The following is a 270,830-nucleotide window of genomic DNA, read 5'->3' on the forward strand; positions in this document are numbered from 1 at the left end:
GCAGGGAAACCTCACCCTAGACCACATCACCCAAGGCTCCGTCCAACCTTGCCTTGAACACTGCGAGGGATGGAGCATTCACAACTTCCTTGGGCAACCCGTTCCAGTGCCTCACCACCCTCACTGTAAAGAACTTCTTCCTTATATCTAACCTAAACTTTCCCTGTTTAAGTTTGAACCTCTTGGATAGTCAGGAATACACAAACACCAGTTTTAACTGCAAGCATTTGCCCCACTATGATTCTCCACCCCTGTCCTCCTTTTTCACCCTTAAGCCATAGAACATGCAGGTGATCCAAAGGAAGAATTAAACACCTGTGCAGGTGTAAGATAACTATCAGAAGTGCAGTTTACAGACCAAAAGCATGCCAGAAAAACCTCATGACTAATACAATCTTAGTGAGCCAAATCCTTTGGTTACTTCTGCAGGTGATCTTTTACATTTACAAACAAGAAACGCTATTAACTGGTAGAAAGAAGAAAAAGACTATTTGCTGTGTTTTGGAAGAGTCAAACACAAGGGCAGTTACAAGATCATCCAATTACATAGGTGCTTTAGAAATACTACTAGACAATATGTCATTTGTTCATTGTAATTACAGTATAAAATGTCATTTCTCATTACTGCTCCTCAGTTAAGAAAATAGCAGTACTTCCCCCAACTTATATATTACCTGACCTATGCTGAAGAGTAATCTTCTTAACAATGCTGAGTGCGCGGAAGTGCCATTTATGGTAGGGATACCCTTCTCTACCCAAGGGGACTATATAGCAACGTGTGCCACATCTTTACTGCACTAGATAACTTAAGTTCCTAAATAAAGGGGGCCTACAAGAATTCTGGAGAGGAACTTTTTACAAGGGCACGTAATGATGGGACAAGGGGGAATGGCTTTAAGCTGACAGAGGGGAGATTTAGATTAGATATTAGGAAGAAATTCTCTACTGTGAGGGTGATGAGGCACTGTACCAGGTTGCCCAGAGAAGCTGTGGCTGCCCCATCCCTGGCAGTGTTCAAGGCCAGGTTGGACGGGGCTTGGAGCAACCTGGTCTAGTGGAAGGTGTCCCTGCCCATGGCAGGGGGTTGGAACTGGATGATCTTTAAGGAGCCTTTGAACCCAAACCATTCTATGAAATTATTCACAAGGAGAATGTTAAAGCAGCTAATAATATAATGATTTCATAAAAAATAATAATAAAAAATTATCCCTTAATAATTTTTTTTATAATTTAAAAAATAATCTGGTGGTCAAAATGAACTACACTTACCCGGCCTTTGGAGATTGTGTGCTTTCTTGTGGTTTTCATCACTTTGAAGTGGTGCAGAACACCTGATCATTATCACTCAAGAACTGCCATTCTGTTCTCAGTAATGCAGCTCTACAGCATCTAGCAGGAAATTGAAGGTATTTTCATGCACCTTTTCATTTCTTCTCAGAAGCAGGTGAGAGTGTGTTCAGTAATCATAAAATATAAACAGAAAACAATGTGAGTGTGAAAAGTGTATGTTGTTAACTATGGTAATTCTTTGTCATTTTCCCATTTTGGTTAAGATAGTAAGTAAGTTCGGTGAAAACTGTCCATTTTAAAGATCTTGGAGCACATATCATACTAAACCGAAATCACTTTAAAGGATTTGTAGTGTTATACCTCTACTTCCTTTTCCCAAATAGCATGCCATGGGCAGTTTAAAAGCAGCTCCAGTTTATCCTGTTTCCATGTATTCATCTCTGGTAGGTGAACTTAAATGTTATTAAATTTATTCATTAAAGGACTTCAGTCTTGTGGAGCTGGTGATGTAAGACATCACAATGAAGAACAAAATATGCTTAAAGGCTATTTTAACATCTCCCTAAAATGTTTTAAATCATTTTATTGCACTTACCATTTGTATTTAAAACAGCACTTTTAAGACACAATATTCACTACAAAAGATTTTACACCAAAGAGCTAGCAAGGATGATCTGCAGCAGATAAATGTACAGCAGGCCTCCAGGTACAAGACTTCATAGCTAAAATTCCAAAGCTGTCTTCCCTACTGACTGTTTTGTTGGAGCAGCTGTAGATAACTGAGAGGAGTCAGGAAGGAAACGGTATGTAAACTGATCCAGAACAAGAGAACAGTGATGTTCTCTGCACCACTGCTGCAGCCTGCAGGATGGAGGCTTCCTTAGTCGCACGAAGTCAGCCATGACAATTCTGGTGGATCATTCATGGTCTCCTCTCACTTCCATAGCTTGGAAGAAACACAAAAGTAAAGTCCATTAGTATTTTGAAAGCTTTAAGAAACCCTTTGTTGTGGTTGAACCCCATGAGTAGGCAAGCTCAGCCCCACGGAGCCACTCACTCCCCCCACAGTGGGATGGGGTAGAGAATCAGAAAAGTAAGGGTGAGAGAACTCGTATGTTGAGATAAAGACAGCTTAATAGGTAAAATGAAAGCTATGCACTACAGCAAAGCAAGGAATTCATTCACCACTTCCCATCAGCAGGCAGGTATTCAGCCATCCCCAGCAAACAAGGGCTCCCTCACACTTGACAGCTACTTGGGATGTCAGATGCCATAGCTTGAATGTCTCCTTTTCCTTCTTCCCCCAGCTTGTATTGCGGAGTACAATGTTATATGGTCCCTACGGTTAGCTGTCCCGTCCTGACTCCTTGTGCACCCCTAGCCTGCTTGCTGGCAAGGCCATGTGGGAGGCAGAAAAGGCCTTGACTCTCTGTAATCACTGCTCAGCAGTAACTAAAACATCCCTGTGTTATCAACACTGTTCTGCTCACAAAACCAAAACACAGCCCCATACTAGCTACTCTGATGACAATTAACTCTATCCCAGCCAAAACCAGCACATCCTCCCATTTCGGCGTAGTTCCAGCATTTCACTGAAATCAGAGAAGGAAATGTGGAAACTCGCTCACTCCAAATCAAAACGTACTGTTTAGTTCCTTACCTTTACAGTTCATCTTCAGCAGGCTGCACTAGGTAATTAAACTGGAGAAAACTTAGGTGGTATCTTATGTGCATAGCTAAGACAGCAACAGGATGTTAGAAGAGCTATGATGCCCCTTTGTATGTTTTAATTAGACCTGATTATCGCCCTTATATAGTTACAGCACGTTACCTAGTGCAACAATTCAAGCAACTTCATTTAATGACCACTAAGGAAAAAAGTATTGTCAGACAGTACTTATACTCAGTCTAAACCAGTGTTACATCAAGTATTTTCAAGTTGTGAAACTCACCTGTTAAATGCTTTTCCCAGGAGCAGAATATGGATCTAGATCTTTAATCCAGACATACTGAGGTAGGCTGAAACCGTGTCAGTAAATAATGCACTGGGATACTCTGAAGTACTTTGAAAGAAGCTTTCAAAATCAAGTATTAATCTGAAGCACAACAAATGAGGTATGAGGTATCAATAGCCTAGTATTTATCATTATCGGAAATCATAGGAAATAATGTTTTTAGGTATTTTGAAGATCAGAATAGCAATTTTCAACTAGTGGATTTTGGCCAGCTGTTGGTGTGGAAAAAAAGGTGCTTTGCTTGGTCTTTTGCAGTATTTTTTAAACACAGCCTCAGCATTTAAGGCTCAGTACTAGTCGTTTGAGTCCCATCTAGTCTGAAAACTTTTTTGTGGTGGTACCTGTTCAATTGTACTTACATTTGGCTTTGTGGCAGAGGTTAGCTAGAGCTGTGTTCACGGCTCTGACTAGAAACACAGTGAAAACCAATAGTTTTAGCTGAGAAGGTAACGTGAGAAAGGTATAGGATAACATTGAACATATTTTCAGTTACTCTATATGAAGAAAATTATCCAAGTTGTATGTATTTTTAATAACAAATATCAGGAGAAGACATTTTATTTTAAAGTAGCTGTACTACAGAGATAATTCCAATTCAGGCTAATAAAGCCTATAAAATATGAAGTTTTTTAAAGCCACCCATTACGTGATTTATGATCAAGTTTACTAACAAGGAATGGTATAATGATAAGATTTCACATTTCGTATCTGCACAGTTCTGCCCGTGGCAGCATGTATTCCTTTAATTAGGCATTAAAAAAATCCATCTTGTACAGATGAAATCAAGACGTTTAGCTCAGATATCTTAAATATCTGCAAGCTAAGATAAAAGCTTTGCTAGACCTGTCAGTAAGGAATAAGATTAGTCCCAAACAAATGGTAATATGGGTCCACCAAGCAGTTGCCATGGTTTAAGGCCAGCCAGTAACTCAGAACCACTCAGCGCTTGCCGTTCCCCTTCCCTCTGGGGTGGGATGGGGAGAATTAAAAGAATGTAAAACCCCTGGGTTAAGATAGGAACAGCCCAATAAATTAAGTATAATATAAAACTACTAATAGTAATAATAAGGGAAATAAGAAGAGAGGATATAAAACTAAAAAGGGAAGGGGGAAAAAAACAAACAGTAAAAACAAGTGATGCACAATACAATTGCTCACCACTCACTGACCGATACCCAGCCTGACCCCAGCAGTGATCTGGGCCTTCCAGGTAATTCCCCATGGTATAGAATACCCCTTTGGCTAGTTTGGATCAGGTGTCCTGTGTCCGCTTCCTCCCAGCTTCCCGTGCCCTTCCTCACTGGCAGAGCATGAGACTGAAAAGTCCTTGGTCAGGGTGAGCACTGCTCAGCAACAACTAGAACGTCAGTGTGTTATGAGCACTGCTCTTAGACTAAAGTCAAAACACAGCATTGCACCAGATACAAGGAAGGAGAAAGATAACTGCTATGGCTGACCCCAGGACAGCAGTTTTGCAGACCTAATTGAACCAGAGCATTAGAAAGCAACATGCATGTTATATATTCACGGTAATCACATCTGAGGTTGCCAAAGGCTGAGCTTATCAGTAGTGCTTGGAAGTACTGGTAACTTGTTCTTAAAAATATATGAAATCCATCAATTACATATAAAACAAGTAAGGATAAGCTGCATGCTAAATGAATAAGCCTGCACGAAGGCCATCTAAAGTGCTATATGCACAGTAGTGTTCATTTATTTACTAGTCTTTATATAGACAGCCTGAGTGGTGACTGGGGCAGTGCTCTACAAATAAAACAATTGAAGAGTTGTAGGTCTGTTAGAAAAGCAATAAAGTCTTTGTCCACAGCTGCAAAGCTACTGCAAGCTTAAAGTTACCCTAGCACTTAGGCCTATCTACCATATTAATATACAAGGAGAGTTAACAGTGGAAGACTGCTAGTTAAACTCCTGCCACTTATCCTCTATTGGGATTGTTCTAGAAATAAGCCTCTTCATTGGCTGAAGAATTACCATGTTTAAAAGCTCAAAATGCAGGCTTGGTATTCAATAGTTAAGGTTTGACATTTTTGTAGTGGGGAAAAACAAAGTTCCCTGAAGTTTTATCCTAAACTTCTCATCTCAGAACTTGCCAAAGTAATTAAGCCAAGAGAAAGTATGATCACCCTCTAAAAAAATAAAAACCTATAGGAAAAAGAAATCTAAGCTTGGAATAAACCCAAGATCTTATGCCAGTAACTTTATGAAGTCATGCCAGACAACATGTTTTGGCACCTGTAAGGGAGAACCATTTAAATTTGGAAGTTGTAAAACCAGTTACCAAGAAACAGAAGCTTTATCCCGTACAGGTTTTTACTTTTATTTCAATAAGCAGATAGCTGAAGTGCTTTTACTTCACATAGTTCTAATTCATCTTCAAATATGCCAGTCAGGCTTTTGCCCTCATTAGTGCACTCAGATGAAGTGCTTCCTACTGCTAAAACAAGCTATGAAGCTTTTAGAAGTAGAAAGAGCCAGTCACCTATTGTCTTCTTACTAGTTCGTACTTCCCTTTTCAACACTGAAATGCTTTATAGCAGTTGACATGACACGGACATATCATGGTTTTTCAGTTATTAGGCCAAAAAGATCACTGAAGTCTGGTCACAGAGCCTGTTAGCTGTAAGAAAGGAATTTCATAAATGCTTCCTAGCGTTTGTATTCAGCTTTGATTTGAAATGCAAGCAGCACACTTCAGTTATGAACACCTAGTTCCTCAGCAGTTCTCTGGAAGGAAGAGGTTGCATTACAACCCAATTCAAGTGTCATGGGGGAGGGAAGCCATACACATTTGTACTTCACAAGGGTCAATTTTAACTTTAAAATATATTGCAGCTAAAGTGTGAGCCAGCCCATCAGTGACAGTTTTGAGGTTTAAGAATTTCAACTAATCGTTCCTGAAAGACAGGTGATGTGACAAAGCTAGATTCTGACAGGATATGCATTTAAAATAAGTAGTCCTAATGAAAGATGTAGAATTTCACTAACTTCTTGACCTTTTGGTTAAAAGGGAGCAGCTATGGAACAATCTTGAATTAATTTTGATCATGGGAACACTCAAGAATGGAATCAAGCAAGAACTAAACAAACAAGTAATCCCATTTAAACTACACAGTTTATCCTGAATTATTTAAACCTGAAGACCAGCTCTATGTAATATGCATGTCCACACCACATCAGGAATAAGCTCAGTTTGATATATTTAATAAAGACCACTGGCAAGGTTAATACTAAAATGCATATTAACTTGTTTTATTGAGGCACAACAAGGCATTGTGAATAGCCCATACTTGAGGCAATCAATAGTGTAGTAAGCTGGACATTAATACAGTTTAGGGTAAGTGCAAACAATATACATTCACAGCTTTACTAGCAAGGCTACATCACAACTGATAAAGTGCCAAATTAGTGCTGATTCAATACCCCAACTCCATGATTTCACCTTGCACAACAGGACCATCATTTCCCCCCAATAATGGAACCACGTATCTTCTATAAAGTCAGAAGTGCAAAGCTAGTCCCACCCCCCTCCACCAAGGTGTTTGGAGCAGCTCTTCTGTAAACATCGCACTGGATTTTAGTCCTGATAAAGGAGGTATCCCGAAAAGGTGGAATATTTCCAGCTACTTCCATAGATGGCTCCCCGATGCAGACGCAACCAGATTTGGTCTCCTTGGAACAGCTGCAGGACTGCATGATTACTAGCTGTTTCATGATCAGGAGCCCCATCATTTGCATATGCTGACACTAGGACCTCTTCATTCTTCATGAGATTCACATACAGGGGAACATTTACAGCCAGTTTCAGCATGTGGAAGATGAAGACATATGTACCATTCACTGGACAGTTGAACCTACCAAGCTGGATATCAAAAGTTTCTCCAAGGTTGTTCAGCAACAGATCAAACACAATTGGCTGGTCTAGAGTTCCAGGAGCCAGGTTAGATGTTCTAGCGGCAGAGAAGGCAACTCTCATCTGCTGTGGGAGGGGGTAGACGTGCACTGGTAGTATGGTGGCAGCTTGGCTTGTCACTGGCATGTCAACAGGGGTGATGCTGCGGGAGTCTCCCTGCCCAGAGTCCCCACTGTTAAAGGTTTCATTGTCTCGTTCTGGACTGCTCACCTGGGAGGAATCACTCCACCCTGCTGTTAAAAGATCATCAGCAATGACAAGTAAGTACTGTAACAGAAGGATACCCTTAAACCTGCAGTCATAGTCCTAAGCAGCAAATGTATGAGCTTTGCACCAGATCTGTCTTTCAGCTACAGCAAGTTGCCAAAGGACTCCAGTGAGAATAGAACTTTGAAGCTGGTTTACATTCATCACAATTACATTCAGCAAGATGGGCCATAATTTAACTATGAACAGTTACTTTTCATACTTTTAAGTGGAGAGGGCAGTAGCTTGCAATAGTTTTATCTCTAGTATTTCTACATATATATATATCAGCATTAAAAAAAAGCATATGCTAGCTTCTGAGTGAATATAAAATGGAATTACTGAAAAACCAGTCATTTAGTCACCTTCAAGGTCTGAATTTGCACTTCAAGTTACCTCAATACTGCTGTTCTGGAATTGCATCCTAGGTCCTATTGACTTATGATGCTAGAATATTTTAAGTCTGAAGAACTAGAATTGCTTGTAAGTTTTCTGCACCCCACTCCCCAAAATAAAGCTCTTTATCTTTTCAAATATCCAAGTTTAAAAGGGTCTAAAATGAAAAGATTAATAAATCTGAGAATTAGAAAGCAATTGCACTCAAGCTGCAAACCACTGTTATTTCCACCAGAAAGGAACACCGTAAGATACCAAATAAAGCTAAAGTTGCTATATCCTAACAAGTATGGCTGTCAACTGTTAATTCACCACAATCTCATATTTCTGTTAATTTTCTTCTGAAGTATATTCTGCAAGTCCTCCCTCAGATTGAGTCTGCTTTGTCCTAAAATTTCCAATGATATACCATAATTTCCATTTATTCTTCAAAGTAGCAATCTACAACTACTATTCATGTCATTTTTCACCTATAGCATTCTAAGTCCAGCTTTTTCCAGCACACGCAGTAGGATTAAATCATCTTGTTCACAGCTTTTTCAAAATACATGCTATTCATGCTTGAATCCTTGAGTGCTATGTATGTCTTTAGGTTTTGTACTCCAGCATGGAATTACAGAGTAAAGCTGTGTTCCCAAACGATTTTTCACAGAAAAAGTTATCTTACAAGGTTTCTGTGACCTGATAGCTTACCCAGAAGCAGGGGAGACCATGCAATTAATGGGAGAAGCCATATGCAACATTGGAACCACCCTCTGTTTTCCTCATCAGTTTATTTGTGAAGAAAGTTCAGTAAGGTACCATTGTGTTAGAACTTTGACATGTGAAGACACCAAGTTGAGAATACTAACATTAAATCTGCTGCTATGCAATGTTGTCCAAGAACAGTATTTAAGCTCCCATCTAGCTTGATTAATTTACACCCAGCTTCATCAGTGACAGCACACCATTTTCCTCACTATTCACAGTAACACTCCATCTGCTACGCCCAAGCATATACATGTGCCGATGGGAACCTAATGTTACAGCCTTACCTCTTGAATTTGCACGAGGACCACTAGTTATCCCACCTCGTTTATAGCACTGCTGGTAATTAACATCCTAAAAGAGAACAGAAATGTTAGGAAGATGGCTATAAGCAAATCTGAAAACAAGTGGTGCTAACAAATATAGTATTTTTATATTTGCACAATTAATTCAAGCTCTAGAACAGACAATGATGGAGTTCAGAAGATGTAGATAAACAGCCTTACTTACAGAAAATTTACAACAGCTTGTATGAAATTAAAGAGCTATTTCAATGCCCTTCCTAGCAAGTTAGCTTCTGAACTATATGCAGTTCAGTTCAAGCAATACCTTAAATCTCAGGTCTGTTAGAAGTCCATGAGTCTGTACAGAAGAATGTATTTCATTTCAAAGCTGAAGACCCTCCTCCCACCAGAACCATTTGCTTTCTTAGATAGTTTTTTTTGAATTTTTGCCCAACTATATTCTCATTCCGTTATATTACGGAGGCACTAAGCACCAACTTTAAGATCCATAGTAAAATACTCATACCACATCTTATTTGCCATCTGTTTTCATTTCAGAGATTCCCTTCAGACTAAAATCAACATGTGATAGAGATGTTATCTGTCTAATATAATTCCTATTTCAGCTGCTGTCTACTGTTTCAGAGTTTTGTCCAGGAAACAAAGCTAACCTCTACCTTGTAAGGAACAGTTCACTTGTGAAGATAATGAAAAAATACAGTAGAAGACTCAGCTCCTGTACAGTGCTCAAAAGGCTACTGGAAGCAAAGTCAATACTTACCCTCTGAGAATAGGGCATTCCAGCATAATCTCTACCAGGAAACTGCAGCTGGCCATAGCTGCCATTAGTTATTGAAGGTGAGCCTCTGTAAGCATCAAAACCTGTTCAAATAAAGTTGATTTGATATTCATCATTTGGTTTACAGTACAAGTCCAAAATACAACTAGAGCTCCCTTTTGGGAATTACCATGTGCATTAAATTATGCAATTACACATCTATTCCTATTCAGAATTTGCAGCAGAGTCTCACTTCTCCTCCAGAGAAAGCATTTCATTAGCTGCTCAGAACTACTATATCAAAATTACATGCTTAAAAGTATTAACATCAGACCGTAACAATTGCCCGTTTGATACTAATGGGACTTCAAAGAATAGCTGAAAAATGTGCTAGATCCAGAGACAGGATTTAACACAGAATTAAGAAATACTGTCTTTTGCTATTGCAGATGCTTAGCTATTACTGTTATACATTTATGTGCTACTATTTAGCCTCTTTAGCTATCAAACTAACTACCAAAGTGGAGCTGCAAGCCATTTAGTACCAGACACTATAAAATCCTCAACTGCTGTTAAGTTAGAACTGTACAACTTACTGCCTGGTACATGTTGCTACAAGCTATTGAGCAGTCTCAGCCAAATAAATGAAACAGCTATCGCAGATTAAGCACCCTTCCGAAGTGGAACAGACCACAGCTACCAACAACCTTAAGTTAGTATCTGCTTAAAGTCACCTGAAGCTTTCTAGAGTACTTCAGCTAGCAGCAAGATAGCAACTGATTTGCAGAGACCAAAGAAGTCTTCTTAAACCTCTTCAATTTGTTATTAATGCAGAAGGGCTCTCTCCACTAGTGGGAACCTCTCGCCCATCCCAGTTTCTGCTGGTAATATTAAAGCCAGCAGTGCTAAGCAAAGAGTATCTTGTTTTGGGCAAATACCACTAGTGCCATCTGAAGAGAAGACATGCCCAGAATGTTAGCAGGACAGATGCCAAGAGAAAGAATACAAGAGAAAGAATAAAAGGGGGGGGGGGAAGTTCAGAATAGGAAATAAAATAGCAAGCAAAATCTATATAGTTAATTTAATAACCTATTAGTGAAAAGTTTCTACTTTCATAACTCAAAAGGCTCTGTCATGTCACGTTAAATCATGTTCTAGTGTTACTACATTAGATTTTTAAGGTGGTAGCAAATACAGACATACCTTTGTACCCACCAGGGGAACGATATGAACTAGCCAGAGACCTTCCACCTCTAGCAGATCCTCTGACAGACCCACGACTGTTAAGGTAAGGCTGAGGCGGTCTGGGAATAACATTAGCCTGTGCTGGATAAAAGGCAAGGCTACCATTGCTAACAGGAACTGCTCCATCAGGTTGATAATTCACTGCTTAAAACAGAAGGCACAAATGAATTCAAAGCTTTTCTAACTGTAAGAAGTTACCACACCTGGAAGCAAGGGCAGCATTAGGAAGTTCAGAGACTGATTAAGCAGCTCAAAATGTCCTGTTTTCCCATCCCTTCATTACTTCAAATAAGTGGGCATCCTCTCACTTGTTCTGTAGAGTGCTATGCTTGCTGAAGTATACTGCAGACAGCCCAGGCTGTCACTGTAAGTCTCTAATACATTCTACAAGATTCAGCTGCATAGATCAGAACAAGCTTGCTAGCAGCATCAATAACCAAGCTAGAATAAAATCAACACCCAAGTAAGAACTTACTAGTAGAACAGTGTTGGTTCTATGTGAAAGACTACAGTGGTCTATGATAAACTACATAACCTCAGCATTGATATCCTTCAAGGAGATGAAGCAAACTTGATCTAGATAACAGTAAGAACTGTGGAAATCTAGATATTTGGGTTCAGTCTCTTCAAAATACATTCCTACCATGTGTTATCAAGCAGTTCGACTCCAAACAGGTATTCAAGAATGCTTTTCACTCAGGGTGATTGAGTAGTTAGCTTTAAATACAGACTTTGCAACCATGAATGTGTTTCCACAGGTCCATGCTTTATAGCAATCCAGAAAGCTTAAACTGATCCAGTGACAGTCTAAAACCTTTTCTGAAGTCTGCATAGAGCCACTGCACAAGATGAATAAAAATCATGATGTTCCATCAAAAAACAGCATAGAAGGCTTATCAACTGTAGTCTCGGTGATGGGAAGGAGCATTCAAGCTAAGCATACTTTCCTGTTATATTTTTTTCTTTGGACTTCTTAATCTTCATGTCTCACTGATTTCACACAGTATCAGTCTATTTCTAGTACAATTCCTATGAAGATTCCTCTGACAAAACCCCAAGAGTTTTACGTGACCTTGAGTCACTTGATTAGTCTTAGAAATCCAGACCCCTAGTTGTCAGCTTGCTTTCATCCTGGAAAATATTTCAGGTGTATTTAGGAACTAGTTTAATTTCAGATTTAATGTCAGCTATATAAATTCACAAGTACAATATCTCAACATCAAGCAGGTCCACTTTGTGTTGAATAAGGCAGCTGAAGACCCCACCTATCAGAAGGTTAGTATTCCTTAGGTCAGACTGAAAACCTACCCCAACTTCATTTAGCATTCAGCAACAACCAGCACTGCTGTCTCTGTTACCAGAGATTAGGTTGATGTAACCCTATTGTCAACATGTGCTACACAACAGCATTAGAGAATTTCACTGAGTTATAACTCACAGCACATGTTAATGAATTAAAATACTAGAACCTAAATATCTTTTAAAACTGCTAGCAGATACACATACAGTTCTCACCTGAAGACAGAGATTCTTGTGAAAGAGGCGTTTGTTCTGCAACATGAGAAGACTGCAACTGGCATTGAGGAGGAGTCTGTGTACTCGCTGTAGAGAAACTCTGGTTATATCCTGCTGAATATGAAGAATCCTCCTTAATTTCCTGGTCTTTACGCGGAGGCAGTGGTGCATTCACTTTAAATACCTACAACATTTCAAGACAAGTGCTTAACACTACCAGCTAAAGTCTCTGCCTAATGCCACCACCCTGTTATGCTGTGGTTTAAATTCATATCCCTAGATCAGTTACTAGAACACCCATTTCTTAGAAATAAATCAAGGAGATTGTACTTCAACCCATCCTTTTCCCCTCTCAGTGAGCTTATGGAAGTTACTCCTGTTCACGTAGCTACTACCCAAGAAACATAGCTTGATTGATCATAGGTACTGTATTTGAACAACAGAACAGCTACCATACAGTAAGCTACTTTCTATGGGAAATCCACTTATAAAATCACTGACTACCCATCCTACAGCTTTTGACATGAAGCTGGGACACCCTATACCAAGATAGATATTCGCATCTGGGAAGAAATTGTCTTTATACACATCTTGGAACCTGATACCACACTACTAGCCACTATATTAGCCTTCACTGCTTCGGTAAACTGAGCCTCAACTTTCCTCTCATTTTAAGTTCTCGCAGAGTAAACATGTAACCTAAGTAACAGTCTTGTAATTCAAATTTTAATGTTACAGCCTGGGCAGAAGCATGGTGTGCAGATACTGTTAGTTAAACCTAATCAACCAGAGTTCAGTCACTCCAGTGACTGTATTGCTTTATAGCCAATAACCCAAAGTTACCAGAGTTGACATTGTCAAAAGCAACTAGAACCAAGATCAAGTAGCAAAGAAGTCTGTTTTGAGTAAAAGTATCCAAATTTTACATAAAGAACTGTCAGCAGCAGCAATACCAGAGTCTAGAGGTGCATCTGACCATTTTCCAAGACTATAAACTGTCTGTAGACAGACCAGGGCAAAAGCATAGCTAGATGCAAGGAACAGCTTCACAATTCTTGTCATTTGCAGAAGCCTCTAAAATTAAAATGGGAAATGAACACCTCTTACAAGGTCCAGAAATCAAGTACTGTCTCTAAGAGGGAGACAGCACAGAAACCCTTCATGATACTGGAGTGTTGAGTATAAGTTTTGAACCATTATAACACAAATAGATTTTTTTTTTTTTTAATTTACCAGATGAAGTGATCAAAGTGAACAGAAGCAATCCTGTTTCAAGAAGAAATTTGAAGATACTGTGCAGTCAGGCTGTCAGCTCCCAAATCCTGAAGTATTTGTAGCAAGTGGTCTACTTTTCCCTACAGTGAGGGTTACAGGTGGAATTCTAATAACAGAGTAGGGCTACAAGTAGTATCTGCCTTTAGGCTTCCATAAGCACAATGGCACCAGTAAGATGTTCAGACACCTGAGGACATGTAATCAGATGCTTCCATTACTGTCACTGTACTACCATTATTGGCAAGGAACCATCTACCTCCTGGCTATCTACTGAAATCCAATGGCTATGTTTTCCTGTCAGTTGTGAGAATCTAAGCAACATAGGGAAGAAGAAAGCACTGCACAGTTACAGACTACTATGACTAGAAGAGGAATTAACATCCTGGCAATTAGTGACAGATGTTTGCCAGTTTGACCCAAAAGTCCCAGGAGAAATATTCAACATCTAACATCTCTGAAAACACCACAGCATTAATTCAAGTGAACTTTCAGTGGTACCATTAAGATCAAAAGCACTCCAAACACAGACACTAGGTACAGATATAATCTGAATGACTGAGACTGACTCCATGCTTACATCCTAACAGATGCTTATCTTATAAACTGGGTCCCCAGAAAGACTCTGGATCTGTGATCGTTCCATGATCACAGAATGCTGCCACTTCTCACTTCCATGAAAAATCACCACCTAGCAACTTAGCATTATTTAAATAGATCTGGCTTGGAAAGAACCACCTCTCTGCCATCACTTCCCTTATTCATATGTAACTGATTCTGTACCTCTGAGGAAGGTGGTTCTTGAACCTCTTCTACAAATACCAAAAACCAAGGAGAAAAAGTCATGGTATGATTTTCTACAGACCACAGCAGAGTGTCATAGATGTTTTAGTGAAATCCTGTGCTTTAAAACACTATTAGCTATCTTCTTCCACCAAATCCTACTATGTACATCAGTACTGCAAGATGCAGATCATCCAGCAAGTTGTGGAATTGCACTGTGACATTTGTTGAAACAGAGAATGCCTATGTGGCACATGGAGACTGTGACTTCTTTTTAAGCTTGCTTTTGAGAAAGAACATTAAATGAAGGTCTCTAGCATCTTGTGAAGGTATCAGAGAAGTAAATAAGACCAAGTACAGGGAAGGAAACATTAACAACTAAATGGAGACCCTTTCTCTGAGTCCCTCTAAGCCTGCACTGCAGATTACCAGGCAGTAGCAATGTTAGTGACATTAAAGAACATTAGTAATGATGTATGGCCTGAAAAAAAAAAATAGTATCTATTTGCAAAAACCACCACATATAGTCTGTATGGACTATTCCCCAGACATCTATATTGATTCCTGGTTAACGAGATAGGATAAAGAGCTACACTGGTGTATAAAGGACACATTTTCCATGATTCAAGTGGTCTGAGTTTTATCCCACTAAAGCAAACAGTTTAAAAGGCAGCAAGACAGGTTCAGGCTTCAGAAAGCTCTTCGTCCTAACAGCTATACTTGAAGATTCCCTCTTTCCTCTGCAGTCTATTATTTAAAATCTATGCTTAAGAACAGTTTAAGTACAGTCAACTTTACCTTGGGGCACAGCTATAAATCTGTTGATTTCAGGTCTGACTTCTCCCTCTTAGTTCCTTGAGGCTACTAATATATCCCACTATTTGATCTGGGGACTATGCAGAGCAAAACCAGGATCTGTTCTGTATCAAAATGATCTATGAAGTTCCACACTATATCAAGAGGATCCAGTTCCCCAATATTAGGACTAAGTTAACAGCATTATTGTAAATCACTCTTCTGTGGCCTCATGTTGCACACTTACGGTCTGCATAGCCTGAAAGGGAGCTGCTGTTATTGTGACAGAACTGCTGCTTGCTGGAGGAGACTGAAAGCTTTGCGCTGGTGGTACTGGTGTCGCGGAAGTGCTTGAAGTAGGCAATGGTGACTGTGGCTCACTTGGGAGGGGAACAGTGGCCTGGGGGAAGAATAAATGTAATGAAAGGTCACTTGATAGTTATCAGGCAGTATCAGAGCATTTAATTTGTTCTAAAGCCTAGACTGACAGAAGTCAGCAGTTTCTACAGGATGACATTTGGACATAGTAAAGCTACAAAATAGTTTTTGCTTACAATTCCAAATCTTGCTGTGCATCCTCAGCAAACAGTACTTCTATTGCGGTCTCTGCTGATTAAGTGAAATGTGCCTATGAGCTACTATACATACCATTCAGTGTAATAATTTCACAAAAGAAATACTAGGTATTTTTTCCCCACCACTAAGGAAACAGAATGCCTTCTCTTCCATTTATTGGAAGATGATTCTCTGGCTGATACTAAAAGTAGTTTATCTTTTCCAAAGGAACTCAGGAAGTTTAGAGGGTTTGATTATTTTCCCCTCTCAAAGTTCCAGATTAGACACAATGCTGAGTTGTCCAGACCAAGTATTAACCAGCATTAAGCCTCATCTGTGCAGACAGCAAAGTGAAGTGTTAATTTAGAATACTAACATTTATAGGAATCAGATGCCAAAGGAATATAAGGCTTTAGACATTTCAGCAACTGATATATTTACCAAACCACCTATATTTGTGACAGCTTACCTGGGCAATTTCAATCTTTTTAGGCATCAGGGGCTCAGAAATACATGAACTTGTCTGATACAGTGGCTGGGAAGTATATTTCTCAGTCTCTTGAGAAAGCGATGCTGATGCCTAGAAGAAGCCATACATGCACCTGCTATTACAAGAAGTACTGCAGAAAGTACAAACTTCTATTAGAGCTATGACATACCAGTGCCTAAGTTGAAACAAGTGGATTTTGAAAGACCATGACAAACATTAGGTCCAAAGTAGATGTACTAAATAGTCATCTTAACCAAAAACTTCAAGTAATTAGCATTAGAGTTTCAGACTGATTACCCTTCTTACACAACAGGTTGTACAACTAGCCCTACAAAATCAGGTAGTTTTAAGAACTGTAGATTGCTTCAACCAGTTACTACAATGAAGTCTGGCACACATGTGTCTTCTTGAATTAAACAAGGACATATCTGATGTTAAGCTTCAGGTAAGCTCTGTTGAACGAGGCTTCGGAGCCAAACTTTGTTTGCTTTTGCAAAACCTTCATGTCCTAGTTAGCTCACACTATAATGCTAAGTTTAAGAGTTGCTTACACTTAAGATGCACAGCCTAGGGCTAACGGCTACCAGTTCCATTCTCACTATGTATACCATCACAGGTGCATCAGAAGTGGTATGCACTCGCATACCAGGAGAGTGCACTGTCACCATGAAGGATATTCCCTGGTTAAGCTTTGTTTGGTCTCAGCACATCTACTGCTTTCTATGAGAAGCAGAACTGGAAAAGACACCACACTCCAAGCCCAAGGGACTAGAGGTGCTGGGCACAAGCAACCTTAATTCCGAACAGTAAGTTTAGAAATAAACTCAGAGCATGTTCTACATTATAGCACAGCACAATGTCTTTCAAATGCATATTGAACAGTAAAATTATTTGTCATATAAAATCCTTGTCAGCACAAGAAGTCTCCTGACACTAAGTGAGAGAAAGTGTCAAGAACCAGGCCAAAACTGCTGATTCAAGGGACAGCAAGACTAATATTCACATCAAGACTGTTATATTCACCTATACAGTATATTAAGGAATAGAGTAAATGCTACATGCACAGTATACTGGTGGCATGTACATCAGCAAAAACATTTTAAAAGCATGAACATTTCCCCATTATAATCTACATACACTGTATTAGAGAGTCTAATGGGAAAGCAAGCCAGCTGTGTTTCTGAAGACAGCACCACCCTTAGCAAGAGGTCTTTAAGACAGTGAGTTGCATAAAGTGAAACACTATTTGTGGCTCTAAACAATAGCTGAATGCTCGTTGAAGACTTAACTGCACACAGGTACAGCTAACACAAAATCTAAGGTCTTGGCTGAAAACATTAGCAAGTCAGTATTTCTTCAGTTACTGCTCAAGAGAGCACATCTCAGCCGTACACAGCTTACACAGAAGTCTGCTGTTTCATGACATTATCCCAATTTACACATCCTCTATGTTATTAGAGGGAGTATTCTACACTGTAACCAAAACAAATACTCATGCTGCTCGCATGTTCCCACAAGAATATGCATCACTCTAGCCTGCATTTCTTCACCCCACACCCTTCCCATTTCAAGGGGCAGACTGCTTGCTTTGCATTCATGTGGCATAGGAAAACTTTCCCAACCATCTTCACGTATTCCAGCATGCAAGCCATACTGTTGCTGTTACTCCCATTCTGTCCCTCCATGTTGTTCCGGGAGAGGTGCCACCACAGCTTTTGCTAGGGCTGGCTATCACAGAGATTTCTGAATGCCAGTGAAGCCCAGGGTATATTACCTGCGGTGTCTGTGGTGTCACCAAGTCTTCAGTTTCAGAGCCAGAAAGAGTCTGATCAGCAGATGCTAGGGAAGTATTTGAACCATGCAGTGCAATGGATGAAGCAGCAGCCTTGCAAGAAAAGAAAAGAAAGTTTTAAAATATTATCTTAAATGTCTGGTTTCACTGAAACTCACACTCTGGGCATTTTCAAGTAAACCTCAGAATGAGCTGAAGTGCTTTGAACAGTGATCTAAGTTTCTTAGGAATTCTTGTTCATGGCAAGGAAACCTATTTAAAAGCCAAAGCAGCAATGTATTCAAGCACAGTAAGTGAATTTAAGGTTCATGTAAGCATGGCTGCCAAAGCCTGACACACTATTTTTGGCATAAGTGGAGATCTCAAAGATGAATACATGCACTATCTAAGAAAGAAACAGCGTGTTCTTTGGCACACAACTATTAGCTATGACTTGAGTCTACGGGTTAAGTATTCAAACTATTTCAGCATGTCTTCAACATACTTTTTACTGCAAGAAATTTCAAACATTTGTTGCTGCTTTTCAAGCAGAAGAGCAGCCAACTTTGTCAGCATTTGAGTGATCTTAGGTTTGTAAGCTACATGAAATTTGTTACAAAACTACTGACAACAAGAAAAGCAACTGAAGTACTAAGTCTGTTCTAGTGAATAACCTCTATGTCATTTCACAGCTACAGTTCTGCCTCTTCAGGACAGTCCTTACTTCAACTTACTTGAAGGGGCTGTTGAAGAAAGTCATTCTGACTTGGCAGTTTCTGTTCTTTTGAAGCTGTAAAAAATAATATGTTAAGTAACATTTACTTTTAAATTCAAATACTACATGCAGTTTCAGTGTGCAGATCTACATTTTGAAAGCATTTGGTGTATGAAAATGCATGCTATTTCAAGTGTGCACTGCAAATATTTAGAAGAAGCATCAGTAAACTATACCCCATTGAAAGCTTTTCTTTTTTCTAAAAGAGGAAAAAGTATTCAATGATAAAAATGCTTCTACCACAAAAGATACCCACTTTCCATATTAAAAAAGTGTAATAAACTAGCTAATTTTGTTTCACAGCCCAAGAGCCACCCAAAGAGTTTCTTAACAAGTTCCAATTTTCCAGGTGTAGCCAGAAAACTGCTTTGTCCTGAGCTCATTCACAGCTTGTGTTTATATACACCACATCTAGACAAGTTTGTTACAGATACAGCATGTCAATTCTGCTGCTAGGTTCAGATGCATAGGCCACTCAGTGTTTACACAAGCATCCCACTTCCAGGCAGATACACCAACTTTAACCCACCTCCAGCAACAAATAAGCAGGTAAGTGGTTTGAGCTGCCTTTTTTATTTTATTGATCAGACATTAGTATTTTTTTATAATTAGACAAGTTGTCTTCACCAGGCCTACTGATCTACAGCCCAACCAAATCCTGTTAGCATTTGCAAAAGTCTTACATACAATTTACATTCACAGTATTACCTACCTGCAGGACTACTTGCTGGAGTAACTGAAGGTTGTTGGGATGAACCAATGGCACTTGGTGAAGCTTTATCAAAATCTAGAATGGACTCCTTTTGCAAAAAGGATCATCAGTTGAGAGAAAAAAAAGAATTAAACTCCAGATATAAAGCATTCTCATCTGACAAGTTGCTGTTAGCTAATTAGAGTTAGATTCATTCAGTGCAAACACACATTGTCAGCACTGTTTTCCCTAACCCAGTAGGAATTGGAGCTGTGTGCTACAACAGCAGAGGAAAAAAAACCACATACTTGCATGAAGTTGTAAGTCCCCTGTATCTGAGTCATCAGATCCTGAAGTTTTTCCCTTCTCAACACTGGATCTTTTGGAAGAGTTGAAGTAGAGCAAAATTCTGCAGCTGGCTGATGTACAGGTTTAGGCACCTAATAAAAAGAAAATACATTGAATCTAATACTGGAAGCGAGACAAGGTGTCTTATCCAATATACTTCCAAGCAACCTATAGGTGTCAGACACCATGGGCCATGGAATTCTCTGCTGTTATTGATATTTCCTGAATCAAGCTTTCACTTCATTAAATAAACAGCAGCTTACTGCTGCCACAATATTAATTCACCTCATTCAGCTTCATACAGTCAAGTGTACAAGAAGACAGTAAGTTGCCTGCATTTAGTGCATCGTTAGGAAACCCACACACCCAGGTTGAAGACCAGAACAAGCTTAAAATTCAAAGCTGCATCACTCAAGGTTTAAAACATACTCCCCCCTCCCAGTAGAACCCACACCAGTAAGTACAGATCTTTAACTAGGATGGCATTTCCAGACATTCTGAAGAAACTGCACCTAAGAGATATATTGCAAGCAGGTTACTCAGGATTAGACCAAGGTGCTTCCACTAATGAGCTGGATACTCTTAATGCACCAGCTGCTGCAGGAAGTATTACATTAAACTTTTCAAACTTGTACTCCCACATGAGAGCCTGACTTTGTGGCTAAATATTTACTTCTGTAGGAACTTAGTATTCTTTGATTGTTTCAGATGGTCCCTTAACAGTTCATCACAACTTGTTCTCACTTCACTTTAAAAGAGGAAAATGTTTTGTCAGAGATTCAAGTTTAAGGTACCAGAAAAATCATGACAGTAAACTCTTTAAATAGCAGAAGCCCTGTTATTTACAGAGTGACAGTAATATCAGACTGACTAGATAGCCTAACATGTCTTTTGAAAGAATCTTGGGGAAGTGGTAGGCTTGTTACAAGTATTTTAAACCCATTATTTTTAGTGATTCTCTAAAGCTTTGCTTCTCTTATTTTTGTCTCTGCAGCTAGAGAGAGGCAACTCTGAAGACATTAAATAGCTGCATTATTTCAACTGGCTCAAATGTTGAGACACAGGAACATATGAAAGCCTTTACTTTCCTACAGATAAACATCTGTCTTTCTCATAGGAGATTACTATGATATACTATATAGCAGTTCAGAATTTGTACGAGTTCATTAGAAGACTATATGGCAGAAGGGTATGTGTCATGACATTCATCATAAATTCAAAACAAATTGACAGAATGCTCTTTGTCCAATTTTAGAACAACAAACCCCAAACTACTCTTGCATGTCTTCAGCAGTTACCTGAAACTAATCCCTACCATTTGCAGAATTTCCAGTAACACGGACATGGAAGAAGCTTGCAGGGTTTAGCGAGCTTCACAAAGCATAATCCATGTACATGCAGCGCATTATCTCTGGAGGACTTCATTCCTAGTATTTGTGGTCCACACAACAGCCACTTGTTGAGCTATGGGAAGTTTTACTTCTTCCTAGAGCTAAGAGCGCCATCTTTGTACTACTCAGACTTTCTGATGCACATGCACTACCTTTAGCTGCTGACTATACAAGTTTATATTGCTGTATAGTTTTCATTAATGAAGAGACACTAAAGCTATTAAGGATCTAACTGCAGGAAAAAAGACACAGTTGAATAAAGTTAAATCTCAGCAAATTATATATTAAGTTACTAGGAACCTGAATCTTCCTGTTCATCACTTTATTAGCCCACTTATAAGCAGACTTAAGACACTTGCTGTCACGGTAAATCCATTACGGGTAAACTGTTCTACTACTCTCTTCTTTACTGCAGTTTACTAAGACCCAAGTACACAACTAAACTGGTTCTGTAGTTTTGCAAACTGATAACAAGTTTCTTGCTGTTAAGCCACCTAACCAGGTCAAGTCTGGCAGTGTCTGTAGCTATTAAGATTGTCCACTAGTAATGTAAGTTAGACTTGTATGTTAAACACAAGTAAAAACAGCCTTAACAGGATGGAAGCAGCAGAAACTGCAGTTTCACTTGTGATTGCAAAGATATTACAATCTTCTGTATGCTTTTACAATTTGTTAAGTCTCTTCATCTCCTTCCCCAGCTCATATGCTTGTGCATTATCCTGGCAGCATTCTTCAACTAGAAGAGCAAGCATACAGGGTTACACGTACGATTAGGGCTTTAAGCCAGGATTAAAACACTGCGACTCTCTATCTGGTAGAAGTTACCTTCCAGTTCCTACATATATTAAAATACACCAGCCCAAAGTAGCTATACTGAAGTTACCTCATTGATTTGCTATTTTGCTGGTACTTAAGTGTTCAAAACTAGAGTAATCAAGTGCAATACAAGAACACGCACGAAAAAGTTCCAGGAAGTTAAAAGTATTTCAGATTTTATGCCTTTATAGGAAGAGATACTTTGAGAAAGAGCAAGTAGTTGACATCCTTAAGACAGTTTTAAACCAATTCTTTCTAGCCTACAGTTAGATGTTTCTGGAAGTCATTACAAGCTGGTGGCAGATTCTGAGTATAGTAACCTGTTAGTCCAGCTCACATCAAAACTTACACATCCTGAGACCACTTAACATCAGTGTTTCAAGCAACAATCAAGTCAGTTTTACACAGCACTGATAAGTTTAAGATCTAATTTGTCATAATATGTTTCTGAAACCTAGCTTGAACACTTCTAATAGATTCAGCAACAACTGGTTCAGCATATGTCTAGAGAACTGACTAAAAATGGAGTTGAAATACTCAGAATTTGTTTTAGGAGCTGGTAAGTCATTGCAAACCAATGTAAAGGTACAGTGCTCACTCTGGAATTTTACTAGTCAGAGTGCCAATATACTAGGCACTCCTGTTAAAGCTTGAATTTTAGAGACTGAAGGTCTACTTATGCATAACACCAACATATATTTCAGCCACCCCACATACTAGCAAAACTTCACTCTGATACCTCAATTCTTCCTTAGGTTTGTTAGCTGTGGAGTACCAAGATTGCTGGAATGGCGATACCTAAACTGTAATTTCAACAGTGAGCGCCAGCTTTGCCATGTAGATACACAACCAACATTTGCTTCCTACTCAGAGCAGCATTCACAGTAGATACCAATTCAATGATACTGGATGACAGCACAAGCCAAACTGTTTTGCTTTCACATAGCAGGCCACAAATTCAGCTCTAATCAAGTTTAATGATCCACAGGTTGCACAAACATTTAAAAAGTAACAATTTAACAGGCCTGCACATCAGCTCAACTTCTAAAGTATTGCACCTTGTGGTACATTAAATTAGCTAAGCATATTTCAAGATCTCAAAACCTAGTAGTTTATTAAAAGATCTCATGGCTCTAAGTTATTTCGGGGAGCAAGGAAAGGTTAATTTCAGCTCCAGAGGGCAGCAGCAGTGACATAGGCCTTTAATCTACCACACCTAGATCCCTGCATAAGGTCATTTATAGATTCTCCTTGGGAGCAAAATGGATCCAGCTATAGCACTGCATTGCCTCTTCTTTCTTCATATAAGCAAAGGCAAGTGAAATTTCCTTATTTAAAAAGTTTATCATTATTTTTAATTGTGTTTTGTATGTACCTGATAAGTGGAAGATATCTTAATTTTCTTAAACACTGGTTATGGAAGCTAGCTAGGCTGACAGTACACTATTTTCTATTTAGTCAATACACTTTTGATATTGGATTTGTCAATAACTACTAAGCAAAAATAAAGCCAGCTGGTGTTTCACTATGGTCTATGTAAACCAAAGTCTGAATACTTGAAATATGCTTTGTTTACTTAATTCAGCAACCCATCTTAAGCAACCTCACACTCCAGCGTTTCATTTAGTTCAGTTTTGCTGACATGCACACCTGCACATTACAAGGATTCTTAGGCAGTTTGCAAGTTTCTCCAGGCAAGTTCTCTCGTAAGTTTTCCTTACCGCATCAAAGTTTTGTTTACCACTTAAGCCATCCATCTGCCCATCCTATATAGAAATATGAGTTCATGCAAGCAACTTGCATTTAAGCTTTCAGGTAATCTGACACCAGAAAATCCAAGGCATCTTAAAGTGCTTGAAATTATTCCAATACTTCAGATTGTTTCAGTAATACTACACAGTTGGGTGCACAACACCTGCTTGTGCTCAGAATTACTCAGTGAGGCCACCAGGTTTTACACCTGTACCACCAGTGAACAGATTCTACTCAGCTCAAGTGTAAAGATGAATCAAAGACCTTAATCCCATTTTGTTACCCAGTGCTGCATGTTACATACTCTCTTAATCTCGTGTTCAACCTTCAGTTTGCGGTCCCGCTTCTAGGCACAAGAACATCCATTTCTCAGTTATGCCAAGTTTATTGACAAGATTTAGGCTTAATCATTTGCTATGAGTAATATGAAATGAACTGATTTCTGCTTTCTCGCAGAAAGAAGACAGTAGTGTAGACAACACTGTACACAAAATTGCTTAACTTTCCTTCCTGAAGTCTCACTCTAGCTTGAACACTGCTCTTACTGATATAACATGGTAGACAAAGAGTTCAGTTACCTGTTTTTAGAGTTAGAATTGTTACGACCTGAGCACAGGTGAGAAAGGTAATGTAAGCAGAGGCTAGCAGCCTGCTCAGCTGTAAGCACTGCTTACAGTAGCTTTCATTTTACATTTCTAAAACTATTCTACTGTTAAGACTCCCCAGGACAGCAGGATGGTTTATGCATTCATCTGGAAATACATACATAAGCCCCTGCACAGTTGCTATTCCTTGATCTAGATGCTAGATCACTCTTGAATCAGCAGCTATTTTAATCAAAAGCCTAAAAAAATTACTGAAGTGCTATCTGCATGCAGCCACAGACAGTGTGATTCCTGGCTGAGTCATACCTGCTTTGTACGCATAAGGGTGAACAGAGCCAGTAACTAGGGATGAACTAAGTCAATTCTTCTGTCTTCTGCATAAAGCAGTTATTCAAGGCTCAAACACAGCAATACTGTGTTGATGTAAAAAGCAAAGCAGACCATCTTGCTATTCCAATATAAAGTTTAGCTGCCAGAATTGTTTTCCCCAAGAATTCAATAGCACTAAATAAAGGCCTACAAAATGCACCTTGTAAAGCCTCTGCTAACAGATAGCTTTAGTCCAATACACTAGTGTCAAAAGCTTATGACAGGTAATACTACATATGCCAACTCACTTCTTTGGGTTCCATATCAAACTTCTTTGGCCCCATCTGCTCCTTTGGCCCAATATTGGCAGCTCCCCAGGGCTTCGGAGGGTTCTGTAACTGCTGTGACGACACTTGCTGCTGCCTGTCAGCTTTTTCCCAAGCCTCCGGAGTCTCCTGCTTCTTTTGTTCTGGCTCCTCCCTAACACGTGCAGCCCAAGCCTTCACAGGCTCCTGCTTCTTTTGCTCTGGCTCTTCCCTAACAGGCATTTCCCATGGTTTCACGGTTTCTGGCTTCTTTTGTTCTGGCTGCTCCCTAGTTTGGGTTACCCAAGGTTTTAGAGATTCCTGCTTTTGTTCTGGTTCTTCCTTAACTTTGGTTACCCAAGGTTTTGGGGACTCCTGCTTTTTCTGTTCCTGCTCTTCCCTAGCTTTTGCTACCCATGGTTTAGGTGTTTCCTGTTTCTTCTGGTCCTGCTCTTCCCTAGCCTTTGCTACCCAAGGTCTGGGGGACTCCTGCTCCTCTCGGACACGTGCTACCCATGCCTTTGGAGCTTCCTGCTTCTTCTGTTCTTCCTCCTCAACACGGGTCTCCCAGGGCTTTGTAGACTCACGCTTCTGTCCCTCTTCTTTGACACGAATTTCCCAAGGCTTTGGAGAATCTGGTCTTTTTGGTTCTTGCTGCCTAACACGAGCTTCCCAAGGCTTTAAGGTCTCTTGTTTCTGCTTCTGTTCCTGCTCTTCAGTATCAACAAGCATTTCCCAGGACTTTGGAGGGTCTTGCTTTCTAGCACACTCAGCTTCCCAAGATTTTGGCTCTTCCGGCTTCTTCTTGACAGAGTATTCTGCTTCAGGCAAATAACGCCTGTTGAGAAACTATATAGACCAGAGAAACTTAATGGCTCCCAAGAAAACATTTTGCTACTACAGTTCAGGTCAGTTAAGTTAGGTCACCCAGCTACCGAAAATTTCTGACTAAAAGCAGAGCCTAGACAGTTTTAAGTACCAGCTGTAGAAACTATATGGACGGCCATGCCTTTATCCTACAACACTGCAGACTAGCTTTGTTTGGCATGCCAGCGAAGCTTGAAACAGTCCTGAGCAGCACAAGTGATACATACTTGAGCTGAGTGAATCTATTATCCTCAATGCTAACTGATATTCCTAGCCAGTGACAATATCAGGTTCAACTGTAATTTCTATAAACATAGCTCTCAAGCATCTAAAATGCTGTGCTACTATATTAGCAGACATTCTGCTAAGCATAGCAGCACCATCTCCCACAAAAATCTTTGAGTGGGAGATTCAAAGATTTGAATCTTTGAATTTCATCATCCTTAAGAGAGATGAAATCATCTTCCTTAAGATGATTTAAGGAAGATGATCCTCATCAGGATCATCCTTAAGAGAGCTTAAATACTAAAAAGTCACTAAATTCTCAGATTTGGTACCTCTAGACTTCAACTGGACAGGCTATGTTTGCTATCAGTAAGTCTTGAGTTCAGTGAATACATCCTGAAGTTTCCCTGAGTTACCACTTTGTCATGAACAGGAAGTAAATATATGAACTTAAGAAAGTACAAGGCTCACTGGCTGAGATTTCTTCTGACAAGTCACCAGAATAAGCCTTTCAAGTCAGGTAACAGTGTTACCAGGTTACAAAAACTTGTTCAGTGGTACACCCTCTGATGGGATACCTGAGAAATAAGGATTCAGCATTTCAAGAACCAGTATTCCCTGCTACAAAAGTACACCCCTCCCCACATTTTGAAGTTTAATGGGCTTTGTGCTATTCCCAGTTGGAGTACTTAACTTCAACTTAGTTGTTGAAACATGTCTATACATGTTCCACATGTATAGACATACATGTTTCAATGACTTAATGGTTGTTGAAACATGTCTACACATCCCTGTGCACACAAGTCTGTGTTAGGACCCTACTTTTCTAACAAATCAGAACAAGATCTACCATCATTTGCAACCCCACCAGCATCAAGCTTAGTGCAATAGGCTTAGCTTTTAGAGACAGCTTTAGTAGGTGTGTGTATTTTCTATTTTGTAGTACACAAAAGATCAGTTTGTTTCCACTCTAAAGGCTGATGCTTTGGTTTATTCAGGAAAACACCAGAGTATTAGAGTACTATACCACTTCATGTAATCCTGGCCAATTTATCCCAGAATACCCCAGAGGAACTACAAATTTGGGTTTAGAAATAGAAATCCAACCAAAGCGATGCTTCCTACGTCAGCAAAAAATTCCAAAGCAATACCTAAGTTGCTGTTCAGACTCCCTTCTTAAGTTTAAGACAAGCTGCAGAAATGCTGTTATGTTTCTGACAAATCACATACTACAGGAAAGCAATTAGCAGTGGAGTATCTTACCTCCTGTGGCTGTATTTCAGACTTCATAAGCTCCATAATGGATTCTAGAGAAAGGATGTTAATTTGTTTCAACTGATCAAATGCAGAAAGGCAGAACAAACAGTAGCAAGTCTTTAATTCTACTCAAATAGTAGTGCCAATTGCTAAAGCTCAGCTTGTCATTCAACATGGTATTTTTAGACAAGCTTTTAATTTTGTTTTACATTTGTGGAGTTAAGAAACATTTTGTAGCATTTTTAATTTGGTTATTGTAATATGTAACATTCCCTAAACCAGACAATTCTCACATCTTCAACATGAAGACTTGCTTAGATGACAAAAATATATTATGAATTAGACTTTTTTTTCCTACAATATTTGTCAGAATAGGGCTGAAAGCCTTCCAGGTTCTATTTTAGCTGCTATATTGCAAATAAGCCACAGCACAGGATTAGATTTAGTCTGAAGCTATGCAAAGTCAGTGCTCAGTTCAAGTTTATCCCAATACAATGACACAGAAACTGAACCCTGTAATATTCCACCTGGTTCTTTGACAGGCTCTCCTTTTGACATGTGTCTTGTTCTCTCAGACTTTCTATTGACTTCTTCCACTTCTTTTGCTGGCACAGTGGTGCGAGGTGTCGGAATACTTTCAAAGTAGCGAGAGTCCAGAAGTTTGGATAACAGGTCCTTCATGTGTTTATCTGAAGAGTAAAAATGCATGCAGTTAGGATATTAAAATTTGAAGTTAAGGGACATTCAGATTACAGATCAAGACTCTCTACTCCCTCCCTTTATATAAATTGCAAACTTTTCCTAGTTCACACATCTTACTGAGTTATAGCAATAAAGTGTTTTAGTAAAGTATTTGTTAAACTACTTTATGTATTATAGCTGAAAGCATATTTGCAAGCCAGAGGCTAAGGCTGCAGCTTGTGTTTAAATGCACACAAGGTCAACACTGAGCTACCTAGTCTCCCACATGCTTAGAAAGGGATTTATTTACCCTTTGTTTACCCTATAAGCTAGCCAGCACTGATACTAAAAGCATGTTGTACAGACTGCAGCAAAGGTAAAGCTAAACAAAATCACTATGCAACTGCCCTACAACACCCTCTTCCCAGTGATAAGATATTAAGCCTCAGACCAAAAAGTGAAGAACTGCAGAAACAAGCAGGGGATGGGGAGCAAGAGACTGTTCCAGACTGAACTGAACCCTCTGAAGTTCTGGAAAAGAAAAACTTAACTGTATACTCTAAGGTCTAGTTTTCCCCTTTACGCAAAAAAGACAGCAGCACAGAGCGTAAGGCCTCAGAAGTAATACTAGAAATTGTTTCAGAGGAGCTAGAGACACAGCAGCCTTAAGAACAAGAAAAATAGTGAGAGATCACTTCTACCAGTGACAACCATGTGAACAAGAATTGTAGCTTGAATTTAACGTGGACATAGAAAATTGTCTTCCAAGGCAATGAATGCTACTAAGAAATCATAACAACTTTATCTGAAGTTTAGCTTGTGCAAGACTGACACTAAAGGGATAGAGATACTGACAAAAAGCCACAAAAGTTTAGATTATAGCCAAAAAGCTACAAAAGTTTGGAGTTCAAGATCACTAGGGTATCAGTTTATGTCACCAGACACAAAGCTGAAGTTACCAGCCTGTAACAATACAAGGCCAGCTTGCAGTTTGTCCAGAACTACATGAAAAGAATTAACACTTAGTCTTCATCTCAGCTATCTGCATGTGGAAATTAGATCGGATACACTAGTGCTCTGGTCCAACAGTTTCAACAATATTGTCAATTACACACTAAAGATACTGCCATACAGCCATTACAAGATTGCAGTAAATGGGACAAGCGGGGTCTGTTTGCAATAGGAAAGGCTTTCTTCACATTTCTTTAGCATGTTCTAAATAGGAACATAAAATGTGTATGTTGGCTTACAACCATGGTTGTTGAAACTAAGCCAGAGATAGAAGAAAACATGTAGAGTCCCACAGACTGTTGTACTTGAAAAGTGAGGACACTTGCAGCAGGTCCAAGTATGCACTGTGCATGATTAGAGAACACAGCAAGTTCCATTAATGACTATCCTGCCTTAGTATCCTTCCTGCACTGTAGTCAGACAACAGGTATGAGCCTCAAATTCCTACAAGAGAGAATATTCAGTGCTGTGGGACCTTCAGCCTGGGGCAATGAAGCTTTGTAAAACACATCAGTCTACTCAACTAAGCATTTCATGGCTGGGAACAGTGTTCCCATCTTAACCCATTTGCACATAACTATCCAAAAAGGTCCCCCCTGCTAGTTCTCTAAGGTATTTGTGCATCAGCTTTTGAATTACTACCATCGTTATTCCTCAAAAAGGCGCGAGTACATTGGAGGGAGAGTAAGTCTTTACCTGGAAAAAGACAGCATGCTGTATTGTTGTTGATCTGTACTTAAACAGAACTTGAAGCAACCAGCAGTTCACCCTTGGATAACCAAGTTAACACATAGCAGTGGTTTAGTGCGAGCTGTCCTGCCCATGGCAGGAGGGTTGGATCTAAATGATCTTAAGGTCCTTTCCAACCCTAACGATTCTATGATTCTATAGCAGTTGAAAGGGCTTAAAATTCAGTCACCTTCCATGTATATTCCACTGGTTTCAAGATGTTTTAATTCGCACATAAATTTCAGATTTCTAAGTTATTTCTCTAGATGAGACACTCACATGTTGTTCCAACCACAGGTTTCTCACTTCCTTCTAGAAGGTCCCAGAAGTAGAGAGATGATTGCTCCATCTGGTCTTCAACACTAAAACAAATGACAGTTTTACTAGGTAGAATCATAGCCGAGATCCAAGTATTACAATAGTCCAACAGCCTTCCTTTGAAGAGAGACTAATGTTTAGCCTTCCCACTGAAGGGAACCCTAAATCCATTATCCAGTACTGATTTATCTGTATTTATACACAATTTAACCTAGCAAATGTAAGATGTGATTAAGACACATTAAAGAGCCATATGACCTTCACTCCAAGCCAGGACTCCTAGACAGGGAAACAATTGCTCTTTAAGCAGTCAATTGCCTTGTTTATTGGATGCACATGTGCAGGGGCAATCAACAGCTCCTGCCCCTCTGCCCCCACCAGACAATAGATTTGGAAATCTACCATGTGAAGTTTACAATCCCAAAGGAAAGGATTGTGCTTCTTGCGGAAATGTAATACAATGAGAGAAAGCTAGAAATAAAGTTATTTCACTGGGATAAGAGACTATTGTGTAGCTTTTTACAAGCAGCTGTTCTTTAGAAGTTAATTTAAGAGCAAAGATTAGGCCAGTTTAGCATAACAAGTGATTAGAAGTTTTAGGAAGTCATGTTTGAATATGGAAGTACTCTTATCCATGAAGTATTTTAACCTGCCACCTAATAACTACTTTTCCATATTTAAGTACAATCCTTACTATACTATCTTAAAAACAGACAGGCTGTCATGCTAAGCATTAGCCATTGTAGTACAGAAATGGTGCCAAGTTAGTACTGACATATTACATCTGTTGACATGCCGCTACCTCAAGATGTATGACATACACTGCAGAGGTACCAAAAACTTCAGTCAAATTTTTTAAAATTACTTTGAAGATAATAGCAAGAGAGCCTCTGGAGTACCACCTTACCTTCCCTGGAATAAAGCAGCACACCTGGATCACCATGCAAATGGAATGTAGAACAGTTCTGCATTTACTGCACTTTCAATCCATGAACAGTGAGACCTCAAGAAAGCAACCTCCCTGCTTATGATGGTATTGGACTATCCCTCCTCAGCCCCACAGCAAGATATAAGTTGCTTGTACGCAGCTTGCACAACTGTAATTCCTGCAGCTTTCCTGTAATTCTCAGTGAGGTCAATCTGCTACATTCTTAGTCTCAGACTAAAGCAAGCGTACTGAACAGAATTTTAATTAGTGTCCCAAACCATAATATTTCAAGACATGGCAGTGTCAAACAGGACACTCACTGTAATGAACAAAGCATACCAATTAGACAAAAATCTTGACCTTACCTCAAGTTTTCGTTTCTTTCCGGACATGTCAGTTTTGCAAATCTTATGAGGTAGTCTAGTTCTTTAGAAGGCAAGTATATTGCACCATTCACACCACCTTTGAAATCTTTCTGAACATGCTCTTGAGTGAAGTTCTGCAGCACATACTGGACTTGAAGTATTGTACGCAGCTTCTTCTTCTCAGCTTCAAGCTTCAACAGACTTTCTCTTCGCTGAGCCTTCCTCTGCGCTTTCAACAGCTATTTCAATACATGAATTCAACAGTTAAGCACATTTAAGTAACAGGATTCTAGGCTAAAACACAGTAAATTTTAGTATTGATCATCTTACATTGATCAAATTATTAAGTTTGATTAGATAACGGAAGCTCCTAACTGTCTTCAGATACCCAAGATTTTTCAAGCTCCTCCTCTGGATGAGCTGCCCATTTACTAATTCTCTACAAATCTAGCTTTTAGTCAAACTGGATACCGGTAGCTTCACTTCTAACATGCCTTTCTGATATTTAGATCTTGATTATACCTGCTAGTTGCTTTATTGTAAAAGCTTTCACAAGTGAACATAAGGAATTGATACTAATACATAAATCCAAGCCTAGCTGACCTTTAACATTTAATACATGAAGTCAGTAATGCAGAAGTTCCCAAATTTCTTCTATGAGACAACTGCCTCTTCACTTTTGAATACGCCAATTTAAATGATGCGGCAGAATCCTACAGTTACTCTTATTTCTGATGGCAGAGGACTGAAGCACTCATGAAATAAGCAACAACACAAGTCACAGAACATACACAGCCCTCATGCATTTGAGAAGTTTATCATGTCCTAATAGAATTATACAGCAGAAGCTGAGTAACTGCAAGACTTAAAATGCCTCAATATAGGGTATCTTATGTTTCTTTTCGAGACGTGTGAAAATTTAGTTTTTTCTAGAATGCAGTGTCAAATCTGTAAGGATGTTGTTGCCAGAATGTTCCCTAGTGTTCCAGTAATCGGTATTGCCTGTAGAATCCATACAGGCAGAAGTAAAGCCAAAGCAAAAAAAAAAAAAAATGGGTTAGTCTTTAAATATACTGTAAGTGCAAGGATAAACATGAACTGGATTTCTAAAAACACCTACAGAAAGATACACTTGGTCAAAATCCTTCATTTCTAATATTTTATGGGCAGCTACACAGAGAAAAGCAATAAGCAGCATTCCAAGTTTTTGCATTCAGCACAGTAGTTTGTGTTCAAAATACAATAACTGAGTGAACCCAAAGCAGCAACACTGCTAGAAAGGCTCTTAAATTTCTGCTCACGCAGTGCTTTGAGAAAGTTACAGCACTACCTGGAATTACTACATATACAAGAAAAGCCTCTAGCAAAAATTTTTGGGTCTCTCTCAACACCAAGACATTTACCATTTTACCAGACCTTCAGCATTCTGTAAAAGGCAAAGAAATAACACCAGAGCAGTGACTAATCATGTTTAGTGTCCATAACAGTACCGTGGATCAAATCTTTTTATAAGAATAGTACTTGCTTGAGCCAAGAAACTAGTCTCTTCAAAGATAAAAGTATATTGCATAAAAATAATGTATTTAGTGCTTTAAACCCTGAGTAAAGACATAAATAAAGCACTAAATCTGCTACTTGCCATAATTAGAGACAACTACATCACAATAAGTGGCAAACTCCACAAGCTTCAGTAAAATTTTACTGAGAGCTGTACTTCCCAGTGATTTAATCCCAGCACTTTCCCCTCATTGGAAACATCAAAATATTGTTTGGAAGGGATCTTGGGATGTCATCCAGCCCAGCCTCCAAAACAAACGTTACACTGAATCAAGACCAGTTTGCTTAGAGCTTGTGCAGTCAGGTCTTGAAGAGATCCAAGGTCAGATTTTAATACTTCTCTCAGCAGCCTGCTCCGGTGCTCAGTTATCCTCAGTGACCATTTTCCTCTTATCTAGCTGGGGCCTACTATTTCAATTTATGATTATTCCTTCTACTATATCTCAGCAAAAAGCCTGGCTCCACCCTTTCAGTAATCAATTTGGTAGTTGAAAGCCAATATTGCATCTCCTGCCAAGCCTTCACTTCACCAGGCCCAACAAGCCCAGTTCCTTCAGGCTCTCCTCATAGGTTTCACTTTCCAAGCCCCAGCCATTTAGAGGCCCACCACCACACTCACTGAAGTTTATCTATAGCCTTTGTGTACCAAGTGACCAGAAACAGACACAACTGGTTAACAATACCAAATAATCAGTTCTGCTTAATCTCCTGGTCCTCAGTCTAGTCTAGCCTTCACTGTTCCAGGGTGAAGTATTCACTTAATTTACTTTGCCTGCTGCCCACAAGGACCTGCATGTCTTTTCCAACAGAGCTGCTCCCCCACCAGGCTGTACCTACCCAGGGGATAAGGCCACCTCCAGCACAAGGTACCAGCAGTACCAGTTAATGGTTTCAAACTTAACTGGAGTCACCTCAAAAACACAGCTGAGTTCCAATGACTCAATTTACCTAAGCACAAGTTCTTACAGAAGTACATAGTGAATAACTATTGTGGAGGTAAGTGGTACACAAAACTGTCAACATTTACTCTGCTTTATTCACTACTCCAGAGAGTTTAAGCACATTGTTCCCCCAAGTCCCAAGATAGAAACTTCCAACTATTCAAGTATTCTGCATATCCACATGTAAGTGTAGCCATTAGAAGAGTAGCACGAGCTTTACAGTTACCTTCTTACAATACAGGGAAGAGCATTTTATACTTACATCTTGGCTAAGTCCTGAAAAAGTCTTCTGAAGCTCCTTAGCAAATTCCAAGTTGTGTACTACTTCATCATATTTCTCTACGGCCTCCTACAAAGGAATAAGTAAAACTTTTTCAGGCTTAAGACTAAGTACAAGGGGATTGAGATGCAACCAGTGAACTATCATTGAGAACTAGTCACTTAGCATATTTCTCAAAAATTGTAACTTCTTAAAGATACTATATCTGTAAATGGTATTTTAAATTTAGTCCTGAATATCATTCAACCATGACTGACTGAGATGCAGTACAAAGCCAGCTCATACCACTACACAGATATCCTACAAGTTTGTCTGGATTAGACCTTCCAGGCAACATCTTGTTCAATACTTGGCATACTTATGTTGAAACACGAAAGCCTGGATACCAGTTACTTCAATTTTCCTTTTGTTCCCACAGGTCTCAGCAGTCAGAGGTAAGCAACTACCTAAAATCAGACACTGATACAAAAGCCTGGAAGGAACATGGGACACTAACAAGTTCAGCACAGATCTTTTACCCTCATGCTTACCTGAATGCCTGTACAGACACTTTGTACAAACTTTAGAAAGAATATGGAACGCAAGTCATACTTTCAGAAAAGTCTTTCAAATCTAGTTTCCACAACTAAAGCAGTGTTCCTGCCTTCACTAATGGCTTTAACCAATATTTTACTAGCCAGTCTTCAAAAAAGCCTAAAGTGGATTATTAATTGCATTTTGATATACCCTATTTTTTTTATGAGTTCTTCCCCACTAAGGAGTCAGTTCATTTTTGTAAGTCTCCTTGAAGGCTGCGAAGACAGCAAAATGCTGTAGTTCTGACATGCTGCCCATATCCTCATACCATAAGCATGCCTGGGAAATACGCTTAATTTCAGTTGTTCACATGTGCTTGTGTTTTATGCTTATGACATGATACCAGAAGTTTTCTGGAATAGGCCCATGGGTCTAATAGAAAGCTTTTTCAAAGCAGTGTTAATGTTGAGAAGTGTTTCATCAGTGCAATGACAAAAGCTTGATCTACTGTCCCAGTTAGATTCAGGACATCTGCAAATTCCATGTATGTTCCTAAGCAACTGGAAAACAAGTTACATACTCATTTGTTCAATCAGTTTCATTGTTCATTTACCTGTATTCACTTCTTTGTAGTATACTAAATATTACTAGGCCTAAATGCTACTCAGCACAGTAAGGTGCATGAGTTAAAGCACTCACCTGGCAGTTTAAGCTGCCTTCAGCAAGTTAATCAATATAAGAAATAATTAGCAAGTTCACTTTGCACTCAAGAGAGTAACTTCTAAGACCCTAATGCCCACACATTGAGGAATACTCATAATTTAACTCCAACAACTTGTAAAACAGATGGCAGTAACACTGCCACTAACAATGCAAATCCCAGAGTAAAACTCCCTACCTGAAAACATCAAGAACAGGTACCACTGCTCTGATGACAAGCTGTAACTCAGCCCCAAGGAAAGCAATAGCTTTCTTTTGTCACACTTGTTATTAACATTCATTAACAGCATGCTGGAAGAACAGAACCAAGGAAAGCCTGCTCAGCTTGCAAAACAGAATATTGCCAGTGAGAGCATTTAACTTGCTGGAAGCTCTTCACTTTTGAAACAGATGTTTCCTGAAGTAAGGCTAGCACACACAGTAGCTCTGCAGGCATGCATGCACCATAAGCAATTACAGCTTAATCCAAACTGCTTACAAAAGTTCATCACCAGATGTGCACTTCCTCTGTGCAAGGAACAATATGAATATAGGTGACATCAAGTTACATTAGAGCTCCACTGTATTACAAGCAGTTAGGTTTCTTCACGCAAGTGTCCAAACTATTAAGCTCTTTCTGCTCTAGCTCAAATCACCAGATCCCAGTATTTATACCTACATTGCGAATTTGCATCTGAAAGGTAAAAGTGCAGTATTTCTATATCTTAACCACTAAAACAGGGGTCTTGACTAGATTATGAAGTACTGGGTTGATACATACTTCTACAATAGTAATTCCAACAGTTTGACTACCACTGGTCTGTACACTAGCAAGACTGCATCTGATTTCCCATTTTAGAAGGCTTGGATATCCAGCTTGGCTAGAAATACTGAAAGCCATTAACCAAGTTAATTGTCATTTTCCAAAACTAGCACTGCTGGATGCATTTGCAAGAATGATTTCTACAGAATCCTTCACCTCTAGTTCCCTACATCCTAATCTCACTTTCACCCAACAGCTTTTCACAGTCCAGGGTGCATACCAAGCAACTAGTCAAATTCAGAAGTAGCTTTAAAACATGTTCAAGATTAATCAAACACAGAACACTATTCAATAGTCTCACTGTTAGTGATAGAAACAGATCATAGTTAACACCTGTGATCTAAACACAAAAGGCTCTTGCCCACCTGATTCCAGACTGAGTTTACAGAAAATAAGAGATCATCCTATTATATATTATTATCACTTCCCCTCTTATCACACTTATATCTAGCTCTCATTTGGAAATTATCCAGGGTAAGGAAACAGTATCTGTGCTCTCACCCTGCTGCACTGTGATACAGCTAGCAGTCAATGAAGCATTTTTCCAACCGGTTCACGAGGAGGATCAGCACTACCACTGAAGTTGTCACTTCAGTGTACACAACTGTCTTTAGCATATGTGAAGTTTTAAAAACATGACTCCTAGACAACATCACCAGTGCAGGAGCAGGCACCTGGCTTGTGCACTTGCTTCTGATGTCTCTGATGACTAAGTAGTGATTGGGAATGAAAGGATAGCTGTTCAGTGCAGTGTTTCTGATCCATGTACTCCTGTACACATGGCATCACCTGGAACAAGGTAATCCTGGTCACACATACAAACTGGGGGACAACAGGCTGAGGAGCAGCCACATGGAAAGACATTTGGGAGTTTGAGTTGATGGCAAGTCAAATTATGTCAACAGTGTGTGTGCCCTAGCAGCCCAAAGGGCCAACAGTGTCCTGGGGCATATCAAGCTGGTTAAGGGAGGTGATTGTCCACTCTGCACTGGTGCAGCCCCACCTCAAGTACTAGGTGTAGTTTTGGGCACCTCAATACAAGAAGGACAAACTATTAGAGGGTGTCCAGAGGAGGGCAACCACAATGGTGAAAGGCCTCAAGGGCAAGACTTACAAGGAGCAGCTGAGGTCACATTGTTCAGCTTGGAGAAAAGAAGGTTGAGGGGTGACCCAACTGCAGCCTACAACTGCCTTAAAGGTGGCAGTGGAAGGGGAGCTGCTGATCTCCTCTCCTTGGTGACCAGCAGTAGGACACAAGGAAATAGAATGAAGCTGCCTCAGAGGAAGTTCATGGTGAGCATTAGGAAAAGGTTCTTCACTGAAAACACAGCTGGTCACCAGAACAGGCTACCCACAGCACCAAGCCTGTCAGAGTTAAAGAAGCATCTGGACAGCCCTTAACCAGATTACTTGGTGTTAGGTAGTCCTGCAAGGAGTTGGACTCATGATCCTTATGGGTCCCCTTCCAAGTTGAGATATTCTATGATTCTACAACTAGAGCAATAAACCCTTTAGATTATGTGACACTGCTACTCAGACATGCTTAAGTAATAGCTTTCATGTTACAGAAACCTGGTTTCAGTTCTAGAATCCATTCTAGTCCAAGACAGAAAAAAGCCAGACCCACTGTTTAACATTAGGCAAGTTTGCACCAGCTCCACAAAGTGGATCACATTTGTTGAGTAGTGATCTGGCATCCTGGCATTCCAAACTCTAGCAACCTTAGGTACAAAACATTGTTCTAAAAGCATTTGAGAGTGCTGGCAACTCACAGCTGTCTAATGGCAACACTGGAAGGACAAGAGAGTATTCCAAACTGAGTCAATAACTCATAGCTAGATTCTTATATGAGCGAAGCCTTTAGAAATCATGCAAGTTAGACCACCATCTTCCTTTCTACCAACAGGGGCTGTTTGTCAGTTGTATTTTAACAGCTACTTGCAATCAACAGCACTGTGCAGCCAACAGGCAACTTCAAGTAACACCTATTAATGAAGATGTCATAAGGATTAACTAGCTACTCCAGCAGTCATGATGTTTAGGTTTGAACACAGCACTGCCACATAGATAAGCTGCATATGGACACCCCCTCAAGAAAGGTGCAGGAACACTGAAGCTGAAAGTCTACAGAGCAAAGATAAGTACCTTCTGTAACCTCCATCTTGTGTACTGAGGTAAAAATAGGAGACAAAGCTTGTGGGCTCAGCATTCACCTTAATTACCAGTAACTCATCCATTTGGTTTTCTGAAAAACACCATTGCTAGCATGCAGGCACTACTTCTGTGAAAATACACCACCACCTCCTCCAGCAACCCATCCTTCTGACATGGCTGAAGGTTTTGAGGGCATCCATTCCTACACTTACCAACTGGTCTTGATTGAGAGCTTCTCCCTTTTTCAGGCGATCTTTGTAGTCTTCCAATTTAAGCTGCAGGAAAATACAAAATAATTTTTTGATACCAATTTGTCTAATGCACAGTATGGCATGCAAGTTACATTTTCTGTATTGCATACTGCAAAAGAATAAGAATTTTACTATTTGCTCATTTTCAGGGGAAAGGAACACAGAAGTTCTGCTGTGCCTTTGATTCAGCAATCTCAGTCTCCAGGACTGTCTACTCTCCCTCATCTTTCCCCTGATCTTTCATTTCTTACTTGCTATCTTTGTTTCATTTAATAGTAATGCATTGACCCTAGATCTTTAAGGGGCTCCAAACGCATAATGTCCTTAAATTATGCCTTTTTAGCTTTTCCAATTCCATGCCAGAATTTAGCTGTCTTATCCTTGAATAATCCTACTTGACTTTCGAGAGCATGCCTTTCAAAATCTGGCTTGAGTTATGTCATCACGATTTTATAGCACTGTTTCCTAAGAAAGTGGATTAATGTTCTCAGAACACATTTATTTCTAATATACTGAAACAGTCTTAAAAAGCTGAACTATACAAAACTATTAGGTATTACAAGCTTCTTTATGTACACAGGGAAAAGAAAGGGGAAATCATGGCCATGAAGTTAAATACTATTTCCCTTGTGTAACTACCCGCAGAGTTTTATTGACACAGTGCCTATAGCAGCCTAGGACTACTTTCTGCTCATTTTAGTAAGTCACACTTTCATTTGCTGGTGAGGCCCTTTGTAATTCATATGAAAATCAAAGATACTTGAGAAATTCACAACAATAAGCTTTCTTGGACAGAATCAGAATACCATGCAAAGTTGGTTAATCCCACAAAGAAAACATGCCTATCTGACATTATTCAAAATTACAGGATGATGCATGACATGAGACAGCAGTAATACTGCATCTCCTGCAGGAGGATCAAGTCCCCAGCCACATGGCCAGAAGTCTGATCTATGGTGAGCCTCTCCTCATCCTAAGACATAGCACACAAAGCTTTTCAGACATTTAGAGAAGCACAACATATTCACAGAATGGTTTTACTTATAAACCTGATCCAGTAACAAAAGAAACAGCACCATTATTTCTTTTCATCTTGCAGAAAATGGCATTTTCCCAATTAATAATCATGCATATAGCCTTCCATCACCTGCCAATCAAGTGAAAAGTCTCAGAATGCAAAAGCCTGACTAGTTATAGCCACAATATTTTAGGGGTGTCATTATCTCAGTTCTTATTAACACTGTTCTACATCCCCCACCCCATATACTTATGCAAAGTGAAGGCCAATATATATTCAATATAATTTGACATTTGCATAAGTCAGAGGAAAGACTGTTCTGATCTCCAATTTTACATACATTTCTACATCCTAATATTAAATGCATGCAATTTAATAGAAGAAACATGAATATTTCTGCAGGACTGTAAACTGCCTCCAAAACAGTTCCAAGTTAGTTCTGAACTGATTCAGCCTATTAGAGAAGCACCCCCAGTTTTGAGCAGCATTCAATTACTTTTGCTAACTATTGGGCATGCACTGTGAAGCCAGCAGCTGAGAGCAGGTCTCTAGTTAGCTGCATTCCCCATTATCAGAAACAAATGTTATGCTCACACAATGTCAAAGAGCCCATTTCAGAACAATAAGGGTAAAGAAGGCTATTCTTATACAGGTGCTATAAATGCCAACAAAAACCCCACTAGCAAATCCATGCTTAGGACCTGCCACGGGTTATTTTAAAAAAAATCCCTGATTGCTTTCTATATACACACACGACTTTATTCCAGCTACTATAAAACAGGCACCGAGTTTTAAAAATCACAGATTAAACACATGCCATGCCGAAGAAAAACAAGTTACCTTCTTTTTCTCAATGTTCCTGATCTTGTGTTTGAGGCAGATAAGCCCATTATCAATGTAAGTCTCATATGCCTGGGAAGGAGAGGCTGCCGAGTTCAGCGCAGACTGCAGGGGGCTGGAAGGAGACTGGCTCTCCCCAGACGGGTTCACCTGCTGCTTGGCCGCCTTCATGCTCCTATCCTCCCCCTCCTCTGACCGGCCTGAAGGTGATGGGTGACGGAAAGGGGCTTGGGAAAGCTGCACCATTGAAATGGATGGAGCTGCAAAGAAACTCCTTTTATTTAGCTCTCTCTCACCCACCCACTCCCCACCCCCTTTTTAAAGTTACATCTTTTCTTATCATGTAGTCTAAACATGTAGCCACAAAACAGCCTTGGTAAGAATTTATCACCACCTCTCAGTCTTCTCCCTCCCATTCCGAAATATCTGTAGCAGGAATTTCAAAGCAAGGCAAACTTTGTATTGTTCAAGTCTCCCCACCCACCCAGACACCAGAAATCCTTTACATCGGCAGAATTTGCCAGCACGGGGGATGATTCCAGAAACCCAATATAGTGTCCATACAAAACCAGGCAGGTTTCCTGCACACATCACCCACCAGGGAAAAAAACTGCAAGCAAGCAATTGCAAATCATGCTGCCAGCCTCGCATCCAGGCTGCAGCCTGAATGAAGATTTAGAAGTGGCATGTCTGAAGACAGAGCCCCTCTTCCTCTCACCCCCCCTTAGATCAGTTTTACCCCTTCATGACCTTTGCAGCAATCCAACCGCAGAATTAAACTAAAAAGACTTCAACTGGAAAAGACAAAACCAAATCACTTTATAAAGGGAGTAGCACACTCGGATACAACAGCTTTGTTCTTCATGAGGAACCGGGCTCTGCCTACACCCATCCAAAAGACGGGCCCGTGCCATGGCAAGGCACCAGCTCTGATGGGAGGGGCTGGGCTTTAACCTTGAACACAGAGTTTCTGTAAGAGATGCTCCGCCACCCTCATCTTCAACTACTTACTTACACCTGCTCCTGCAAAGCAATGACACCACATTTCTGCCGCCCGGCAGGCCTGCGGCACACCTCCCCGGCGGGCACCGGGGCGGGGGGAACCGGCATCGCCCCGGGACGCCCGCTCAGACCTCGCCGGCGGGCAGGAACCTGCCGCCGCACCCCGCCGGCCCCAAGGCCCGCCGAGGGGAGAGCCCGGGAGCAGCCCTTCAGCACGCCCTTGCCAGGGACAGCGAGGAAGCGCATCCCGGGAAGAGATGCCGAACCCCCGCCCCGCACGCCCCGCCGCCGCTCCCCGAGCACGACAAAGAAAGGGAAGAGAACAGAGAGCGGCGGCAGGCTCCCTGCCGCCGGCTTCGCCGCCGCGGGCCCCGCGCCGCCTCGCACCCGCCTCCCCGCTCACCTCGCTGCCCGCACACGCTCAGGCCCGCCCCGCCGCCCGCCCCCCGCCTAATATAGCGGCGGCGGAAGGGCGGAGCGGGGCCCGCCGCCGGGTCACCGCCCGCCTCCCAATCGGCGGCGCCGCCTCACCTGCCCGTCTGCCTTCCCGCGCCGTGACCGGCAGCCGGGGCGGGGCGTCTCCGTGTGGAGAACGGGGCGACCCGCCCCGGGGCTGCCGCTCGGCTCGGGGGTCTCTGGGGTTGGGGGCTGCGGGGCCAGGCTGCCGGGCAAGGCCTAGTGCTGGGTCATCAGCTTAGTAGGGAAGAGATGTATGGAGTGACAGCACGCCGTGCCTCGCTCCCTCCATAACGGGAGGCTCACCCAGGTCCCCAGGGAAGCCATGTATCACACCAGCCTCTCAAAACAGTCAGCCCGGGACAGGCTGGCTTGTCTCGCCAGGCAGCCCTGAGAAAAGAGTCTCGTCACTTCAGTGCAAGGGGATCCTGGCCTCCACCTCTTAACCACACAGGGCCCAGTCACACCCTTCACTGGCATTCCATGACCACTGGGTTTGGGTGGCCATGGGATGGTAAGAAACATTGGTTTGTGCCTGTTTAAACCAGCAGAAGGCTTCCTCTGGGCCACTATGGAGCCTCCTGAGGAGACTGACCAGACACTCTGTCCTCTTCGTGACCAAAGATGTGTGTTTCCTCTATGCATACAACGCAGTCATGTAAACAGTTGATTGCTAGTGAAAGCACTTAAGTCCACTGAATATACACAATAAAATGATCACAGACTTTTGTTAACCTCTAACAAGATCAGCACTGAACAAGGTATTGATGGTTGGAAGACCAGAGAAAGCAGATCTTCCAAGACCAGCGGACTAAGCAGGAGCTATGTTTTCTGTGTTTCTCTTTTTATGTCTAAAATAATGGCCTAACAGACTAAATATGCCTCATATATGATACAGCAACTTCAGAGAGATGCTGAAAGTTGTGAAAGTTATGAAACTAGAGACATGAAAATAGATGCTGCCTGGAGACTTCATAGCAGCCTTCCAGTATCTGAAGGGAGCCTACAAGTTTGCTGGGGAGGGACTCTTCATCAGGGACTGTGGCGATACGACAAGGGGGAAGGGGTTTAAACTCAAACAGGGGAAGTTCAGGTTAGGTACAAGGAAGAAATTCTTTACTGTGAGAGTGGTGAGGCACTGGAACAGGTTGCCCAAGGAAGTAGTGAACACTCCATCCCTGGCAGTGTTCAAGGCCAGATTGGACGGGGCTTTGACCAACCTGTCTAGCGGAAGGTGTCCTTGCCCATGGCAGGGGGGTTGGAACTAGATCATCTTAAGGTCCTTTCCAACCCAAACCATTCTGTGATTCTGTGATTTCAAAAGAGGGAAAAATTAATCATAAAGGAATGATTGCAAAGAGGTTTTACGGAACACGAAAGGTGCTTATGTAGTTCACAGCATGGATGAGAGACTGGGAGAGGAAAGGCTTATGCAAAAGAAAGATTGTGTTTAACAGTAAACCCAAGCAAATGATAAGTGAGTCAAACAACGAGGAGGATTCAGAGTAGCGCAGAATCAGATTCAGCCATATGGAACCACCTGTAGCATCCACAATCTTGCCACTTCTCCCGGCTTAATCGCAAGTCTCAAAATACACTATTTTTCTTAAAGCCCTAACTCCTAGAATGAGGTCACGTTGTGAGGCTGGTTTTCATGACAGAGAATAAATGATAATGAATACAACACAGCTTGTGTCTAGGACAAGCAACATACACTACAAGTTCTTCCAGGAGATTTCTGTTCTTTGTGTGGTTTTGTTCAAAGCTAGCACTAATGGGCCAGATCCTTGCGAAGTAATTATAAAATGATCAATTAATGCATATATTAATAATAAGTCATAATTAATGTGCAGACACCTGGGACTATTCTATAAATCATAATTACAGCTTGAAAGCTACTTTATAGTGTGCTTTTACAATTAGGAAATCGTATAAAAGAGGAAAAAATTGAAAGAAAGATTCATACAAGTCAAATCCGTATTTAAAGTCAAAATATATTTGAACTTCCTTTTAAAACAAATACAGAATAACTGTTTGTGACTGATGCTATATACATTTATAGCATATGTATGGTCTCTAGAGCGGTTTAAAGAACATTATTATTGTGGCAAGGTCAAGCACACCGAAGTTAGAAAATGCCAGGATTAAGTGCAGCCTAAATTAATTAGTTTAATGCCATTTTGCAGATCCATCGTGAGATAATCTTTAAGTAGATGATCATAGGTTATCATAGCCTAGCCAGACATCGATCATATAGACACTCAGCATTCCCAACCCAGAGACCTGTGCCTTTTACTCCAGGATCAGAAGGGGATTGCACTCTAATGGCTGAAGAAAAACACACTGTTAATTTTCCCATGTTTTACTGATTCTGTTTATCCCCTTCAGCTGGGACCGCCCAGATTTTTCCCAATCTCAGCAGTTTATCCCACTCATTTTCATTGCATTTTTATTTCCACTCTAGACCCCCAGGCTCGGTCTTTCTGCCCCAGTCTGCATGTTGTCCGAATCGCAGGCTCCTGTGAGAAGCAGTAGCTCCTTTGCCCAACTACTTCCAGTTTTCCAGACCTGACTCTTCATGTAGCCTACCAAAACCCTTCCTAATCCTAGGGGCAATCCTAGGTGCCTCCCTGCAGCCAGCTGTGGCAAAGAATGAGACCAGGTTCCCACTTTCATTCCCTGCCATCCTTTTTATTATTGTATTGAAACTCCAGAAACTAAATGGATGTGTAGAATAAGATCAGCTGCTTGTTAACTGTAGGAGAGAAAGACATACAAGTAAACACATAGCAAGGATTACACAGTGATGGACTAGGGAAGCCTGCTTCATTCATGGAACATCTCTCAGGAAAGAAGGCTGAGGAATTCTGGAACCAACAAGGGGATAAATACATTAGATCTCACAAAGAGGAATATTAGAATTACACACATTTGATTGGAAGAACCTGGAGGATCTTGGGAAATACATTGCTGCAGGGCATGCTGTGCTGCAAGGACTGTTTTCACGTATATACCCTTTGGCTACCTGTCCGCTCTTCAGAACCAAAACCAAGGTTTCTGGTGAAAGGGTGCTTCACTCAGTGCCCAGCATTGCTTTACACAAGCTGCTGCACACCACATAACTGACTTTTGCCAAATGCTTCTTAACGTTACAGTTCTCCCTTTACACTCCAGATCCTTGTCTTCTTTGTTTTCTCCACAGGATCCCAGTTTCCATGTCCTTATATAGAAACTTTTTTCTCCTTCTTTTTTACCTCCACGCGCCATCCTGCTTAGCAAAGTGGTTTATATTCCTGCTCTTCTCATTGCCAACAGTGCCAGGCACCCCTTCCAGTTCCCAGCCAGTTTCAGTCTCCTCACTCAGTCCTCACCTTGCCAGAATTCTTGATTCTGCTAACTGCTTTCCTTTCCTCTCTTTTTGTGTGTCGTCCCCCCCCCCCGCCCCAGCTTTCTGCATTTTCATCAGATATTTTATTCTTACATAATTTTCAAGGGAGAGAGGGAAGGGAGCCACAAAAGTCAGCAGAAATAGTTACTGTGCCTGGGAACAGCAATTACAAACTTAGCCAAATTTCACCTATGTAGCTCCAGGCCAAACAGAGTGTGTATAATTAAAGCCCACGTTAACACCTGTAAAGATCTGCGAAGGAACGGAGTTAAACTCGTTGGCAGAAGCACCTTTGGAGAATATACAAGTTCAGCTCAAATAGCTCTCTGTGGAGTAAGTGCCAACTGCCTGCATATAAGCATATTGCACAAAAGCCACTCCTTGACAGCAAAGTTGAAATTCCTGTTCCCAGGCTGCGGGTATCTGGAATTTCAGCAAAACCACAGAAGGGACCCCATCAACTGCTTGTGTTTTTTAGTCCCATTTTTGAAAATGGCTAACCTAGTAGGTCTCAATTCAGTTTGAGGCAGACACCTGGAATGGAAGAGTTCATCTGGAACTGAAAAAGCTGTTAAAGCAAAAGCAAATTTAAACAAAATAAATTGGGAAGTGCTGGGCAACCTTAGTAATAAGAGGGATCAGCTGAGAAGAAGATGTGCTCCAAGTAGTGCAAGCAGCAGTACCTGCTTCTCTTAGTTTCTCTGTCCTCACTTAGGAGCTCATCAAACCACAATTGCAACAGGGGAAACGTTGCAGAGCAGGCATTCAAAAGGGATTCCTTTTGTGTGTGTGTGCATGAGTGAAAATTTCAACAGAAATCAACCAATTTTCAAGGGTGAGATTAAAGGGAATGTTTGCCCAGAAATGCTTTGCAATAGGGACTGGCACATGACAGTGCATTTGTGATTTCTGTCAGAAGCATTTCTTTTATTGGCTCTGTGAAAAGAGTTTGCTTACTTGTAAGTCTTGGAAGTTGAAACTCACACCTGTGCTTGTTAGGCTTTTTTGGCAGCTAAAGTCTGTCCAGAGTTGATGTGCAGAGAACATGCAGACTCTAAGACTTTGAATGGCCACGGCACTCTGGCGTGAGGACTGCCCTCATTTTAAGGACAGGAATCATGCTTGCATGTTTTCTGTGTTTCTGCTACTGAGCATGCAGGCAAGAAGATGCTTAACTCAGATGCAGAGGAGATAAAAGAGACATATATATGGGACATAAGAGTAGTCTGAGCAATAGGCTATTGGGGAAACCTTGGAAATTTGGTGTTAAAATATTAGTAAGCTTGTAAATTTTGGCACTGAAAAGTTAGAAAATAGTAGAAGTAAATTCTCCTTTAAAACCAGTATTAATTCAGTTCATTTTACGTCTGTCAGCATTTTGATAAATTGATAAATTAACACATTTAGAGTGTTATTTTCTCCATGAAACCAGTCCCTTCCCCCTCTTGTTCAGTGCCTGGCATGGATGTGGCTTTAGAACAAAATTGGACTGTGTGTTACGACATGATGAGCTCAGGATTCACACCTTGCAGGATTTAGAAGACTTATAGTGAATGAGCAAATAGCTGCAGAAAAATATGTTTTTATGGATAATGCAAGCGAGCACTGGCTTTAGGCTAAATTTATCCCTATTTCTGCTACGAACTTCTGAAGAGCTTTACATGGATGTGGTCTTCATTGTCTAGATGGCTTAGGATCTGGTTGTAGAGCATTCACAACTGCAACAAGCAAAAACAGGGTGAATGCTTTCAGCGCAATATAGTCCTTTGTATACAAAATATTCTGGAGAATGAGACATTATATGTCTGAGATTACACACTCAAAGTTAGTCGCATCTGTGACTTTTGCCGTAGGGGAGATGATCCTGCCTTCACCATTCACAGGAATGCTGATAAAAAGCTGCCCCGTGTATTTTCTCCATTCAAAACCAATGCTGTTTTCGAAACAGACCTGTATTATTTAGTTGGTAGTCTGTAGGAAAACGTTTTCTTTCCTAAACACAAAGGGCAGTTCTGTGATGGGAAGAGTTTATTTTGAATAGGAACTGTAGAACTGCACACGCTCACCATTTTGCACAGGGATTAACTACGGGTTGCTGTGAGCTAGGTGTGCTGTCTTCATCTGCTCCTCTGGCAGAGCCTAGAGAGCCCAGTGCTTCTGCGCTTCCCAAGAAGCAGCTGTAAATTGCTCAGTGACCCTCTCCTCCCACAGCAGCCCTGAAGAGCCCTTCGATACTGCACGCCTCCATTGAAATATTATTCTGTTATGTTGTATTTCTCTGTTAGAGCACTTCTTTTGTCATGATTTTCATTTCCGTTAAAGTAGCTTTGCGATTGTTGTTTAAAACCTTTCTCAAACATCTGGGGTCCTTCTTTCTCAGATTTCTGAGTTCTTATGTGAACACATTTTCTTCTCGCAGAAGAATTGCTCGCTTGTCCACTGACTCAGCTGCAGGATCATTAATCGCTAATGGCTCTAGCCTCAGGCTAGCAGAGTACCTCTTGGCATCTCACAAGCTTGGATCTCTGGCTGGCTGTGCCCTTATAACCATGGTGCATGGCTCAAAAATGTTTAAGTCATATAGGTCTTAAAAATATAACAACCTGACTTGGTTGTTTCTTTATCCAGTTGGTCATCTTAGGCACGGTTATGCAGTAATCATAGTAATGACTTGGACAGCTTTCATGCCTTTCATCTTACGACCAATAACCCTAACTCCTCCAGAGAAGCTAATGGATTTTTATGATTCCCAGGGAAATAATAATGACAGATTTATTTCCTTCTTATTGCCACCTAAACACACCTTTGATCTCAAGCTTTTCAGGTGGACCTGTAGAAAATACTTTCACTTGTATTTCCCTTTGGATCTTACTATGTCACAGCTGCATTCTGGGACTCAATTAAACTTAATTTTAAAGTCTGATTTCAGACGATCACAGACTGTCCCTGCAATCTGATACTTTCTCTGCGTCATTACCCAGTATGCTATGAGGAAAGAAAAAAAATAGGCCCCACTTTCTGTCTTTTTCTCATTAGAAAGAAAGGCTGAGCGGCAGACAAATTGACATTCCTGAAACATGCCTGTGACCTGAACTCAGGACTCAATTTCTGTGGCTTCTTTTTCTTCTTTTTTATTTTCTTTTTTCTTTTGTCTTGTGCAGGTTCTGAGCAATTTCATATGCAAACTGTTATGCACCTGAATAAACTGAATGAAAAGAGGGGGAGAATTTGGCAACTTCAAAAAGTACTATTATGAGATTCAGTCAGGAATAAAAAAAAACAAACCAACACCCCAAATTATTAGGGAACAAAGCTTGAAGACTGTCAAGATTTTTATTATCAGTTAGCTTATTTCATTAATCTGCGTTCTCGTAAAAACTTCAAATTTACATGAAATAATATAGTATTTAATTGGGGAAGATGTTAAGAGAAGTTTAAAATGTGTGGTAAATAGAAATTATAGGGGGAAAAAATCACAAAGCAGAGACCCAGACCAGCCCTCTGATAGCTTTATTAAAGTGGAGCAGTGTTTTCTAAAAATGTACATGCATCTGCTTAATTTTATGTTGTCCATTTTACAGAATCATAGAAAGGTTTGGGTTGGAAAGGACCTTAAGATGATCTAGTTCCAACCCCCCTGCTATGGGCAGGGAGGCCTCACGCTAGACTTCACACAATAAAACATAACTGATGACATGTATGCAAGTAAACATGCATTTAAATATTTATAGGATAGGGTCTCAGCTTCTTGAAGACCTCCAATGACTCCTTGTAGAGTTCAAAATACGAAAAACAATTTTGATCATAGTCCTTCATTTTCCTACCTTTTAATAAAATCCAGGCTCTTTATTAATTTGTATTCTAAAAAGATCATATGTTTCTATTACAACCATGGTTTTCTTAGACTCACCAGCAAATAAATTGCTCATCAATATATTTTTAAAAATAGCAGTTGATTTTTATCAGAAATGGGAATATTGTTGACGATTTACAACAGGGTTGAAACCACCCCAACAACTTCATAAAACACTTAGCTAGCAGGATGCATTTATCCAGGGATCCTGGCAACTTAGGTCTTCATATTTTTTATGCTATTAGAATGAATTAAATATTTGACTCTGATTTAATCTCCTGCCTCACCTAACTCCCATTACTCCCAAATACTCTCAGTATTTGTTACAAACGGTAGTTCAAATACTCCCTCTTAGAATACCTGCATAGAAACTAATCTGTTTTCTCTTACCTTAAGTTTTGCCACAAGAATCAAGCTTTCACTTGGAACAATTTGATTAGGTACTTTGTATTTTTGCATCGGCTGTGTAGATTTGAGTGCAACCATTCACACAAGTGTCAGAACATGGCAGCCCGGAGCCACAGGGAGTATAAACTGCAGTTGAAGCCTGCAAATTATTTCTTTTGTTCAGGACCCATATTAAACATGTACATATGCCCATGCTTAACTTTGAGCATTTGCCTGTTCCCACTGACTTCATTAAGACAACATACTCTCCAAATTTCATTTTTATTAAAAATTCATATTGAAAAGTATGGGGGGTTTTTTTGCATTCGCTGTTTTTCCTGCTCACAAGAACTGTGATCTTAATGGGTTGGTTCATCTTCTTAAAGAAGAGCCGTAAGTGCTTCATTGAGGTAAAAATCTTGACAGCTTTCCAGAGCAGTATTTGTATGCTAATGGAAAAGTGACAGGAAAGAACTTTGCTGAAACTGGTTGATGAATAATTGTTTATTCTCTGTATTATTCATATAATTAGATACATATGCATTATTTTGTGTTAAAAGTTATGAATACTGCTCAATTCAGAGATCCTGTTTTAAAAAAAAAGAGAGGAAAACAAAACCCTACTGTTTCTGCAGCACTTTGAACGTGCAGAAACGTAGTTATGAAAAAGCAGTGAATAACATTGTCAAAAGCACACTGCTGCTATACCTCCTAGAGCCAATGGAATATGAGGAACATTTTCTGGTAAAAAAATAACAAAACAAGCTCTGAAGCTTGCCAGAATATAGCAGAATAATTTCAATTTTCCTGTTTTTCAATCAAGTCTACACTAGCACGATTGAAGACAAAAACCTGTGAAATAATCAGAGCCTTCAGCCTCCAGTCAAGGGCAATAGAGTGTTTTCAGATCCTCAGAAAAGCAGATCAGTATTATACTCCTGCACCACTTCCACTGCTGAAAAGAAAACAAAAGAGCCAGGGGCGAGCCCGGGAGAGAGACAGAGATATAGTGACCATCTTACAGCTTGGAAGGAAAACTGTAACAAACACAAGAAAGCACAACCTTGAAATCTTTTCTTACAGTAAGGCTGAAAGGCAGCACAAACAGATGTGGTTATCTTCATGTTTCAGTGATAAATAAATATACATTAATTTCACAGACTAGAATGACCTAGACTGAACATCTACATGAACAGCATGATGCACAGGATTGTTAACACAAATGAAAAAAACATTGGGTTTGAATGCTGCCCTGTCTTACATGTCTAGGTTATGGCCACACTGTCCTTGCCATTAGCACATCAGCAAGAACACAAATCCTGGGCCACGCTGAGTGCCTGGATCATGGCCACGACTTCTCAGGCCTCAGAGACGGTTGGAACCACTGGAATTATTCACTGTTACATGTAGGGATGTGAGCTGGTGAACGCGAGCCTGTTTTGCACTTGAGTTTCCATCCCGAGATAGCTGGTTGCACACACCAGGATAGAGGCTGGGTGCACCCCAGCACAGGCTGTGTGACTGGTGAGTGGATCAGATCTCAGACGCAGAACCAGGAGCCAGCCTGGCTTAATACCCCTCAGGTGCCCCGGGGTAGGTAGGACTCTGGGTAGCCCTAGACCAAGCAGACAACTCTGAAGCTAAAAGCCTCCACTTCCAGAAATGCTGAGCCCCCTACAGCCAACTCCAACATCTGTGATAACCAGAAATGCTCAGCCACTCTGAAAATAAAAACAAAAGCCCTGGGCCTGTAAATACTTTTTCACAGGTTTATCTGAAAGTATGTAAGTAATCCTGCAAGACAGCATCCAGCCTTCATTGAAGCCATGGGCTTCTCAGAGGTCAGTATTTTGCTCCTCACTCCCACTGGGCTTCTCATGTATTCAGTGGAGGCCTAAATGTGACTTATGCGTTCACATACAGGAAAAAAAAATCCCAAACAACTGAATATTTGGATACATTGTATGGCAGATATTTTAAATCAAAACCCTCTACATTCCTCATTCCATGTGCTTACTATTGTTGCCAGGCCAGCAAAGCATGGACTTTAATTCACAAGAAATTATTTGACTCCAGTTTAAACATCTTTTTTTCTTTTTGGTAAATTTTTAGTTTCTTTTGACTATTTGAAAGTATACTTGTTAGCGAATGGATGCTTTGATAGACTCATGTTAATCGTTCCAGCAAATCCCCTAAGTGCAGCGTTCAGACGGAACTCAGTTTTATCCAGCACCTTTTATGGGAATTTCATGGTTGTCTGGAAGTTTCCCACCCTGAGAGAGAACGCTTGTGGTGATGAGTAGCATCCTGACGAGGGAGGGAAGCTAAACTATTTTTTAATCACCTGTTGATTAGTTTCATCATGTTTCCTTTTTTATTCACCCTCCAAATATTCCATTGTCCTTAGGGGGTATCACCTGTGTCCAACATTTTTTCATTGAGCTGCTTCTTTCTGATAGCCCCAGGCTACCCGCTTCCCTTCTTCATCAGACAATTAGGTGATATGAAGTGTGTAGCGTGTAGCATGCAGCTGAAATGTTGCGAAGGAAAGAATGTCTCAAACTCATTATTTGGAGAGGTGCGTAATAATGAACTATTTGTGATGCTGTTGGAATAACATATGAAATAAATTAAGTGGAACTGACTTTGCCATTTTGCATATGGTAATGGAGAGTTTAAAAGCAATGTCTTAAAAAATTAGGAAGTTGATTGAAATTATTATACATTTATTTTCTACCTCATACATTAATAAGAGAGCTGTGACAGTGATTTCTAAATAGATAATAGAGAACAGTGAACTAGCGCACATGCTTTAAAACCGTGATCTGAAAATTTCCCACTTCGTTGCATAGTCATGAGGACTGTCACTTGCACATTTAATTTCCTTAGAATTATTTTAGCCCAGTGAATGATTATAATTATTAAATTAATGTACTGAAGACTGAATCTTTTTTTATTTTTACTGCTATCTAGATGCTAAGGCAGGTAGAAGTGATGATGAATGTATGAGGGGTTGTTTAAAGCCAAACGTTTTATTTATTTTGTTGGGCAGAAGTTTTCAACTAATTTGAAAATTTAAATGAATTTACATCTTACAACAGATGTCAGAAAGACAATCCTAACCCAGAAATCTCATTTTCCCTTGTGTTGTGTTGCTCACAACAACCCATGTATTTAAAAGGGCTGTGGCTTAAAGTACGCAATAGTGGTCAGCTAATATCCGCAATTAAGTTGTATGTTTGGTTGTGAGGATTTCTGTGTTTCTTTCTTCTTCTTCTTCTTCTTCTTTTTTTCTTTTTTTTTTTTAATTAACCCCCCAAACCTTTTAGAAAACCTAAAATAAAAAAATGAATTTTGAAATTAGATAGAAGTTCCAAAGATTCCAGATGATCTCAAGTACTGAATAATCCTTTACTATTTAATCTCACACTACTGCGCTTACTGACAAGCCATTTTACTCATGTTGATTTTAAGATATTTCCATAAATATTTTAAAGTTCTGTGCTAGACAGCTGTAATTCTGCAGGTATTGAGAACTGGATATGTGGCCTGATTCATCCCCCAAATGGCTACACACTGAGGCTATGATGTGTTTCCAGATTAAAGTCCTAAATTTAGTAGCTTTAAAGTTACTTCTTGTAACAAGCGAAACACTGGAAAAGACAGAGCAGAAGTAACAGTACAGCACCAATCAGTCCTATGATTTACCAATCCAGAACTGGGATAGGACTCTCTGTGTGTGCTGCCATCGCTGGCTTTCCCCTCCCAGTCTTCTCCCTCAGTAGCCTCACCTCCATCAGATAAACCATGACAAGTAGCTTGTAACAAGCTTGTAATGACTTCCTAGACAGCAACATCTCAAACAATTCATCTGTTTGCCAATGTACATGAACCTAAACCCTAAAAAAGTTGTAAAAATGCGCAGTTATAGTTTACAAATCACTGAGTATGTGCTTTCTATGTTATGGTGGGCTTTGTCTGCATGGATATTGTTTATGGAAGTGATTAAGACAAACTGAAATAACTCATTCTTGTAACACAGCAAGAATGCCCTTTCAGTAGGAAATGTGATATTGTTGTAACTCTGTTGTACTTTTAGATATAGTATCCTAATCCTTGAATAACTCATGCTCTCTGACATAGATGCAGCCAAGGACAAGAGAACTAATGAGGAAAGAGGAAGGCAGTTTGAAGTCAGGGGGCAGCTTTAAAGTTAGCAAGGGCCCTGAGTAAACTCCCCATCGTGTACACATATGCGTATAACACACACTGTTGCTGCATTGCAACAGTAGGCCCTGTGCATATAAATACTGATGTACCATCTGTCAATTTTAACATGGACATTTACAGCCACTTTAAAGGCCATTTATGTTGTCAGCACAGGGTATTGTGACCTGAGTTTAAACAGCAATCAGATTTGTGGTTTTTCTTAACTTTTGAAATAGCTACTCATCTTCAAAGACTATAAAATAAGAGAAAAATGTGAAGCAGAAAAAAGCAATTTTCACTTCATTCCGGTTTAGACAAGAGCAGAGGTGGCAGCATAATTTTTGAACTCTCTTCTCACTAGGTTTGACCAATAATTTGTCAGTAACTGACCAAACCACTCTAAACAAGGAGGCAGGCAATAATTTATACAGTTTCAAATACTGTCTCTGTTTTCATTATAGAATATAGAGCTGGGAGGGGACCCATCCTGGGTCATGGAGTTGGTTGCCTTGCAGCCACAGGCAGCCAGAAAGCCTAATTCCTCATATAAACACTGTCCTTTTATTTTGGCCAATTCATGGATATATAATCTCCAGGTTAGAAATTTTGGAGGAATCTACCTCAGGGTTCACAGCTTGCAGACATTGCTGCCTTTAACCTAATTCAAGCAATGTAGGAAATAATAAAGAACTAATGTGAAAGTGAGAAACTTGACTTTGCTGAGATTTCTGTATTAGAAAATCAAGTCTAATCTAACCACAGCTTAGACTGCCAGAAGTATCTTCTAAACTCCATGGCAGAAATTTCACATCTGTAACTTCTTCCTTGCCCCTCAAAACCTACAAAAGTCTGAATTACACTTTCCCGCATGGATATTAAATCATTCCTATCTAGTTTTAGTTTCTCTTCTGCTTTCCCTGCAGGTAAAAACGTGTCTGAGGCCACTGCAGATGGGTATTTTGCTCAAGGGAGGACATGTGGGAAGCCAGCTATCCCCATGCTGTTGCACCAGCAGATCTCTGCTTGGCTGCATGCCTTCTCCTCAGCCCCATGCTGTCACCAGGCAGCCATCTGCAGCTCACCAGCTTCCCATGTAAGCCTCGGAGTCATGCATCGTGTTGCACAGAGCACTATTCACACAGGCACAAACAATAGCCGAGGGTTAGCTTGTATAAACGATGAGAGGTGATGCAGAGGGGATGGGCTCTTCGCTCACACGCCTTCAAAAGAGGAGAAAGTGCCTGCCCAGCAAACAGCCTGTCTCACATGGAAAGCTGGTAAAACAGATGAGGCGAAGCTCCGGCTTCCTGTCTGCTGACAGAGGCCTTCCAGAAGCAAAAGAGACAACAGATGGTTACTGTATGCTAACACCACTGAAAATCTGTTCAGGTCACGATATTTCTCAGCTCTCCTTTTATTTCACACTGCCACGTATGTCCATATTCTCCCAGACCTTTCCTAAAAGGCACATTCCTCACCTGCAATAGGAACCCGCTTTATACTAGTGCCACTGCTTACATTTAGACAAATCATCTTTTCCTTCACTTAGAAAACTTTGCTGTGCTGGGGCCCAGGGTGACAGATGCCCTTCCCTGCCCCGCTTGAAGCTGCCACTCTTGGGGTATGCACAGCCCAAAGGAAACCAGCTCAGAGCTCAGTGCCTCAGGATCAGAGGGTCAGACCACAGGAGAAGAGATGACAAAGAAGGGACTGAAACATGCAATCAGTGTTGCTGGTAATTTCTTAAAGGGATCCTTTTTTATCTAGACAACATCCCATAACCATCTCTCCAACCTCCCCCCAAATTAGTATCACCTCTTTTAAACCTGTTCCCTGTGCTGTTCCTCAAACCCTTGTGATGCCTGAGGAATAGACGCTGGAGTACAGAAAACTGCAATTATGGCTTTTTGTGACCTCTTTCAATTTATAGGTTTTCAAATTACTGTACATCCAAGAGATTTACTTCATTTGGCATAAAAAAAAAAGGTAGATGCTATCCATCTTAATAATAAGAGTGGCATTTCTGTTAAAAAATTATTCCTTTCTGTTTGAAGAGGCCATTTCAGAAATGAACACTGGGAGGTGCTCAGTTTCTCACAAGTGACTGTGAGTCAGGAAGGAAGATTGTGAGGTTTGTATCTTGTCACTCAAGCCAGTTTTGTGGTTGGATCTAAGGGGCAGTTAGAAAGTAAAAAGTTATCTCTTGACTGGTTTCAATATAGCTTTATTTTTGGACACAGAATTAAAAGCGATGTATATAAACATCTGTCGATCAGACCACTGAAGTGATTTTGAAAGAGACCTCCCGCTGGAGAGGAACATCGGGGTGGCCTCTGTTTGGGGACCTTGTGCACTTCCAAAGGAATCCCAGTCTGGTGCTGCTTAGTCATTTTAAAATGATATCTGGGATTTTCCACAGGGACTTGCTAGAGCTTCCCAAGGCAATGAGCCTTTTGTAGTTCTCAAACTGGACTTCCTATAGCTTGAACATTCCCTTGCTGGTCCTCAAACTGGGCATTTCCTATTCCTCCATGAGGTGAGATCCTGAGAGCATATGGAAATGAGCACAGAGGAAACTCTAGCCAACTCCACCAATTTAGGCACTTTCAAAGAATTTTTTGCTGAGGCAGTGGGCATGGTGGATGCGCCATCCCTGCAGACATTCAGGCCCAGGCTGGATGTGGTTCTGGGCAACCTGATCTAGTTGGAATTGTCCCTGCTTATTGCAGTGGGGTTGGACTAGATGACCTTTGAAGGTCCCTTCCAACCCAAACTGTTCTATGATTCAGGTTGGCCCTTTTTGATGCCAAACAGAGGTTTTTTGAAATGTACCTGAGGGGTGGATTTCTGGACACCCTTAAAATGTTCCCAAGCTGGGATTTTTGGTGTATTTCCTAGAATTGCCTCCTTCAGATAATGGTGCCTAAGCTGAAACAGCTATAAATGAAGTCTAGTGTTACAAGGAAACATGCATGTTGTAGTGCTCTGCCTTTAAACAAATTAATTTTATCCTTAGTTTATTTACACCGCAACTAAACACACTCATCATAATCCTTGTTCTCTTGGGATACTGCAAATACTTCACTATAGGAGCTTTTGAGGGAGGCAAATAGAAAAATTTGCCAGGAAAGGTTTATCTCTGGCTATGAGCAAGTGTGCAAACCCTGGCTTGGCAATGGATTTTCACCTAGCTGCAAACATTTGTAGTTGTTCTTTTCATTTAATTTCATTTGGAAACCTATAGAGTGTGCATATTATAATTTCACACGACAACTCTGTACTGTAAAGTGCAGAGACTGTAGGAAAAGCAAATTAGAATTGGAATATGTAAGGAAGATTTTTAGGACTTTGCTTTAACTGGAAATCTGATTGACTGAAGTGCTGATAGTCCTAAACCTTAAGTGTCTAGTGTCAGCAAGGAGGTGAACTTCATGGCTGAGTTTTACAATCTGAAAATAAGGGTTTATGTGAAAACATGCAAGAGGTCCCTCACAAAAGTGTTGTTACCAGTCAACAAATATAATAATATATAATCTTATATATATTATATACGCTGCTATAATAATACTAAGGTTTCTGTGTTCTTACTTTTGATCTCACTTCTAGTTAGACATAAAGGTGCAGGGTGGGGAGGGCACAGGGAACAGTGCTTGAAGAGTTTGAGCTGGTTTGCTTTTCTTGGTTGTTAAGTGGCCATTTAGAGGACAATAAGCAATACCCAAGCAAAGGGCCTGTGGAGGCGTGAAGTCTGGAATTTTACTTCCCTGCTCCACAGTGGAGAAACAACCTATTGTTTAACACCCCTTCCCTCAGGAAGGTACTTAATGTCAGGCATCCCCATTTCCATATAAAACACTAACACCATCCCCCCCAAGCGTTTTTAAGCCTGTCTCATTCTGCCTCAAACTGCCCTCTAGAAGTGGGAAGGTCGCAGGGAGAGAAAGCGAGGGAGTGAGGATGAGCTGCTCCATATCCACCACACAGGTCAGCTGAAGTTACCCAGACAAAATACCCAGCCACTTCCTTCTCTGCCACATAAGCTTTTCATGGTCTTTCAACAGACTGGAAGCATTGCTCCTTCCCTTCCCTCCTCGCCACAGCCTGGTTCTTAAGCTGTAGGCGAAGGATGAAGGCCAGAGGCAAGACCAAGCCAGCAGGAGCATGCTTGAGAAGGCATGGTGGCTCTCTGGCCTGCTTACCAGTACTCCAAACACCTGCACGTCAGTTAGTCAGAGCATGAAACACTGAGCCTGACTGAACAGTCAACATCTCATGGTGTCCAAAATCATGCTGGCTAACTGGGGTCAGCCCTTGATCTGTGCCGAGCACTACTGAGGCTCACCAGGCTTTCTGCTCCCTCTTCTCAAGAGCCTTGGAGCCATGATGATGCTCACCTGAATAGCCACATAAGGACCATTATTAAAACAGAATACAAATAACAATTAAACTAGAACCTGGACAGTTACTTTATGCTCCTGATGTCAGGTAAAATCTCTGAGGCAACAAAAAAGCACCTCCCAGAGCCTTGAAGCTGCTGTCACAGTGCCCTAATAGCCACCACGGGTCTACGTGTAACTCTGCAAGTATTACCTGCAGCCACAGTGGAGCCTTTCTGAGCCAGGCTGGTACTCTTGGTCATACAAGTGCTCTGAAACTCCATGTGGACAAAGAGGCTCAGATGCTCTCTTTCTTGGCCTCTTGCCGTTGCTCCTTGTGTGCCTAGAGCTCTGTCTGGCTGCTGCTGCTCAGAAATGGACACCACATCTAGTACCCTGCTTTCTTCCCCCAAGTCCCCTCCTTTTAAGCACACCAAGCAGCTGTTCTTCAGAGGCAAAACATTACTGAGACAGATCAAATGCTTTGCAGAGACATGCTGAGCCAAGCAAAGTAAGAGCTACCTACATGATCTTCTGCCTCTGTTTCCCTGTTTCTCCTCTTCAGGGCCTGGCACATGGCCTTTCTGGGATGCACTCTCACATGCTCTTCTGAACCCGGTTAGCAAGGAAGAGCTACGAACAATCAAGCTCAGCTTTCTGCAACTACAACCCATACAGCCAGGCTGGATGGGTATAGTGGAAGGTGTCCCTGCCCACGGCAGGGGGGTTGGAACTAGGTGATCTTTAAGCCCCCTTCCAACCCAAACCATTCTATGAGTCTACGATCTACCAAGTGATTCGCCTGGTTGGCTTCAGACTGCCACCAGGGCAGGCAGAGCCCCACACGGGTTTGATTCCTTAGCTGTTACAAGGCCAACCATTAGGTTTTCCCAGGTGAAAACAGCTTTTTTTATTTCTTTCCCCAGCACCTCTTCTCTGTCACGGAAAGCAGTGAAAGAACCCGCCTCATGCGCACAGGTCCTGCCTCCACACACGAGAGAGGAGGAGGATTTTGTTCGTTTTCTGCGGCAGGCCGGCTTGGCGCTGAACACAGGCGGCGCGCCTTCTGCCCGCGCCCGAGCGGGGCCACGGGCAGCTCCAGCAGCCCCCGGGCTGAGCAGGGCGCTGCCGGGGCTCAGGCCCGCCATGGGCTCTGGCACCGGCTGGGCCCGCCGCTGCCCACCCTGCGCCCAGCGACACGGGGCCGGGCCGGGCAGCGCCACCTCGCGGCCGCCGGGAGCAGCGGGCAGGGCGGGCGCAGCCGGAGGCAGCCCCCGGCGCGGCCGCCTCACCGCGGGGGGGCCCTACGCCCTGACCGAGCAAACGCCGCTGCTCTGCCTCCTGCCGTGCCCTTGGGTGCCTTTAAACCTCCTCCTCCGCCCAAGCTCCCGTATCTCCCCCGGTATTATCCCGCCATGCTGTCGAGGTCAGCGATAAGAGTCACCTGCACCACACGTCTCTTTGCAGCCGCCAAAGTGCCTGATTCCCACACCTCAGGTTTCTAAGAAGGCTCACCCTGTTTCCCAGTCCATTTCCAGCGCTGCCAGTCCCGTCTTGGGCTTCAGCAGAGACCTGGGGCCAGGTTCCTGCTGAGCTGCTTGAAGTGGTGTCTGTGGTGAAGAGAAGTCTACAGCCGACGGGGAGGGTAACGGCTGAACGGGATCATCAACAGTCCTTTGCCATGCCCAGGGCTGAAGGCTTAGGACACCCGGCAGTCTGTCCCTTCCCAATCTCATACTGGGCAAGAGGCTGTGGCAAAACAGGCATCAGCATCTCCTGTAGTGATAACCTCGCCCTCAGCACGTTAGAAAATATCCTCCAAATAACGCTCACTACTAAGTGTAAAAGAAAAACAGAACCTAAATTCTTTGTGATAGATGGCATGACTGCTCTTACCCCTCATCTGGACAACCTAAAAATCACATTATGTGCCACAAGAACCATTTAGAAGGAGCTTCCCTTTTTCTTACATCACAGAATGGTTTGGGTTGAAAGGGACCTTAAAGATGATCTAGTTCCAACCCCCTGCCACGGGCAGGGACACCTTCCGCTAGACCAGGTTGCTCCAAGCCCCGTCCAACCTGGCCCTGAACACTGCCAGGGATGGGGCAGCCACAGCTTCTCTGGGCAACCTGTGCCAGTGCCTCACCACTCTCCTAGTGAAAAGTTTATTCCTAATATATAGATCTCCCCTCTTTCAGTTTAAACCCATTCCCCCTCGTCCTTCACTATCTGCCCTTGTAAAAAGTCCTTCTCCAGGTTTCTTGTAGGTCACCCTTTAAGTATTGGAAGACTGTTTTATGGTCTCCCTGTGAAACTTTCTCTTCTCCAGGTATTGGTGGCCTCAGAGCTGGCCACAGTAGTGCAGGTGGGGTCTCACAAGCAGAGAGGGAGAATCCTCTCCCTTGACCTGCTGGCCATGCTCCTTTGGATGCAGCCCAGCACACTACATTTTCATGAGAGTTTGGAAGAGTTGGAACTGTTGTCACTGAGGCTGGTTGGCACCCAGCAATCTGCTCAGAAAGCAGGTGAGAGGCTCAGTGCTGTAGAAGTCACAGAGAAAGAAAAATCACTCTTCGTGCAGCACCACACAAAAGCAAAGAGAACCTGCCATTGTGTCTTCAGCAGCAGCACTGGTGTGCAGCACAGCTGCTGGAAATCATGAAGCTGCTCCCTGTCCATTGGTGACCTCCAGCAACACAGCAAAATACCTTCTTGTCATAAGCCTTGTTTTTCTCATCTGTGGAGTATCATACAATTCCCTGTAAAGCACCTTTACAATGCTCGCACTGCCATGTATTTTCACAGATGTCACATTTGCCATTGTGGCAGCTGATTCAGGTGAAGCACAGGAGGGCTTCGCCCAGGAGTTTGTCTCCAGATTTCATTTCACGTTGCTCTGAAGATGGCAAGCCCTGCCACCCCAATGTTCCCATAGGAGCATCCTCCTCCACAGCTGTACCCCTCCATTAGGTTATCTGCCCCATGAAAAAAAGCCCTCTGCCCATCAACTGATGTTCTCAGCAGCCAGAGGTTTCCCAGACAGTACCTGTAGTTACGGACATGCAGCAGCAGTGACGGGGGAAAAGGAAATTGTTATTTGAAAAAGGGTGGAAGTTACAAAGAGTGGGATACGCACGGGTTTACCTGCTTTAAACCACCTTTCGGTGCAACTGCTTCTCTTCAGTGACTCTAGAGGTTTTCATTTTAGGTGAATGCAACCAGGCCCAAGGTATGTTAGGCATCTACAGCAGATAAGGTAAATATAACCAAAATAGATGCTATTGTACCAAAACCCCACGGCCTTGCAGTCTATGCAGAGCTTTCCCCGAATTGAATCTTTGGGTATCATTGTGCTCGATTTCCAAGAAAACCACCATCGGCAGGAATAAATCAGTGTCTCCACTAACATCCAAAATAATCCCTTGAACAAGCCATCAGGCTTTAAGGCTGCAATGTTTTCTCCATTATCAGGGAACGGCCTGATCTTACAAACGCAGTTACTCACTGCCACCTCCTGCCAGAGACCTTGCTCCCACCAGTCTGCTGGAGCCTATCCAGCTGACTACGCCTGTCGTGGGAAGGAGCACTCGAGGCTCCGGCGGAGCAGCACTAGTCTGTTCCACCGACTCCGCTGGATCTGGAAAGAGACCTTTCCAAATGCTGTCAGCACCAACCTTCGAGCACGGTTGCTTCAGCTGGCCTTTGCTGAAGGCCGGTGAGCTAGACAGAGAGCATGCCCCTCGGGAACATGGTATGTCAGCACCACCCATTCCCAGTAAAGGAATGCCTAACGCACATGCAGTGCCAAGGGAAGGCTCTATGATGCTGCCCCAAGACAGCTATCTTAATAAACACCACCTCCTTCCCTTCCTCAGCTCCTCTTTCCAAATTAAATAGGAAGAGAAATTCCCCTCCTGCCCCTTAAAAAGAGTCTTGTTCAAATAGAAACACAGGTTGCCTAGGCTGGTTCAAACACTACATCTCATAATGGAACAGAACTGAAATAAACAGAGAAATTGTTTATTTTCTAAATAAGTCTAAATTTATTCATTACCCTAGTAAAAAAAAGTTTGGATTACAAGTGTCTGAACAGTATAAAAGTACAAAACAGGTTCCATAGATTTCTAATACATTAATACAAAGTGCATGACTACATACAGTTCATTTTTGCATTACTACTGGGAATGGAAGAGGTGGGAGGGAGTAGGGGAAGCAGTTGGCGGTTGAAACCTAGCAATAAATAAATAAATACAGAAGAGATGATCCGTATCAGAGCACATCCTACCACCAATACTGCAGCCTTAGGTGTACAGAATGACTGATGCTGAAAACACAAATTCAAATGAAAGCAGGTGTCTGCAAAAACAGCTAGAACTCTTGCTCAAGCTCTTAATAAACACAACCAACCCAGTTAAGCCATTGTTCAAGCAAGTATCCGTTATATCTGGTTGGACTTGATGGTATTAAAGGTCTTTTCCAACCTGAATGGTTCTATTTGGTTGCAGATGAAAGCAAGGTAGGCAGCTTTGTCCTCCCTTCAGAATCTCAGGGAGCTTAGCAAAAAGCAAAGTAAGACCAATGAAAGCTGTAGGGCTGTGATATGTCAAAACCCTGTTTCCCCTGATGTTTTTTCTCTCCTGAGGTTGGCTTACCAAATGGAAGGAGAAATAAAAATAAGGATGACAAAAGCTTTGAGGGTAGAGGCTTCTCTTAAAACCTGCACATCTTTCCCTACCTATGTTTTAATTTGCTAAGCATTCCCATTTCAGGAAGCGAGACTACATGGAAATCCAGACCTAAGCCCTACCCACCACAGTATTATGCTGATGACTCTCACAGAAAAGGAAGCTTGCAGCAATCCATCGTAGAATATCTCAAGAGATTAACAGTAAGGAAAGTCTTCCCTCCCCCCTAAAACAGAAACAAACCAACCAAAAAGCAGAATTCCCAGCTTATACAAGTTAAACCTTCATAAAAGGAACATGAAGCAATTGGGAGCTAAACCTGCAGCACACTCTTCCGGGAAGCTGCTTCCACCCTACAGGCAAAGTGGAGTTTGAACGAGTGTCGCAAAGGTTTGCACACGACTTTGTCTGGGAATCATGTAAGAAATACCACCTTTTGATCACGTATGCAAACAGAGCTGCCTCAATTCAGCACAGCACCATTCTTAACACAACTTTTCATACTCAGTATTCACAAAAGAATTGATCTGTTTAAACAAACAAAAAAACCCCGTAAAACCCAAACACGGAGAAGCACTGCAGGGGAAGGGTTCCAAAACAGCAATCATGAATCCAGACCCCAAGCTGCATTCGGATTATGGACCAGAGCCTGATTTGCTTATCAAGGGGTTTGGTTCTTGGGTCAGGTCCCAAACCAGCAGAAAGTCTCGTCTGTGGTCACATTTCAGCTGCACTGGACCAGCAGATAGCAGTTACCAAGTTTTGGCTATCACTTATACCTAAAACTTGGGCATCAAGATGTTTCCTTGGTCCATCTCTAATCACCAGTCAGTTACAACATGAAGCCCAGGGTGTCTGCCGCTGGGTTAAACCAAAGTAGCCTCCCATGTTCAGGTCTTAGGTAAATCTCCCTCCCGCCCCTTCTGAAAAGCACTTTATGTTGGGGGCCTTCTCAGGTAACTACCACTTGTAGTAGAGATGTCTGCAGTTTACCAGTCTGCCACATAGGAGGGATGAAATAATTGTCTTTGTTATGTCAGTAGTATAGGGTGAGATCTCCACACCCTTAAAAATATACATTTATATAGCTAGAGAGGTGACATATCATTTCTATGTATTAGTTCATCTTATTGACTCATACATGTCTAAGAACGAAATATTTTCTTGGGGATTTAAGGAAGGTTACCAACCAACTTAAAAGAAAAAAAAAAAAAAGCCTTACAACCACTGCTTCTGTCAATACAGGAACATGAACTACATATACTTTTAATATACAAACCCCCATCCTCAAATTCACTGGTGAAGCAAGTAGGGGGGGGAAGAAGGGGAGAAAAGATTAGACAACCTTGCAGCAGCATTCAGCTTTGCTAAGTGTTCCATAGAATCTTAAATATTATGTACAGTCTTTCTGAAAGGATACAAACTGGCTTCAGAGTTTGTGGAATTGTAGCAGTAAAACCCAAAAACAGTTCTAGGGAATAGTCTTTTGGCAGCATAGCAGGTGTCCAAAGTCAACAGTCACTTTTCTAGTATTTTTTCCAGAGAAAAAGAGGATCTGTATAACCTTCTGCAGCTATCCAAGGAAGTCACCACTCCTCTTGGGTGGAGATTGCTGGAGATTGTGGTCCTTCTTGTTCTGGCTTTTCAGTGGCAGACTTTTTATTGCTACAGCAAGGTTTGAAGAGATGAGTGTCTATGAGAACTTCCCCAAAACGCCCTTTGTAAATAATTCCACAGCAGACTTTTTGCCTGGAAGAAATGGCAGGGAGAGACACAGATAGTTTGTGTGTGTGTATTTAGAATATACAGAATTTACAGAAATGCAAAAAAAAAAAAAAAATCAGTCTGACCCAAAACATAACTTTTCTGAGCCTCCAGCTCAGGGGGCAGGAGGGAAAAAGCTACTCTGAAGAGAGAAAACAAGTCTGTGTCTAAATCCACAACACCGCTTTAAGGAAAAACAACAAACCAGAACAAATCCAAACCCATGTCTATAGAAAACTACATCTCCCATTTTGCTTCCCAGGGAAGTTTCAGATTCCCAGCTATCTGGGCTGAACTAACCTTGACAACAATGCACTTGCAAACACGATTTGAGAGGAAGCGGCAAAGCCACAACAATTTCAATAAAGCAAGGGCTTACTGTGTCACAACAGGCAATAAAGATAACAAGCTCATCAGCTCCCAGAAAATCTTATGGTTTTCCTACCTTCTAAGTGACTACCATCACAGGTCAACCAAATCAAATGCTGTGTTTTTGCTGGCAAGCTGAGAGCACTTGGTAACACATCGTGTCCACAAAGCACGGTTTTAAGACAAGATAATGATAGGAATGTTAAAAATATTTTCGGGCAACTGTATTAGTATTTAGGGAATTGGAGGGAGATGGGGAAGATGTCTTAAACACACGGCATTTCTTTCCAACACAGACAGATAGTGTATAATACTCTGCGACTTAAAGTATATCCTTAAATGAAGTTCAGCACAATCAAGCACTGTGTATGTGAAGTGAATTGCTACCTGCACAGAGTGCACGTTCTGTTGCTTTTTACCTTTTCCAATATGTGAGATCTAAAAAGGAAAAAACTGGTGTTCTGCTGGACCCAGCACTCATCTCTGTGTCAGAACCATCATCAGACTGGTTACTGTAACAGGGTGACTGAGCTGGGGAGGCACTCGAAGTGGTGCTGTGGGCATCAGAATCTGCAGGAGAAAGAATAAATGTAAGAATCAGGACATGCACCCAGTGACTTACCCTCTTCCTGACTTCTAACAGGTCACATGTGGACTGGGAACAGAGACAGACTTTTCTTCATTAACAAGAAAAACCCAACAACAACCACCAATTTTTCACTTGCCCCTGCCAGTTTCAATAGAGACTATGGGCATTTGGGAGACAGAGCTCACAACTTGTACAGAAGGGAAAAGAGCTTCAGGATTAGGCTTCAGTTCCTGGCTCTCAAACATAGCCTGTGCAGGCCATGCTTTGTAAAAGATCCTAGTCTCGCTCTGGAATCACTTGAAGATCGAAGACGTTGAGGATCTGTGCTTCAGACCTAGTACTTTCTCCCTGTAAATCTCCTTTCTTACCCACTCAGTTGCAAAGCTCTTCTCATTAATGCAATAGGCTGAGCTTTTCCTGGATCGAGACTATGGACTCCGTGCAGACACACACCTTAACCGAGAGTCTACTTACCTACCTTTCCAGTTATTACCTCTAGCACCTACAGTAACAGAATTAGATCAACTATAGCACATTGAATGAGGAGATACATGCTCTTTGGGTCAGGACCTTTACTGATTCTTTAGAGCACTCTTCCTTCAGGCCAGGTAGGAAAATTGAAAGAGAGAGAAGTCAGCAACAGGTAAGGAGCTGGAAGGTTTGCTTTAGAGGAAAAACCTAAAGTACTGACATGTATTTAGAGCATAACTGGCAGATGGCTTTGCTGGAAAGCTACGAATCCAAATCTATTTGAAGAATCTAGGAGATGGTTGAAAGAAATCATTGAGAATGGCAGAGGAAGGTGTAAAGAAACTACAGAGAGGAAACATGGCAGGAATTTAAAGCTGAAGGGAAAAGTCTGGGTTAAATAGAAAGCCTGGGCTGAATCCATGTCTAGAAGAAAGTGGCTGACAGACAGGCACAGAACAGTGCTTCTTGGGAGAAGAGCTGAAATGGCCATAGTGCGTTACTGAAAGAGAGGGAAACCTCTTCCAAGTTTAGTTTCAGCGAGTTGTGCCCAAGAAATTCTTTCTAGAGACATGTCATTTAAACGTGGGGCATAAGCTACAATTGCCTACACTTTCAAGCCAGGCTTCCCATTCTCCCCACTGCTTCCCCACCTCTGTCTCACAGCCCACCCTGCACACCAGCTCTTCCTCCTCATTCCACCCCCTTCCCAAGCCCCTGGAGCATGAGAGAGTGTGAGAACAGGGAGCGCCCAAATGTGTAAGCATAAAATTGAATCTAGGTGGTGATTCAGCTCAGCCAGTTAACAGTAAGCTATGTTATGGGAGGCTAAAGCTTATTGCCAAAATCCGTTTGGATCCACTTACTGTGCCGCTTGAATTCCTTCTGCAGTTTGCTAATTTGATTGCTCTTTATTCTGCTTCCAGAGAGTGTTTTCATTTTCTTTGGTTTCAATGTTGTTTTAAGACTGGGTCCAGCCCTGGCATCTACCACCTAGAACACAGAAAATGCTTGCATAATACTTCTGCATCATGCCCAGATATTGCCCTAATCGAAGTACCTGCACTGACCTAGCTGAAGGTGTTCAAAACCAATTTAGTTGAACCAAGGCAGTTCTGTGCACTGACACTCTTATGTTTCGTTTATATCTGGTTTGTAAGAGGCTGAGTCTGTAGGAAAATGCAGTAAACTAGCTTAAAAAGCACATTCAGTTCAACTTCAGCCTTTTTCCTATTTCTGGAAATTTCAGTTTAGTTAGACAACATTTGTTTAAGCCAATACAGGTTAAGAGTGTCTGCCAAGCATTTGCCCTGAAAATCATCGATTTAACTTGTGAATAAAGCTAGTTGTAGTAATAACCATAGATCTGGTTCCCATTCCCACCAAGGTTTCTCGAATAAAGATTAGAACATACACAAAGAATTCTAATCATCTTCCCAGCCCTAGGCCCAAACTGAATTAGCTGTATCAAAACAGAATATATGAGTGGCGATAGCTGCAAGATATTAGTCACTGTAATTATCTGACTAAACGACACTGATTTATGTGTTGCTTGAGCAAGTCACCTTGCTTGTTCAAACTATTTAAAAAAAGCAACCAATTTTGGATAGAGGCCAAATTTGAAATGTTCTGAGTGTCGTAAGAGACTTTTGGACCAAGTTGTGAGCTTGTGAAAACAAGGAATTACACGGTAAGTTAGCCTGTGACTCCATCCCAGGCTTGCATAATCACCATTCGCATGTAAACCAAAGACAGGTAAGAGCCACGTAACAGGAAATACTCCAGGAAGGAGTATGAGATGCTGAGGGTGGGAAGGGAGAGTGTCAGCGGGGAAACAGGAAACGCCAAATCCTCACTAACACCTCCCCTCTCTAACAGGAAGGACTAAGGCAGAGACTGGTTAGTTTTGGGGTGGAGAAGAAATAAATGACTAACGTGATTCCAGTTTTTTTTGGATCCTGCTGGCAATTTTTTCCATCTTTTCACCAAAAGGACACAGGCATTGCAAATGTCTCCTGAGCGGGCCTCGTGGAGCCTGGTAAAGCATAAAAGCAAAAATCACTTGATAACAGTTACCAAAAGCACACCTCCACTTGTTAACAGCAAGAAGCATAAAAATCGCTGAGCAAGAAGGGTTCTCATGTTCTGCTTTTCAGGCGTGACAATTCATTTGCGGTGCTCAAACACTGCCATTTAAAGACCAGGTCTCACTTTCAGAAGGCACTCTTCCATACAGAAATAAAAGGTATAGTAATCTGCTTCCAGAGGGGCACTGAAAACAACAGTCGCACCTCCTTTCAAAAACATTCCACACCAAACCCAAAAAACAACCCCAAAAATACCACCCCCCAAAAAACACCCACTCAACAGTTCCAGTGGGTTGGTTGGTTGGCTTGGAGAAGGAGGGAGGAGGAATAATCATATTCCTTGAATGTGCATTTGGAAACAGACTTCAGAGATCCAACAAAAGCTTATTCAGCTCTTAACTTTCTCACAGAGCTTCAAGGATGAGTAACAAATGCCACCTAACGCACTCCCGCATAAGCGTAGGATAAGGTTTCAGAAGCAGCAGTCACTGGAATGACAGCAATACTTGCTCCCTTTAACAAGCTTTTTCCAGAAACCATCTCTACTGCTAATGCATGCTAAAAGAAACACGAAGGGGATCCACTGTAGAGTTTTTCAGCTGTTTAAATGGGAAGACTTTGAAGCATTTATAGATGAATGGGGCAGGCTCAGATAAGCCATTATTTGCTCAGTGTTAAGACTGCATTTTTACCTTGGCAAACATATTTCAGATAGCACAAGACCAAAGGCCCTGCTATATTGCAAGCTTCTTTGTGGTAGTTAGCAACAACAAAAAAAGCAATGAGTCTTCACAGAGTCTTTCCACTGCCAAGGACAGCAGCAAAGAAACATGATAAGGAAAATTGTCAGCACCAGCTTTATGTACAAAAATCCATGGCAAATACAAAGCACTATAAAGCTGCACATGAAAGGAGTGTTTCTAGAAAAAGGGGAGAGAGGGAAATATTTCTAAAGACTGGAACGATTTACACATATAAAGTTAAGCACTTGAGACAGAGTAGCAATGCTGGTATGTATATATAGTTTTTAATACAATGCATTAAAGTTCCTCTTGGGCCTAAGATTTTGATGAGAGGTAATCCAACAAGACTGGAAAAAAAGAGCAGAAAATAGCTATCAACAACATGGACTTCTTCCAGGGGAAATGGTTTCATGGAAAACTACAGCATGAATAGGAGAAATTCTTATACATTAGGAAAAAAAAAAAAATCAAAAATAAACACAGTAAAAAATAATTACAAGCTATCACAGAAGAGTTTGCTTTGCTGACAATGCAGAGACACAAATTTATACAGAATTTCAAAGTTCTTAGAAGGTATTTCAAAAAAGTTTTAATATTTTCTATTATTTTTACCAGCTGCTGCGACCTGTAGTCCCAGCAGGTAGTAAAAGAAATCACTGGTATTTATAGTTCTGCTTACTGATGCTTTCAAGTAACATTATATGCAATATTAGCTAATTGGAAAGCTAATTACCAGATGCTTATTTTCCATCAGAATATGTTTCCAATGGGAAGTTTAATAACATGTTGATACGCCCCATGTGAACAAAGGCAGCAACACCTGAAACAGGGCACTCTGCATAAACCCTGCTGGAACTGCTACGTATTTACTCATCAAGTTTTGTCTAACACCCTTCAATCTTCAGAGCCACAGAAAATCTCCGTGTACCTGTGCTGTTTACCACCTTGTGTGGGAATTTACGCCTCCTCTAAGGAACAAGTGCAAAATACACAGTCTGAGAGAGGTCTAAATAAATCCCTGCACGTCCTGTGAGGTGGGAGAGGCATGAGACTGACCTTTCACTGTTAGGAACTACAGCAGCACACCACTGGCAGCAACAGCAAAATCAGCAACCAAATGGTACCATACACAGCAGCAGATCCAGCTCCTCCTGACCTGGCCAGGAAAGTTGTGAAGAGGCTGAAGCCAGACTTTCCCAATTAAGCACCTCTGCTAGCCTAACCCTTCAGTCTTCCAGAGCAAGAGGGACAGCATATGAGGTTCATGGCTTGGAGATCAACACCATGACTGACCACAATGTTCACTAGAAAGAATCTTACCCAAAACAATTCTGGAAATCCTTTTCATAACGTTTGCTGTCAGTGAAACGAGAACTCGAAGACTTAGCCCTGCAGATACAGCAGCCCTCTATACTCCGATACATCTTCGGTTTGTGAAAGCCAAACATCTTTTCCTCCCAGCTGTAGCCTGTGAAAACAAAATGGAACTAGTGTTACTTATCACTGTAAGATACTGAAAGAAAAACCTTGGCACTTCACTGGGCAAAACAAAACTAAAGCATTATTCAGCATGGGAAACTGCTAGATTAGGCTATAGCTTTATCCCGCATTGCCTTTGAAGAGCAGATGTACCTGGAATGCACTTTCTTATTAAAGAAAAACAATTAACAACAGCTGGAGTGTTAAGCAATAACCAGCAAGACTCATGACAAGCTCATCACTGCACAATTCTACTCTAAGGGCACATCTACAACAGCACAACCCAGAGGTGTGAGTGCAGCTGACTTGGCTAATGAAAGCCGTATGTATGTGGTAAAACAGGCTGCAGGACAGGCCGTGTGAACCTGCCCAAGCCCTGGGTCACTGGAACTTCCTCGTCATCGCCACCGGTGTTTGCTGGAAACAGCCCTGCCAAACTTTGTCGAAAGTGAGTAGGAGTAACTTTAAATGAGCTGCAGTCATACCTCCAGGCTGCAGACATACCTGAAAAGCCGCACTAAAAACAGGAGGGTGGGGTCCCACCCAGCCCTCAGTGGCCGTGTCTGCGCTGCGGGACCCAGGAGCACATCTCTCCACTCTCAGGCCTGGCAGAGCATCCGAGCTCCATGTCAGCACAGGCTCAGTTCTCGCCCTCCCACCTTCCCCACCCTGCTTTCCATGGGAAGGAAACCTAGCTAGAAAAGGGCTGGGGAGCAGGACCCTGGGGCGCATTTTAGCATGCACCTACCACACATCCCAGCCACCACCAGTGATGCCGGAGCAAAGGGTACTCCCGTTTACAGGGAAGTTGTTTCTTAACCACCAGCTCTGCAAAGTCAGTGCTGGCTCACAAAGCCGAAAGCCATGCTGCTCTTAGAAGTCTGCCTATCCTTTTTGGTACCTGGGCTGGGATTTGCCATCAGAGCAGGTAACGTACAGTGGAGGTTTTCCAGTCAGAAGCTTCTAACATCAGTTACAAGTTAATTTACTGCAGCCATCATGACACAGACCCCTTCAACGCATGATGTCCCCAGCACCAAATCGGTTCTCCCCAGGCATCAGTTACTCCCCAGTGCAGACACAGTCTGACATGGCATGAGAAGCTGTCAGAGCAAATAGAGCTCCCACAGTGCTTCAAAAACCGAGCAAAGCTGGTGCTTTGCTGGTGCTGAGCATGGATACACAGCAAGTCCTCACAGGCTGCACAGCATCTGTCTCATAACACAGGCGGGGACCATTCTAAGATGTCTCTTAGACCACGGTGCAAGCTCTGCCTCAACCACCCGCTGCAGGGAGCAAGCGGCCACCTCTGCTGCTTGTCACACACTAATGCTCCGAGAAGGGACAGGCCACCAGCTAAAGGAAGCTCCACGAGAACAGGCTCCCACAGCTGAGAACTTCTGCTTTTTAAAAAAGGCAATATTAGATGGAGCCACACAAATAACACAAGGTTTCTCCCTCTTCCCGTAACAAAAGGCCAACTTGTTATGCTCTTGTAAAAGCTAATAGAAAGCCACCTCCCCTCCCCACAAATACTACTGAAAACCACAGTAGCTCAGGCAGGACTTTCTGGAGGGCAGCATCTCCATCACTTGTAGGCAAGTGCGGTGAGAGGAAGCTCCCAGTCATTCTCAGTCCCAGGGGCTTTGAAGTGCCAGCAACCCAACCTGGGTTACTGGTGAATGTATGTGGTACAGGGATTTGTCCCCAAATCTTCCAGCTGCAGAAAGGCAAGGGATGTAATTCTAATATCCTTCAGGACAGAGAAAATTAACCTGAAATCTTCAGTATACAGCCCCAAGACTTGCCACATCATTACAGAGGGGAAAAAAATACCGAAAAGGAGGTTCAGCTGAGGCTGCTTCCACAAAACAACTATACCTACCATTGTGCTTACCCTACTGACAGAGACAGGGTGTGAGGGGAAGAAGATCCTGCATATTTTTGCAGCACCACAGCAAAGCTAGTGAACAACCCAGGCCTAGTCACTGTCCTCCAAAGGTGAAACTACACCCCAAAGGGGAAGATCAAAGCATGACAGCACTGCAAAATAAACATACAAGGTTCCCAGGCTCTTAAGAACAGAAAACCGTAGATTTTATTTAAATTTAATATTGTTGGTTAATATTCTTACACAAAACCCATGAAGGAACCCATACCCAGCTGAAAGTGTACATGTCTATATTTCCATCTAGCATATAGTTATACAAGAACACTTGGTGCCCACTAAGGTTGTGTCTCCTTGCGATTACTACTGCACAAACATGTAGGAAAGACACAAGTCAACCCCAAACAGCTTGTCTTGACCAAACCGCTCACAGAGCCTGTTGACAGCAAGGGACATATGCAAGCTGAACACTAAGGAGATCCTCCAAGCTTAGGACAGACAGAGGGAATCCTGTCCCAGCTCATGCTATTTACCAGAGGCTTGAAGTGTTGTATTCCTTTCTCCTCTGTGCACATTTGCAGCGCAAGTAGCTCACCTAGGGCTAGGTTCTCTCAGGAATGACTTGTGCAAATACCCAGCAAAGTCAGCCCAAATGCTGTGAGGCTGTTTAGGAGATGCTGAATGGGCTTGTTGAGGGATGGATAAGACTCTGAACTACTCTCTGCTTCTGTTTGGATATATTTTCAGGGACTTGCAGCAAATGAATAAATACCTAAGCAAATCAGGTTAGTATCCCCGGACTGTCAAGATAAATAAACAACAGAGTTGTTTAGGCAAATAATTCAGTTAGTCTAGGCAAATAATTAAGAGTAGGTATTTTGTTTCTTAGCATCCTATGTGCTTCGTCAAGAGACAGTCTCTTGAGGACACTGTGTTTAACAAGCCTCTGGAGATCCAACAGGATGTTCACATGGGAATTTTCAACTACAAAACAGCAACTTTAGATTTTGACCACCCCAATGTTAGGTCCACGGTCCAGTGCTTTTTTTCAGAAAGTTAGAGACGAGCTGCAGACACAAGGTTCATCAGTGCTGCAAAACTTAAGCAGCAAGAACATCTTGGCTGTTACAGGGCAAGAGACAGAACTGATAATCAACAATGTGATTTACTTTCTAACCCTGTTTCTTCCAGAAATCCAGACGCTGATGAGACGATCTCTGTCACCAGCTGGTATTTACACCACAGCAGAGCAAGATGCATGTTTTACAATTAATGTTCTGGCAAAGACTGGCATCAGACATATATTCTGAAAATATTTTGTTTTGCATCGTTGCTGCTATTCTCACAGGAGCAGCCTTTCAACACCATCTTTCAATAGAAGGGAAACTAGTGCCATCTGTTTCCCACTTGATGAATGGTCAGCAATGGTATTACCATATATCATGCCTGAATGGGAAAAAGCTAGTAGCAAAACCACAAGTAAAACAGATTTCTCTGACAACTGCATCTAAGTGCAGTTATAAATGGAAGGCGTCAGTCCAGTAACACATTTAATCCTAAACAGTTGCCAGTTGACCATTATACACTAAATATTCTGTCAGCTGGAGAGCTCAATAGCTAGCGTGTACTTAGAGGTACATATGACTGTGCCCTTTAAAAGGTTTTACTTGAAAGCTTTGCAATTTAGATCTCAAATTAGAATGAGGGAGTTAGACTGCTGGCCACCACCACCTGAATCTCAGCTGCAGAAGTTTTACCATGTGAAATTTGGGACAGGTAAAAAGATGGCAAGTAGGAGTGAAGTAACTTCCACAGAAGTCAAAAAGCATTACAGGATGTAATTTTGCCAAATTTATGCATGTTGTTAAAATACATGATTTCTTTTAAATCAGCAGCTGCATAGAAGTGAAAAGGACAGTTCACCAGCAAAGAATCAGAAATCCTAATGGAGCCTATTTGTCATTCTGCAGAAGCAGAGATTTACCTGCACTAGGAGGGGAGCAGCATTCCCCTAAATCAGAGGAAAAGTGGTCCTCTTCCTCCCTGGTCTCCCTGCCAAAGGAGAAGTTGCTATTCCCCCAAGTTCTGCTTTAAACAACTGCTTTAGCAACTTGAATGGACTCAGAAGAGACTGCAGGAAAAACCTCTCCATCTCTCTGCCCTCTCAGTTCTGGAAAAGCAACATCAAAAAGACTTGTCTTGCCAAAAAAGTCAAAGAGAGAACGGTAAAGCAGGTGGGGAATAAATAAAAAAAAAAAAAGACCAAACAAAAAACCCAACCCAACACACCCTGCTTATTACATTTGTGAAAGGCTGGTATAAAGCAGCATGCATCATATGCATGTGAAAATGGTTTCATGCTTTTGTTACCTGTCAGGACTAGAATGTGGTGCTTAGTTTTCTTTCCAAATTTAATTTGGTGATCTAAATTAAAAGGAGGTATTGCTTCAGATGCTAATTAAGTTTTCAAGTTAGGGGAGAACTTCTGAACTCTTTTAGATTTTAAAATAAGAAAAGGTGAGCCCCTTTCATTTGTTTTTCCAGATTCCTTCTGCATTCTTTCTGATCACCCAAGAAGAATGAAAACCCTTTATAATGGAAAGGAAGGAATTCCTAGAAGACAGGCATGCCTGCATTTGTAACACAATCATCAGGCCAGTTGAAAGGAACATGCTCACCTGCTTCTTGCAAAGCTGAAAGAGAAACGGAGTTACGGGAGAGCAGAAGGATGCCAGCCCGACTACTCGATACCTTTGTCTCTTTCCATCTCTTCACTTTGACCCTGGATCATTCACCCTTTGTGCAACTCAAAACTGTCAGTATATCGTCAGAGAGAAGGAGAACCCTGCAAAAATCATTTGATTTCCCCTTCTGTGTACAAAACAGCCTTGGCACAGCCTCCCTGAAGTTGGGCCACAGAAAAATATGATCTAGCCTGTGTATGTTGATGCAGCCGGTTCCTGTCAGTAAAAATCTCAGTGTTCATCTCTCCAGCATTGCATCGGAGCTAAGAAACATAGCCAAAACAGTACTTTATTTTCTTTTAAAGGAAAAGAAAGACATGCCTTAATACAGAAACAATATACGTGCTCTGGCTTTTACATCTGCAAGTGCATACACCCAGGCACATGCACACACAAGAAAAATGCTTCCAGAGCTGTCTATGGCGCCAGAAGCAGTTGCTTGTCTTACTAATAAATTCTTAGGCCTGTCCCTCTACTGAAAATCACTTGTAGGACAGAGAATTATACATCGACAGAGGAGCTGATCTATATCAGAGACCGAATGTAAACATACCTCCCCCCTGAGTTTACATGCTGCAGAAAGAAACTTTGGAAAAGAAGTCAAAATTGGACCTCAGAAAAGCATATTTTAACATGCCCAAAGCCAGAATGCTCCAAGGAAGTAACAGACCAAGCTTACTGGAGTAATCTGAAAATGCAACTTCAGTATTTGCAAAAAACCCACATTTTTTACACTGTCAACTGTCCTTATAGCTCAAAACAGTGACTAATTTCCAACAACCAGAACCATAGAATTGTGTGCACTGTACACTCTTCTGGTCCCCTATATCCTCAGATTTTCCTTCCACTTCCCTTCATTTCTCCACCCAGAACAACTTCACTTGGGGGAAAGCTGTATTTGGCCACTACCGCCCAAACACATCCGAATGAAGCAGCATCCTGTGAGTTTTCACTTGATGAGCTGAGCAAAACCAGTTAAAGGTCAAAACTCCATCTTCAGGAATCTTTCTCTCTGCCAAAATAAGTAACTCACTCTTTTGCTGGTAGTTGTCCGCAGCCACTGTTTTGTGCTCAGTTCTAGAGTGCAATCTTAGCAGCTGGCAGCAACTACCAAGCATATAAAAAAGTCAAACTGGATGTTTCTGTCACATGTCTGAACCTCTGCAGCATCCTGGCTGGGTCACAAGCTGTTCTGAGTGAAGTCTTCAGAAGCAGTCAAGTCACAAAGGAACCCACCTACCTGCTGATCTTCAGAGGGAAATAAGTACCTAAACCACTCAGACAAGAGAAGTGAAAGGCTCAGCCACTTGGGTGTTCCTCTAAACTGCCATGTGATGGTGGTGGTGGTGGGGAAGTCCCAAACCTGTCCCACCTGCAGGCGTTCCATCTTGAAAGAGGGCATCCCCCCTGAAACTCCTATTGCATAACTAACACCCCACTCTGCCTGAGCAGGAGACCTGGGAAGAAAACCTGGGATGTTCTCAAGCAAGTGATGGAGTTCAATCTGTGATGCTTATCTGAGTGCGGTCACTGCAACTGTTAAGATGCTGTTTGCAACCACCTGCTACTGAAAATGCATCACAGACACTTGAGATCATGAGACACTGAATGGTTTTGAGGCTTTTATTTTTTTTTTTAGAGAGGGTAACATACTTCATGGGGACGCAAACAGAAGTAGTAGTAACTATTTGGCAGAATAACTATAGTGACTTCATTAAAAAGGATACATTTCCATGTCCTTAAGTAATATTATTGGTCATTTCACTTGGACTTTGGACTGAGCACATTGTACAGAAATGCAGAGGTCCGAGTTGTGAAATGGAGTCCTGCCCATGCATTCTGCTTAACCACTCAATCTTCAAGCCCCAGCTCACTACCTGCTGCTTTCTGCTAAAAAGCAAGTGCTACAAGGGGTGCAAATCTGAAGAACTTGGTTTTCAAGTAGGACCGTCTGTGTGTCACGTTGTTATGAAAGAGGTACAAAGCATCAGGTGCTAAGAATCAATGCAAAGCAGAGTTCGGTGACACAGAGCTGTTCAGCATATGCTGTTTATTTTTAACCTGTGTGAACTTATCAGCTCGTCTAACGTCTTCTACTAAGAAGTCAGTGATGTTTTCTTTTTAAAGGAAAGACTGAAAACATAGGCAATTAGCTTCTCTTTGAGAATCTCTGGGCTGAGAGAAGCAAGGAGGAATTTTTCCCAGAGGCTCTGGCACTCAATCCCACCTACTTTCAGTGGGAGCTGGATGCTGCACGCCTGTGGGGGTGTTTGAAAGACCCACGACTTGTTACTTGCTGATTCTCTACCAGGGACCACAGATCCCAAGAAACCTGGAATTTACCTGGGTACCACAGGAGTTCAGCTTCCACCGGTGTGAGCAGAGAGGTTCACTGTCCGCCCCTACTCTGCAGGGTTTGTGCAATCTTTTCCCTTCATTAAAAAAAAAGCTGTCAACTGCACAGTGAATCTAACCACATGCAGACTGGGGAGAAAAGGAGTTTCCACAGCACGTGCCCTGCACACGGCTGACAGACACAGTCTCACCTTTGGATGAGCACACAGTAGTGAAATGGTCTGCTGAGCAAGTCACCCTCCTGTCTTGCCTTGTAAAAGGGTTAAGCAGATGTCTCTATGGCTGTTAACCTACCACCTTCCACCAGTGCCGATTTAAAATTCACAATAAAAAAAAAAAAAAGGAGAGCATTACAGTTGGGTTGTGCTTAAGTATGTTGCTCAGCCTCCACAACAAATGCAATGCTGTTGAAGTTCTGGGCAGGATTCAGAAACCTGGGCCTTCTCCTCTCCCTGCCCAGGAGGGAAGGGTGGCAGGACAAGGGACACACGTGCTTCAGGCACACAGCAGCAGGTTGAAAGGCTGCATCCTGCACCAGCTGCTAAAAGAACTACAGCAGCAGGGCACAGCTCCAAACTTACTTTTCTCTCCTGCAATTTTAATGATTATTGGATAATTCGGGTCCGAGGAACTGCCTGCGAGCAGACTGCTGGGGACAAAGCTCTCAATAGGACGAACCGGGGACGTTCCCGCCCAGAAGGAGCTGGGGGAGCCCCGGGGCAGGCAGGATTCAGACCAGCTCTCTGCACTAAGGCACAGACGAGTAAACAACAGGTTTGGCAGGTCCCTTTAAATCTCTTTAGCTACACGCATGTACGAGAAGAGACAGCAACTTTTATCTCATGAAAGGGAGAGCGCGACTGGAAGCCTCTCCCTGGCGCAAAACTGCAAGTTAAAAAAGGATAAAATAACTAAGAGGACGGTGATAGAAGATGGATCCAGGTGGAGCCCGGCCGCGCCGCTCCCGTCTGGACGGGCACAGCGCGGTTGGCCGGGAGGCGGCGGCCGCTTTCCGGGAGCCGAGCACCATGTGGCGGGGCCCCGCTCCCGCCCGTTACCGCCGGCGGGCTCGCTCGGCGGCTAGGGGCCGCGGCGGCGCCAGGAACAAAGACCCCCCCCTCTTCTTTCCCGGGGCTGACGACCTACTTTCGCGGGCGGCCCCGCCGGTCAGGTGGAGAGCCGGGAGCGCACAGGCGGGCGGCCCCGGCCCTCCCCCCCGCTCCCCTCGCCGGGGCTGCCAAGCGTTGAACTTGGCGAAAAGCGAATATAATTAAAAGCGAATTAAAAGGGCGCAGGAAGGGGAGGAAAGCCCCGAGCGCGGAGCGGAGGTGGGCGCTGCGAGGCGGCCCCGCGCTGCAGACGCCGCCCCACCACGCGGTCTCGGTGCAGCCGCCCCATCCGGCGGGAAGCTGGGGTCGAGCCGCAACAGCCCCACCGGGCACCCCGACCCCTGTCCCAGCAGCTGACGGGCGCCTTCCGCCACTACCCCCCTTCCAGGGTCTGGTCCCGTCCCGTTGCCACCCGCCACCCCCCCCTCCTCGCTCCGCGCTGGTTCCTCATGGCTCGGCCCTGACGTAATTCAAACATGGCAACAGTTGTACTTCAAAGGGCCGTCGCAGACCTCCCAGCAACACGGGCACGCCGCGGCGGGGGCGACACGGAACCCTCCGGACCCTGCGGCAGCCCCGGGGTGGCCAGCGGAGCTCGCCCGCCCGCTTGCACTGCGGTACGCCGGGGAGCGCGTGTGCACCCAAAGTTTCACCGCACCTCCAAAAGTCCTCCAAAACCGGCAGCCAGCCGCTAAAAACCACCACCCCCCCCGCGGAATGAGTTTTATCCCACCAACATCCCCCGGGGCTGAAGTCCGTCCCCCCCCGTACAGAGCGGAGCGCTGTCCCCGGCGCGCCGGGCGCCGCAGCACATGCGATCCCTTTGTTTTCCCTGCAGCCGGGCGCTGCCTACGTGCCGCGCCGGGGGCACGCCGGCCGCCCCAGCCCCAGCCCCGCCGTCGCAGCCCCGTGGAAGCCGGGAGTTAAAACTTGCTGGCGGCAGGCGCGGGCACCGGCTGCCGGGGCGGCGAGCGACTTCCACTCGCGCCGCTCGGCGGGAGCGGGAGGACGCCATCGCCGCCCGCCGCGCCGTCCCCACACCGGTAACGCCGCGCACCGGGCCGGTGGCGGGGCGCCCGCCGATGTGGGAAAGGCCCCACGCCGCGACCCGTGCGACCGGCAGCACGTGTCACGCCGGCCCGCAGCCGCACGTTTTCCCCGTCTCCGGGTGCGCACGGAGCCCGACCGCAAACACTAGCGATAACCAGAACCAACGGCTCCCTCTCCTTCTACGACGGAGCGCAGGGATAGCGAGCACCACCGTGCTCCCGTTCCTTCCGCCACCCCGCCGACAGCAATTCGTGCGAGCCGGTGCTACAGGTGTGCGGGGCGCGCCGGGGCCGCACCTGCGACACCAGCCCCGCAACGGCGGAACCCGGCCAGTGGCCCGCGTGGCGAGGCTCCAGGCAGCGCTCCGTGCAGCCCCCCCCACCGCCGGGGAGCGCGGTTTACCTAACGCACCCCGCACCTAGGTCCGCTTTTGGAGTTAAATGGCCAGGAACAGGTCTGCGCTTCCTCTCGAAACTTAAGGCTTTAACCGTACTTGGGGACGGGACACGCCAACGGTTAGAGTTCCCAGGCAGGGTCCGCAACAACGCGGGAGGCGTCTCCCCCCCCGCCAGCACCTCCTTTAAACTCTACTAACTGAAGCAAAGCGGGGAAACGCCGCTCACGGGAGCCATGCGTGTCAGACTGTTTCAAGTGGCAAAGTCTTTCTGCCGCTGCAGAACTGGACGCAGGCTCCGGGATTAATTTATAGTTAACAGAAACCACCGGCTACTGGGGAAAAAAAAGAGACCAACCAACACGCCAACAACCCAAACCCAACCAAGCAAACACGCACAAAAACCGGGTTTAAACCTCACGTTCGCTCTCGGCTCTACTTTTCCCTCTCCTTCCAAGCAGAAAGAAGCCACTCACCGCGCTCCTGCGCCCACCAACAGCCGTGCCGTGCGGTGCGGTGCCGTGCCGTGCAGTCCGCGACCGACCCTCGCCGCTGTGCGCGCTCCCCAGCTCTCCGCGCTCTACCGGACAGCCCGAGCGCGCGGGCGGGCGGGCGCGCGCGAGCGAGACACCGCCCCGCCCCTCCGCCACCTCCTTGTCCCCGCCCCTCCCGCCGGCACCCGCCGCTCTGCGCATGCGCCGTTCCCACGGCTCCGTTCTCCTCAATCGAGCCCTCTCGCTTTGCGCGCCCCATTGTCCTTTTAAGGGAGAAAGGCCGCGCGGGAAGCCTGGGGGGGGGGGGGAGGAGGAGGAGGAGGGGGAGGGGGCGGGGGTGTTGCTCATTGTGACGGCGGAGATGACTTCACGCACGCGGCCTGGTGGGCGGGACCCGGGCACCTGCCTGCCCGGGGGAGCAGCGCCGGGCGGGGCGGGGCTACCGCTGCCACCTCCCGCGGCGTCGGGCGCACTGCAGCCCGCGGGACGGGACGGGACACAACACGCCACACCACACTAGCGTGTATCAGCAGTACTGTGGCAGCAGGGACAGGGCAGTGATCACCCCTTGTACTCGGCACTGGTGAGGCCACACCTGGAATCCTGTGTTCAGTTCTGGGCCCCTCACTGCAAGAGACACATTGAGGTGCTGGAGCGGGTCCGGAGAAGGGCAACGGAGGTGGTGAAGGGTCTGGAGCACAAGTGTGATGAGGAACAGCTGAGGGAACTGGGGGAGAAAAGGAGGCTGAGGGGTGACCTTATCGCTCTCTACAACTACCTTAAAGGAGGTTGGAGAGAGGAGGTGGCTGACCTCTTCTCCCAAGTAACAAGCAATAAGAGGTAACGGCCTCAATCTGCATCAGGGGAGGTTTAGACTGGATATTAAGGGTGATCAGGCATTGGCACAGGCTGCCCAGGGCAGTGGTGGAATCACCATCCCTGGAAGTGTTCAAAAACTGTGTAGATGAGGCCCTCAGTGACATGGTTTAGTGGTGGACTTGGCAGTGCTGGGATAACAGTTGAACTTGATGATCTTAGGGGTCTTTTCCAACCTAGTTGATTCTATGAAACATCAGCACCATGAAGGCAGCACTCCTCTAAGTGTGGCACAACGCATCCCTGCTGGTTTTAACATCACCCAATAGCAGCAACTGGTGCATTCTCCATACAAAGCACACCTGGGCTCACTCTGGAGGCACCAGCGCTCCGACCTTGGCGGTGGGTCATGGCCTCTGGCCACAAGAGGGAAAGTTTTGTGCTGGTGTTGGAGGTTTTTTTTCCCCACATAGAGTTCATTTTAACGTGCTTTAAAAGATCACCAGCAGTTCTTGGAGTTTTTCTTGCTGCGGCAGAATGAGTGATGTGAAAATTCATATCACCGCAACCTTTGCTTCCCACTCATGCGGTTCAGGAAGAGCTGCTTCACGAAACAGCTGATGGGGTATGTTGAAATAGGCTTTCTTTAAAAACTAGCAATGTCAGAAGGATTTGCATGTGATGTACAAGGGAACACTTGGTTATGACAGCACCATTACAGCCTGTAACTACCATACAAGTGCAAGCTGCTCCCTCCCGAGCTTGCAGTCAAACCCAACAGGAGTGTGAATCATAGAATCACAGAATGTTTTGGGTTGGAAAGGGCCTTAAAGCTCATCCCGTTCCAACCTCCCTGCCATGGGCAGCGACACCTTCCATGAAACCAGGTTGCTCAAAGCCCTGTCCGACCTGGCCTTGATGCTGCATTTCCAACTATTCAAAAGATAAAAAGTTTCTCACAGAGTTGACAGCAGCGCAGGCACAGCGTGCAGTTGTTGGATAAGACTCTGAAATACTAAAAATAACCTCGGGGCGGGGGGGGGTCCAGGAGAGCAGGACTGTCTGCTGTTCCTTAGATTAGTCGGAGCACCTCACCTCATCTCTACCTGATTGTAAATCCTTGGTAACTCTACACCACCTCCTCCCTCTGTGCTGCAAAACCGGTCCATTTGGGCATGAGGCAGAGGAGGGTTTCTCTCTCACGAGGAAGTCTGCAGGTTTACCTGTGAGGTGGGTGGGTGGTTGTTGTTTAGGGGCTTTTTTGACTGATCCTAGCTTGCTGCCTTCCTTACTGGTACTTCCAAATCGTTCAACTTGTGAGACACAAGTGTAACCAATGCTGAATAAACTCTCAAAATGCAGTTATGATTTTACTGGTTTTAACTAGTCTGGGGAACTCTACCAGCTCTTTTGGCAACTTTTGTTTGCAAATAACATGTGTCTAGTTTTATGTGCCTCTAGTTTGAGGGAGTGATTCTCCCAGATTTTCTCCCATTATTTCCCCTTTTACTCTTCTCTGCACTTCTCAAAGACCCTCAGCGACTTTCCTTTTAGTACAGTGACATCTAGTATGGTATTTAAATCCCCCACTGAGAATGAAATGGTATTTTTCAAGGAGCATCCTTGTAGGTATCAAGAAACATGCTGCCTCTCAGTGCCCAGCTGAACAAACCCGGTCCTGTGGTGCCTGTCACTGGTTGCCCTCCCGCACCACCACTCTGAACGTTCACAGAATGGCTTGGCCTAGGCTTTGGCTGCATACAGACTGGGGTCAGGGCAACTACGCGGGTATTTATTTCATGGCTTTATGCCCTTATGCTCCAAATCTCACGCAAGCCCCAAAGCTCTGTGGAGAATGCGGGCTTCTAACTGACAATAACGAACAGAGCTGATGCTGTAACCCGGGGAGGATTTAAGTTTGCAAACGCTGTACTGCTCTGGCCTGTGAACAGCTCTGCCATTCCTGCCCTCAGAGGAAAACAGCTTCTAGCCACGTGAGTCCCAATGGCAATGCATAAATGAAAAATGCGGTCAAAACCTTCATTTCTGAAACATCTCCGGTTTCCCTGAAGCATTTGCTGATGACATTTCAGGGCCACCCTATAACTCGACAGTGGTTTGAGTTTTCATTTTTTGGGTGATAGCCAGCTTGCAAATAAGTAAAAGGCACTTCAATAGCTAACAAGCTTCCATCGAGGTTCCCCTAGCCCCTTCCCCTTGAGCAAGCCACCTGTGCTCCCCACACCCTCAGAGGGATGCTTTGTCTGACCTCACTGTAGGGAAAGAGGGGCATGAAAAATAGCCCCAATCTTGGAACAAGCCTAAGGAGTTTAAGTTGGAAAATGCAGACATCTGAAACAGTGCACGCACCTTCACACTATAGGTAAAGCCTCATTTGACGAGGCTCTGCTTTGAAAAATAAAGCATTTTCCTTTCCTTTCAGAGCTTAGTCTCAGTGGAAGGGGGAATATGGGATTTCAGGAGGCTTCACAGGTGAGCTGGAATATGAGCTTTAGACCAGAGGATATGTTCTCATCCAGGTCAGCTCTAAGAAACATTTACTTTGAGAACGCGTGTGCTCTCTGGAAAACTAATGGGACCGTTACTGTGTTCCAGTTAAACTAGTACCTTTCCTGGGTAGGGTCTTAATTGTTTTATCTAGGAAGCTAAATTATGTAGATGGTGTAATAATAAAGCTAATCACAAGGGTTTATAATATAAAACATATATGTATTATGAGCGCTGAGGCAGAGGCACCAACACAGAGGAAAAGTAGGGCATTTGCCAGCTAAGACATCTGATCCTATTGTGTTATATTTCAATTTTAATGAATAAGCAAACACAAATAGGCTACTTGTTGTTAGGTGAAGAGCAGCTGTCAAAACTGAACCCAGGCAGCTGTTTCTGCTTTGAGATTTCACTGTAAAACGTATTTTTACAACTGGAGTAATTTGAAAGTTTGCTTTATTGGCTAAATGCCTGGCTATTGGATTCTGAAAAAAAATTACCAGGACTTCTTTCAGGCAAAAAAAAAAAGAAAAGTATTGGTTGACTTAGAGTTGTAAATAAGATTTTGCCAAGGAGTATGATTTCAGAGAGAGATCAACAGTTCAGTTGATCAGGATCATCAACAGGTCAGTTCTTTAGCTCCAGCTTGCACCAACTGTCCATATGAGTAAAAGCATATTGATTTTTTAAAGGTGCAAATGCTCACGGAAGTGGTAATTTAAAGCAAACAGGTTAACAAAGAAATGTGGTATTTCCCTCTGGTTTATGTTTTAGGCCAAATGACAGATGGCTACAAATAAACAGTGACAGCAAAGTTTGATGATAATAAGAATAGATATTATGATATTCATGCTGCCAGAATGAAGCACTCAAGTTATGTGCCTCAGAGACAGGACCCTGAACTGTTTTACTCCTAGGAACAAGATCATTTATAGCCCAGCCTAAGCAAGAAATCCATCGGGGCTTAGCAGAGAATAACCACCTTTCTGAAGAGTTTTAAATTGATATTTCAAATTCCTAAAGAGGAAGATAATTCTCTTAAATTCTTAAGGATTGCTCAAATTCTATAGTAAAAAGATAATTTTCTATTACCACTTAAACACCTTTAATGGAGCTTCTCACGTACTACTTGTTTCTTTGCAGTGCTATTGCTTTCATCTCCATTAAAGCCAATAAGACTATTCTATGAGGATTTGTATTAAGGCGATTCGAAGATTAAGAAGACCATCCCTCTCTGCCTGCCAGGCTGTTTCCTGTCAAGAAAGTTATGCCCCCTTTATTCTGTCGTTTGGGGCAGTTCTAAAAACAAAGACCAAGTATTTGGAAGCCCAGAAGAGATCTCTCCTCCAAACAGAGACTCCCATCTTTCCTAACAGCATAGGGAGAAGTTCCAGATTTTATACTGACAGAGTAATCTTTGGGGAACACAAAGTTGTGAACTCCTCCAGAGAGTGTTGTGTAGGCCTGGTCTCAAGTAAGATCATTTTTATGGACAGAATTTGCTCTTTGAAGCTTCTTACTGAACCTAAGACTCCCGACCAAGCATGTCCATCCTCTTAGATGGCCCTGACCACACGCATAGCTGGCTGGAAAGAATGAAAAGCAATGGCAGGTGATTGGGAGGGTATCCATGGTGTCTAAAAGCAACACTTTGGCATGACAGGCTTTTTTTCTGCACCTCTCTCTCAGCAGGAATCAAGCAGGTAAATAGGGATGCCTGGGAATAGAAAAACCTAGGGAAGCTAATTGATTTTTGTCATGTTTCAAGACTGAGGTCATACCCTGATGCCTGAAAATCCTCGCTAGGAAGCAGTCAGCATGGGGGGCAACAGGAAGAGTTTTCTTACAGGTGTAGGTGCTCTAGGCTCATACTCAGAACTCTGCTAAATAAAACCAAGCAACCTGAAGCAGTATCTTTCCAGGTTAAAGCTTCACCCATCACCATTCTTTCTTTGGAGATTTTTCTAGCCTACAAGTCTGTTCTCAGTAGCACTGCTTTTTAATCTACAGCACCAGCAGACACAACAAAGGTCCAGAAGTTCCCTTTTCAGGGAAAAAAAAAAAAATCCCAAACTGTTCCCAGATCAAGGAGGAGCTAGCTGTAGAATGACATCAACCTAACACTGAGATACTCTAGGAAAGGAAAAAGGCACTTTGAGGAGGTGACAGTTTCAGATTTAAGATTTTGACTGCCCTGAGACTATGGAGAAAACATGTCTTTCTGTGAGCAGAGATTTTACTCAGCCAAAGGAAGGCAGAGGACAGTCATACCTCACCAGTAAGCTCAAGTACAAGTGACTAGTCTCATGAGGGCATAGCATCTTGCTGACCTTATTGCCAAGCTGCTAAAGACAGACAGAGTACCTACAAGTCTTCTGGCAAGGAAGAAGAGCTGTGGGCAGACTTGGCTAACCAGGGGAAGGAGGGGTGGGCAGAGATGGTCGCTGAATGAAGCAGAACCTGGAGTCCCAGTCACAAGCTTTCAACAAACAGCCAAGAACCGAGTGGAAATCTGTTACTGGAGATCTGGAGAGAGGAGCTGGAGGCAACATTTTTTGCAAGGGTAAGAGGGAATGGAGTTGGCTAACAAAGCCACCACATTACACAGATAACTTCAGATAGCATAACTGGATTAAATCAGCTAATGGGACTGCAACAAATCCACCAAATTTGACACTTAACATCTTCTAAAAAGCAAGCCAAAGGCAGACAGAGGAAAAGGTCACGCAGACAGCAGCATGAAGGGAGGAGGCAGTAGGATACATCCCCATTCCTCAGAGCGGAGGCATCCCATTCTGAAAGTGAAAAGAAGATAAGGAAAGGAGAAGGACTTTCCAGGAGGAAGTCTTCACTCAGAAAGCCATGTAGATAAGGGGAGGTCAGAAGCAGGATGGGGAACCTTCAGGCAAAATTTGAGCAGATGTCCATCACAGGGATCCCCAAAAGCACCTTGGGTCCCATAATAGATGCTCATGCTCAGGAATTAACTCTAGAGGGTGATGAAAGAGACTTAAATAAACCCAAACCAAAGGACACTCATCTGACCTTAGTGACTTCCCTCAGGTCTGCCTGCCTGGTCATATTGCAAATTACGGCATGCAGAGCAGTCAAGGGACCCAGATGCAGCCTCCAGGGCAGGAGTGGCAAAGCCTAAGCCATGGAGCTAGTGTGCAGCATGTGCCCTGTGCTACATAGCCACGGAGTGATCTGATAGACATCTCAGGGCCAGCGGGAAAGTTCCTGTGTCTTCACTGACCTCGTGATGTAGAGACCACCAAAGAAGTGCCGTGTGGGTATGGGAGAGAAGGGATGCAAGGGGGTACTGGCCCTGCAGCGCCAGAGGAGGTATTTTTCAACTTATCTACATCTCCAGGAAAGATCTAAAAAGCCTCTCAGCAAGGAGAGAACAGTTGGTGAAGCAGGAGGGTTTAGGACTTCCATGCCATATACCTTTTAGCTTCCAAAGAAATGTCTTTGGTTAGAGCCACCGTTGTGCTTTTTTCTCTCCCACTGGGATGACTGGGCTTATCTGGGAGGGGTTAAGGCTGATTAGGTGCTATGGGAGGGGAGATACTCCAGCTGGGACTAAGCTCACATGGCAGGTTGGGGGGTCAGCTGAACAGCAGTGCCCTGAAGCATATGGGATGTATGGGGAGCTCAGCCTCTCCGCAGAAACATAGGTGAACATTTGTAGCATGGCTCCTTGAGTGATAGCATCCCCAAGTGAGTTCCTGCTCCTCTTAGAAGCCCCAGGGGCCCCCGGGGAAGCTGAACTAGAGCAGCCTGCAGCGGTGGCTAGGCTGCGAGAAGGTGCCCCAGGGCAGAGCATTGTTCTTCGGGCACGGGCACTTTCTGAAAAACAGCTAAACAAAGTGATTGCTGTTTACAGAGTAAGAAGCTGGCCACTCAGAGACTCTTCAAAAACTGGCCTTTCTAAAACCAGCTAGCAGTGTGGTTTCTGAGGCACTATTTTCAGCATGCTGTCAAAACAAATCTCTATCCATAACTGAACTGACTGACTCTTCTTGTCAGGATAACTACCCTTAGCAGTGGTTGAACCAGTCCTAATGCAAGGTTTCAAAAACAAGAGCAGTATTTACTTGATTTGCATTATCTGTAAGAGGAAAGTGGGAAGACTGGGTAGGTATGAAAGTGACCTCTTAAAATGATCCCTCCTTGCTGTGCTGATGCCAGGGCTGAGTACCTGCACTCAGAGTTGACTGGGGAATTGTAAACATCTGATTCACACCATCTAATAGGAAAAAGAAAAGTTTGAGCAAGGGCTAAATTTACTTCCCATTTTGGCCAATTGCTAACTACTTGATGGCAAGCAAAACGGTTCAAGGTTTCAAGCACTTTTCTCTGTGACATTTAGTACCAGCCATGGTCCCAGACAGACCCCAGACTGCAGGTCTGACCAGCCTGGTGTTTCCTCTACTTCTAGACCCTCGAGCTATTTTGGAGAGGCCCAACACATTTAGACACACAAAGAAGGCAGGAGGAGTGGCTCAGCTGCAACCCTCACATACACGGATGGTGGTGCCCATCAAGCAGAGATGTGTGTGCGTGTTGTGAAGGTCTTTCCCAGTTGCATGTGTGTGCGTGCATGTGTGCAAGCATTCAAATGCTTTTCACTTAAATAGTCAGGCCAAGTTTACCCTCTTATAAAACACATCCTGCTGTAAATTAGAATAAGTAGCCATTCATAGGAGGCCTGCAAAACAGGAGGGGTTTTGTATGTGCCATTCTTTAAGGCGGCAGCAGCCCTTTAAAGCCTCTTTTATAATCTGTGGCAAATGGGCTCCCAGCATGCTCCTTACACTGAGTCAGCATGTAAATGCTGACTGGGGCACAGGATGTAAATGCTGACTGGGGCACAGGAAACAACATTTCAAGGGTGTGCTGGGGGGCTTGGAGGACAGACACCAATTGCTAAAGAGTCCACTTAAAATTGGTGGCACCTTTCTGTCTGTCCCTAGAGAGATGAGAATGTCAGGTGTGAACTCGTGCAGGTGCAGCATGCCAGACACTCAGCTTCTTGGGGACTGACCAAAATTGGTCAGTGCCAGAGTTTCCTTCAAGCCTGCCGCATAGGACCCCTTGCCCTTAACAGCAGACTATTTAGCTCCGGTAAATGCCATGTTGCTGTGTAATCTCTGTGCCATGACAGTCCACTCCCATGCTCATGGTCCCAGGCTCTCACTGCCCTTTGCCTTGAGGCTGTGGTGCTCCTCTGTTGGCTTTTACCCCCATCCCTCATTCTGGGAGAAAGCAGGGCTCAGGGATGCCTCCACAACTTTTTGCCTTCTAAATATTTTGGTGTGTCTTCATGTTGGCCAGCTTCTGCTCTGCAACAGAACACCTCCCTGCTGGATTTATATAATCCATCATTATCACTGCTTCTTGCTCCATGCGTTTTAAATGCATGGATAAAGACACAGACTCCCCTCCAGCACGTACATGCAGTCATGTTTCAGGCGAGCCAGACACTAAATGATTCAGGTGCCTTTATAGGGCAACTGTTATGATAGCAGTTACTCATTTTCCATTCTCCAAGTCTATCATGGTAAGTAGACTGGAACAGAAAATGTCATCTGCCTGTGTGAAATTCAGTCCTAGTGCAAACACTGAGAATAGCCATCTACTTTATGGACTCATGTTAGTTGTAGTACAAATTCTGAACACTAGGCAAGGCTGGATTCAGCAACATCTTGGACCAAAGTTTTTCACTAGACACAGAGACAGAATCTTCTTCCAACACTAAAACAAGACAGAAACCGTGATTCTTGATTTGGCAAAGGAGTACTGTGATACCTTTGGCCCTGGTCTATTTGCAAGATGTTGACTCAGTAGGACATTTTGGTCTCTGGATCTGATACTTTGGGACAAGTAACTTAAACTGAGATCATATGATGAGATGAACTCCTAGATGATTCAAAGAAAGTAAGTATTAAAACATCTGTTCTTATGTTTCACTTTTCCAAACCCTTTATGAATTACTTGTTTCCAAGAGCTTGCCATCCATAGGAATATATAGGCTCAAATTTATTTGCCTGCACAAATCCTGCAACACTGCTCAGAACAGAGAGCAGAAAGTGCCTCTTAAATGAGCACATAGACTTAATGTTTTTAATGGCACAGGGGCTGATACTAGCTGTCTGCTGCTGGTTTGGAGACCAGTGCTACGCACTGGCGTCAGTGCTTCCTATTCAAAATAAATGGTATGAAGTTGAATCAACCTCTGAGGATGGTAAAATCAGTCTAACCCAAAAGGCCCACAGCTGGAGAGCTGCCAGTCTTCTCTCACCTCCCAGCTGGTAGTGGGTATGAGAGCAGCTTCTCCTCCACTGATAATGACTACCATTTAAAAAGAAAGAACCTACATGAGCTGTCTACACTGAAGGGTTTTGACACTGGCCTTTCAGCAGAGACTGTTCTCTAGACTATATTACTGAGCCAAAGTGCATGAGATTCCTGCTTAGTTACCTATGGTCTTGGCAGACTTTTAAGTCTGGTTTTATCTTTGCATTTCAAAGCTTTCACTTACATGCTGTTCCACTGCTCAGCTGTTAGGAAAGAAATACAAAGGCACGTCCTCGCTCCAGCTCTCTCCTCCTCCTCCAGGCCACAGCCACCTGTGTTGACATGCTGTCGTGGTCTCTGCCGCACTGTTGCCGCAGCTCTCAGCGGTCCTGCAGCATGAGTGGTACAGAGGTGCCCTGACAGACCCTTCTTCCCTGCAGCCAGATCTCTGCCTTCACCAAGGTCTCCAACTCATGCTCTAAGCGGGGAGTAAGCACTAGCACTTCTCCCACTCTCCGGGCACCACTTTGTTCCCCCTTGCCTTTTTCACTTTAAAAACATTGTGGGAGAGCACTGGCTGTCCCCCTGCCAGGCTCGGTCCTCCACAAGCCCCAGCCTCATCCATGCCGCCACACGGGCTGCCCTAGGGCTGGTGGCCATCTTGATCTCTAGGCTGCACCATGGAGTTTGCAGCATGGTTCACCTATCCCACTATAACGTGAGATGGCAGGTCCTTGTATTGAAAAGGAAAAGTCTCGTTTCAGGGTTAGTCAGTGGTTTCTTCAGACTGGTGCAGAGCCTGGCCACCACTGGCTCCTCTCCCCAAGGGCTTGTGGTTCATCAGGGCGATGGCCCCTTTGCTACCTTGAAGAGGTTATGGCTCTGCTTTCCCCCAGGCATTCCCATAGTCCCTGTTATCTCCCTTTAGAATCTGTGCAGGTGTCTGCTGGCTTCCTGCGAATGCTGGCGAGGTGTGTTGGTGGAGCACACAAGCAGGGCCTCACAAGGTGGCAGCCGAGAAGAAAGAGGTGAATTCTTCGTGCTCCATATGTAGTCTTGCTCAAAAGGCCCCAGAGCTGCTGCCCCCTGAGCCTGCATGGTCCTCTCTAATGCTGGCTTCCTAAAAAAAAAAAAAAAAAAAAAGCTGTCCTGCTCTTTTATTTTGAGCCTGTGCTGTCCTCCTGCTTTTTTATTATTTATTTTTTAATTGTATTTTGCACCTTTGATAATACTCTGGCCATTCCGCTTCTTTTGCCCCCTTCCTCAGCATAGCAACTCTGGTCAGATTCCTCCTCAGGGCAGCTGCCCAGGTCAGCCAGGATGCGGGATACTTTAGCTCCAGCAGGCTCTCTGAGCAGTACAGGATGGCCAGTCCTCACTTCCTACACCGAGTTAAAAAGCAGAAAGATTAATCTTTTCTAGTACAGCTGGATTGACTGCAAATACCTAAATATACATTTGAGCATGTTGTAGGGCTGAAGGTTTGGCATTGCCCATGCTGAGTCAAAGTTAAAAACTGCAAACCTAAGAAACCAACAAGAATAAGGCAACATATTAATATGTAACTTTGTTGGTGAGGTATACTTATCTGTACAGATTTGATAAAAGCAGAATCACCTCTCTACATGTCTCCATGATTTCTGTTTAAGGAATGGGGGTTTAGGACTGCCACACTCCAGCCTGTGCTGTTCAGCCCTAGCTCAGCAAGGCTGGAACGTGCACTTGGCTTTACATGGTCATGTAATTTTGAAGTTCTTCATTTAGTTATCTTTAAAGTCACTTCCAACGTCTAGCATTGCCACACCTGGAGAAGAATTAAATCAAGCCTGTTCTGTAACGTCTTTATCAAGTGCAGCGAACAAGCAGGAAGTTTCACTTGCTTGTTTTTGCACCGAGGGTTCGTTTTGTGCTTGTACAACTTTGTTCTTGGCTTTACATCCACATTGTGTCCCTTTACTTTGCATTGTGGCGTATCTTCTGCTGAACACACATTGTGCATTTAGCCAGAGATACAGGAACAAACACTGTCCCGTCTCATCAAAACTTTTTTCTCCTGCTTTGATGTGCTTTGCCTTTCTGTATTCTTGCTACTTGTGGTAAGAACACAATGCCCTTGGAAAAAATCTTGTTTCACTGCATGTACCACACCCTTTGCATCTGTGCTAACTCAAGAGACAGGCAAAGCAGGAGAAGGTGTTCAGATAGCTTTGGCCTCTGCCAGCTGTTTGCCTTTGTGCATTTCATACATTTTTAATTGTATATACTTCTGTTTGTCCCCAGCTTAATTCCTTCATGAAGAAAGCCTGTCATTCACTTGATTTGCAGCCATGCACTTCTTCGCAAGCAAAATCCTGTTTCGTAACAGCCTTTCTGTAACTTTGGTGCTGGTTATACCACAGAACAATGTTTTAATAAATGCTATTTACATTTTTCAGGGTAGCTAGAGGGGGTTTTAGTTTTAATTAGCTGAGCTAAGAGAGCCATGAGTGATTGTACAGACACAAAAAGAGCTGCTACCATCATTTCCCAGCTTCTTACCCATGGCTCTTGTGCCAACATCGCTAAAACAAGGCAAAAATACTACATTAGGCCCTTGCAGGCAAATACTCTTTGAAAGAGGAGGAGGAAGAATCAATTAAATTGTTGCAGTGCGTATTGTGTCTGGAGATCTCAACAGTTTTTTCCTTACCTGATGAATTGCCTCAGCCAAGGGCAGAAAGTCACTTTCAGATTTGGGAGGAGTGAAGGGAGGGCAAGCCCTCCTGCCATCCTCCCCCAGGCAATACTTTGGCAGGGGAGAAGTCAGGGAGGTTCTTCTGTGAAAACACTGCCTGCTGAGAACAATTTCAATGAACTACAAAAACTCCTTCCTCCCCCATCTTGCTGCTGCATCCTTCTCCATCCCTTCCTAACCCTTATTCTCAGCATGAAAGTAAATCAGAACACCCCCTGCTTATGAAACCTGAAAGGAGCAAAGTCCAAGGGACAGAGGGACATCCCAGAAAGCTCTTTGAGGAGGGACCTGACTCAGTAGCTCAGCCTAGGACATCACCAGGAACGTGGCTAGCTCGGATGTCAATATAACCAGACAAGGCATTAGGCTTGCAGTGCTTAGGAGAACTTGCTAGTAGCTCTGCATCATTTTTGGAATGAAAACTTACCAACGCTTCGGATGCCTGCAGGAGCTGGTTCTATTGCAAACAGATTTAACTTCCAATGTCAAAGGAAGGCTTTATTTGGCTACAGGCCAAGAGTAAGTAAAAGACTGATACATTCAGGCTCTAGCTGGCAAAGTGCTTCTGATAACTGCAACCTGGAACAGTGGTGGTGGAGGACAGAAAAGGGGCATGCCTATACTGTTGCCTTGTGCTGCTAATTCCTGCTTTACCATGGAGAATGGGATCTCAGATTTGCCCACAAACATGATCCGTGATACTGGGCGGGGTGGGATCTATCTAGCACATCTGGCACATTGTGGTAAGACAATCCATGCTGTTCACAAGTCTACCCAGAGCCAACACTGGCAATCTTCACATTCAATCTCCTGCTTGTCAGACACTGTATTGCCACTACTCTCTTCCAGGATCTTAACTGAAGAGATGAACACAAAGCTTTTGAATATCTTCATAGCACAAGCCTGGCCCTTCACAGAGATAAGCTTTTGTACTTAAAATGCTGAGATCACGTAGAAGCAACCTCTTATGTGTAAGAGTGGGACTGGCTTAATAAACATTACGTGTTGAAAGCAGCAACAATAGTCACTTTATTGTTTTCCCAAAAGAGAGTAGCTTCTCTTCTGTGCACAGACTAATAGCTTAGCAGACTATAGTGCTCATGAACACCTGTCCAAACTCACTAGTTTTAGGAACTTCCACTGACTTCAGCAAGCCATGGTGGATCAACTTGTATTTGCACATTCTAGGGCACACGTTTCCATTGAAGATCAGCTAGTTCATTCCTCCCTTCTCAGCATTGTGCCAGTTAAACACAAATGACTAAGCTCAGAACAGTTATCCTATTTCTCACTGATCACAGCTACCCACACTACCCCTGTCTAGCACAAATTCCTGCTGACATCTGAAATTCTCTTTTAACAAAGTGAATTAAATAGCTTCTCTGGTCTGCAAGTTTTTCCTAGTTCTCCTGTGTGCCTGTTACCATGAGCGCAAACTTTTTCCACACCTTTAAGAACATGAAAGCTGGATAGAGGCATGGGGTCATGCTTCCACTTCCCTGAAGGCAGTTTTTCTGAAAGTCATCTTGGTGGTGGTGGTGGTGAGATGTCCTGTGCACCCCACCCACTTTGAGCCAGCTTCAAACTATTTACACAGTCAGGAACCACAGACCATCTGCAAGATGTTTAGATCTCAGGCAAGCCAATAGCCACACTAATTCCAAGCTGGTGGATTCATACTGCACAGTATGATTTAGAGCACATCCTAGTTATCTCATGGGATAACGACAGTTCAAAAGCTGCATATGTGCAAGCAGGTAAACTGAATTCAGGTGAGAACATAGAGCAGAAGAAACAGGCTAAGGACATTCAGTGGAAGAGTTCACAGCCATCTCAAGAACAAAAGCACAGTCTTAGGGCTGACTTCCCAGTTAATTTGAAATTAATTCCATGCCTTTTTTAAAAAACCAGAACAAAGCAAACCCCGAACAAACAACAACAAAGATGATTCTCAGTTGTGCTGACTGACTACTATGGGAACTCTCTTGCTAGAACTTTTTATGTCTTCCACCATGCATTTTCGTGTGAGTGATGATTTATTTGAGCTTGCAATGAGCAGGGACAGATCATGGGGCAGAGAGGGGACAAGATTAACTGGATGTTAATGGAAGAGCTTTGTACTGAAGATGAAAAGCCAGGGAGAACTGCTCTTGCAAAGCATCTGTTTCTAATTCCTCCTTTTTGGTAGGGAATCAGTCACCATTCTCACACAACAGCAAAGCAAGTATTTATATGTATTTCTGTAGTGCTTAATCACATTGCAGATAGTAACCATAATCACTGTATTGTAGTTAAGTATGAAGAAAGCCTGTTCTTCTGTCCTAATGATTACAAAACACAGCTAGAAAGACATGCATATACCCAAAACAACACAAATCAACAGGTTTTACCAATGCTTTTAAACTGGAATTAAACACAGATGATACCTCAGAATACTTCTGTCACAGTAGCATTGAAAAGCTGCTCTCAGTCATACACCAATGAACTCTGGATGAGCAGTTTCTAACCCAAAGGCTGAACAGCCTAGATTGGAAAGGCAGAGACTGGCTGAAGCAAAGTCCCACCACTCTGGACCTCAGCTCCCTGGCTGCAAAATGGGATATGCCATAAGCAAATTGCTGAAAGGTCTTGGAGGAAGTCAAGGAGACCTAGAAACTCAAGCCACCTTTTCTGATCGCTGTCCTGTGCCTCAAAGACAGATAAGGAACTTGTCTTTGTATCTAAATAATTAATATATTCTAAAAATTACAACTACCTCCATCCATCACCCTTAGATTTCACTCTTGTAAACTCTTTATTTTTTGAAGTGCAGAGAACATGCTAATATATCACTTGGATGCCTTTGAAGAAATGAACACGGCATGGGAGGACAGTGCTGGGGAGGATATTCATAAACATTAATGCTAGCTTAGCCTCCACAAGCTGCCTCTGCTGGACTTCTCTAGCCACAATTAAGAGCAGCCAAGTGAGGTTTCTCCTCACAAGGCCTGCTGAAGGGGCCCATCTCTTCCCTCTGGCTGCAGAGACAGGGCAAGGAAAATGGCTTCCCCAGGCTAAAACCAGGCTTTGTGAAATCCTCTTGTTGAGAGCAGGAGAACACAAGGATTGCACAGCATCAAAAACAACATCTGGCTGCTATTGAGGGAGGAGTTTATTTTAGTTTAGGCTTGTATCACCTGGCTGTGGGAGTGGGAGAGAATCTGGCACTGAATGTGCTGTGTGAAGATCGGGATGTCTCTTGCATTCTCCATGCCTGCCTCTTGCTAGGAGAATAGATGCGCTGTGATAAGTGTTTGAGCTCCTTGGGAATTACATCTGCTGCACAGTGCTGCCAAATGCACTTCACAAATAAAACTCAGTTGTTCACTTGCCACATTCACTTGTGGGTGAACGGACCACTCTGTGTTTCACCCATTTTAACTTGCTACCCCTGGCCAGATCTAAAAGTAAATGGATCATTCAGGGAATATAAAACTAACAGGTCTGTATTGGGCAAAGGACAGTTATTTTCCACAAAGAGAAAGAATTGTAAGTGTTGTCTATTTTCTACATTTACCCCTTGTGCAATACATAACAAGACTTCCATAAGTCTTGGATAACCACTACAAGTAGGAGGAACAGTATCTTAGAGATTATTACTCAGAGTACCTGGTATGAACACTTGAGCCTCTCTGATATAAACCACAATTATTTGACATTTATGGATCCTTCTGAATTAATTATTGAATGATAACAAGAGTGTCACTAGATCACACAGCAATGAGGTCCTTTACAGCAACTTCTTTTGATAAATATGCTCTGGGTAAGGATCAGGAAGGTTTTGGCTGTGCTTCTCCTGCTTCCCCCTTTGAGACAAAGGTGTGTTTGGTTAAAGGAGAAAATAATTTGTCTGGTCACATACTCTTCTGACAGAAGTAGTTCTTTCAGAGGAGCTGTGATCTTTCAGAGATGCCATGTGAGGTCTACAGGGAATACAGATGGGTCTATTAGAGTGTCAAGCTTTCCTGCAGATCTACAGGTTTCCACTGACGAATCAGCTCTGCAGTGGCTTCAGCAGAGAGTTTACTTTAACCAGCCACCAGATAGCGGACCCGTACAGAAATTTTCCTATTCCCTTCACATCATGTGCTGAGCTCAAACCAGCTTATAATGTCTGATGGAATAGCATGATAGAAAATAGGAATGTCAGCAGTTAAATGCTCCCTGACTGCAATCACAGGAGCCTCAACCTCTGAGCTGATGGGGTGACAGACAGGGAAGCAGCTCCACTCTTAACCTAAGCGTAATTTGTTCCAACAAGCTTACCTGAAATGCTGGAAAGGAACAAACCAGATGGGTGAGTTATTTCAACTTCCACCCATGCAAGTTTTCTCAGTTTTCTCCTACTTACCCTTTGCAGAAAACAGTGTAGTGTTCCCAGACCGCATTAATGACAGCGCAGTGGAGAGGAAGTTATTTGCGCTTCCTCATCTGGACAAGTTCAGTCCTGCTTTACTTCAAGTACTTGCTGCCTTTAAGATGCCAGATCCCACTATCTCTAATTTACATACTTAAGCCTAACACATTTAGTAAGGAGGTGTATTATGTATGGCCACTCCTCCTACTGAAATTTGACCACAAGCAGCTCTATGGATTTTATTCACATTTATGGGATCCTATAATTTTGCTGCTACACTGTTGATAAACATCAGTATCATGAAATTATGTATTTCAGGATTCCCACATACACGGTCCCAGACTCTGAGACTTTCAGTCCTTTCCTAAGATTTTCTGCCTTTTCAAAACCAAGAGTTAAAATGAATGAACAGACATGGCCCACCTCACACACACTACATACACACACATACAAGGAACTGTATTTCAACAATGCTGGTTTCAAAAATCCTCATGTTTTTGCCAATTCCAGCAGAACTAGAGCACGGAAGGGACAGGGAGGGGGGAATTCCTGAAAATCCAGTCCAGCTTAGAAAAACCTTTAATTATCAAGCAGGGCATTTCACTACCATTCTTTTGCATCCTTTTTTGTTGCAGGCACCCATCTCTGCTCTATCAACCTCTCTTCTTACAGGACATGCTAACTGACAGGCTGGAGGGCATGAGTTTCATTCCAGCTTTTTAACCTTGAGTCTAAATATCAGAGCAACCCATGTCAAGAGAGGAAAGAGACCCTTAGCTGCAGTTAATCCCACACTTCCCATTTTGCTGCCAATAGGATCCCACTCCCTTCTTCCCACTCTTCCCCATGCAGATACCAAGGGAGAGCAATGCAGGCTGCCTAGCAAATGCCACTCTGAAAAGACCTAAACTTCACTGTAATCCCAATTCTTCCCTTTGATCAGCCACACTTTCCACCTAAGCCTTGAAAATGGAGGGCTGGTCAGGCTTGGCACAGTCAGACTTTTGTGTGAGGGGAGGCAGAAGGGCAGGTTTTGAGAGCAGAGCCTCACACTCCCTTTCCCCATCTTTGCTCCAGCAAGTTCCCACTGTCAGAAGCCTCAGATCAGCTCTTCAGCTTGAGAATTGAATCTCTCAGTACATCTGCAAGGAGAAAGTGACACCAACCATTATTCTCACAGTTTTATTTGTAAAGGACATAGCATGAAAAGCTGTATTTCAATGTACTTCAAAACCTGAAAAACTCATGTCAGTTTGTGGTATGTATGTTAAAGTGCTTGATATAACAATACTTCTTTTACTCATGTCGTCTTGAAAATAATCCAGTTCTTATTCAGTTACTAATAATGTAAAGACAAAATATACTTAATGGAGACATTTAAGGATCATTTTAAGCTATACAGGGCACATTTGTACATTTCAAGTGTAACATACGATATTTCCCCTTCAGATGCGCACCTTCACTTGACTGAAAGAAGGAATTTTCTCAAATATGCTGTTGCGCAACTATTCTAAAGACATTTTGAACAATGATATCTAATTACACAAACCAACTTGGAATAAACATGAGTAGATTTCTCACTAAACAGTAGAATTTCATTCATTTCAGAGAATTATAAATACACATTTTTGTACATAGTGAGGCATTTGATTCTCTGACTCCCTCAAGTTACCATGCTGGATGTTAGTATAACAGGACTATGCAAACTCAGATACCTGCAGATGGGTATTGGATAGGATTTTTTCTTCTTTAAAAAAAAAAGCAGATACCAGAGAGCTTTGGTCTTTTCCAAGATTCCCTTTGTCAACCAAAGAAGGTGCTTTAACACTGAAGTAAAAATTGTGTTAGCTTAGAAGAATCCTGATGGGTTTCTCACCATCCTAGTGGGTAGAATGATTTCTGTAAACCTTAGAGAAAAAACCTCATGGTTTCCAAGAAACAGAAGTGGTCTACTGAGGAAAAAAAAAAATCATACGTGGTAGAATAAAAATTCACTACAAAGAACCATACTTCCGAGATTGTAAAATAAGTACTCTTCTAGGAATCTGAGGCACTCAGCTGTGCCCCTTTCAACATATCTTAGGGTGTTTTATTGCCTACAGGGAAATATTAGACATACATAATGTTTATTGTAAATGATGTGAAACCTGACAAAACCAAACGAGTCAACACTTGCTGAAAAAGCCGATGTGAAGTTGTGTTAAAGTTAAGTGCTAAAGGTTCCTTAATGTAGCTTGAAAGGGGGGAAGGCCCTGTTTTGAATTTGAAAATTTCTCAGGTGTTGACTTATTTTAACTTAAGAAAGACTTTATTTAGTTAATTTCCCTTTTCTCTGTGTGTGGTTTATTCATCTATGCTTGACCTTTAGAGGTGCCCATGTTTCTACTTTATCCTGCTTGCACTTAAACCGAGTCATGGTGGGTGAATGTTATATCTGCTGAAGTCATAGTCTTTGGAGAAGTATGCAGCAGTATACTTTTTAGAAGTATCTAGCTAGCAAATGCAGATGATGCTGCAAAGAAATCCAAGGACTAAAGAGGTTGTTATTTCAGTAAAATGAAAGTCACTTAGACCGGTTTGGGCATGAAAAAAAAATCATGTATAGCAGTAATTAGAAATAAAAGGCCCGAGTTGTAATTGAAATCAAAACATCCTAAGCAGTCATTACCAAATAATGCTGCCACATGTTTTCTGGTGCTAAATGTGTAATTTTTTGATAGAGTTAAGTACTAGGGACGCATTTTCACTGCTGCTGAAGAGCTGTCACGCATCTTCTGCTGACTTTAAGGAGAATTGCCTGGCCACACAGAAAAGCCTCACACCTCAAATTTCACATTTCTGGAAATGCAAGAGAGATGTCACACAGCCGTGGGCTCTGGCTTCTAACTCATGACACCATTCACAGCCTTTACATTAGTTACTCACACCCACGGTAGTGACATGGCAGTGCTGCCTACAGTATTTGGGATGAGTTTAGTCAATTTAAGGAAGTACAAGCCCAGGTGGAAAGAACAGTTATTAAAAACTGGAACCCTCATAAAAGTCAATTACTCTCTGACAGTGTTGTTTTACTTCTTTCTTAAAAATAAAAAACCTTCTATAGCAGAAATTCTCCCTGTTAATGAAACAAAGTCACATGAAGAGTTTTCTTCTGGCTGGGAATATGACGTGAAACTTTGACACTAAAGCAAGTGTTGTAAGAACTGGACAGCAGAAGGACCACAGGAAAACAGAGAAGCTTGACAAAAGGCAAGTGAGAAAGCAAACCCTAATTTTCTTCCTCTTTCCTTTTCCCTAGCTCTTATCCCTCTCTCCACCATGTGCAAACTATATCGAGATCTGCTACTGCCCACTATTCTCCAGCCCCTCCTAATGCCACTTGAGAGCACAGCACCAAGGCAATAACCTTACAGTGCCAGTTAGGGCCTTTCCCAATCCACAGCTGACAGTGAGACATCCACAGAAACCCACTGACAAAATGGCCAAGATCATAGGGAATAAACAAGTGAAAACAAACACTTATATTTAAACTAACCTCCAAAAACTAAAACCAGAAGAAGACAACTATGCCCTCAGATCCTTCCAACTCCTATCCACAAGACAGAAAACATACTCTGCATTTGCTGCATGGTATCCTCAAGATGATTTTAATGTAATCTCTTGTTAAATTTTTAGCATACAGGATTTCAGTTGATCCCAGTTCCTCTTCAAGAGCTGTATCTATATATACACACTATATTAGTAACACATTAACTGGAAAGAGTGTAGGAGAAGAGCCACAAAATACAAAAGTAAGATTCTTTTTTTCCCTCCTTTTGCTTTCTTCCCCCTCCCCACGTTTTTTTTTTTAGCTGGATAATCTAGTCAAAAAAGAAGGGAAAAAGAAAAAAAAGTAGCAAAGATTCTGTACCTCCTAGGAATACTCGTTCTGCGGGATAAAGGAAGACTCATAATCTGTCAGCATTTCAAAACCAGCTGATAGACTTCAGTAGCACAGCAACATCGGTGTTTGTGGCTCTACAGCAATGATTCTTCTCAAGTACAGCAAGAATTTGGTATGAACCAAATTCCTCAACATAGGGGATAATAAAAGTCATCCACGACACAAACTGGCTGAGGGTGAGGGGGAATCATCAGAACATCTAGACAGGCAAGGGACACACCAAATGAGTCAAGCAAGCCATCGTTCCCCATTTCAGGCTGCAGCAGCACCCCTTACAGAGGTCTCTCACACTCTCAGGCTCTGAGGCTGACAGCAGTCCTCTCCAGTGTTTAAGCATTTCAACACTCGTCTCCATTTTTGGAGATCAACAGAAGTGACACATAAAACCTTACAGAAAAAAACATGACGACTCACAACTTCCATGCACGGAAAGGCTTGAGTCTTTGAACAAACAAAAAACTAAGGGAGCCCGTGTACAGTAGGGTAAGACAGCATATATGCTTACAACATTTCCAAGAGTGAGACAATCACAATGGCTACATAAGGATATTTGCTGTATTAATTTGCAATACCTGAAAAAAGCCCTGCTGAGTTTGCGCTGTATTTACACATTGATTGGCTTCTTCCTTGCAAGCAAATAGCGGCATCCCTTCCCACCTCGGTCCTTCCCTCCCCCCAGTCCTTCCCTGGGTTTAAGCTACTCATAGTCAGAACAAGAACATTCAGTCTAAGAAAAATTTCTTAGAGTAGTATAATTTCTTAAAGAAGATAGCATATTTACACACATCTAACACATGAAAATACTCTATTTTATACTAAATTTCTGTTTCAAATAAACTACAATACTGCATCTTAGCTTTCTGCAGCTTTAGAGGACAGTCCCCATCAGGCACAAACTGGGCTTCCCACTCCCGCTTCAACCAGCAGCTTTGCCTTACAGTGGTGCACTGCCATCGTGTTCAGGTCCTGACAGGTCTCCAATTGTGGTTTGCTTGCTTGGGAAAGGAATAATGAAGTTCTCAGCAAAGCCATGCTAAACATCCACTCCTTTAATGAGCGATCCTTCTAGGATGATATTGAAATCTTGCAATGTCTGTAGGACTCGGATAAGGGAGTTGACAGTCATGCGGTCCCGTAGGAGAGCATTCTCCTCATACATCCTTGTAATGGGCGGGCACTCTGCCAGCAACGGGATCCACTGAGAGAGCAAGTGGTCCCTGCAAAGGGAATGAACAGAATTATTTTAGCACCAATTAAACAGATGTCAAAACAGAAATTCTTCTCCAAGAACGCAACTCAGAATAGGCAGTCTCTTTTTGAGGGTGATGCATGTCGTTTGCCCATAGAAGTTTCCTTTGTAATCATAACTCTTGATTTTGTGAGTAAAATACAGGTAGCTGAACATACGTGTATGAATACAAGTATATTGAATGAATATACATGTATATTAAATGAATACTGAATGAATATACATGTAGGAATACATGTATACATGTAGAGCTGAACATACTGTAGGAATGAAGATAGGAAGGTATCAGCAGAATTGGGCAACTGATTTTGGAAGAATTCAGCAACATTTTCAGATCAGGAAGAGGGAAAGTAAAACTCAGGCAAAACCAACAGACTGTTTTCCAACTGATTTTCCACATACCCAGACAGACAGGACAAAAATGGTACTTATTTCTACACATACCAACTTCCACCCTCCAAAATATAACCAAGCCCCACCTCCCTCCCCAAGTGCAAGACAGAAAGCAAGGAAAGACTGAACTAGAATAGTTTTGTCAAAATTGTAACAGACATCCCATTTTCATAGACAAAGTGTTTCAATGAGGCTTTAGAAATGCACCAGCTCCTGCAAAAGAACTCTGCATTCACAAAGCCGTCACTTCATCAAAAATACAGTTTCAAGACAGACTTCATAACTATGACTGTCAAGCTAACAGTTATAAAAGAGCTCAAAACATTTTTGGCAGTTTAGACACTACTTCTTTGCTCCAATTTTTCATGTAGTATTAAAGCTGCCTAAAATAGGTACTGGATAATAGATGGGTATGAGATGTCTTAAAATGGAAAACTAAAGGTAATAACAATGGTGTAAAAATATTCTTCTAGTCTAACGCAAGAGGACACATATATCAAAGAACAGTTAGGTACCTTGTCCCCAGGCAAACCAGAATTTGGAATTTGCCATCCTTTCCAATGTTCCTTGGAGCAGTATTGATGGCATTCACATAATGACAGAAGGTTTTGCATGAAGATCTCTGAAGCAAAAGGGCCTCCTCATTGTCTCCAATCTGGTCACTGGTTTCAAAATAAGCAACAGCTTTCTCTGTGGTAGGGAGAAAATCAGAACTCAGTGAGATGTACTTCATTGAGACACAGAATTACACGAGGGAATCCTTAGAAAAACAACTTGCTGAGAGCTAGTGCACAGTTTATATACAGATTCCTCACTCTGAAGAACATAGGTATGTGGTGATCTCTACCTTTGCTACATAGCGGCAGTCAGCGGTCTGGTTGATGTCTAATACAGTTAGGTAACATCAAGGAGCTGCACCAGAGTATCCGTCAGTGGTTTCATTCTGAGTGATACCATCAGCTGTGATTTTTCACCTTTTCTGAGTAAGCACTTACCCTCAGGCTAAGTACCTCAACTTGTGAGCATGTTTTAAGGGAGTAAGTACATCTTAAATTACCACAACGTAGGCATACAGATAAGCATCACAGAAGACCAGTGCAGTGATTAGGAGAGTTCTCACAAACAACTACAAATATAAACCTTTCACTCCCTGCCCTTTCCCAATTCTCCCCCTAACACCAATTGCTACTCTACCCCAACCTCCAGCTTACCTTCTTTCTGGGTAGAAAATTGGCTGTTTGAACATTCATCTATGAATAAATGACTAGAATTTGAAGTGCTCTTAAATTTCTGCACAGATTCACACTCATCCCTTAACAGAGTTTAGTATTTATCATCTTCCATCTTGTTCGTCATTGACTTTAAGCAACCTGGAATAGGTGCTAGGCAGGAACAAACGGCACCCTAGCTGAGGAGAATCTGAGGTCTGTGTCTGAGTAGTCATTTTGCACTAATCTTTCTTCTTCTGCCTCCAAATCACATACCACCTTACCTATGAAATCCCAGATGAAGACATTCTTATGAAAAATGCGAGCAGATTTGAATCCATGGTGGAAGACCTGCTCCAGTGCTGCAACCAGACCGTTCTCTCCACACAGCAGAATGGTAAGGCTCCCTCTCTGTGAGAAGGGGACAGTCTGTAAGTACAACTTGGCTTGTCTGCATGCCACAACCTTCAAATTTAAAGGTTAACAGTCTCTACTAGTACTTCAGTTCCATTTCTTATTATATTTATATGGATTGTAGGTTCCAGGCAAGTAATGAAAAATAGGAAGTACCTCTTTCTCTGGCTTGTGAAAGTGTTTCACAATATTGTTCACAGCTTCCCCAATTCCCTCTTGGATCTGTCCCGCATTAGGTTCTGTGAAATGATGGAGAGCATACTAGCTGAAGATACCAACTTTAAAACATTCATCAAATTCTCATGATGACATAGGTCGAACTGCAGGAATTATTCTTTGTCTTTAACAGAGTTCAGGCCGTCATTTGTTTTGGGTATCCCTGAGCCTTAATTACAAACAACTGATGAGCAACCCTGGAATGGTCAAATAAATCACCCTACTTAAAAATGCACAACCCAAGGATCTGGCTTGATAAGTATTTTATTTGAGTTAATCACATCTTGCTCATCACATAGAATACAGCAACCCTCACATGACGAGACATGGGCTGAAAGGTTGTAGCCCAGTCATTTGGCTCACTTCTACCTGACAGGGGTCAGAAAACTCAGCAGTCGTTAATTCCTGACTTGAACCCACAATGTTTTACTGAGCCAAAACCAGTATCTAGGCACATGTCTAGTCATTGTACCAGTGTGAGGGGCCACAGGCAGAGAATACTCCTTATTAATAGTTCCAAGAGCAAGTTATCTTCTATGTTAAAACATATGCCATATTTCTACTCTGAATCTGTTTAGCTGTATGCCTCTGCTATCGAATCATGCTATGCCTCCACCTGCTACCATCTCATCTTCCTGTGCAGGTACCTGCAGAAAATTATCTAGTCCCTCCTTCACTTTCTTACTAAAACAGACTGAACTTTTAAACTTCATTTTAAGCAGATGTTTCCCAGATTTTCATGGTTCTTCTATGAGTCCTTTCTAATTTTTCAGACATGTAGGTTGTTATTAGCTTGTCCTACAATTGTTATTCTGGAAGCATGGAGTAATTCAGCATCATTTTAGTACATAAGGATCTCCACAGTCCTTGGCAGGTCTAACACAGAGCCTCATCTAGCTCACAAGACAAATGAATTACTGGGCCTTAGTGTTCTCAGACCTAAGGAAATGCTCTGGTGCTCACTCTTCCAGCTAATACGGACTCACTCATGTGAAGAGCTGCAGTGCTCCTGTGGTGGCTTTTAGATGCTGCATTGCTCTTGAAGGCTACTCTTTCCTTGCTTGACATTTCAGCAGTCATGTCCTCTAATTTTACAGGAGCTGGACAGATTTATGAACAGAATCTACACTGTGCTCATCTGTCTGCTTTAGCGGAGAATGCCTCATGTGGCCCTTACAGGCCCATGCCCTGCAGTAGCCAGATGCAGTTACTCACAAAAGCTAATTTTAGGAATGCGAAGTTGATGTCCCCTAGGGTCCCCCTAAAGATGCGCTCCTCTAGAAGGCAGTTCACAGTATCCACATCAAACTCTGAACTGCCCTTGAGAGAGGACTGTCTTCCCACTGACTGCAAAGTGAGCTGGGAAGCTGAGCAGCATCAGCTACTGCAAATTCTGCTGCCTCCTCCTCCCTCATCTCAAATCTCTGTGCTCCAAGGAAAGAGATTATTATCTCTCAACTGTCAAATGGGGGACATTGAAAGAGGCAGCGTGTGCAGTCACAGAGCAAGCTGCAGACACACAAACTGGGGCAGGAAAAACTCATCAGCTTGCAGCTGTTCCTCTGCACCAAGCCTCTCTTTAGTAGGAGCTCTCCTGTTCACAAGAGTTTTATTCCTCAGCCATTGCTGCCCTCTTCTCTAGGGCTCTGGGGAGAAAGGTAAGGACTTACTGGTGTTCTTCCCTGTGAGGGAAGTGATGCTGAGTCGTCGAGCCGTGGTAGGAGACTTCTGCTGTGGTGGGGTACGGCACTGCTTCCCCAGCTCTTCATCAGATGTGGAGGACACCAGCTCTCCAATGAGTATTCGCTCCAAACTGCCATCATCAACACCCTTTCCCAGCCATCGCCCACAGGGAAACCTGCCGCACACCCAGGACAAGCACAGGTCAGCCACTCAGGCAGTCTAGCTTCATCTCAAAGCTAGAGGGACAGCTAGCACCCAATGAACACTGCTAAGAGGCAGGGAATATTCTGCAGTCGGAAACTTTTCACAAACCCAGCTGAAGCTGTGACATCTCCTATTCAAACCTCACCTCACATTTTACTGCTGTATGTTTTGACCCCATCCACAGCCCTAATGAAATCCATGTACATGTCCATACTCCTAGTCCTTATACCAAATTTCCTCCTACTTTCCCCCCTACACTGTGGCCAACCCTGAGCTCACCTTCCTGAATTATAGTTTTCCAAGTCCACATTTATATAAAAACACTAAGGCTGTTTAGCCAGATGTTTTGTAACACCAATGGTGAGTTAGGAGATCATTTCAACACAAGAGGTATGAACTCAAAAGAAGATTAAGAAATCAAACCCTTTTATTTCTTGTAATCTGAGTTTCTGTACATTTGTTACAGTACTTAGACATTTGAATATTTTTAAAACTAAAAAGAAACAAAATATTTGCCCTAAACTATAATTCCAGCTCTTGGGGGTTTAGAGGGTTCATCTGTACATGATTTTACCACACTACTTTAAATCAAGAGATTTAATTATTATACACAAACATATGAATCACTTCAACAGTATCCACAGTGTCTGTCCTGTCTCAGAGAGATGCAAAGAAAATCCCACCTTCATGTCTTAATCAGATTATTTGACTTCAACTAGGGCTTCTGAAATGAGAGACACCAGCCCAACCCTACCAGGTACCCAAATCAGCCCACAGTGCTCCATCAACTGTGGAAAAACCTTTTTGCTTTCTCTAGATTTAACAAGTATTACAGACAAAGAAAATTAAAACTTGCTGCTTACTTGTACGTGTGTCCTGTTATTTCATTTCTGACCATGACACAATCAACCAGCCACTTGGCTAGTAGCCCTGAGTTGTCATGACCAATCTGAACGGTCGTCAGCTTCCCTAAGTTCTGGCACTGAAATGAATAACAGTTTTCACTTAATTTAAAAAACAACAGACCACATCCCCACCACCACCACATGCACACATATGGTCTCAAATGTATGTTTTTCTTCAGTTTCGTTTGATTTATACAGCAAGTATTTTCAACCAAACATGCAGAGCATGTTGAAAAGCAGAATAATTAAGACAGAAGAAAAGAAATAACCTGAAATAAAACTATTAAAAGCTTGTGAAGAGATTACATTGTTTGTTGTGAACACTCACTGAATATTTCTGAGAAGTATTAATTACACATTTCTGAGCTAAGGTGATAAAAAGGTGTGCTTTTGTAGAAGAAATAGATGTTCAGTACAAACAGCTTTTCAAAAGTGCATTTTGAGCAGACTGACCTTCATTTGACTCACTCTACGCTATGAAGCAGTCCCCATTTCCTTTCTTATTTTCAAAGATTGATTTGCTTATTGTTGGGCAAGATAAAAATCACTAACATGAGACTCTTAACATCATAAAGAGATAGAACAAGGAAAACAAGGGGCTGTGAATTCCAGTGCAAGACGTAATTGTAGGTGGGGCTGGCAGCAACATCTATTCACGTCACCTAAACATTTCCCTTGCAAGACCTCGGTTTTCGTTGCTTCTAATGCTGCCAAACAAGCAGCTTGGGCTGACATTTTCCATAGTGGGTGGCTACTCAAGTGGATATTTTAGGAAAGCTTCAGCCAAAGGAATAATCCAGAACAGTCTTGGTATGGTCCTTAGAAATGTCTAAATGTTATTTTGCTTGTCAGAAGCCTAGAGATCTTTTCTATGAGATACTAATACCTGAATGAGAGGCAGGCATTGTATCATATATCTCTCTCTGTCAAAATCTACTTATATTTGGCAAGAGGTTTTTTTACTATTGCTGAAGAACAGTCTGCATATGCTCAATGGACACAACTTAAATTTTAGTAGCAGATTTTCCTACGAAATCACTCCTCACTGGATATGGTACAGCCTGGAGCTGCAGGAGCCGGATGGGGCTTTCCCTGCAATTCCCACTACCAGCTGCTTTGGGGTGGCAACAAGCCAACCTGTAATTGATGGGTGGGAAAGCAGAGGGGAGCGCTGGGTAGTGAAATGCAAAGAGAAAACCACAGCAAGCATAGAGAAGAGAGCCCATGGGGATGGTGGGTAGGTCTATGGCTTGAGGGGGTAGCACCTGAGGCTGGGAAGGTGAAGAACTCAGGGGTTAAACTGGCTGGTTGAAGGAAAAGCTGCAATACTGGACAAGGAGGAAAAGAAATTTGGGACTGGTCAGAGGTAAAAATGGACCTGGGTGATGGTTAAGTGGGAAGACACATTCAAAGAAGGTAAAAGAAACTTGCAAGGGAAATGAGGAGTCAGAAACAAATGGTGAAAGGGAAAATTAGGCAAGGGTACGTGGAAGGGAATGAGATATGGAAATATATTGGCTAGGTGAGAAGAGGAGCCCTGGGCTAGGACAAGGAGAGCAGTAAAGCCTGTGGTTAAAAGTGTTGTTTGCTCAACTTTCATCTAGCACAGGAGGGGCCAGCAGTGCTGTTAGCCTGTACATACCTGTATGTTCAGCGACTCTGAAAACCTGGACAGAATCTGAAATGCTGTGATCTTAAGAAAACAAACCCTCACCAAATTAACCATTATTTGGAAGCATGTTTCAAATTGAAAAGTAAAATGTAAAGAGCAGGTACTCACCTCAAATGTCATTTCTAGGTGGTTTTTAGGAATCTGCATTACGCCGGTATCTCCTAGTTCCCCTGATACACATATCCATGGGTTTGATGTGGTTATTGCGTTGCTCAGTTTTTTGATGGGAATTATCACTGACCTGTAAGGGATCACTAGGAACAGAATGGGGGAAATAAGTTATTCTTGACCTTTTTCCCTCCTGCAGTAAACACAGTTTCTGGAGTAACCACACCTCTCAATCACAGAATGGTTCAAGTTGGAAGGGACCTTAAAGATCATGCAGTTCCAACCCCCTGCCATGGGCAGGGACACCTTCCACTAGACGAGGTTGCTCCAAGCCCCGTCCAACCTGGCCTTGAACACTGCCAGAGATGGGGCAGCCACTGCTTCTCTGGGCAACCTGTGCCAGCGCCTCAGCACCCTCACAGTAAAGAATTCATTTTTTTTATTCAATCTAAACCTCCGCTGTTCAAGTTTGAACCCATTCTCCCTTGTCCTACCACTACAGTCCCTAACGAAGAGTCCCTCTCCCGCATCCTTGTAGGCCCCCTTCAGATACTGGAAGGCTGCTATGAGGTCTCCATGCAGCCTTCTCTTCTCCAGGCTCTCCAGTGAAGGTAAGCTCTTGCTCCATGCCTCAGCAACCTAACGAGGAGCACTCCTCCTACAGAGGCCGAGCTAAGCCCGCAGGGTGCCTCTCACCGAGGGTCACAGCAGCAGCCACCGTACACCCGGAGCAGCGGCTCTGCAGCCCGGCTCTTGGGGAGCTCCCACCGGCACCGTTACCGAGAGCAGCCCCAGCGAGGGGCGCGGTGCCGCCGCACGGTGGAGCTGCAGCCCCGCGGCAGAACCGGCCTCCCTCTGCCGCAGAGCCGGGCCGGCGCAAGGACCGCAGGCTGCCGAGCGAACGGGTAAACCCGGCTGCGGCGGGGCCCCGCGGCTCAGCGAGTAAAGGGAAGCTTATGGGGGACAAAAGGAATGGCAGAAATGCCGTTACGGCTGGCAACGGCAGAGCAGAAGCCTCAAGCCTCATCTGTCTCCGTGGACATCCCCCTATTCGAAAACATCCTCATCACTGTCGTAATATATACATGTATATGGCTGCCCCATCCCTGGCAGTGTTCAAGGCCAGGCTGGACGGGGCTTTGAGCAACCTGGTCTAGTGGAAGGTGTCCCTGCCCATGGCAGGGGGTTGGAATTAGATGATCTTTAAGGTCCCTTGCAACCCAAACCATTCTATGACTCTGTGATTCTGTAACTCTATGATTCTATGCTGCTGCTTCTTGTTATTATTATTATTATGCTAAAAAAAATTAGTATTATTTTACTTTTAAATCTGCACCACCCATACATGCTCAAGACAGGGACTGCCACCCCCTGGATTCGGGTTTGACTCAAGTACTGCACATTACCACTGCAAGGCTCGCCCTCCGTATGTTTCACAAGCTGCCTTTCTGACTGGGGAAGATAAGGCAGGCTTTTTACTTTTTTGTGTGTGCCATATAATGATATTGCACTCAGAAAAATACCCTCAAATTCCAAGCGCTGCTCCTACAGGGGAAAGCTGTCAAGCTGGATGCCCCGCAGGAGTAAGGTAATCAAGGATGAGTGAATCTCTTTGCGCTGTGCTGCTTCTGAGGGGATTTATTGCTTTAAGGGGAGAAAAAGTAGAACGAGTGCCTGTTTTGACAGCCACCTAAAACTTGCTTCACTTCACTCTGAGCAGGCAGGGAAATGAAGAGTAAGGGCTGCCAAGTCAACCCAAATAATTAGGTCACTTGACAGGGTCCTGCCTTCTCTGCAGTGCCCAGTGCTGGAGAGACAAAGATTCATTCCCAGACTTTGATCCAGTTCCTGCTCTCCTTACAAGACAGGAAGGAAGAGGGAATCTTTTTGGCATTTAAGGAGAGACAAAAAGAGATTTAAAATATACATCAGAGCACAAAGTGCCTTGTATTTCCTCCAAGGCTTCTACCTCCTTCTCAGCCTGCGGAGGCCAGAAAGAAGCATTAGGATGTACAGGACTTGTCTGGGAGGGAAGATCAAAGAGACTGTACAACTGGGTGAAGAAAATCAAGTGCTACAGCAGCACTCTCTGCTGATTGCTCTCCTTTGTGCAATGCTTTTATCCACAGCACTCCCACACGACCTTGGCTCTCCAGCTGGTTTCCCAGAGCAACACCCAGCACCCACGAGCCTGGCAGCAACAACCAAGGTTTCCAGATAAGAGCTCATCTGGTCAGGCACCAGAACAAGCAACATCATCCCTTACAAATCATGACAGCAACTGCTTTTTATTCAGGGGAAAAAAAATTGATTCTCCAACTCACTGATTGTGGTGAAGACACTTGTGAAGCAGAAATAATCCACAGCGTTCAGTGAGAGCAGGTGATACAGGAACTGTTCCCGTTCTTCTTCACAGCGCAAGAAAGCGTAACGCTTATAAAGTTTCCTGGTAGAAACAAATGAAGAGTTGATCTTGATGGAAGGTATGAAAAGTGAGATTCCCCAACTAACACAAACTGCTAGAAACCCATAGAGAGCGTTTAACCCCTATGCTACACACGTGTTTTACAGATCACTCTTGGCTCCACGCTACCATAGCAAGGCTACAGGGTTCATCTCATTAAAGGATCAGTTTTGGTTTTGTTGCAAAGCACAGATATAAACTAAGACTACTCACAACAGCAGACCTGAACCAACATACAGCAGCCTTCTTTCTTTCCCATATTTTCCCACTGTGGAATAGCCTTGTCTAATAACCTAATCTTCCTCCTGCTCCATCCTGCAACAGAGAAAACTAAGCAAAAGGCACCAAACCAGGGAAGGCACCAAGCAGCAGCGGTGCTCTCACCACTCTTTCAGTTCAGTGAACCTAGTGTCCATCACCAACTGCCCAAAGCAGTGCATCCTGCCACCATGCCTTTAGTGGATCATCCAAGAGGTGACTTGTCTCCGCATACTCCCTTTTCTTCCCATTTCCAGATGTGAGTATTTGGTAGCTTCTGGCATAAATCAGGCCATGTAACTCATCACAGAACCAGAACTGCATGTAATGATTAGGATGTTTTCTTTTCATAAGGTTTTGTTTGGTTGGTTGAGAAAACAAAGTCAGGGAACATCTACATGTGCAGTGCCTGTGCTTGCAAGAGGAGGCAAAGCTGTGGCAGCTGCTGAGCGGCTGGGAGAGCTCTAACCCAGCCAGGATGGCAGCCAGGATGTGGGTGAGCCAACCTAACACAGGGCTGCTGTGAGAAAAGGGGCATTCCTGCAGCTGCTGTTTCATTTGCACAAGATACAGTGATTATAGGGTGGCAAAATGGCTTGAATCAAAACCCTGATCTGACCAGCACCTAACGCTTCCTTCCTGAAAACCATATTTTGTTTTCCATGCAGATGAGCAGACTTCTGCCCTTCTGGGTGGGCAGAACCTTCTCCCACAGCTAACCTCTGTCCTTAAATCACTACTAGCTGGAAACCACAGTACCCAAACAGGACATCTGGCTGCACCTCAAAGCTGGACAGCACCTTGACACACCACTGAGGAAGACCTGAAAGTGAAGCTTGAGGAAAAGAGCCAACTTACTTGGCAAGTGCCTGGTTGGAAAGCAGCTGCTTCAGGTGCTGAGACAAAAGCTTCTTCTCCAGAGAAAGCCTTATCCAGGCTCGGGCTCGCCCCACATCAGTCTTTATCTCACTCATGTTCTGAACATGCCTGAAATAGGTGGGAAAAAAATAATAATAGATGAATCATAAAAATTCTACATGCTTTAAATGGCAACATCCAGTGTGATGCAGCAGCTGAATTGGAAAACATCTCCTGACATCATTTCTAGAGAAGGAGACCCTCAGCAGGGCGCCACAGAGCCCTGCGCTGCAGCACTGGCCTGGGGACATGGGCAGCCCTTCCCAGGCACAGCAGGGTGCAACCTGGACACACTACAGCCTGTATCAGCTGCTCTGTGTCCTCTGTTTGCTTGGCCAAGGTGAGCAGGGGTAGATCTGGTCATCCTTGCATTGCCTGAGGTAGATGTGCTCATGGACACTGTTAACACTTGAAACACGCAGTCACTTTGTGAGACCCAGTTATATTGTCACAGTCACTCCCCCAAGCTGCTGAAATGAATGGGTATGTCTGTGAAGGCAAAAGACAAACACATATCTTAAGAGTTTCTTCAAACCATAATCTACTCCGAAGGCTCTAACAAACCCCTAGAAGGCAGCTGCAATGGGAAACCTGAGAAAAGAGGATTGTTGGGGTAAACCCAGTGACAGGCACTCATAAGCAGAATCACATTTTCAGGGACATGAGGCCCTTGTGTAAGTGGTAATCTGAATAGCCCTCCCCATGCTTGGTCTGTAGGAAAGCAGAACTGTTCCACAGGGGCTTTCTTCTATGGTTTTGCTTTTCTTTTTTTAACCTTCCCTTATTTCAGTTTGGAGAATGCCAGAAACCCAAGTTTTAGAGCACAGGGAGCTTTAGAAGAGGAAGAGACCTGGCATGGCAGGGTGAACTGACTTTCAAAAACCCCCAACTTGGTTAAATAAACAGCAAAAAAAAAAAAAAAAGAGTAACAGTTTCCAGCAGAGGAAAGAAAAGGCTGCAATTTCTTAATTTTCATGCAGTTTACATGTTGAGTGCACAAGCAGTTCAGCCTTCCAAACCTCTGTGGCAGGCTGCAAGTACCACTAGCTGAGCCTGAACTCTCTCTGTTGCGATTTACTTTCCAACTCCTGCACCTTCCTTGAGGGCCCTTCACGCATTGCTGAGTGTTAGGGAATGTGGCAATATTTACTCCAAAGAAAATCCATCAAAGTCATGCTGTGACTGATGCTTTTTACATCACTAGTATAGTCTCACTGTCTCGTGCTTTCCCCCATCTGTTACACCAAGCGCGTGCTTTGTGTTATATTTAGACCCTGCTTTATTTGAGAAAAACACTCTCTTGTTTATAGAACTTCTTACCATAACAGGACCAGGACCTTGAGGGCAAACTTGCAAAGTGCAACTTAGTGCTGTCCAGACATATGAGCTCACTGTGCACAAGTGAAGTGGATATAGCAGGTATAGCTCAGCAGCACAGGTCTCCACCAGGCTGACCTACCTGAATCCTCAAAACACAGGTCTACCCTTGCAATCCAAGCTGAGGTGTCTCTGTCACGCAGCTCAGTGCTGTATGTACATATTGGAAGAACCATCAGGAAGGAACAATCAATAAGAGTAATGGTGGATTGCCAGTGGCAAAACCTAGGTTACTTGAAACCCCTTTTAAAAAAAGAAAGAAAGGAAAAAACCCAGATGTCTTTTTAAAGAAACTTTCCTCCTATTTCCTAACATGACATATGGATAGTTCTCTGATGGACTAGGTGAGAAGTACTGACTTTTACTGACCCGTAAAACAAATGCAGGAGGGCACATTACACTCACGTACAAGTCCTTGCCCTTTATAAGCAAGCTTGGCAGCCTCCCTCTGTCAGCAGCGATGCCTATGAGCTGAATCACTGCCGAGAGCCTTGCTCCTGGCTCTGGAAAGCTCTTCCTGGCTCAGAGCTTGGTAGCCAGTGCTGGACATTCGAGCCCAGACAGCTGGGCACGTGAGTCCTTGAGAAACAGGATGCACACTACACTCAACTGCATCCATTGAGACACTCTCAGACATTTCAAGTCTTTTGAGATGGGAAGATCAAAGCACAGACTATCATCTCCCTCCTACCCCTTACCCGCCCGTACTCCACTTGAATTACACCTAATATGAAACGCTGAGTAGAATGTTATTTTGCTGTGAGAAGATTCAAGTACAGATGGACTCGACCTTATTCCATACATGCTCTGTACCTCTTCATTACCCGTATCTGGTTCAGACCAGATTGGCAATAATTGTGCATTTGGGAAAAATAAGGCTCTGCTACCATGCAGATTGCCAGAGACATAAAAAAGATTCAGTTATCAGTCTTGGTGTCAGCAAAGCAGAGTGTAACAGAACAGAGCATTCAGGAACTCAAATTTATTTCACTCTCCATTCTGAGTGTCAGAACAGCTCTATTTTTATTGGTGACCTAAGCATTAGCACTGTTTGCTCACCACTGCACAGCAAACTCTTCTTGTCAGGGTACTGAACAGCAATTTCCATGCAACTCCCTAGGTTGGGACTTGCTTTTAATCCCATTAGTAATAAAGAAAAATCTATTTACCCTGTCAAATGTAAGCCTGGGGAATGGTGAGACATACCCTCTGCAAATAGCTGTGCTGACAGAAGAGGCTACAGCTGCTCAGTATCACCATGACGCTGAGGATGGTGTGCATGCTCCCCATCCCAGCATAGTCAGAAATGAGCTGTACTAGCTCGTCCTTTGTAGGTAGTAGGTCTTTTCTAAACCAGCTTCTCTTGACTGCAGCAGGTTAAGCATGACTGCTGTGGGCCCAGTGCCTGGAGCTCGCATCCTCTGCTGCAAGCTCGATACAGGAGGGAAGGCACAACATGGGCATGAAGGCAAACGCTAGTAGAAAGGAAGAGCTTGTCCCCTGGGGAAGGCCCAGCTGGACCAGAGGTTTCAGGGAGTTGCTTTGGTGCTGGCTGGTCCAGCTGGACACTCAGCGATGTTCCTGAGGGGTGAGGCCATGCTGGAGGCAGGCTGCAGCAGGAGCCTGGAGGGGAGCTAAAGAGAGGTGCGAGAGATGCTGCAGATCCTCATCCAGGGGAGAGGCTGAAGGACATACCCCAGACACATTTGTGCAGAGACTTTCCATGCACAGAACCAAAATAAACATCTTGAGCATCTTCCTTACCACATCTAAGATGCCTCGCTTTGTGAGGGGGGCAAGAGGACACAACAGGTTATCTGTAGCACAGGCCCATTGCACATTCAGAGAATGACTCCTTTCAAGTTGTTTACATAACCTTGCATGAGCCATCAAAACCAAGCTCTGCTTAAGGCAATGCTTAATTCTCTAGCCATTAGTTCAGTTAGCACAGCAACCCTGGCAATTTAATAGTTACCCATCCTTCTATCTTCAGCATGAATTTGTGTGTGCAAACAAATATTAAGCAGCACTCCATCCAAGGAGGAGAAAGTATGCCACGAGATTACAGATGACAAATTCAACTCACCAGCTGCCCCGCATTTTCTATGACCTGACATGTTTGTGGACAATCATGAATACACAAGGTATTATAAAAGGTAATGTTCTGCTTCTGTGAAAAGCAGAACAGAAACTCTTCACAGAAGCAGAACAGTTTCTCTGAAAAAGCATCAGAAATACTCTTTCGATTTAAGCAAGAGAGCTCAGATCCATGCTGGGTTTTCACTCTTAAGTGGAAGTACGTGGAAGACAAAACCCATGCACGCAGCAGCAAGCACACACAGGCTCCTGTCAGCAATTCCCGCCCAGCACACAAGTTTCCTCTCCAAATCCTCCTTCATCCTTTCCTCAGACTGACCCTTTACATGCCCATCAGCCTCACAGGACTGAATTAAGTAAATAGCTGCCATGTCCCATGAGAGGGATGCTAAAATGACAGACACATGTTCAAAATGACCTCTTGGCATTATACTCCTAATTACACAATATATTCCCCCTCCTTCTTTCGCATGCAATTTTAGCCTTATGTGGCATGTCATATTCTTCAAAATCAGAGCACAAGACTCAGACTACATAGCGTCAAACAAAAACGCTGCGCACTGCAGGTGGGAAGTACAGTCATTTTCCTTCAGAAAAGTCTGACTAATCTGTGTGATGTCACATTAGAAAAATATGTATCTGTAATAACCACATAGCAAAAAGCACATCACTGTAACCATGGCTTTGTGAATTAGCTACAACTGATCTTTTTTTTTCCATAAGATGTTTTGCCATATTTTACGTGGCAGAAGGACATTGTATTACAAGAAACAATACTCACATTGTCTCACACATTAAATTGCTAGCATTTGCTAGCAGCTTTTTACAGATAAGCATTATTGCATCACTCCTCCCCTCTTTCCATGGCACTTTTACGTCACTGCCATCCTTAGCCATGACAAAACAGTGGCCTGACCTGGCAGCAGCTTTATCAAGGAGATGCCCTGAAGAACTTCTGCCTGGTGCTCTCACACCAGCCTCCACCATTTCTTACTCTCTACTCCTTTTTCCTCCCAACCAAAATTGCTTAGAAAGCTATCCAGAGCTAGGCTGTGGTGTCCTACAGAACACCTCCTTTTACTTCACATTCCAGCCTTAAACTCACCCAAATACTAGGTTTCATTACATTTCTAAATTAGTACATTTATTACTATTTGCCATAAAACGCTAATTGAAAAGCAGGAGTATTGCTCAGGCATTGCATGTAGGTTTTCACGTCCCTTTACTTTGTCTACTAACTGTACTTGCTTGGTAAATAATTTAAAACAAAAAGAAACAAACTCAAAGTACCAAGGAATTCAACATATCTGCTATTATTTGTAGAAGCTGTCTTTATTGCTAGAAGAACTCCCATGGGAAAACAAAAAAACCCTGTAAAACTTGTGGTTTTCATTGTTTTTTAGATAAAATAAATTAAGTGAACATGCAACAAAGTTTTGCAAAATAAGAATGCTTCACTTTGTAGATATAAATGCAGGCTGAGGAGAAGGTTTAATTCTGTGTAGTCTTTGTAGATCCAAAGTCAGGGAGAATCTTTACCTTATGCTACACAATTAAAACCACGATTAACGCTTTAGGAAACAAACTGTGTACCTCATATCTTGTATCAGGGAAACCCTCAAAGTAGGCAGAGTAAGTCCTGTATCAGACTTCCGTCTTTCTGTTCCAATAGCAACTACAGTGGAGAAAATACATGACATTAATACAAAATTACAGTAATGGTCTGTAATGCCTTTGTTTTACAAAACAACCTTAAGTGGCTGGTAACTGCAATGTTTCTGTGTATTATCATTAACTCTATCCTGGAAATGTAGAAGTGGACAAAATGAGAAATGCTTAATATATTATCTGTTCCTTCCTTAATCCAGCACTGAACTTGGAGATTTAGCTTCCTCTTGCGTATGTGAAATACATTAATATAAATCTGTATGGCAATGAGTTTTATTTGTAATATGTTTCTATGGAAAGCTCACAACTGAGAAGGACATGATAAAATCAAGCTACAGAGGCATACTTGATGCTAAGAATGCCATGCATTTCTGTGCTCCACTACTGTGATCAAATTGCTTTGTGGTGACACATTTTGCTCTCAGGAATTTGTGCCTGCCAGCCAGATTGCTTAGTGCATTAGACACTGAAGCTTATTGAAAAGTCTTTTCATGAGCGAGACTAGGACTGGGAGGACTGAGGAGTCCTTGAAGGATGACCCATTAAAGTTCAGAGACTTTTATTATAATATCCAGCAGCAGCCACTGAGCACGGAGGTCTCAAGGACATCAGAAAACCAACCTCTCTCACAACACAAAAGTGATTTAGTGACTGTAAAGGGCCAAGCCAAAGCATAAACTGAGCACTTAGACTGATGGATAGAGATTAATTACACAACTTCTGAACTGTACCATCCACCAGTATAAGGATTTGTTGAACATGGAGTTATTCACATTGGGATTATGAGAGGCAGATTATGCTCACTGAAAGACAAATGTCAGCTGTTTTAGCTATAGCTCCACATCCTCAGCTTCTTCAAAAATCATCTCTTATGAAAGCATTGCTTCTCACACCTCACTCGATGCTGATTAAAAGGGAATAAAGGTAGTGAACAGACATCAAGTGATTTTCCAGACAGGGATAATAAGTAGTTCCTTTGCCTCCAACAGTGCCAATCTATTTGTCCAGACATCAAGGCATCTTCACGATGATTACGAAAGGTCTTAAAATGTAAATGTGGTATTAGCAAGCAGATACACTGAAAACCCTGCATGGGTTTCATGTGGTTGCACTGTTCCTCCCAGGCCCAAATTCATTTGCTGTGATGGACCCTTCATGGAGTCAATGGCCAAGTACTCACCTGGAGACTCTGCACTATGTTCTTGCTTCTCTTCTCTCTCCTGGTACTGAAGTAAATGGGACCACAAAGCGGATTTTCCCTGCAAATTGAATATGTAGTACATAGCTTTAAATAAATCAGGCAAAAGAAAACAGGCCAATGAACATGGCAAAATAATAGGATGGCGTTTCAGTGGGTAAAATGTTCCGTAGTGGCAATCAATCCTTCTCTCTTGGGCCATGAACCTCAGGAAAAGTACAGGACCATACCACTGGCCTAGCAGTCATACCACCCACCTTATTTCTTTGTCCTCTACCTGGGTTTCTCATGTGAAGGTTGAAAGAGAAGAAACCAAACACCTATTTGACATCATCCTTGCCATTTCCAGAGGTACTTGTCAAATCGAAAAAACGAAAACATAAAGCAATCCACCCCAAACAAACCCCCAAATTCTTCAGACCCTTACACAGGATCCTAACTATTCTATGATTCTATGAAGATATGAACCAGGAACTCTGAGCCCAAAGATACCTCCCACTTTATGTTGGAATGATACCACTGAGTAGCAGCTTAAAAGGTAGAGATGGCATTCAGTATTTGCTAGAGTACTGTACACACAAAGCCCCGACTTTCCAGTTACCAACCTGCTTGACCTGCAGGCCATGGCTCCAGATTCTTTCTAGCAGATCACAGAGACTAGCAATCAATGTATTTTCCTCCAGACCTGTTATGTTGGCTTCTCCATGTCCCAGCTCAACTGCTTCATGGCCCATCTTCTCTACCAACATGCGTTTAGTCTATAAAAAAAAGGAATGAAAAAAATCTCCAAAGGTTTCTAAAAACATTATCCAGCAAGGGAAAGAATTTATAGATTAGTTTACTTAAACATGCTTAATCTAGAGACCATTGCTAATGGCCTGACCAGAGAAACTTTAAATCTCTTTACAGAAATTGTAAGTTAAAAAGAATTATAAACAAAATAATTGCATGATTACTCCATGCTGTCCTATTTCTATACCCTTTATCTGTTGTCCTATTCCTACCCTGATGATCTACTATAGATCACTATCAAAAATGGATTATAGACTAGATACATTTTCAGCCCTACTCAGTACCTGGTTTTATTCTTGTTACAGCTATTAAACTCAGGTAATACAGTATACCACCAACTGCAACTGACACAAAGAAGTCGTATTTCCATGGCTATAAAAGCTTCTTTAATATTAGAAACTACTGTACTTAAATTTGCTCTGCATAAAAACATGCACAACAGTTGCACATGCTGAATGCTTCCCTTTTGACTTAGAGTCTCAAGCCCTCGAGTTATGTTTAGGCTACATGTAAATATGAACAATTAAAGGAAATCCTCCCTAAGATGTCTGATCATGCTGATTCTCCTTCCTGCCCTTTTTACTGTTTCCACCAACTCTGACTGCACAAAAAGAAGAGTGATAATATGCTCCTTTCTTTTCTAGCAGTTGAAAGATATAACACTAAAGGGATACCTAGCCTGCAATAGGCTGGTATACCAACAGACCAACGCCATTCCAGCTGTGAAGGACTTTGAGGACACCACTTGCAATGCTATGTAGGCTCAGTGTAAGCGAGGGGAGAGCACATGAGGGGGACCTACCTTCATGCGACATTCCTTCAGTAACCCTTCCACAAATTTCCAGTTGGTCTGTGCAATCACAGCTGGAGAGAGGTCTGAGAGTTTGGGCTGCCTTAAATTTTTTCCTAAACTCCTCGCCTCCTGCATGTATTTCTAAAAATAAACAGAATAGTTTTAGATATTACAAGTTGGAGGGACTCTCATCCTAATCCTAGGCAAGCAAATGCTGGTGAAAAGGAATGAGCTAGTGTTAATCTAGGAACAAAATCATGATTGGCCTGATGTTTAGATGTCAGGCTGGAGAAGTGGAATGCTTCCTTCTGACAACAGGAAAAGCAAGATATTTTCTGGTGTGGTACTGAAACAGTCAAGGTTAGCTAGTGAACTGTGCTGTTACCCACTAGCACAAAGTTAGCCACAGCAAGTGCATAAAAGCGCAATACCTTCATTCAGCAATAAAGTCAAAACACCAAGTTTCTCTCCATTGTTATTTGATTCTCACTTAAAAAAAAAAAAAAAAAAAAAATTAAAAGCCATTTGTCTAATTTTTGACCAGACTATAGAGGAATTGAAAAAAAATCTTTCGAAAATAAATTATAATAAGCAGAAACATGCCTAGTGAATGAGAAAGATTCATCCATTATTTTTCATCTGGGTAGTTTATGTGGGAAAAATGAGACTTGATTTTCTTCTCAATTAACTTCTTAATTACAAGTGAAGCTCATCTTAAACAAAACTGACATTTAGAATTATTCATGTTTTTACTGTGGGGTCGCAACTGAGAAGTATGGACAAAATTTAGCATATTCTTTAAAAAAAATAAATCCAAGCTATAATAAAAGACTTTTAAACCTTCCTGCTCCACTGCCTTGTTGTTCAGGGGTGGGGTGCTTTTGTTAAGCCAAAACCCCCAAATCAATCAACAAGTGTCCTCTGCCCCCACCATCAGTCAGAGGGCTACACGATGAGCAGAGCTAAGAAGTTGGCCTCATTTAGGTGTGCAAATATGAAGCCTATCAAAAAGTTGTCCATGCATTAATTCATAAAGTTTTTGTTAAAATGAGTAAGAGAATAGAATGTTGCCAAATAAAAGTATTGAAACCCAGTGCTCATAGCCTGGTGTAGGAATGCTCCATTTCCATCGTGTTTTTATCCGGTTAATGCTGCCCCTTTTGGGGACGGTATGTGACAATGACTGCTCTTCCCATTGAGATGAGTGGGTCACATCCCCCCAGTGACCCAGTGCTGCTGCTGGGTGGGTTTCTGGAGAACTGAGAGGTCACTGCGGCTGCTGCATCCTTAGAGCTTTCTGTCTGTGTAGAAAACAATTTATTGCATAGAATCATAGAATGATTTGGGTTGGAAGGGACCTTAAAGATCATCTAGTTCCAACCTGCTGCATGTGCAGGGGCACCTTCCGCTAGACCAGGAAAATCAAAAGCAAAATCCAAACGCATTGAAATAGCCCTTTTTTTTTTTTTTTTTTTTTTTTTTTAAATTGGGGAGAACAGTTTTTCTGACACAGTTGGTTTTTTTCAATACAAAATTTGGACAAGAACCACTTAACATCAGTCCAACAGGTCAGACAAGCATGTAGGGTTCTGCCACAGAAAACTGTTCAACAGAAGTGCTCAGCTAGGTAATTACAGTTTCACCTATACTGTAAGGACTTAAAAATAGTTGAAAAACTACCCATGGAAATAAATTTAAAAGAAAAATCACAGCATGTTGTTCAGCAAGCAACATCACAAGTGATTTCCATCTAACTCAGTGCAAAAATTAGCAACAAGACCAGTGAAAGAGTAATACAGGGAATATATAATTAGGAAATCTAGTATTTCTTTCTAAATGTAAAGGAAAAAATAAAATGCAAAGTGTGGTTATATTCTGAAGAGTACCAAATGTGGATAACCTTACTTTATTCATTGTATGCCTTGTTATTCTACCAAAATAAAAAAGAAAAAATATTAACTCTTGTAGGTTCAAGAGAAGAATAAGGCTAGGATGAGAAAACCAACTGATCGGCCTTTGCCTGTTTATCAGCATCCACACACCACCGCCCTCTTCCACACTGGGATGCGATGATCCAGCAGTCAGAAAGCAATGCTTCTAGGATTGGACCCCCTAAGTTGAATTGCCAGGTGAGAAACATGAGAAAAAATGAAGCAAAACAAGATTCTTGTCTTTCAGCCTTGGAGCTTTCATGTTTGCCAGGGAGCTGGTGTGGAAGCCTAGAGCTGATTTCCAGCTACTTTTCTGATTATAACCACACTTCTGAGTGCTACAGGTATGTGCTCTGTGAGACAGGGAGAGGTTGGAGACGCAGTGAAGACAGCAGTTCCTCACACTAACAATATCTCAAAGCAGTTTCAACAAGAAAAACTAAAACATACCAGGCAGCATTCAGAGAAGGATTTTTTAGGAGGCCGTGCAGGAGGGGGTGGTCCCTGATCCCACTCCCAGAAGGCCATTGAGTTCTGACGAAGCAAAAGCTCCTCCGATGGCTAAGAGGAGGCAGATGCCCCAATGGCAGAATAGCCAGAAAGAAAGAAGAGACAAAGCAAAAGAGGCATGCATATGATCCACAGCCAAAAAAAGAAGAAAGTAAATACATGACAAAATATTGAAAAGGCTCTGCTGAGATATGACACACGAGGCAACGTTTAAAATACACTTGCAAAGCCATGTTAGCAAAAATAGCAACAAACATACAAGTGCTGTTTTGCTGAGTTTCCATGAAACATCATTCGAAACTGTGGCTCAAGAGTCCACTCACCCATTTGGGTTCTTTCCGAGGGCAAATGCCAACACTGGCCAACGTAATTCAACAAGATTTACCACAAAACAGCATGAATGTTTTATTTTTGCTAGTGCCATACAGAAGAAGCACATGGACATCAATGGAATAATATGGCAGAAAGTATTTAATGAAGTAGAAGAAACTGAAAAGATGGGAAGGAAATGTGTGCATGTGACTGACATTTACAAGATGCATAGGAGTTTCCAAGCTTTAGGCATAAAAAGCCCCGAAGTCTTAACCTTTCAAATAGGCTTACTCATGTCAGGAATCTTTGTGAGAGAGAGAAAAAAAAAATTCCTTTAAAAAAAGAAGCAGCCCTGCCTCATTCACCTTCACAGCACTGACATTTATTCAAGGACTTGACTTTTCCAGAGACCTTCACTCTGACCAGAACCCGGCAGCTGTACCCAGTAACATGCAGTAACACAACCAGGGTTTAAATCAGCAACTAAGCCATTTTCCTGACGACAAAGGGGCTGCCTTATTCCAAAATCATAAAAGCATTTTATTTATGTTGTGTGCTTTGAAGTTGCATAACATACACAAGCATCTGTGACAAGCGGCATCTAAACGGCTACAGAGACCTATACAAACCTTAGCATAGCCACAAAACTGCGCAAAGCAATAACACATCATTTGCCTAAACCTCACCCCCTGGATCCCACGCTTGTGCCACTTGCAGAAGATGCCACCTACCTCCCTCAAATCATTGTCCAGCCCAATGTGCTCTGAGTGCTGCCGCAGGCGGTCCTTCCTCCGCTGCGTGGTGGTGCTGCGACTGGCCCAGCGGCTGTCAAGTCAGAGAGAAACAAGACACGTGAGTGGAAGACACATCGGGAGGGAAAGCCTGGGTCAGGAGCCAGAGGACATCCGATTGCAGCAGGAGAAGTGAAAGCACAAACTTGGACCTGCAGCAGACACAGGTGCAAGCTGGTATCTGACCTCCCCGTGGGAAACCGCCTGGCTGGTGATAGGCCAGTGCGCACCCAAGGGACAACAGCCCTGATGGAAACATGCCCGCTGCTTGCCAGGTCTCCAGTGAGAGCTCCTGTGTTACCCAAAATGCAGGTCATGCCACAACATTGATGCCACCACTAGGTAAATGGCTGTACTTAGTTACCCAACACCACCATTGTTTGCTGCATTTGCTGAAGTTTGATAAAAATGGTGCCTGTAGGAACAAACAAAATGAAACAACTTTCACAACTTCTAAGATTTTCCACTTTTGTGAGAGGTGGTGCTTCTCCTTTCTCCACTTTCCATGATACCCCCCGAAATAATTTTAGAGCAAATTCTTATTGCAATAGGAACTACTGCGATATTGGGTTCATCTACGCCTAAAGGCTACAAACGGTGTTGATGTTCCTGGGATTAATCGTGTTGCTGTCTTCACCATATCTTTTTTTGCTTAGAGTTTCAAAATACCACAGAAAGCCTTTATGTTTTCTACATATTCATATCTGCCCAGTTGAATTTTTCCCTCATCTGAAGCTGTTGCCTGAAAGCAGCCACTTGGTAACCAGGTTTGAAACCCAGCAACCTTAAGGCTGAAAGTGCCCAAGCTTCCAAATGTCCAAACTTCTTTATGCCAAAACAAGATATTTCTGTCCCAAGGACTTTCTAGTCTGACTGTAGATTTTCTAAGGATACCATAGCCTTCTGTCAAATCCTTGAAAACAAAAATGCTCAACTGATGCAGAGAATAAAGACATTAATACATTATTTATAAAAGAAAGCTGAAATAACGCTGTTAAAAGCAACCTATCAAGCATTAAAAATAAGTATCTTAATGGACAGGAAGGCTGTATCTTCAGAATGAGATTACTTAATTACTGTGGTTGCATTTATTAAAATTAAAAATATCTTTCAAATAGAGATTAAAAAAAGCCTCCAAGCGTATATCCTTTCAGTTGCTTCATGCAGTCAGCTGTCTCTCTCCTGCACCCAGAATTTAAAGAACAAAACCAAGGCAAAGCAGAACACAAATCCTGCCCAGGGCAGCATCCAGCTCCAGTGCCTGCCAGGATGTATGAATAAGCAACTGGTCTCAGATGGCTTCTTCTACAGGACCTGTGATCAACAGGCAGAGCCTCTGGGATTTGGGTTGTCTTCCTTTGATATATCTATACAGAGGGAAACCTAGACATACCCACATCAAAGACAGAAGTGTCTGCTTGGTGATCCTCTCCACACAGGTGGTATTGGTGAGGACAGCAGCAGCCTTCAGTTCCCAACCCATCTATTTCTGTATGTACCCCAAACAGGAGCACATACAAATAGGATGTGAGATCTAAATTATGTGGGCAAGGACTTTCAGCTGGTGACATGTAAACAGATGCACACCTGGAGGAGGAAACAAAGCTGGACTAGGGTCCTGACATGTTCAGCAACTGTTTGGGGATGCATAGGGAGGGGAAACTGGTTCAAGAGAAGTGCAGGGATGTGATCCCTGGTGAACAAACCTCCTCTTTGCATATATGTACCTAACTATCTCCACCAATTCCACCAGTGGGTCAACTGAAGACCAAATTTTGGCTAACTGCACACATAAAAAGGGAAAAAGTCACACGAACTACAGTTTTTATAATCAAATCTAAGTCACTTCCTACCTCCCAAATAACATCAAGAAAATGAGTACAAAGTAAGAAATAAACATCTGGGTCTGCATGTAATTATGGTTCAGCACCTCACCATCCCATAAAAGAAGAAATTTATTTTTAAAGCAATGTAGCCTCAAGTCTCTGGTAACTAAACAAATCAGCTCAATAGGTGTCTGCACAGCAAACGCTGCTAGCTTCTCAGAGGAATACATTACTGACATAAGTGTCTTTGCACCTCCTCAGAAGTCTTAAAAATATACAGCCTGTGAGTTTAATAAGTCACCACTTATTTTTTTCAGAAGCAATACCCAATGCCTCATTGGATGACTGAGAGAGGGGAAATAAAGCCCTACAATTTAATAATCTCAACAAGCAGAAATGTAGCATAAAGAATAGCCCCTCAAACACAGTGACTTTAGCTACCTGGCTCTGGAGACCTCCCATTTGTTGTGAGTTAGTACAACGCTTACATTTCACACAACAGAATGCCAGTAATACATTGCAATGTTAAGTTAGAGATCAAATATTACCCACATCATATTTTTCTGCTCCAATTTATATGTTATTTTCTGAATTCTAGAAAAAGTTTGGATCCCTCTCAACCTGCACTTCTGCACTTACTGGAAGATGTAAGAATTGCTAGAAGCATCCTTTGAGGGAACATGTCTCACCGAAGGTGAAAGCAGAATGAAATCCACAGAAATAAATCCACAAAAGTAATACACCATCGTTAAAGCATTTTCAGTTAATTCTAGCCCTGTTCTCCATCTGGGAGAAGGCACAGACCATTCTCCAGATTATTAATCAGAACTATACATGCAAATGTAAAGATCATTGGACATTTATGGAAAAAACCTGTTGCTCATGAGCTGGAGCAATTACACATGCAGCGAGCTATGCGTTCCCTCTTCCCCAACCTCTAAGCTAGGAAGAGGAGCTGCTGGGGTGCTGGGTGAGGTCTGTGCATTCAGATGCTGCTCTGAATCTCTCCAGGAGATTTGGTGAAGATCTAACAGCAGATAAGCAGGATTAAGCAGCTAAATCTACTAAAGCCTTTTCTTTACTGGGCCACGGAGAATTTTCCCAAAATAACGCTTCAATATAGTAATAACCATTCCCTCCCATCATCAGCAGAGATTGCGTTTTACACTACTCTGCCTCTCCCTTCTGTCAGTAAAAGGAATTAAGGGGGGTGAAAGCCCTCACCAGAGGTCATTTCACCTCCTTTGGATTGCTGCAATCCCATGTGGGTGCCTCTCCTTGCCCTGCTGGGATGAGCTGCTGCCTTATTCACACCTCAGCCCTGGTGCTGCTGAAGCAGCGAGGAAGGCTGTACTCACATGAGCAAATGCCTGATTGCTGTCATCCCTTGATCTTGGGCTTTTGGGCTAAACCTCTGCCACCTCTGCCCATGAGCAGCAGATGCCAGAGGAGATGAAGTCCTCTGGACTTGTCCCTGCCCTTCCATCAGCACTGCTGCCAAACTACATGTTGTTGCAGTCCTCCTGACCCCCCAAAAATGTTTTCTCCCCTTTATTTTTTGCCTTTAGAGCCATGAGCATGGACTACTATCATGTTTCATTTACTCCTCACAGCAGAGGCACTGCTGCGAGCACCAAGTCTCTGGGGATGAAGCAGCCACAGCTCAGGCACTGTGTTGTGGAGCCCCCCGCACAAGCTGCCTACGTGAAGAAGGGTGAAAAGGCTCATTTCAGTAGTCTCTTTGTATCTAACTCCCATGCCCAAAGGTAAAGGCTCTTCACTTCCAGGGACTGTAAAAAAGCAGTGATATTTCAGAGGAGAGACCAGGGAAAACTGCTCTGTTCAATGTAGAGAAACGAAACGAAGGCACCTCCAACTAAGACCCTTTTAACATGAAGACAGCGAAGTCAGTATTGTTTAAGATCGAATTAGACCCAACAAGCATAAGAATAGGTTTGCAGAGGTTGGAGAAAATGTAAAGGTGACACTTGGAAAAGGTGATACTTAACCTGTGATGCCTAATTTCTGTTATAAAAATGGTAAGGTAGTCAGCATCAAAGCTGAGCTGTCAGAAACCAGTCTAGCAGAACAGCAGCCTCACACCAAGGACTGGCCGTGCTGGACTGCAACCACATGTACATCACTCTCTCCCCACCTACCTTTCCCCCCTGCACCTCTTTAAAAAGGTCCGTGAAGAAATGAAGAAATTATGTCTACCCAAACCAGACATGGGTGTAAGAGACAGGATATATACTGCAATATATGCAATATGCTGCTAGAGAACTTCATTCACAGACAGATTTAACTAATATTGCCATCACTATGAAAATCACTATTGTAATTCACAATCTATTTACAGTGACAACAGAGAGAAGGAAGAATACACTTGTCTGTAGGACAGAACCTAAATCTCTTCACATACAGACCACCTCCTGAGGCAGACTGCTATTTATGTCTGCAAATCATGACAATACCCCTTTTACCTATATGCTTCCATCAAAGGAGTTAACTGACTGTGTTTCTGTATTCACAAATTAGCACGCAGCTGTACTACACCCTCCACCAAATCCCCCAAAAGCATGCGTGCAGCCTGAACATTTTAAATACACACAGACTGCACCTGTAATCTGCTTAGGTTCGTATGTACTTTGCATGGGACTAGATGGAGATTCCAAGCCAAACACACATCGGACCAGAGAAATTAAAAGGGTGGCTGAAACCAAGCTTCACCCGATGACGGATGGGCTGACAGGGGAGGGGTTCTGAACTGTGAATCTGCTCTGTACACACTGCTCCGCAGTAAGGAGGATGAAGGCTCAAATAGAGATTAATGCACCTTTTCCATCTCTTCTGTAGGGCTGAACAAGAAAGCTTTTAAACTGCTCATTGGGTGGACAAAAATGAGCAAAATATCTTGCAGAGAGTGGTCTTGCACTGACAGGCTGTCTTGTCAGATTGTATGAAAAGTGATTTAAAGGGGTGATACCCACAACCGCCATCTTCTGCAAGGAACAGCAGTAGTAATTTGCCAGCATCACCCCTTACAGCTCTGACAAATCAGTGCCCTGAGTTGTATTTAATTTGCAAACTCCCTTGAGACAGTAATGCTGTTCAAGGAAGAGTAAACAGAATAGAGGATGCAAGGGTTTGACACACATTTTTCCCTGTGAGCTTTAATTCTGCACAGCTATTTTAAAATGATATATTAACTGAAACAAGTTAATTGCCCTTTTACCACCTTGCACTAGTTGAGCAGAAGAGCACTCGAGAGACTCACCCATCAGGCACATAGTTCCCATAGAACATAGTTCCTATTTCAGAAACCACTTTTAAGCACAGATTGTCAGTCACACTTTATTCTTGAAAATGAAAGTATTTGAACATGAGTGGTTAATATTTTCATTGCACCTGCAAGTAGGTTGCTATATTGGGTTACCTAATCACAGAATAGTTTGGGTTGGAAGGGACCTTAAAGACCGTCTAGTTCCAACCCCCCCTGCGATGGGCAGGGACACCTTCCACTAGAGCAGGTTGCCCCAACCCCATGCAACCTGGCCTTAAACACTGCCAGGGATGGGGCAGCCACAGCTTCTTTGGGCAACCTGTGCCAGTGTCTCACCACCCTCATACTGAAGAACTTCTTCCTAATATCCAATCTAAATCTCCCCTCTTTCAGTTTAAAGCCATTCCCCCTTGTCTTGTCTCTACATGTACTTGTAAAAAGTCCCTCTCCAGATTTCTTGTAGCCTCCTTTAGGTACTGGAAGCTGCTCTAAGGTCTTCCTGGAGCCTTCTCTTCTCCAGGCTGAATAAGCCCAACTCTCTCAGTCTGTCTTCATAGGAGAGGTGCTAATGGATAGGAGCTGCTTATTTCAGATTTTCATACATAAAAAGTGAACTTTTACTACTTGCAAAGTTTAAATAACATCAGCATTGCGTGTGGATGGCTCATTGCTGATTCATTTCTTGCTAATTTAGATACACTTGCAGAAGTGCAAGTCTATATTACTTGAAAATGCAATTGTTTGGCTTGATTAAAAAGAAAGCTTCAGTGAAGCCATCCAGCCTTAAAACAGCACCCAACAGATAAGGAGGTAGAAAAAGCCTGTACAGTATGAAGCACTCAATACAAGAGAGGGATCGTTCCCCATAAAAAAAATACTATAGTTAAAACCAGAATGAATTCTATCAATCATCATATAGAGATTCAGCACCCACTTTGCATTATATTTATGATACATTTTTAAAAAGCATTAACCAATATTAAATGCAAGTGAATAAACAAACAGTATCCTGTTTAAAAATGAGAAGACCCAAAGCCCCGGGCAGATAAACCCTGGGCAGTTCACAATTTGAAGGGAGGGCTGGTGATGGAGGCCACAGGACAGTGCCCACACAGGTCCTGTGGCCTCCATATACTGGAGCACGACAATAAACCAATGTCATACAATCCTAACGCATGATTTTTACAAATAGACACTGACACAGTGGTGAGTTCAGCAAAACACAGCACAGGAACAAATGCCTGGAGAAAGCAAAGAAATGCTTTTGAAATCTGCTTCTTGGGTAAGAGCTACACATCGCTGAAGGCTGAGGTTAGGAGGCCAAGTATACCAAGTTCTGTGCTTGAAGACATGGACTGCACCCTCCTTTGGGGATCACTGCAGGTCAGGTAGGATACAGAAGACAGACAAAAGCACGAAGCTCAGAGGAAGCAGGGGTACAAGTGAGAGAGCTCAGGAGAAAGAAGTGGCCAGGAATGGAAAGAGGAAACAGGCTGATCAGGGAAGGAAGTGAGGAGGAAAGCGGAGCTCAGATGAGGAAGGTGGGAAAAACAGGGCTAAACAAAGAGAAAGGCAAAAAAGTATAATTTAAGCCATTTTGTAAATGTGTAACAAAGCAAAACCTTCCTTTGAAAACCAAAAGAAATTAGGATTTAAAAAAAAAAAAAAAAAAATCAGTTCAGTTCTCTGCAGGCATTCACTATAAATTCCCAGAATGCGGATATATTTCCATGCTTGGTGTGCAATCAATGGTTTCCTCTGCAATATTTAATCTCATTTATCAAGCTTCTTAGTACAAATTAAGTTAGAAGGTAATCAATTAGACTGAAAACACAGCTTGTTTCATTGTTTTAATTTTGCACTGTAAGCATATTCACCCTAATTTAACAATTAGCTAATGAAAAACCATGAAGTGTTTATGTTGCTTGGCTTTTTATCATTCAAATTCCTCTCCTGAATCATTGCAAAAGCATCACCCAGAGCAGTCCCACCTACAATTTTAAAAGCCTGGCAGAAAATGCAGATGGGGAAGGAAGAGGGGAAAATGTAGGAACCACAATGTGGTGCTGGGTTTTGACAAAGGAAAGGAGGACTCAGGAAACTGCAGCTCTTTTCCAGAATCATGGCAAACTGCCTGAGGGACTGTGGCCTGTTTTCTCCTGGGACGCTTTCTAGGAGGACTTCTGCAGAAGCCACTGCTTTCCAAGGTTAGAGCAGCGTGGATGGGCTGCTGTTGTACCCAGAGGAAGCTGCAGCTGCTCTCTGTAGATTCAGAAGGCTTTCCCACGATGAGGGGGATGTATCGAAGGCAATGAGTGCAGAGGGAATCCCTCAAGTGGGACGTTGTTTCCTGATGGGAAAGAGGACAGAACTGGGAGGGGATTGTGGGTTTGTTTTTTTTTTTTAACTGCTGTTAGCTGGGATTAATTGCTTTTTTTCTTTACAGAAAAATAGTATTTCTTTTAATTTACAGAAATAATTTGGATACAACAGTTATCGTGTTTTGCTTAAGTTTAGGTCTGCATATTCTACAGTTACTGTCTTTCCATGTTCTGGCAGTTTTGATCAAAGAGATGATTAGGCAAACTATACCTGGGAGCCTAGTCTCCAGTTTTATAGAGGTGAGGGTTTGTGGTGGGGTTTTTTGTTTGTCTGGGGTTTGGTTTTGTGGGGTTTTACTTGCTTGTTTTTAAACTTTTCATTTCTTTGCAGTAATTTGAAGTTTGGAGTTATGTTCGATGAAGTTCTTGCTTAGCTGAGCAAGTCTACATTTCCTGACCACCACAGGGGAAGAGGTGGAGACAAGCCCTAATGACACGCATGAGCCCTAAAGCAGGCATCTGAAGTCTGCATGCTGGTAAGAGCAGGAGCAAATATAAGAGGAGTTGTTCAACTGACCCAAAAATGACCAAGCAGGTGAGAGAAAGCAGCAAGCAGTGTGACGCTGGCTGGGGCCAGAGGAGCACAGGTTCACCCCCTTGACCAGCCTTTTAAAGGACACCCTGAGGGGAAGCAGGAGAGTGACAGAAGCGGGGCAAAGCATGCTGCTGAGCATGGCCACGGGATGACAGGTGAAACATTATCAGACTTCACTTGTATGACAGACTTCGGTGTTTTAACACTTACACATGATAATGTGATCAACATTTGCTTCCAGCTGCGTTTAGGTGGAAGCAATCCAACATGACTGTCAGCCCTCCCTCCGTCCCCAAGCCCTTCTCTCCATGCTCAGCAAACAAGAGCCAGACACCTCGTCTCCCAAACACCAATTTCTGCCTGTCTAGGCAATGTGGTTTTCTGGGATCACATACAGGATCTAGAATTAAAAGTGTTTATTCTTTGCATTATATTTCTGATTTAGATATACATACAACAGCCCAGTAACTGTCGGCGTTCTGCCTGGTTACAGGAAGGAAATAGCTCGATAACATTATGAGCTCTAGTTATGTATTTGTTAGCTTATCTACCCAGAAAGAAAAGCAATAAAAATCTGATTGCTGGCCAGTGAGGACAGGTTTTCATTAAAACAGCTTTGAATTGGTTTATTCGACTGTCAAGCAGGAGAGTAAATGGTAATGATTTTTCTTTACCTTTTCTAATTTCTTCCCCCTGCAAATACACTTACTTACAACATCCAGGACAAAATTTGCTATGTAGAATGAAGTATACAAAAATAATTCTCATCTACGTAACAATATCCTTTGCATTGACTTCATGAACACACACAATTAGCTCCATCTGAAGTACCTGGGAATGTAGCTGAAATGTTCTCTTCCCCCATCCCCATATACAAAGACCCAGTCCCATATGCAAGTATAAGATATCTCCAAGAAACATACACTTGGAAAACCAAATTAAAGGCTACACTTCAACTGATTTTGTGGTCATAAGAGTTATGCTGTATTTGCAGAGAGCATGAAAAGGCTATCTATTTTTTACGTGGGTGTAAATTCATCAGAATTATATATCCTAAATGAAAGAGAAAGAGTCCTCTCAGCTGCTCACATAAAAAGCCAGGAAGCAGAAAGATAGAAACAGATGGTCTAGAGATTTTCCAATTACAAACCTTTTTGGCAATATATAACTGGAGGAATTCCAAACATTTGTCACTTTGACATCGCTTTGCGGTAAGTAATAGGATTTTGGTACTTACAAATTCTGAAACATGCTGCAATTTGAAGACCAAAACCAGCTATCTAAATCAAAATCATCACTGAAGGAGTTAAAGTCACATTTTAGAATAGGCACCAATATAAGAGAAGCATCTCAGAAGGCATAAGGAAAACTATTTTTAATTTGATGCTTATTCATAGATTCACTAAGATTCTGCAGTAGAGCCAGAAGATACAAGCCACTCTGAGCAGGCTGGGCACACTCACACTGTTGCTGACACTGTAAAACTGAAACCCACCATAAGGATAAGAGGCAGACTGCTAAACACAGCATCCCACAAGATGAAGAAATCCTCCATTCCTCAAGGTAGCATTACCCCTAAACTTCTGTCTCTGTGGCAAACAAAGGAACTTGGAAATCTGCATCCCTCCTTTTGGTTGTTTGGTGGGGTTTTTTTTATTTCTTTTGAAGAACTAAAATTCTTTAAACACTCAATGCTTAAGGATCTCTTATTTTATCATTTGCAAGTTTTATTCCTAGTAGGTTATAAAAAAGGAATTAGCTAGCACTGGGGTGCACAAAAGGTGTATAAATAGAATTGAGTGGGCACCTCATACAGGAGCTCAGAGCAGTGTGCGTGCATGCACATGCCTAAAACAAGAGCTAGCTTTAACATTTGGACAGTCATAGCTATTGGAGCTCTCAGATCTATCTGTGACCTACCACAGAAACTGGGAGTGAGGGCTTGAGCTAATAATTTCATGAAGTAGTAATCACTGATGCACAAATCTACCATTTTTGAAGGGGGAGAAAACCCCCTCATTCCTGGGTTTTGAGAGAAGACAGAAAATGAAAAAAGTAACTTACAGCACTTCCTTTACATTATAACTGTATAAATGTAAAGAGTAGCAGTACTCCAGGTTCTCATTTTACATTATGTAAATTAACTATGTAATGACATGCTCAATTCCACAGCTACAGGTACTCCTACCTTCATATTAAAGAGCACTACAGAACCTTATCAGAATCAGAAAAGAACTCCAAGGTATGGAACCACATACTTTCCACCCTCACAAAGTTATTTTTCCAGGTTATTTCAAAGTGGAAACTGAAAGAAAGCTATAAAAATCTTCGGGTCATATAATAACAGCTAAAGAAAAAAGAGAAACAGAGTGGGCATTAATTCCGTATGATGGTGTGGAGGTTTCAATAGCAAAATTTCTTTCAGAATCTAAAAACAGCAAAGAAGTGAATTTTAAATTTATTATGGCAATAATAAAACTAAAAGTATGTATGAGAAGACACGGTACTTACCACTCAGTAGAAAACAGTACTGAGGAATCTTCCCAAAACCAGAGCTAAAGTTTTCTAACATAACCCAAACCATGGCTATAACTTCAATAATTGCAGCCCATACAAACCAGAAATGGAAAGAGTTGCTAGGGTTCATTAGTCTGGTCAGAGCCATCCAAAATTAGGACTTCTGTTCAATGATGTGAATCTTTTGTATGAGAAACCTGCTTTCACATCCAGAAAATAAAACCTGTGCTTACTTGTTATTTGTGGGTCCCGTTGCCAAGACATCCGATTGCAACTTTGGGAAAAATCCTTGTTCATATTTCCCTTGGCCAATCTTCATATCAAGTAAGTGCGGGTGGATAGCTGTGTGATCGATCTTCATCAGCCGCTGCTCGATGGACTGAGCTGCAAGTTACAGTCACAGGTGAACAACCACTTTAGTGAACCACCTGAAGACACATGCTATGACAACAGAAGTGGTCATGCTCCGATCCCTGAAAATGCTCTATAAAAGTTAAACAGTGACTTTAAACCCAAAATTCTGTCACTCACAGAAGTGAGGGAACATCTGCGCTGTTATGTTGCTTTTAGTTTCTTCACCCAACACAAGCAGCACTAGCACAAGCAAGTCAGCTGTTAAGCGAGCAAGGATTTACAGGAGCCTATGAGATGCGTTATGAATTGACAAGAGCAGTCCAATCTTTCCCTGCAATTCACTGTTTGGTTTTAACACTCCTTCAGCAGAATGGAGACCTCTAAGGACAGTTGCAACTCTCTGTGGGGTCAGGCACCTTGCTCTGCCCCAGACATGTCTGCCTGGGCAGCTGTACAGGAGGCAATACTCGAGTTTTACAAACATTTGGCACCTATCATGACCCTTCTCCTGAAATTAGATATGTCATTACTGGATGACAGGCCTTCAAAAACCATAGCTAACTGTAACAAGGTCTGAGCAGCATCAAGAAGATGAACAGATGCTTGGAAAGAGGGGAGGAAACTATGGCAAGATCAGAGAGGAATTTCAGCTCCGCCAAGACTAATGCAGTTCAGTCATTTGCTTTAAGAACATGAGGATTTCATCTCAAATCTCAAGCAGGGTGAAATCTGTCACCCTCTCAACATTGAGTCAGATGCACTGTGAAGGAAAGGGGAAAGGAGGTGTATGGGGGAAATCAGCATTTAATTAGCAACTTTAATATTCAACTCTTTATAGCCCATCCACTAACGGGCAGGCCTGTTCTTTTCAGCATATCACAACTAGTGAATAAATATGCAGAATGTGGAAGCTAAATCCATTTTCCATTTGTCAGGAACAACACAGAACTCATCTCCTATTTTATAAAAACCGTGATGGGAAAGAAACTGTCAGGAGATTTACATACTTTATCCTTAGAAATTCAGCAACTTTTTTTCTCCACTAAAAGAATAAATAAATAATCGCTTCATAAGGTTTTCTTTTGGAGAAAAGGGCTGGGTAGTGTGGGGTCAGAGGGTTTGAAGGGTTCCGAAAATAATAAGTTAAACAAACAGGTGCTGGATCGGTGCTAGGGTCACATATATTGTGAATGGCAAATATGAAAGAAAGTCGGTATTACTATCCGTTTGCTGCTTTTCACAAGACAGAAAATGAGGTTCCGGTGCCACAATATCTACCAAAACTAGACGCTGAATAGACAGTCGACCTGCAAATTAGAATTGGTTTTAGATAGTTAAGTAGACACAGGATTTCTATTTCTGCCACATTTATATCAAGCAAAATGCTCTGAAGGAATTATACAAAAAAATCCCCACATGAGAAATGTGTGTTTACCCCAGTTCATTAATATGTGTCCCAACAAATTTAAGAGCGTAATTTCCCCGTATTACTTGGAAATGAAATAAATACTTGCGCAGTAAGAAACTCAAGTGTAATTTGAAAATGCATCCTGTGACTGTAATGGAAAAAAATCCAAGTCTTCAGTATACAGCATATTACTCATTAGCACTGAGTACCTATTGCTGAAGCTACTAAATATGCCACCCAGGATTACGTCCCCGGCATCCCCTGCTGCTCTACCCAAATGGCATAAGGCAAAAGAAGGTCTTTTTACAGGAAAGGGGAGACAAGGCCAGTGGAGCAGACACCGGGGCTTGGTTCCTCAGTGCGACTGGCGCTGGTCCCACTACCATGGTGAAGAAAAGCTCTCCTGGCAATGGCACAGGAGCTGCCTGAAATGAGAAACGGCGAGCCCAGCTCCATGGTTGGGTTTGTGTTTATTAAAGGCACCAGCCTAGCAGAGCTTGAAGGGAATGCAAAGGCTCCCGCTGTTCTGGGTGTTAAAAAGCATGATGAAGTTTTCGCCTAGGGAAAATAAGGACACCGCTGAGTCCTCCTCAGGTAACTGTAGGGCTTCCTCACTGGCTGCAATGCTCAGGTGACTAAGGACCTATATTTCTTTGTGGCTGACACTGTACTTTTGAATATTTTACTAGGCAGGCTGAACGTACCTGCTTCTTTCAAAGTGCTGCATTTCTGGTAGTTGGATGTCCGCAGTGCAGGGGCCCTTACATTATATAGCTTTATTTTCTCAATTCGGGAGTCAAAAACTCGCAGAAAAGGGTCCTTCTCTTCCCACTGGGAGATTATCTTATTGTCTATGAAGGTTGCAAACATCTGTGTTTCGATGAAATGTGAAAGGAATGGGAGGTAAGGCTCAGGTTGGTCCGAAAGGAAGGAAGCCTGAAATACAGAACAGCTCATTAGTGCCATATTCCCACCTGCCATTGACATGGCGAGCTGTCCTGCAGCAGAGAACTGATCCAGCAGCCAACCAGAAGGCTTGGACAAGGCTTCCCCACCACAGAAACACCTCTCAGAATTGCAAATCCATCTGCAAAGGGGTTTGGTTCATGGGTCACCTCTTCAGTCACAACTGCGAGAAATAAGTAGCTGTGGAGGCTTTGTGACAGGTAGACTGTCACAAAGGGAATATGGAGTTATTGAAGCATAACTCCAGCTTTCTCAAAGCAGCCTAGCAGCTACCACCTGCAGGAACAAGCCCTGTGCAACCCATGGCAGACGACCACCAAATATGCCCACTTGGGACCTCTGGTATGGCACCCCTGCTTGGGATCAGATAATTTATTAAGGTGTCATACATATCAAGGGGTGCACAGTGCACTACAGCTAATGCTCTTTTGTGAAGTTATTCAGGACAATTAATCATGAATTTCCAATTAAAACTGATTGTCTGCCCAAGTCTCTAACTGAGCTTTGAAAACCCTGACCTTCACAGTCCATTTTATTGTAGAAGTATCAGCAGAGATTGCTTAGACAACCCTTGCCTTATGAAAGCTGCACTGTTCAATGCCTGAATACAAACAAGATCAATAAAAGGCATGGCAGTGGTTTTTTGATCAAAAACTGACTCAGATCAATATTTAGTCTGCTCCTGACTGTTTATCCTTCTACCATTCTCCTTAGAGAAGGACTTGTATCTGAAAAAGCTGATGGCTAGGAGAGCTAACTACTTTGCGAGGTCACTCAGAAATAACTGTGCAAGCTTCCCAACATTTCTCATTTCTTTTGCTAGCCTACAGTCTCTTTACTTCCCCATTTGTAATCTCAGCTTCCTTTTCAGTCTAGTGTACACATTACAGTGGGGTCATAACAGTACTCTTCTGCCATAGGGATGTGAAAACCTTCTACAGAACAACACTACCGATTAAAAAAAGCTTTACTGTGACATTAGGAAACAAGGAATGGATTCGTTTTTTGTCTTGTGTGTGCACCTCTCGTCTCAGCAAACAAAAAAGAAAGAAAGAAAAAAAGTCACTTTCCATTGCTACCCTTTCCACCAAACCCACAGAAGAAGTCCCATCAGCTGGGCAGAAACCTGCCAGCTTGGTTCATACAAGCCAGGGCAGCTCTGACCAGTTCAGTGGATCTGCACCAATTCGCTTTGGCAGGCGATCTGGCCCTGTGTATAATCAAATCAGACAAATCTCTCAATGAGGCAGATAAAGAACAGGGGATTAAAGAGTACCTGGGCTATATATACACACATTACAAAGCTATTCTCCCTCCCTTCCTCCCAAAAGCACTTTCAGATGGAAAAATGAATACATGGCTATCTTTACTTTGTCAAAGTTTTGCATTTGTTCCCTGTTTGTCAGCCATGACTCCATATCGGGGGCAGCCTGAATGACGAAAGCCTCATAGTCTGCGAACATCTGTGTGAAGCGGTTGGCGAAAACCTCGCGAAGCTGCACGTTCAGTTTGTAGTCCCTCAGCTCCATCTCCTCACACGGCAATTTCCCATCCTTCTCCTTCTCTGCGAGGGGAGCCGTGATGGTCATTTTTTCCATTGTCACGCCAGTTCTTTTGGCCAGGGCCTGCAGGCGGGCGATCGTCTCGTTGCCTTTCAGCAGCTCGTACATGTTGAGGGCATTGCTGGGGATGTTCCCATTCTTTTTGTCGTTCACCAAGTCACTAAGGACCAGGTTCTTGAGTTTGGTGGTGCTGTCGCTGCAGTGCAGGTTACCCTCTGGCGGGATGCCAAACTGCAGGAGAACCTCGGAGATTTCCTGGATAAACTCCAGCTTGTTGGGGAACTGGGGGAATTCCTCTGGCAGTTCGATGAAATGGTTATCGATGTCTACAAAGCACAGGTTTGCCTGAAATACAAATAAAAGCTTCAAAATGGATACTCAGCACTGAGTTGGCTTCCTCCTGGCAGTGTTCAAGGCCAGGCTGGACAGGGCTTTGAGCAACCTGGTCTAGTGGAAGGTGTAGCTGCCCACAGCAGTGGGTTGGAACTAGATGAGCTTTAAGGTCCCTTCCAACCCAAATCATTCTATGATTCTAGGATTCTCTGCTAAGTAGCCCTATTTTCCCAGAGTAAGAGCTTTCAGCAGAAGGTTAAGATCACACGTGCAGGAGACTTTAGCTGTGTCGTCTAGCCTGTGATGTTCCAGTAAAACTGAAGACCAACTGGATGGCAACAATTTCATGAATAAATAAAGTCTCCTGCCCGCTCCTGCTCCCTCAGTACTTGCAGATCCCAAACTTCCTGCTGCAAAGATTTGATATCGCTTCCCAGACTAGCCAAGGACACACTAGCAAGCAGGATGCGCAGTGCCGCTTCTCAGCACACATAAAAACTATGTGTGTTGAATTATCACATCTCAAGGGCATGTTTATTTTACCAGGATCCAAGTGCAAGAAGCCTCTGTAGCTGTGCTACCAAGGAATGAAATGTTCAGTGAGAAAGATGACATTGCTACAAGCAAAGCTACAAAAGAGGGTCCCATGCAAATCCTTTGGGATCGTGTCTGAGTATAGCTTGTCCACAGGAGGTCAAGCCCCATTTTCCCACTCCCCCTACCCCCGGCTTCCATGAAGGCTTTTAATCTTGGCAATTCCTCTGCCCGAGATTTAAACAGAGTGCTCTTAGACAGCTTTGCTATGAATGGAGATGGATCTCAGCCCATAAGATTAAAGCTAAGTGAAGACATTAATCTAGCGGAGCAGATACTTCTTGCTAGGAAAGTGTCAATGGGGGGATGGAAGAACCCTACATAAAAATTAATTACATTGCAAATGCACCCTCAGGAATAATAGCAGAATGAAAAACAGTAATCGATCTTCTGGACTGCGGCTTATATCTAAAATTCACTGTCTGAGTGCGCTGTGCCGAATAAAATCTTAAACCAGGTCAGATTCCCAAGGTGCTCAGCTCTGAAGGGTTTTACACTGGCACAAAGCTGCAGAACAAAAGATGCAGAAACCCACAGGGCAGGGGCAGCAGCAGCAGATCTTTGTTACGCCTTACTTGGCCATTAGCTCAGCTCTTCTGCCTGCTCCAAGGCACTTGTGCTGTTCTTTACTTCTCACCAAGCACTGCAGACTAATCTTCTGATTATATGAACAGAAAGGACTGATTTTCCTCCTTTTCTGAAAAGGTTAGTTTTCATTCAGCAGGACAATACATTCTACAGCAAACATGGTTATAATATATCGGATATTTTTAGGGACATGTTTGACATGGATCACCTTTCGCATCGATATTCTAAAGTGTATTAGGATTAATTTGGTAAAGAAAAGTGTCCCTTCAGCTCACTTTTTCATAATAAATCTGGACTGTGCAAAGAAAAGCATTTCTTCATACAAAACAATTTGCTTTACTTAGCTATACAGCTTTAAAGAGTTGTGGTATGCATTGGTGTGGTTCTTTAGCTCAGGGACTGTCTTCTTATCTATCAATATTTCATTTCAAAAGCTTTCTAATTTCAGCTCTGCATATAATTTACAAAATTTGAAAAATGAGATTTGGATTCAGAAAACCCTTGGGGAATTGGTCTCACTTCTCTCTTCAAAAACATCTGATGATTAAAGTTAATGCAGAGAGATTAGTAATCTTAAAACAGCATGATGGCCAGTTGTTAGAATTCTTATTTCTAGCAAACAAATGGTTTATATTTAGAGCAAGAGCTTGAAAAGCTAGCCCCTGGCCTGAACAATAAAGGAATGCTAAAGTGAACAGCATTTCATCACTTGCTTGCATGTTGAAGGATTTTCTAATTTTTTATTGTCTAGAGGAATTTGAGATTGAAGATCTTCCCTGTTCAATACCCCTTCTTTCTTTCCCTCTCCCACAGTTACTGGACCTGTGGTGTTCATAAATGCTGATATTTTTCACTCATTTGTTATACATTGTACATCAGTGGGGAGTGTGTGTGGTTTCCACTCCGCTATTACCCTTCCCTCACTGGCAATATTTAATTTGTTATTCCAGCAGTACTTCAAGCCCATCACATTAAAACTTTAATTTAAGCAAAATGACAGCTTAATCTGCTAAAACACATGACTAATAATTTTTAAAATTACAGTAATTATGTAATATTAGCATGGTTTTACTGAAAAGCGTAGCTAGATACCAGCTCCTTTTCCACACCAATGCAAATTTCATGCAACTGGGTCATTGTATCCACAAGGCAAGACTTGATTTGCGCTGTTACATACCACCGATGCTAAGAATCAGGCACCTCCACCTAATACTTAAAATAGACCTTTATTAAAAACTGTATTATCCTTGCCCTGTGTTTATCCCTCCATTTCCACATACAAACTCCCCCTCCTGCATATCCTCCCCTGCTGCTGCTGCTCCCACCTGCCTCCTCAGTCAGAGCACCTATCTGCAAGCCTTAGAGACTCTGCCCCCAGGAAAGGTCTGTGCATGAAGCTGAGCACAGCACTACCACTGCCACGAGAAGTTACAGCCATACAAACCGAAGTTAAAATGCATGGCATGCTCAAGAGATGGGTCCAGTTACCATCTCAAATGCAGAAGGGCTCGCCGTATGGCAAAGACTTTGTAGTATGGAGAGCGATCAGTGGCCAGGTGAAAACGTGAAGCAGTTTTAATCATCTTGATGAAATTTTGAGGAGAAGAATCTCCATTTCACTCTCTACCACCAGTGATTTTAACACTTAGATTAGCAGGACGACCTTTCTGTCCTTTTTTCCTCTGTGGAAAAAGTGATAAACCACGCAAAGTTTTCACTTCCCCATGCATGGAAGGACAGAAGATCTTCAAAAGACTACCACTGGATTGAGTCAATATTTTGGAAGTAAGTATGCATGTATGCCCCTAAGTGGTTCACAGGCATGGAATTAATGCAAATCTGGCTTGTTTGTAATGGACCTCAACCCAGCTGGAAACTTGTGGGCTCATGCAAGGATAGGACGAGGCTGGCAGGACAGGGTGATACTTCTCATCAGCAACAAAGGGACAGGTTTATACCATCTAGCAACCGCACCCGAGATCCAGATTCATGAAGGCTACCCTCGAATGAAAGGCTCTTTAGCCGTCTGTCAATAGGACTATGACAGTGACAAAGAGCAACAAAACCTGATGAAGCATGTGATGTAGAGAAAGCACAGAAACTTTCAGCACCATAGTAAGAAGCAGTAGGAGAAGCATTTCGGAGTCAGTATATTTAGTGGTACTCATTAAATTCAGGAACGGACTGAGAAGGGCTGGTGAGACTCCCCCTACTATCTCACTCCTGCTGGCAAACAGTCTTCACAGTGCCAGAGAAGGCTCCCAAGACCAGACATGGCATTTTCCAGCATGGATTCACACAAATATTAACAATGCTTTCCAAGATTGCACCCCCAGAGGTGGAGACTGACCTCCTGAGGCAGCTCCAGCTTGGAGCGGTCGGTTCCCTCCTTGGACTGCAGCCCCATCAGGTAGGGAACAGGAGCATCCAGAAAATGCAGGAGAGAGGCAGGAAGGATGGGGACGTACACATGCTGCCACTGAAATGGGAACAACAGCGTCGTGATCCCCTCTGCCACCGTCATCAGCCGCTGATAATCTAGACAGGGAGGGAGGGAGACAGACATTGAATTATCTTTGTGTTTTGCTTTTGAAATCTGGTTGGCAAGGACATCAGTAAGAAAACAAGAGAGAAACCATGTTTATATGGTAAAATATGTGAAAATAAGACAGTACTTAAAAACCTTAAACATTATTTAATTCGTCAAAACTCATTACCCCCAGGAAGAAACTGCTGAGCATAAATATTCATATCTTATCTAGATCTGTTATGTCCTTAAATTCATTTACTACAAGGATACCAGAAGTTCTTGCTATAGTACAGGATAATAATACTCTTAATTCTATAAAAAGCATGTATTTTTACAAGGAAAAGGGAGGAGAAAGAAGTGAACTTGAAAGAAACATTGTGGTTTCTCACTTGCTCCTGTCTGCCTGCTTCTGCTCCACTTGCTACTACTACGTTCCAGAAGACTTGCCTTGGCCACATACCAGCAGAAGTTTACAGTCTCTACATATTTAAAAGCACTGCTTGTTAATAAAACCCAAACAGAAGCCTAGCAGAAATTTAGTTGTCAAAAATATTCTGTATAGCTAGCATATTTACACTGTATTGTTTTCCCAAATTTGTATTTAATCCACTAGTTCACTGCTTTGCAATGCTTGGTTCAAATAAACACATCATGCTTTACTTTTTAAATTAAAACTTAATTTGATCCAGCTGAGCTGCAAGAATATTTCAGAATCTGGATATGAGTAAATTCTTTCTCAACTACCCAGCTGGCATTGTGCAACACCACAACCTGTTTATTAATATGAGGGAATCTAAGTTTGAGAACAATTTTTTTTGCTTTTGTTTTCCTTTAAATAAATACTAAATAAATAAATCACATGTTGGTATTAAAGAGGCAGTCATCCTTACAGTAAAACTCAAACTGCAGACAATCCATCAGGAGACGGGTAAAAGGGCCCTGGGTCTTGTAAGCTGTGAAACCAGATGATTGCTCCTACTCTACGTTACAGCAGCTTCTGCATTAATAACAACTTCCCCCAGATGTCTCAGAACATGAAGGTACTTAAACCCCACTTCCTTAGGAATGAATCTTAACTTGCCATGAAGCAGCAGCACATCTCATTGAACAGTGTTGAAGACAGGAACACTGAAGTATAAGTTTTTAAGTGTCTTTGAACTTGCACAAGGTGCACGGCACAGACAAGACAAGGGAGTTGGTTCCAGCCACTTGTGAAAGCTTCTTTTCACTATTTGCAGCTTCAGTGCACGGTACATCATCGGTAACCACCAAGAGCAGCAGAAAGGATGTCTCCTCTATGGCTGTATCCTAAACCAGTTCTCGAGTTCTCGTCAGTGCCAGGCAAGTCTCATGAGCTGTTGCTTGAGCAAACATTTTCACTCTCACCAAGGTCAGACCCAGACCCCTGGTAACACTTGGGTTGCTGCCCATCTCTCCTAGCCCCTCTGCCTTACTCCATAAAATTGAAGGGATACGTATGAATGTGGTTTTGAGTCTGGTAAGGCTGCTTTGTTCCTATAGCCCCACTGTCTGCTTTTGCCTGGATAGGAACCCAGCCTGGCCCTTCCTGTTTCCTAAACAAGCCAGCCTGATGCCTTGGCAGACATCAGCTACAGCACTGCCATCTGACACAGCTCAGCTATTAGGAGGTCACTGGCAAGATGCACTTGAATAAATATGCAAATTAAAACAACAAGTTGCATAACCCATTCTCCTTCTTGCTAGCACCTCTTTGCAGAAAACCAGCCTCGATCTGCAGAAGGTCAGCCGGGCAGGCAAAAACATTTTTCATCTTGTCTTACTAATAGCTAGTCACTCAATCTTCAAAATGATTTTTGTGCACACAAGTCAGTCTCAAGGTTACACCTCAAAACCAGTCCCAGCTACAGATCACGCATTTATGAATCCCTCCCTGTGCAATGGTCTGCAATTACACAGGTCCATGGGCTGTCTTGTTGAGGAGCACCTATACAAACTCAACTTACAATACCTACTGGTGAACCTTAGGCATCTTATAACCTTTCATAACTCTGAAAGCTTTAAAGGTTTTTTTTTTTAAAAAATCAAATATAGAAAGTACCATGTCTTAGTATGCATGAGATAATTTCAAAGTCTGTTCTGATCTACACAGCCTGAAATAATACTGCTACAAACAGTAGCTACAGCTGCTACAGCACTTGCTATGGGCTTGGGGAAGAGTGGCTGGAAAGCTGCCTGATGGAACAAGACCTGGGGGTGTTGGTCAACAGCCGGCTGAACATGAGTGTGCTCAGGTGGCCAAGCAGGCCAACAGCATCCTGGCCTGCATCAGAAACAATGTAGCCAGCAGGGCCATGGAAGCGATTGTTCCCCTGTACTTGGCACTGGTGAGTTTGGGGCCCCTCACTACAACAAAAGCATTGAGGTGTGGAGTGCGCCCAGAGAAGCACAACGAAGCTGGTGAAGGGTCTAGAGAACAAGTCTTACGAGGAGCAGCTGAGGGAACTGGGGTTGTTCAGCCTGGAGAAAAGGAGGCTCTGGCGAGACCTTATCGCTCTCTACAACTGCTTGAAGGATGAGAGGAAATGGCCTTATGTTGTGCCAGGGGAGGTTTAGACTGAATATTAGGAAAAATTTCTTCACCTGAAGGGTTGTCAAGCATTTGAACAGGTTGCCCAGGGAACTGGTGGAGTGATTACCCATGGAGGTATTTGAAAGATGTGTAAATGTGGCACTTAGCGACACGGTTTAGTGGTGGACTTGGCAGTGCTGGGCTAATGGTTGGATTTGATGATCTTAAGGATCTTTCCCAACCTGAATGATTCTACAGTTCTATGATTCTTCGTGTTCAGGCTCCAATCTCTGATTTGTACACAGGACATTTTCCAAGAGAAAATGCTCAAGGAGGATAATCCCAGGACAAAGTGGCCCCCATAGCTTCTATTGGAACTGCTGCCTCCTAACAGCTGCTTAGCAGGATTTGGCACAGGTGTGTCTCTCACACTTAACCTTCTCCCTAATTGAAGAAGAGGGCAACAGAGTTGAGTTCAAGGAGTCTGGATCCAACCCCTTTTTCTGGCAGCATCTGCCAGGGGCCCTTGGCCAAGTCCCTGCATCTCACTTCTTGTGCAGCACAAATAACTGCAGTGGAGATCCTCTCCACCACAGGTTGGCAGTTCTGCTGCATGAGCATGGAGATGGAAATGGTTTCAGCATTTGAACATCAATTCTGAACATCAATTCACTGTAAATGTAATTCTGAAAGAGGACAAAATTTGGCAATTATTTGTCTTGATGCTGATTCTCCGTAACACAACAACAGGACAATAACCAATCAGCGCAGTATTACAACAGATACTGTGCTTGCAGAAATATCTACCCCAAAGAGCTTAAAGTCCAAACACAGGCAGTAACTGAGAAAACAAGACAAAATAATCCTTCTCCTTTCATTTTACAGATTGGGTATAGAAGCTCTGAGATGTTAAGAAATTCACAAAGCTCAACATAAAAATTACCTTTCCTACTACAAAGGAATCTGATATCTCAAAATCCTTACGATGCTGCAGCAAAGTGTAACCAAGTTCTTTTGAGAGAGCAAAAGGATGCCCCTGCACAGAACAGCCAAGACCTCCCTCATTCAGGTGCTACTCCAAAACAGGTTCAAGTCTTTGGTCACAATCAAAGAGAAGAGAATTTCACCCGGGACGTTCTCAGCAAATGCCCAACCACAGGATTTTTGAGTATAAGGCATGTATAAGAGCACACACATGCTCATTCAAACCAGAAACGGCATTCTTGCTGTGATCAGTACACTGTTATTCCGGTTTCAACACACCCAGCCTTCCTGATGAAAGAACAATTTGGCAGTTTCCCAGCTCTCTGTTCCAGTAACCTACCAAAGGTAAGGTAGAAAGCTACTGCAAAGCTGGAATCTCAGCTTGGACCTTCTAAATCCTAAAGTACATCTAAAGTACAGTGCTTTAAAAATAGACCATGCTTCCTCTTTCTTTTCCTTTTTAAGTCCTGCTTTACACACAATTTGAAAGCACTTCGAAGCATTTGAAAAGATGGGTTACCTGGACACCACTTCCTTTCCTCTACTGCTTTTTGAACATGCATAAAGTATAACTGCAGCTTTGCAAAGCCATGTATTTAAATATGTATTCTGGAAGATGATAATCAGATGATGTTCTCAAAGAGTAATCTTTCTTCCTTACCAAAAGGAAGAAAACAATTCTAAGCAATAGTTTTAAACAAAACAAAGCCAACAACAGAGAGAAAATATAAATCAACAAACTTTAATGAGAAAGAGCTAATTGTTTAGAGGGAAACACCTGAATTGGTTTTAAAACATTCTTTTGATTTATAAGTTTTTCCACATGCTACCTTTACAGTCAAAGTATTATAAGCAATTGCTGTTCAACTGCTACTTTTTGTAACAAGTATGGATTAGCTAAGCCAGGTATATTGGAAAAAAATGGAAAATAAAAGGGAATATTCTGCTTTGAGCTCTGAGCACAAGTCAAGAACAGCACACAACGAAGCCTGTCTAGGAGCTTGGTACCTTCAGAACTGTAATGTTTATATATAGCATACTGAAGATGAAAAAGGGAATCTGAAATTCACATCTGAGACAAAAATTGTTTATGAAAGCAAAGGTTTTCAAATCAGGTCTCAATAGCTCCATAGAATCAACACATAAAAATTGTCACAGACTTCAAAGCGCCCTGGAAGCTTCCATCTTTCATCCAGTTTGTACACGAGCAGCTGTGATGACTGACAAGCCAGACCAGGTGATTTTCAAGAGATGTTCAGATAAAATGCACAAAGACTTCACGAAAGGTTGGTCATAGAATCATAGACTGGTTTGGCTTGGAAAGGACCTTAAGATCATCTAGTTCCAACCTCACCCTAGACCATGTTGCCCAAGACTGTCCAACCTGGACTTGAACACTGCCAGGGATTCTCCACAGAAAGCACCTTGTACCAGTGCTGCCTTCAGGACACTTGTACAGGTCAGTGTCAGAGGGTTCTAACCAGTAGACTGTCCTGGGGAGACAGCCCATGGCATTTCAATGCCCTTTATCCCTGATGGATGAGTGGATTTACCAGTGGGTGACATAGCACTTGAGTTACAAGATAAAAGCAGAGCAGCAATTTATGCAAATCTGAAAATACATATTTTCTTATACATGATGATCAAGACGAGCCTTACATCTAATTGCCTGAACTAAGAATTACCCTGTGAGACTGTGGGTCAGCTCTGCCTCAAGGGAAACATCCTAAGGCCAATATTCACTGAGACCAATTCTTCTCATTTTCCCATGCTGTCAAACACTTAATGGAAAAAAATCATTTCCATTTCAATAAATTTCCATTTATCCACGTCACAGCTTGCCATCAGTGATTCAGCATAAATTAGTTTGTGATTAAGAGCCACCTTAAGAATTAATTTCCAGGAAAACTTGAATTAGCTCCCATTACCAGCATGGTTAAGCCTCCAAGAGCAGGGCAGAAGTCTGTGACAAAGCCGGCAAGGGGGCAGCAGGACATGTGAAGATGCCCCTGATGACACAGGGAGCCCCTTGCTCTGCACTGGGGCAGCAAGGTGGTGGCGATGGCACAGACTCCAGCAGGCAACCACTTTGCTCAAGACTGCTTTTGACCACCATGTTATTTACCTGGCACAACTGGAATGTGAAGGCCTAATTTAACTTTCTTACCCCAATTCTTAAAAGGTAAAGATGTTTTATAATGGAAGATCATATGTTCCAATCAAAAAAGTGGAAAGGTGGTGGAGTGTGCGTGTGCTTGGTGTTAAAAGCAGTTGCTCAATCTTTCTCTCAAGTTCATTGTGAGTATGAACAGGAGTAGGGTTGTGGTACAGATCTGTACTAGCTCCTTCTCCTTGTTTCCAGATGCTTTAAAAACTTGGCTTTTCAGGCCATATTGACCTCAGCTAATAAAATTGATCAACTTTTAATTAAAAAATGGTTTTGTCTTTTCACCTAAATTAAAAATGAAGTCTATTTGATTATTCTATCCAATTACTTGTCTTCTTTCCAGGGGAACACACACTGTAGTCTCCTCTGACTGCGGTGCTCCTGAGGCCCTAAACCCAGGTCTTTTTCACAGCATTTTATCCCCATGTAAATTGCTCTGCCCAATAGTTTCCCATTGGTTTTTAATGAATACTAGTGTGGAGTGCAACTATTTAAATAGTGAGCAGAAGAGCAAAGGTTTTCTACATAACTATTTCATGTACAAATGCTTTAACAGGCAAACACATCATGGATGTATTTGTTTTAAAAAATCTCCCCCAAAACAGATTTCCTAAGAAAGACTTTTCAGACACCAGCTATTTCTAGGCAATGACTATATATATGCAGTCATTTGTATTATAATTTCTAAGAGTGAAAAAAAAAAAAGGCAAATAATTTTGAAGTGCAATTACTCAAGCCCTTTGAAAAACAACTTGGGAAATGCTCAAAATTATAATGAGTAGAAACAGCCTAAGCTCTAAGAAGTTTATCTTTGTCTCATCCACACATTCCCTCTCATGTTTAAATCCCTAGAAATGCAGACGTGCAAAATGGATTGCCAAGGTTGCTGCGGAGCTCATAGTTTAATTCATCTCTCTCCAGCAGACATATCATGCCAGTGGTGTTTTGTTATTGATTCTTGGGAAATTGTAGCAGCTATCACAGGGTGGATACTGCTGGAAGTCTGGACATTCACATCTCCATGCTCACACGGGAGAGCTGTGCTCTGATTTAAATAAAGGGCACTTGCAAGAGTACTGCAAAGACTGCACCTTGAAGAATTATGAGGGGAAAATATCTAATCCCTCCCCTTGGTTTTCAAAGTGGCAGTGTTAAAATTTGGTCTTATGTAAACTTAAAAGCATTCTCTATAGGCAGAAAGATATATCCTGAATCCAAAGGAGTTTTCCTTCTAGTTCTTTCAGGCACAGCTTTCTGCATCACCTTTGCTGGCCAAAGCAACACTTAGAGTGGTATATTACATCTACCCACCAAAAGTGATTTTGATTCACTTCCCTGGAAGTCCACGCTGTCTCCATGAACAGCAAGGGCTTGTCTTTTCAGTCTTGCTGTTTAGGCACAAGCACAGGTCTCTCTGCCTGTTATCCATCTGTCCTTGCCTTGTTCTGTGTTTTGCCCTAACACTGCCACAGTACTGTTTCCTGCTCTTTAGCTGCACAGACATGTCACAGCTTCAGGCTGAAAGGCTTTTGCCCCAGAAGGACACAATTATCCACACCAACAGTTCCCAAACTGTGGTTTGTAAAGCCACTGTGAGAGCTCTGTAGCACCAAGCTCCTTTGAAGCTTAAACTATAGACCTGAGAGAAATTGAGGATTAAGGTAGTTGCCCGCAGCCCAAAACGTTTGGGAATGAAGCAACTTGAAAATAAGCTCATCATTCTTTTATGTCAGTCTCTCACCCCTCTGCTTAACCACCACAGCTGCAAAGTTAAGTTACAGTCCACTACCATGCCTGCATTTTCCCAAATGATGGGATACCACTCACCATAAACATCATGAACGAGCAACTAGAAAACCAAGGTTGACTACAGCAGCCATGGTACAAACATCTACAGGTCCTGTCCCTGCTGCAGAGCTGTGCCAGACTCTCATATCATGCTGAGAATGCATCCAGTGCAAGCTGGGTAAAGTCATGTAACACCTTCACCTCTTCATTTAGTTAGATTCCTTTGCTCAGGCTGCTGGAAACATTATGCCTCAGCTACAGGGTTAAAAATAAATGTTTTCATCATCAACTCTTAATTCACTAGAGGAAAACCACTCCAGAAAAGCCAGTACAGTCTCCATGCAACCTTCCTGCCAGCCCTTCGCTGCTGTTATCACCGATTAGGTACAACCCCACTTGACCACCATCCTTCCCGCAGGCGTCCCACAGCCCATGCTTGCCTATAAAGTTTGGAACCAAAGCTGTTTGACCAGTTGTTCCCAGAGTTTGCAGTTTTCATGTCCCCATAGCTCTTTCTTGGCTGCAAATATAATCTGCCTTTAGTGGACAGCTGTTTAGTGAGAAGTTTAAGGTTCTCAGTAGACAGCCAGTAGGCTCATTGTATGATCAGGGCTGTGCAACAACTTGCATTTTCACTCAACTTTCTAAAAGAAGTCTTCATTCTTTAGAAAGAAAACAAATTTTTTTTTTTTTTTTTTTTTTGCAAGCTTGAATGAAAACCTTCTTTGCAACAGGGCCAGGAGAACCACAAAAAATTCAGCTTACATTTCCCATGCATGTTATTAACAGCTCATTAATATTGAAATAGCTTGGTGAACCGAAGTAGGTTTTGGTTCAGTGCTCTGATTCTTTGAGTACTGCAGCATTTCAGTGAATTCTGACTTTGGGCGAATACTACTGTCCTGCTTGAAATTGCACTCTGTGGACACAAGAACATCTACTAATATCTCGTTGAGTTTGGAACAGTTGCAGCAAGGCCGGGCCATTGGAAACACAGTCCAGCGAGTTCATCCTCTTTCAAGCAGAAAGGGGAGGAAGGACGCATTTGCAAAATCACTCTCACATTTGTTACTATGGAACAAGAGATAAGCCAAAAACTTTTCATTTTTTCCCTTGCAGGAGCTTGGGAGTTAAGAAAGCATTTGCCCCTGAGCTTAGAGAGATTTCTGTAGTAACTAGGCTGGTTGTATCTCAAACAGGAAAAGAGACACTTTGTTTTCTTTCTCTGGAATTGCAAGATTGACATTTAAAAGAAGCTGCAGTGCACAATTAGCCAAGCACTCAGCTATCAGGATGTGCCAAAACTGAGGCTTTGCACTTGACTTCCACTCCACATTCCCCACCTCTGGGAACCAGCATTACGATGCTATTTGCATAATCACAGAATTTCCCTAGTACATCTGTATGCTTTTCCCCATGTGCCATCAAGTTGTGTCTATATAAGGTAGGGAAGTAAAGGCCATGTCAAGGACATCCCTAGATTCACCAATAATAGAGGGAGAGGAGAAAAACAAATAAATCTGAATTTTGGAGGGTGGAGAGGATTAATTCTCACTATCTCATTTTTCTTTGCAAAGAAACCCACAGTGAAAACAAACAGACCAATAAACCCTTAAATTATAGCCAGTAATTGGAAGAAAAACACTTATCTAATGTCTGGTGGCACTGAAATTGAATCAAAATTATTTAGTGGATATTTTGTGTCTGTCTCAAGGACTATTCCAAAGTAATGCATATGCAGGCTGCTCTCCATCTGCAGAAAATACTACTAAAATGTAATCTGACAAGCAGATTTTTCCTAATGTCCTAGCTTACAGTAAAAAAAAAAAAAAACAAAAAAAACAAAACCCAAACAAACCCAATAAAAAAGAAGAATCTCAGTTTTCAGGGAGTCCATAAGCAGGGACCAGAGTGGGAATGATGAGCAGGGATGGGGAGGCATTTCAGTTGCTGCTTAATGTTGAACCCTGGTGTCAAGTGGCAAAGACAGCACAATTCAGAGCGAGGAAGAAAGGGATAAGCACACACACATAGAAGCAGAAAGGAGGGGAAAAGCAGCCTAATCAAAACTAGCAGCAGGATTTCTGCTCACACTTCAAACTGAGAGCAGATAAAACCCTTCATTTTCGGTTCTTGAAAGCAAACCCCTGGAGTTCATGTGGAGAGGTGCTCTGCAAAGAACTACCAATCCTTTGAATTCAGTCATTTGTTGAAGAACTAACCTCCTTCCACCTCCCTGAACATCTTTCCCCATTCTCAGCCATTTACTCATTAGTATTACTATTACACACTTACTGACCTCTTTTGTGACAAACCCAAGCATTTAGTTTTGTAGCCTGAAGGCTCATTACCCACACTAATTTTAGGTGACCTCCAATCTCCTCTCTCCTCTCTGTTTCAAGCTGTCTGTCGCTTGAACCCATCTTTTGAGAAGTCTAGGTATTCATCTCTTCTTCTTTTTGTTAGAAGTTACGTGTAGCTCCTAGCTTCATGTTGCTCATTCTAGTCTGATGAAACCACCCCTCACTTAAATTTTTCCCTGAGGCATATTTTACTAATTTAGGGTCAGCATCACAGAAGCCATTTGGGAACCCAAATAATACAGACAGGCATCCGAGTGAGACTTAGAGGAACCTCCAAAAAGCCTGGACAACCCCTCGAAAGTCAGCAACTCTTGAACTTGACTCGTTCAGGCACTCTGGTGCATTACAACAGTTGTGGCACATTCATTTTGGTACCCAAATATCACCAGGGCCAGACTCACAGCAACCAACAACATACAGGAAACAGTAACAGGTTGTAAAACCCCAGTGCATGCTCAGCACCAAGTCAGGATTCCCAAAACTTATCATTCTTTGCAGAAAGACACAATCAGAAGAGAAAAGGGACGGGCCAGATTTTCAAAAGCTTGCTGGCATATTTCAACGTGGACATGCAACTCTCGGTGCTTTAACCAGAACATACCCACCATGCAGGAGGGAGGAAATCTCAAACTTCAATATGCTATTGAAATTTGAATTGAAAAAGCAAGACACTTGCTGCTTGTATTTCTGCAGAAGATAGGATTAGTTTCATGCTGTCTTGCAGCACGATTAAGGGCAATGTAAGGATAATAATAAAGTGAATTCTACTGCTAGCTGTCACAAGTGATAAATACAATGCATAATTAAACAAGCAGCACTTAGACTGCCTGGAGGAAACAATTATTTAGTGCTTTCATTAGGACAGTCTCATTTCTCTCATGTTTTTTCACAAATCCACTGAAAAATCAACAGCTTTATATTAGTTCTGCCCAGGGAACAGACCCAACATGCACCGCCAGACGAGTGCCCACCTTGTGAGTACAAAAGGATCTGCATCTCCAGAAGAACACAGGTGAAAACCTGGACCAGGTTCTCCAGGCCCAGCAGCTCGAAGACCTCCCGCAGCGGGTAGTCAGAGAGCGGCAGCTCGTTGGGCCCAGGTCTCTGGCAAATGATGGGCTCATAAACACCATAAAACTTCAGTGACCTCCCTGGGGGTGGCAGGGGCACCTCGTAGAGGATGTTGTGGATGTAGCTCTCCAGGGGCAGAGGAGGTGGCTGCTGGGACGTCACCGCCTTATAGAGCTGGATCAGGAACTTCTTGCAGGCTTGCATGAAGGGCAGAGGGGTGATGAGGCAAATGCATTTGGAGACGTACAGCGTGTCTCTGCTGATGTCGTAGGAGTTGTACCGCTGGAGCTTGGCAAGGGATGTGGCATCACCCTCGTCGATGCTGCTGGCCAGGGAGTCCATGCTGCATGAGGAAGAGGCACAGACACTGCTGTATTGCTCTGCGTTGTGCATCTGGTAGAGGGTTTGCATGGCTGTGCAGATCTGCTTGCTCGTGACTTCCTCATAGAACGTGAGCACAAACCCATATGTACGAGAGCCATCTTCTCTGGTGATGATGAACGAATGGAGCTGTGGATCTCTGTTATCTGCCTGCGTCCTGAAAGACAGCCCTTTGGGCATACACAGCTAAGAAAAGAGAAAAGGAATAGATATAATTATCGAAGCTACAATTTTATTTTGTTATTTCTGCTTTACAGCCATGTTCTTTTTATCCACTGTATCATAAGAAGCCATGTATCACTAAACATAATTCCCCTGAAAAGGAGCCCAACAACAGCCTAAAACTGATACTACTTAAAAGAAGAGGTAGACATGGCTGAAGAAAGGAAACACTTTCCAAAATGACCCATCTATTATGTCATTACAACTCATTTTCATTACTTTGTGAAATTATTTTCACTACTGTATAGTCTTTGTCTTATTTACTTAAGTATCATAGAGAAGCATCCAGTTTTGCTCTTATTTGCATGTATCGTGCTCATAGTACTCTAAAATCAGAGAGCCAAGGAAGCATCTTATACCACTGAATTCAAATTACATAGACTTCTTGAAATTCTTTCATCTTCCATAATTTTCTTACAACAAAAAACCCCCAAACAACCAAGAGTTGCCTGACAGCTATTACATTTACTTTCTTCCTTAAATGCGACCAAATAGCTTAGATGAGAAGAAGTGTGCATGTTGGGGAACACCCAAAAATCTATGAAAGCCTTGTTTTTTATTTACCACTCAGCAAAATCTTTTGCAGTGATTCTGCTGCACTGGGTGTTTCTCTGAAACATAGCCCTAGTGATAACTTGAGGCATTTTTCCAGGCATTCCTCAGGAATTCTATCAGCCATATAACACAAAATAACAAACACGCAGCAAAACTTGTTTGAATGTGAGTCAGCATGAAAGTCTTTATGTTCTAGCTAAATCAGTATGTTTATAAACGAAGAACTGAAGCTTCCTTTGTACCTTCTATCTGAAGAAACAAAAGGAAAGAAGAGAAGGATAGCTTTGAAAGTGTTCCTCCTGTTCCAAAAGGCAACATTAGAAGCCAAATTTCCCAAGGGATGTGAACTTACACATGACTGAGTGCATACCCTAATGTCTCACCTCGACCAGAAGCAAATCCTTCTGATGGTGGAAGGGGTCAAGAGAAATAATGATATATTTTCAGGCACATCCTAGCCTGAACTTCACCAGTGCACCTTGCACAGACCATTGGAGAGCCTGATAAAGCTGCTACCAGCCCAGCTGCGATACAGGTAAGTGGTCCAGAGCCCCTTCACAACACGCTAGCAAGCCCCCAACTTATCTGGGGTAGCTCGCATGTATTGCTCTAAAAGGTAATGTAGCCTGGAGTTGGTAGAAGCATTTAATTCAACTGATGGGCTTTGCTGACATAAACCATGAAATTGCAGCTTGAACCATTTCTGAATAGCAGCTACATTTTCATTGAAAAGGTTTATAGTTTTTATTGAGGCATTAAGAGCAGTGCCATGGTTAAGACTTCTCAAATACAGAAATAGCAAAAAAAATAAATCCTTCTTTCACACTTTATTTAAATTTATTCTGCACAGTAAATATCTCAACCTCTTTTTTTGGCAGGCTTGCTTAATAAAAATTTATTTCTAAAATGTTGGCATTCAACTACAGCTATAGCTTTATCAAATCCAATCATACTGAAGTAATAGGTTTTAATCTCAACATTATCAAAGACGGTATTTCCTTCTTTTATAGAAAAATACCTGGATAAGGGAATTGCATATAATGGTACAATCAAGAACAGCTAGGCATCAGGGAAATTCAGACCAGCTGAGACAGTTTCAGAACGCTGTTTTAAATAAATTTCATCCAAGTCTTAATTATTATTCCCTTGTGCTTTATATACTGAGCATACACACACAAAGGGACACCCATCTATTAAGTTTCAGCCACAGCCCAGCATATGCAGAGTATCAACATTTTAAGACCCTGCTGCAAACCCTGGCACAGGCTGTTGTTAGACCTACAAGAGGACAAAGGGAAAGGCAAAGAAAGAAAGAAGATGGGAAGGGAAGAACGACCAAGAGTCACTTAAGAAGCTAAGATCAAAAGGAAGGCCCTGTGCTCATTCTCCAGCAATACAGAAAGCTTCAAATTTGCAGTTAATGCATTAAAACTTTCATCTTAGTGCCTTGGACATCAATCACTTCGCATCTCGTCTCTGTCACACGTACCACAGGAGAGTGTTGGGGAAGAGCAGCTTGGGGCATGCTAAGAGGGTTGAAAAGCTTTGCCTGCTGGTGAAGTTGGCTGACTAACACTGAGAAGGCAGTCAGTCATCCACCTTTATTGCACCTTTATATAACAACAGAAAACTATTCAAGATTACTGATCAAAGGACAGGATTTTGGTTTTCAGAGCACTTTACTACTTATATTTAAACATATTCATCAGCAGAAAAATGTGGAATAAATCATACTTGCAATAAGGCTTATAATCAAGATGGGTTTGCAAAAACAAAAGGAAGCTGCACAAAGTCAGACAAAAAGATACCAACTAATCCATAGCCCCTCTCTAGAAGTGATGAGTAGGAGACACCCTTTTCCTAAATGCAGAGGTAGGACACACACACTGTAATCCCTCCCTACTTTCTCCTCCCAGCCATCATCCATTGCAGATATTTCTGAACTGAAGACTCCCTCTGGACCCACTGCCCATTAGTACTGGTTCACCTCTTCTCCAGTAGATCCTCTATTTCATTTTTTAACCCCCTGTATATTTTTTGTGTTCACAACATGCTGCAGCAGCCAAGCTCCATACCTGAACTGCACCACAGATGAGAGAGTGGAAAGAAATATACTTATTTGTATCAAAGCCCACTCCTTCAAATTACACTGGGGAACCTTTAATTCTTTTATTTCAGTTAAACAGACATTGCTGCCTTGGACTTCAGAAAAAACAGTCAGAGATTTATATACCTTGATGAACCAGAAGGCTAGAATAAGAGGTTTATTTCCTAAAAATTTCACTTTCCTCTCTACTGAGAACTTAAGCTTGGTACAGCACATTACTTGCAGAATGGCTACAGAAGATAGCATGTGACATTAGGCAGGGATAATCACAAAAAGCAGTGTGAGGGGGGAAAGAAATACTTCCCTATTAAAGAGAACTCTGTACTTTGATATATACTTTGAAAGGGAGAGAAAACATGACTTGTAGGCAGCATGATTGCTTGGGACTTCAGGGGTTATTTTTAAAGTGACAGTATGGTTTCAGAAGGCAATTGAAATTCCTTAGGCATTCAGCAAAGCCAGAATTCTCACAAGTTAACCTTCAAGGATTTATGCATTTTCTTGTTTGAGGAAAATTGCTTCTGGAAGCTCACATAAAGCAAACACATAGGCAGAACTAATACAGCAAGGCAAGATCAGAAAGGCCAATAATTGCCTCAAGGGATTTTGTGGAGGTGGATATTACTTTAAATGATGTTTCAGATCAAAACAATAAAGCAGTTTTCCAAAAGATGATTTAAAAGACCATTAAATACTGCTGCTGTTAGTAAATGCTTTTTTTTTTTCCTCCAAGACACATTGCAAATGAAAGATGTGTTCTTCAGCTATTTGATTTCAGCTGAATGCAGCTCAGTTCAATTATTTTATTTTAATAGGTTTCCTGCTGATTTTAGTATTCCATTTTTGTCCAATAATATGATCACACTTCATGAATACTAGACATTTTCAGCTGTAACATGAGAGACAAATAATGCAGCAATTCCAGCTATTACCTCTTGCTGCCATATTCCTGCTGCACACTCCCCATCACTTCTCCTCTGAACACTCCCAATTCAAAAGCAGAATTAAAAGGCATAAGTAGCTTTAGTAGTTATTACCATCTTAACTGTGCTGATGAAGCATCGTTCTGAGTCTTCTTGCTGTTTAAGCCAAGATGTGGAGACCTGCCCAAATACCTCACCATCTCCATTAGTGCACATTTGGAAGCAGAGGACTAAAAGCCCCAGCTGTCAGTGGGCAGAGGGAATGATCAGTCACATCTCTGCTGTTCTATGTCTGTGCAGTGCCACAGCATCAGCTGTGTAACTGTTACTTCCAGCTCCTGTGTTTTCATGTTAAGTATCTGGCACAATGTTAATTAGTGGAAATCGAGATGAACTTCAGATTTCTACATCTTAATGACTGCAGAGAAGTTCCAAATGCATTTTTGCATTTGCAAAAGCCATTTTATTGTGGGTTTTATGTTCCCTGTCTCTCCACCTCCCGGGTGAGGGCCAAGGGATTCTCTGGCCTTCACACCTGCGCCGTAATATCAGGTTGGTTCTGTTTCAAAGTAGCTAGGATGTAGTCCAGTGGATCATCATTCTTTCAGCTGCCACTGCCCCCACTCCAGAAACTGTTTTCTCCTCTCTCCCCCATTCACGGGACTTAGCCACACAGATACTCACATCAAATTTAGTCAAGAGGAAAGACATGTACAGAAGATGTATTGTTGCAGAGGTGCCATTAAAACAGACTACCTAACAAAAGCTAAGGTTTCGGTAAGTTCCAGGTTCTGCATAAAGATTCCTCTTTCCCTTGCTGTATACAGCATCAAGGTTTTTGTACTCAAAAATTTCACATGGGTATTAGTATCTTAAAAATTCCTTGGTTAGCCTCCTTCCCACCCATGGATATATATCCAGGGTGATTACATCTCTTCTCACCCAGTCACTGGGATGGTGGTTAGACTTGTTTCGTCATGTAGTATGAAATTAGAACTGAAGAGGGAAATGGAGCATTTTACGTTTATTGCGCCCAAAAGTATTCTGTATTTTCACATTACCTCTATCACCACAGCTTTCCAACCAGCTCATAGTGGGTGCTCATAGTCCCAGCAGAAGCACCTTGCTCATCACATCATAAGGACTGGTTGTAAACAACCCAGGAACCACCTGAGAGTTGGAGTTGTCGGGAAACACCTTGAGAAGAAAGTTTCTCTACCTACCATGTTGACAGCATCCTGGTCAAAGGGGTTCCACTCAATGTTCTGTGGATAATGGGCCAAAACTTTGGACTTGAAGGTTCTTCTTAAGGGACTCTGGTCGAAATTCTCTCCTGCAACAAATGAAGAAAGAATGACTTGTCATAGCAGTCAGGCTTCAGAGAGAGCTGGCCTGGCGCAGCTTGCTTTCACTTCGTGGTTGGGTTTTTTTGTGAAATCTGATGGGCATTTTCACTCCCAACAGATGTACTACTTTTTTTAAAAGACAAAAGAGAAAAGATGCACTTTCAGTCTGACCTTACCCTCCTTCCCACAAAATCTTACTACAGTTACAAAACAGCTTCCAGCTTAGTATTTACAGTATGGAAACTTTTTGTTAAGAGAAAAATGACTGCTGGAGTTTTCTTGAAAAAGACTCCACAACCAACTGAATTCTCCGCCTTCCCCCTATAGCTTGAATATCTAGAGATGGCTTTACTTAGATGCTGGAAGAGCCACTTCTCTCAAGTTTGTTAGAAACTGTTACAGGGTCAATAAAAAGTACGAGCACCTCTCAGCTCTATAAATTATTCAAGGATTCATTATAGATCTTTTTTATATCACAAGTCCTATGTGAAAATTAAACATTTATTTTTTCTACATCAAATTTCAAGGACAGACTCTTTCCACACAAAGAATCCAGCAAGTGCAAAGAAAAAGATTGAAATTAGACTTCAAGCAGAAATGCATCCAGTTATCAGCATATAAATAGTGTATTTCACAGGGATATTGTGAATGGAGTTTCCACCACTGGATAGCCTACAGTATGCAACACAGTAATCAAAACAAGAAGTTCTTCAAAATCTATTAATTATATTACCATCTATTACACTTTTCTCAGGTATCTCAGGTTACTAATTTTAGGTTTCTTGCTTTAAAGACTTCAGGTGGGTCTTTCCTGTTCAGTTCCTTTCTCATCTGAGAGAGATGAATGGGATGAAAGCCTTAAGTTCACAATGTGAAATGGTTTTCATCAAACCATGCTTTGGAATCAAAGGCTCCCTTTGGAACATCTTAGTGTTACTGAGATACTTTTAAAAATATGTTACTGAAATAGAATTGGATCTCCTTTCTTAAAAAAAAAAGAATAAAAAAAATCTCTTTATATTTAATTATTTATTTCATTAATGAATGAATGAGAGTTTTTGATGAGAAGTTATTTTGGATGAAAACATAACCAATGACTTGGCAAGCTCTAAAGGCAATTTTCCTGTGGAAAAACTAAACTGCAAGTCACTAACCTCACTAACCCCTCTCTGAAGGTAACATGGACTGCAGGAGTACAATTTGTGCTTGCTGAATTACGTATGTCAACTCAACCTTTGTGCAGCTAGCAGCCTCTGAGTGGTGTTGCAAGATTCACAGTTCAGCAGCTACCCGAAGGTTTCTGAGGCCACAAGCCATTTGGCACCTGCCCTTTGCTCCTTGCAAAGCACAGTCTGCATCAGAGTGAATTAATACAAGGAAATTTCTGTACAAACTGATACTTGAAAGCAGAGCTTCCTTGGCCGGCAGAACTTAGGATCTGCAGATGATTATGGGGAACAAAAAGTAACAGAGAAAAACACAGCAGCAGTTCACAAGGTAAAAATTATCTAGGCAAAGTTTTAGGAGAAAACCATTTGTTGTATGAATCTCTTAGCGCATGTTCAACGTAGAGGGCAGAACCTGCGCTGTCCCTCAGGGGCTGCAAAGCCAGAGCCAACACAACAGAGGCAGGTAGAGGAAGAGGAGGTGAAGATCAGGCATTTCTTACAGCAGGAAGGTCAGGAAGGGAGAGCAGAGGCTTGTGCCGGAGCTTGTGTAGGCAGGCAGAAATTCCTCGAGATGCATGACTCAGCTGTGCTGGGACTGCACCTCTCCCGGCTGAATGAGCCGCTGAACTGAGTCAGCTCGGGAGCCAGGTGGAGGAGAGGTAAGCAGCTCTTCCAACAGCACTCGCTCTCAAATGCAGTGAGAGAAAGGGTTTTAAATCTTTTCTTTTCCAAGGCATCTCTCAGATTTTAAAGATACAGGTATTTTTATACAACAGCTCACTTTTAATACAGGATGCAGACACATTGCAGCATCAGTTTTTTGTATTGCTACATCTGTCTCACTTGATTTTGGTGCATAACCATGGGGGAGAAAAGCAAATAAGCTTCTGCAAGAATATTCTGTGCTTGGGAGGAGAAAAAAGTCCGAGATGATGCAATGCTGCAGCCATATTTCCTGGGGCAGGAATAAATGGAAATTGTAAGACAAAGAGCAGCTGAGGGAACTGGGGTTGTTCAGGCTGGAGAAAAGGAAGCTCAGGGGAGACCTTATCACTCTCTACACCTGCCTGAAGGGAGGTTGTAGCAAGGTGGGTATTGGTCTCTTCTCTGAATTAACAAGTGATAGGACAAGAAGAAATGGTCTCAAGTTGTGCCAGGGGAGGGTTAGACTGAATTTTAGGAAAAATTTCTCCACCAAAAGGATTGTCAAGCACTGGAACAGGCTGCCCAGGGAAGTGGTTGAGTTACCACCCCTGGAGGTATTTAAAAGATGTGTAGATGTGGTGCTTAGGGACATGGTTTAGTGGCAGACTTGGCAGTGTTAGGTTAACAGTTGGATTTGATGATCTTCTAGGACTTTTCCAACCTAAATGATTCTATGTGAGGAGCTTTGACACAGGAATCCAGCCTGCTTCTGGAATTGCTTAAGGCAAACCAGGAATCCAGCAAAAGCTTATGCATCATGGAAATACAGAAAACTGAAGGTATCAGCTGAACTGGATCAAATTAAAAGACAAGACAGGGTTTAGCTGATAACATCTACCAGGCTGGACCATACTTGCCACTAGCTGCTATGGCAGTCCAGAGCACAAGCTCCATGAAGATCTTCTCCATGCTACGTTACAAAGCTCAGACTGAAGCATGGAAAACCAGAGACCGTTACTCTGACAGAACATGACAGCAGAACAACCTCTTATTTTGGTCCAGATGTTCTTTGTGGAGGCATTAGAGATAAAGATACAATGTCATCCACCACAAAATAAAAATCCCAACAAGCAAAGCCAGCAAAAATTCTGTCTCCAGGTATACACTTAAACATACCTGGCAACATCTTTAATTCTTAACATCAAACAGTAATTAATGAGCTTGCATAATCAAATAAATATGCATGAGGTTATTTCCTAATTAGATCTTCAATCTTTCTCACATCTGACAGAGTTTACCTTACAACTGTGAATTAGCAGAAAGGCAGATATTTGATGCTAAATTTGTTTGGTTGTTTCTACTAAATGTTCGAAGAGCATCTGGATGACTTCATTAAGTTCTCCACCGCTAACAGCAAGTAATTGCTAGAGTCCAAATTTCTTTAAAGGTTTCCTTTTTCATGACAAACCACTACTGTAACCTGATGGATGCTAATTGGGTAATTTGTGTGGTTCAGATGCACTCATCACCTCTGCAGTTCACTGGTTGAGCCCTTCACAGGTGCTGTGGGGGCCAGTTTTTGACCCTGCATCATATGGGTGTTGTAAAAACACCTTTTGCTTGAAAAATAGCTCCCAGTGATGACAGTCAGCAACTAAATGATTAACCACCTTGGCATTTGCACATAACTGTAATTGGGACTCCAGCAGCAATGCACATTAATCAAGTCATTTACTGTTTCTAACGCCTGTGCTCACTTACAGGCACCACAGAAATTGGTGCCCTATGCTCAGGGCGTGCTCAGGAGAGCCCTGCTTCCAGCACACCTATGACATGTGGCATTTCAGGGAATGCGGCTCTGCATGCTTAGATTGAGTAGGACAGTAAACCACCCCGCTTTCACCTAAATAGCTTCTGCATGCACCCAGAGGTGGAGGGGTATGTGCAGGCAATTTTACCTATCTGTTCTGGGAGCACAGCTTCAGCTTGTGGTGGAGCAGAGAGGGCAGCTGCTGCATGGTGTTAGCTGCTGTCTTGCCTTAACCTGCTCTCTGGCATCAGAGCAGCACGGGCTGACTCTGGAAGCATGTCAGAGTGCTCAGAGAGATTAGGGAAGTGGTCCTGGAAGGCTTCTCCATGGGAAACTACCCTCCCCTAGTTTGGTCGCTCAATTACTAATTAACCCTACCAGGTAAAGTTTTACTTATTTCCAAGTTAGACCAAAAACTACACCTCTGGAGGTGTAAGAGCAGGGAAGGCCTTGATTTTTTGCAGTTCTTGTTATTGAATATACTTCCTCTCATTTTCCCTATAATGCATCTCTCCATCTTGACAGGCGATACTCTGGCAGCATCTGGAACCAGTGGAGGAGAACAAGGAGTATTTTCCAATAATCCACTGTAATAATGAAAAATTGAGGCTTTCAATCGGCTTTTGGAAATGACCAATAATTTGTACGCTGCTGAAAACACCCATGCATTTGTTTTGACAACAGACATGTCTAAAACCTTTTGTTAATGAAGCACAAGTATTGCTTTAAGAAATCCAGCTTCCCAAAACCAGAACTAGCAATGCCCTAGTAGGCTGACAACATGAATTCATTTTATCCAGGAAAGTAAATGGCACAAAGAACTTACCTTTGCAGAGTCTCTGCAGGGTTTGCATTTTACTATTCCGGTGGTTTTAAAGAATATATAAATTAAAGGTAAAACACACACACACACAGAGAAAATATAATTTTCTCAATCAGCGATCATGAAACAAAACAGAAGAGCCAAGAAACCACACTGGAGTGAATTAATTTGTCATTAGCTTGAAAGGACACAACATGGCACATAGAAAGCTGCCTCCTGGGAAGCCAGGCAGGGCAAGCTTTTAGAGATACATAATTTAGGAAAGAAAAAGTACAAAGGTATGACAGAAAGCAGCCTGCATGTCAGGGTGAAATGCCATCATTTGGCCAAACTAGCAGGAAACACCCTAACTCTCACAATAATGAGATGAGAGACGTGGACTGTGACAGCCAGCTCCACACTGACAAGCAGCTGGATGAGAACCACAGGGAGCAAAAACTCCTTGGCAAACATGAGGGATCTGGACTGAAGGGTACCTGATATTATCAGCTCTCAGCCTTGGTAGTTGTGAACTGCTGAGTCACATGTGGCAAATAACATTTATTTAGCTGTTACTCTAAGCAAACAGTGAATTTCCATTAAATCTACTATGTGCTTTTAAGTGCTTGCTTGCTAACTTCCCAAACAGGAATAGCAAGGCACATTAAAAATGAAGCAAGTATCAAATGCAAATTGAATCTGTATTCCAAAATATTAATGGCCAGATAAGAGTACTATGAATACAGACAGAAACATGGTATTTGATGCGTGGCCCCCATTCATGCAAACAGCATGTCTCATTGGGGAAGCCGCCTCTCAAAGGCAAATTAAAAATTTTGAATGGAATCCTTTCCCTTTCAGGATATTAAAAAGAAAAAAATCTTCAAATACTTTTCAAAATTGCATAGAAAGTGTCAGACTCAAGTTCCGTTTCAACTGGATGCTACATCCTACGTAAGAGCACTTTAAAACAACTTGTGCCTTCCCTTTAAAAGTACTCATTTTTAAAGGGAGATTTAGTTTCAAATTAAAATCAAATGGGGATGGATGCTAGATCACGAAACACTGTACTAATTTCATTTCAAAATGAAAAGATTTTTCAAAATTAGAAAATAAGCCTGATCTGTGTTTTGGATGAAGGATACAATTACTAGGGAAATGCAGCTACAGTTGTGAGGTTGTCAGTCACGATGGCTTTCATGTGGGTGATCGTATTTAAATTTTAACTAATTATCACTAGCTATAGAGGCATACACACATATGTCCCAAATAGGCAGAGGCATCCTCTACCCATACTCTCTGGTCCAGGGAATGTGAGTTATCTGTTGCTCCTTCCAAGCTCTGGAACATAGAGAGGAATGCTTGTGACTAAAGAAATAAAAATATCTTTTGTTCCTTTAGAGGAGTGTACTGGGAGCACAACTATGCATCTCATGGTGACAACCTCTTTGATAGGTATTTCTAATTAAAAGTGTCCAGCACATCCAGCTATGTTCTGTCCCTGCAGACTGAACTTAGTTAAGCTTATGGGATAACTGCATGAACCTGCATGAGAATCAAGTAATATACAATGTTTGAGTGGGAACAGGAATAACAGGGCTTGGCTGGGGAGCAACTAAGCTGTTAATTGTCAGGTTCAGAAACTGGCTAGTTTAAGAAATGCAGAAAATGCGCTCTGCTGCTTTTCTTCTGGGCTTCACTGGGACACCAAGGTGACAGTGGTAGGCTAGTCGGAGTTCAAGGACATTAACTCAAAGGTGGTATTTCTGACCACATATTCTCATAATCTTACAGCAAAGGAGGGAAATTATACAAAAGGGAGGACTGGGACACGGCAGACAAACAGTCTTCATTCCAAGATTTTAAAATCTGATTTGTCTGCAAGATGGTGGTGGCTTTTGGGGTGGGACAGGAGGGAGCAGGGTCTAACCTACCTCTTACATGTCAGTATGTCAAGAAACTGATGGATCATATTTAAGCAGGAAGCCATAGTGGTTGTGTACCCTACCAATACATCTAAATGATTTGGCTTTTTTTTGGGGTGCATATGGCTGTGTGGACCTCACTAACATTGCTATTTAAAACTAGACTGAAAAACATGCTTCCTTGAAGCGTCAGGAACCTTTGGGTTTCTGTAACAGAAATCGGTGGAGCTGGACCTTCCAGTACCCTTAGTTCACAAATCCACATAACCAAGCCTAGTTGGATTTCTGGGTAAGTATCCTTTAATATTGCCTCATGCAAGGTATTGTTCAGTCTTTATCAGGAGCACAAAGATCTAGCATATCGTATATCCACCAATATACTTGACACCACTAGTGGCATTTTGTTGGAAAGGGGAAGCACATCTGCCAAGGCAGCTTCAAGAAACAGAACAAAATTTGCCAGATATGGATTTAAATTAGGTAAAAGAATGAAAAAGTCCAGGGGTTTTGGTTTCAGTTTTGAACTCTGATCCTTAATTTGATTCAAGAGGAGTTGGAAGACTGAAAACAAAGAGATAGAGAGGGCCTGGTGATTGTTTTGTCCTTAACCCCTCTTTACCTGAGGTTTTGCATGCAGTATCTGAGCTCTTGCCATGGAGTTCTGCTTCTAGCCATTTGTACAAGACTACACAACATAACAAACAGAGATAAAAAAAAAGCAAGTATAAACAAAATGAAAAGATACACAAATGTACTGGGGAAGGGAAAAAATGTGAAGCAGACATTAAACACCCCCCTTTGCAACCTCTCTTCCCCCCCACTACTGGCAAAGGGTAAACCCACGTGATAAATAAAACCCTCCACGACTGTATTACTATAAAGGTGTTGAATGCAATGACAGACATTGTAGAAATACTTGTCAAAATTAGTAACAAGATTAAATTCTGGTACTTCAAACAGCATGCTGCCATACAGCTTCCCTATTACGAAAGACATTTTTGTTCATATATTACGCCATTCCAGAGCCTGTGAAACTCAAGAGGGAAAAACACCAGTTCTTTAACTGGTGTTGAACTAATACTGTTAGCTGTGTTGCCACACCTTCAATGCTGTACTGCATGCCATTTTCAGGACTTAGTGAAGTTACTTAATACCCCTATTCATCATTTCTGTCTCTTAACAGGCTGTTTTTAGACTAAAATTTGAATAAATAAACTCTGTTTAGAACCTGGATGAACAACTTTAATCTCTTCTGGTAACAGCTACCCCAGGAGGCACTTCTAACGGAAAAGCTTCCTACTAGCATGTCTAACTGAGTTTTCTTCCAACTGGTTTGCTCATCTCTTACAGAAAAACAAAAATGTTTTCACAGACACCATGGCACTCCTTTGTCAAAAAAAAAAACAAAAACCCGCGAATCCCATTTGTATTCTACACAACAGCATTACACAATCCTCCTCACGTTAAATCTATTTTTATAAACCCGAAGCATATGTTAAAGCTGCCACACCATTGACCTCTCTGGTCATTCAGTTTCTAGGTGTAAATTCAGAGTATTTCCACCACAACCTCCTACTTGAGCTGTTAATCCAAGTATCAGTTCAGAGGACCCAGAAAATGTTGCCAAGTCTGTAATTCTTCGGAAGGCAGTTCTTTCAATACAGATTTTTAGAAGTGAATTTGTATTTTAGGATCATTTTCTCATTTCTTTAGAAGGCACCTGAAGGTAACCCACATTTCAATGTGCAGGATGATGTTTTTCCACTCCAGGGGTCTTAAGCTATTTCATTCTACTTTGGAGCTGTTTGAACTAAAAAGTTGCATAAATATTTAAATTAAAGGAAACAAAACAAATAATTGCCAAAGCTCAAGACTCCCCTTGCTAATGGCCCATGCCTACACTGCCATTACAAGCCTCTTTGCCAGGCTGCCCTCACAGCTCTCCCCAAAAGTCATTTACAACATTATCATTCAAAGCAAATTTGGCACCGAGCTTCCAAGGACTTAGCCAGCACCTCTGCAATAGGAAAAGCAAAAAGGAAAGATGGAAAAACTCATGAAGGGATGCATAACCAGGTGCACTGGCACAGGTTCTGGTTTTGCTACCCATTTCAGTATTTTGACCACTTATCATCAATCATATGGCTAACCAGTCACAAAAGTTAGGTAAAAACTTCTGCACAACAAATCAAATGACAGAAGATCATTGACAACAGTGATATAAATACAGAGCCACGAACACTGTTGTACAGCCTAATTCTTTATACAAATAGTGTAACGGAATATAGCTATTGCCACAAACTAATTACATTTAGATAAGGCTAAGTATTTCAAAAATCCTTTAAAAAAGATTTGTTCACCTAAAAGAGTATTGCACAAGTCTAAATAAAGAGAAAAAGACTCTAACATGAGCAGTTTATTTTGCCATGATCCCTTCCTTCTGACCTTGATTGAATACTTAACTATCTGCCTACAGAGTAACATTATACGGCACCAACACTGTCAGCTTCTTAAAATAGCCCCAAGTCCCAGCTGCCAACAGACCACAGACTTCCCACTACACTAGCAAACAAGTGAAAATTACACCATCCCTTTTACATAAAATTGCATCATAATCTTGTCAAATTCCAAAAGTAATGACTTCAATTACATTAGTTTGGGTGATTTTTTGGGGTGCAGTGGGGAGAGTTTCATAAACTCTCCCCGAGGCACAGTGCTCCTACACAATCACCTTGGGGTCTGTCCGCAAAGGCTGGAATTTATCAGCAGGAAACAGTGGAGCAGGTATAAAACTGGACCTATACTTACAAGAGCAGGATCAAATTCAAATGTGCCCAATTTCTGTGTTAAAACATTATGCTGCATTCTCAGACTGGTTTTGGAAACAGACACTCGCAAACATAATTTTCAATTCGAATGAATCTTAAGCAGATTTTGTCCTCTACTCCACTGGGACCAAGGTAGTATAATAGTCCTGTCTCAAGATCTGCTTTATTACAGTTGGTATTTCTGGAAATGAGTAAAGAAAAACCCCAACAAAACAAACCACAAACAACCAGAACTTGCCATCCTAAAAATCCTTGCACTATTACTGTTTAGGTTTGTGAGCAAGAATGCAGGAAAGAAAGGGGAATTTTTCAGTAAATTTTGCTTTGGGGTTTTATTTTTATAATTACAGTGCATTCAGTTATCTTTTAAATGGGGCTGTTTTAAGATAGATTTTTTTTTTTTTAAACCACTCTGCAATGCACATAACATCATGAACCAATATCAGCCTCCCTTGACTCATCAGGATGGCAAGTTTCAGGTGTTTTGTTACACGAAGTTAGAAGCAGTTTCACCGAAGCTATGTTTATAACAGCAGAGTGTGAATAAATTCACTGATAACACCTTCTGCCACCCTAATTAAGCTCTGCTTGCAAATCAGTACAAGAAAAAAAAAGAAGCTTCATTTGGCCTGGGCCATTTTCAGCACTAATCAACTTTGACATAAACAGAGCACAAAGATGACCATACTGCAGCTGGAATAGTCAGCTGTGCCTGGTTTGGGGTTGTGCTTTTTAGTAGCTGTCTTTTTACCCATCTTGCACAAGCTTGAGGTCTCAGCTCCCCGAACCTAGCACTGTTACACTGGGCAATAGAGTTCTCTGCTTTACGGGATGTCCTTGCTTTCTGATGTCCCCAAGAGCTGTCCCTTGGTGTGCTGAGCAACAAAGAGGGTCCCAGGGACTCATGATTGATTTTTAATCAGCACTCCCCAGGAGCACAGGCTGTGGTGACCAGAAGGAAGCTATCCCCAGTTTCAGAAGGTGGTTCTTCTTCAAACAGCACAATCCACAACCCATCAGTGGCACTCAAGCTGGTGACTTGAAACACCCTGAGCACAGATAGCCTCTTCACACTTCTTGAAGAGCCAGCCCACACCTGTGAAGTTTAAACAACTGGTGGTACCATTGGCACAAGAGGTGGATTTAGAGAGAGTGGATGCTGAAATAGCTCCTCACTGTACCGAGTTACTTTTTTTGCATACACTTTACAAGCAAAGGGTTACAGCAAGGCAATGCTCGCCTATCAAAGGCTGCAGCTGCTAAGCTTTATGAAAAACTTAGTTATATGTGGGTTTGATGGGAGAAGGGGCTGGCAAAGAAAGAACTTTGCTTCTTGTAGTCTGGAAAGCTCTTTTATTGGCATGAAGCAGAAACACTCCCTTGTGTAGCACAAACTGATTTTGTTTAGGGTTTTTTGAGAAACTGCTGTTTAAGCTGCTGCCAGTAAAGAATTGTCCTTATGACAGTCTCCAAGAGCCCATCTTCTGCCAGTTTTCAACAACTGAATCCTTTCAGAACAAGAAAAGACAAAAACTTTCCACACACTGAAAAGCCACAAGAACCCATGGGCAAGGCTCGAAGTTACCAAAGCTCCCGGATGGAGAAGGGTGGTGAGCAGGAATGAAGATGCAGGCAGATAAGCACTCACTGCCCACACAGCAGTATTAGTCCTTATGGCTGATACTTCCACTTAAGAGCTGCCCGAGGAACCATTTCAATTTGGAGATTGTTCTCAGCTGCTTCAGCCCAGCTGTACTACAATAACCGGAGACCAGCATATTGCTGCAAATGGTTCTATTGTGGGCAAACTGGCCACCGAAGGAATGAGACATTTATACAGCATGCTGGATTATGCAGTTCTTATTAGCTTTGAGAAAAAACAACAATGAAATTTTGTCAACTAAATTAGAATGCAAAAATATCATTAAATTGAAAGAAAGATCAGTTCTTGGAACTACTCAGTTAAAATACCTTCTCTGCCATGAACTTCTTTGCAAGAACCTACATGTCTTGGTCAACACCACCTGCATTTAGAAACTGATTGAAGAACAGGCTGCTGCCAGTGAGTTTACACAAGGGATCATTAAGAAGCTATCAGCGCACAGTAATTGCACATCTAAACCACACGAAAAATATTCTCTATGCTTAAGTAAACCTTAAGTAAACCATGACTAGTTAAATACAGACAAAGCATAAACAATCAGATTTATGCTTTATCACTTCTGACCACTTTATGGCCAGTTTCCAAGGCTGTTGAAAATACAGAAAGCTGAAACCAGGACTCAATCACCACGCCATGGTAAGGTGTCAGGATTTAAATCTAAAGGCATGGATCAACACTAATTTCTGGATCCAAACTAAACTCCAGATAGGAAACTCAAAGCATAGCAGCGTTTCTACCATGTCTCTAGATTTAGTCCAGTTCCCTACAAAGGAGAGCCCAGAAATTAAATCCTTTGGCTTCCCTTAAGGCCTTGGGGAGTATTAGGTGCCAAAGCATCTCTGTAAAGGTGGACCTCCATTGAGAAAGCCAGAAAAATAATTGTCTCAGGGTTCAGCTCGCAAATGCCCCTGCACCTCAGACCCTGTCTTCCCCTGTGCCACTCGTACCCAGAGATGTCTGGAAATGGAGGCGATTTTGCAGGTGCAGTCCTAACCTTTGTACCCCAAAAATACCACTTCAAGGCTTATATCAGATTTCCTGTCCAGTGATTTTGGAGTTTCCTGCTCTCCCAACAACTCAACCTTCAACCCCAGGGATACACCTTTCAGTGTCATCAAGATCTCTTAAAGAACACACATGAAGTCCCATAAAACAACCAAAAGGGGTCAGTGCAAAGGGCTGTGTATCTTGTCTCTCCTTTGTCAAAGCCCAGCAATGAAAACCAGTGTTTCACCCCATCTCCCCTCAAATTTCCACTGCCACTCCGCTAAAAATCTCTGTAGAGCAGTAGATACCCATGTAAAACCAATACATGTTTCAGGGGTGCTTTTAGACCCTAAAGGTAAAAAGACCGTGGAGAGCCACAGGATGGAAAAGGGAACATTTCCTGGCCTGAAAGAGGGCTGAGAAGAGCCAGTGGGACTCTGAAGAGATGCACAAAAAGGAGTGTAAGAAATTGAAGTCCACTTTCACCCAAAGTACATATTTTGTCTATTATTTTAGCACCCTGCTAGTAGAGATGCAAGCAACAGGGAACAGAGATCTAAATAACCCTGAAATTACCTGGCACTTAAGCAAATGTTTCCTCTTTACCACTAATCTTTTAGTGCATGGACCCCAAGATGATTGGCATGATAAAGATACATAGGTAGAAGGCATGTAATTGCTGCTCTGATTTTTAAATCAGCATGTGTTGTCACTGACTACAGAGAGGCTACTTCAAAACCAAGGCATTTAGGGCCACCTGCCAAACAGACATGAGAGCCCTCCTGGCCATTGCATACAACTCCTGTTATTTCTGCATGAGATATGTTATGATATTTTACACTTTCCTTGTGCACAAAGGGGAATTTTATGGAGTTAAATAGAATGCTTCACGTAATGAAGCAAACCATACCATGCTGTTTTGGAGACCTCAGTAACTGTTTGAACATACATTAGAAATGGAGTATTTCACACTGAGCAAATCAAGGCTGAATTAGGCACACAAACCGTATCTGAACATACTTTAGTACTTACGGTCTCTGTCTGTGTACTAAGGTCTGGGAGGTCTAATAAACACAGGGAAGTGCATGCAAAAGGAAACAGAATTAACACAATGTATGGGTATAGCAACACAACACAAAATGACAGTGTCTTGGTGTGTCAATGTGGGACAGCTGAATTTGAGCATCATGTTACAGAAAACAAGAGCATAATCATTTTGCATGGAGAAAGTTGTTGTTCTTTTAAATCAACGCAGGAAAGCTTCATTTCTGGTGCATAAGGATAGGTTTCAATAGTCCCAGCTCGCATTCCCTATAAAACATAAGCCTACCAACTAAACACCACTATTCGACGTGAGAGAGCAGACGTATAATGTATTCACAACCACATACATGTGCACGTTCTCTTTTTCCCCAAAGCGAGGGGACTGTCAGAAATGCTCCGTTACAGGTTTAAAAGCTGTCCCCTGCACCTGGGGCTCTTCCCAGCTTCACAAAAAGGCCCAAGCAACAATAGAGACAGTCCTCAAATGTGGACACCAGCTGGCTTGTAATTCCTCACAGCACTGCGGTAGCATCAAGAGTTCCTGCATTGCTCCCATGGGATTAGAATTCCCATCTCCAATCAGACAGGATACACACATGCCAGATTAAAGAGACGCAGGCATTTGCATATCTCTTCAGGCTTTGGCAGGTTTCTGGTGATTTATTGTGTGACATGCAAACACCCTGAGAGCATCCCTGATGGATACCTCCGCAATGCAAAGGTTAACAGGTCTGTGTGCGCTGCATTAAATATTTACATTAAGGAAGCACATTTTTTCCTGACACTTACATAGGAAGCACACACAGGAGGAAAGACCAAAACTCTAAATATTTGTGACAACAAATGATGCAGATCTCAGCAGTTACACAGCTGTTACCAATAAGCTAAGCAGAGGCTACCTGGGCACAAGTATATTTGCTTAAATAAAGCCTGCAGTTTTATTATCAGGCTGAAAAATAGACCTTCTCGTAAAGGACTGTAAGATGATTCAGTAGTATTAGATTACTACAGACCATAATGAATATTTCAAGGGCTTCACGCGTATACAGCAAAATCAGTCCAATGGCGCTGGTCTCCGAGTTGTGACAACAGGCAGTGCATGTGGGGAACAGAATTCCTCTTTGAAATCAAACAGACTATGTATGTACATGAGACTAAAGGAATCTGAGCACTCACATACATCCTACAGCTGCAAATTCAGGGGTCATGAAATAATTGCAAAATGTTCGAACTTCTAGCTAAGCTCATTTGTGAGCCAAAACAACAAAGCTTCCAAAATGCACTCCTTTTGCCTCTCAAAAAGCCTGCTTGTTAAAGTAGGACTCCATACCAGCCTTTGAATTCAGCTAGGTTTATTCTGTTTATACCAGCATGACAGCCTGAATGCGACTTATTTTAACACAGAAATATGAAACTTCAACCTGAATCTGTATTTTGTGTGATCAGAGTATCAATTTATAAACAGCCTGAGGAACTGTTTGCTCTTGTAGTGCTTCTGGTTAACTCCCCCCCAAGTTAATCCTTCCCCAAAGAAACATGCCTTTGCCATCTGTCTCAGAGATTTGAACTCTTTGGAGTGGTTATCCGGGTACCTCCCTTACCTTTCCTACTCCCATTCCTATACTGATGCTTTCCCACAAAGCTGGTTTAGGCTGCAGATTAGCACTGGACCCCATCTCATTCAGGACAGTAACACTTTCCACTTCGTGTTGAGGACAGAGGATGCACTTGTAACAGCCCTTCAAAGGCTCTATCCCACATCACCTTCCCACTTCTCCATCGCTTCCTCCACGTCTAAAGAGACAGTGGATTTTGGTGCAGCCCACAGGGGTAGATCTTTAGCAGTTGACTTAATGGCTGTAAAACCCAAGCCCTGTACAGATACAGCTGTTTCGACCCAGTTTAGACCAAAGTGCAGTTGCCCTACCTAAATGAAAACACAGACTCACATGACTGCAGCAGTCATCCAGGTGGACTCTCTGACAGAGGTTTGCACCTTCTTAGGCAAATGACAACATTGCTTCATCTCCCTGAACTGTCAGGGCATGTTGAAGAAGCCATGCAATCAACATTGTCTGAAATAACTTATGTTTCCTAAGCCTTTTTAGTTTCTGCTTTGAAAATACATTTAATCACAACCTTGTGTCGACCTGTAGAAGCAAATGCACTTACTTCAGTACATGTTCTGTCCTGACAGAAGGTCAGTTTCTCCCTTTCCCTAACCTTTCTTTTACTTAATATTTTGGAAATGGTGCTCTTTTGAGAAAGAGCGTATTCTATGTGAATGTAGTTCAGTAAGCAAGCTACAGTGAAGTGCATTCCAATCACAAAATAACACAACGCTTTGCAAAGGTTCCCAGCAGAAAACTTCTACAGTGGCTTCTAAGAACAATCTACACCAGCAATCAAGAGAAAAAGAGAGAAGAAAATTGGCTGAGCTCCTCTGCAGCTGTAACTACAGTAGCTACAATGTAAAGAAGAAAAAAAAAGCTGCAATGGATTATTTCATAGACTCATAGAATGGTTTGGGTTGGAAGGGACCTTAAAGACATTGACAATCTGGATGAAAGGACTGAGTGCACCCTCAGTAAGTTTTCAGATGACACCAAATTGTCTGGGAGCATGGATCAGCTGAGGATAGGCAGGCTCTGCAGAGGGACCTGGTCAGGCTGGATCAATGGGCTGTGGCCAATGGTATGAGATTTAACAAGGCAAAGTGCCAGGTCCTGCACTTGGGTGACAACACCCCCATGCAATGCTACAGGCTGGGGAAAGAGTGGCTGGAAAGCTGCTCGGCAGAAAAGGACCCGAGGGTGATGACTGATGGAGCTGAACATGAGCAGCTTGTACCCAGGCAGCCAAGAAGGCCAACAGCATCCTGGCCTGGATCAGCAATAGCACAGCCAGGAGGGCCAGGGCAGTGATTGTCCCCCTGTACTCGGCACTGGTGAGGCCACACCTGGAATCCTGTGTTCAGTTCTGGGCTCTTCACTACAAGACAGATATTGAGGTGCTGGAGCGGGTCCAGAGAAGGGCAACGGAGCTGGTGAAGGGTCTGGAGCACAAGTCGTATGAGGAACAGCTGAGGGAACTGGAGGGGTTTAGCCTGGAGAAGAAAAGGCTCAGGGGGGACCTTATCGCTCTCTACAACTACCTGAAAGGAAGATGGAGCGAGGAGGTGGCTGACCTCTTCTCCCAAGTAACAAGCAATAGGACAAGAGGTAACAGCCTCAAGCTGCACCAGGGGAGGTTTAGACTGGATATTAGGAAAAACTTGTTCAGAGAGAGGGTGATCAGGCTGCCCAGGGCAGGGGTGGAATCACCGTCCCTGGAAGCGTTCACAAACCGTGTAGATGAGGCCCTCAGTGACATGGTTTAGTGGTGGACTTGGCAGTCCTGGGATAACAGTTGGACTTGATCTTAAAGGTCTTTTCCAACCTAGCTGATTCTATGATTCTATAAATGTGCATGTGTGTGTATTTCTTTTAATATGTTACACAATTTATGCAATTTTAGGGAGAAGAAAAGCTTTTGCCCACAGCTTCTTTTCCCAGCATTATTCATAAAGAAAAATTGCAAACTTGGAAATTGCTTTGCCTCCAGACATTTCAAGTCCAAGCTGCCCCTTCTTCAAACCCCTGGTCTGTGCCAGCTGGACACACACAAAACTTGAAATCTACACATGGTCCTTAAAATGGAGAAGGAAGCTGCACCAAGTCGAATTTTCCTGAAGAGCCCTTCTCCTTGAAGATGAATAATTAATTCCCAACAACCAGAGCAGCTCTGCACTTCGCACAGGATGCCCTGAGGCAGAAGTGGCAGCAGTGCACTGCAGGCTGCTCCAGCTCCGCCAGGACCAGCTCGGGAGTTGCTGCAGGGTAAACCTGGGCTGTGAAAAAGGACGTTTCCAGCTGGGATGTCAAGCAGACAGGCTCAACAGGATTTCAGCCTTGTTTTTAGCTAAGTTCCTTCCTAGCCTCAAGCCCAGAATATCAAAGTGCCTTTCTGGTCTATAAGGCAGACCTTATGGTGCCATAGAAATGCTACCTGTTATTTCCTCTCCCATCTTCTCACAATTTCAAAAAGGTCACCAAATGCAAAAATCCCATTTTAGTAGACAATAATGATATTTGGATATTTGTACAAGGTTGTGGGGGAGGAGAAAAACAAAACCCCACAAAACTAAGAAAGGATTGGTTTAACGTTACATGTGCAAGCTCCGTAAGAGCATTAGAAATCAAGAAACTAAAATCTTGACAGGAAGGGAGCCCTGGACATAATGATTAAGCAGGAGAGCATGGGGAGGGAGATAGGATGTCAGACCACAGCACTAGGCGTCACAGGGAGCATCAAATCCCTTCCATGTTTGCCAGGGACATGGGATCTGTTCGAACAGATTTGCAGAGTCTCACCACTCTCTCCTGAAACCCGGGTTGCCATCAGCGAGGTAGGAGTGGAATTGTTCCAGTATCCCTTTAGCTGCCATCTGCGCTCCCACAGAGAGGGGACTCAAACTTGTCAAATGCCTTGAATTAAAAAAACCAACCTCTTGCATTAGAAATGGCAAGAGGTGGCAATTTCAGGGTAATAGCCTGAAGCCACTGGCTGTCAGCAGAGCACACGGCGCATGATTAAGCATGAAAAACAGGCTCCCCTGAATCCAAATGTAATAACTGCATTGAGGAAACTAACTTTTGAAGATCCAGAGACTAATAGAGAGACTCTGAAAAAGCAATAACTTGTGCAGGAAAAAAATACTAGTCTTTAAAGATAGAAAAGGGGGCTTGGGTTGCAGCAAATCTAGTTTCTGTTACTGGCCCTCCCTCATTTTAAACAGGTATTTTCAATCACCTCTGTCAAGGAAAGAATGAGTTGTGGCATTAGCATGAATATGGCAGGTAAGGTATTGTGAGAAGATGAGAAGGGAAAAGAAAAAGGAGAAACCTGAGAGGAGGCATGCTCAGCACACCATGGTCTAGTTTGTCCTGCAGCATGGAAGGTGAGAGTGACAAGGGACCAGGACCCTGCCCAGACCTTCCCATCTGCCCTCTCACAACAGCCAGGTTTCTCTCATCCAGGACTGGCAAAAAAACCTCAAAACACCACCACCATGAGGAAAACAGTATAAAAATTAGAGATATCAAAGTTGTAGAGGGTCACATGTTTTACAAACACACAAGGGGACCAGCCATTTCAGTGACTAGTTAAGATGTGCACTGGAAATCCCACCCATTTCTTTAGTACCTAGCTGGATACCATGCTTCCAAAAAATCAGGGTTTTCTTTGCTTTGTTGTTTATTTTAACCTTTTACTCCCACTTAAGAGTATCCCCCAAACCATTTCACCTCCCTTTAGGAAAGCTGTGTTTCAGAAAGCACTGCTGGTAGCCAATAGTCGTGTGCCTAATTAATAACCTCACACTCACTAAATGCTCCCACTGTCACACACTGCCTGAGCACACCCTGGTGGAGAGGCATTCAGGCTTTACATGAGCTTTGACAGCACAGTGCTGTATCTTGTCACACTATCTCGCCCAAAGCAGTCGACGTCTCACCAAGATCCCCACCGGTGCTATCTCATGTATGAGTAAGCACAAGGCAAGGCTGAGGTCTTTGGTCCCTTCTTCACCAAGGCCTGAAGGGTTTTTCTACTGATGAGAGCACTCAAAGCTGCTCTGTTCCTCGGTCTCAGTTCTCTCATCTCAGACAGGTTTGTTGCTAATGATTTTTCCCTAAGAAGGAGGATTTCTTATGTTGTGTAGCTTATAATTAATTGGGGCATCTTAGACCAGAAGGTCTGCTTGCTCCCCTTAAATGAGCTGCCTAAACAACAAAAACACACTTAACATGTGGCAGGGACATGGTTCAAAAGTTCATTTGGGCTTAGCTTTGCACTAGAAAACAATTTTGATGTGTAAATTTAGGCAGAGCAGATTTACCTAAAGGTTTAGAAGGCCTAAAAGGCATTTAGATCGTGGCTGTGCCTGCTGTGGATAACGCAAGAGCATACCCATTTTATGCTGTTATACAATGAAGCGTAATAGCTACAGTCAGAGAAGGGATGACTAATGCTGAGCAGATACACAAACATATGGACCCCTAACAAAGTCAGAGAAGCTGGAGAATTTTAGGTGTAGGTACAACCAAAACATGTGCCTGTGAAAGCAGGGGGATCAGGATTGAGGGGATCAGAAAAAAAATCAAGTTGGAAAGGACTTCTGGAGGTCATTCGGTCCCTATTCAAAGCAGGGCTGACTTCAAAGACACATTATGGTGCTCAGAGCAAGACAAAAATAATTCTTGAGATGAAAAGCTGCAAAGACAATTCAATAACTCTAGGGAGGGGAGAGCAAAGTGAGACGTCAACATTGCAGCATCTCGGGAGCAAAAAGCGTAAGTTGGCATCTCTCTGATTTAATGCTTTCAGTACAAAACAGGAGGCACCCGTGAACCTGCAGTGTAAATACCAGCCAGGAAAACAAAGACCGTGAGGCATTAAGAGCTATGAATCATCCCTTGCCAGCCTCAGGTCTTCTCTCAGAAATATTTCCACCTCCCAGCCTTCACGTTGTTTAGTACTAACACATTTATTATGATATAACATAAGACTAGCAGCAGCACCACTAACATCATCTTTTGGCTGGAGACCACACACTGAACTTACTCATTCGCCACCTTGCCTCTCCAGGAGAAGAAAGCTCAGCATGCTCAAAGGCACCACTTACATTTCCTGGATATTACAGCTCCACAGACACTGCACCTTCTCCATCCTGGCTTTCATATTTATGGTCACATATAGTAAATAATGCAGATTTCTCACTGCAAAGCTACTTTTTCTGGCAGTTGGCTAGGGAATTTCACAACAAGGCCCAAGAAAAATACTCCGTATTATGGTGCCTTTCCTAGCCTTTCCTGCATCCCGGGCAGGACTTACACTAATCCCTCCTGAACAGCCTTGTTGCTCTTGCCTTGCTACAGGGCAGCCCGCCACAGCCCTCCTGACATTGGTTTAATGCTGATTAGTCCCGACACAATTCTGGTGCAGGCTTCCTGCCAGGCAAGGGAATGAACAAAATTGGTTTGCACACAGACCAGACGACAGCTGCAGTCACTCCAGCTCAAATCTGTTGAGTAAGGACCCTTTTCTTGTTTACCAAGATGAGGCTAAATTAGCCCAGCATGAGACAGAAGGACAGAGCAAATCCTAAAAGCCAGCAATGCCAACCTGCTTCTGAAGGTGCGAGGTCTGACTTGGTCAGGCCTCATTGCTTGGGCTCAAATAAGCCACAGAGTAAGAGTAAGCTTTGTGTAAAGTGAGCCTCCCAGCTCAGGTAAGAGCTAGAGTTTTAACAAGAAAGGATTCAGGAGGGGAAGATTTCAAGCAGAATGCCCTTAGGGTTTTTTCCAGAGCCAGACAGATAGTCAGCACATACCTGGAGCATATTTTTCCCCATGTTTTTTTCCTCCAGCACTAGGACGAGGGAAGCCTCGAGCCTCCATAAGCCCCCTGACTCCCAGTGCCCTTAAGGCAGAAGCAGGGTTTCATCCCTAATTTCACTACCAGTTTTTCTTCCTGTTACAATTTTCTCCTATACCAGAAGATTGGAATCAATCTGCATTTATCCAGCTAACTTAAGATGCCTATACTATGGTATTGGGCAGCACTATAAAGCTTATCAGGCACACAGGCATCTCCAAGACTGGTGCCAAAGCAAAACGCAACGTGGTTTCTAAAATCACTCTGGTATATATTTAAAGACAGACTGTCTTTAGGTGCAAAACCATTAAAACTGACAATATACTGTTCAGGCCACAGAACTAAAATTAGGAAACATCAAGACTGAGAGAAGCAGTATAAATAAAAACTCATTTAGATGATTGCTGTTCTTTGTTTAGAGATGGAGAAACAGGGAAAGAAGGAAGAGTCGAGAAAGATTCAATCTGAAGAAAAACAACCAAGTTATTTTTTGACAAGGTGCTTATATCTTCCTCATTGGCCTGTTCTCATTGTTTGGCTAAAACCACATTATGCATGGCTGTGGAAACTGCCTGAATAGCAAGAGGTTAAGGGTATGCTTTTTGTTTGTTAGTGTAGTACGAAGGGAAATTTCCATCATCACTTAAGCATACACTTCTTTGGGGAGCACCTTCGCCTACTTTTACATTAGTCTCCACATGCAAAAGATATCAACCGCAGAGATGCTTTAAAGAGCATCTACAAAGGTATGAAAGTTTCTAAAGTAAGATGTCTTTATCAGCCTGCTGTCAGTAAGTACCTGTACACCAGTATTAGCTTTAATGCTTGTTTTTAAAATGCTGTTTGGAAGGTTTCCTGCTCAGGAGTGATCTATTGATTTGATCTGGAGCATCCCCTCTGTTTTCAGAATGACACGCAGATCTCTTGACATGAATTACAGAATCCATCGTCTTCCCAGAGACAGCACATGCACAGAGGCAACAATTGCACGTGAATTGGTTTTGCAAACTAATCATCAGCAAGGCTGGTATTACTCAGGCTCTTACAAAATGGATTTAATGGAAAAGCAACACCACTGAGCTCTATGGTCTATGAAAAACTTTAAATGCATATCCAAAAGTAGATACAGCACCACAGGATTTTCCTTCTATATATATGAAAAGCCTGTCTTCTGGCATTTGCAGAGTTGGCTGCTCACCGATTGGGGGGTTATGGATTTGTTAAGTAACACCTCCTTTGACCTGAAAATCCCTTGGGTACCTCCAGCTCTGCAGGATTCTCCTTCCCATCATGTTTTCTTCCTCAGCCACAGAGACAAAGCTTCTGTCCCCGTTAGCTACAGTTAAGTACCACTTTGCCTGGCTTCCAGACCCTGCATGGCCTGATCCAGCAAGCAAGCCTCAAGCATTTTACAACATAGTATCCTCACAAAATGCAGCTGTAACTTTGTGCTGATTTTGTCTGGGATAGAGTTAATTTTCTTCATAGTACCTTGTATGGGCTATGTTGGATTTGTGCTGGAAACAGCATTGATAATTCAGGGATGTTTTAGTTACTGCTGAGCAGCACTTACAGAGTGAAGGCTTTTTCTGCCTCTCACCCCACCCCACCAGTGAGCAGAATGGGGTGCACAAGAGGTTGGGAGGGGACACAGCTGGGACAGCTGACCCCAACTGACCACAGGGACATCCCAGACCATATGGTGTCATGCTCAAGCATATAGAGCTGGGGGAAGAAGAAGGAAGTGGGGGGGGGGGATGTTTGGAGTGATGGTGCCTGTCTTCTCAAGTAACTATTACACATGACGGAGCCCTCCTTTCCTGGAGAGGGGTGAACACCTGCCTGCCGATGGGAAGTGGTGAATGAATTCCTTGTTTTGCTTTGCTTGCACACATGGCTTCTGCTTTACCTGTTAAGATGTCTTTATCTCAACCCATGGGTTTTCTCACTTCTACTCTTCTGATTGTCTCCCCCCTCACTCTGCGGGAGAGTGAGCAAGCGAGCAACTTGTGTGGTGCTTAGTTACTGCTGGGGTTAAAACAAACTTCTTTCTAAAGGGAATAGCAAGGGCCCGCGTTAACATGGTGTAAAAGGTAGAACACCTGCCTTCAGGCATGAAAAATTTGTTCAATTTGGGGTTTTTTTTCCTTGCTGGAGTGGCTAGTGACTGGGTCTAAATCTCCCTCTCACACTTTCCAGAAGAAAAATGAAAAAGAAGAAAAAAGGCTTACTGCACTAAAAAAGAGAAGTGCCTCATTAGTATGTTGTAAGGAGACATGCAAGAAGGATCTCAAACATAACCCAGTGGTCTGGAATTTCAGTCACTGCATGAACACTCCCGCAGCCTGCTCCCTATCCAGCTTCACATGCATGGGGGTGCTCCTAAATACCCAACCATAAATGAGTAAACCCACAAAGTTTAATCAACCTATTTTCTTACATCCTACTCATTTTATAAAAGATGCCTTTCCTCTCCGCTCAGGTATGACACCCAAGTTCTAGGACAACTCTATCACCTCAACTAAAAAGGTAGTGCCTTTCTCCACTTTATTAAGAACAAATAGAGCACATGCCTGAAGGACTTTGGCAGTTATCTTTGGCAATAAATAGTATCTTCCAATTATCTGGCTACCTACAGAAGAAGGCAGCATGTCATCCTTCACAGGGCAGAGTAGGGGTCTCAATATCACAACACAGTTTCCAGAGCTGCAAGCTGCTACTTTATCATCCCTGCAAGCAACTCCCCTCAAAATCCTACCAAGAGAAGGAATTTCACTAAACTCAGCTGGCCTGCCTTAGAATTAAATCTTGCCCAGCAGGAAAACAGAAGGAATTGATATTTCTCAGTAGTTCTCAATCTCTAGATGTCAACCAAAGGAACTTTGCATTTACAACTGTTTGGGAAACCCAGTACAGAAGGACCTGGCCATGCAGAAACCAGCCCCAGGTCACAATCTAAACACCTTTCCTTCATCAGCTGTTCAATAGAGAGCTTTTACACACAGGGAAAAGAAAAAGCCAGTCTTACTCATGACTCTGAGAAGAAAAAAAGAAACTCTGTTAAAAGACAAAAATGGACGCAGAAAGGGAGGGGGAAGTACAAAGTGAACTTTTGTATGTCTGTATATTGACAAGACAGAAGTGTTACTAATTTTAAATTCAGAATTTATTCATGCAGTTAACAGCTTTTCTGAAGTTCCCCATTTTATCTCCAAGACTTAGACTGTGTTTGCATAAAGATAACCATATCAAAGACTGAAGGAGATTTTAAGCATCTCAAGATGAACACCAATAAACTACTAGCTTCTGGAATGATAATTTCACTTCCCTGAAAGCAGCAGACTGGGGAGAAAGGTCAGTCTCAGCAGTCAGCAACCCTCACTAAACGGTTCAGTAAATTTACCGTGGCAGAGTTATTTATTGCACCAGCGCTGAAAATTCACCTCCACTAAAACATTATTAGAGATGAAGCTTAGCAGAAGTCTCAGACCCAGCATGGGAAAAGCAGTGCATTCATCATGCCATCATCCCTCAGAGAACTCAAATGGGCTTTTGTAAATAACTTTGCTATGTTAGTCCCTGTGACCATGTTACACAAGTCACCTTCAAACCAATTGTCACCCCAAGTGACTGACTACAGTCATTGCTGGTCCCAAGTGAAACTTCATAGGGTGCAAGGTGTGCTCATCATGGTTACACTCCATATACATTTATAAGGCTCGTATGGAAAACTCCAGTGATTTGCACATAAGGCTTAGCCAGGCACCAGACCAGCACACAGCTGGCTGGTTCCTGGGGAGATCAGAGGGGTTAGGGGGATATGAGGATCTCCAAAGCAGGGTGGGATAGCCAGGTATTTGGTTGGCAGAAGGTTAGTCCTTTCATCTCTTTTCACCTGTTTTTCTCAACTTTGCAATTGTGTAGCCTGCATTTCTATCTTGTGATTTATTAAAAATAAAAATAAAAATTTATGTTTACCTCAAGCTGCTTCAGAATAGAGAAGATTTCAGGCCAAGTGATGGACAGAAGATATTCCCTATCTTTAGGGTGACTACACCAGAAATGAGGCTACCAGAGCACCATCAGTATGCCAAACCCTCTGTCCTCTGGATATTCCAGAGGAAACAGCATGGTGCTGAGAAGGTGGCTGCTCCTGGGCTGTGTGTGGCAGGCCACGGCCAGGTTGGCTCCCTGGCAGCAGCAGGATAGGGGATGAGAGCACCCCAATCCCCAGGGAGCCCCAACCCCACTGCCAGGTAACATCCACAGGTCAGAGCCGAGTTGCTGACTCAAAGGGCAGAGTCTACCACCACAAGCAATACTTTTATCACAAAGCATGATTGAAAAATAGGTATATATTGCTACAGTTTGTTTCTTCGCTGCTTTCTCTCTCACTGCTCCAACAGCTTGTTGCTACTTCTAAGCTCACTGGCCCCAGGTATTCTTGACACTTTACCACTGAGATACAAGCAAGGATTGCTCCAGCAGGCACCATGCTATGTAACACAGCTTGAAATTATTCAGAGCAGGAAGCAGACCCCTAATTCACAATTTGTAGTCCTGCCACTTTCCCTTCAGTCCCTCCCAAACCATCTCTGTTACAACTCCGTATTTCTTTACTCTGATTTTTCCTTTGGTTTGACAACTCTTCCAAATTGCACGTGACTTGAGTCACAAACACTATTATAAAAGAGAATGCAAGCTTCATTATGTCATTATGATCCGATTTTCTTTGCTTCCCTTTTATGATGATTTCTATCCGTCCTTTACAATAATCTAAAAAGCAAGGCAAACTCATGCATCCAGAGAACAGCTAGAATAAACATTCTTCTGTTTTAATGTGTCCTCAAGTGTTATTTATATAGATGCCTAATTACCCTGGGCTTTCTGCAGTACAAAAGCTTACTTCAGCCTGCTCTCATGCCACAGGGCTCGAGGATATTTTCACAAGAGCAATGCTTTTAAACAGGAACCAGAACAAGCCCCAAGAGGTCAGTTCCCAAGCAGATAACACGCCTTCCCACAGCTACCATTCACCCTGCTCTCTAGTGGAAACTGCGTTCAACAGTGTTAGTGAGATAAAAGAAATGACATCTCAATCTGCTGCCCAAGGGAAGTTAAGCAGAGGAAAGGGCTTTCTGGGAGAGGCAGCTCAAGGCAGACCCAAAGTGGGCAGATGCTGTAGGACCAGCCAAACGCCTGCTTGGAGAGACGGAGTGGGGCTGCCCACCTTCTCACTAACATGTGGAGGGTCAAGAGGGATATGGGGCACTCCCATTGCTTACTGCCAAGCATCTTCTCCATTGCAGCTCTCCAAGCAGCTATCAGGGCCCTGACGTGTCCTCTCCAACATACAGGCAAGAGCAACCTGATGCCCCAACCTCCCAACATGCCTTTCAAGGGAGCTCAAGGGAAGAGCACCCAAACTCTGCGATGGTGACCAGATAAGCTCTTGTGCCAGCAAAAGTAGAGAGCAAAACGGGGTAAGGGGGGAGACCCCTTTGCTCCAACCTAAAGGTGGGCATAGGGTGAGGATAAGAAAGGGAAGAGGACAGCATAACTCCCACCAGTGCTGCTGTGTGTGCTTTCCCCCAGAGACACAAAGCAAACACCACAAAATGCCCCAGCTGCAAGGAAAGGCTCGTGCTCATTCTCAGATGGTAGAAATCAATCATGCACAAGGCAAATCCACAGGAGACCTGGGCACCGTTTGTTCCAGCGCTCAAGGAACTGCTGGTTGTTTGCTTTAAATATGTATTATTTCCCCACAATAGCAGTTAATGTACCACTTATTACTCCCACCGTCTGATAGGAAGCTGTACGTTGATGCTGGTACATAGGTTGCATTCAAGTCGCCTACAGCAAAACCAGGGACTATCTCTTAGAATTGTACATAAAGAGCACTTTTCAAATTAAGTTAACTGATAGAAGGAGGGGGGAATAAATCCACTTGCAAGCAGAACAAAAACCTGTTTCCAGGGGGTGGGTCTCCATCTTCTTCTAGCTCCTGTTTTCAACAGCAGCAGCCACTAATTCTCAGAAAGAAAGGCTTCCACTTAAAAAGAAAATATTGCAAAGAAAATGAAAGAATAAATTGGAAATTGTAGTGTTGCAATAATGATAGCAACTGCTACTAGAAGATTTTCTGTGCCCTTCTGGCTCCTATTTAGCAGGTTTCTGTTCCAGTGTAACCATAGGAACAGCAGTGAAGAGCCTCATTTAAAAGCCTTCACTTCAGCTGGTAGGTTAAGTTATGAGACTGCAGTCGGCTTGAATATTAAAAACATTCAAACGGCTCTAAAAAAGAGCTCAATTTGAATGGGAACTGTATGACTGTATTGTAGGAGACAGACATCTGCATTGTAAACAGACACAGTGCCCTGCCAATAAATTGGCAAGGAGAAGCCTGACACAAGCCACCCTAGAACAAACAAACCCTACTGATGGAGGTTACTAAAAATGGGGCTCAATAAACAGGTTAAGAACAGAAATTGTGGATTGCTTAACACACTGTGCCACTAAAACTGAAACCGTATGTTTCCTGTAGCTGTCGTTTTGTTTAATGGACTGCAACAAGACTCGATGAACAGTGACGGTCCTCAGTAATACAACAGCTTCACCACAACGTTCACCCAATCCAGCAAATTTAATATCCCAAATTTTACTTAATCCTTCAAAGTATAAAATGAGTCAGTTCTGGCTCATCATCTTTTTTTCAAGAAATATGAACAAACATAAGCCAGATATCTTAAAAGAAATCCAGTCACAGGAACAAAGCCAACTGAATACATAGCCCAAGTAGACTAGGTATTTTAAAGGGAGCACTCAAGAGCAAGTGAAATAAAAAGATTATGGATCAAAAGGGTGTACCTACATGCCCTATACCTATGGACTCAAACTTTTCTCCTACAGAACATAGTTGCTACCCTAAGCATCTTTTCACACATTAGCAGTAAGACTCATCTGAAAGGGTATTTGGAGACACATTCAATTATTCAGTAACAGCGATTTAAAATACTATACTACAGTAAACAACTGGACAAAAAAAAAAAAGATGGGAGCATGTTCATGTTCCATTTTACAAGAGACAGGCCTGTACATAACAAGAAAATGCAATATCCCTTTTCGATAAATTATCAAATATGATCACTTTTAAGCAACTATCTAAAGTTGCTTTAGATTGGCCACAATCTAAAGAAAAAGTAAATAATCTTTTGGCACTTATCTGTACAATTTGCTGCCTTATTTCAGAAGGGGTGTTGAAATATTTCAAGCAGTTACAAATCTCTGCGAGGCCACATCAGAGATGAAGCAGAATATAAAATGAAGTTTCAGTAACCTACTGAATTTCTTAATGCTACTTAATTTCTCATCCATGTCCCTGCTCTGTGGGCTCCAGATGGGGAGGAGGCAGGAAGAGATGAATACTCTGTTCTCCAAGCTGCCTTAGCATCACTTGTCAAGTATTTAGCAAGGATCAGACACATCCATATCCTTTTTCTCATAACTTTAATCATTACCCTTTCGCTGCCCATTTATGATTTTCTATCTATTGCTACTGCTCAAACACGCTCTCCAGTGTCTTACACACATCGCTTTTAACTAATGCTGAGGCTTCATCCCCACGGGCCACTATCTGATTTGCCTGTAGTAATCAAGATTTTCAGAGTGCTTGAGACCACACCAGTCCCTGCAAAAGCACAGCTGATGCAGTAAGTAACGTGGAAAAACCCCAGTATTTTTATGCTCTGTATAATGTTGGTCACCTCTGATTGGCTCAGAGCTTTAATCAGAGCTTCAGAATTAGGATCTTTGTAGCATTAGAGAAACCAAATAAAACATAGGCTTGTATCACTTTACACTCTTCACATCTAACCCAGAGCCAGCAGCCTTTACTGCTGGACTGTTGTCAGGAGGAGACTACAGGTGGTCTACCAAGAAGGTTTACATTGGCTAGAAATAGACACCACAAGCTGTGCTTGTAGTTAATTTGGGGTTTATTTTAAGAGAGAAATCAAAGTTTTCTATTTCCTGCCTCCTTGTTGTTCTAAGCACCTGTGCAGCTGAATCAATTTATGTATGCCACAAAAGGATTTCAGACATCTGTTTCAGATTTTCACATTTCTTTTGACTAACAAGTCACACTATTATCGCAAAGCCCTGTCCTTGTTTTATTTACAGATGGTAAGTGACGCTACATTCAGAGCCACATATAAAATTTTCATGTTAAACATCTACAAGTTAATTACAATATAAAAGTCTCCACAAGCTCCAGTGTATTGCATGGTAGGCTAGAGATATCTCTGAGGTGATTTCAGTGTCTTGTGTTAAAAAGACACCTGGAGGATAGGGAAGATATGGGGAAAAGGAAGCAAGCAGCACCAGTGTTAAACAGTTGAGGGAAATGGTCTCTAGTTTCACAGACAAAAGTTTTAAATTTCTGAATAGTGGACATTTTTATTTAAAGGAAGAAAGATTTTAATGTGCACTGATTCAAAAAATAACAATAGAAGACAGACATTCTCACTAGCTTTTAAAACCCCAAACTGGTAAAAGAAAATTGTTACAACACAGAAGAAAGGAAGGGAAGAATGAAATATGTGAAAACCAACCTGAAATGTACGAGAATAAAAAATATTTAATTATGTCTTTTTGAAAGAAGCTTCCCATAGCTACCTTACCGAAAGGTGGCTTACAAAGGGGTAATTGCAGGGTTTTCCAAACATGTAGCCAGCAACTTCCTCTCAGGAGGATACTGCCGTCCCTTCCGTTTTCTCCTCCCCACATGCTACTGCAAAGCAATCTAATAATATGCTGCTATTCAACATGACTACGTTTATAATTTACGCTGAGGCAACTACTGCAGTGAGAGAAGTTTGCACCTGAAGAGCCTGAGGGTCTTCGCTGCTTTGGAATAGTCATCCCTGCGATATGCTAGGAATATATATATATATTAATGTATTTATTATTTTTTAATAAAGGATCAAATGAAAAGAACATCCAGTTTTACAGAACCATTGAACCGTAATTGCAGCAACCAAGAATAAAAGGCCCTCTTAGAGATGTATGCAGAAGTGCCTGAGTTATGCACATTGGAGACATGGACCAGCGAGCTGCAAATGGGGTGCTCCAAAGCACTGCCAAATCAATCACTACATACAGTCCTTCAAAGCCGACATTAAGGATTATGCATTACTTCAAATGGTGCCATGCCACTGACAACACTTAAGTAAAGGAAAAATGTCATGCCTGGCTAAGCCAAGAAGCTTGTAAAATTACCACAGACAAGACCTGTAAGGTGACTGTAACTTCATAGGTCTCTGGTGACACCACTCATCTGGCTAGGATGAACTGAGTGTTGTCAGGTGAAGTATGTGACCGATCCTTAGCTGGATAAAATACAGGGACAAATCCTGGGACTGTAGACAGAGACTTCCTCAATCTCAGGCTGAACCTTGTAACTCTGTTAGAGAACCAAAGTTCCTTTGTGCTCTGCAGTTTTCATAGGGTCAGAAAGATTTATGGGCCCCATTAAGGAGAAAGTGATGAACAATTGCTTTCTACTTCCTGGGGCAAGCTGCTTTATGAATATGAACCTAGTGACTTAAATCCACACAGATTTCTGAAGCTGGCACTGCTAATGTCATACTTTACTTTCTGTTGCTTCCTCCTTACTCTTTTGAAGGAGAAGAAGGGCAGGGGAAATCCTGTTTGCATGCATATTTCAGGATAATCTTCTGCTTGAACTCACACATTGAACATCAACTTCTAACACTTTAATGAGGTGTCTAAACCATGCTTGTTGTAATCAAAGTTTAACAAGCCTTTAAAGCAAGATTTTAAGTTCTACATTAATATTTCACCATGTGCATTACCTTGTGCCATGCTGTACCAAATAGTTTATGCAACCTGCGAAAGCTTTTTACTCGGCCAGGTTCTGCAGTTCTCCAAGACACAGCAAAGCAGTGATCTGTGTTCTGCCCCAGGAGAATACACTCCTTCACACAGTCCTTTAGAGCTTATACTAGCATTGCAATACAACTAAAAGGATTGTCCTTGTAAACCAAAGCTGTGCTAGAATCTTAGAATATGAACTACAGGATGACACTGAAAAGATACATCAACTTATGTTTTATACTGTAAGGATATTTAATGTCATCAACAACAAGTAGTCCAGGTGCAGCTATTCAGAACTTGCACAGCATCCAGTCCTACCTGTGCCAGGTGCTCACACAATTTCAAAGTGTTTCCTCCCATCCTTTTCTTCCATGAGAGGTTTGTTGTAGGCAACCACCATAACCAGTGGGAAATTTAGCTTTCCTTAAATAGCCAAAGTACTTGATATCCCTTCTGTGAGGAGAGTTTTGGCCAGAGGACTTTCTTCTTCCTTGACCCCAGAGGATCAATTCTCATTAGAAAACAAGGTTTTAGTATCACTATTCCTCTTGAGCGACAGCTCAGGGATACTGCCTAGAAAGGAGGGGAGAAGAAGAGAATGGCAGGGAAGAACATGCAGCCTGAGTGCAGGACTCTGGAGGGGAGAACCTCAAATCTCTTCTGTCAGCCTGTGCCACTGCTTCCCGTGTTCTCAGAGGTGCAGATCTGCTGAACCCTCAGCCAACCACAACATAAACCCACCTTAAAATGGGACCTAGAAGCTCTCTTTTGCTCTTGCTGGAAGGATTCTGGGGGCTCTCCCAGGAATTTTCTATAGGCAAGTCCAAAGTGCAGGCCTATAAACATACCTGTATACTTCATTGGCAGACCTGCAGTGAGAAAACATGCTGATAAACTGACTCTTGCCATACCAAGTTGCCTCCTATGGAGGACTGAGACTGGTGAGATATAATAGCTACATAACGAACTGGATAAAATGAATACATCAAAGAGCAAAATATTGATGGAATCATTTGCAAATGAATGAAATCCATATTGATGAATTCATTACTTTGTTTCAACTGGTTTTGTGCTAAATAGCAGGGCAGTTTTGATTAACACAGTGATTACACTGAACTTCAATCTGATTAATATTTTATTTCTTCATATTCTTGCCTCAGTTTGAAGGACCATAGCTTGTTGAGCATGAGTAACCATGCACTGAGAGGCTGCTGTACCATTTGAGATGGGTTTCCAAAACGGCAGGGTGCACCAGCTCCTTCTCAGGGGCAATGCACACACTGCTGCTGCAGTCTCTTAAGACTGCTGGAGGGGCCCAGCACCTTCCTGAGCCGGAATAGTTTCCTAAAATTGTGTAAAAGAGCAGTAAGCATATTCTTCAAAAATGCCAAATCTGGCTTTCTGAAGACTGTACTAGTGCAGACAATCTGGCAGCCTCAAGGAAGCAATCCAAATAGCTACATCCTCCTCTCTCTCGCTTCCAAAAATATCATGTCTCAACAAGCTATGATTTCTCCCCTGAATTGACTAAGTGACTTTCCAAAATAAGGTTAGAAGTTGTAATAGGAATGTGATATGGGGATGGGGATAAACCCTATCCATCAAACAAACTGGACATGACCTGAATTATTTCACAGGCTGGGGATGCTCATGAAGAGAAGAGCTCTAGGTACATAGCAGACAGCAAAACAAAACCTCCCTCTGATATCAATGGAGGATGAAAAGCTGACTGGCCATTTCTCATGTCTGCCCATCACACCATGCTGGGCTCAGCTGAAGGATGCACGTGCATGCATACAAGCTCCCTGCTATTTCAGTATGTAAATCAAGTTTTCCAAAGGGTAACCATGAAGATGTGCCCCCTTAGGAGAGTTCCTTTATAACATTGTCGATGAATCATACACCATAGCAACAGCACATACCAGCTATTAGACAAGATGGACCGTATAGATTACCAGGAAATGAATTGCTACATGAGTTACCTACCATTAGTGGGTAACAGGAAGAACTCTGAATCCTCTTTAGCATTAGGCTGACCCTTTGGTGATCTAGGCAGACATTGATACACAGCATGGAACAGCATCTGCAGCTCAAGCTACTTAATCAACATGTACGCTTGCCTGAATGAGACAACCTAGTTTTTAATTCAGCCTTCCAACTAAATTTAACCCCATAATACAACATATGGCAACAACTATGATCAGTTGTCTTAATTAAATTGGTACGTTTCAAAAAGGAAACTACTCTTCTTTGGAGGTTGAGCAAGGTAAGACAGAAGGCAGAAAGTTGAAAGACCTTTTTCCCACTAGACACGTTAAGTATTGCGGAGAAAGACAAAGCTTGCAGAGCCGAGGACTCTTCTGAAGGGTATCTACTTCTGTCAGAGCAAGTCCCCTGAGGCCTCTTCTATAACACGCCCTCTTGCAAATAAAAGCTTACACGCCCTCAGATAACCCTCTCCTTTTTGTTAATACTCCAATGAAAGAGTCAAAGATTGAAGAAAACTTGTTTTGAAAATTGGTTTTGAGGGAAAGAATTTCAGCTATCAGGGAATGGACTGAAGTCTTTGAAAACCATCAAAGTCTGTTCCATGATCTCCCCCCAAGATTTTTAGCATGGTAGTTCAGCTAAGGCTTTTTGTGCAGTTAAATGTCGCCAGACAGGCCAGTCCCGATCAAGCCACACATCTTCCTAAAATTTTTCATTAACAGTTGCAACCCTCCTCTTCCTCCAGTCACTGCTTTGCCAGTGCTGCAGTAACCATCAGTAACCCCTGGACCAAACCAGCTAACATGATCCACACTTGCTGCTCCAATAGCTGGACAACTTTTGCAGCCTGTTTCAGAAAGCACCCATAACCCTGAAGAACTACATGGTACATGCACAAAGACCACAAAGCCCTGAAAAGCACCTCCTTGGTTGATGACACGCTGCCTGCTAGCTTCAAAAGGAAAGAAAAATGACAGCTGTCAGCCATTAGCTGTTTCTAAGACCACTAAACATTATAGTGAATGTGGATGTAACTGAGCCTGTGCTTTCACAAGCACAAACCAAGCCTTCTGGACAAGCTTATTGTAAATGACTCTGCATCAGAGCAAGAAAAATGTAAATGCTGTACCCATTTGAGAAATACAGTGATTTGGTCTGTCAGAGGTTTAACAGTTCATCTTGTAGTACGAGTATATACACATATGTGGGGTAACCCCTGTACATCACTTACCTCAACAAATCCTCTTAGAAACATTTATCAGAAGCACTCCCATTTACGTCTTTTTACTTTTTACCTCACAGATATTGAAATATGGATTTTATATTCAAAGTCCTAAGGAAGTTAAGAACATAATCTTGACTTCTCATGAATGCACACATACACACGCACAAAAAAAACCCAAAAAACCCAAACCTACACACAGAGAAAAACCAACCAACAAAAACCCAAAACAACAAACTATAAAAGAATAAATCCCCCAAAAGATTAATTTCTTGTTTCATGTTTCCACAACTTTCTGTTAGTGAACTGAGGGAACCAGATGTCAAAACTTCTACTCTTAACATTAGTGAAAAGTTTGAAGAAATTTAGACAACCACTCCTGGTGGAGTAATAGGATTCCTGGAATAATGAGGCTCATGAACAATCATTAGAATCAGTTGTCATGTACCACAAAAAAAAGAAAAGGCACTGCATGTTCTTCATCTGCAAGGGACCTAGCACCAAATGAAGCAGGCTTCTTTGCTCGTATCACTGACTGAACACCCTATGCAAAGGATTATTATACTTATTTAATTCTCAGATCTGGTGCTGAAAACATACACACTAGAAGCCATTAAGTTTCCATGATTCTTCTTGAAGCTGTACCTGTTGGCCACTAAGGTCACTGTCTCTCATTTAGGGCTACCAGAAAACTCCACTGAATTCTCATCTAGCAAGGGGAAAAGGGCCACAGAGAGTTGTGAGCCTGTAGAAACTCCATTTTCTAACAACCCAGGTTACCTGGCGTCCCTTCAGCTGTGATGGAAGGGAGGAACTAGATCTGCACATTCATCTGTATGTGCACACATGCTTCCCCGCTGATCTAGAGAAGGAACAGCTACCACCACTCTCAGCCTCCCAGGCATTGTGCGTATTTACTTTAAGGTTTTTTGACAGTGTTGCAAAACTATTTGACTTTTAACATCACCAAGTCATCACTCTTCTGTTTGTTAATCCTTTTTCCCTCGTAACCTGGAAAAGCTACCAGGTCTCTTGATGGTTTTACCTGTTTCTTTGGCTACAGACTTCTCCTTTACAAATTTCCCCAAGTTTGCTTTTCCAAAGAGCAGTCTGTATTCCAGTTTTAGCATGCTTTTTAACCTCAAGCTTCATATCTGGACTATTTTAATGTGGTGCAAACAAAAAACAAACCTAAAAGATAACCTTAAGTTAGAAAGAGACTTATGTTCATTGCCTCCTATTCTTCAACCCTCCAAACATTATTCATTGCACTTAAAGTCATTTCCTCTGGGTCCAACAGAAGCACACACCATCTAGTTTAATCCAGGGCAGGAACCTCACACACCCACAGAGGCACACCCATGCCCATAGATAAACTACATCACTCTTCCCCTGACTGCATTAAATTCCTCCTTTTTGTCAGCACATCTGACTAATCACTATTTTGGATAGCACAAACAGAAAGCTCTCATTCTGCGACTGAGAACACAAGCCCAGCAGAGAGCCTGCCTGTTTTCACAAGGAAGTTACACAGCCTTCTGTCTTGCTCTGTTGGTTGAAACTTGGCTTGCTTCTCAGAGGCATCTCAAATATATTCAAATGTCATACTAAAATATACCTGAACAACTTGATCTCTGTTCCTTTTTATCTTAAAAACTTTGAAAAGTTGGCATTCATCTCAAAACAAAGCAACATGCATTTTACAAGGTTATTAAAACAACCTTCCTGCTCAGGCTTGAGCCTGTGCCCTCCAATTTCCTTCTCCACCTCAATTTATCTTCCTCCAATTGAAATCACTGTTGCAGCAGATGAGGTTTATCAAGTTTATCAAACAAAAACAGCTCCTACATCCACGGCTCCAAATGTACTCAAATGGAAGGCATTCATTTGCACACTGCTCCTCCCTTTCCCAGTTAAAGTAACAACTAATTTGGTAGGATGTTAGTCCCCTGCCATCCCAGTAGACAGGCTGAAACCACTCAGCGCTGAGCTGGTTCAGAACCATCCAACTGTACGTGTAAATAACTGCAGCTTTCATAGCCAATGCTTTCATTGCCCTGTACAAACAACACGTTTTCCAGTAGACTGCAGGAAAGACAGAAGATAAAGTTCCTCGGGACTTACAGTCAATGCCACAACAGGATTAAAATTTAGGATTTAGGCTACTCTACTGTACCCATATGCTTCCAGAGACAAATAACACTCCTATGTAATGGGATGTGAAACTCTTGGCTTCTTTTCACAGCTCCTAAGTAATTTCAGTCTTCCATCTCCATAAAGGCTTGATCAGATCAGATGCATTCTCCAGAGCACAGCTTGTGCAGGCACCTGCCAGGATGGTGCCAAGCACATACAGAGTCCTCCACAAAGAAGAAAATCTCTGCAGCAGCAATCCATACTGCCCAAGGTATGCAATGCATTTTTGTGTGTTCGACACGTGCCCAAATGTCCCAAACTGACTCAGGAGAAGGAAATGACCCACCATCACCACCAGGTCAAGAAGGCATTCTAGCGCTGACTCTCCAGTTCACACAGTGTTTGCTAAGCTTTATTCATCACCTCTCTGCAGATCTGAATCCTGCTGACTAGCAAAAGCAAGGGTTGAAACTGCTATGCCAGAGCTTGTTCCAGCTTGGCAAATTCAATTAAGTACAGCATAAAACTTCTCCTCTAATAGAGCCAAACCTACGTTGGCTAAGCTGACTAAATCATCTGCTATTTCTATGAATGATGTTTCCATCATTTTTGTCCCCACTCTTAAATATTTTATCCCCCCTCCCCCCCTTTAAGCGTAGAATATGCAAAGGCCACACAAAAAGAGGAGATACAGAGGATTGGACAGCTACCACTGCAGTAACTTCGATAGCTACCAAGGAGCAGTATATATTCATGTTGCCAAAAGGCTGAAGACCACAAATGGGCCATAAGGAGCATGTTGGCTTCTTAAACTCAACACTCACTTGAAATATATTTATAACCTAGAAGTACTTCATGCATCATTGACTACTGGGTCCCATTACAAAAATTTTTCTGAAACAAAACCCTTTCAATTTTAATCCTTAAGCTAATGAAGATGCTTCTGTGAAGCTTACGGTGTCACCCTGCATTTTGATGGAACAAAGACAAGAAATTCTCAGCTTTGGTAATTTAAAGTTAATTGCATGAAAATGTTGGGTTTCCTCAAGCCTATTTCCAAGGATGCCATATAGGTGTTAGGACTTGACACCGTGGCACTACTGCACCTGAAAGCAGACATGAAGTTTTCCTGCTCTTTGAAAGGAGTTACAGCAAGCTGGATGGGCTCACTCCTGAGGCATACGTGTGATAACTGAACCATCACATGTCTCCAAAGAAAATCACCAGCATCAGCTATCTTGAGATGGCTAGATTACATGGCAGGACTTGACAAGCCCTTCCTTCGCAAAATACTTGAACTCCACAGAAGGTCCAGGCAGAGCAGCTAGAAGCCAATATTAGTAGAAGCAGCCTGTGATCAGACTGCCTACTATGTATGAGTTTTTGTCTTTATGCAAGAGCTCAATTGTCAGGAATGCTACTTCTCTGGGCCTCAGCTATTTATTTGGAGAGTTTTCCAGCCTTGTTGTGCCACCCGTTGGACCCTGAAGACCTCAACTCCTCAGAAGCAAGACAGGGACTTGTGCTACAGGTGGCCTTCCCTCAACATAGGAGCTCCATACCAGCTGCAGAACCACTTCTGACAAAACAGCCCTGACCTGTTTGAGGATGGGGTCTCTAAGGATACAGGTTCTCTCTTCACCTCTCAAGATAAATCCTGAAGAGTGCCATGCATAAGGAATAAACGCAGAGGTTGCAAAGGGGTGGAAGAATTGATCAAGGCAAAACCACGCCACTGGCATGGTTTCCACAAGCAGTCAGTGGCTGCTCTGCAGGAGGCATTAACAGACTTAGGAGGAAAATCTGGCAGAAAGCTTGCTACAGAACCAGGCCACCACATCAAAGGCAGTCATTTTAGTCATTTGATTCCCTAAAAAGAAAAAAAGAAAAAGAAAAGAAAAAAAAAAATCTTCCTCTCTTCACAGCTGCCTGCATGGAAGAAAAGCCCTTTTGCTTAAGCAGTGAGGAAAGCCAGGGCAGGGAATCAGAGCTGGGTGTGCTGCTCACCAGCTGATGGCCGTGTTTCCATCTCCTGCTGGCAGGCAGTGCAGACAAGCTGGCAGCCCCCCTCCGCCCCCACCCCCCAGCTCCATGCTACTTGCCAGGGCTGGGAGTGAGATTGGAGAAAAGGTTAATTCCAGTAACTGCCAGAAATGCAGCACTCCAACAATGGGAGCACGAGTCCCCACGTGGCTTGCCTGCTTTCTGCTGGTGGCTGGCAACCAGCAGGAACAAAGAACAAGAGTCAGTGGCAAATGCTGTTTTGCAGGAGGATGCCGAGATGCATGGAATGGCTATGGAGGCAGGCCCTTTTGGCACAGTATGCAGGCTATTGTGTCTGGGGGCCAGTTTCTTTTGGCAGCCACCACGCTCTTAATGTGATATTAATCAGCAGCATATTAACTCACTTGCCACAACAAGGGAGCACTGCACTTCCAGTCCCACGTTCAGTGATGCACCTGTGTACCTGCACAGCCACAGCACCCACACACACACTCTCTTTAATAAAAAAGGAGAAATGCACCATAGGAGTGTTAGGAAAGACTGAATTAACCCCCCCATATTGCATCAGGGCAGCGACTGGCTAAATAAACGGACAGGATTGCAAGCCAGGACCTCTTTATCAGTGCTGGCAGTACTGTACATCTCCAGCTGGAAGGAAGAGAACTGCAAAGGCTTTATTCATTACTTTTACTAAGTCCTGCAGCAGGATGTCTTCTTGCCCTCCAGACCTGGATTGCGCCGCTCTGCTCTGCCTCTAGTAGTTATACATACAAAAAATCCATTAACAGTCAGGTTAACACATGGCATGCAAATAGACCATACTTGTCAGCATGTCTAAGCCTTACGGGTCAGCTGGCCACTTTATTTAAGAGACTCTGCAGTGGAATCACTGCAGGAAAGTAGGAGTTTCCAGTCTGTATTATAGGGGCAGAGTATGATCAATGTTTTTTTCTGTTCTTTTTAAGAGAGCACAAGACAAAGCTTCAGCAAAAGTGAAAAGTCAAACAAAGGCTGAACATTTTTTCTCCTCCAATCTGTGCCTTATATTCTTATGTAGCAGAATAAATGCAAGCAACCCAAATGCAGCCAGACACTGTATTTCAGAAAGCTTGGGTGGGGGCTGGAGAGTAGAACACTCTCGGGGGATGAGAACATGTGTTCTAAAACACAAGTATTTTACAAGACATCAATCCATCATTAACGTTACTTGGATGTCCAGCTTGCCTGAGAGAGGGCACAAAGGGAGTCCTGCTATTAATAAACTGTACATAGTTTTGAAATAAAAAGCTCAAATACAAAGACTCAGCAGTTCTCAGAAAAATACCAACTTTTTCAGCATGCAAGCTGCATCCCTTCTTCACAAAAACTTGCTTTTAGAAACAGATGGCAGCCTGCAAGATCTACAAATCCTTTGTCTGGAGTGGCAAACTAGGCCCTATCGCCCATCAAAGTCAACCGTCACATTGTGAAGCACTGACCCTAACAAATCCATTATGTTTCTTTCTACCACAATGCTAAACCAGACAAAATGAGTCAGAATTAATAGGAAAGGGGTGAGGGATTTTAAATCCCTTTCCCCCCCAACCTCACAAAAATAACAACAAGGGGGAGAGTCTGCACTGACCCTGCACTTAGGAGCCCTAACAAACCCTGCCGTGAGGGCTGCCCCTTTGGTCCAGGCTGCCCAAAGGGAGATGGATTTGGGTTTGAAGCATTTATGTGGCGCTGTGCAATGGCTTTGAAATCAGCATACTATGTCAGTCAAACTACCCGCACAGTCAAGAGTGCATATCCCAAGCAGGAAAGAAAGGCCCTTAAGCTAGCTGAATAATTAGGTCTGATCTGCTTTGTAGTTTCTCAGCCCCCAGTTTGCAGCTCTGCTGAAGTGCTGTGCAGATAGGCAACACACAGACAGGGAAAGCTCTTCACAGGTAGCTGCAGGTAAGACAGCAAGATGTTTTTTTTCCTCCTGCGTCAGCTGAACCCAAGCAATGGAAAAAGAAATGTGAAGAGGAGCTCATATCAAAGAGCTGCTGCCTTCAGTCAAGGAAGGAAACAACAGAGAAGCCTGCTGAGGAGGTGATGGATGGGGCGATGGTGTGGAAAGGATCGAAAAGCCTTTTCCCTGCTATGGGTACTTGGTGCATCTTGACACACAAAAGGAAACACCCATCACTGGTACTGTCAGCAGACACCTCCCAGCAAGGAATACTTTTGTCATAGAGAAAATCCCTCTCAATAAGAATGGGTCCAGTTTATGAACGATACAACTGCTTTCATCTCGCGTATTTAAAAATGAGATACAACAAAGAAGTCAATGTCCTCAGAGCAACAGATTGGTTGGATTCTTCACACTCTCATAGAAATTGCCTCACATCCCCCTTTACTGTTTTCTTCGGCATAAAACAATCTCTCAAGGACATGGCAACAACGACACTGAAATTCAAAGCATTGAGATCAAACACATGAAGCTGACGCTCATTAAGGCTAAATTATGTCACCTATCTGAAGGCTCAAGCTTATTATTTAAGACAATACAATAGTCATTAATCACAGCCATTGTGTATTGCTCGAAAGGCATCTAGAAAGCTAAAGAATACCAAGAAGATTTATTATACTACAGTGCCAGATTTAATTACATGGTTTTCTCTTCAGTATCTCGCTGCTTGTAGTTCACCACCTGTTTGCATCAGAGGACCTGAAATAAAGACGTGCTGGCCCTTGGGCTTGTGAGGAGCTTTTGCTGTTGTAGTAGAAGACCAGTGGGCAAAGAGAACAGCCTGTTTTGGGAGAGCTGGCAGTCAAACCACTTGTGCGTAGAGCTATTGTTTATCTTCTGAAGTTTTAAACTCCCAGTTCCTTTTCTGCACATATATATTTATGTGCAGAAAAAATACACTGTTGAGCCCATGCGCAAGGAGAGACAACACGCTGTCTTCTTCCTAAAGCTGCAGAGTAAAGATTCGTGCCCTCACCAACACAACAATATATTTAAGCAGTACGTCTGTCTGCTGGCAGCATTCTGAGTTTGCATTTTCTTCTATAAATATTTAACATAGAAGAACTGTTCATGTTACCCACTCTGCCCGAAGTGTTTTGACAGCCATGCTCACCACATGACAGTGATGCTCTATTTAACACTGCAGCTGCAGACAGGAGGATTTGGTTTCAGTTTTATACAATACTGTGAAACCAATGACCTCCCACAAAATAAAACAGATAATGCATTTTAGGAGTAGAATGTAAATGCATTAGCAAGATGATTATCAGAAAGCAAGAAAAGAAGACAGAAATTTAAGTCCTGAATGCAAGAATTTGCTTAGATTTAGCTGCAATCCCTTTCTTATCAAACATATTCAGAAAGTGAAAATAGGAGACAATCAACCCTGCAAAAGCTAAGTTAGCCTCCTGAAATGGTTTCTCTTAAGGCTAGAATAATTTCCAAACCTTCTGGAAATTATTATCAGCCCTCAGAGACCTCTACACAGTTAATCGAATCCGCTCAAAAGAAGATGGCTTAGCAGACCACTTGGCCGGCCCTGAGGGAGGTTTGGCCCCAACCTCTCTCTATAACATACTAGGACTCAGCATAGTCTGTCAGCGACTAACCAAGAGTCAGTCTTTCGCATCTGAAGATCCAAAAATTTTTTCAGGTAGAGAAAGTTCAGGGAAACAAAAAGGCTTAAATAACCCAGCCAGTCAAAACCACACAAAACAGCTCTGCTACTGCTAGTGACATGGAGAGGCATTTTTAAATGCTCACTTTAACATGGAATTACTTAAGCAGTACTTGCAAAAAATACATAGAGTGAACATAAGAAAGAAAAACTGAGTCAGCAACATTTACTCTTTCTGATTTCCCCCCATACCCCCCAAGCACAGTCTCTGTTACCCAGGGGCTCATTAATGCTTGCATCTGTTACAAGCTTGCTGGAAGCATGGAGCGATGCCACTTTGGTATCAGCAGATTAATCAAGCATGGATTGCCAACCTCCCCTCTACACTGCAAGGCAATGCCATCTCCTTCTAGGCTGCTTCAGTGGCCAGATTCAGCTGAATATTGCCATTTACTTCCAAGACAACTCCTACATGCAGAGTGATTAACCATCGCTTGTACTGCCTTTTACTAGTGTTACTGAAAAATTAATGCACTGGATGATACAGTTTTATGACTCCTTATGCATCATTAGCACTTTAATATATCAGAATACAGTTGGTTCTTAACAATATTATCAAGAAGATCAGAATACCTTTTAGAAACAATAACGCATGAAGATGAGCTGATTTGTTTTTAAATGTGTGAAGGGGGAAGATTAAGAAGGCAAAAGAAAGTAGAAAGCACCCTTCCCCAGCATATTCTGCTGCTGTATCTCCCATTCAGTGCAATTTGGGGGGCGCGGGGGAAGTAAGAGGAGGAAGGTGCTTTTCCTTAGGTGCATCTCTTGGATGCAACAGCACCAGCACAGCCAAGCTCCTACATCCTTCCATTCAGCTTGAGGAAGGGCTTGGGCCCAGCAAACAACCAGACGTAGCTTTGCTTCCACCACCTGTTATCACATTGTAGGAGCTATAGCAGAATTGCTCCCCTAACAGAGACTGAGAAGGAAAGACTAAGAAAGATGGCATTAACACAGTTGTATGGTTTCACAGGTATGGGTGAAAAGCACCAGGAATTACATGACAGGACACCAGGACCTCTCATCTGTAGCGCCTTTTGCTCACACAAGCCTGTTAGCTCTGATCTTCCCTCCTTCCCCCCAGCACCACGAGTTACCCTTCATTCCCCAACCCACCAGATGGGCAAGGGGCAACGCACGCTCTGCCTGGATCCCAGCTATGAGGCTGCCAATTAGCCTGCCAGGATACTCACGTGGAGGGGCCTCTCTTGCTTTATAAAGTGCTACTGCTTTCCCCACAGCCTTTGTATTATTGGAAGGTTAATTAGGATCTCTGCTCTGGCTGCAGGGACTTCACCAAAAAAACCGCCATATCTTTACAATTTCACCTCTGACAAAATTAAATTGATCTGTGTGCTCAGAAGTTGGTGGATAAGGAAACAGACTGTTTTGTAGGATTGGTTTTTTGGCTTTTTTTTTTTTTTAAAGGAGGAAACAGGTCTAGTGTGATCATGTTATCAATCACAAGCTGAGCTTTGAGCGTGATAACACTGTACTATTAACAACACAGATGGTCTCCTGCTTAGCGTCAGCTTTCCTTCCAGCGCACCACGAGCAATGCTGGGACACAGTCAGAAGTCATTGGCATGAAGTGCTGATAAAATACTAACCAATAACTGAAACCCAAGGCAGATTTTGAATTGCGAATCATTTTCAGATCTTCACCGCTATCAAATATGATGTATCTTGGACATTCCACTGTGATAGTTGCTCCAAGCAATTCATTCTCAGCTCTGGGACAGACCTAAATCTGTGGCTTTTCTCCACAGCTCCTGGGCAAATGCCTCCTCCCGCGCCAGCACAGACCTGCAGGCAAGGAACATGAATACATCCAGGCCCCAAGACGTTTTCTCATTCTTATTCCTGCTGAAAGCACAAGAGCTGAACTAATCAGAGCCCTGAGCCCTGGGTCACAGCCAGGGCACCCACGCCAGGGACCTCAGCTCTTTCTCACCTGCTGACAGGGACAAAGCAGGGCTGAGGGGTCCGAGCTCATTAAGGCAGAGTTTTCATGGGAAGTTCAGCCCGCATTAAGTTAGAGAGGTTTTTTGTCGTTGTTTTAACAGTGTGTTAGACTGAGCAATTTTCAACAGGGCTCGCTCTTTCCCCTCCCAACTCACCACCCTGCGGGCAGCATTAAGAAGAAAGGAAATAAAGACACAGGCATAGAAATGACAGTAAGTTATTAACCAGAACTGCTATTACAAAAGTTAACATCTCCCATCACCGTTCCCCTTTTGCTAAGCGCGACAGCAGACCACAGCTACAGCTGCCTCACCCTATGCAGATGTTCATACTTATACAGGAAAAAATTATTACTTAATAGCATTCCTTATACTGGGATTCTTTAGCTCTTAGTCATTCCTTGATTTGAGATAGAAACACTAGACTACACATCCCTGCTTGAATTAAGAGTCAAACAACATCTGCTATCTCACTCGCTAAAGCCAGAAAGACTCAACATATTTGCAAATGCCAAGTAAGACAAACCTATCTCGAATAGCGTCATCTTAGGAAAAGGCTAAACATGTAATTCATCTGTGCTGAATGGCTGCTATCCTATTTTCCAGAGATAAATACTCTCCCTTAATAGATTCATAACACTAGTCGTTAGAGACAAAGGCTGACAACCTGAAAACGGGTGCATTAAAGGCCCCATAGTACCATTCTTGCTGGCCTTGACATTCTTGAAGTGTTTACAAGGCAAAATGTACAGCAGAATACACCCTTTCAAGGCTCTGTGACAGAGCATACATCCACCATCAGTCATTTTACAAAGCACCTGGCAGTTTTTAAGCACTGTGAGTCACAACCAGCCATTTCATCTTCATATGACTACACAACATTTTAGGGGTTTGGGTGTTTTGTTTGGATGTTTGTTTGTTTAGTTGTTTTTTTTAATAAAAGGTGAGAATTCTTCTCCACATACTTGGTGCTGTATATTTTCAAATCGTTAGACTGGAAGAATAAACAAAATGAGAAGGCACAACATCTACATTACAAAAAGTCCCATTCTATAAACTGGGCATCAGCCTTTCATCTCTCCCCATGCCAGCCAGCACCACACCTGAAAGTCTATGCTAACACAACAGAGCTGATGCTTTGTTTTTAAGCATAAAATTGTTTGTAATTTTAAATTCATGTCAGAGTATTGCACTGCATAAACCAAACAAGAATACCCAGTGGGAATACTGATAAAAAATAGTATTGTGCAAAGAACTAAGTAATCAGCAAATCTGCCCCTCCCTCAACAATGAAAAGCCAAATATTTACTCAATTGTATATTTCATTCTTTCCTCAAATACTTCATAGTTTGAATTTAAAAAAATAAATCCCAATTATCTTTCCTGAGTATCCCACGAGAGACCAGAGGGCCCCACAGAAGGTATTTACACCATCTGAATGGATTCATTTCAGCAGCAACCTGGAGAAAAAAGCAGGAGGGTAGGCTCTTGAATCAGGGATTTGGACCTCCAGACGGTCTCCAGGCTAGCAAGAACCTGGGCTCCAGAACCCATCAGACATCTAAAGTCAGTGAAAGCAATACCTATTTCAACCGTGAAAGCAGCATCCTCCCCCAGCAGGCTCCAGCTGCATCCCAAATGTTGGTCAGTCCAAAGCAAACTGCTTGACCCATTGGATCAATATTTCATTGAGAAATTCTCAGTTCAGTGAGCGCTTCATTTCATTGTTCCATTACAAAGAGCTCAATCTCTTGCCTTTTTGTGACAAGAGAATTGAGGCACTTCTTACACCTAGACAGCCCCGTCTCAGGAGCATCCATGGTGATGCTTGCTTTTTCCTTGTAACTACAATTACTGCTAACACAGGTAACATTGCATTACATCACATGCCAATGCATGCCAATCAGTTTGTACGTGAAAATAGCTATGCATGGAAATGAGCATAGGTTTATATAGATGCTAGGGGGAAAATGCAAATTTATACAAATTATTTCAGTCACCCATGAAAAGCAGCAGCCTCTACACACCCATGACAGTTAAGCTTTACTTTTTTTTCTTTTCTTTTAATCCTGTCATTGTTTACACAGAATGGTGTTTCAGATTAAGCCCCCTTACCCTTCCACATGTTAGTATTTAACATGACAAGAGAATACCAAGAAGGGGCTGGAATGAGGATTCTTCTAGTTTTCATGCTCTGCAACCTACGACTCACCCAGCTTCAAAGCATGATTTGACTCCATTTGATACAAAGCTTATTTAGGGTTTTGCTTTTTATTTTTATTTTTTAACTGCTACTAGGTCCCAGAATTATTATTGCAATTTGACGAATAATATGACTGTAAAGCAAAGCCAAGTTCATGCTCCAAGGGGAAGCAGGGGAGCTCACTCTTCAAGATTGACATATTTTTAAATTGCCTGTGAACACAGACCAAGAACTGCTGACATTTTTGCATGAAACTGTGAAGGTTGTTCATTTGCAAGAGAAAAAGTTTTCTCTACAGATCCACCAAAACCAGACCTCTCTTTCCAATACTATATTCTACTAAGTGTTAATTTTTATACTGTCACTCAAAGCAGGTCACTGAGATGTAGCAAAGTCCTTCAAACCAACTCTACATAGAGTACGTATTAGCAAGGGAATGCTCTTTCCCTCTCACTCTTTCAGCATCTGTTTGGATGGTTTGATGTTATTTTTCATGGATTGGGTTGGTGGAGATAGGAGGAAAAAGCAAAACCTCACGCCTCGAAGCAGCATGGCTTCATGTTTCCAGCCGGGCACCTTCATCAAGCCTAGGACATCCTAATGAGAAAGATGAGAAAGGCCTCAGCTAAGATATAATGATCTGAGCTGAGTAAAACTATCTTTGACTCCAAGCAAGGAGCATAAATTGTTTATATTTTCATACTGGTAGTGTAACAGAAGCTCCTTCCAGCCATGCCAGCATCTGACACCTCAGCAGTCTGTCACACTTTAGTCATCTCTCCAGTATGTGTCTTTTACTGTGATGGCCTATCATCATTTCTTCACTAATCACTTTTGATATTATCAGTATGGCTAATGTGACCAAAATACCACAGTAAAGGCCTACTGTTTCTGCACTGAATTTGCTTTTCAAACAAATCTTGTTTGAAAGTTTTCCTACCATACGTATTTTATTTGCTATTTTCTGGTCAAGAGGTAGATACTGAAATAAATTATAATAATAATAATAATATTTACACTCACAGACTTCATGCAGGTTCACATATTTCAACTGCTGCATTCAGTTCCTCCCCATGTGCACAAGAGATGGCTGAACAAGCTACCTGTAATCTTCTTTCCACATATGTAAGCAGTCCTACCTGACCTCAGATACCACCAGCCGAACACCATAGCATCAACTGGATCACAGTTCACGTGCAGTTGGGTTGTTTTTCCCCCTTCATTCACATTTCTCATTGACTCCAACCCTCATTGCAACAGATCAGCAACTGCAGCAGCGAGCAGCGTGCCAGCCACATATCCAGCGCCAGCGCTCGCCAAGGCTTTGTGGGTTGTACACTTGCCAGCAAGTTTCAGGGACGAGCTGGCATTAAGGACAACTTGATTAGTGCATGACAAGGAGGTGAAAGAAGGCAGCCAAGAGAGCCCTGACACCCTTGTCCTGCTGGCTTGCATGCATTTCAGCATCTCCTGAAGCAGCTTATTTTTGAGGTATTCCTATGACAAGCTCCAGGTTGGCATAGGATTGCTGTGGGCAGCGTGTCAGGGTGCTGGCAGAGCTCCTGCAGCACTGGGAAATCTCTCTGGCGAGGACAGGAAGGCTTCCTCTCTGGCGAGGACAGGAAGCTGGGGCAAACAGCTGAGCAAAGAAATTAATACCACAATCATGAATTGCCACGAGCAATTCTGACATGTTCACTATTTCTGCTCTCCCATTTTCAGAGGGGTGGGTATCTCCTTCCCCCAGATGCTACCATCCTCCAGCGCTGTGAGGACCACTGCAGAGGTGGACATCAACTCAGGAGCCTCTGTCTGCTGGCAACAGGGACCTTCCCCTCCAACGTAGGCTCAAATCACCGTATTTCCTCACACTGCCTACTAACACCCAGCCGCAATGATCCTGATCAGGCACTGTCATGCTCTTCAGGTCATGTACACGTCTGCCCGTCAGTGCTCTTTGCCCAAGGCAGGTAGCTGTAGTCCCAGGGGCCCCGGCTCTCCCCAGCCACTGCACCACTAAGCCACCAGGACCACTAAGCCACCAGGATGGAAGCAGCGAATTCAGGCTGATGCGCAGGAACGAGATTAGGGTTGGATTTAGGTCGTTCTTATAAAGGACAGCAGCAGCTCAGCCATTCTGCCTGCCAGCACTCCCATTACAACTGCCATTTACACCATGTGAAGGAAAAAGGCTACCTACTGCAACATTAACAGACTGGTTACCAGGATTTTCACTGACAAAAAAGACTCCTCACATGGTCACACCTTCTCCAGTGCTACTGCAACAGATGCTGGCAGTGAAACTGCCTCCGAGGGCGAAAGAAGGTTTAGTCTTTCTAAATGGAAATTAAAACAGCAGCTTATCTGGCAAAAAAAAAAAAGTACAAGGAATGCTCTCTGGTTTCGCATTACTGAGTCTGTGCTATTGATAGGAATAATGATGTTTTTCCAATCCAATCAATACCTTATTTTCAAAGGAATACAGTATAAAAAACTTAGATGAAGGCAAATGTATAACAGAATAGTCACGCCACGACTGGGGGAGCATTTACATCCAGTGTCTCTCTGGCACATATAGAGAATGAAAGCACTATTACTATAGCATAATAACACATCACAGCCATTTGCAATTCCACAAATAGTCTGTTATCCAAGTAAGCAAAAGAGTTACTCCTTATTAAAGGTAACTATAACTGAAGATCATACTTGTCAATAATATTGACAATTCTTTATATAAAGCACCGTTTCCTTTGGCTGCAGAAATCCTCCTACAGAAGCTAAGTCTTTAATGTATAATTCAGAATCTATTAAATAAGAAATAAATCTGTGTGGTATTACAATGGAATTCTATTTTTCCCTAGTAGCAAGAAAAACCCCAACCAACCAAAACCCCCCATGTTTAAGAATAAACCATTACAGCAACTATCCATGTTACCACTTTTAAAGACGCAGAAGAGAGCAGACACAAAACATTATTTCTATTATTTCTGTTTCAGCATTGAGTTGAGGTTCCACAGAAGGTATTACCTCCATACTCTCTTTAACCAGAAACGCAACACTTATGCAGACCAAGTGTTTTCACATGAACAAAATATTAACCAAGCTTAGATTTTTATCAGGCAGGTTTCCTAAATGTATACCCAGTGATTCCTTGTTTATTATGGCAATTTACAAAACCCAAGTTACTTGCATAAGCCAGCTACTTCATCCAGTCCTTCATTCACAAGACTTGCTTATTCTAGCCATGAATTCAGAAGATTGAGTGATGCATCTGAGTGTTGCTTCTCAAGGGGCCAGGAGAAATGCTTGAGTTCCTTCCCTCTCACAAGCCCTATAATGATCAGAAATCCTCAACAATCTTCTGCAACTGCTTCTGAGGGGCAAGTTAAGTCTTGTGAAGCTGTACAGCATAAGCCATCTTCTCCTCTACTTCTACCACTCTTATCTGCATTCAGGTTACTTAACCTGGATAATCCCTAAAAAAATGCTTTGTGCAATGCTGGACTGTACTTAAAAATGAAAAGCAAAACTCCTGTAGCCACTTTTCATTTATGGCAACTGAGTAAGTTATGAACAGGAACCGCAACTGTTCAGAAATTCCTTTGTCAAGGGAAATTTCACAGTCTATTTCCAGTTAACGAGGAAAAAACCCAGTCACCTATTTTCAGAAGAGCCATGCACACAAGAAGTTGTATCACTGTAGTAATGCCACCAGGCACTGCAGGGTGACTCGGCACGAAGGAAGCGCGACGGAGAAGCGCACGGGCTGCAGGGAGACTCTGCAAGGCGCGAGCACACAGGTGCCAAGCGCACACAAGGACAAAAAGTCTTTTAGGTTTCTAAAAATAAGAGCCTACTAGATAAGAGGCACAGTTTGCCAGACTGCAGCATGCCCTGTTTGGCTTTCAACACTATGAACTGAAGTAACATTTCATTGGGGGGAAGTTAATTCCTATACCTGCATATCTGTAGGGAAACAGCATGAGGTAGGAGTAGTGTTTATTTTGCCCAAGACACTCAGCATTTTCAATGCGCATGGCCAGTAAGCACTCTCAGCTTTGCTCATCATAAACTAAAAGAAATAAAGGAAAAAAAAAAATTTTGTCTTAAATGTAGAGTAAAACTCTCTACAGTTTTAAAGAATACATTGAACCAGGACAATAAGATAGGGAAACTTATATTATGCAATAGTTAAAACTAGACAATGCAAAATATGTTACCAGACAAGATAATGGAATATCTCATCACTGTAAGCATAGTCTTGAGGTAATATTTTATGGTTTATATGTGGAAAATCAGCTATAAAACTTTTCATTTCACACAGCAAGAAAGCTACCACAACTCAACCAACATGCATGTTCTGAGATGCAGAAGGCACCATCCAACGTGGTCCTTCAGGCCACAGTTCCCATGCCAGCTTATTGCATCCTCTCTTCCTCCAAATTGCTCCAGCAACAGCATCCTCAATGGAGCACAGACCAGACCTTCCACTTGGGAACAGAACTCCCATCTCTAATTCTCTCTCTACGTTCCTCCAGAGCACTAAATTATTTCCCCAATAAAAGATACTTAATTTTCTTCTTGAGTCACATGTATTCTGGATTTTGCTAAATTGTAGTTTGTGACACTCTGTAACAAGAGACTATAAAATTTAACATGATCTCAAAGCAAAATGTAAAATCCACTACAGCCAGAAAAATCTCATGCCTTGCTCATACACTTATAAAGTTCATATAGTATGACAAAATATTTAATAGAAACAATTTGATGAACAATTAGGTCTTTTTGTTTAAGGCAATGTTAAATACCTACTATAACGAGTTCATTTAAGCTCATGCAATTCCAAGGCTGATATAGTCTCAAAATGGCTTTACCTGAAAGAAGTAGGCATGCAGCTTTAAGTGAACTGAAACGTATTTTCCATCAGCCCTGAATATGAGAGAAAAGCTCCCTTCATCCTATTTTAGTGGAGTTCAACAGGGCACAAAACCCAATACTGAAATTTTCATGCTTTTCAAGATATTTTACATCAAATACCCCATTTTTCTTCACTGACCTCTCTATTAAGTGCTTACATGAGGGAGGAAAGGAAACTACGTCCTAGAAAGACTTTTGTTCTTCCATCCTTGACTGGCAGCTTTTTGATAGTGCCACAAGAGTTTCGACAGCATTATACTCCATACGCTACTTTGCTGCATGCTTGCATGCACTACTGAGTTGAGCAATTAGGTAAACAACTTTTTACTTTTCAAAATTAATTCATTTAAAACCCAAAAATGAATCCATTTGAAAAGTCAGCTGTGGAGCAAAAGAAAAATAATAAAAGAGGGGGGAGGAGGGGGAAGCTTACCAGAAAATAGCATACATGCAAAAGAAAAAAAAAGTCTAAGAAAAATGAACCATTTGAGTGGTGGAAAATCCTCATCTACCAAATTTATTTTAAGTGCTGAGCATCCACAGGAACAAGGAACTATACAGCAAGTCACTCTTCCCTAAAGGCATGTCAAGACCTTATGCAATTTTAAAACCTTGGTTTTATTTCAGTTTGTGAATAAACCTAACGGCTTTACAAAAAGAATTAAAAAGGTAGTTCTTCACCCCGCCTCCAAGAGCATCACCGAAACATTTCACTTGATGCCTGATGCAGTAGATGACTTTTTTGCTGTGGGTTTGTTCGGTTTTGGTTTTACTGCAGTGGGTTTGCACGGAAAGGGACTTTGTGTTTCAGCCGTCAGGCATAGAAAGCTTTCACACGGGGTGGTTCCCGGGCTGTCCCCAGCGCTGGGAGGGCGCAGGTCAGGGAGCTCCAGATGACACCAGAGCTGACTCACCGGCAGCTCCTTAGCACGCCACGTACCCGAGCGAGGTGCCTGTGCCTCAGCTCATCACCAGCGTGCCCATCTGGAAGCTGAAAATCCCTTGAGGATTTTGTAACTTCTGCTTCTCTGTTCACAGAAGGGGCCCTGCAGCCTCCGGGGCAGCAGCAGAGCTCCTCTCGTGCTCAGCTCACCCCCTCTCATGCTCCTCTGCTCAGCCCTGGCGCAGTTCCACTAGGTCAGACCTGGCTTACGCAAGGCGCTGCGCATACACCAGCTGCTAAGGGATTCACACGTGTGGAGATAAGCAGGTTCTTGATTACTTTTTTGCTAAATTGGGGATGATCTGTGCAGCGGCTTAAGTCACAGCAGCTCTTCATTGATGCTGTGACTTACCTCAACAAGCTCTTTAAGCACAAGGAGAGCAAGGTGGAAAGCTATCCTAACTTAATACTGAAAGAACAGGATCATTTCCTTCTACGAAACACTGTAAGAGCATTTTAAGAAAGAAATAGCCTTCATTTGTGGGTTTCCTGTGATACAACAGACTTTCTTCTTCCCTGAGCATCTTTCTCCCCACCTATTCTGGTAAGGAATTCAATTGTAGTAACTCGGGGTTTTGAAACCTGTAACACAGATTTCTAGATGGGATGTTGCTACTGCCTTGCTACAGTGGCATTAATACTCCCCTCAGCTACATCTAAAACCAGAGTTAATTTTTCCATGGCTGCATTATATTTGTGGCTCATAGCACTCCCTGTTCCTCCCTAACATTTCCAACTGCTGCGCTCCCAGCTGATAGCAGAAAGCTCCTGCCATGAGTCCCTAAAAATATAACATTGCTCAGTGGCAATATTAAGTCCCATCATATTTCTGTTACTCCACTTCTTCCTCTATCATATCCCATCCTTCTAGGCACTGAGAGTGCCTTCCAAATTAGCACTACCAACAATTATTGTATGCTTGAGCCATACTGCTGGACCTTGCATAGTTGAAACCAAAGACATTTCTACTTGTGATTTTCTATTAAGGGGAGGGAATAAAAAGAACCCCACTTGCTTTAAAAACAACTACTTCTGGTAATTTCTCTTTGAAATCATTCACAGTTGCATTCTATTGGATAAATAGGGGTATACCAGATGTGCCAAAATGTCTTTCTTTTGCTGAAAAATGAAGAGGGAGACTTTCTTTAGCTTTGAAATCTTTAGTGTTGCTGGAGCAGTTCAGCTAAACCTACTGAATCACCATAAAAGATGAGTCCTGTAGCCAAGCAGGAGCCCACCACATTCTGGCTGTCCTTGAGCAGCACTCCCCAAGAACACGCCAGCGCATTTCGCTGGGAAATAGCAAAAGACAAGTTTGAAAGTCTGGGCACCCATCAGGGAAGGCTCAGCCTGACAGCCAGCACTGCTTTAAAAATAGTTTATTTTCAGATAGAAGAGTTCGAGATGACTCAAAGTTTAAGTAGCTGAAACCCCACTAGGTCATACTATGCAAACCAAACCCTGTACGCCATCAGCTGGGAGATGGCTCACGAGCCAGGAGTTTGCTACTAAAAGAAGCAAAACTGAAAACATACAATTGCAGTCACTAGTACATGCGTAAAAGCAAACAGAGATTAAAGCACGTCTGGCTAATGCTTCAACTTGGCGATCCCTGGGCTACCTCTAGTGTGTGCTCACCACAAAGAGAAAAGATTTAAGTAGCCCTTATTAAGACAAAGCTCCTTGGAATGCCAGGTCCACCCCTTTTACAGGTGACAAACGTATGAACTTCAGCCAGGGTACACTGATCAGTGATACAGACCATCAAGTCTTTCTCTTGCACAGCCAGAAGGCAAGGTGCTGCCTGACGCAATAGCAGTGGAGACCCTGCCGCGATCTCACCCCCAGAGGTGCCCACCGTGCCAGCAATGCTGCTTTCAGCTTCGGCCACATTTGCCTGCAGTGCGAGCGCATAGGAACAGCAAACCGTAAGCACTTAAGCGCTTTCAGACTCCTAACTCAAGGAGGAAACGTTTAGCTCCCATGCATTCAGCCCCGTTATTAAGCTTACAGGCAATCTAATTCTCTATGTGAAATCACGACTTGAACAGTTCTTTTTACATAAACAAAAGTGACATTTAGGAAGAAATACTGCCTCATGGCAACATAACCAGCTCACATCCAGTCATTAACCCTCCAAAAATAAACACTTTGGTTAATGTGTTAGATCCCATAGTAATAATTTTGTTCTTAGATTCTGTAACATTTTCAGGGGTGGAGGAGGAAGGAAGGATGCAGGAAGACTATTTCTGAATATACATAAGATGTGAATAAAGCAGCATAATTAAAGATGTGATTCTATTATTTTATTCAGTTCTTTCCAGATCCCCCGTCCTACCCTCCCCCTTTTCCAGCGCAAATAGGGAAGAAAATCCATCTGCCCCAACAGAAACCTGGGTCACTCGGCTCCCTTCAATCTCGTAACCCCTGGTACCCTTCTCCCCTCAGTCGCAGCCCACCGCCGGGAGCTGCCTTTTCCCTTCCACCATTAGGGACCAGGGCCAACGGCGGGTCGCGGGGCCCTGCCTGCTGGGAGGGCGCATCCCGGCGGCCGACCGACCGACCAGCAAACGCTGCGCTTCACGGGATGCTCTCCCGGACCCTCGGCGGGCGCCTCATCCTTCCAAGTTGCTCCCTCCCCGCGGCTTCTGCCGGCTCGGAGACCCCCTTCCTCCCTCCTGCTCCCTTCGCCCCTCCTCGGGGGGCGCAGACATTTTGAGGCAGCGGATCCCAAAAGCCCGCCGGGCCGCGGCCAGCCGCAGCGGTGCGGGTGCGGGCGAGGCCTCCGCGCCGCGCCGGGCCCCGCCGCTGCCTCTCACCTGCCAGCTCGTCGGGCTCCAGCCCGCTCTCCGCGTCGATGCCGCACAGCACGAAGTAGTGGGCGAAGCGGCAAGGAGCCGCGCCGGGCCCGGGGGCGCCGCTCCCGCTCATCCCGCCGGCGGCGGCGGCTCCCTGCGGCAGCGCGGCTCTGCGCGGCGGGGACGCGCCCGGGGGCCGGTCACGGCGCGCCGCCCCCCATCCCCGGCGGGGGCGCGCAGACCGTGGCGGGCGGGCACCGAGCAGCAGCTCCGGCAGCGACGGGCGGACGGGCAGCGAGCGGCCCCGCTGTCAGCTGAACGGGGCGGGGGAAGCGGGCGGAGCCGCGCTGCCGGCCCGCCCCCCGCGGGGCATTTAAACCCCGGGCGGCCGCCGTGCCTCCCCCCGCTCCCGCTCCGGGACCTTAGCGGGGCGTTTCCGGTCCTTATCGGCATTTTGGATGTGAGGGGTGCGGGAGAGCCCCCGGAGGCTTGGCCGCGAGTTGTGGATTTGTTGCTTTTCCACAGTTCTCGGGTTATGTGATTAAAGCTTCCTGTCCCCACCCCTCTCACCCACCCCCCCGGTGAGAGTAGGGGAGTTTGGCTTTTATCTAAATATAAAAGGGAATCACAGAATCGACTAGTTTGAAAAAGACCTTTAAGATCACGAAGACCAACCGTTGCCCCAGGACTGTCAAGGCACCACTAAACCATGTCACTAAGGGCTTAATCTACACGGTTTGTGAACACTTCCAGGGACGGTGATTCCACCCCTGCCCTGGGCAGCCTGTGCCAATGTCTGACCACCCTCTCTGGGAAGAAAGTTTTTCTAATACCCAATCTAAACCTCCCCTGGTGCAGCTTAAGGCTGTTACCTCTTGTCCTACTGCTTGTTACTTGGGAGAAGAGACCGACCCCCACCTCACTACAACCTCCCTTCAGGTAATCGTAGAGAGCGATAAGGTCCCCCCCGAGCCTTCGCTTCTCCAGACTAAACACCCCCAGGTCCCTCAGCCGCTCCTCATAAGACCTGTGCTCCAGACCACTCCCAGGGGCCAGCGCCCACACTGTGCTGAGCACTTTCTGTGGGAATCCTGCCAGGGGAAATGGCTTTTTGTTTTCCTGACCAAGCGCTGAAACAACCACCACCTCCCAAGCACCCCACCCTGGCGAGGATCTGCTGACAGAGGAGGAAGGGGGGCTGGCTTTTGCGGGGTCTCCATCCCTGCTCCATGATTGATGGCAATCGCATCCCCCTAATTTCTAGGATGGAGAATTATTTCTTTGCTACATGCACTCTGTTTGAAAGCAAACATCTGAAATGCTGCTTCATTCACAGTTTACTCAAGATTTATTACCAATTCTCCGCATCCAGGAAGAAATCAATATTATTTCAGTCTCGTTGCTAAAACCCCTCCCATTATTACTCCCCGATGCCAAAGCACTGGCAGATCCCTTTGGGAGTGGCATCGACTTTTAAAGGGACAGAAATAATTCTTTTGAAGTTCTAAGATTTTCTTCCCCAAACTGGTGAGATCCATGCTTATGACAATGATCCTTCATATGTATATTTTAAGGATGCTGTTGGTAGCATTCAATATGCACTTTCATCCTTCTGTGTTTATATTTACTAGTCTTGGTTCATGCAGTCTGTAGTAATTCCAGTCTCATCCTTTGCTTACTGTGGACTCTTATGACCTCTTTCACTTTCCTCTCACAGCAGTGTGAGCCACATTTTTCCTTTCTATGATTTATGCTTGTCCTTATTCAACAAGCGCCTTTGATAAAAAGAAATGCCTGCAAGGAACCTCGCAGCATTTCATCCAGCACGGGTCATTTTACAGGGGTATGTGGAATAACTGTTCCTACCTACCTGGAGGCAACCTGGATCAGCATATCTCTCTCTTCTGCCTTTTGAATTAACAAGCATTATACCCTTTTACTTCTCAGCTTCCCATAGTGCTCTACTGAAAGCAGGCATGAACTAATCTCGTTTCCTCACTTCCCAACAACCCCAATATCCAAGAAAAAAGAAGATGAGTTCTCTATAACGATCAATGATTCTGGTGGTTGCAGCACTTGGCATAACAAGCTGAACCTTGCTAGATCCACGTAGGAATTTGCTAGGACACCAGTTGTTTTCTCGACTTTGCACTGAGCACTAGGTTATGTTATTTAGTTTGGTTTGCTTATTAACTTGTATGTAATTGCTTATTCAGCTCTAGGTCAGATGATAAGAGTTTGACAAGTCAGTCTCATGCAAAACTAATTGCTCTTACTGTGGAGAAGCACCCTCTAGGTCTCCTATTGTAGGCTTCTCTTTTGGAGGCCCAATGGCCTGGGTGTCTCCAGGCAGCCCAAGACAGAAGTTTCACCAGCTTCTCTAAGGGATGTTTGAGTTAGGATTGCCTCCAAGATTAACCCCAAATTTAACACAATGATCCTGACGTTTTTTACTTGGGTAGCAAGTGGTTCTAGATTGCTTTGGTTTAGCAGTCTTCTGCACAGGACAGTATTTTTTGCTTGGATAAAACTCGGTGCACAGACACTTCAATTTCAATAAAATCAGTAATGCACATAGAGTTAAAAAAGGGCATAAGGCACAACACATGATATTGCAGGTATAAAGTCTAATAAGCTCACTCCTCTTCCTGGTGCAGCTACGAGGTTGAGCTCCTGCTCCTGTACATACAGGTCCCATAGGCGCTCTTGTTGGAGTTTCATGAGAGCAGTGATTTCTTCTTCTAAGATGACTGATCTTCTGGGTATAAACATCATCTTAATGGGGCCACTCAGCTCCTTCGCAGTGCCAGCAGACATGGCTGTGCCAAGTGCATCTGGACTCTGATAAGTCATGTTATGTCCCTGGGGCTGGATTTTTCTCATCTAAACTCCTAAGTTGTTCCAGTCTTTCCCTCTAAGCTGGTCTAGCTTTAGTCACTGCATGCTGCCTTTGGGTAGCTCTTCTTCACTCTCATGTTCTTTTTTAGTTCCACCCTAGCTCTTATCCCAAGGAACCAGTAACTTTTAGGAGATCTTAACAGTGAAAATAGACTTAAAAGTTAGCTCACTGGACAACAATATTGATTATAATAAAAAATTCCAGAGCTCAGCTGCAGGGTTTTAATGACATCAAGACCTTTTCCTTCCTGCCCAGTGGCAATACTTTTCTCCACTCCAGGAGCTGGACAGGATACCCATTTACATCTAATTTTTCACTGGTCGTCTTTCACTCATCAGCTACATTGATGTCTGCACAAAATGGGTAGGAACACAACCAATTCTGTTGTAAGCTGCTTCCTTCTTCTGTCCAGGTATAAACAACTGCTCCCAGGAAAAGGCATCAGAGGCCTTTGCCTTTGGCTGGAGGAAGTGTGCACAGCAGAGCAGAGCTGCCTGAATTGCATTGGTCTGCAGCACTCAGGAGCACTTTGTGTCCACCCCAGGCTCTGTTGGGACCTGAAGTCTTCCCACATCAGGTGTGTGAACAAAGTGCAATGACACCTTCTCTATCACCTGCCATCACCTAGCGCTATCTTATGATGTGCAGCACAGGACAGTACTGCAGTGGTCTCTCAATGTCCATAATTGCCTCTTCTCCATACTGAGAAGAGTATACTTCTGCTCTGCTTGCAATATTGATTGCTTAAATTTCACAGCATTCACAGGAAGGTCCACAAAGGGGCTGTGAATCTTCTTGCAAAAGGGAGATGATAACAAAGATGAGGCCGCAAGGCATCATGAACTCCTGTACATGCTCCCTAGTCAGCCAAATGCCATGGAAAAGCATTTGCACAGCCTGGGAAGAAGCAGTGACTGATAGGATTGTGCTGTGAGGCACATCTGGAATGATCAGAGGTAACTGGGGGGGATTACAAGTATTTTTTCCTTTCACAAACAAAGGACGTTAAAACTCCACAAGGGGCATGGGTGGGCTGGATGTCCCCTATTCAAAGCATATTAACAATAATCCTGAGAAATAAGGCTTGTCCCTGGCACAGCAGTCCACAAAGCACCATCAGAGCACTAGGAGCTTTTTATTCCTGTTCCTTGGAGGAACATATAAGGTAGGATTGAGAATTTCAGGCTGGGACAAGCACAAAAAAACTTGCTGGCATAGAGGAGATCTGCCTGGGACCTTTCACTTTCATCTGCTCTCCTGTGGCAGCAGCTTTGTCCCATTACCAGCTGGATTGCCAGTGGTGCAACAGCAAAGGAAGGTTTTTGGCTTGGCAGATTTGTCCTTCCTCCTCAGGTACTTGTGTCTTCAGTTGCAGTGAATATTTCTCTGAATATCTAGTTGGCTCAGCTTTCCCTCTCCTTAACCTCTCAGTGAGCCTTTGTTTCTCAGAACCTGTTAGTTTAAACTGGGTCAAATGCTAACAAGTGTGTCAGCCCCCCCGCCCTTAGGATCTGCCATAAGAGATCAGACTACAGGCCTGTCAAGCTCTTTGTCCTACTTCTGCAAGGAGCCAATGCCCAAAGCTTCAGAGAAGTGGAAAAAGCCTGCTATTTAAAGGTTACATCCCTTCTCCTTGCTATGATGGTGTTGCATCAATTTTTATTTTCTTCTTTATTTCCTCCTTCAATGACTTGGAAATCATGCTGCTGGTGATGGATTGCCCAACTCCTCCACACAGCTCTACAGTTCCCTGCAGAAGATCTTTCACCAGCTGCCAAGCCACATTGATTTTCTGTTGAAAGCTTCTCTTGTTTTGCTGTAATGTCTATGGGGTCATGAGATCTTGCAGGGTGGAAGAGAGAGAAAACAACTAAGATCCAACATGAATGTTTGTAATACTCAGAAGAAGTTTTCTACTTTTGGCTGACTTTCAGTTGAGTAGCTCACAGCACTGTGAGCTACTTGATGAGAAGTACGAAGTATGAATAGTATGAAGTATGAATAGTCAGCTAAAGGAAATGGGACAAGGATGGACTTTAAGACCAAAATTGAAATCATTGTGGCACAAAGTGGAGAAGAGCATATAGCAGAAGTGGGAAGAAAAACAACAGTGGAAAATGTTATAGCAAGGTTCATACAGAAAGCGATTTTTATTCTGTGAGCTTATGCAAGAAGACTACTTAAAGCATTGGAAAAATATTGGCTGCCTTAGGGTTTAAAACCAAATAAACCAAATCACTAGCCATAAGGCATAAAGCAAAGATTGCTTCTCCCAGCACAATTCATCATTGCTTAGAAAGCAGACACTATAGGCACATATTCTAATATTAAATCAAATTATAATACCATTAAAGCAAGTAGCTCGTCTTCTATACTGGCCTTATATTTGTAAAGATTAAGCTCAAATAAAAGCACACGGATTTCCTTTGTCAGATTGTGTAATTATTATTCATACAGCAGAATTACAGATAACAGTGTAAAACGATGACAACTTCCCTGCATCTCTGCTATAGGATCTCTAAAGTGTCAGTGATTTAAAATTTAAATGCTTTAAATCTCTAATTCCCTCATGTAGCTCATTGCATTTTATTCATTTTATGTACATTCACCATATGTATTTGCAATGCAAGAGCACATGTATAGACACATTCCACTCATATCCGCTTTCAGAGAGGATCTTTAAGGGAGATGTTTCAAGAGGCAACTGAAATGATTTAATAGTTAATTGCACCTTCTTCCCCCCTCTCTCCCAAGACTGGCCCTATGTTCTTGCTGCTTCCTTCGCAAAAAATCCTTGGTAAGGAGGAAAAAGATCCTAAACCATGGTCAAGCATGGAACTATGTTTCCTGTCTTCATTTGCATGGTTGTGATCCTGCAAGCAGGCTTTGCAGAACACAGCTTAGCGCTCTGCTGAGGAGGGACCTGATCTTCAGGGCTGCCCTCACCTCCTGTGCCTCAAACCTCTCCCAGCCTGAATCAGCCTTCTCAGGCTTCAGCTCTTGAGGGGAAGTGGCAAAGGCATCCCAGGCAGATAGGGCACATAGACTTTGAACACTGCCTCAGAAACAACTCGCAGGCAAGTTCCAGAGTTGCCATGCTCACTTTGTAGAGGCTTGTGCCATTTGCCACCCTGCCCTTTCCTGTCCAAGTGTTCAGTAGCACAGAATGGCAAAAACCTGTGGTGGAGCATGCCATTTCACCTCATTTCTGCCTGTGGTTTTATACAGAACTTGGGATGTGCCTTCTCCTGCTGAGTAACTGATTAGGCAGAGGTTTTCCTTCCCCCACCCCACGAAGTCAGGCAAAGAAGCGTATGCAGCCATTATCTTTTGTATGATTCAGTGCCAAGACGCTGAGGTCAAAGACAGTATTTTGCTCAGTGAGGTACACCTTCTGCTCTTTGGATGTAGGAGACACACAGACTGTTCCAGCCGCTACTGAGATAAAACCTAATCAGGAAAGTATGCTGCTGGAATAAATCACTAGCATGTCATGCACTAATGGAGGTGTTGTGCTGGGACCAGCAAGCCCAAGCACCCACACAGAGTTTTCCATCCATCTCCAACAGCATCACTCACTCACTGCATGACCTTGGCCAAATCACTCATAGCCAGACTTGCAGAAGCATCAGCCTCCTGGAAATCAGGTCAGTGCACTCCTTGTGCCCTCAGAAAAAGAAAGGAAATACTGCTTCTCCTCTGCCCAAACATCTGCCAGGCACAAAGCTCTGTTGTTCCCAAAGCCGGCCCTGATGGCGTCGCACTGAGAGGCAGATGCGCCTCTACACAGGCAGCAGCCCTGACGCCGAGTCCTTCCAGCCCACACATCCCAATGCCATTATCCACTGACAGATGCCCCTTCACACCAGACCTGAAATGAGGTAGGTATTCAGTGCGCACAACAAACCTCTGTTCTTCATCTTGAAGTAATCTTTACTTTCTGCTGAGGATGTTTGTTCCCTGCCTCTAAACTCCAATTCCTCTGTTTTCAGTGCTCCAGGACCCCAGTACCTTACAATCTGTCTGCCTGTGAAAGACCCAGGAAGGCAAAAGACTTGCAACATAATATACCTGCCCATGTAAAGCATGAGAAAAGAACTGTGGTCTTTTGTTTGTTTTAAAAAGCCACAGGTACATATAGTAGCAAGGAAAAAGGCAGGAGGAGATCCTGGTGAGATGCTTAGACCACATGCCCACAACAATATTGTCTGTGGTGTCAGGGGTTCAGGCACAGCTGTGCCAGTGGTCTGTGCTCCCAGTTAGTGGATCTCTGGTGCTGGGAAAGCTTCCAGAGAAGATGCACTCAAGCTGTCACATCTATATGAATAACGGCAATGTGTTCAAAGCCTAGTCACAAACACTGTTTTCCTATATCTCAGTTTTCAAAGATCAGACAGTCCCACGTCTGCTGATACCAGCGGGAGCATGAACCAACCCTACATTTTCATGCGCTCTGGTCAAAATCTGTTGATGAACAGCAGGTAAGCTCTTTGTCAAAATGCCTTTGGCCTCTGTACAAATGTAATTAGAGTCTGATTTCAGCTTCCCTGATTTCAATTTCCAAACTTCCCTTTGAAGCCTTATTCGGTAAGAAGTGCCAGACACCCCACATCTACATTACAATGCATCCTAGCATTCTTGAAAGCCCAAGGGCATGCTAAAGAAAACCAAATCCACTGAATCCATAGCCAATATACAACATAAAATCAAAGACGGATGAAAATATTTCCTGCAATGAATATGCATCGTGAATTTTGTCATTTAGCAAGGACTGCTGCTTTGCTGCATGCTCTGTCATAATACATGTTCACATCATTGCAGTGATGTTATATTCTGAATCTGAAAATAGTTCTTGCTAATCAAAGCACTAAAGGGTCCATTTCAATTTCCCTCATAGAGGGAAGCATATACATCCATAGACTCAGCTATATCTCTCTACCATTTATTCTTCATGCCCGATAACAGCATATCACCTTGAAGTACCTGCTGCTTTAGGAGATTTACTACTCATGACAGCTGGCTTGTAGCTTTTCTGTATTCATCTACTAGGCTCATGCTTTACTGGAAATCAGCTCTGAGCTAACATTGAACAGAAGAACAGGACAGAGATCAAAGCAGTTCGCTTCTCCTTGAGGATCATGTTTCTTAGTGACTTCCTTGCAAACCAATAGCCACAACTTCTTTAAGCCTGGATCCATGCTGAGCAATTCCCAAAGTTCCCATCAAGCACATCCTTTGGGGGTGGGAGCATTTGGCACTGTCTGATGTGGTGATGGGCTAGCTTAGTACCTCCCTCCAGGCTGAAATGCAGCCATTACTGAGAAATCTCAGTAAAAAGTGTTTCCCAGCCTAAATGAGAGCCATTGGCTTCCTGGAGCTCAGCACTACCAGACAGGAGTAAAGCAAGAGAGCAGCAGTGGTCTTTGGTGCCAGGCACTGTCAGTATGTCCAGCTGCCCTGACTCAGATGTCAGCCCATGGGTGGGGGCCAGGATCAGGCCCAGCAAGGGGAACCAGGCTGGTAACACATCCCTGGAGTGGCCATGGGGAGGGGGATAGCTTGGTGGGACCCATGGATGGAAAGGGCAGGCCTGTGGGGAGACAGAGACCAGCCCTGGTATGGCATTGCTGTGGCAGGGTCTGACAGACCCAGGGGTGCTGTAGTAGGGTCCTGGACTGTAGGCAGGGTGGGGGGAGCCTTTGCTGCAGTGAAGGAAATCGCAGTGCATTGCCAATGCTCCCAACTTGGAAAAGCTTGAAATGCACAAAGATATTATACACAGGCTTATGTCAGTTTAAGTTGTTCTGTAAGCAAATCCCAGAGAATCATCTTGGTTGGAAAAGACCTTTAAGATCATCAAGTCCAACCATTGACCTGGTCATGCGTATTCAAACCTGCCGATACCAAAGTGACAGAGTTGCCTGTAAGAAGAGGTGTGCCAAAGACCCCTTTGGAGGACATGCTTCAGAAGTATGGATGGGAAAGGCAGTGGAAGTAACACTTCGAAAGCTGGTAAGAGGTCCAAAGACTGAATCCTTTTCCAGACCCTTGTGACCTTCCCATGCCTTCATGTGCATAAATAGTAGCTATTTTTTCCCTGGTCACATTGAACTTACACTCCAACCTTTTCATCATGTGAGGGAGCTGGCTGGTGTTACAGAGGAGCTGTTTCCATTCATCTGGACATCCTCACAGTGGTATCACTTGTTTTCCATGTACTCTGGATACCAGTGCAAAATAGTGAAGAGCAGACATCCTGACATAGCATTACTCTGACTCACAACTAAGTTGCTTGAGGACCCTGAAACGCTCCAAAGATGTAACAGTGAACATCAGCCAAAAGGGAAGACATATTGTATCCGGCCCTTGGCAAACAGCTTCCTCTAGGAGCTCAAGAGAGTGAGCACCACCTGTCTGTCTTGTCTGTCTCAGATCTCCATAGTTTCCTATGTTCCCAGGTCCCCTGGAAGAGCCCAAATATTTGGCAGACTACCACGTGGAATATGAAAGGAAGAGTCCAGCTGGTGCCAGGCTCTGAGCACCAGTGGGAAACTAAGAAATTAGAATTACTGTGAACTGATGCAGCTCCTTGAAAACTTGATTTGCTTACCTTATCCCTGACACCAGTTGGCACGATCATTAAAATCAGGTAACCAAACATACCAAACATAGAGCTTCAGGCTTTGTTTCTGGACCAAGCTGAAGGAATTGCTCTGCCTGGAGAAAGAGAGAAGAAATTGGTCATAGGTTTAAACACAATAGTGGATCCAGCCTACCTGGCCATGAAGAGAGCTAAGCTTGGGAAATATCACTTGTGTTAGGGTCCCAATTGGTGGCCATGTTCTCATGCTCCAGACTAAATGTTGGCTTAGCTCTATTGTTTGACATCATTTCTGCCTGTCTGGAAAAAGCTAAGGTCTAATAAACATGCTGAAGTCATGAGGCTTGTGTATCGCCCTTGGTATGTCACATGTGGATGAAATGTAGGAGAAAGCCATGCAGAGAAAGCAGACAGGATGTATTTTCCTGTCATAGGAAGTTAGGAGGGATGAGGACATGGAGAATGTCTTTGCTTCATTCAAGAAAACTCAGGCAGCTACAGGATGTCTGGAGACCAGACTGGAGAGGGTACGTAGTGCCTAAGCAGCCCCTCTCCCTGGCTGCCCATTTTCACTCAGCTTCCATCTTCCTCTCTCAGGGCTTTGCAGGAATGCACAAAAATCCCCAAATAAATTCTATGACACTGGGCACAGCCATTACTCAATTCTATTTACAGTCCTTCCTTCTTCCCCCTACATCTGTGTCCCACCTTGGGCTAGCTCCAGAGCTGGTCCAGACCTTGGGAATACTCAAAAGTTTCTTGCAAACTGCAGCGACCCCAGACCCCTACTGCAAGATGCTGGCATCCAGAAAGCTGCTACAGATGACGACAGCAGCAGCACAACAGCACAATACAGCAGGGATAGTTCACTTTGTGGAAGGTGGAAGAGAACAACAAACAAAGCCCACTGTAAATTGCCCACCACCACCTCTTCTATAGTGTACTAATAACACAGACAGTTGTATCACCTGAGGTGGCTGTGCCAATCTGATGGCTGCTCCCTCTCAGTGTTGCTGCCTATGCTGCGGTCTTCTTGCTGTACAAAGCCACCAGAGCACCTGGTTTTTTTTACAGGACATATCTCTGGATGTGTTCATCAGCTACAACTACTTTCATCAGGCTGGTCTGCTTTTTATCTAGTTTTCCTCCACAGTGAGATTTCACTCATGCTACCTGTCACAAGACATCACTGGAACCCAAAACTTAGGAGCCCAAGTGTCATTACTGTAACAGATATATTGGAGTCAAAGTCCTGCTAGTTCAAGGAGACTTCAGCTGTGGAAAAAGAGAGCTTGAAAACTAGAGATGCACACTCTAGTTTTAGCATCAAACCTAGCATCCAAACTGCACACCAAAGAAAAGCACAAACCATCTGACTCTGGGTGTCTTTCCCATCTTCATCTATGCTATAAAAAGGCTCTCACATCTGACCATGCACAAGCAGCCAGCTAAAGCCATGCATTCTACAATTGCATGCATGGACAAATAACAGAATCAAGAACATACTGAGACACAACAGCTTTTAACTTCTTGATCTTACCACTGAGGTTTTCACAGAGACTCCTCACATCAGGAAAACCAAATCTGTTGTAGTGCACATGTCATATTAATACAGCTCCTCCACATTCCATTACTCCAACACCACCCCCCAAAAAAGCTGCAGCTTGCAGCTTCCCCTTTTTACATTCATTGCTGGAAGGTACTTGATGCCTTCATCTCTGCCAGCTGCTGCTTCTTTCTGTTCCTAACCTAATACAGCTGGTAAGGCAGCCGGGAAAGATAATCCTATGAAAAAGATGTTTAATGCTTTCAGCACATATTATAGGTAATGTGTGATTTTTGTTATGTTAGGATATCTATTCCTTAACTGAAAAAGATGTACTGTGATTCTGAAATGAGTAGGTGTGGATTCTAGCTGAAGGCACAGCAGAATAATTGAATTGCCTCTCCCTCACCTAGCCAGAGCTCTCATCTTCAATTTTACCTTAGCTAATGCACCAGCTACATTTTTATAAAGACTTGCTTCCACAGCCTCTGGGCAACCACAAATTGATCCTGATGTGCAAAAGCCCTGACTGTGGATATTGAGTTGTTGGGATGCTTTTTATACACCTCTGAATCCATCCCTCTCCCCGCTCTGCGAATTTCCACTGAGCAAACTGTGGCAGCTGGCCTTGCAAAAGAGGAGGTCTGGAAACAGAGGCTGGAGCTTCAACTGTACCAGCTGGAAGAGAGAGTGAACTGATGTGATCACCTGGCTGCTGAACTGCAGGCCTGCCTTCCTCCTTTTGTAACTATGAAGATTCGTGAGTCGTGGGCTTGCTAATGTGGAGGTAGTTCCTCTCTGCTTTCCTCTTCTCTCTGTCCTTGTGTAGTTTCATTTCTTTGTGGTTAATTGGTTCATACAAGATTTCCCCAGAGACTTGGGCAGTCCTACTGTCAGCCAGTAATCTGCTAATTCCCTTGGACATGCAGGAGCCCCTTGTGTGCTACTCTACATCTGCATTTTGCATGTGTTGCACTTCTCCATAATACATCAAATCGATGTTATGTTGTGATCAAAGACGTCCTTGTCCTCAGAGCAAATTCCAGCATGATGGCAGTTGTCTGCACAGTATACTGTACACTTAAGCAGCAGAAATTCTCAAGATGTCGCCACCTAAAGCAAAAAGCCTTTGAAAATTAAACATTTTTTTTCCTCACAGGGGACAGACTTTGATACTTTGCTGAGCTGATTAGCACAAAGCATGTCCTGAAAGTCTAAGTGGTTCACCTAAACTTTCACAAGAGAGATGGCAGCTGTCAGTGGTATCAGAGCTTTCTTATGTCATGCTAAGAGTCTATACAGTAGTAACTAAACATTGATAGCTAAACAAGAAAGAGTGGATTTCTGGTTTTAGCACCGCAGCCAATGTTACTGGAAAGCAAGGACTTCACCTCTCATTTTTCACTTCAGCAATCCTTAAGCCGGGAGTAGCCAATGAATGTTTTTTTCCTAACTGCCTCAGCATGATGTTGGTCTGTGTCAGACAGCAGGGACTTCACTGAGGTTCATATAGCTACCGAGTAACACCATATACCAGGAGTTCAGAAAAGCTAGACCTGAGAAGTTACTTGTTAAAATACCCAATCGGAGAGGCTGAGGACCCAAGTGCAAAAGCTTTCCTATCAGATTTCTCTGAGAACCTTCTCAGGCATAAAACAAAATGTGCAAGGCGGAGGTGTATCATCACCTGTCAGTATGCTTAAAGCTGTTACCACACCTTACCTGGCACCCTGAGCTGATGTTGATAAGATTTTCCTGTTACATTACCAAGTTCTTTATCCCTAGCATGGTGGTGAGTATCTGGAGGGCACAAAGACTTCTGTCCTGAATTGCACATTTTATGCACAATTTTGGGTATTATGAGTGTTTTCAATGTCTCCCTCCTTGGAGAGGACCAGCAAGAGCTGCTGAAAGACTCAAGTCCTGTGAAACATCATGGTTCCCCTAAGACCTTCAAGAAATGTCTTTCCTGACCCTAAACCACAAAGGTCCACACCTTTATATAATTTGGGGGATCATTTCTGAAAAGACTGAGCATGATTCCTGCTTTAGAAGAGTAAAAGGCGTGCAAGAATACTTACAGCTTAACATGTCTGTGGACTTCAGGCTCCTTCATGTGGCAGGAGGACACCAGCTTCTGTCTTGGCCCTGGCCTCCTTCCAGTGCATCTCCTCCATCCTGGCCCCTCTGCAGCCCAGCATGGAGGGACCACCTTCCCTCGGACGCTGTGGATCACCCATCTTCAAAGAAAAGTTCCTGCTTTGCAAGCAGCTTTCACACCCTGGAGAGCACGCTTGACTTGTAATAAGCCAGCAGATCACTAGATGGCCTCATAACCTCAGAGATTTGGGCCCATCCAGGTTTCGGCAGTGTAATGGCCAGATGTAATTTTTTAAAGCCTGTCACCCTAAGCGCTGCAGGACTTGGGACCGTCACCGCGGGCAAGGTACGAGAACCTTTTCAGAACGCAGCATGTGAAATCTGGGACACTTTGTCCCATGGGAAAGCTAGAGAAAACCGCGTTTGTCCTTCTTGTCAGAAGCTGCTTGTAGGGCGTCCACAGGCCTATCTAGGGGAGAGATGCCCTCACGTCTGTCTGATGAGACCCCTCTGTGGAGGACAGGGGGGACCCGGGAGGAGTTTTTGGTTGCTTGTCCAGCCACCAGTGGGTCGCAGTCACCACCTTGTGAAAATGCACTTTGCGGCCAGAGGAACCACCACTGTAGGCTGCTAGGGACTGACCTGCAGCAGAGCTGTGTCCTCCCGAGTAACAGCAATAGTGCTCTAAGGGAGGACCCTTCCCTCCTGTCCACACGAGAGAGGATCTGGGGAGAAGCGAAGGGATCTTTAGAGCAGCAGAAATATTAATGGGATGGATAGAGCATTGGAAAGAGAAACACGCAGAGGGAAAGGAAAACAGATGTCCAGCTTGCCTGAGGAACTGACTGTGAAGCCCTGGTGGGACTGTCGTTTGGTAGCTGATACCTTCAGTAGCTGTTGCTGTTTCAAAGAGATTGGGAAGGCTTGGTTAGGCCATGCTGGATGAGACAGTGGCATGGATATGATGTGTGAAGGAAGAAAAAACCTAAAATACCATTTCCACTGCTGTCAAATTTGAGTATGTGCTGCTACTCCTTTTCCCGCTGCTACTCCTTTTCCCATGCAGGTTTTTATTAACGTTTTAAAATACAGGCCTAGTTTACATTGACACAAGCCTTTCAAAAAGTACTTTAACTGAGGCAGGAGCAGAGCAAGCACATGAGGCTCATCACTGGCCTACATTTAGAGAGGGGCAGGCCCCGCAGCGCAGCAGGACGGAGATAAACAACCCCAAGCACCAGCGGACGCTTCGGAGACGAAGCCGCCGTGGCCGGTACCGCCCGCTCCGCGCCGCTGCCGCTTTAAGGGCGGGCGGGAGCGAGCTCGGCCCTCCTCGGCCCGGCGCCGCGCAGCGGGCGGAGCGCGGCGGTGCGGCGGCGGCGGCGGCCGGCAGCAGGTAGGTGTGTGCCGGCCGCTCCCCGGCCCGTGTCCCGGTCCCGCTCCGGCGAGCGGCGGCGCGGCAGGGCTGGTCTGGGGTAGCGGCGGCTGTAGCGGCGCGGCTGGGCCGACGCGGGTTGAGGCGGTCCAGGCCGTGGGCTCGATGCCGGTCTTCTCCTTGCCCCTGCGGGGCTGGGGCTGTCCGTGTCCTGCGGAGGCTCAGTGGCCGCTTCGCGGGGGGGTGCCCAGCGCGGTGACATCTGGGTGGAAGCAGTGACCGGCCCGGTGGCGCCGGCGGTCGGTCGGGGCGCGGGGCTGGGTGGCAGCGCGGCGTTGGCCTCCCTCGGTGCAGAGGGTGGCCTTTGGACTCGGTTAGGTCTGGTTTCCTCCGGTGGGAAATGTGGGGCCGGGGTGGTGTGAAAGGCACCTGCTGCCCTGCTGCTGCTTGGGGGAAAAGGAAAGGAAAAAACCCCAAAGCTTAAATTGCATTGGATTTTGGTTAGTTGGTTTGGTTAAGGTTTCGTGGGTTTGTTGGCTTTTGGGTTTTTTTTTTGGTTTGTGGGCTTTGGTTTTGTGTTGGTTTTTTTGGGTTATTTTTGTTTTGCTTTTTATTTTGTGGTTTTTGTCTGCTTTCTACTCACCCCCTGGTTTTATTCCCAATAAGATGGGAAGGCCGTGACTGTCAAATGAAGGAATATCTGTCCTGATACCTTCTTGTACTAAATACCTAAGCTCAGTTTGGCATTTTGAGCACAGCTCTTACCAGATATTTTTCTACCCCTACTGAAAAGGGTAGATTTAGATTAGACATTGTAAAGAAATTCCTCGCTATGAGGGTGGTGAGATGCTGGCACAGGTTGCCCAGAGAAGCTGTGGCTGCCCCATCCCTGGCGGTGTTCAAGGCCAGGTTGGACGGGGCTTGGAGCAACCTGGTCTAGCGGAAGGTGTCCCTGCCTGTGGCAGGGGGTTGGAACTGGATGAGCTTTAAGGTCCCTTCCAACCTGAACCATTCTGTGATATACTATGAACTCATTTAAAAGAGTAACCATCGTGACAGGCAGTGCAATGTGCTACTGAATGTCAGCCCTGCTACTGTGTAGCAATTCATGGGAGAAAAACCAGCATACAGCATTAGCTGACAAGATTTATATCTCTGATTGATTTCAGTTAACTTCATGCTTCCCTCGGGCAGGTGAGGATTATATAGCTCTGCCTTCAAGAAGGAAGACATTAATTATGTCCATTAATTACATGGACTCTGCGGAATGGCGTTCTCCAATGTGGAAAAAAGCAAAGTGTTCAGTCACATGTATTTATTTGTAATAAAAATATAAAGCCTTTAGCCAGTGATTTAAGCAAAGACTTAACTGGACTATCGGCCTAAATAGCAAAGTGTAACAGGAGGGAAGTTCATGGCTTAACATTCCAATAAGCAATCAAACTAAACCCAGTACCTAAAACAGAGGCCAGTGCACAGCACAAATGCCACTAAACACATACAAACTTTTACTAAAGATACAGACAAAGAAAAACTGAAGCAATGAAACATGAAGTGTTAAGACTTAGTGTTATTAGTATATTTTTCCTGTTGTTCCTTTGCCTCATTTTTAAGGACAACCTGCACAGTTCTAGATGGTGAAGCTGGCCACAGTTCTGTTGTGAAAAATGGGCAGGGGCGTTCTGCAGTTGATTTTCTTGATGCATCATTCTGCTTTTCCATGAAAACCACTGCAGAAGAGAGAGAAAACAGTCACAAACCACCAAGTGCAGTTTCTCTTGTGTCTCTGTACTTGCAGTCTTGCTGCTGTGGAAGTACAGCCTCGAACACTTCTCTGGTCATCAGTTTAGGGGGAGGTTCAAAAACTGCCATGGAGCAAGTAAGTCTGAGTGACTGAAAAGAAATTAGAGAGCAAGATGAGGAAGGAAAAAGATACGTAAATATTGAAGGATGGATGAAGAAGGAGATGTGAGCAGGAAGGCAGGAAAACAGCTGCTCTCTCTTCAGGCCACCCCTTGGTAGGAAGGATCACAGGATCAGTGTAAGAAAGAACCGGGGTGGTGGGGGGTGGTGGTTAATGATGTGCTGAGAGGCTCTTCTTCATCTGCCACTCAGCCAAGAGCTGCGGCTCTTCACACTCCATTCTCCTGATTCTTGAATTAGTCTAAACTCTGACATATCAATCCTCCATTCTCCTTTTCTTCACTGCTTGTGACCTGAAAACTGGCCTTGAGTGGTGTCAGGAGGCCTTTGAGTGTGAGCTCATCCAGTCTGGCTGTCTCACCTTTTAAAAACTTAATTTTTAAAAACATGTTGGATTCAGCTTCTCTCTCTTTAGACAGCTTGGAGCATGTTTATATAGTTTCCCACAGTGAGTGGGCTACAGTGATTGAAGTTCTTTCTTCCACAGCTGAGAACATCCACATGTGACTATTGTTCCATCAGACTAACCAAACCTTTAAAATACAGACTGAAATGCAACAAGTCAGGAGTATTCTGATGAAGATCAGTTCTTGGGGTTGTTGTGTGTGTTTGTTTATTTTCCTTTTTCATTTTGGAGCTGGCAGCCTGCCAAATCTGAGAGAGAAAAGTCTGTTGAGGAAATCCTTTAATTGCTTGCCTGTGAAAAGATGTTTTTGTTTAACAGGTTTGTCGTCATTATAAAACTTTTAAGCAATGGCATCTCTCAAGCAGCCTACTGATAACCTTTACTATGTCCATAGCTCCTGCAATGCCAGAGCCCTCCTGCAAAATCTTAAGATTCAGTGGAAGAACCTTAAATGGGAGTAGGTTGCTGTGTGTGTATCTTCAAGGCAGAGGGAGGGAAATGTTAAAAGGCTGCAAGTTTAATTTTTAGCTCGATCTCCTGTCCTGCTAACTGGTTGTTTCTCGCTGGATATGTTTATAGCACTCTCCTGAATTGGTGTCTTGGTAGCTTCTTCCTTAAATACCACTTCTTTCAGACTCCAAAGGCTCTTTGGGCAGGGGCAAGGCGTACATTCATGGTCACACCACAGCACATGCACCTCGTTTTCCTAAAACCCTGCTGGTGCATAGCCTTGAAGTCACTGAAGAAACATCACTGACATTGTTCTTCTTTTAGGAATTGCCATCCATTGCTATGAAAAACAACATCCCGTGAGTTTGTTTCAAGCTTTCTGCCTCATCACCTGCTTCAGATAAGCTGTGCTCTGAGCTCTCCTGGGGAGACATGGCCTTCCGCAGCTGGAAGCAGCTCCTCCTCTTGGGCAGGCAGGACACCTTTCCCAAGGCTTGGAGGAGCAGGAGGGGAGGAGGCCCCTCTCTGTGCTGGAAGCACTGCAGCCATTGGAGTGCCGGCAAGTCTCTGGACCCTGAGGTTAGAGCATTTTTGGAAGAGAACACAGAGGTCACCAGCAGTGGGCACCTCACACCAGAGATACGACTGCGCCTCCTCACACCTCGTTGCAGGTTCTGGAAGGAAAAACCTGACCTGTGGCCTTATGGGGACCCATTCTGGGCAATTTACTGGCCAGGAGGCCAAGCCCTCTCCAGGTAACCAGCATGCATTGCTAAAGTTCTAAGTCCAGTTTGCCGTGGGCCAGGATGTTAGACCTAGCTGTGTTTGTACTGATCCTAGTGATGTGTATTTGCCCTGGATGAGAGCGTATTATCCATGCTCCTCTCTGCTTATACAGGAGAGATGCGACCTTTGCTGGTTGGCAGTGAAGGTGCAGCACCTGCTGTTTATAGAATAATTTAGAGCTCTTGAAATCTGTTGTCTTCAGTGGCAATGCGTGTGTTGACAACAGGGCTGAATTTGGGTCTGTGGAGGGCTGTGTAGCTGCCATCTAAACCTAGCGAGGTGTTTAATTCTATCACTCATTGTCACTCTGAACAGGAGGATTGCTGTTTTGTCATAACATGTGGGTTTGGTTATTTTTTTGTGGTAGGAGACAGACAGAAGTATGGTCTGTTGAGAAAAGTAGGTTTATGCTGGTGCACTTGAAGTGCTGGTTAGCCTGAATCACTCTCCTCATGTAGGATTTCAGCAGCCTTGTTGTCAAGCCATATTGTGGCTGTCTTGTAGTCGCATCTGAAGCCACATTTTGGTTTTCGCCACTTACTGTCAAAATGTCTTTAATGTTCCTGATACCCAGGAACTAGCTAGGGTTCTTTTTTTCTGTAAAATCAGATCTGTCACTTTGAACAGCAGCAAAACCTTGTAATTGCTATAGCAAAGGAGAAGCTGTCAGACATCCCCCACATAGATGAAAGGAAAGGATCTGAATTGGGGCTTTACTGTTTTTCTGCCAGAGAGCATAAACAGGAGGGTATTTTTGACCAGGAGAAAGATGAGTCTTACGGTTAAATTATGAGTTGATTAGCCTGAGTTGATGAACTCAAGCTGATGAACTTGAGTGCTCCTAAATATTGCATAATTAAATCGGGTAAGGTAATATCTACATTTGTCATCGTATGATCCATATGCCCAGGTATTTGGGTAGCAATAATAATTATCTGACATTTCAGTGCATCATTGAATTATTGTTTAAGTTCTTGTTTGATGTATTGGGGATGTCAGAAAATAGCTGCATAATCTGGGAAAGTAAAAAGAAAAAGGGAGCCTGAAAGTATGCTCCTTCCATAACTGTGCTGGTTTCATGGTTGGCTTTTCCACGGCATCAGGACTCTCCTGTTTCAAGCTGTTCCTCTTGGTGAAACCCAAGGCACCTTGTTAACCCAGCACAGCAGACAGCATTCCCAACAGCAGCATAATACACTGTGGGTGCCATGGGAGAAGGTAATCTTCATTAAAACTGAGCCAGTTTCACTCACTGGATTTACAACCAGGTACTCAAAAGCACCAAGTTCTGCATGTCTAAACTGGTAGGATTTCTTGTGATGACATGTAGGACAAGAGGCAAGGGATGTCAGTCCATCCTCATGTCTCCTGGTTTATTCTGATGTGGGTGTTCTGTATCTTCAGTCCTGGTCTGGACCTTCCTGCTGTTGTCTCTAATGGCTTGAACTGTTCAGTATGAGGCTGGTTGTCTTTTGTTCTCCTAAGTTGGGCTCCTAGGAATCTGCATACAGATGTGCTGGGCTCTAGCCATTAGGTGCCATTAACACTTGACACTCTTACTAGGCCTCGTTCTGCCATTCCTGCTGGTGCTTCTAGGTCCTGACCTTTCCATCCATCCGCTTGCCATTTACAGCCATCTTAACATTTCCATTACAGTTCTCTGCAGTGGAACCCACAGCAAAAGCTGTGCTTACCCATAGCCCTGCGTGAGGAGTCAGCTATCACCCTCCATCTCAGAACACAATACAAACACAGGATCCTTTCCTGTTTCTACTTTAACAGAAGTTATGGCAATTGGTAGTGAACTTATGGCAATTTGCAGCAATTTGTCACCTAGGGCTCTTGCCCCCTTCACTTAAGGCCTTCCCCTTTGCAGAAGATTGAATTTCAAGGCAATTGTTTAAGTTGTGAACCTTCAGTAATGATTCGTAGTGTTTAGTGGTAACTGCTGCTTGCCTTCTGCCAGTGCTCCATTTCCAGCCCAGAGGTTTTTGCTTCCTGATTCCTCTTGCCAGGTGTCAGTAACTAGGTGATGATAGTCCTTCTGCTCACTACTGCTTTAATCTTTTTCTTGTTGCTAACTTGGGAACAACATTAAGCAGACTACAAGTATTTGCATCTGTGTCTGCATGGCTCCGGAAAAGAAAGAGAAGAAATTCTTCTTCCAAGCAGTTGCATAAGCAATATATTAGGGCAATGAGTAGACCTTGTCTTCTGATGGGTACAGTATTCAACTGTGAATATATCCTCATGCTGCTTCAGTCAGATTGCTTTTAATTTCTACAAATCCTTACTTTCCTGAGTCTGGTGCCAAGCATTGCAAATGCCAAGCACATTAATCACTTTGCAGTTTGTGTCCGTTTATTAGATAAGCTCACCTGTCAGAAGGAGCTGATTGAAATAAAATGTTGCTTACTTGGCTCGATTCCTTTTTGTTTGGGGGGTGGAGGACAAGTAGGGGAGAAAGATGATGGGTCTGGATTTTTATATCAGCAGAGACAAAGAAGGAGCCATGTACCAGCTGCACATGTAGAGTAGTGTTTTCAAGATACCATGCTTCACTACGTGTATGACAAGAACTCTTACTCAGTGTAATGTAAAACAGAAACCTGCATAATTCTGTTCTTTGCTTGAATGTTGTTTTTCCTTTCAGGTACATTTTAGATAATCCACGTGTTGTTAAAGGACGATCGGTTTTGGATCTTGGAAGTGGATGTGGAGCAACAGCAATAGCAGCTGTGATGAGTGGTGCATCGCAAGTCCTTGCTAATGACATTGACCCTAGTAAGGTCTTTTTCTCTTTTAATCTCTGTGTAAAGATATTAATTTTTAAAGCACATTTAACACAAACTTTTTTTGCTCTATTGGGGAGAAATTCAGGTGCCAAAGAGTTTTAAGAATGCTAAAAAGATGGATTTTGCCAGTACTGGAAGCTGGGTCGAACCTGCTTCTCGTGTACCGAGATACCTCCCTAGCTCCGTAGAATGAACAAACAAGAAAGTTCCTATTGAGTGTTGCCTATACACCATTACAGCTGGGTTGGAGGAGAACTCCAAGCACAGGTGACAAGTTGGTTTCTCTGTAGGACCATAGCAATTTCCTGCCCTTTCATGTGTTCGGGCCTAGATTTTGCCTTTCCCCCTCACCTCCCATTTAGTTTTCCCATTATTGACTTATGAATTCAGTTTACTCATAATTTAGTTACACATTGGTTAGGGAGGAAGTATATCCATAGATTAAGTGTCCTGCCTTACTGTCCTGGGTTCAGCAGTTGGATATTCTGGTTCAATTCTGTGATTGGCTTCCACAATGCAATGTGGATAGAATTCTATGACTTTATACCAGATAATGAAAACTCTGGAAGTCCTAGATAGGATAAACAAAAATATTAAAGAGATGAAATTGAAAGATGTGTCAAGGAAATTTATAAGGGGGGTGAATGGCAAAATCCAAAAATATACCGTTCATTTTACTTTGTCTTTTTTTCAGTTGCAGGAATGGCAATGATCTTGAACTGTGAACTGAACCACCTGAATCCCTTCCCCATCGCCATTAAGAACATCATAAACTCAGAGGCTGGCAACTGGGACCTCATTGTTCTAGGAGATATGTTTTACGATGAACAGCTTGCTGATGGTCTGCATCACTGGCTGAGGAAATGCATCAGGATACAACGAACTGAAGTGCTGATTGGTGACCCTGGCAGGCATCAGTTTTTAAGCCACCGCATTCGCAGTCAGTTGCACAAAGTCATAGAATATTCGCTTCCTGAGTATACTAGACAAGAGAACAATGGATTAACATCAAGTATCGTCTGGAGCTATCAGCCCTCAGATAGCTTGGAAGGTTGCTGAAGCTGGCTTTCTGATGAATTCTGTCTCAGTTGGCTGGCTTTTTTTTGTAAGTGTGTAAAATGAAAATGGGAATTCAAAGTGAAACACATCTGCTGATGCAAAGTAGATTACTGTACCTTCTCTGTATTGATTTTGGTCGTACTCACTGAGGCTTTCGCTCCATTTGAGGTAAAAACTACATGCAAACTGTATTCAAAGGGGCCTGCTCTGAAGTGTAAATCCAAAGAAAAGTACCATGAAAGAGTTTGCATGCTTGACGTTTTTCATGTATATTTATGTCTTGCTCTTTGACACTATTGTGAAATGCATTGGACGTCCAGCATATTGCTGTGGGGAAAAGGTGGTGGCTGAAGTACTACTGCACTGCTTTCATAGACTGCTGCAGCTTATTTACAGTGAGAATTATTGCTGTCCTTCATGAAACTCACCACTAAAGTATTAGCTCATACTGTGCTCAACTTAAAGTGCCTTGCTCTTTTTCTGGGTATCTCTTCTGAATGTCAAAGTAACTTATTTGAATCTTTCGCCCCTCCCCTCTATAATAAAAACTTTTCTCTTCCTTGAAGTTGCCCGAGTGGTTATTCAGGAGTTGCACACGTATCTAAAATATGCTGCTTGAACTGTAGCTAAAGCTGAAGTTTTTACTAAGTGGAAAGTGACTAAATAATAATGGCTATAGGGTAACTTTATCCCTTAGAGAGTAGGTCAAATGATCTACACTCTAACTTTGCAGGGGTAAAAAAAGGCAATCTCTCACCACGGAAAGCAAGTGAGGGTAAAGAAATCTTTCCTTCCTTGATGGTTCTGAACAGAAAGTAATTAACTAAAAACAGGAACCAAAAAGTCAGGTACAATTATTTTTCTCTTCTCTTGAGGAGATGCTGAACAAGAAGCCCAAGAATCATTCTCAGCTCTGTCTGTCAAAGAACCCTCTGCAGGGTTAAAACATGGGTCAGAGGTGGTGAATGCAGCCATTTGAAGAAGAACCCAACATTTCAGAGAAGTTTTGCAGGAAGTGTCACCTTTAGCAGTTAATTACTGGACAAGCAGTGATGGGGAACTAGTAACTGCAGTGGAACACAGTCTACCTACAACTATCCAAATACTAGGTGATGTGGTGGAAGCTTATAACCATGAAAAAGTAGGTGGTACTCAGAAAACTATGGTGTTTATGAAGTAGGAGGTTTAGGAACACATTCAAGATGTACACGGTTACAAAATATAACTTTAAAAGTTTTCATAACTATCCAAACAGAAGACTTGCAAGCTTTAATCTTCAGTACAGTATGTAAGTATTCTGCAGTGCTCACCCAACAATATACAACAATAACAATATCCAAATAATATGGAATATGAAGTGGTAAGTGTATACCAGACATTCTCCCACTTCACCCAATGCTTGTAAACATTTGTTGAAAATGACTGTGATTTAACTTGAATCAATAAATATTCCAGTAGTTATGTTAGTAATAAACACATAAGCACACGGACTCAAGCTCTGACACTGAAGGATTTAACATAACTTACGTTAAACTTTCAAGCCTAAAAATACATTGGTAATTCACTGTAGTGTTGTACAGGTTTTTAAGCACAGATGAGAATCTACCACTAAGTTATACATTTAGAAGAGCAATAGGAGACCGATGGTAAATCTACATGCACAGTTAAGGACACAATGTAAGCTGCATTTGCCTTCACCATGCCAAATCCAAACTTACATTAACAAGGGGATAAAGGACAACTTCGGCAGTGAGATTAGCAGCAGCACCATCCCACAGATATGGTTTTAAGTGTCCTTTGCTGTTAAAGATTTCGGTGCTCTTACACCTTTAGATGCTTTACATCATTTCCATTTAGAATCTTCTTTCTGGATGTAGCACCTGAGATGAGAGCCTGGCAACAGTCACCACACTATGTTGTAGTTACACGTTTTACAATAACAGACCGACGGAACCGGGCTTCTTCAGCTTGGAAAAGAAAAGGCTTCAAGGGACCTGCAAGCAGCCTGCCCATACCTATGAGGAGGTTGGCAGTAAGACAGCCAGGCTCTTCCAGTGAGAAAGGTTGTAAGCAAAAGAGGGTCAAAACAGGATAGAAGGGAAAATCTTCCCACCATTAATACAGCCAAGCCACGGAACAAATTGCCTCCAAAGGTTTTGAAGGCTCTGTCATCTTCAGTTTTACAAGACTTGGCTGGATAAAGCCCTAAGTAAGCAGGTTTGAGTTCTGAGCTGGCCCTGCTTTGGGCAGGAAGTTAGATTAGAAAACTTCAGAGGCCCCTTCCCACTTGAGTTAGCTCACAGTTCTACTTACTCTTTTTGTAGTGCCTTTCCTGAAGCCAGGGCTGGCAGCCTCATCCTTATGCTTTACTCATCTGACACAACTACTGAGCGTGTCATTGCTGCTGCCTAATCAGCTAGATGGATCAATATGAAAAATAGTGCAAAAAAAATTTATTGCCAACTCATGTCCAGGACTTCAAAGAAATGACGGGCCCTCACTGATACCAGGGATTCCACAGGGCAATCCAATAAACTACTCTTTAGCCAAGAAAGGGAATAAAATGTGGTAGATTAGGTTCTTAAGCCTCAATCTGATCCAAGGATTCACTGCAGTTACAGCCTTCAGACGCAAGTTGCTAATGTAGCAAAACCAACTTCTCCTGTTTGCAGGAATGGTTTGTACTAGTGCCACTATACCTATAGGTATCATAGGAATACATTCATCACCAGGCTGAGCCATGGCACTGCATGCAGCAGAAGCCAGGCATTTAGGCACTGGAGTTTGAAAATTATGCTTTCAGTTACACTTGAACAAATTTTCTACATGAACTTGCTCTTCCATAAACCATATAATCAACAGAAGAACAGAGATTATTGTCAGACATCGTAATATCCTTTAATATTACCGGATGCAACATATATTATTATTTTCCATGCAATTTGACCTGAATTTTAAATAGGTTAGTAGAAGACTGGTTTATTTCTGCAACACTTCAAATAACTGTGGCTATGACAAGTGTTAAATTATAATGTAAACATATTCCTTATGGTTGCCTAAACTCACGGCTTCCTAAGTGTCATCAGATCCATGTAAGACCACCCTAGCTAAACCCTGCTACTTCCAGATGCAGAATATCAACATAGTGTGGTACCTGCCCTGTATAATGCTAAAATTGCTAACATTTTTAAAAGTTTAATGTAAAAAAAAAAATCATAAAAGTGTCACTAGAGGTTATGCTGTTTCAAGAAAGCCAATGAACATGACTTCTTATTGTGATGAGACCACTGCTTCATCATGTCATAAACTCATTTTACACTTCTAATATTTTTTCTTCACTATGACTACAGTTGAACAATATGTAAGTAGTTGTTATTTTCAGCTTCTGGGGCTACTGGAAAGATAATAAACGGCACACATCAGAACATGTACTCTGCTGAACTCTACCAGCCTGAGATTCATGTACTCAGACATTCAATTTGGTCCTATTTCACTCACAGCGATGCTTATGAGGACCAATATTTTGTTCCCTAGAAGGATTTTTGTCAACTTAGGCAAAAGCCAGAGCACATAAGTATGTGCCCATATACAAGATTTTTTTAATCAGTCATAGCTACTACTTTGTAGTTTATTAAGTCACCTCAGCAATTTCAAAGCAAGTTTATGTTTACATGTTCACACACTGTAGTTTTTGATGTGTAAAAATCCAGCATTAGATGCTAAATAAGAACAGAAACCTGCAGCATCAGTAACATCAAAAGAAAGGTAGCTACAGTTTTGCTTCCAGAACTAGCAAAATACATGGTGAAAGGAGACTGTTTCTTACTAAAAATACATTTGCCTTGCTGTTAATGTCACTTCCTGTCACCAGTTCTATCTGTTGACTTTTGTTAGATTACAGTCCCAACCTTACAGACACTCCTGAATAATGTTCGCGTTGGTACTTTTAGTTGCAACCACTCTCTCAGACTATGAACTCTGAACACAGACTTACTTAAATTGGGTTTGTATATGTAACTATGGTGGTAAAAGATGCAAAGTAGTAGCCAAATCTCATACTGGAAGGAGGCTGAGCGATGATAGTGTAATATTAATTATAGTTTAACTTTCCTCTTACTGAAGTATGATTAGCAATGCAAAGACAGACAGGGCTTTAAGTACAGACAATGGGGAAGCCCAGACTCACACGCAAGGACTGGAATGGCGATGGAGACCTCTGGTGGGAACAAGGAGGGAAGCAATCTGGTGGTCCAAAAGTCACCAAGGTGCTATTTCTTCAAGGAGCTTGTTTTCTGAAAGAGCTCTCCCAACTGTAAACTTTACACTCATACGTACATGATAAATAATCAGTAAACAGTCCATGTTACTTGTTTGATTTTGTTTGATATGACCAGCTGTTCTAAAACTTCTCGGGAACGATCTGCAAAAGAACCAAGGACTTTCTTGTTATTCATTCAGCATATACATAGGTAGTGTTTAGAAATTAGGTTAACAGCAAAATAATTCCATTTTATAACCGCACTTATGCTTATTATTGTAATTTGCTATTACAATGTCACGCTTCAGATATACCTGTAGTAATTCAAAACTACTCAATTTTTTCTCCAGTCACATAACTGCAACACTTCACCAACCAATGAAACTTAAGAACCCAAGACATATCATAACCTCTCTTAAATTTGTTTTAGGCTGACCAGTCCTCCTCCATTCCACTGTTTCTAGAATGGATGCTGTTGGATACTTTTGGAATAGGGTTTAAGATGCTAACACATTTTTCTGAAGTCTTCTCATCAATTTAGGGTCTTCATCAGCATGTTGGGCTAGGGGGGAAGAAAATTAAAAAAATCCAAACTCAAAACCAACAGCAACAAAATCCCTCTCTGATGGTTGTCATATATCAAAGCAAAACTCTCACCTTGCTTTGAAAAATCTCATTGTATGATTATTATTTTACCTAGCCAGTTATTATTTGTTTGGATTATTTACGAAGTATAGTGTGCGTTTCCAGAAAGCAAGAATATACTATCAGGAAGTAATTACTCTTCTTACTCCCTGCATCATTTGATCTACCTGTTATCAAAGGGCATCCATGGAACAGAAAAATGTGTATCTTCGGACAACAAGTAAGGACTGCTTCCACAGCGACATCAGTCAGATTCACACAGCGTTCCATGTGGATCTCCTGTTATGAAAATAGTAGTTACAAAAGCCTGTCAAGAGTACCCATCATTCTGGAGACAGAGCTTTCCTTTGCCCAACCATTTGCAGAGATCCTCACCTAAAAGAAATCATGACCTACTACGCCTCTTATGAGGGCTACCTGCATAGTGTGAGCGTTGTTTAGAACAGCTGAAATCAATGTTTTGCTACAGCTAAAGATATAACCCGCTAAAAGACAAAGACATTTTCAAGTCAATTCTAGTATATAAAAAAATCTCTCATTGCTATTGTTAGAAATCATAACGTTTGATTAACAGAAGTTTAATCAAGTTTTAATCAATACATACATACATAGCATTCAGCCTTATTGATTTGGTTGATTTGTGTCTTAGGTCAGAGAGACCTAGTACCTAGGATATGGACATAGATTTATGAGACTATTCAAGCGATATCCCTATAAGGTAGTGGTTTGGAAGGAACAGTACTTTAAAGATTATTCAAGTAGAACTTTTAATTGTGTTAAGAAACAGAGTTGTATACTAAGAACCAGTCAAGGAGAGAGAGAAGAATACTGGCGCAAACACAATCGTTGGGATTTATCCAGGACCCTAAAAGGTAAAAAGGACATAGCGAGGAAGACGTCTTACTTCATCTGAGGAAGACTACTTACTTCATCCTGAGACCCCTGCCCACGACCACCAGGAGGCACTGCGCAAGCGCAGAACATATGGAAATGACTTTTATACTCATTATAATACGAAGCGGGGATGAGTCATGAATATGTATCAGCATATTGGGAGAGGCGATGCATATGTAATACTTTACAGGATAAAATGCGGGCGCGTTGTGACGGTCTTTGGAACCAGATTTGGGTGGGTACCCCTGGTTCCCGGGGCCTCAAAATAAAGCACCACATATAACCTCCTTAGAGTGGTTATGTGTTCTTCTCTCCGCTAACACTATTGTCTGAAAGATAATTTCATCTTGTACCACATCACTTACGAAGACTAGAAGCAAGACTAAAAAGCTTGTCCAAAATAGGCAAAATTAGCTGGAAACAAAACAAACCCAAATCTGTTTGCCCTCCAAATAAAACAATAATAGTTCTATTTTTACCAAATTATTAATACTGTCAGTTGACTCAGATTTGGTATTTTGTTTGGGGTTGGTTTTTTTTATTAAACACTATAAACTAGCACAAGTATGACTTGTTTCCTATCTTAGCTTCTAGATGCATAGCTTGGGTTCAGAACCACTCTTAGAAAAGCAAATACACACAGAGATGAGAAATGTACTATACAGAAAAGCAGAAGATCATTTATGGTAAGAGGTATGGGATGCCTCTTCAACATTTTATCACTGTCTCAGTGTCCAGAGAATCTTTATGCAAAGACAACCTTATTTTCACAGTTGCTGTCATGAATTAGAGATTTATCTATGCAGAGTTGCTAAGTGATTTCTTATATCTGTGAAATTATTCACATTAGGAATTGTGCCTCAGTGTTAAAGAGAATCAAGAAATAACTCCACAGACATCAAGGGAAAAAGTTAAGCATTCATTTGCATTTATTATATAGCTCCCTGAAAGAATGTGAGTTAAAATAAGAATACTAAATTAAACAGAAGAAAACTCATTTTGAAAAGACTGAGCTTCTCAAAAACCTGGTCTGGGTCACTGCTACAGAGAGACAGAGGTTGAAAATAATCAATTCATAACCAAGATCAGGCCAAGTGTGTACACAAAGGCAAATGTCAGCCAATAAAAACCATCCCTCAGAAGTAATACTGATAATAATGATTTTAAAATGCAGGTAATTGCTGTAGTTACTTTCTTTGTTACTAGGTTACCTTTAAATTCTTTGAACATGTTCCACTCACTAGTGCTACAACGCCATCATCTGTTACCTAGAGAAAAAAACCACATTGTTATTAATACAGCAGATTAAAGCTCCATTTTTTCAAACACAGCTATTTGGGGGGTGGAGAAATGTTATTAACTCATTCACTCCCTGCAGTCACTGAATATACTTAACATCACAGTATTTTCTTCCCAACTAAGCTTGTAGAGAAAATTATCCAAGTATGGTTTTTTTCAGTCTGTTACCCACTGTTGCGTTATATTGCTGTGTGATCCAGCTTGGCTTTCTAACCAGATGTTTCCAACTGTGTCACTGCTGTTCCTGCAGCTTCCTTGCCTCACTGAACAGTGCCTACACTATTATGGTCAGAGCATGGCAGTTTTTAATTTCTTAAGGCTTAAAGCACTTCTGCTCTACCTAGACTAATTTTTCTCCTGTTTTCAGGACTGTTGCAGATGTTAATGAAGGAAGTTTCTTGAATTGGGAAAAAAGACAAAAAAGTAATCACAGGAGTCTTTTGTCTGCTGTCTTAGTTATCTGAAGCAAAGCAGTTACACAAGACAAAAATCCCTCAAACAAGCAGCCCTACAGCAGTCATCATGTGCTTGCTCTAAAAGTTCTATCAAAGTGATTGAAGCAATGATTACCTGCAAGAAAGAGGAGAAAGACAAAAGACATTCCTTTCCTTAGAAAGGCAATAAAGGCCAATTTATTTGTTTGCTTCCAGGAACCAAATTCATTAAACTTCGTCCTCACTTCAAAAGCTGGATTGGATATTAGATCCATCACACACGGTTTTCTCACAGAGCTTATATTAGATGGCAGGAATAGTAGTCATCAAACACACACAGTAAGACTAAGCCAAATTGGACAGCTAGAATCCAGAGACCACGAGCTCAATTTCTGTTTAAAGGTTTGATTATTCCTGTTGCTCCAATTGCCTTCTGGCCCTCTATTGCAAGTCTACGGTACAAAACTGTAATAGAAAGGGTCAGATCAGTGCAAATGGAAAACAGACAGGAATGTCCCAGCATGGAGGCATATAAAGGCCTGTAAGAATGGCAGGTATTGTCATTCCATCATAGCAGGTCATCAAGATGACAGCACATTTAGCCCAAGGCACCCAGACCAGGAGACACAGGGCAGTGAATGAATAAATTCTAGTAATTCCCACAGGTGGGACAGAATGGAGAGAGTAATTACTGTCAGTTCCCAAAGGGTATAAAATGACACATCCAAAACCAACGATCACCAATCTAAGACCAACCTGAACACCTCCATGTCATCAAAACAAACCTAGACCAGACTGAACACTGGAGAGACCATCTGAATGCTAGTCTGGTTCTTGTGAGTATATGGTTATGACAGCATGAGAGCATGAAATCAGTTTTGTATTGAAACAAAGTCCCCTTCCTTCCCTGCGCCACTTCCATACCTTCTACCTACTGTACTTCATCTCTGCAGGCACCAGGTGAGACCTATTTTAAAAATGGCTAAATCACCTTGAGGCATTTGGTCCCTTCGTGGTCTAGCTCAGATCTGCTTCCTTGTTCCTACAAGTGAGCTGTGTCCTCCTTTCCCTGTTCATCTATTTCCAATGTTCTCGCTATCTTACTCTTTCACGCAGCTTTGCCAGTTATACTTGATACTTTCACTATGCATTCTGGCACTCAAACACAAGAATATGGTTAGGCCTTGCAATCTCTACAGGCATGAGCCATCCACAGTTTCTCTGCTTCACCTTACACTTATTTCATCTATATCTAGTATACGTTTCTGTTTATTTTTGGTCAAATAAAATTCAGAATTCTAATGTACTATCATGATATCATTATCAGAGAGGAATTAAAAAATGTGGAAACGTTTAGTTACTCAAGAAGCTTTCATCTCATTTAAAACATGGAAAATGGGGAAACTTAATTATTTCCTATAAAGGAGAAGAGAGGCAAGGGAACAAAAAAGTAATGAAGAAAGTTTGAAGAAATAGAGTTTAACGTTAATAATAAAAATTACCAAGGAAAAGATTAAAATTACTTTTGATGCCCTACTTCTCCAAAACCAGAAAGGACAGCATCTAAAATAAGAAGCTGCTACGTGTTTTCCAAATCTGACGCTTCATTACGAATACTCTGTGCTTGACTCACATTCAACATAATCACTCGCCATCACAATCAGATGCTTACAGCAAAAAATCCTTTCCCTTACTTTATTATCTTACTGTAATTATAAAGTATGTTACAGCATTGCTGTTGTAGCTGAGCGCCCCTTCTCATGCTAAATACTAACTGTTAAGTTCTCTTACCTGCCCTTTCTGACATTTTAAATGTCATTCTTTCCATGTTGACTCCATAACTCTGACAAGCCATTCAGAAAGCACAGTCACTCTTGAACTAGAACTAATTACAGCGTTTACTTCTACTAGGGGCTTATATTGTTTGATATCCTGTATTATTATTCGGGTCAGTTTGTTCTAACTGAAAGCAGGTGATAATCTGCCCAAGATTCTACTTTCTTTAAATGAAATATTTTGCATCACTTTACAACTAGAAGAAAATTATTGCACTCAATAAAGAAACTGAAAAAAAATATCTCCAATATTAGGCTGATTCTAATAAAAGTTTATGTTTGGTCCACATACATGCTGTAATATCAAAATGTGGTTTTTTCTGGTTACCAAGATGCAAACTGTATCTTTTTTATTCCTTGAAAGGAGGAAATTAGAAGGACCTGTGGTCCTAAATCTTGTCAAGAGTAGAGCTAAAAAGATCCCTTTTCAATTTTATCATGACAGTCTTACAAAACAAACAAATAGAAGTCAATTGGCCAACTGCCACCATAGCTACCTGAGTAGATGAGAAATCCACACTGTGAAGAAATTTGCAGTTTTCTCCTAGTGCTTGCAGAGATGCATCCATGATGCCCGAACAACTGCCCAAGTTCACTATTTGTAGGAACTGGCAGTTGAGTGCAAGAGCAAGAACTCCACTGTCAGTTATATCACAGCACCTTTTAAAAGACGCTTCACGCAAGTAAGGACAGGATAAGGCCAGTGCTATGACACCTGTCAGAGAAACAGAGCAATTTAAAGAATTACTCATTTTTTTACATAACCACCATGCTGAATCCAATATACTGTCCTCTGGCCACTGACTGTTCAACTTTCATCTCGCACCATGCCAGCAGGACTCAGTTTTGTAGTTGGTTTCTTTTAACTCAAGGATGAGAAAAAGAAAATGATAATAAACAATGCCAGAGTGGATTAAGATTTCTAAATACTGAATTCCCTTCTATAGTGCAGAGGGATACCTGAGAGATCTTACATACATGACATATCACCTCAGTGAGTGCACGAAAAAAGGCCAGTGGCTAGAAAGCAGACTAATGACAGTGCTAGGTCCCACTGACGGTGCAGTGAGTATCAGGTAAAAAGTGAGGTAAGAGGTCATGTCCAAGGTCAATTCAAGAAGTCAAAACACTAGTACAGAAGCAGGAGAGGAACCAGGTACACCTATGACATGGCTGAGGCCAGGACTTGAAGGTCCATGGGCAGCTAGTGTAGGTGGGCATGGCAGGTGAGATTAGTCATGGCCATTAGGGTCTGTTGGTGGCCTAAGAGCCCGGACAGTCAGTAATAACCAAAATACTGGTAGTCAGTAAAAGTACATGAACTGCGGATGCAATTCGTGAAAGGAATTTTTATTGTAAGGATGATAAAAACATGATAATTGCAGTAGTACAGAAAAATACATCACTTCTGGACAGATAGAAATAAACAGCTGCATATCATTAAGATACATTACTATGCAAGAACTTCAAAGAAGCATTGATAAAATAGCACACACTTGGGTCAGAATCACTTTGCAAAGAATGATAGAACAGACAATAGTGGTAGTTGAATTTGACAGAGAAGTACCACTGGATATTGTATTAAGGGACATGAAACATACCATGTGCAACCTACAGAGCAAATGTTTCCTAGTAATGACAGGGCTCAGATATTTCTACATGTGGTAGGCAACAGGATTCTTAAGACAAACAAAAAAGCTCCACTCAAACAAACCAACTAACTCCCACACACACATCTAGTACTGAATTGGTAAAAGGTAATGCTGCTTCAAAATGGGGTGGCTTGAGTCTTTTCTTTTTCTCTATGAAAATTGAGATGAGTGAGAACAAACTGTTCCAGCTTAAAAGCTTCATAACTGATTCTCAATTTACAAAGGACCCAATTAAGAAGGAGACTCTTTTAAGAAGGACTTTTTTAAGAAGGAGAGTTAATAAAGTTCGGTGGACTAGGAACTTGCCAATAAAGAACTAGACTTCAGTTTTAATTGCAAAGTGATGAGGAACCTCTACTCAAACAGATGAAAAATATACATAAAGAGCTTTAGGCTTAGCTGGTACCTTAAGCACCATACTAAAAATCAGTGGACAGATGAGGCCATAGGAAGACCACTGTGAGCTTTATCTTAGAGGTCAAAAAGTATAACAATGAAGTGACATTGAAAAATCAATAAAATCCATTTTTAAAAGTTTAACCACTTAAAAAAAAAAAAGTGTACCACCTTGCAGTGGTAAGAAAATACAAACCAGGACTGATTTAAATTATGGTATACATTAGCTCAACACTAAATGAATATTTTGCCTCAATTTTCAATAAGGATGAGTAAATGATGGAGCAAAGGAGTAACCGTAATCAAAAGACAAAACAAAACTTGTGGGAAATAGAACTCAGGAAGCTTAACTCTTTTAAGCTAATAGCTCCTGATACTTTTAAGCTAATAGCTCCTGACACTTTTAAGCTCCAGTTTCAAGTTGTAACACCTGAAATCCTGAAGTCCTAAAGCAGGTCAAGTCTTTTAAGTCAGAGAAGATACTATAAGCTTATTTAGTAACAAATACGTTTGATGAAACTTCAACCCCAGTGGTACTGGTAAGGCTCTGGAACAAGTTTTGAGGAAGGAATAATTATGATGAAGTGGAACAGATTATCAAATGTAGCATAGTTTTACCAGAAAACTAGCATGAGAGTAACCTGATAGCTCTCTTTTGTAAGCTAATCAGTGCTCTAGGCCTATAATTTACACAACCACAGTGACTTTTAATTAGTATTGGTTGTGACATTGGGGATTTTTTTAAGCAACATTTACCCAAGATATTTTTTTGTAATTTACTCCAATCTAACAAGAAAAATAAAACAAAATTAACCTGTGCACAGACAACATACCTTCTGAAGTGATTCCGAATCTGTTTTCTCTGCAAGAGTTTAAGTTGATTTTTTTCAATCGCTTGCAGTTATGAAGCTGCAGTAATGCACTATCTGAAATATCACAGTCTCGGAGGTCTAGAGACTCTACAGCAGGGTGCAATACCTGTAATGAAAACCTACCATTTCAGTCAAACTCTGCTATGTCATAGAACTGACCTATTTTTATCTAAAATACTTGTAATGTTAGACATCACACAGAACTTTTAAAAAATATTCACTAGAGGATAGGGTTACCAGTTCTAGGAACTAAAAATTCTAAAGAAAATACGGTATATTTGCCACAACTGTTCATCTCCTACAGCATGAATGTTCAGTTTCTGTGATCGCATCTAGAGTAGGAGCACATTAACACTGCTATTTAAACAGTGGAAATACTGTTTTGATGGTGCAGTTGCTACCACTAGTGCTTCTGCTAGCTCACCTACGTTTACCAAGGATAACACCATCAAACTTACACAACTCTGATGGCAGTAATCTGAAGTGTAAAAATATATTGACGGTGATCAAAACTTAAATCTGCTGAACAGAAAGGGGTAATAGTTGAAAGATATTTTGCCCCAGAGTATTATTCTCACCTCACACAGGCTCTTTTTCTCATAAACAAGCAATCCCATTATCATGCCATAAGGAGGTACCAAATCCTCATTAAATAGACTGTTTCCCTCCCACAAGACCGTAGGTTGGAGTTTTTGTGAAATCTTGCCCAAGAGGACATTTACGAAATTTAAACCCAAAGCAATGGAAACCCTCAGATTTTAGTAACAATAGCCATATATATCACCTCTAATTTAATTTTCAAGGATTCTCACTACTTTTTAACAAATACTGTTCATGGATCCCTCTTGTGCAAACAACCTATACCTTCACTGAGCTGTCCTTCAGAACAACAGGCAAGCGTTAAATCAGATTTTCACATCACTTTATATTACTCCCTTCAGCTTGCCATTCCCTTCCTTAACAAGAATAAAAGCATACAGTAAATTTCCATACACAAGCAAAGGCAAAAGCATAGCTGACAGGCTTGTTAAAGGCCTATTTCTTTCTCAGGTTCACCATTCTAAGAGGCACAGTAAAGATATTACAAGGAATACTTCTGTATTGCAAATACATAAGGTGCTAAAATCTTTACTGACAAAGTCAAATAAGTATTTTGAAAAACAAGCAAAACTTTCTAATAGATTATAATTCTAACCTTTCTGCAAAAATGAATGGCAGACCTCAGACAGCTTTGACAGCTAAAATCTAATATGTCTCAAAGAAAATTGAACTTTAGATAGAGTAAGGATTGTTTGAATGCAGAGTTCAGGAGACTGAAGTATAGACTTATATCCTGCGGACACATGCTGAATGGCTTTATAGATCTTTATGGCAAAAGTGAGTTGGAATAAGGAGTTTAGCAGGTGTGACATGAAAGGCTGCTCCAAGGAAAAAGCAGAGTAAGGAAAAAAAATGCCTGATAACACAAATCTGGCAAGAACAGGGAGGTAGGAGATGAAATACAAGTTTATGCATAAGTGCAAGTTAACAGAATTTCAACTGGAAGAACTTTAACTTTAGGCAAAATGCTTAACCACCACCATAGAAAGGACATACATAAAACCAAATGAGATAACACAGCCTGGAAAATTCCAAGAGAATACATCGAGCAACAATACCATGAAGACTATGAAAGAAAAGGTCAGGACAGAAGTAACAGCAAAGAAAGAAAATTCCTTATCTGTATGGATGACTAATTGAGATGTTGCAAATGTGTCACATGTAAAATACTTCAGTTATACATGATGTGAGCAAGGGATAGTAAGAAGAGCTAATTAACATAAGCCATTTTTGCTATGCTAAGCAGCAAGAATATCTGCAAGATGAAAGAATAGGAAAACTGCAGAGCAAATTGGTATGGAGAAATGCTATGAGTTCAGAATCCAGTGGCCAGTTTCTTTTTAAACATATAAGTGAAATAAACCTGGAAACTGTTAGCAAAGAGAGCTAACGTATAACATGCCCAAGAAAAGGGATGACAGCTAAGGATGTAATTACAGGAAATTGCAGGAACAGAGAAAGGAAAAACACATGAGAAAAGCAACCAGAACAGAATATCCCAGCGTCAGACGGAAAACAGGCTCCCAAAGAAGGCACAGCTGAATGATGACAAAGATGAGATTTTACAGACAGAGTAAAAGACTGTATCTTACACTCTCTAGTTTATTTCCAGACTAAAGATATCCTAATAGGTTTTGCACATTTATACACACACAATCATGTGATTTTAATTATATACATCTCTCAGGATGCTTAGAAAGGATTATTTACTGAAAAGAGAGCCTAAACCAAATTATGTCAACTCAGATTTTCCAAAATAAGATAAATGAATAAGACTCCAATTTTTACTCAGAAACCTATTTTGTACAATCAAAAAATGGTGTGTACTAAAGGTAAAATTTCTTGTTCCTAAGTTTTCTACAGTACTTCTGATTCTGCCTCTAGTCTTGGCTTCACCATTCTGACTCTAACTGACATTATTTGCCTCTTCCAAGTTACAGGTAAAAGTAGGAATGAACAGGAGTCATCCATTTTCTGTTTCACTAAGGCCATCCTTTAGCTTTCCCCAATTCTCTCACCTCTCTTTGAAGCTAAATAAGAGACCAGTAGATAGATACCAAAATAGATGTGCCCCTGAATTTACAGCTAAAAAAAAGTCATTAACTGGTTTCATTTTAAAAAACTGGCACACATCAACGAGCAAAAGGGATGAGAGAATTTGACTGTCAATTTCTAGCCCTACAACCATCATATAATTTATTTAAATCTTGATTCTTTGAAATATGGAGATAATGTGCATAATGTCAATAAAACATAACAGAAATCTAACAAGTTCTTGAAATCTTTTCATTATTAAATTATGCACTAGCTTCTTGAAACATACTACATTCAGGAACAGAGACTGGTTTGCAACAGTCTAGTTTCCCATACTGAAAAGGGATGATACATGTCACTGAACAGAGAATATTTTTAATTTATCACTACAAACATAATCTTATTATGTTTGTAGACATTACTAATAGACCTTACTAATAAAGGTCTATTCACATTATGAAGTTTAAGAAAACACCTATAGAGACATAGAGTAAACAGGCCTGAATTTACCTGTTGTTTAATGTAAAGTTTTAGTTTAGTTCTTTCTTGTGTATTAACTAGCACAGACAGTATAGTTTTGAATGGGTTCTTACCTCACTGATATTTGAATCAGTTATTTGCCCTTGCCTACTCATTAATTTAATCAATTTATCCTTTATGTTGGGTGGCAATGACTTAATATCTGCAGCATATCTGGAAAGGTTCTTTGCCAAACACTGAAGGCACCTGAAATAAAAGAAAGTTACAGTATAGTCAAAAATAGGCATTACATATTAGAATTAGAACAATCAAGCCATAAGATGTCATCTTCTGCCATCCAGCTACGCTGCCTTCAAACCTTATCAGTTCCAGCTGTTCCACGGTACCACCAATTCAGCTGTTGCCCTTTGGGGTCAATCAGCTGATCCTTCTGTGGCAAGTGTTCCCCAATCAACTCTAGGCATAAATTAGCCTCATTCAGTGTAATTGCTAACCCAGCTCACAAAATGAGTTTGGTGGTTATACATTCACAAGCTCTAAGAAAAGCCTTTTTATCAGCAAAGCCTCCACTCAGTAGGCAGTAAATCTTCAGTTAGGACAGTTAGTTCCAGAGAAGGAACAACTATCTTTCACCTCAGTTAAAAACATTAAGGAGATATTTTCAGATGTAGTACTTTATTTACTGCCTACTTTGTAGCACTCTTTTAATATGAACTGTGCTGTGTAACCCTGCGCCCAACCCTTTTAACTTTGTGCTTAAAACTAGATCTGATGACAGAAGTTTGTTACTTGAGACAGAAATTTTCTATCTTAGTATTATCTTTATTATTTTTGTATTAATAAATCGTGAAACTGTGAGGTCACACAAATAGTACTGCCAGAACAAGTGGCTGAGGGCAGGGGGCAGCAGCAGCAGCCTAGAGTTAAGCCAAATGAGATTTAGCATATAGCCACAACTCTGGAGTCTCAATTAACAAGTTTTTTTGCAACAGAACCTTGTCTGGCACCAGACTGCCACCAAATCACAACAAATTAAATTCATATCAATTAAAAACTCTCGACAGGTCAAAATATTAAGGTTCTACAATCTGAAGTGTGGTACAGATTTAAGCAAGGAAAGAAGCAAGATTTCCAGTGCGGATCCACATTGAAAAACCCACTAAAGTCAGCACAGTGCAATAATGGCACCTCTAGCAAGTCACTGCAGAAGACACTAACTTGGAGACAGTGATTTCAAGCTGAATCCGGGCAGCGTTTAAGCACAGGCCTTGCCTGCAGTGTATCGGCATGAGTTGCTGTTACATAACCTGAGCACACACCACGACTGCCTCGAACTCGTTCCCCTGGAGACGGGTAAGAATGCAATGCCTTCCCCCAACCGTCGTGACTGCTGGATGAACTTCGCTGACTGATACAAGGAGAAGCCTGTACATGGCTCCGAGTCAATGCATGTTCAAGCAAGTTACACCACCCACATTCTTTGTCTTGAGATTAAACAGCATACCTACATGTAACATTCCTTTGCTTAACTGCAGAAATGAAGAACAGTTGTTTACTTCCTAAATCTTATCAAAGCTCTAAAGACTGCAGCAAGCGTGAACCTCACCCCAGACAGGATCTGTGCAGCATGCTGCTCAGTGTGAGGGGCCTTGTCTCATGCTGCAATAGCCAGAGTCCCCAGTGTCAGAAGGGACAGCAGATTGCTGTCATGTTTTCTACTACTATCCTTTACGCAATAAACCAGTGAACTAGCCTTGAAAACCCACACGTTTCCTACTGAGATCCCAAATGAACCAGCACCTCCTTGGTGTTAAAACAGCACCTATCTTTGGCTAGGGTGAGTCAAATCGACTTTCTGAGCTTTTTGGGGGGCTATGTGTGCACCTTCCATGTGGCTGTTCCCTCTTGTATGACGGATGCCACGTGAACGGGCAAGCAGTCCTCTGTCGTACAAGGGCGCACGCTTCAGTTATGTGCTAAATACATATTTATCATATGCATATTTATCATATGACATTACATTTTGGCGACTGGGTAAATGAACTTTGTCAATTCATCCTGAAGGAGGCTGACTGTCATCATATACTTTAGTACCTAAAAACTGTGGTATCTATAAACTTAATACAAATTTAAGATTAATTTTGTTCTCTTGAAGATAGTAAGTGGCTAATACAGCCATGCTTGAGTAGGGACCAAACAGACCTTCTACTTGGTTCAAATTTGCAGAAAGTACTCCAAAATCTATACAGATACATGGAGATCAATGTGAGCTATGCCAAATCATCTGGTTACATTTAACTGTCTCTTTCCACAGAATTTTAATTTTAACTTGAGAGAAAAGCTTATTAAGATTAATCATATTATTTTTCAAAGAGCTGGTGGATATTCTCAGGGTACATTACTGATCTATAGTTTAAACAATTAATCATTTAAATTATGATTCCACTGTTATTCTACTTTATAAGGAACTTGAACACTTGTTGGCTACACCAGGGCAACTATAATGTTATATTCTGTGCTTTAAAATAAAAGTCTAACTGTATTGTTTGCTAGCTAATTTTGTCTGTCAAATCAAATATTTTATCCCTATGCTGTCTCTAACTCCCTCCTAAATACAGAGGAATTTGACGTAATGAAACACACAAAGCAAAACACCATTCAGTGGATTCACTGGGCCCAGGTGAAGCCAGGGATCCTCACCCATCCCTCCACATCCAGATCTGCCAGGGATCATCCCATGATCTACCTGCCAAGCCCTGTCACTCCTGTCAAACCCTGCCACCTGTCCTGGAACTCTTCCCATGCTGCCACCTCTGCCAGCCCCATCACTCACCCTGCCACCCCACCAAACCCTGTCACCCCTGCTGCGGCTCCCACTGAACTCTGCCGCCTGCCCTGTCACCATGACCAAGTGCTGTCATCCACTGTGCCACCCCGGCCAAAGGCCTGCCCAACCCTGCCCCCCCGGCCAAGCGCTTCCTCCGGGCTCCCCACAGGAGGCCCCGCGGGCTGCGCCGGCGGCGATGCGTTTACTCGAGGCCGCGGCTCTGCTGTGAGGACAGCGGCCTAACCCGCCCGGCCGGCCCGGAACCCGCCGGACCTCCCGGTGGCAGGGGGGGCGGGCGGGCACAGGAGCAGGGTGTCGGGGCGGCACTCACAGGTCCAGGAGGAGCTGGGTTTCCTCGCCGGCGCCTTCCCAACCGCCGCTGAGGCGGCTCATGGCAGCGGCGGGGAGCGGGGAACGCGGCGCCGCCCGGACCCAACGGCTCCAGGGAACGGTACCGAAATGGCGGCGGCTCCCTCCGTGCGGCGGGCATGACGGGAGATGTAGTCCTGCTCTCGGCCCGCCCTGAGATCACCTCAGGGGTCGTGGCGGGGAGCGGCAGGAGTGACTCGCGAAGCAGCATGAAAAGCCCCAAATCTCGCACAAAGTGTCAGTCTCGCCCCACTTCCAGCGCTTAGTATTTAGGACAGAGTTCTTCCCAAGCCTGGAAGAAGTACAGGGGGACCTGGGGAGGTGAGCAGCCTTCAGGCAAGGGGTGCAGTTGTTTTAACTACTGTTTCTCTCATGGCTGGCATCATTGCAGTCATACCACAGCACCGGTTTTCCTAACCTCCACTAATTTGCAGAGACGAGAGCCTGCTGCCTGCTGGATCTTTCTATCTGCAATTTAGTTTCTATCTCTCCCTTTTTCCTTCTGTCTGTTACATTTCTGTTTAGATAGTGTGGTATAAATTTAGACTACACAGTCCTTTAGACCTAACAACTTTATTAGCATATAACACTGCATTATTATCTTCAGACCTGTCACCCCTACTAAAAAGAACAAGTGATTGACTTAAACACTTAAACCCCTGTTTATGCAGAATTAAGTATCTAAGAGAAACACGGGTTGCTGATGATGCCCTGATAACTGCTGAAGTCAGTGACTGAAACATCTGGATTAAGATAAACCTCAAGGATGCTGATGGATGATGATACTACAAGACCTCCAAAATGTACTTTGTTACGATTGAATAACTAGAAATATGAATTAGTAGGTAATAGGATGATTCATATCATACCTGTAGAGCTTAAGCTATAAAACCCCTTTAAAGAAAAATCACTTAGATATGCCTGTTTTGGCTGGGACACTTCATGTGCATGGATAAATATTTACCTTTGTAATTCTATTCAGTCAGCACAGGCCAGTTGAGATTTTTTTAACAAAAGCAGGAGGCACATGAAGTGACTCAACAGAGTGAGCTTTGTTTCAGTTTTCCTGTCGACAGCACAAGTGAGACAACTCAGAGGTCCTGAGGGGTGCTTGCTGTAGCAAGAACCGAGTGTGCCATCTGTGAGTTGCCTGGGAGCCTTCCCATTCTATACGCAGGAGTCCTTTACTAAATATCCCATGACTGTTTTCTCCTTGTCTTTTGACCACCTTTTTAAGAGGTGACATCGCTTTGACACTACGGAAGCACCAGTTTGCCAATAATTATTAAGAACACACAACATTTCCCTTAGTTTTCTTATCTCACCCTCAAGCGCCAGCTTTCTGTCAATCCTTTCATGGAGAGCAGAAGCAGGAAGGAAACAGGCCTCCTCCTCATTCGTTCCTCTATCACTTGGGGGAGGAAGTTATCATCAACGTATTTCAGGAACCTCCTGGGTTGCTTATGCTGTGTTGTCCCTCCAACAGATACCAGGGTGGTTGAAGTCCCCCATGAGGACCATGGCTTGTGAATGTGAGGCTGCACCTATCTGTCTATAGAGGGCCTCACCCTCTCAGTCTTCCTGGTCTGGTGGCCTGTAGCAGACCCCCACTGTAATATCCCTTGCCCCTGCCCTCCCTTTAATCCTGATCCATAAGCTCTTGGTCAGCTCCTCATCCATCCCACCTTATTTCTCTATCATACGCTACTTCAAATTTTCTGAATAGCTTCCTTTTTTTTAATTTTTTTTTTTTTACTACAGATCTTGTGACTGTTCACTATCTACATATTACAGTATTTTTCTTACTTAGTGCCTTTTAACCCATAGCATGTATTAAGGAATTCCTAATTTCCCATGGAAGTTCAGGTTTTTCTTGGACTATCCCATATAAAACTACCCTGAGTTCTTCAGAGTGATGCAGCCAGTTTAATATGTTTCATTATGTGCTTTGAGGTCAAGCAGAGTGGTCTCGCTGCATAATTTCATTTGAAAATAACATTTATGATGCTTCCGTGGATAATTCATCACAGTTCTTGTTAATGCAAATCACATGGCTGCAGCTGTGTTGGCCTGATGAGTCAAGAAGGCAGTCTTCACCATTCTTAGAAACATCATTGTAAGGCAGTGCTTTAAGAACTAGTTCGAATAGGCAGCTTAATTATTGTAACATAAAATATAAACAGGTCACCCTATGCCTAGTTCCTTCCTATGAGCCTACAATTGCTCTCTTAGTGTCCTAATTTGATCCATTATCATTTCTAATGTCTTCTTAGCTCCATATTCTCTGGTCCAGGCAAAACTGCATTGGTCCTGATTACACTACCTCCACTGAAGTCACACTAATGGCTTGGGCTTTGAGAAAGTGTCGCACACCGGTCAAAGGCCAGAGCGCGGTTTTGGTTGTGTTCTCGGGAGCGGAATTAAGACTCAAAACGGAGTCAAGCTCCAAGGAACTTTATTTGCCTAACAACAAATTTGCAAATTCCAAAGAGAGAGAGAGAGAGAGAGATAAAGAGAGAAAAGAAGGAAAGTAAGAAGAAAGAATAAAAGAGTTCACAGCAATAGCTACCACCCCAGAGCTGTGGCATCCTGACAGTCCGATTAGTTTCCAAGCCTGGGCGGGGGGGGAACATTCCCCCTGATGCTGCTTGGTGCCATTCTTTTATAGAGTGGTCATGAGCTGTTCTGCTGAACCACATCCTCCACCCGGCAGTGGTGCAAATGCCCAGTACTGTCACTAGGGGGTCTTCCAGAAGCTTTAGGTGGTCCTCAGGGACCTCCAGGCCACTTGATCTCCTCGACCCCGTGGTCGGCGCACATGCACAGGGGTTTGGTTGAGTTTCTCTGAGTTAGCTCCCCCGCGTTGTTCTGAGGTGTTGGTGGTTTTCCTGACATATCAATGTTGAGACAAACATCCTGCACAAACATCCACTGTGATGGTGGTGTCAGCAAGGTCAGTTTTCGCTCACGCTGCCTCTTCTCACTGACACAGCCTCTTACACCCACTGATCAATGCCCAGCTTGTCCCTGAGCAGTCATTGGCCTCTCCTGTCCAACTTTCCCCGTTTTATGTACTGAGCGTGACATTCTATGGTATGGAATATCCCCTTGGCTAGCTTGGGCCAGCTACCCTGACTGTGCTCCCTCCTGGGTTCTCAGTTTCCCATGTTCTGTTCCTCATGGGCAGAGCATGGGAAACTGAGAAGTCCTTGATCAGGGTAAGCATTTCTTAGCAACAAGTAAAACATCGGTGCATTATCAACTTTGTTCTCAGACTGAAGCCAAAACACAGCACTGCACCAGCTGCTGGGAAGAAAATTAACTCTATCCCAGCTGAAATCAGGACAGTACCCTTACTACCAATTATGTCATGTCACATCCCACATTCCCAAACACCATCACCTTTCCTGTCTTTTGATATATGTACACACATATATCATTCCCTTAGTCTATGGACCATCCATATAAAAGTCTGTTGAGTTAACTTAGTCCATGAATTTGGGCTCCATTTGCCACAAAAGACTTTCACAGGGCTGTAGAGGTGGTGTATGGTGTTGTACTGTTGCATGCTGAGTCCATTTCCAATTCCAACACCTCTACACTTGTCCAGTTTCATCAAAGTTCATTCTTCATTAATATGATTCTATGATTCTTTGATCATCGAAATAGAGTTTAGATCAGTGAAGACAGGTGCTGCCAGACACCCGCTGCGATGGTGGTTATCTAGCTTCCATAGGAGTGATAATATAGAGTATTATATTGCAATAAGCATCATACAGTTTAATTAATCAGCTATTTTCACCCAAAATCAAATCCCCCTGAGGTATGGACTAGACTTCCCCATCCTCCTGCACTACCCACCAAGTGCACCCAGGTCCTTGAGCAAAACCAATCCCACAAATGGGTTTGTCTTTGCCTGAGGCAGGAATAACCTAGACTGCTTTCCCATGTCACCACACAACTTGTTTCTCAAGGCCCAGGATAGTATTCTGGGCAGTGGAGTGGGGCACAGCATAGGTTTCCAGCCATCCTGTGGTTGCTTCCACCATTGTAAGCACATGGCGCATGCCTTGGCAGGTCGGTGGGAGTGTGATATAGTCAATGTGCCAGGCATCCCCATATTTGTACTTCAGCCATCGTCCTCCATACCAGAAAGCGGACCTGATCAGCTAGCCAGTCTGTTTCTGGATGGATGTATGTGACATTTTTATTGTGAGCACAATAAAAGTAGTAGGTGGGTGAAGTTAGACATTTCATTCACCCAGTAAAATAAAATTATTCTCCTTTGCTGAAAAAGGTTTTGCAAGATTAATCAATAGAATTGTAATCACTGAGTTGCAGAGCAGAATTTATTGAGTGTTTTAGTCAGTCCTTCTAGGTATCTTAATTGCTTTTTAACAGTTGTTACATATGGTTACAATGGCTAAAAATGGGGAGTCACTTTTCAGTCATGTTCTGTAGGGCCCAGGTCACCTTAAATTAAACAACTGACACCTGGTAATGTGGAGAAGAACTATCAGTTTTATTGATCATGTCTGAACTTTATCGTATGTGCATCCTGAAGTGAGTTAGTGCCGAGAATCCATCTCCTGTTATATGGAGTTCACTGTAAGATCAGGAATGGATTCTTCTGTGCTCAGCCTCTTTCTTTGGCTGAGAAGGGCTTTATTTGATCACACTGTTATGTGTAGAAAAAAGTTTGTACAATGAGCATGCCTATTAATTGTTTTTCACTATAGCTTGAAGCAGGTCTTAATAAAACTACACAGATATAGCTTAAAAATTACCTTCCTTCACTGACCCACTCCCTATTTCTAGATGCAGTGCCCAGAAATGTGTCGTCTTTTGGTTTCTCATTCAATGTTGCTAGCCAGCAACACATGTGCCCCAAGAACTTTATACTTTTGGTTGACCATAGAAACGTTACAGAATACATAGATAGGCAAGGTCTATATATGTCTCAGTGCCTGTTCTCCCTATCGTCCTGCCTGTTTGCTAACATCTAAAATTGGGTTTTAAAAGAGGAGCTATAGTGTACAGCACTGCACTGGAATCTGCAGATTCTCAGTTGAAGTGTTTTATCTCAGAGCACATGTTCTTAGTTTTGGGTCTCTGCCATCCTTCAAAATAAGCTGGCAACCAAGAGAGATGAAGATAATGAAGAAATAACTATTGAATAACTGAAATACAAATGATAATATTTTGCCTTCATCAGGTAAATTAAGAAAAATCCAGAATGTACTAGACCTAATGAAGTAATGAAAGAGTTGTTGGTTGGTTAATTTATGTACCTATTTTTTAGTGGATGCTATGCACGCAGCCTTTTTCTGACTGTTCTGGGGCTAAGGACTAAGTTCTTCAGTTTGAGCAAGATTATCTAAGGTGAGAAATGCCTTGTTTAAAATGCTCTATTTCAAGTAGTTTATAAATTAAAATTATAATATATAGTGAAACAAATGATCATGTATCAGTTTCTTAAGAGAAAGGTAACAAAAATGGTTGGATGGATTCCCAATGCTGCAACACAAGCCACAGATATCTCTCACTGACAAAATATAGGCGTTTTCACTGTATTGCATCAGCCTGCAAACACTTCCCTTTTATTTTGCATTCCATAAATATTTATATACTTTCTCATTTTATCATCACAGACCTGACTATAAGAAGATATAGTTTGTTGCCTGCAGTTGTCCTCCCTTGGCAGGCACTGTGAATCAGTATTCAGATCACAGCCCTGTATGGTAGGAGCTAGATGCAGAAAAGCATTGAGGATACAGTTTCTGTGTGATTTACCGTAAGTACAGCAAAGGATAACACACTGGAAGATATTTAAGGTAATACAAAACTGGGTTAAGACAGAGTGATCTAAAGAGCAAATCAGAAGTATGGATGTGAGCCTTTAGAACTGTTATGAACATTTTACAGATTGATATGCTCCTATTCCTTTTCCATCCACAAGAGAAATCAACATGGGTATCTTTTTGAAATGTCACTTTGGTACATAGATATGGTTCAGCACATTAGTATGGTTTCCTAGCCCATTCCAATCTCTTAATAAAGGTTTAAAAATTTAGTGCTGATGTATTGATATCTTGAATACCAAGGGAACTAACAGGGTCCCTGATAAGAGATCAGCTTGCAGTAGGATTTCAGCAAAAAAGGTCAGAGAGGGACAACTAGGTGATTGATCTCTGACAAGGCTAATTAGCAAATTATTACAAAGACGTAAGAAACATGGTAAGTCATGGCGAAGTGGTATGGCTGCTCTGATGTTAATGTATTGTGTAATGTGTTAGAGAGACCTATATTCCAAAAGAAAGGAAAGAAAAAGAGTCTTTGTGCTCTTTTATTGGTTCTTTGTCTGGTATAAAGGATTTCAGTGTCTTCCCCAGTTTGTTTTAGTTTTTTTTTTACCTGACTATCTTACCTTAAAGTTGTGAGATAATGATGGAGAAAACACAGCGATGACACAAGAAATATGCTAAAACTAACATTGAGGGGGGAAATATAAAACTTCATTTGTAGGAATAATGGTTGCCTTATCAGGATGAAAAAGGGATCCTCTGAAATCAATTAAATTGAAGACAGTTAAAAGATTGGATTGACCTCAAGAGGCCTTGGTCACAGGAAATACTGGTGCAATATTGTATGAACTATGTAGGAAATACCCTTGTGAGACCTCATAGGAGGTGACTTTGTTTAAAACAAACTGAAACAAACCTAGTTTCATTCTCCCACACACGCACCACAGTGTGTGCGTGCCCAAGGAGTCTGCCTGGAATGCAGGCATCAGGGCATGGGTGTTCAAGCCCATGACTAGCAGTTAGGCACCAAAGATGCTAGATGTATTTGAGATCTGTCATAATGACAAGGAAGACAAGTGATGCTAGGTGTGCTGATGCTTCTGGGTGGTTCTTAGGTTGGTGACCATGGGCAGGGTTTGGATATGTCTTTTGCAGTTTTGGATCTTACAGCTATCAGTATTTCCATCTCTGGGAGTCATTGTGAGTCATTACAGTTCTTTGTCTCCACATCTCAATGTCCTTTGAAGCTGGATGTGGTAGAGTCTCCATGACCTGCTCATTGGGTACCATTAACACAGGCCCTTTCCCTGATGGGTGGTTGTCTCTACACCCAAACATTCCTGTTCATGCTCTGTTCCCACCAATCTTAGCCTTTGTATTACAGTTCTTACAGTCAAACTCTTTTAGGTGATTGTGGTAGCCTAATTAGGTTGCAAAGGAGTTCTGCACACCCAATTCTGAAGAAGATAGGAATCCAAGTAGTATTCCTTGCAGTCTCACACCCATGGTGTACAGTCATTTCCACCTCTGCTATGAGAAGGATTGGTTGATTTTTTCACCAGGATGTTAGCATTTTCTTTAACTTGGTATTCTGTTTATCTGTAGACCACCCATCAAGGTAGCTAACAGTCTTGCTAATGCATGCTTATTAATCAAGATAAGTTTACTTCAGATGCAAACTAACAGTCTTTCAGATGTTGCATCAGTGTCATGTTTTTCTAAGTGTGGTTCCAGATAGCCCTATTATGTTCTTTGTCTTGTATATATTCTCAGTTTTGAGTCCCTAGATTTTTCAGGGTTCGTGGAATTCCTATTACACAACAATAGAAAGCCCGTTTTTACATATGCATATGTATACAGGGGTATATGCGTTTAAATTGCCTTTAAAGCTATTTATTATTGACATCTCTTTGCAGAAATATAATTGGCACATGTATACATTTGATTCTTTCAGGGTTTTCTTTTCAAAAGTGTTGAACCTTGTCTGAGAAGGATGTTCAACACTATAGTAAATTAGATCCAGTTTGAAGTAAACCTCCTGAACTGGAAGGAATGAGGAGAAGAGCCTCAAGACTACCATATTTCGTAGAATCATAGAATGGTTTGGGTTGGAAGGGAACTTAAAGATCATCTAGTTTCAACACCCCTGCTGTGGGCAGGGACACCTTCCACTAGGACCAGGTTGCTCAAAGCCCTGTCCAGCCTGGCCTTGAACGCTGCAGGGAAGGGGCATCCACAGCTTCTCTGGGCAAATATTTCACTCTTCTTATTGCATTGACTTCCTAGTTAATGTAGACAAAACCTGAATCAACATCATTTAATCTCTTTTAGATCCTTTCAGCCTGTTTTTAAAGCTTTCCAAAAGAAAACAAGCATATTTTAATCCCATTTGAAAAGAGTAACTAGAGATCTATTGGTTGCTTTGAGTGCAGAGATTTTGCTGTCAATTCACATGATTTTTATAACCGATTTTTTTTTTCATTCAAAAATGTAAAATAAAAACCTTTATCAGTCTCACTAGAGCATCACTCAGCAGCTGTGCACGGAAATCTACTGTGCACCACATCTACTGTGCATGGAAAAGCACTGCCAGGAAACAGGCCTTGTAGGAGCTATGTGGGTGATGTAGGCATATAGTAAATATTGGAACCTGTGTTACTGTTAGAAATCATAACGTCTGATTAACAGAAGTTTAATCAAGTTTTAATCAATACATACATACATAGCATTCAGCCTTACTGATTGGTTGATTTGTGTTTTAGGTCAGAGAGACCTAGTACCTAGGATATGGACATAGATTTATGAGACTATTCAAGCGATATCCCTATAAGGTAGTGGTTTGGAAGGAACAGTACTTTAAAGATTATTCAAGTAGAACTTTTAATTGTGTTAAGAAACAGAGTTGTATACTAAGAACCAGTCAAGGAGAGAGAGAAGAATACTGGCGCAAACACAATCGTTGGGATTTATCCAGGACCCTAAAAGGTAAAAAGGACATAGCGAGGAAGACGTCTTACTTCATCTGAGGAAGACTACTTACTTCATCCTGAGACCCCTGCCCACGACCACCAGGAGGCACTGCGCAAGCGCAGAACATATGGAAATGACTTTTATACTCATTATAATACGAAGCGGGGATGAGTCATGAATATGTATCAGCATATTGGGAGAGGCGATGCATATGTAATACTTTACAGGATAAATTGCGGGCGAGTTGTGACGGTCTTTGGAACCAGATTTGGGTGGGTACCCCTGGTTCCCGGGGCCTCGAAATAAAGCACCACATATAACCTCCTTAGAGTGGTTATGTGTTCTTCTCTCCGCTAACATTACTATCGAAAAAGCCTGAATAGGTACGAGGGCTTCCTAAAATGTCAGGATGACCTGGAAACAACACTGACTAATGAAGAGAATTGATAGCTAAGAAGGCCGTATGTAGGTGGATTATGAAACAGGGCTAAAGAATTTCTTATCAGAAAATACTATCGTTGGGAACTGGTACCTCCTGAAAACACATGGACATTGTCAAGAGATGAATTTGGTGTGTCAGCAAGACTTGATTAGGCTGTCCTTTAGATGATCTATCCTCATTATGTCTTCATTATAATATTAAAAATTGCACTTGAGGTCAAAAGACCCCCACCCAGGTTGAAATACCCTTTCCCTGAGCATCTGTAGTAAGAAATCAATGATGTAAATTAACTATCTAATTGGTAAATAGTGTGAGAGTTACGGGGAGTTACTAACCTGAACTGAATTGTGTAACTATGTGAATTTTGTATGGGTTGGTGTGCTAGCTTTGTGGGCTACCACCTAGCACCCCTCTTTGCACATAATAACAAATTATGTGCAATAAACAAGTACCTCAGCTCTGTGTGAATTGGCTGTTGCACACCAGGTGACACATGCTGGTTTTGGGTGCATTTGAACTGTGCATGGCCCTCGCATTAAGTAAAAAAGGAGGCAGGTGGGTGTACTAGAGGGATCACTCTCTGCCTGCATGATAAGGGTGCAATGCTAATAACATGGATCAGTATGTATTTCTGGTGCGAGATGCCAGACTCTTTGAAATGCAATGGAAGATAACATGCAACGCCTTTCATCAGTGTATAAAGGAAGAGCAAACAAAGAACATGGTTTGTGATGTTCTTGCTAGAGGCACACAAGTGTTGATACCATCTTGAGACAAATGTGTTGGTGCCTTGAAGCTGGCCAAGTGTTTGCCAGCATACAAAGCACCCAGCTATCTCTTCTGAAGACAGGCTTTGGAATTTCCTGGCAGTGATCCAATGGTGCTGATATCCATGAAAGGAGTGTTACTTCTTGAATTCTCATCATTATTAGACAAGCAAAAAAGAATGACTGTTGATTTTTCCCATGCTTGCTTTTATTTGTAGTATTTGAGAGTCCTTTGCAACGCCCTTCATTCAATGCAGCTGTTGTTACAAGCTTTCAGTTTCTCCATTTGTTTCTGCAGGGATTTCTCAGAAGCGTGTCTGGTAAACGAACTTTTGGAACTAAAGAGGCTTTCTGCAGCTACAGTACTTTTAATATTCCAGATTGATTAGGACACAGGTCAAAAAGAGCCTTTAGAGCTAGCAACGCTGGTCTCTGGAATATGATGAGGACTAGGTGCCAAATGGAAGTAGCACTTGGTGTAGGTTTTAATACTCCTTCATTAAGTTAACTCAATCAGTGTCTGTTGTTGTTTTAAGGGAGCAATATTTAACAGAGGAAGGACGGTGTAGCTTATTCACTACCCACCTAATACTAATGAGATTAGAATATCCATTACACAGGAAAACAGAAAATTAAATGGACATTACCTATCACGTGGCCTTGCAACTTTCTCCCACAAACCACTTTTCACACTCAGCCCCTACCGTTACTTGTAAAACACTGTAACAAGTTTCTGCAAATAGTTTCCATGAATTCTGTGGCAGGGTGAGACGACAAGCTCAGCACCTAAAGGAACCCCTAGCAGAAGTTGCAAGGTCCTCAGCATGCAATGGCCTTTTTTCCTTTTTCCAATGCTTTGATGAAGAACTACCGGGGGGGTGGGGGGGGGGAAGAAATTTCTAAAATTTAGGCAGGGTTGGATCCTCTATCCTCAAGGAAGTAAATGCCCCCTTTGGATACATGTGTGGGCTTCATTCTCTGCTTGTGTCTCACCCTGACAAGCTCCTTGCAGCTCTCCTCCAGTGCCATAGCAATCTCACCTGGTGTCAGAGGGCTATGAATAACAAGGACTCTCCAATGTTTTGGTCAGTTGCATGCACACATGACTCAGTAGATTCTTCTGGAAGCTCACATGGAACATCTTGAGTCCCACCTCTGTCAGCCTGTCCCTCTCAGCAGTTAGACTACATGAGACTTGCAGAGAATTTGGCACCTCTAGCTGGGCAACCACACAGCAGTGAGCTGTGCTTCCACTCTTGCCTTGCTCCTCTGGCATTTCTGTGTGTCCCTCCCTTCTGGGCTGCCTGGCCCTGTGCAGTGTGGAGCTTTCACCACTGCCAGAAACACCCTGGCCTGTTGAAAGTGAGGTGGAGATCACCCTCTGTCAAATTCTCTATGGGCTCATGGTTCTTGTCACCTCCAAATTTTCCAGTTCTCTAGAAGCTGAGACGTGGCTAATGGTTAGAAAGAACAAGTAAGAGATCTTGGGAGACCCAACCCACAAGGCTGTATGAGATAGTTGTGAAAAACAAGCCTCGAGGGAAGTGCTAATAAACTACTTTACCCAGGATGATTGCAGGAAATCATTCTGTGCTTGGGTCAGAATGGATAAATTTGAAAATACACCCTCTATTTGCTGTGTTGTGGGTGGGCTTTTGTGTTTGCTTTGGTTTGTTCTTTTTTTTTCTTCCTAACACTCCCCTCTCAGCTTCTAGGAACCTGATTGTCAGACATTTATTATCTTGCTTACAAAATGAGCTGCAAATGGCTGGCAAATCCAAATGTTCCTTCTCCTTCCCCACCCTCTGAATATACTTGTCTGACCTTTATTATTTAAGTCCATCAAACAGAACTGTTAAGGCTAAGCAAAACTAAATCCTTCAAAAACCTGTTTGCCTGGCCTTTATAGTCACTTTCTTCCAGACAGCCTCCAGCCTGGTCATCCAGCATTTTTCCTTCAGAAATAATAAACAAGAGTGAGATTCACTGATGAAAATTCGCAAACTTGTATTAAAAAGTTTGTCTGTTTTTCATAACAAGAAATTTATTGCATTGTTGCCTGCTGCTGCATTTCTGTGGTGCACTGGAGCAATATAGACTGTTTGTCTCTAAAGCCAGTGGAAAAGATAGAGGTGGCTGGAGAGCCAAAGTTCGAGGGGAAGACTGATCAATGACAGTTCCAGAGGTGATGAAGTCCACACACTGTTTTCAGACAGAAACTTGAAAATAACTGAATGGGATCAATTCACGATGCAATGTAGGCTCATACCATCCTAAAAAAACAGGCTAATCACACATCATGGGAAAACCCAGTGTGTTAAAGACAAGGCAAAGGCACGATCTACCCCAAACAGGTAACCCAGGCCAGTGTAACTGTCAAACGAAGCAGGCAACACAGCAGAGTTGAAAAGGCAGATGGCCAAATATCTGACAGAAATTGATGACACTGTTTTTTTTTAATTATTATTATTTTTTTCTTGTCCAGAATTAGATATAAATTGCTGAACTTGCTGATACTACTTATCTAAATGCATGAACCTGTATAAATCCATGGCTTTTATGCTTGAAACATTTAATTTTCCATGTTTTGTAACTTTCAGCCTTGAAAAAGGAAGTTCTATTTTTAATTAATGAATCTAACTTTTATGCAGTGCTTAATTTGCTATAAGAACACGTAATGCATCTTTGGGATACATTCTTCATTTGGTGTAGAGAACATGACTGTATACCTGCCAGTAATTTTGCTTATTAGTTAAAAGTAAAATAGTAAAGGTCTGTGAGAACACTATGTATATCCGTTTGAGCATACATGGCAAGCATTTTGGCAATGTATGATATTTTGTTAACACGGTGAAAAAGCTTTAGATACATAGATAGATGGGTAAACACAGTTTAGCATGGGATAATAGGCTAGTTAATCTATGTTTAAATTGTTGGGCTGCTTTTCCTTTGCACCTGATCTGAATAAATGCTCTTTGTGTGAGAAAAATGTTCTGCTACCGATTTGTGCTATTTTGATGGTAGTGCCTCCTAAATTATCTTCAGTTATAAATATATCCAGGAAAACACTGGGAATCTATTAGTTTGTTCCCATGAGATACAAGTAAATCATAGTTTCGCTGTCTGACCTTGCCTCCCTACCTTGTTTTTCTTTTATCAAGACAGGATGGTTTACATTGTGCTTTGAGACAATTCATTTAAGGTTGAATTGTGCTAGTTGGCCTTAAATGTGCTGCTTATATCCTGGGAAAAGAGGAGCTATGCACATAGACCATGGCTATGTCTAGCATTACAGAAGACATGAGCTCAGAAAAAGAGACCACCTCTGATGCAGAGTGCTTCCACTAAACCCTCAGAGCCCTGTCTTTCCCCAGATCATCAACTGTTACGTGTAGGGATTTTGAATGCAACTAAGAGCCACATGTACACTCAGAGAGTGCAAAAATGAAACTGGCTTGGAGAAATAAGTTTAAATCACAGAATCATTAGAGTTGGAAGGGACATCTGGAGATCATCCAGTCCAACCCCCCTGCCAAGGCAGAGCCACCACACATGTGGAACAGGTACCTACACATTTGGGATATCCAAGGTCCTGGGTAGTGCGAGAAGTGCGCTCACCTTTAGAAAAATTTAACTGGGGACAAAGTCAGTGGAGCAAAGGTTTATTTACAGCGCTGGGTGCATGCCTTCATATCCTGCATGCACACTTGTGAGTACAGAGTCAAAGTTTCTTATAGTCAAGCCTTTTACATAGTCACAGGACTTTCAGGAAGACGAATTCCACCTCCCAACGACTGATGCAATCTTCATTCTTTCTTCTGTGCATATCCGGGAGGGTCTTTTAAGAACTAGTTGATAAAGGCTAGTAGTCTCCTTTGATATGAACTTTTGACCTACTTAACCCCGTGCATGTGCCTAAAGCCCTTATCATATAACTTGTTCTGTTACTTCGAGGTTAGATGTTGGTTCGATCTAGCATGACTGCCATATGTTCTATGTCCAGCCGCAAAAGTCCCTTCTTCCTGTTTGTTCCACAGTTTCAGGAATTTACATTCTTCCAATCTGCCTACGCGATTGTGCTCAAGCAGGATGCAATGCAAAAACAAAAATAAAGCAAGCTTTTGCTGAAGCAAACTATTTATATTGTTAATCACAGAAGCAAGCACATGGGGTTAGGGACCAAATTCCCTGTGAGACACACAAAACGTGAAATTAATTCAGTGTTATTTGACAAAAAATAAAATACAGAAACATGAATGTACAGGCATACACAGTTTGCTACAGGGCTCCTTAAAAATCATTGCTGGTAAAACAGGATTTATACTGCAAACAAAGAATCCCATCTTTAGTCAGTTCTTTGTCAGTTTAGCAACTCTTCAGTTCCATCAATAGGGCAAACATTCTCAGGAATTCCTCTGACACAGGTGTGAGAAACTATGGACTAGGATATTGTTTATTAAGATTTATGTTAAGCTCAATGTAAAGGTTAGGCAACAAAAGATGTGAAATCGCTTATGCAAACAGCTACCGGACACTGCTTGAGTAAGATAAGATAACCACAATTGCGAGATAACCGCCAGACTTCCAGGAACCGACAGAAACAGGACAAACAACCCCATATAAGGACATATGAATGAGGGGTCAACTATGGGATAAAGGAGGAAGACTTCTTACTTCGGCCTCAACGACCACCAGGAGGCAGAAAACGACCCCCTAACAACAACTGAAGCATGCGCAGAGTACCTCCACTACTTCATGAACACGGAAGTAAAGATGTATAAAAAGGGACTGTTTGAACTGCTCAGTACGGCAGTTGGCGGAGCGCAGACTCCCCTGTCGTCCAGCGCTGGTTTTGCTCATATTCTACTTGCTATAATTAATAAAATTTTAATTGGATTATGATCCGTTGTGGTCTCAATTTATGACACAGGGATCCCCCATTACCTGGGAGATTACCCAATTCCAGTCTAAAGAAATTTACAGCAAGGAGGAGTAGCTAAGGACTTTGAGCTTCAGTAAAGAGAAAGAAAGTGAGAAAGAGTGAGAGCAAGCACTTTCTCGTATAAGTAAAGTGAGGAGAACTTATACCTGTCCTTTAGGTTTGTGGGGAGTGAAGTCAAGATCCCTTGTGAGGGATTTGGACGCACCTGCTCTGCTTCTACCCTTCTTTTCCTTCTCTCTCTCTCTCCATCCGTTGCTCTTTTGCTCTGTAGAGACTCCATATTTATATTAGAAACTTACTTTGATTCTTCGAAGTCTTTTCAGTGTTACATGCATCAACAGAGAGGGACCCTTCCCTTGGAAGCGATGTTTGGGCAGTGCTATCAGAGAATCAGGGTTGCTGTGAGTCCTGGGCTGACTGGGGGAGTGGCAGCTAGGAACAAAAGAGAGACACCAGAGAGCCATTACCTTGGAAAGGTCATTCAGGGCAGAGGCATCTGCAGCTAACAGAGCTTTCAGCAGCTAACAGTTGCTCTTAGCTTGCTCCAGGCACTTCACCCTCACTCCAGCCCCACCTCAAAAGGAGACTGTGGTACCATGCCTGGAAGGAGGATGCATCCCCAGCCCATGTCCATCACAGGTGCTGGGACCCCTGAGGTTGCAGGGAAGATGGTCCAATTGATTCATTCAGGAGCACTAGAGCCTGACTGCCCCATCCAGCCCATTTACTTTCTTTATCGCCAAAGACTCCTGCCTGCCCACCCACCCTCAGGCACAGCTGGACAGCCCTTCCTTCTTAACCCTTGCTGCTTTGGATCTGACTTCATGGCTGTGAGTCAGTGGAATGCCTGGGAGCAAGCTGGAGCTCTGCATTACAGAGCAGTTGCTTTCATCCAGGACTTTGGTGGGATTCTTCATTTCCCCTCCACTATAATATATTTTACATCTGCTGTTGGTAGTCATAGTTACTGCAAGTATTAAAATAATGATAAGATCCTGCACATGGGTCAAAATGACCTTCATTAACAATCAGGCATGAGTAAAACCAGGCCCGGGTTCTATTTAAAAGTTCAAAGGAGAACAGCTGGGATTGATTGTATCAAGGATGAGTTATTTGACAGCTTGGCAAAGTAACCATCTGATAAACTAATTTGGAATGAAACTAATTTTTAAGGCATCCTGAAGAGAACTGCTTTGTTGCAATATTAAGATCAAACCTACAGGTCAAAAAGACCTGTCAAAAACACCCAGGTGAAGCCCCTTTCTCTGAGCATGTGTAGTTATATGAATATATAATCCTATGTTAATCAATAACAAATCAGTATGTAGCAGGTGTGCACTAATTATTATTTTTGTATATAAAAGAGCATTGAAACTTGCTGTTGGTGTCCTTGATTTGTGGGGATGTTCACCAAGCACCCAGACCTGAATAAACACAATATCTCTCCTGAGGGTGTGGAATCGACTTACTGCACAATGGGTACAAATCTGCTTTTCAGACAACACCTCTCCGGAGTAGTGTTGCCAGGATTTTCATAATTTCTCAGTTCTTTATTTACTGATAAACACTTGTTGCCTAATCTGAATAGCCCAAGTACAGTATTGACCTGGTGCATTTA

At 42.7% G+C, this 270,830-nt stretch overlaps 5 protein-coding genes across 17 annotated transcripts; 1 reads left to right on the forward strand and 4 right to left on the reverse strand.

Annotated features, from left to right (window-relative positions):
• Positions 1–6,551: 6,551 nt before the first annotated feature.
• On the reverse strand, positions 6,552–42,115 carry CAPRIN2 (caprin family member 2). 6 transcript variants are annotated; one of them, XM_030480097.1, is made up of 20 exons: positions 42,099–42,115; positions 40,566–40,825; positions 38,669–38,731; positions 34,247–34,333; positions 31,487–31,725; positions 30,155–30,237; positions 27,982–28,143; positions 27,461–27,504; positions 25,109–25,954; positions 19,888–20,019; positions 19,601–19,688; positions 18,848–18,903; positions 18,117–18,227; positions 16,322–16,432; positions 15,545–15,697; positions 12,448–12,631; positions 10,891–11,076; positions 9,691–9,791; positions 8,913–8,979; positions 6,552–7,469 (listed from the first exon to the last, which is right to left on the reverse strand). In XM_030480097.1, the coding sequence occupies exons 2-20, from the start codon at positions 40,809–40,811 to the stop codon at positions 6,901–6,903; spliced, it is 3,528 nt and encodes a 1,175-aa protein (XP_030335957.1). In that variant the 5' UTR covers positions 40,812–40,825; positions 42,099–42,115; the 3' UTR covers positions 6,552–6,900. The 6 variants fall into 6 exon arrangements, with proteins under 6 accessions (XP_030335957.1, XP_030335955.1, XP_030335956.1 ...); XM_030480095.1 differs by lacking the exon at positions 42,099–42,115 and adding an exon at positions 41,971–42,006; XM_030480096.1 differs by lacking the exon at positions 42,099–42,115 and adding an exon at positions 41,581–41,766.
• Positions 42,116–62,258: 20,143 nt separating this feature from the next.
• Positions 62,259–80,586, reverse strand: SINHCAF (SIN3-HDAC complex associated factor). Its single transcript, XM_030480381.1, has 6 exons — positions 80,440–80,586; positions 70,265–70,412; positions 68,050–68,149; positions 66,981–67,107; positions 65,477–65,627; positions 62,259–64,673 (listed from the first exon to the last, which is right to left on the reverse strand). The coding sequence occupies exons 2-6, from the start codon at positions 70,390–70,392 to the stop codon at positions 64,511–64,513; spliced, it is 669 nt and encodes a 222-aa protein (XP_030336241.1). The 5' UTR covers positions 70,393–70,412; positions 80,440–80,586; the 3' UTR covers positions 62,259–64,510.
• Positions 80,587–98,381: 17,795 nt separating this feature from the next.
• On the reverse strand, positions 98,382–214,054 carry DENND5B (DENN domain containing 5B). 4 transcript variants are annotated; one of them, XM_030479840.1, is made up of 23 exons: positions 213,774–213,928; positions 166,624–166,689; positions 159,531–159,640; positions 154,020–154,686; positions 143,016–143,203; positions 138,959–139,495; positions 137,327–137,558; positions 136,435–136,521; positions 135,094–135,244; positions 124,259–124,352; positions 120,784–120,915; positions 119,795–119,947; positions 119,172–119,250; positions 117,917–117,998; positions 112,790–112,918; positions 111,534–111,655; positions 109,210–109,355; positions 107,388–107,506; positions 106,308–106,495; positions 104,578–104,660; positions 104,292–104,418; positions 103,315–103,489; positions 98,382–102,374 (listed from the first exon to the last, which is right to left on the reverse strand). In XM_030479840.1, the coding sequence occupies exons 1-23, from the start codon at positions 213,883–213,885 to the stop codon at positions 102,191–102,193; spliced, it is 3,963 nt and encodes a 1,320-aa protein (XP_030335700.1). In that variant the 5' UTR covers positions 213,886–213,928; the 3' UTR covers positions 98,382–102,190. The 4 variants fall into 4 exon arrangements, with proteins under 4 accessions (XP_030335700.1, XP_030335697.1, XP_030335698.1 ...); XM_030479837.1 differs by lacking the exon at positions 136,435–136,521; XM_030479838.1 differs by lacking the exons at positions 136,435–136,521; positions 166,624–166,689 and having other exon boundaries at positions 213,774–214,054.
• Positions 214,055–228,251: 14,197 nt separating this feature from the next.
• Positions 228,252–236,257, forward strand: ETFBKMT (electron transfer flavoprotein subunit beta lysine methyltransferase). Of its 3 annotated transcripts, none has more exons than XM_030479170.1 (4): positions 228,252–228,294; positions 231,377–231,807; positions 234,492–234,622; positions 235,328–236,257. In XM_030479170.1, the coding sequence occupies exons 2-4, from the start codon at positions 231,485–231,487 to the stop codon at positions 235,690–235,692; spliced, it is 819 nt and encodes a 272-aa protein (XP_030335030.1). In that variant the 5' UTR covers positions 228,252–228,294; positions 231,377–231,484; the 3' UTR covers positions 235,693–236,257. The 3 variants fall into 3 exon arrangements, with proteins under 3 accessions (XP_030335030.1, XP_030335029.1, XP_030335031.1); XM_030479169.1 differs by lacking the exon at positions 228,252–228,294 and adding an exon at positions 230,383–231,040 and having other exon boundaries at positions 231,453–231,807; XM_030479171.1 differs by lacking the exon at positions 228,252–228,294 and adding an exon at positions 230,871–230,920.
• Positions 235,241–254,409, reverse strand: AMN1 (antagonist of mitotic exit network 1 homolog). 3 transcript variants are annotated; one of them, XM_030479174.1, is made up of 8 exons: positions 251,205–251,284; positions 250,902–250,946; positions 248,603–248,705; positions 247,939–248,083; positions 245,555–245,772; positions 242,701–242,757; positions 240,763–240,874; positions 235,241–240,112 (listed from the first exon to the last, which is right to left on the reverse strand). In XM_030479174.1, the coding sequence occupies exons 3-8, from the start codon at positions 248,693–248,695 to the stop codon at positions 240,039–240,041; spliced, it is 699 nt and encodes a 232-aa protein (XP_030335034.1). In that variant the 5' UTR covers positions 248,696–248,705; positions 250,902–250,946; positions 251,205–251,284; the 3' UTR covers positions 235,241–240,038. The 3 variants fall into 3 exon arrangements, with proteins under 3 accessions (XP_030335034.1, XP_030335032.1, XP_030335033.1); XM_030479172.1 differs by lacking the exons at positions 248,603–248,705; positions 250,902–250,946 and adding an exon at positions 254,250–254,409 and having other exon boundaries at positions 251,205–251,337; XM_030479173.1 differs by lacking the exons at positions 250,902–250,946; positions 251,205–251,284 and having other exon boundaries at positions 248,603–250,560.
• Between the last annotated feature and the right edge of the window lie 16,421 nt (positions 254,410–270,830).

Source organism: Strigops habroptila, chromosome 3, assembly GCF_004027225.2.
Source record: "Strigops habroptila isolate Jane chromosome 3, bStrHab1.2.pri, whole genome shotgun sequence".
Lineage (NCBI taxonomy): Eukaryota > Metazoa > Chordata > Aves > Psittaciformes > Psittacidae > Strigops > Strigops habroptila.

What these genes read in the sequence shown, in the direction of transcription:
- SINHCAF (XM_030480381.1), bottom strand. Translation starts at nt 70,392, where the DNA reads ATGTTTGGCTTTCACAAACCGAAGATGTATCGGAGTATAGAGGGCTGC. An exon ending in GAAGGAATTCAAGCGGCACA is followed by an intron (nt 65,628 to 66,980) that starts GTAAGTGGATCC and finishes TTTCTCCTGCAG; the next exon opens with ATTCTGATGCCCACAGCACC. An exon ending in GATCTCACATATTGGAAAAG is followed by an intron (nt 64,674 to 65,476) that starts GTAAAAAGCAAC and finishes CATTTCTTCCAG; the next exon opens with GCAAAAAGTCTGCTGTGGAA.
- DENND5B (XM_030479840.1), bottom strand. Translation starts at nt 213,885, where the DNA reads ATGAGCGGGAGCGGCGCCCCCGGGCCCGGCGCGGCTCCTTGCCGCTTC. An exon ending in TGGACAATGATTTGAGGGAG is followed by an intron (nt 120,916 to 124,258) that starts GTAGGTGGCATC and finishes GTTTATTTTTAG; the next exon opens with AAATACATGCAGGAGGCGAG. An exon ending in ACCTAGAAATGACATTTGAG is followed by an intron (nt 107,507 to 109,209) that starts GTGAGTACCTGC and finishes TATTCATTTCAG; the next exon opens with TGCCAGAACTTAGGGAAGCT.
- CAPRIN2 (XM_030480097.1), bottom strand. Translation starts at nt 40,811, where the DNA reads ATGGTGCAGCTTTCCCAAGCCCCTTTCCGTCACCCATCACCTTCAGGC. An exon ending in TTTCAGGACTTAGCCAAGAT is followed by an intron (nt 31,726 to 34,246) that starts GTAAGTATAAAA and finishes GTATTGAAATAG; the next exon opens with CTGTTGAAAGCGCAGAGGAA. An exon ending in GAATGCCCTATTCTCAGAGG is followed by an intron (nt 8,980 to 9,690) that starts GTAAGTATTGAC and finishes GTTCTCTTTTAG; the next exon opens with GATGTTAATTACCAGCAGTG.
- AMN1 (XM_030479172.1), bottom strand. Translation starts at nt 254,311, where the DNA reads ATGAGCCGCCTCAGCGGCGGTTGGGAAGGCGCCGGCGAGGAAACCCAG. An exon ending in ACCCAGCTCCTCCTGGACCT is followed by an intron (nt 251,338 to 254,249) that starts GTGAGTGCCGCC and finishes CTTTTATTTCAG; the next exon opens with GTGCCTTCAGTGTTTGGCAA. An exon ending in CATGTTCAAAGAATTTAAAG is followed by an intron (nt 240,875 to 242,700) that starts GTAACCTAGTAA and finishes TTTTCATAACAG; the next exon opens with GAGATCCACATGGAACGCTG.
- ETFBKMT (XM_030479169.1), top strand. Translation starts at nt 230,950, where the DNA reads ATGGCATCTCTCAAGCAGCCTACTGATAACCTTTACTATGTCCATAGC. An exon ending in GGAGGCCAAGCCCTCTCCAG is followed by an intron (nt 231,808 to 234,491) that starts GTAACCAGCATG and finishes TTTTCCTTTCAG; the next exon opens with GTACATTTTAGATAATCCAC. An exon ending in TGCTAATGACATTGACCCTA is followed by an intron (nt 234,623 to 235,327) that starts GTAAGGTCTTTT and finishes TCTTTTTTTCAG; the next exon opens with TTGCAGGAATGGCAATGATC.